A 242,193-nucleotide genomic window follows, 5' to 3' on the forward strand; every position below is an offset into this window, starting at 1 on the left:
ACTACTAATTTTGCCTTAATCTCTGTAGTAGTTTTTCAGTTTTGCTGTTTCTGCTTACTAACTAACTGCTTCTACTTTGTGTATCAGTAACACTGAAACGAATAATGCATTTTTCATGGAAGCATGCAAACAAAATATCATAAGCCTATATTTGTAATCATCTATTTAACCACTAGAGGGAGCAAAAGCACATTTATTTAGATGGTAAACAAATCTGTGCAGACAGCATGTTTAAGAACAATCTCTGAAAAGGATCAAGGGTCAAAACACAATGAAAATAAAAGAAACTATGTTTGGTCTGCCTTCTTAGTCATGCATGTTTACTTTAACTTGTTTGACTGCATTCAGTCACGGTTTACTGGCTTTATCTCCATGTATCTCTAGTCTTTTTTTCTAGAAGACTGATATGACTGAAGTCCTTACATTTTAGTGATATTTCTCGAACTATATAAAAAATACAACGTATACAATGTACAATGTAAAAATACTGAATGCAAATGTTTTCCTTTAGCAACGAAAAATAATAATAAAAATACATTTTAAAAACCCTTCTGAATTTCTTGTTTCTTGCGACATATTTTCCCTAAAAACTGCAAATGAAATCCATAAGTGAAGGGAGCACTAGCATTCTAACTGTCTTACATAAGAGACTAAGCATTTCACAGAATCCAATTGACATCTGTGAGGGAACAGTTTATCAATGAGCGAAGAGTGATTAGAGCTGGTCTTGTGTCCAATAACAGTTGACCTCTGGTGTGACTTCTGTTCTACAGTTGCATAAGTACAATCAATCTGACTTGTTAGTCTGTGATTATATTTTGGAGCAGCAAGCTTGTTGTGTGAGCACCGTTTTGTATTTGTAAATGTCGGAATGTCTTGTCTGCATACTCACTGTGACTTTGCCCTCTGTAGATGACATGCTATTACAATATTTGACACTGAAAGGCAGTCATTGTCTGTTGCCATAGCAATACAAGGAGGTGCCATACAAGTCCATAGCAACAAGCCTATCAAAAAGATGCCTATTACTTATTTTTTGACTTGTTTACATTTCTTACTGAATGTGGATTTGTGTGGATTTTTCTTTCTAATGTAGCCTAGGGTTAGATGGACATGGAGGAGGGACTGCATCAGGTAAATTGTCCTTTTATTGACAGCTTGGGAGTCAGTATGTCCATCCAATTAATCCAGGGACTAAACCACCTGAGACCCTGACAACATATCAAGCATTCAGTATACTACTTATATTGTTGTAATCTTTTTTTTTTTTTTTTTTTTTTGGTGTGTGTGTGTGTATATATATATATATATATATATATATATATATATATACACTACCGTTCAAAAGTTTGGGGTCAGTAAGACTTGTAATAGTCTTTAAAGAAGTCTCTTATGCTCATCAAGGCTGCATTTATTTGATTAAAAATATAGAAAAAACCCCGTAATATTGCAAAATGTTTTTACAATATAAAATAATGTTTTTTATTTTAACATACTTTAAAATAGAATTTATTCCTGTGATGAAAAGCTGAATTTTTATCAGCTGTTACTCCAGTCTTAAGTGTCACATGATCCTTCAGAAATCATTCTAATATGCGGATTTATTATTAGAATGATCAATGTTGGATAATATCAACAGTTTTTTTTTTTTCAGGATTCTTTCATGAATAACAAGTTTAAAAAGTACAGTGTTTATTCAAAATATAAATATTTTATAACAATGTAAATTATTTATTATTAACTTTGAATAAACTTTTAATTATTAACTTAATACATCCTTGGTGAATAAAAGTATTTCTTAAAAAAACAATAAAAATGTACTGCCCCCAAACTTTTGAATGGTAGTGTGTGTGTATATATATATATAATTAAATAAATATATAATAATAATAAATAGTGTAAAGATAATAAAATACACACACACACACATATATATATATATATATATATATATTTATAAATATTTAAATATAACAAATATGAATATAATTAAATGCACAAACATGTATATAAATACATTTTGTGTGTGTGTGTGTGTGTGTGTATATATATATATATATACATACATACATAGACACATTTCTTTTGATTTTTGCTCATTTGTAACAAATATAAAATAAAATACAATTATATTTGTTTACAAAACGTGTGTATATATATATTAGTTTATTAGCATATTAGTTAATATTGTATCTAAATATTAGTATATATAAATATTAGTTATAAAAATATATAGATAAATAATTGCATATTGTGTAGTTACATTACAGCTGTACATTTTCCAGTTTCTTTATCTATATTTGAAAATATATGATGAATTATTATTATTGTAAAAATATTACAATAATTATTAATTATAACAACCCAAATGCACTCAAACAAACACACACACTTAAGCTCTGTACATTTGGGTTTTGTAGGCGTACATGTTTGTCAAGGAGACGTAATTCACATTACCCAAGGGAGCAACATGCCCTCATACCAAATCAGCATGTTTCTCTAGAAATCCATAGGGAATTTGACTATACTGATTACTTTGAGAAATATATTGCATGCGTATATATTTAAAACAGTCTGTTTAGAACCAGCAGAGTGATAAAGAAAGTTAAATGTTTCTTCCAAAAGTATATTTTGCCCTAATGTTCTTAGACCTAAAAAGAAAGATTCAGGAAAAATCTTACTGCAGTAGACATTATCATTTCTCAACCAGTAGGTGGCACTCAGCTCTACGTATTTATTTGTAAGAGCACTGAACCACAGAGGTTGTCACCACATCTGAGGACAAGCTCTTAACATGTTATTATCATAGCAAATCATGTTTTGGTAAATATTACCTGCACAACACGGCAATCATTCTGATTATGACCTTGGCGCTTTTATTCTCAGCATTTACTGATACTCAGATCCTTCTGGAAGTATATTTGACTAATGACCTTCAAGACAATATAGCCCCCTGAGACAGCACTGCACTATAGGGAGTCATGCATAATCTAACCATCTGCTTGCTGAAGCACCTGAGCAAACTCAGGACATGACAGCAAAAAACACAGCCTGACTTTGCAGAGGTGTTCAAAGATACCAAGAGTTTCAGAGACACTGAGATCAACCTCCTTGACCATTGTCAGCTCGTTGTGGGTGGCTGTATAAGAGCTAGGTGAATCAAACACTTGAGAAATGAGGTCACGACACTCATGTTTGTCACTGAGATCAAGTCCTCTGGTCCACAGCAGCTTAGTCTGTTTGTTTAGTCGTCTGCATTAGACCTAAGGATCATAAAGTTTATTTTAGGATAGTTTCAGTTTTCATATTTTCAGATTACTGTCCTTTACACCACACATTTATAAAAACAGAAAGATTTTTTGCCTGTACCAATATCTCCCCATGCTAAGATTTTTTTAAAAAACCACTATCGAAGATTTTGCGTGTCCCATTACATGGGGTTACATGATGTATTCCTTTGTAATTTGAATCTGTGCTGATCTGCACTTTCATTGAACCTCCCGCATACCCTCTCCTGCTCCACTGATGCATAACTAAGCAGCAGGACATTTTCTAACCTAAATAACAGGACACGACTCACAGAATGTCTCCACATCCTAAATGTCTAACACACTGGATTATTCATAGTTACCATTTAAATGTAATTTACAATTTCTACATATTTTTGGGCTTAGGTCACAAATATTTAATGTAAGATTACTAAAAATTTTTTAAAAAGAACTTTCATTTTTATTCAGCAATGACTGATAGATTGATCACAAATGAGAGTAAAGCCATTTATTTAGTTAAAAAGTTATTTTTTAAAAATACATTTTCTTTTGAACTTTAAAATTTATCAAAGAAGAACAGAATATATATCACAGTTTCTGCAAAAAATATTAAGCAGCACAATTGTTTTCAACATTGATAATGATAATGTTTCTCGAGCACCAAATCAGCATATGAAATGTGACCCAGGACCACAAAACCAGTCATAAGGGTCCATTTTTAAAAAAAATTCCAATGAACTATTTGATCATTTGGAATCTGAGGGTGAAAAAAAAAAAAAAAAAAAATCTAAATATTGAGAAATTGCCTTTAAAGTTGTCCAAATTAAGTTCTTAGCAATGCATATTACTAATCAAAAATTAAGTTTTGATATATTTATGGTAGGAAATTTACAAAACATCTTTATGGAACATGATCTTTACTTAATAGTTTAATGATTTCTGGCATAAAAGAAAAAAACGATAATTTTGATCCATAAAATGTATTGTTGGCTATTGCTACAAATACACCCGTGCTACCTACAACTGATTTTGTGGTCCAGGGTCACATACGACAATGACAGTTCAGCTTTGCCACCACAGGAAGAAATTACATTTTGTAATATATTAAAATAGAAAATCTTTACTATAAATTGTAATAATGTTTCACAAAATTACTTGGTTTGTACTATATTTTTCTCAAATAAATGCAGCCTTGATGAGAAAGGATCTATTGAGGATATGTTCTGTTTTTTGGTACAATAGTTATACTTTTGTGTATATCGCGATAATCGCGATATTTAAATAATGACATATACTTGTTAATTGGGTCGCAGTATTGACTATGTTTAAAAAAAAAATAGTACACATACGATAATATGACATCATAAACCAGCGCCATAATGGAGTGTTAAACTCTCACGTATGATTTCTTTTATTCATACTCCACACCGGACGGCGCCCTAACGAAGAAAGTCCACGAGCCAGACTCGTATGCCTAATAAAACAAATAACTTTCCAGGAAATCCCTTATATGGACAAAGGCATACAGCACACGATTGGCAGTATATGGTTTATCCCGGGTCTTCAAGCCATCTCAGGTATTTTAATATGAATAATGTATATTTATATTTCAACGCTAATCGACATAGCCTTTGTCACTGTATAGAATACTATAAAATAATAATCAGTACACAGAAGAAAGTTCGAACAACGCTATAACACAAGTAAAAGTAAAAGTTTGGAGTAAAAATACATAGTTTTTTCTCAAAAACTGTCTTACTTTGACACTATGCTAAACTTAAAACAGCATTTTTTGTCTTTTTTGTTTAGTGTAATTGTGTAGTTTATTATTATTTTCATTTTTCAAGATTTCTGTAGTTATCACGATACATCGTTATTGTGAATTTTTGAGCCCATGATAATCGTGTAGTGAAAAATCTAATGTTGTGACAGCCCTAGCACACAATAAATTAAAAATTAATACTACTAATAGCTTATGGGTGTTAATTGTTGCTTTATTCAGTACTCTAGGCATGTGTATTTTGTGTTTAGACTGTTCTTATAGGAGATTTAAACATGTTTAATGACACAAAACACATTTTGACAACATATACCAGGCATTGCTGCTCAGATAAACAAGTGTCTTCAAAAGTGTCAACACAATGCAACACATCTTGACAAGGGAGATGTCTCAGTACTGTAGGGAGCATAAATAGCTTTAGCTTTCAGTTTGCAGTAGAAATGCCCTGTAGCTTTTTTTTAAAAAAAGACAGCAGCATCAAAAACCAAGTCGTCACATTCTAAAGAGTTTATCTAAAGCGTGTTGCACTTTTAATAACATCCATCCTCCTGTATCAAGTTCAGATATCCATACAAGCAGCTTTTGTTGTGCTGTAGTAATTGGAGGTCCAACAAACATGCCAGACCAAATTAGAATGAATACAATAGAGGTCTTGTTGAACACAAATAGCTTAGTATTTCTTCCAAAACTGTATTAGTGGAATCAAACAAACAAAAAGATTCTGTATAAGTGTTGTCATCTCTCTCTCTTCCTCTTATCATCCGTGCCATGAAACAGTGCCCATCAGTGCTCAGTAGAGTACTGTTTTCCACATCATGAGTTCAGTATGTAACTGGCCCTGAAACACAAGCCCCGGTGGCTGTTCCTCAGAGCCCTCTTATGTAATTTGAAGGCTGCACTTGTTTTCATTCTCTGAGAGGACTTTGTGTTTTTTGAGCAAATTGTATCTTTGAATCCAAATTGATGACTGTTCTGTCACATGAGGATTCAGTGCTTGTAAGCACAGGGTTGAAATACGGCTATAATTATCTTATGTGGGTTAAATACTTGTAAACTCTAATCATACACTGTTTGACACCAAATGGTATGTTTCAGAAAATATCTCGCTGCAGTTTTAGAGAAGAGAGAGTCTAGATTGTGTAGCTTTAAATAAGAGGTTCAAAAGAGCACAGCTTTCAGACTGCAACACCCTTTGAAAAGAACACAGGATGTCGCGCCTAAGAACAAGGCTAGACTGGTGTAATAGGTCTGTCGGAAAGAGGTTAGGCTTTATTAGGTTAGCCAAAGGGGCAAGACCATATTACCTTAACTAATGTCTTTGAATGGCTTAGTGTGTCTCAATGGAAAGATCATTGGCTGGACAAAACAACAAATAAACAAAACTTTACTCAGGCCCCTTGAACTTACTACTTTGGATTTAAAAGGTCTTATTCATGGGAGTTCAGCACAAGTTCAGTTCTATCTAAAGCCTTTGCAAATGTAGTGTGTTATAGTGCCAAAGCCAAGTGCTACCTAAAAATGGACCTGGAGTAATGTGGTGCTTCTCATAATTTCATTCCTCTTTAAACAGTGGTCATTATGATGGGCCTGTCCAAACCCACAGCTTGGCATACGTAGTGTACACGTGACAGTCCATCTTAGCAGATGTTCATGACACTTGGGGGGGGGAAATTGTGTTCTACTGAATAAAGAAAGTCTAAGGTTTGTAATTATATATAAATATATATTTATATATGTGTGTATGTGTATGTGTGTGTGTATATATATATATAAAAAATAAAAAATTCACTCATCACTAAATGAAAACTGATTATTTCAGGAGCCTTGTCACAAGTCCATTGTTTTTGAATGTCAGTGCTACTTCTGCTATACTTTCACACTTAAAATATATATATATATATATATATATTTTAAGTGTGAAAGTCCATTGTTTTTGAATGTCAGTGCTACTTCTGCTATACTTTCACACTTAAAATATATATATATATATATATTTTAAGTGTGAAAGTATAGCAGAAGTAGCACTGACATTCAAAAACAATGGACTTGTGACAAGGCTCCTGAAATAATCAGTTTTCATTTAGTGATGAGTGAATTTTTTCTAGAAAAAGCATAGAAAGAAATACCATGCAAGTGTCTCAGAGCTGCCAAAAGCTATGAAAAGAGTGACACTTTATCTCACAGAGTACGAAGCAGCCTGCAGAAGTGACATGCATGGTTGTTGTCACCACTAGAATGACCTACTGTAGCCAATGCACAATAAACTCATTTAACTTCTTCCAAAGCCCATATTTACAAAATATAGACTTATGGGAATCCATACTTTGGTCTCATGTCAGAGATCAGGTCAATCATTTTGGATACAAAGCATCCAAAATGTTCTGGTGTTGCTAGAGGAGGAGTATAGTGAGAAGTGCCTGGTACCCACAGTGATGTTCAGTGGTAGTACAGCTCTTAAATAGCAATGTATGAGTGCTGAAGGTGTGAAGGAGTTGTGCTTTATTAATGCTGTCATGAATTCACACACCACTGTATGATTAAATACAATAACATGAAACAGAAGATTCTACCCTCCCCTCATTCCCTGTATTATTGGGCATTTTTTCAACAATGAAGATATTCATTCACAAAAGGTGAAAATCTTTTAGCGGACTTGTATTTCACTCAGTGAGCAGCTGTGGGGGATTCTGTAGAGACGAGCTGAGCAAAACTCCCCATTAAAGACCAGGGCATTTAAGGAGGTCGTCCTCCAGGAGTTAAACAGGACAGACATGCAAATTTGTCATTAACTTGCCAAGAAGGGTCAGAGCAGTATACTTAAAGTTCTGGAAGTCATACTAAGTACTATACTGGCATATATTTTGTTGTTCTTATTAAGAATATGTTTAATACATTTCAATTTTGCCATCTTTCCATGAATTATATTAGTGATCATTAAGAAAAGACATCTTTTTATATTTATTCAGAGGGGGTGTACTCATCTGTGCTGTGCACTGTATATATGTGTGTATATATATATATATATATATATATATATACACGCACACACATACATTGGTGCTGATATTAAGCACTTTTGTCTATATTGGCTATTTTTAAAACTGATTTGCTGATAAAATAATTTAAAAGAATTTACAGAATGTTTTTGTCAGAGCCCTTGCATTCTTCTTGCATTCCATTTTTACATGACATACACTACCGTTCAAAAGTATGGGGTCAGTAAGACTTGTAATAGTCTTTAAAGTAGTCTCTTATGCTCATCAAGGCTGCATTTATTTGATTAAAAAAAAAAAAAAAAATTGTTTTTACAATACAAAATAATGTTTTTTATTTTAACATACTTTAAAATAGAATTTATTCCTGTGATGAAAAGCTGAATTTTTATCAGCTGTTACTCCAGTCTTAAGTGTCACATGATCCTTCAGAAATCATTCTAATATGCGGATTTATTATTAGAATGATCAATGTTGGATAATATCAACAGTTGTGCTGCCAAATATTTTTTGGAACCTGTAATTTTTTTTTCAGGATTCTTTCATGAATAACAAGTTTAAAAAGTACAGTGTTTATTCAAAATATAAATATTTTATAACAATGTAAATTATTTATTATTAACTTTTAATAAACTTTTAATTATTGACTTAATACATCCTTGGTGAATAAAAGTATTAATTTCTTAAAAAAAAAAAAAGAAACAATAAAAATGTACTGACCCCAAACTTTTGAACAGTAGTGTATATATCGCTTGTCTGTCATGTCGGTCAAATAGACATGAAGTGGAATATTTTTGTCTTTGGTTTCTGGCTTTGTACATCTTTTTTTTATGTTAATGTTAAAGACCATCTGTGATTTTTTTTTTTTTTTTTTTTTTATAAGCAACATCTGCTAAATAAATGTCATTCGGCCAAGAATAAAATTTACAATATATTGCTTTTTACATTAGACACACAGAGGAAAGATCACTACGCATTATTCATTACTCTGAGTCAGGGTTATTATAATTAACTAAAACTAAAACCATCAAAAAAATACTTAAAAATAAATAAATATATGCATACATGCATAAAATTTATGATTTTATATTTTAGTTTAATTTCAGTTTGATGTGTTTTATTTTAGTTTTACTTTCAACATTTCTCATGTTAATTTAGTCAAAATGTAAAAAAAAAAAAATCTATATAGACATAAAATCATAAAATAACTAAAACTAAAAATGACGAAACATTATTTAGACTAAAACTTGTAATTTAACAAGATGTCAACAAGTCTAAAACTTGTAACTTGTAATTTAGAATTTTAATCGCACAAAAAATAAGTTTGAGTTTGCCTAATATATGTGTGTGTAATTATTATGTATATATAAATACACACAAATTAATGTATATATTTAAGAGAATTGTGTTATTCACGTACAAAACATTTTTATTTATATATAATATAAATGATATAAAAATGATAAGAAATACATATATTTGTAAATATTTCTTAAATATATACATGAATGTGTTTGTATTTATATATACATAATAATTACACACAGTACACACATATATTAGGCAATCTCAAACTTTTATTTTGTACGCAATTAATCTAATATATATATATAGTAACACTGCTCTGAAAGTTGAAGGCCATGTGAATTTCAAAGTTAGCAGTGCCTATTCCCTCTATCCACCGCATGGGCCTCTCATGCGCTCCTCTCTGCTTGTGCGCATGTGTGTTTGCGTGGCCCATTGTATTCACTAACCTTGAGAGTGCCAGGCCTTAGCGTGCCTGGAAGCTCAAATCTATCTTTAGCTATTGCTGGATTGTTTTCCTAGTCGTTTTCTCCTCCTCCTCTTCTACTATCCCTTCTCCTCACTTCTCACTCCTTCCAATACACACTGTGCAACTGTTACTGGGCAGATTAGTTGAAACCTAGTTCTGAGAAGCACATGCCACATGTTTTTGTGTGTGAATAAATGACTGTGCACTCAGCTGGCCTTGATCTCAGGCAGAAGGGAGCTGTCAGCTGGAGGCAGTGCACCGACGCCTCTCCACGGCCTCAGCCCCCGCACATGCATGCTTTTGTAGAAACACGAGCTCCACTTAAGTGAGGTGCTTATGTGTGTCTATCTGTATGTGATAAAGAGGTGAGAGAGTTTTTGTGTGTGTGTGCCTCTGATCTTTAACTGTTAGGGAGAAGTTTAACAAATAGGGGACATGTCCTGCTTTAACTTCAGAGTATAGTGTTGTATCTATCTAGCAATCTATCTATACTTTTTAACCACAAATGTTCATGCACTACCTCTGTGATATGCATCTACACTTCACGCATTAGATAGTCATGTTGGAAAGATCACGTGTGATGTAGGCGATATACCGACCCAGTGTTTACAAACCGAACGTGCAAAGAAAGTCATGTCAGTCGACGTTGGACGATTTTGAATTTTGAAGCTGGAGTAGAAAATGAGAGAACTAACCACACATGACCTTTCCAGCATGATTACGTAATGCGTGAAGTCATAGACAAGCATCGCAGAGCTAGTGCAAGACAAGTGGTTGTGGTTACAAAGTATATGCATTTTTTTTCTTTTTTTTTCTTTTTTTAGAAAATAACTGATCGTTTCGGCTGTACGGAGAAAAATGCTGCCTGATCTCATGACGAAAATGTACCTGTGAGAACGTTTTCGAAAGATGCGAAATACGTACCAATAAGTACATATCACTGCAGTTTCCAAGAGAAATGAACAGTATAGGCTGTAAAACAGTGATCAATTTCGTACACAGTTATGATTACAGGTCCATATGTTTCGCTTTCTGGACGTAACCAGCTTGCTCCTTGGGTACGAATCCTGTGAAAAACATGACTCATGATGAAAAAGCTGAGATGAGAGATTGAAAAACAAGTTAAATTGGCATGCTTGCGATTTATCTTTTTCACGTTTTTTTCAGCCACTCTTCACTTAAACTGCATCTGACAAAACTGTCAACAGCTTTCCGGCACATCTTTCAAAATAAAAGTTTTGCATCAGAAACATTTAGAATTACGCTTTTTTGTTGTTGATGTTGTTTCTTTGACTGTACATTCTGCAATCCATTTATTTTTCTGTGATTATGGAAGGGAAGTAGGGATATTTAGATGCATGGAGTCACTTGTTTAGTTCTTGAGTTGTGTTGCCATCTTTGGACTAACTGGTTAAATGAGTTATTCAATGATTCATTAATAAAGACACTATAAAGGAGTCACTAAATAATCAACACAACAAATCCACAGACTGACAGTCAGTCAGGAACGCACAAAAAAGATAAACAGAGTGAAACAATAAGTCAAATTCAGCACTGTTTACTGTATATGCGCCGTTGGAACACTATTCAAGGATCTAAACCAATTATTGTGCAAATATATACAGTTGAGGTCAAAAGTTTACATACATGTTGCAGAATCTGCAAAATGTTTAGTATTTTTACCAAACTAAGAGTATAAAATAAGATTTAGTAATGACTTGAATAAGATATTTCACATAAAAGATGTTTACATATAGTTAACAAGAGAAAATAAGAGTTACATTTATAAAAAATTACCTCGTTCAAAAGTTTACATACACTTGATTCTTAATACTGTGTTGTGACCTGAATGATCCACAGCTGTTTTTTTGTTTAGTGATAGCTGTTCATGAGTCCCTTGTTTGTCCTGATCGTTTAAACTGCCCGCTGTTCTTCAGAAAAATCCTTCCGCTCCCACAATTTTTTTTGGTTTTTCAGCATTTTTGTGTATTTGAACCATTTCCAACAATGACTGTATGATTTTAAAATCCATTTTTTCACACTGGGGACAAATGAGGGACTCACATGCAGCTATTACAGAAGGTTCAAACACTCACTGATGCTCCAGATGAAAAAAACAATGCATTAAGAGCCAGGGGTGTAAACTTTTGAACAGAATGAAGATGTGTACATGTTTCTTATTTTGCCAAATATCTTTTTTTTTTCATTTAGTACTGCCCTTCAGAAGCTACAGAAGATAGTTGCATGTTCCCAAGAAGACAAAATAAGTCAAATTTACGCTGATCTTCAAATTCAAAAAGTTTTCACCCCCCCATCGCGTTTCCATCTGGAGCAGAATTTGTGGGACTTGAAGGATTTTTCTGAAGAACAGCAGGCAGTTTAACTGTTTAGGGCAAACAAGGGACTGGAAAAAAACACACAGCTGTGGATCATTCAGGTAACAACACAGTATTAAGAATCAAGTGTATGTAAACTTTTGAACAGGGTCATTTTTATAAATTCAACTATTATTTTCTTTTTGTGAACTATATGTAATTGTCTTTTATGTGAAATATCTTATTCAGGTCAGTACTAAATAAAAAATAACATGCATTTTGGTGAAATAATTAACATTTTGCAGATTCTGCAGGGTGTATGTAAACTTTTGACTTCAACTGTAGATAGAAAAGGGGAATATAATGCATGCTGTTTAAAACTTAAAATGTTGGTAACACCCTTCTTTGTGTAGATTGTTATAGTAAAAACTGACATTTATGTTTGTAATAAACACCCCCTCCCCCCACACACAGTACAACACCTCCTCCTCCTGTAGGCTGACTGGCCGCCTTCACATTACATTTGGATCCAACACCAATGCAGAATATGCATGTGTAGTTTCCACAGTACTTATAAGTACAAGATTGTCTCATTGCATCTCAATTTAACTTTTTACTAGAAGTGCCAATGGAGGGATTTTATCTATTAGGAGATTACCATTATCTATTTAGGGCACATCTCCTCCCTCTAGCATGTGATCGCTTAACCTTGCAATGGAGGATCAAGCGAGGACATGAAAACTTTGCTGCCAAAATAGGCCCTGGCGTGGTTTCTAGCAGTGGTTAGCCTTACTCTGTACTCCACAGCGGGTTCCAGAGGACAGATCAGGGTCAGACATCAGCTATCAAGACAGGTGGACAGCAGAGGTTACCCATCCACAGCAATGTCATTATGTCACCTGAGTGTGTGTGTGTGTGTGTGTGTGTGTGTGTGTGTTACGAGGGTTCAAATATATGCACTAATTTGCATTTGCATGTAAATGAGCTCATGTTAATGTATAGATCAGTTCTAACCTCCTAAGTGCACTTTCATCCAGTCAGTTTACTGTAAGAGCAGCAAATCTTTTATTTAGGGCTACTGTTTTAAAGAAAAAGAACCATCCCTGACTGTTTAAATAATTCAGCACAAGAATAATCTTTGCTGATCGGTGAGGAGAGAGAGAAGTGAAGCTTTTGAGAGTTTGTGCAAGTACTTGTGTGTTTGTGTACGCATATGTGTGTGTGTGTGTGTGTGTTAACCAACCCCCTACACCACCACCCTTTTTTTTTTCCTCTGCAATGCAGTAAAGTGTATGAACCTGCCTGGGGAGCAGAGCTGCAAGCTCCAGTGCTGCTGCTGCTTTGTATCCCATCCATTTGCTCTCTGTTCTCCTCTTTTGTGCCATACATCTATGCTTTTTACATCCATAACTCCTCACAGTCCCCATCGTCCTTTACAGTCACCTTTCTGACAGCTTTGTTCCCCTCGACTGCTGCCTCAAAATTGCGATCTGTCAGGCTCCCCTCACGAAGTCAGCATCACAGCGACTTGCGTTTGACTGTCCATCTGTGCAGCCCATCGCACGTAGATTAACTGCATTAAAATGGATGGCTTGTCCCGTTTGTACTTTGATAGTCTGATCTGTTTTTTTCTGTGATTACAGAGTCTTTTGAGGTTCTGTGCCGCACCAATTAGCTCAGGTGCTGCATACATTAATGCTGACCCACATATCACAAAGTGGGAATTGTGGGACGCAGGAGACAGGGAATGCAGCGCTCGACACATTCCTAAAACAGTGTGTCATTATGTTGCATATTACTGTCACGTTGTAGTTGCACAATACTTAGGAGAAATATTATTGCCTACAATAAATGGAAATGCGTATATGTACTATATTTAGTAACTTAGACACCAGAATCTATTTCTTAAAAATGTATTTTTAGTTATATTATTATGTGTCTGTTAAAGTTTACCCAAAGATGATTCCCTCATATTGTTCCAAACCTGTAAAACCTTTGTTCTTCTTCAGAACATAGTTGTTATTTTTCGTTAAAAGTACACTAACAGTCAAAAGTAAGATTTTTAATGTTTTTTTAAAGAAGTCTCTTTTGCTCACCAAGCCTGCATTTATTTGATCCAAAATACAGCAAAAGCAGTAAAAATTTTAAATATTTTTACTATTTAAAATAAATGTTTTCTATTTGAATATATTTAAAAATGTAATTTATTCCTGTGATTTCAAAGCTGAATTTTTAGCATCATTATTCCAGTCACATGATCCTTCAGAAATCATTCTAATATTCTGATTTGCTGACATTTATTATTATTATTATTATTATTATTGCATTGTTGCATTATTGCAACAGCATTTATCTGAAATACAACTATTTTGTAACATTATAAATGTCTTTATCATCACTTTTGATCAATTTAAAGCATCCCTGCTAAATAAAAGTATTCATTTCTATAAATTCTTTCCCCAAAAGTCCAAGCTTTTGAATTTATTTTAGATAAATGCTGATCTTTGGATATTTCTATTCATCCAGGAATCCTGAAAAAAATGTACTCGACTGTTTTATATATTGATAATAATAATACATGTTTCTTGAACAGTATACATATTAGAATGATTTCTAAAGAATCATGTGACACTGAAGACGGGAGTAATGATGCTGAAAATTTAGCTTTGAAATCACAGGAATAAACTAGATTTTAAAATATATTTAAATAGAAAACAGTTATTTTAAATAGTAAAAATATTTAACAATATTACTGCTTTTGCTGTATTTTGGATCAAATACCTTTTATAGAATGGAAAGGTTGCCTGGTGGATGTTGATGGTTCTTCTTGTAACCATCAGTTCCAAAAAGTTTGAGTGTATTTACTTTGTCTTGTTTTGCATCCATACATGTTTCAGTCAGAAAAAGAGCAAGACACCGCTGGTGTCCAATGAATAATTCATACTAAAATCTACAAGCGATTATTGTTTCCAACTTAATAATTGGTTCTACTTTAATTGCGAATAGACTATAATGTGCTAAAATGCAGTTTATTTTAAATTGCATGTTTGAAACTGGCCACTGGGCACAAATTAAACTTCTCATTTGCAGTACTACTGAGTTTTCGAGGGGTCTTGGTGGGTTTAATGAGACAGAAATGGAATGAGTGCAAACAGTAGACCAGAATCAAAGCTTTTGCTGTTTGTTCTAGCAATTATCTACTCTGAAATACTGCAAAACCATTAGCTTATCTCATCATTTGCATCATTTACTAGCTGTGTCCCTGTTCTCATCAGCCATAGTGCTATGGTAGATTAATTGTAGCGTTTCACTTCTGTTTTCACATGATTGCTCAGCCTCCCTCCCTTAAATAAGACCACAGAATGGTCAAAAACAAGCAGTCGTTCTTGTCTATTTTTAGAGATCGAGATCACAGTGATGGTAGAACTTGATGAAGGGACCCTCTTTTCTTTATTAGGAATTTTACAGTCATAAAAAGAACATTTCCATCTCTCATCTGTGTGCTTTAAAGTTAGTATGTGTCTGTGTGTCTTCATTGCCTTTGGTTAAACGTTAAACATTCTGATCCTCTCCAAACAAGCCCTACTGGTGTTTATGCAAATGCCGGTTACTTACTTGAGTTAAGAGCTGGTTCCAAGAAGATGAGTGAGTTTGTCCCCAAACATGGTATCAAGCAGTAACAGCACAGAGTCTGCTGGTCTTCAGTGTTAACGTGTGAGGCAATGGAAAAGTAATGCTGTCATCTCTGGCTGCCTGCTCTTTATAAATCTGCTACAATTTTTGAGGCCATTTAGGCTTTCTGTTATATTCATGAATCATATATGAGCATATTCATTAAACAATGAGGGTTACATTCATTTTTGAAACCCATAAGCACTGAGTAGAACAGAACGATATCTGTTCACCTTTCTGAACTCGAGCTGATGACCGCTCTGGAAGAATGGTTTCAGAAAATAATCAACCGAGCAAGCACAAGCCAGAAAATAATTGTCTGGGAAGCTTGTGATGGGCTGGGTAGCAACAGGGATAAACAAAAGCGTCTTTATCGAGGTGTCCATTTAGAGGCCATGGAGTGAATACCTAATCTGCTTTGCATGGGTTCCTCCTAACAATCATGAGAGGAACCGTGCTTGGCTTCCAGCCTTGGGCTCAAAGCTGACCCACACACAGAGCATGATTAACAACTACCTGAACTCTCACCTGCAGAGCCTGCCAGCTGCCAGCATGAAAACTACTTTCACTGCCACGCACTAGGGGAGAACGGCCTCTTAAATAGGCAATTGTTTTCCAAAATAAAGGGTGTGAGTGCCGTGAAAAGTCCAGTTCTGGAAAAAAAGGCCTAAATCATGTTTTTCTTTTAATGAAGGAAGAGTGTCGTGGGCCTTGTATGTGTGTTTGCACAGAAGTCGTAGAAGGACATTTTTACCACTGTCATTTATTTACACATCCTGTTTGCATTGTTTAAGCACCTGATTCAATAGTGTAGGTAGTATTGAAGTATTCAAAGTAGGTAACATAGTATTTGCTAAACCCGAACAAACATTTGAATTAGTAAACACTCTGAACAACTGCAAAAATGCTTTAGGTTTGAACACATTTACTTGGTTAAATAGATTTATTCATTCACTGATTAATGAATGAATAAATGATATAATATTAAATAAAAAAAAAAAATATATATATATATATGTATATATATATATATATAGTTTTTCGGTCCAATTTTGAGCTAATGAGTAAGCTTGTTACAGTACGTCCAAAAAAGCGAAACATATGGAGCTGTAATCATAACTGTGTATGAAAACGATTACAAGTGCTTGCTGTTTTACTTCCTCTAGTGTTAATTTCTGTTGGAAAAAATTTTCAGGACTCAAAACCGAATTCTTTGAACACACGTTATGTGAATGGAACAGGACTGGACAACTAGTTGTCTGTCACATCAAACAGTGCAAGAGAGTTGCACAGAGTGATGGGATTTTGAATTTTAAATCAGAGATGAAAGTCCTTCTGAGTCTGTGAAAAGACAAGAGCAATGTTCTCTGTTAAACAAGTGAAGAGGACCTCTTTTGTTACCGAGTGAATCAGTTTACATGAGCTCCCACACTCACGTGGGCTTCACTTCACACGTGTTTCTTTCTCTCATACCATGACCCCACTCACTATTCTCTATGGCTGGTTGAGCAATAATGGCACTAAAATACTGTATCTAGCATACTGTACTGTTTGCCTGCAATACCAGGCTGCTTGCTAAATGAGTTAGACGATGGGATGCTGGAGCAAGAGTGGTGTCCTGCTGTACAACAAAGGCGTTAGCACCAGTGTGCATTCTGCCAAAGGCAGTGCAGGAGAGAGTGAGATCACCCACCCACACCAAAAACTGCTTTACTATCAAAAAACAAATGGTGGGTGGTGAAAGAAGAACCCTGAGTGTGGGTAGGCAGGCTACTGATGGAGTGATATGATAACAAATTTTGATCTGTTAAGAAGTAATAGTATGGTACAAAAAACATGAATTTTGCTGCATCTGCAACTGTAATGCAAAATATGCCAGCATAGTGTTTTGTAAATCATTTGTGCAATCAAATGTAATAGCCTAAACAGTAGAACTCACAAATGAACTGAACCAAAACCCATTTAACCATTTAGATCAATAGTGATTTTATTTGCAAATCAATGTTTTTTTCAGTCAAAAAGACATTAAGGTTTTTGAGAAAACATGCCAGGATTTTTCCTTATAGTGGACTTCAATGGGGATTAACAGGTTGAAGGTCTAAATTGCAGTTTCAATGCAGCTTCAAAGGGCTCCCAGCCAAGGACTAGCAAAACGGTCAGTCATTTTCTAAAAAAGAATACAATAAAAATGTTTATACTTTTTAACCACAAATGCTTATTCCTTTAACCTTATTCCTTGCCTGGGGTCTTGTAGAGTCCTTTGAAACTGCAATTTGGACCTTCAACTCGCTGGTCCCCATTGAAGTCCATTATATAGAGCAAACTCCTGGAATGTTTTCCCTAAAGACCTTAATTTCTTTTCAACTGAAGAAAGAAAGACATGAACATCTTGGATGACATGGGGGTGAGTAAATTATCAGGAAATTGTAATTCTGAAGTGAACTAATCCTTTAAATCATGGGAACAAATTTTTAATTTGTGGCCATAATATATATATTTTTTTACCCTAATGTCATGTCTGGGGCTCCATAATACATATTTAAAATGACTGTTAGGTCAGCATATGGCAATCTTTATCCTCAGAAAGGACTTATGTATTTTACTGGGGCACAGCGGTAATTCAGTGGGGCTTGTGTCCCAGTAAAAAGGGTCTAGAAACATCCCAGGTCACACTGTATATTTTTGGATTCACTAAAAGAACCAGCTCATAAGACTCACTTGTTTGGGATTCTGACTATTCTTATCTCGCTGTATGATTTACTGAACAAACTTGTTCATAAGAGTAATTTTTTCAGGAATCTGGTTGTGCCGTATATTCTGAATTTAAGAACAAGCTCATAAAGACTTATTCTTTGGAAATCAGACTACGTTGATTGCATTGTATATTTTGGTTCACTAAGTATCATTCATTTAGGGCATCGGACTAGTCGTGCTATGTTTTTGATTTAGCAAAATTATAATATATACTATGTTGTTTTTCATATTAAAAAGGCCTTTGTTCGGGATTCAAACTAAACTCTGCATGGTTTATGTTTTGAATTTTTTCAAACTTGCTAACTAGCACATTGTCAGGGAAGGTGATTTGCAAATATTCATTAAAAAAAAACCTTATACTCACTTCTACTGTAGTTGAAGCTGGATCACAAATGATTCGCACGAACAGACACATTTCCTTCAAAAACAAAAGTAATCATCTGTGTCTTCGATGGCTTAGATGTTGGGAGTAAATGATGACTGTTGTATTCATTATTACATCCAAGAACAGAAAACCTCAGGAAATCGCTTAGGAGACATTCTTGTCTACCACGGTGCGTCATCAAAACTGTTTACAGCTCACTTAGGGCGGGTCTATGCTAAAACACCAGTGTCAATCAACAGACATGGGAGGGGCCTGGCCCTGAATCTGAGAATGGCTTGATTAAGAAAAATTTTATAGGGATGTTTTTTTTTCTTTTAAAAAAACTGGGTGGATTTTTATCATTATAGGGTTTTATCCATTGAACTGGTTCAAAAACATGTAAAAGTGAATTTTGCATTTGATGAATTTTGCACCCCTTTAAAATAGAACCCAGATCTTAAAAGACATTAATTCAGGAATCAAAATATACCAATGACTATGTTTGGTCTGTAGTAGCTTTTTTATCATGCTATTTTTGTCTGTTTTCAAAATACACAGAACTGGTTCTAAAATTAGCTTTTCTGTCATAACATTGATTGAATGCACTATTCTGTTTTCAAAATTTATTTAGTACTGTGGGATGTTTGAAGCAACACTAGACGATAATGAAGCTACCTGAAGCCTCAGACATGCTGAGTCAGAGAATTTTTTGCTTTATGTGCTGTTGTCGTCAAAACTGAGTCTTGTACATTAACTTAATGAAAGCAGAAGAACTTATTGACCCTATCTTGCAAAAGAGGCATAGGTTGTACTGTTTGCTACAAATCATGTATGCTTATACAACCTGCTCTACATCTGATTTCAGACTACCTGCATTTATTTCTTACATTCATTTCTAAACCCTAATTTTTCAGGATCTGTTAATTTCCAGGTTTAAATTTCAGTGTACAAAAAGAAAGGCAGATCAATTCTCAATCAGTCTCTCAGCAACCACAACACTGCAATACATAAATCAGCTGTCGAGTTTAGCAGTGGATCAGATATTGCTGCAATAATCCTCAAGAGCTGTCTGGCCAGATGGGATACTGGGGTAATCCTAGTATAGGATCACTAGACCTCAGAGAAAATACTGTTGATAAACACATACAAATTGTTTTTCCTGCCTGGACTTGTATGAAGGCTGCTTATGGATCCCAGCGCACCACACCAGCATTACCAAACAATATTTAGGATTACCACATCTAGGATTTTACAGTAAACCAGACACAAAGAGTATTAACACAATGCATTCCTAAAATAGACAAAAGCTCTGTTTAAAATGATGCAATTAGATTTTATTGGTCATGCACGAAATGAATTTGTTGATCATGGGAGTGAATCATATTGAGATTTGTATTACAACATTAATGAGGTCTGTTTTAAATGCTTAGTGGCTCACTGTTGAATTATGTGAAACCTTTGGCACGAGCATTTTTGTATTTATGTAAGGCAATAATTCCAGTGGGGCCTCCTGCCTAATGAATCACACTTACAAAACGAGGCAACTAAGAACCATGAGAACATAAATAACATTTACTAGATATGTGGTATTAAATTTTACCCCTCAAAAAAGTGTTTTTAAAATTTTATTCTAACAAAGACCCAGTTTTAGTTGTGAAGAGATGGTAAACGGTAAACTCATGAAACACTACCCCATCGTTCAAGTCTATTTCAGGCTATTTCTTCAGCCTCCAAAGAGTGAAACTGCGTGCTCCCCAGCGAAGCTTTTGAGCTGGGGTATAGATTTATGACCCACGCTATCTGTGTTCGGTTCTCGGCAGTCCCACTCCCCAGGACGCTTTCTCATCTCAGTCCCAGTGGCAGCTTTATGAGCCTGTGGAAAATAGTGCTGGCTAGAGAGATCCCCGCCTCCTGACAACAACGGTTAAACGATAAACACATTCACATCCCCCAGTGTGAGAGGCGGTCTTACAGTCATACTGCGTTGAATCTCTTCCAGAGCCGTGAGGTGTCTTCAAGACAATATTACATTTAGCAATAAAGAGTTTTGGGAGATCTTAAGAGACACAGTAGCCATTAATACTCTATATCCCTCTCTGCCCCCTCTGTCACCTCCACATGAAATACATACCCGGTCACAAAGGCAATTAAAAGGTCCTGTGCAGCTCTCTGAGGTCACCCATGGTTACACGCTCACAGTTGCTGAGGTGACAAATAAGAACGTCTGGGCCGTTTGATTTGCCAGCTATTTCACTGAAGGGTCTCCCCTAGCACTGTGCACTCTTTTTTTGTGATGTGTGAAATTACAGCCGGAATGAGGCCAAAATTGCATCCCAGAATGGCAGCTTTGATGCTATTGTCGTCTAATCGAGACCAAATTTAAAAATAGAGTGTTTTCGCAGCTGCACATAATGATGTAAACTGTAAATGTTACTGTTTGATTACATTTAGAGAGCTATTTCCATGCTAGATTGGAATAAATGAGGATACAGGATTGTACAGTGACTGGAAATACTGTGGGGAACCACTCTGTGATGGATGTGACATGTTTGTACCGTGCACCTGCCATCTTGTGATTCCCCTTCTTAATCCTTTCATAATCCCAGAGGCTCCCCCTGCCTTACTTGGGTCTGTGTCAACACCAACATTATCCAACAATTTTTCCAGCACTAAGATCCTTATAGGGTATTAGACACAGTAGAAGAGGGATATTCTTACCTTCTTTTGGACAAATTATTGAATTTTTATTTTTTTTTAGATGCTGTCTAAACCTTTGTAGTTATAGTTTTCAAATAATGTGTAGGGTTATAGCGAGCCAAAACCCCCTAGTTATTTAGTTATTAATAACCTAAATTAAAATATCTGCTTACAGTACTCTACACCACAGATATGCACTACCATTTTGCCAAGTTAAAATATCAGTTTTCAATTTTGATATATTTAAAAATGTAGTATCACATGCATCACATGATCCTTTAGAAACCATACTAAGTTGATTTGGTGTTCAAGAAACATTTCGTATTATTATTAATGATGAAAATAGTTGTGCTGCTTAATATTTTTATAGATACGTTTGTAATATTTTTTCAGTATTACACCATTTCTGCACCGGATGCGACTCTTGTCACATTATGTCGCACTGCAGCAGCTTGAGGCTGTCTACACTGGACGTGTCAAGCAACCATTGCATATAATTTGTGTCAGTACGTCATAATTAGAACAAGCCATCAGTTTAATGTCAGGGGGATAATGTTATTGCGACTTTTTATCTCACAATTCTGACTTTTTTTCTCAGAATTGCATGATAGAAACTCGACTTTTTTTTTTTTTTTTCAAAATAAGGTATAAACTCACAATTGTGAGTTATAGTCAAAATTGCATGATGGAAACTCACAATTGCGAGTTATAAAGTCAGAATTGTGATATAAACTTGCAATTGCAGCATATAAAGTCCCATTTCTGACTTTTTTTCTCAGAATTCCATGATACAAAATTACAATTGTGAGAAATAAAGTCAGAATTGCACATTTTTTGCAAGTTTGTATCTCACAGTTCTGACATTGTCCCGCGAAATTCACTTTTTTTCCTCAGTATTGTGAGATATAAATTCACAATTCTTTTTATTTTCTTTTTATTTCAGAATTTTATGGTATAAACGTATTTTTTTATTCTTGCAAATGCAAGTTTGTATCTCAATTCTGATTTAACTCGCAATTGCGTTTTATAAACTCACAATTCTGAAAAAAACAATTCTCAAAAAAATTACAGTTCTAACTTTATTTCTCAGATTTGCAAGTTTGTTTCTTAATTCTGACTTTGTAACTTGTAATTGTGAATTTATATCACACAATTCTTATCTCACAATTGTGAAAACTAAAGTCAGAATTGCAAGATAAAAACTCAATTCTGACTTTTTTTCTCACAAATGCCTGTTTCTCACAATTCTGACATTTTTTCTCAGAATTGCAAGAAAAAAACTAAAAATTCTGACTTTTTCTCATAAATGCAAGATTGTATCAATTCTGACTTAACTTAAAACATAAATTCACAATTCTGAAAAAAAGTCACAATTGCAAGATATAAACTTGCAAATCTGAGAAAGAAGTAAATCCTGGTTTTATTTCTAAAAATTGTGAGATTTTTTTTCTCAGAATTACATGATATAAACTCGAAATTGCAAGAAATAAAAGTCAGTTTTTGCGAGAAACTAAAAAATTAAACATTGCGAGATAAAAACCCACAATTCTTATTTTTTTCTCGCAAATGCGATTCCCAATAGAACATTTCCAATAGATTTAGAAACAAGGACATCTAAAAGTTGTGTGCTTTTTTATCAGCCTACAAGTAAAATTTGGGTGGGGGGGTGGGGGATGGGTGGGCGGGGGTTGGTTTAGCCCTCCCAGTTTAATAACCCTAACAGTGATTCAAGAAGCAAAAAAACATCAAATTATAACTGGCATCAATGTAAATAAACTTTTTTTTTTTTTTTTTGGTGTGCCTCCTTAGCATTTTTAGCACATGGAACAGCCTATCAGCAGCACTGATAAAATTCCACCATGAAGGTCTCCGGTGTATTTACTCAAAAGATAAATATAGAGTATAAAGTTGAAGTTGAAGGCTTAATAGTTTGGGTGAGGCTGCAAGCGCGAGCATGGAAATACTCCACAGGGCTTGTTCAGTGGTGTGTTGGCAGTGCATTATCAATGTCTGCTCATCTCATCTCAGTGTGACATCATGCATGACTGACCAGAGGGAACATGAACAATTTAGAATGGTTTGGAACAGCTCTTCGTTACGTAACACTTTTCATCTTTTTTCGGACGCTTGATGCTTTTTAAGGACATCTTTTAAGGCTAAAAATACTGGCCTTTACAAGACTCACTTCACTTCATTGTAGTAAAATATTTTAGACAAACATTTACATAACTAAATCCGCCTTCTCAAAGAGGATTACTGTTTGTCTTCAGCTGAAGAGGACAGTGCCACTTCTTAATTAACCGGCTCAGCAGGGCGACTAGCCTCATTCTTAAGATAACATTGAGAGAACCAGTTAGGCGAAATGCCACTGAAACCATGACATTTGGCTTCGTCTTCAGAGCTCCACCCGTGTGATACTCATGGTGTATTGACAAACAGAGGTCGTGGATCACCCTGACATCATCTGTTTTCTGAGGTGGAGGCAGGGTGTAGACCACAGAGATCAATAAAATCTTTAGCATTTAACTTGGTGGTGTCCCTTTCAGCACAGCAGATGCATATTGGATATTGATGGATGAATTTCAGCCTATTCTAATCCATTGTTTGGAAAAGTAGACACTGCTACTTTAAATAACACATATGTTGTTTTGAAAAACTCACAAGTTATATACTACAATAAATATTTTAATCCAAAACGAATTATCAAAATGGCAAGTTACAGATCATTCTGTCAGAGGCCTAGAAGTCTTATTAAGTTACCACATTCCCAGATCTCATAAATCAGCCCTGTTTCAGTTTCCTCATGCAATTTAGCTCACCATAAACCCAGAGCACCAATTAATCCAATCAGAGCAAAGCAGCTGCTTCACTGGGAAGTTGATAGCAAAGTAAATAGATTTGTCTGTCTGTGCAATGGTGGGGGTCGGGACATTCAAAAACCATTTGCTCTTATAAAACAATGCAAAGAATAGTAGATTTACATTAAAGATGCCACTGCAGCCACTTTGTTTAATAAATCTTGCATATTGTGGCAGCAAATGTGATATGATCTTGCTTCCGCCCATTTCTAGGCTTAGTTTCCGAATTACGCTGTAGCACCAAGGTTACATCAAACAATGTTCTTTCAGCATCGATGCATTTCCTGTGGGATGCTCTCCCTGAACACAATGACATCAGCATGAGCGCTGCTCTATTAATAGTTTAATAGGGGCTGTTTTCGCTTTAATCACAGCAATTAAAACAATTAAAAGCTCATTTCATATATATTAGTGTGATTTTATGTTTTCAAGAGCAGAACACACTACCAGTCAAAAGTTTTTGAACAGTACGATTTTTAATGCTTTTAAAAAAAACTCTCTTATGCTTACCAAGCCTGTGTGATCCAAAGTACAGCAAAAACAGTACAATTTTGAAATATTTTTACTATTTAAAATAACTGTTTTGTATTTGAATATATTTTAAAATGTAATTTATTCTTGTGATTTCAAAGATACATTTTTAGTATCATTATTCCAGTCACATGATCCTGCAGAAATCATTTTAACATTCTGATTTGCTGCTCAGAAACATTTATTATTATTATTATTATTATGTTGAAAACAGCTGAGAATTTTGAAGTTCAGAAGAACAGCATTTATCTGAAATAGAATTTTTTTAACATTATAAATGTCTTTATCATCACTTTTGGTCAATTTAAAACATCATTGCTAAATAAAAGTAGTAATAATTTATTTCCCCCCCCAAAAAAATAATAATAATAATAACTGACTGACTCTGAGCTTTTAAATGGTATAGTGTGTAATGTAACAAAAACTTTTTATTTCAGATAAATGCTGATCTTTGGATCTTTTTTTTTCATCAAAGAATCCTGAAAAAAATTTACTGTTTTAAATATTGATAATAATAAAAAATATTTCTTGAACAGCAAATCAGCATATTAGAATGATTTGTAAAGGATCATGTGACACTGAACACTGAAAATTTAGCTTTAATCAAAGGAATAAATTACATTTTAAAATATCTTCAAATAGAAAACAGTTATTTTAAATAGTAAAAATACTACACAACATCACTGTTTTTATCTTGATCAGATAAATGCAGGCTTGGTGACAGAAGAGAATTCTTTAAAAAACATTAAAAGTCTTACTGTTCAAAAACTTTTGACTGGTAGTGTATATAAAGATTAACATTTCAGGAAATACCGTTCAGCCTCAGTAATAAAAGACATGGCTTCTGGAACACTGACTGTGTCAAAGCAGTCTATAATTTATTAATTCTACAGCATTACAAAAACTATTTACAGCATGTAAAAACAAACAGGTTTTCCAACTAAAACGTAGATCTGTGAATAGTGAATCTCAGTGATTCGCATAAGACTTCGGTTTCACAACTAGCATAGCGTGAACATTTATATGGCCTTTTATTATATCGGCACTGGCAATCAACGTAACGTTTGTGGAAAAAATGTCTGAAGTCTGGTGAAAATGTTGCCAAGCTATAATTTAGTCTCTTTCTTGCATGAAAAAGAAAAAAAGGCAAGGACGTAGTCTTGAGTTTTGCTGATTCTACAGCCTATCAATGCTATCACATATTCCTTGATTACAAAGGGGAGCTGCACAGCAATTACTAGGCATGGAAGAAAGCAGTTCAATACTGTGTGACACATAAAGGTCAAATCTGTTTTCTCCTGACCACTGGGCCATCTGGAGTATTTCCTTCATTCAGGGATTTACTGGAAAATCCTACAACCGAGGAGCTTCGCAAGTATGCTGTCCCATTCAGCTCATCTTTTTTTCTTGCTGTGCTTCACCATTTTCTTTCGTTTGAGAATCATATCATAGAGTTTTTCCAAACCGAGCTGTAATCCTTGCCCGTCGACCGCACTGCATCCTTGCACATGGTGTAGGGTGGAGGCACTCAGTTCATGCACGGCCAAAACCTTCTCCACGTCAGAAACAGGCAGTGCGACTGGAAGGTCCTGTTTGTTAGCCAACACCAGCACCGGCACGCCTTGGTTCTCTGACGTGCGTGTGATCTTGTGCAACTCCACCTTAGCCTCCTCCATGCGCTCCACCTCCGTGGAGTCCACTACAAAGACCATGCCGTCCGTACGCCGCGTGTAGGACTTCCACAAAGGCCGAAGCTTCTCCTGACCGCCCACATCCCACACCTGGAAGGTGATGGCACGGCCATTTCCGACGGGAACTTTAATCTTCTCAGTGTTAAATCCCTTGGTTGGGATAGTTTCAACAAATTCCTTCAGCTTCAGTCTGTAGAGAAGTGAGGTTTTGCCTGCAGAGTCCAAACCAATGACCACAACGTGGAGGGACTGGAAGTTAGGCAGGAACGGTGTATTGGGGGCAATCTCTGTCAACTGGTTTCCCATGGCAACTTGGTTTTTTCGCACCCTCTTGTAAGGAGAAGCAGATTTGTCTAAGTGTTTGGCATTTGCACCTACTTCAAAGGTACTGCAGACAGACAGAGGTGCTTCTAAGATCGGAGGCACCGTGTGGAACCTAATTAAGGAAAAAACAAAAGCTGATTATCATCACAGATATGGAAGTTATTTACAACTTTACCAGATCTGCCTTCGAGCAAAAGCAGACAAAATATAAAAAGTAGTCAGTTCTATATGATAAAAAAAAATCTTGGTGTCGTATTAACAATTAAATTAACATTAAATAGAACAAAAAAGAAAACAAATAGTTTATTTGTAGTTAAAGACTCTCTGTAAATGAGTGCATAGAGATTGCTCTGTATGCTTATTTGAAGCACAAAATCCTCTTAACAGTCTAAACAAAAATAGATTTCTGAAAAAAGACAGTTTTATCTTTGTTATCTTTGTTTTACCTGTTTAGGAGGCAGATATCAACATTAGATGTTGTCTTATTATTATCAGATCATTTCTAACACAGGTGAGCGAACCACATTTGTGACCCTGGACCAGAAAACCAATCATAAGTAGCACCGGTAAATTTGTAGCAATAGGCAACAATACATTGTACGGGTCAAAATTATCATTAGGATCATTAAGATATTAAGTAAAGATCATGTTACATAAAGATATTTTGTAAATTTCCTACCGTAAATATATCAAAAGTAAATTTTTGAGTAGTAATATGCATTGCTAAGAACTTCATATGGACAACTTTAAAGGTGATTTTCTCAATATTTTAATTTTTCTCAGATTCCAGAGTTTCAAACAGTTGTATCTCTGCCAAATATTGTCCTATGCTAACAAACCATACATCAATGGAAAGCTTATTTAGCTTTCAGATGTATGAACCTCAATTTCAATGACTGGTTTTGTGGTCCAGGGTCACATTTTAACATGGCTGTTATAATTTTCTGTACTGTTGCAGGTTTATTACTAAATTTTTACGCTTATAGTTTAAATGGAAATTAGGGGTACGTCAAATAATGTTACCACCGCTGTCAAAACTATGAAATCTGGTACCTGCAAGTATAAATAGTAAAATCCTATTCATAACAACTTTTAAAAAGCATGAAAAACATTACAGAGTGTAAGTTAAAATCAAGCTTTGTCGAGTAAACTCAGCAGATACTTCTTGAGAACGAAAACCGCAGTGTAACGTTAGCAAGAACGAAAACCTCGCTTGTAAAACGTTGTTTAATCTTTTTTAGCACTCACCCAATAGGTGTTTATTTTGTCCCAGGCATCGTTTCCATTTCTCACTTTAAAAACACAGGCGCCCAGTTATCCAAACGACTCAAAACAACGATCATTTTTCCTTAGTCTCTCTTCCCTCCGATACCACTGACCTCAGAGATGAAAGTGGAGCTGAGCGCACAAGATCTGGAACAACAATCCCCGCATGTGACGTCAGATGAACCCCTCATTCCTCCCTCGCTACTCCCTCTAGCGTTTGATTGTTCGGCGTCTTGTACGGCCAGATATCGAATGTCAAGACGTGTTTGTTTTCTGCCCAAACAGCACCTCTTTGTGGCGAGCCTGAGGCATCGAAACTACCAAGTCGAAGATACCTTGTTTTGTCTGTGCATGCAGAGAAGTTTGGGTTTTGACGTTTTTACATTGAAGTGGCAGTGATGTTAAAATGCTGTGGATAACATAATTGTTTTGTCTGTGCATGCAGAGGAGTGTGGGGTTTTTAAGTATTTCCATGGAAGTTGCAATGATGTTAAAAAATGCAGTCGCTAACAAAATGCTGTTTGTATCAGAAAGTCCATCCAGAGAAGTCAGAATTCACGTTTTTATATATTTACACACATCACAATATACTTTGAAACCTACCAAGTGGGAGATATTATATGTGACCCTGGGTCACAAAACCAGTCGTAAGGGTCATTTTTTCAAAATTGAGATTTATACATTATATGAAAGCTGAATAAATAAGCTTTCCATTGATGCATCCATAGATACAACTATTTAAATATCAGGAATCTGAGGGTGCAAAAAAATCTAAATATTTAGAAAATTGCCTTTGAAGTTTTTCAAATAATGTTCTTAACAATATATATGACTAATCAAAAATTAAGTTTTCATACATTTACAGTAGGAATTTTACAAAATATCTTCATGGAACATGATATTTACTTATTTTCCTAATGATTTTTGCCATAAAAGAAAAATCAATAATTTTGACCCATACAATGTATTTTTGGCTATTGCTACAAATATACCCCAGCGACTTAAGACTGGTTTTGTGGTCCAGGGTCACACATATATTTTTTAATAAGTTGCAGTGATGTTTTAAACGTTTAAGTCAGGTTTTTTTCTCTCTGTCCTGTATTTTTTTCTCACCTTGTTGTTTATTGAATTTTTCACTTGTGTTAATGTGTTGTACATTATTTACCAAATCTGAATTAAAAAAAAGTTCGCTATAATGCGCTGAAATGCACACTGTTTTATATCAGAAAGTACATCACGTTTTTTTACACAAAAATATACTTTAAAAACTAGTGGGAGATACTGCATCTTTTTGTCTGTGAAAAAAAAATAATTAAAAAATGTTTGAATAATTTTAATAAATAAACAACGTTTCAGTCAGGTTGTTTTTCTGGTCCTATATATTTTTTTCCTCACCCTGTTGTTTGTGGAATTTATCACTTATTAATGTACTGTAGATTATTAACCAAAACTCAATTTTAAAAAATAAAATAAAATTTCAGTAACAACAGAAGTTCGTCATAATGGGATGAAATGCATATACACTCACGAATGCTGTTTGTATCAGAAAGTACATCTACGGAAGTCAAATCGTTTTTTATAGATTTACAAATCACGAAAGTATATTTTAAAAACTACCAAGTGGGAGATATTGTACCTTTTTGTCTGTGAAAAAAAAAAGTTTTAATAAACTAAAAATAAAAAGTTTTAGTAAGTTGCAATGTTTCAGTCAGGTTTTTCCCCCACTCTATTCCTATATATATACACTGTGTGCATAATTATTAGGCACGTTGATATTCCGGTCATATTTTTTTACCAAGCACATTTTACCAATTCCAAACCATATCAATCTTAATAACTACTATTAATTTTGTATTTAATCATTTATACATGATATATATTTGTCCATGAAGGCTGGAAGTGAAAAATTCCTTGTATTCAGGTGTGCATAATTATTAGGCACGTTTTCTTTTACATATAAATAAGCCAAAAAAGAGATTTAACCCAGACTGAAAAGTCAAAAATTATTAAATGCCCAAGAGAAGGATGCAAAACTAATGCAATACTAGAATTTGCAAAGTTAAGGCATGACCATTGGACAGAAAAATGCTCGTTGGGTCAGCACGGTGAGAAAAAAAAAAACGGTGGAGAAGAAAAGACACGTTAACTGCAAAAGAATTAAGAATTAAAGTAAAGAATTAGCTGTGAAACCATTAGGAACCATTTAGTCTCCAGCGCCACCATTTTCCAGAGCTGCAACCTACCTGGAGTCTTCAGAAGTTCAATGTGTCAGGTTCTCAGAGACTTTGCTTGAGAAAAAAAACTAAAAAATGACCCTCACTTAATAAGAATAACATTCTGAAGTGTTGTAAAATACATGAAGACAGTTTTTTTATAGGCTTTATAGACAGATAAGTTGAGAGTGACTCTTGAAGGACCGGCACCACATCCTCTTGTATTTCTGATTCAAGAATTTGTCTTCCAGAATCTAGCAGTACATTTTGGGAGTTCATGTTTAGTCTATCTCCTATCCTGAAAAGTCTGACTTGCAGAGATGGACCAAAATGAACTCCCAAAACTTACTGCCAGATTTTGGAAGATAAATTCTTGAAAGAGTGGTATAAGAGGATTTGATGCTGGTCCTTCAAAAGTCACTCTCAACTTATCTGTCTATAAAGCCTATAGAAAACAGTCTTCATGTATTTCACAACACTTCAGCATGTTATTCTCTTTAAATGAGGGTCATTTTTTAGGATTTTTCACCCAAGAAAAGTCTCTTAGAACCTGACACACTGAACTTCTGAAGACTCCAGGTAGGTTGCAGCTCTGGAAAATGGTGCCGCTGGAGACTAAATGGTTCCTGATGGTTTCACAGCTAATTCTTTACTTTAATTCTTAATTCTTTTGCAATTAAAGTGTCTTTTCTTCTCCACTGTTTTTTTTCTCACCGTGCTGACCAAATGAGCATTTCTCTGTCCAGTGGTCATGCCTTAACTTTGCAAATTCTAGTATTGCATTAGTATCGCATCCTTCTCTTGGGCATTTAATAATTTTTGACTTTTCAGTCTGGGTTAAATCTCTTTTTTGGCTTATTTATATGTAAAAGAAAACGTGCATAATAATTACGCACACCTGAATATAAGGAGTTTTTCACTTCCAGCCTTCATGGACAAATATATATCACGTATAAATGATTAAATACAAAATTAATAGTAGTTATTAAGATTGATGTGGTTTGGAATTGGTAAAATGTGCTTGGAAAAAAAATATGACCAGAATATTAGCGTGCCTAATAATTATGCACACAGTGTATATATGCATAAATCTAATGTCACGTTTTTATAGATGTGCACATTACAGAAATATACTTTTAAAAGTAGTTGGCGTTGTGTATATGTTTCTGACTAACCGAGGTAAAAGAAGTCCACGCTGTAAAAGGCTGTGGGCTTAATGAAAGTTTCAAGCTATTATAGACTTTTTTGATAAACAATGAACATGAAGTATTTTTATTTATTTATTTATTTAAATGAACATGACATTTTTTTTTTTTTTTTGTGTGTGTGTTTTTTTTTATTCAAGAAAAAAGATTGAACATTACAAAAATATTAACAAGTAAATCCAGATATACAAAATATTAAGCAATCTTATACAGTAAAATAGAGTTTTAAAGGGAGAGAAACAAAATGGATAAAAAATAATAATAATAAAAAATAAATAAAAGATAAAATAAAATAAAATAAAAAAATAAACAAAAAAAAAACATTTATATATAAACATAAAATAAAACAAAAACCATTGAAAAAACTAAACAATAGTTAACATTTTCTTCCTTTTTCTTTAGGACATATTCAACAGTTGCAGCGGGGGAGCTATATCAGAAAAGAATTTCTCTATGAAATCTAACAATATGACATTCTTTTTATTATTAATTTGCATTAGAGACTTTTTCAAAATCTCCATTTCTGATAAAAATAAATTACACTTTGGTATGCATTTCGCAAATTTCTGTTTATAAATATAATATTTACCTTGTAAAATGTAAAAGTTAACAACATACTCAATCATTTTACTTTTGTGTGAATAAGTACAAATCACATCTTTTAAAGAAAGCATATAGTTGACATTTCTTCGCAGAAATAGAAAGGCACTAACATCAGACCAAAATTTAAGAGACAAATCACAATCATAAAACAAATGACACAAATCTTCCTCATGTGCATTACAAAAACTACAAGTACTGTCAATGTCCATGAATTTAGAAAGAGCTAATTTACATGGGTAAATTTTGTGAAGTATTTTGAAATGCACCTCTTTAACTTTATTCAAAATACAAAATTTATAAGGATTTGACCAGGTCGTTTTCCAATTAATATCAGAAATTTTTGCATTTCAAAAGAATTTTCCTCTAGGTGAGATTTTATGTTTTGATTGCAAAATTTGTCTAATATTTTTATTATTACAAGAGGAAGAATGTATTGCAATACCATCAACTTTTAATTCTGGAAATATTCTTTCATTGCTTCCATAAGAGAGATGATTATTTATTAGTTGTATCAACCCATTTGGAATAGCTTTAACCACTTGTTTAAATTATTTAAAGGGGATGGAAAAATTGTAAACTTGCATAAAGTCTTCATAAGACGAAATGTTTCCACTCTCATAGAACATAATGAACATGACGTAACATGCGCTACAGTCAGACTGTGTTGCGTCAGCACGTTGTGAGCGATTGCCGAACGTTGCTTGGAAACCAACAAACCCGTCTGAGGAGGACGTAACGTCAGCGTTCAGTGCGGATGGGAATTATCTGCAGAAGACCAGAACTTGGTAAAAATGTGTCCACCGCTTTGCGAACTAGCTCTTCTTGCTATTTTATTAGGACTTTATATTGTTTAGTCTAGTTTGTCTAAAGTTAGGACAAACTGTTGCATGCGTTTACTCTGCTTGTCACAGACACAAGTGTTGTAACGGTATCAGGCTTGCACTAGATGAAAGCCACAGGAATAATTAATGCTAAACTACAGTTCTAAAAGTGCATTATTACATTTTGAATTGTTTGTTTACCTTGTTGCCTATAGGCTCCTACCGAGTGTCAACATTTACGAGCAGCTAATAAATCAGTTCAGTGTTTATTTCTTTATGCGTGTCATGACAAAGGAAACATCTCAGCATCTGGGTTTGAATTTCATTAATCAGGAAATGGTCTCACGTTACTTCGCATTGACTTGTCTCTCTTACAGGCCAACGGGTGGTGTAACATGTCAGCCATGCACTGGGAGGCCCGTCGCCGTCAGCAGGTGCTGGACCGCAGAGTATCTGCTAGAGTTAAACAGGTGCCCATGTTAAACGTATATATTGTGACGAGTCGACTGCCTCCCCCCCCCTTATTGTCAGCTGCACCCCGTCGGTAATCGCCGCCCTTCACCAGGCTCCCGACGGGAGTGGGCGTGTGGGAGGAGGAGGGGCGCCGAAACATCCAGGTCTGGCGGCGTGTGATGAGGCACACCTGATGTGAATGAAGCCTCATCACCGCCGCTGTTAAAATGCCGAGCGCGCCTCTCCTCAGGAGACCGGTCTCTTCCCCGTGCATGCACGCTGGTGTCCTCGTGGGTCCAGGAAGGGGTGAAGAGGGAACCAGCGCCGCAGGACGAGTTGCCGGACCCCGCGGGTCCGGATGAGGACCGCACCCGTAACGGCTGACGGGCCAGGATGCCGGGCCGTGTTATCCCCCAGAAGCGCCGCGTAGGTGGAGGAGGACGATGCCGCTAGAGAAGCCGCCGCCCCTCGCACCCCGGACCTGAGCGGGGAGCGCGTGCGGCCGCCGGACTCCGCCCCTTACCTGGACCCTTCCCTTTTGGAACACTACCCCTCCTTCACGGAACCCCGTCACTTCGAGGACACCAGATCCCCCTTTTTGTTTTGGACACTTTTTCCCCCTTTTTGGACACTTTGTTTTATTGTTTAATAAAAGCCTCTCCGAGGCCTGACGTCACGCCCACTGTGTCTGTCGCTTTGCTCCGCCCCCGTGACAAGATATATATTTCATTGTAATATATCATATTTCATAGATTAAATATGGATTTGTATTGCTTTTTTAGGAAGGCAACCGAGAAGAAAAGAAAAATGAGTCTGCGGCACCTGTAACGCCCTGTGAACCTGCAGGGTCCAGTGAGTCTCTAGGTAAAGCTGCTCAAAATAACAGCTCAAACATCTGAAGAACACACTGAAGAATTCTCCATTGTTGCATGCCATTAAAAACATAGAGTCACAATTTTAGAGGTGACTACATTTGAATGATCAAAACCAAAATGAACAAAATGATACATGGAAACCTAATCAGCGTAAAACATATTTGTGTTCTTTAGAGGCTAACAAGCAATGCGTTTGCAAGTGTCATGCCAAGATGAACAAAAGATACACAGTGAGTGACTGCAGTGGCTAAATTTATACTTGTTTAACCTGTTCTTATGTATCAGTGCTAAGCATCATCCATTTAAATATTTAACTTTATTTTGACTATACTATAAAGACTACATGTTTTATTTTGTCTAGCCCCACTATATGGCAATGCATAAATTCACAGTGATTAATTAAAGAGCTTATAAGGTGGGGAAGATTATCCAGAAAATGCAACATCTACATAAGATGTGTGTTTCATTTGCTTTAGTCTCTGCAGTATTCCCAGCAATGGTGAACATGAAGGCCAGACTACTAGACAGCACCAACTCCAATATCAAGGTGTATTTAATCAAAAAACTTTATTGTTTATTGTTGGGTTTTAATAATCCTAATTAAAACAGAACTGGGTGTCCTACCAGATCTAATTGGATTCACTCAATTCTTAAATAAAATGCAGGTCATTTAATGTGCAATTTTGTGTTGTGCAAATTTTAAAACGCATTTTTATAATGTAAACACAAACAAATCAACAAACAAGAAAAGTGGTCTGAGTTAACAACGCACATTCATTATTCCAGTTATATTTACATTGTATATTACATGTTACTATTATTATAGTCAAAATTGACCATTTAAATGAACTGTAGTAAACTGTAGCATAAAATGGCAATCTTTTTGAAAGCAGCCTATTCTGATTTTTATAACATCAGCATTCATGGGCGCACGTTGGCAATGGTTTTGTCTCAAGTCAGAGGGAAGTTATGATGCACAGTTGAATTCACTCCACAGTCAATATACTCATAGACATCTGTAGACATCTGCTCTGAATGGGACAGGTAGGAGACTTTAATAGTCAGTCTGTGGAGAACACAAAGAATTTTACATTAAATAGTAAATATGAATTGTTTTTTATAATGTTGTCTATAAACCAACCACTGAAATGTGACATAATGAAATGCATAGTTTAAAGTAGAATGTACTTATTAAATTTATCCTTAAGTATTTATGATACAAGTATTTGCAACCCAAAATAAAGAATGTATGGATTTTAATATATATGTAAATATTAAATTTTGGGGTCAATGAGAGTTTTTAAAAAATATATTACTTAATTTTATTGTTATTATTTAACAAGGAGGCAAAAACTTTTTTAATGACGTTTACAAAAGATTTCTATTTCAAATAAATGCAGTGCCATCAAAGAATGATGAAAAAAAAAAAAAAGCAGTGCCACTGTTTTCAACATTAATAATAAGAAGAACTATTTCTTGAGCAGTAAATCAGCACAGAATGATTTCTGAGGGATCATATGACACTGAAGACTGGAGTAATGATGCTGAAAATTCAGCTTTACATCACATGAATAAATTACATTTTATAATACAATAAACAGTAGTTTTAAACTGACTGCAGATGAAAAGTAGTTTATATATTTTACTGTGGGTGTGTATTGCTTATGTCATGCACTTTGTAACCTATAAAATTTTGATATAGACCAAAGTGCACAAAATTCACATGACTGACAGTCAGAAAAAAAAAAAAAAAAAAAAAACACCACACAGTGACCATTTCTGTGTCATGGCCTATAACATGAGCCGTAAAGGTTTTTACAAAAACCTCAGTGTTTTAGCTTAGGCAAGTCAGAGTTTCTTGAAACAAAAACTGATCTCTAGAGAACATTTCATGGTACATGAATACAATAACTTGCGTTTGTGCGATCTACAACGCTCTAGGCAAATTTCTAGGTCTTTGGAAGTTTGCTGAGGCCCTCTAGTGGTTTTCACTGCTCTAGACCTCACTGACAAGCACAAGCTATTGTACATCAGTCATAAATACAAGCAATTACTGCTAAATACTGTATATTTGTACAAGCTATACCAAATATACATTTACACAGTTCTTAAGTTAGCACCTTCCAAATTCCAGTGTTCACCATGTCAACCAGAGCTGACCATTGTTCAGTGGCTCGGTCAAATAGCATGCTAACACAAATCTGAAAATAAAGCTGATGAAATAAAGATAAATACTTACTGCAAATGCAAGAATAAGGTGTGAATCTGAAAGGAATGTGACTTGCAGTAATTACTGTAAAAGGAACAGACATTAGAAAAGGTTTCTTAGTATACAATTGATGTCAAAAGTTTACATACACCTTGCAGAATCTGCAAAATGTTAGTTATTTTACCAAAATAAGAGGGTTCATACAAAATGCATGTTATTTTTTTATTTAGTACTGACCTGAATAAGATATTTCACATAAAAGACATTTACATATAGTCCACAAGAGAAAATAATAGTTGAATTTATAAAAATGACCCCGTTCAAAAGTTTACATACACTTGATTCTTAATACTGTGTTGTTACCTGAATGATCCACAGCTGTTTTTTTGTTGTTGTTGTTGTTGTTGTTTAGTGATAGTTGTTCATGAGTCCCTTGTTTGTCCTGCACCGTTAAATTGCCTGCTGTTCTTCAGAAAAATCTTTCAGGTCCAACAAATTCTATTTAAAACCTTTCCAACAATGACTATGATTTTGAGATCCATCTTTTCACACTGAGGACAACTGAGGGACTCATATGCAACTATTACAGAAGGTTCAAACACTCACTGATGCTTCAGGAGGAAAAACAATGCATTAAGAGCCAGGGGGTAAAAACTTTTGAACAGAATGAAGATGTGTAATTCTTCTTTTTATTTTGCCTAAATAACATTTTTTTTTTCATTTAGTACTGCCCTTCAGAAACTACAGAAGATACTTGCATGTTTCCCAGAAGATAAAATAACTAAAATTTACCCTGATCTTCAAATTCAAAAAGTTTTCACCCCCAGCTCGTTTCGCATTTTGTGTATGTAAACTTTTGACTTCAACTGTATTTTGAGTACTTGAGAGTTCACATGATAAGATTATAGTGGAATACAGTACACAATGATTAAAAGGCCTTAATGATGAGACATACATTTTGATTGAAGTATTACTTACTTAAGACCAGAGTCCTCAATAACAATTTCAGCTGCAACTTTAATCTGAAAGATGGAAGAGAAATGAATGGCATCTTTATTTTAGATCTGTTTTGATTGGTGCCTGGTGTAACGCATCTGAGAAAACAGAAAAATGCTTTATATTATATACATTGCTTAAAGTTACCGTTTTCTGTGATCGAGGAGGTAGTATGGTGACATTGAGGAACTTGTTGTTGCCCACCACCGTCTCGAAAACGAATGATTGCACACTAAGGTTTGCAGCTTTGATACTGACAAAGTTTTGGTTGGTAAGGTTCATTTCGTGCTGAAGAATAGATAATATGGTGAGAGAATTACAAGTTTTATTAAAACAAATGCAATATAACAGGCAAACAGTGTTACATTAATACGCACTTACCATGATCACCATTTTTACTTTATCTGGAGTGAAATAGACCATAGATGACTTTAGTTCCACAGGTGACATATCCATACTCCGTGGGAAGAGGAAAAACAGGATCAGGGAGCAGATCAAAAGGCAAAGCCCCACTGATATAAACACATACAGTTTCCTGTGGGACAAGAAACCATGTTTCTGCAACCAGTATATGTATAAGCACATTTAATTCATCCCTGAAACTGAAAATTACAGAAGTATAGTTTGCTTGTCATAGTGATACTGACGTGTGGTGAGGTTTCAGCCTTTGGTCACTGCAAGGAATGACTGCTACGAGTTGGTTCTCTTGACCTGAGGATGTTAAGATAACATGACAGAAAAAGGGCGAATGCGTTTAAAAGCTGAAACTACAAATGAAATCTTATTTGTAACCAGTAATAAGCAAATTAGTAAATACAGAACTGTACACTACCAGTAAGATTTTACTGCTCACAAAGCCTGCATTTACTTAATCCAAAGTACAGCAAAAACAGTACAATTTTGAAATATTTTTACTATTTAAAATAACATTTCTATTCTAATATATTTTAAAATTTAATTTATTTCTGTGATTTCAAAGCTGAATTTTTAGCATCATTACTCCAGTCTTCAGAGTCACATGATCCTTCAGAAATCATTCTAATATTCTATAAACAGTTATTTTAAACAGTAAAAATATTTCAGAATGTTACTGTTTTTGCTGTACTTTTGATCAAATAAATGCAGGCTTGGTTAGTACAAGAGCTAACCAAAAAAACAAAACTGTTCAAAAACTTTTGACTGGCAGTGTATGTGAAAACAGTCACTCAAACTTGCCTCTCGGGATGCGTCCTGTGCCTTGGCAGGTAGGACATGGATCCGTCTGTCCTTCTCCATTGATACTGCCGTAGTCCAGCCATTTGGAAAGCCTCCGTTTCTCTCCATGTTTATTCTGGGTCATAATGCTGTATTTCCAGAAGTTGCAGGGTCAAAACTAAAGACCTCTATGATAAACAATAAGAGAGCTTCACTAAAGTTTGTGTGGCAGGTATGCAATTGCAAAGAAAATCTTTTACTTTAGGTTAGGGTGAAAGCAATTGTATTGTTCTAGTTATACATTAGTGTAGTGAACCAAACAGTCTCCAAACATCCATTGTAGGTCTCACTGTAAAACACAGTAAAACAGTAAAACGGCCCCAAATGAACAATAAAGCTCCACAACAATAAATCTCAGATCATTATGAATCAAAGACCTTAAATGGCACACTTTACATGTCATTCATATAGAATTTTCATATTTTTTTATATATTTTAATATTTACACTACCAGTCAAAAGTTTTTGAACAGTAAGATTTTTAATGTTTTTTAATTCTCTTCTGCTCACCAAGTCTGCATTTATTTGATCCAAATTACAGCAAAAGCAGTAATATTGTGAAATATTTTTACTGTTTAAAATAACTGTTTACTATTTACATACATTTTAAAATGTAATTTATTGCTGTGATTTCAAAGCTTAATTTTTTAGCTTCATTACTCCAGTCTTCAGTGTCACATGATCCTTCAGAAATTCTAATATGCTGATTTGCCTTTCAAGAAACATTTCTGCCATTATTATCATCAATATTTAAAACAGTTGAGTACATTTTTTTTTATTTCAGAATTCTTTGATGAATAGAATAATCCAAAGATAAGGATTTATCTGAAATAAAAACTTTTAGTTTTTTTGAGCAGCAAATCAGAATATTTTTGATTTCTGAAGAATCATGTAACTGGAGTCATGATGCTAAAATTCAGCTTTAAAATCACAGGAATAAATCACATTTTAAAATATATTCAAGTAGGTCGGTGCCGATAGCCTTGTGGGCTACATACAGTACCGTTGCGCTACGGGCGTCCTGAGTTCGAATCCCGGTGTTATGCCGAATTCTGACCCTGGCCAGATTACTACCACCCTAGTATTGGTAGGTTTAGGGTTATATACTTGGGTTCTGGTTTTTCCAATAAAAATATAATATTTCAACATAAAACTATGAATGAAAAAACGAATGAAATGAAAATATTCGATTGCTGTATTAAATTTAGACTTGCTCAGGGTAAATCATATTTTATATTTACGCGTTTTTACAGCGTTGCACATTAATGCAGTGGCCAATCAGAGGTGTTTAGATCAGTCATTGCTGAAACCTGGAGTTTTGTTCAGATTGAACTCGCAAATTCCCTCATCATAAGCAACAAAGTGCAGATGTACGAACTATGTAAGTAAGAGATTCATTTATCATACAGTGTATGGACAGCATTACTGATTATGACAGGAGTTATGAGTGCTTAAACACTGGCTAGAATCCATCCTAGAAATCCACATTTAAATTACCATTTCATTTTTTAAAAGAATTGTAAATATCAGCATTCAACGTTTTAGGATTCAATTATTAAAACATTTTTCATGCATTTGTAACTGCAGGTTAAATGCATTCATGTCCTGCATTAAACAGTGGGTAAATACATCTAAATGCAAATTCAGATGCAGCGTTTGTGTTTCCTCTATATTTAAAAAAGATGAATTTTGTTGATAATGATTATATTTGTGTGATAACAGCCTAAAATGTCTTATTATTAAGTCACTTTATTGATTAAATATAAGAATTTGAAGCAAAAAAAATAATGCACACTTTCAGAAGTTTAAAAAAATGCCCACAAAATTTTTTTCTGTTTAGGGGGACCCCCAAGAGCTTTGACACAATTTGAACTCTGCTTTGGATCAAATAAATGCAGGCTTGGTGAGCAGAAGAGACTTCTTTAAAAAGCATTTAAAATCTTACGATTTAAAAACTTTTGACTGGTAGTGTATGCACGTCAACTCTAAATTTACATACAGCTATATTTAAATTAAAGTGAAGTGAAACAGTGCAGAGCAATAGTTAATAACCATACGTTACAACAATAATAACGACTATGATAGTTAAAGATTAAACGTTAAATTATTAGCTAATAATAAATAATCATTAAAGAATTTGCTAAGTTATTTCCTCAAGCTGTAAACCTGCAAAACAATTCATGAAATAAGCTGCGCGTCTAGGTAGGGAATTTTTATACGTTTTAATATGTAAAACTAAAACCATTTTAAGAGAAATAACAAGTACACAAACAAACTCACAATGTCAGATCGGTTTGGCTGTTTTAAGTCACAAAGGACTTGGCGAATTCATGTCACAACAACATGACACATATTCTCGTGTCATCATAACATTACTAAGTGCGTTTGATAAATTTTCACAAAGCACTTTTCCACCTACCGTGAATTCATCGGAGCATTCTTGTTTGAGATCTCAATTTGCTTTCTCCCGGAGACTAATGTCACTTGTTTCGTCAATTACTGAAGATAAAACAGCAACTTTCTTCAAGACTAGTGTGTGAACTCAAATACGAATCTACTTCCTTCTTTGATCCCCTTCAGCTGTTTGGTATCGCCATCTGCTGCTCATAATCGATACTGCGTGCGGTTGAAAACAACTCGTTAGTTTTTATCTACAGACTACAATTTGAGCTATTATACTGAAATTAGTGTCAAGCCTTTGTAGAGGTTTTTTTAAATGTGTTTTGTCAGGAAATGTAGTTTTTATTCATTCAGTCTCTTGACAAAAAATCCTGAGGGTTCCTCTCAGATCTTCTGTGATTATTATTCAAGTGCAACATAATATTCTGTTACACGATGCAGTAAGGCTCTGGGAATCAAATACATTTTTAGTCTGTCATTTTACAATTAAGAGATGTATCATTTAAAAACCAGAAACAAAAACTAAATCTCAGGGGTTGAGGAATCTGTGCTCAGTTCCTGTCTCACATGAGGAAGCTGGCGAAAGTAGTAACTATTTTAACCTTTGGAACATTCTGTTGTTTCAGCAAGCCAGACGCATGAACATTAACCAAGCAGTTTTGCTGATTGGGGGATTTGAACAATAGCACGAAGATTCATGCTTTTGCAATGCAAATAACTCAAACACACAAAAATGATAATGGAATGTTTTTTTTATTCACTGTGTTGGACACAAAAAGCCATGTTGAGAAGCCTTCAGTTCATAGTAGTACATTGCACATGATAATGACAAAAATGGTACCTAGCAAAAACTTTGACCAATCAATCACTGGTTGTGTTAAGCATGACTAAAACACTCATTGCACATTCCTATAAGTTTGGCAGCCCAACACCTTTAGTGTGACATGAATTAGTGTGATATACAAATATAGAGGTCACTGTGACAAATAACAAAATCAATACAGGCTTTTCTTTTTATATCTTTCCTCTGAGAGGCAAAAGTGCTCAAACAAACCGAAACCCTCCGGGCATTGTCTTAAATTTATCCTTTTATCTAATCAAGCAGTACAAAAGATACCTGAAGCCTAGCTAACAGCAGTCTATATGTGTTAGTAGGGCACACACTGAATAAAGATAGCATTAAGACAGCTTATTAAACCTTATTTTGTTTCCCCATTCATAATGTCCTATATAAACATGAAACTAAAATTTTACAATCAAGTAATTGCATCATTGCAGCTAGGGTCTGTTATAAGAAAACAGTTCTCTTTTTTCCAAAGTCCAAACTATTTCTCTAACAAAAGCGCATTAGAGATCATTTCATCATTTCACCATCATCCCACTCCAGACAGAATGCTGCGACACGATGAAATCATTTACAATTCTTACACTTTATTGAGGTTGCTCGGTGCTTCCTAGTGTCTCGAGATGTGCCATTCGCTGTCGGTCAACTGCACCAGCTCGTTGACCACATCAAGCAAATTGTAGTGATGCTTCCTCAGCAACCTTTGATTGAGCGGCTGGTTACTGAAACCCATTTCCTGTAATACAGCCATCATGGAGGCATCCTCGCAGGCTGGGTCAACAGCAGGCCGCTGAAAGACAAGCAAACTAAAGTTAGTATGTTGAACATCACTCACATGCCAAAACTAGGGTTTAGAGATAATAAGGAATGCAGAAAATCCAGACTGAAGTACACAATGCATGATGCAACTAGAATTATTATATTTCCCTGTTTTCATGTCCGCGGGTTGAAGCGACCCCAATAACCTGATATATATATATATATATATATTTTTTTTTTTTTTTTTACCAGGGGAACCCAGTCAAAAAGTGTTTATTTTACCCCCAGGAATGCAACACTGGGGACGTGTAGCAACTGGGCATTTTTTTGTGTAAAAACCTGGCAACGCTGTATAAGACCAACTTTTTCCATACAGTTGTTTTCTATTGTTTAAAGGTTTAGGGGCCGTAAGATTTTTAAAAAAAATAGTTTTATTTAGCAAGGATGCATTAAATTGATCTTAAGTGAAAGTGAAGACATATAATGTTACAAAATATTACTATTTCTATCCTGACAGCTCCCTGAAGATTTTAGAATGGTAATGGATTGTTAATGTATTTGGTCTTGGTGGAATAGATCTGCTACGTATGCTGCTGTTGTTGGTTACTGCTGTTGTTATAGGTTATTGCTGCTGCTGCAAAGCAAGTATAGAAACTTGCTACTGCCAATACATATGCATATACGGTGCCGTGTTTAAGACATACAGATGCTGCACAAGTAGCATATACTGTATAATAACCCGTAGCAGATCTATACAGGTAAAGCTGGGGAGGTCTAGTGAATGCTAACCAGGCATTTACAGTTGAGGTCAAAACTTTACATACACCTTGCAAATTCTGCAAAAAGTTTTATCATTGTTTTACCAAAATAGGAGGGATCATACAAAATGCATGTTATTTTATATTTAGTACTGACCTGGAAAATATATATTTAACATAAAAAACGTTTACATATAATCCACAAGAGAAAATAATAGCTGAATTTATAAAAATGACCCCATTCAAAAGTTTACATACACTTGATTCTTAATACTGTGTTGTTACCTGAATGATCCACAGCTGTGTGTTTTTTATCTTGTATTTATTTTTTTGTGATAGTTGTTCATGAATCCTTTATTTTTCCTGTGAACAGTTAAACTGCCCACTGTTGTTCCGAAAAATCATTCAGGTTTCACAAATTCTTTGGTTTTTCAGCATTTTTGTGTATTTGAACCCTTTTCTTTTCCCTTCTCAATGACTATATGATTTTGAGATCCATCTTTTCACACTGAGGACAACTGAGGGACTCATATGCAACTATTACAGAAGGTTCAAACGCTCACTGATGCTTCAGATGGAAACACAGTGCAATAAGAGCCAGGGTTGTAACTTTTGAACAGTTTGAAGATGCGTACCTTTTTCTTTTTTAAGCCTAAATATCTTTTTTTTTCATTTATTATTTCCCTTTAGAAACTACTGAAGACAACATGTTTTGCAGAAGACATTATTGACCCTGATCTTCAAATTCAAAAAAGTTTTCACCCCCTGGCTCTTAATGCATTGTGTTTCCTTCTGAAGCATCAGTGAGCATTTGAACCTTTTGTTTGATCTTATTCAGGTCAGAACTAAATAAAAAAAATAACATGCATTTTGTATGATCGCTCTTATTTTGGTAAAATAATTTACATTTTGCAGATTCTGCAAGGTGTATCTAAAATTTTTACCATAACTGTATAATAACCTGTGGCAGATCTATACAGGTGGAGCTAAAGGGTAGGGCACAATCTGATTGGTTAATGTTGCACGTATGCAACACGAACCAATCAGCTTGTGCCAAGCAGTTTAACACTGTGAATATCATCAGTTTGCCTAAACGACCCATCAGCCTGCGGCATCTAAAGTTTAATGACAGAACTTGGCATTTCAAATAAATGCTGTTCTTTTGAACTTTTTTATACATCAAAGAATCCTGAAAATAAAAAAATAATGGTTTCCACAAAAATATTAAGCATCAAGACATTAACACTGATAATGATAAGAAATGTTTCTTAAGCACCAAATCAGCATATTAGAATAATTTCTGAAGGATCATGTGACACTTAAGACTGAAGTAATTGCTGCTGAATATTCACAGGAATTTCCAGTAATAATATTTCACATCTTCAATGTATTTTTGATTAAATAAAGCTTTGGTGAGCATAAAAGACTTTGTTTAGGGACACCTTACGAACCCAATCTTTTGAACGGAAGTGTAATAAAGTCACGATATGGTGGCTGTTTATGTTCTGGTCTAGTGTGTCGTGCACTGATGAGGAAAAATATCTCACCTGTGCGGGTGTGCTCTGGCCTGTAAAGAGTGCTTTATAAGCAGAGGCAGCCACAGAGAGAGCTCCCTTCACCAGCCCCTCTGTCAGACCACCGTGACGTGCCCTGCAGGAGAATAAAAACAGGAACAAAAGGTCATGTCATAACAATAGCGTGCCAGCGAAACAGAAGAACTAGAGAGAATAACATTCATGAAGCCATCATGAAGCAAAACAAGAAGAGAAACACATGAATAACACAACCTAACGTGCTAAATGGCATGCATATTTAATTATGTTAACCATACTATGCTAACAAAGAAAACAACTGTGGTCAACCACAGGAAAAACTGTCTGCAGAGCTACTTCCTCTTTTGCTGCATTCAGGTCTCTCACTTTTCTGAAATGTATGTATCATGAAATATAATGTGATGCCTGTAACCTTAATAGCTCAAAAAGATGACCTCATTGTGTTATTATACCTGAGATCCTGGGAGCCGCAGGTCTCAAAGGCACTAACAGGGGCCTCTAAATGAGCTGATCTGCAACCTAAAACAAAGAACAGACATGCAATTTAAAAATAAAAAAGCTCAAAGCTACACAACTAGTTTAATTAATCAACATTTAGTTAAAATGTAAAACAGTCTTACTGATAGTTTAAATAAAACAAGGTGTAGAACTGAAGAAATAAATGCCTGCCTATAAAGGCTTGACACCACTTCCAAAACAATCATGGTACACACTTTTAGTTATTGTAAATATAAATAAACATTTTCAGACAAAATTGTAACACTGTATGATGTTAACTGTTGCAGTTGAGAAACTTCTAACAGTTTGATTTACATTTTTTTTTTTTTTTTTACACATCTGACACTGAATTTAGCAGATGTGGAAACTCACCACTTGAGTCATCGTCAGGTTGACATGAGGTGTCGTTTTCAGAGGCCCCTGGTCCTGACTCAAGATCATGAGATCTCACTAATCTGCAAATGAATCATGAAGTGATCAAAATGAATGAAAGTCCATGCAAAATAATATATTGCATTCACTCTGCATTATTCTCCAAATGTGTTTTAACCTGTGGGTTCGAAGAGATGGGGGTGGCGAAAGAGTTATGGGTGGAGGTGCCATCTCTGGAATTAGAGGAGGAGTGTCCAGTATCTGAGAGGTACAGAGCATCCGGTTCAGGCTGTTCTGAAGAGCTGGAACAGGGACGAGTTCCTCGTTTTCTCCTTCGGCCGTGTTCGGGATTTGCGGTCCCTCTGGCTCGTTGGCAAGAGGGACTGCAGGCTGGGACATTGCTGAGCTATACATCGATTCTCCCAGGGGCCTGGAAGTATCGAAGCAGTCAGGCAGGATGACAATGTAGTCCTCTGATGAGGCAGAGGACACCTGGCTGCTCACCTCATCCCACTCTCCTGCTTCTTCCTCTTTTTCTTGATCATTTTCATGTACATTTTGTTCCACTTCCTCTTCATTCTCGTCCTGTGCAGCTGGGTCCGTATAGAGGTTTTCATTTGAGCCAATCAATGCTTCTGAAAAGACTGCGAAAATTTTTTCAGCACAAGCAGAAAAGGCATGTTTATTTTTAGCACTGCTTTCACAGCAACTGTAGCATTACTGACATAAGCTAAACGAACAACGAAGACAAAACATGCACACCTGGTATGACAGGTTCCTCTGTTATAACTGTCTTTGACACAGGGACTGGAGCCTCAGGCCTGTTTATGTTTGCCAAAGGTCTGTCGTTCTTCATTAGTAAAGATCTCTCCTGAAAGCGAGCTGTGTCGTGAACTGCAAAATGATTAGAAGCAAACTCAACAAAAAGATTGGCATCAGAAACATCTGCTGAGGAAATGAACAAAGCACCTAATTCATGTGAGCACTAATACAGCAGACGGAAGCTCACCGTCATGCCTCCTCAGGTTGGGCCGAGCCCTGCGTTGAGGCTTGCGCTCTGGTTCCTCCTCGAGAGTAAGAGAGCGAATTACTGTCTCGCACACGAACTGGGTCCCACTGATGTCTTCATCTCCTTCCTCATTGCCAGGAACGTCCAGAAGTTCATTCTGTCTCTGAGGCTGCAGCACTAACAGAGAACAAGCCACATCAGTATCAATAATCAATTTGTGATTCAATCACAAAGGCTTTAAATCACAAACAGATCATTTTAAATCTGGTTGTAAAACGGGGTCTGGTTGTGGCGTCTTGTGGGAGTGAATAAGAATTTAGCAGTTTGCTAAATATGGTATCTGCCATTTTTTGGCTAAAGACTCTTTTGTCCTGATAGATGTACTGTGTTTTGTTTATGCTCTGGAAGCTGCTTTAGAGAGGGCTGTCTTGCAGTGTTGCCATGTCCTCATATTTACAAGCTCTTTAGGTATGTTGTTTGGTCTTTAATAAAGCTAAGCACTTTATAGAGTTCATAAAGTAGTCTGTTGCAGATATGAGATATATGATATTTTTGGTGAACATAAAGCATTTGGGTGTTTTAGTGTTTTTTGTGCTTGTTCTCGTTTGTTGTTGTTTTTTTTTTTTATTAAGATCTGGCAACACTGACACTTTACAGCAGGGCTCATGAGCGCAGCTAGTCCTGTGCCAAAATGTGCTAAGGTTAAGACTTCTTTCACTGTTATTTTCTTGCATCTCACATACAGATGAAGACACATTTCTGATGCACATTTAAATGCATCAACAACTAGTTCAGTTCAGTTCCTCACACACTGCGTAGAATTTCTGTAAATGAGGTTGTCACTACCTGTAGACAACGTACACACTGCAGCTAAATTCAGTTGTCAGTTTACCTTCTGACAACCGCATTCGACAACCGCATTAACTCCCCAAAAAATACAGGTAGTGACAACTGCATTTACAGAAATTCTACAGTGTGTACAAAACCAAACTGAACACCTAGTCGTTAATGACGTATTTAAACGCACATCAGAAATGTGTCTGTATGTGATATGCAAGAAAATAAAAGTGAAAGAAGACTTAACCTTAGCACATTTTGACATGGGGCTAGTTGCACTCATGAGCCTTGTGGTAAAGTGTCAGTGTTGCCAGATCTTTATAGAAAAAAAAAACCAACAAGGACAAGCACAACAAGCACTGAAACACCAAAATGATTTAAGGAAAAAAAAAAAACTATTTCAGTAACTCCATAAAGCGCTTAGCTTTATGAGCTAAGACCAAACAACATGCCTAAAAGCACTTGTAAATATAAGGACATGGCAACAATGCAAGACAGCGCTCTCTAAAGCAGCCTTCTGAGTGTAAACAAAACACAGCACGTCTATGAGTGGTAGTTTAGTTAAAAATCGACGGACAAAAAGAGTCTTTAGCCAAAAAATGGCAGATACCAAACGACTAAATCTTTATTCACTTCCACAAGACACCGAAATGGTTGCTATTGTTACAAATGCAGGAGTGACTGCTGTTCCGTACACACATGGAACAAAAAAATTACGGGACTCGCTCCCGCATTTAAATGCGGTTGTCACTCCTGAAACTTGCCGTGTGTACGTGGCAATATTTTGCGAGAGTTAATGCGGTTGTCTTGTATTTTAGTGAATAATGTGTGTACAGAACACGATTAAGGAGTAAAAGATGAACTGACAACTGAATTTAGCTGTGTACATGGCCTATGACGTTTTAGTAGAAAATTGAGTGAGAAATAAAGTGTAGTATCATCAACGGGTTTGGAATAAAATGAGGGTGCGTAATAAATAACAGAATTTTCATTTTTGAGTGAACTATCCTTTCTACAATCTTACCGACCCCAAACGTCAAATACTGATTTCCGAGTTTATGAATAATCAGTAATTCAAATTCCACATAAAACGCTCTAACCTTGACTTTTTTTCCTGCCTGAATGTCCAGCCTCGACTTTGCTTAGGCCTGTTGTGTGCTTTCCAAACAAGGGTCCGTGATGAAGAGGTGGAGTTAAACAGGTGGTCATATCTGAGGAGATTATACAATGACTCTAAAGATGAGGCCAGACTAATTATGCACAGTTTGTTAAGGAACAGACCCTGAGGAAATATTAAGTAATTGTGACCAGAAAGAGGCCTTACCAGCTGGAGTGTTGGCTGGGACTTTCTCCAGTTCTTGCACAATGTTTATATCCAGCAACTCGAAGGACAACAGATCCTGGAAAATAACAAGACTTTGGACATTAGTAGTTAAGCACACATGACTGAACAAACATAAGATGGCATCTTTGTGTCCGACAACAGCATACCTGTGCTGTCAATAAGTCCACAGAGGGGATGTAGTATTCTCTCCGGGAGCTAGTAGACACTTCACAATCTCTGGTGCCTGACCAGAACATGCCATCTTTCCTCATTAGACAGAGATCGGTTCTCTATATGAGAAAATAGTAAAGTATTTGATTTCAGAAACTATACTCTTGTAACATGACAGCAATATTTGAAAACATGAAAGGGTTAGTTCAACCAAAAATGAAAATTCTGTCATTAATCTCACCCCCATGTCTTTCCAAACATGTAAGACCTTCATTCTTATCTTTGTAACACAAGTTAAGGTATTTTTGATGAAATCCGAGAACTTTCTAACCCTGCATAGACAGTGATGCAACTGACAAGTTCAAGGTCCAGAAAGGTAGTAAGGACATCGTTAAAATAGTCCATTTGACATTAGTGGCTCTGTAACTTTATGTAGCTACGAGAATTTTTTTTTTTGTAATACTTTATGTTGTTTGTTTTCTTTGCACACAAAAAGTATTCTTGTAGCTTCATAACATTAAGGTTCAACCACTGATATCATATGGACTATTTTAATAATGTGCTTACTACCTTTCTGGGCCTCGAATGTGGTAGTTGCGTTGCTCTCTATGCAGGGTCAGAAAGCTCTCGGATTTCAACAAAAATTTTGTAATTTGTGTTTCAAAGATGAACAAAGGTCTTATTGGTTTGGAAAAACATGATGGGGAATAATTTACATTTTTGGGTGAAATATCCCTTTAAGGTACTGTGGTTTAAAGTTGACTTACCAGTGATTTGCTGCAGTGGGTGGACTTCTGCTCTGCATTTGGCACCACTACAATGCTACACCACACTCTGGGCCCAAACTGCACCCCGCAGTGTGCCAGGCGCCAGTGAGACGTGTAGGTGCCCTCCAGCAGGGGCGCCACAAATGCCACGCTCACCACACCGACCTGACCTGGCTGCAGAAAGGGCACTGCGACTTCTTTTTGCTCCCGTGATCCCAGGGTCAGGTTGCCCCACATAAACTTCAACTACAAAAGACACAACACACATGCAAACGCAGCACACAACATGTGTGGAGACACATTCTTTTCAACCTATAGTGAGTTTCAAAAAGTACCTTGGTATCCGAAGTCCAGCTGATGTTGCCAGTGTTCCTCATCTTCCAGTACTTGATGAACTTGGTGCCTGGCTCCAGACAAGTGCCATCTGGTAGATTCTCATCCAGAAACAAGGCAGTCATTGTGGGCACCAAGGTGGAGCAGGAGACCTTGGGACCCCTGGTTTGAGTGCACAGAGGATCGTCAGAACAGCTTTGTTTCAGCGTCTGTCTTTTCCTTGAAGCTCATATCAAAAAAAGTACAAAAAGGACGTAATACATAAAGGCAGCGGGTGCATTTTTGAGGTAGTTCCATCCACTTGCCAGCGATAACTCAACTATAACAGACAATGTGATAATCTTGATAATGATTGTTCTGGGCTGGGTAGGGAGGTCAACCCAGCCCTGACCCCTCTCAGTGTGGCCCTTACTCTGGACTGGATGTTTGAGGGTCTGGGCACAGGGACGGAGCTGGGGCTGGTCCTGGGCCTAGAGATGTGGCAGGAGCTGGGGCAAGGCCCGAGGTGCTGGTCCCATTGGAGGCTCCACTCCACAGCAGACCTCTCTTCTCCAACCTCAGCTTCTTCTTGATCTCCTTCACCTCGGCCTTCAGCTGCCTCCGCTCGGCTTTCAGCCGCTGTCTCTCTGCTTTTCGCACGGTCCTGTCACCCCGCCTCAGAAACCTGAGAACAAGCCAAAATGAATCAAATTCATTTAGCAAGTGTAATTATATCTTTTAACACCATTCAGGCTAAGAAGAAGATACTAGGGCTAGAAATCATTTCTCGATTCTGAGGTTTTAGGAATTGATGGAATCGATTGCATCAAAGGGATAGTTCACCCAAAAAAAAATGTAAATTCTGTCATTAATTACTCACCCTCATGTCAGTCCAAACCCCTAAGACCTAGACAGCAATAATAGAATATAATAAAAAACAATAGACAGCAATGCAACTGACACGTTAAAGGTAGTAAAGATACTGTTAAAATAGTCCACGTGACATTAGTGGTTCAACCTCAATTTTATGAAGCTATTAGAATACTTTTTGTATGCAAAAAAAAAAAAAGCTTTGTTGAATGCATGCATGGTACTGGTGTGAATGCGTGTCGAAGACTGACACGGAAGAGAAGAAATTGCTGAACAAGGTTGTTATTTTTGTTTTCTATGCACAAAAAAAAAAACATTCTCGTAGCTCAACATTATGACTGAACCATGATGTCACATGGATTATCTGAACGATGTTCTTACAATCTTTCTGGGCCTTGAATGTGTTAGTTGCGTTGCTGTCTACGCAGGGTCAGAAAGCTCTTGGATTTAATTAAAAATATCCTAATTTGTGTTCTGAAGATGAACAAAGGTCTTACAAGTTTGGAATGACATGAGGGTGAGTCATTAATAGCAGAATTTTCATTTTTGCATGAACTGTTCCTTTTAATAATCTGTTTCAGTTCAGATAAGGTAAAAATGCTCCTCCCAACAGTGAGGAATAAATTCTAGAATCGATTCTGGAACCAAGAGATGGTGAATAACATGATGAAAACAATAAGTGTTTATTTTGGCTTGCCTGGGTTCCGGAGTAACTCCACGTTCAGGAACGGACAAAGGAGTCCTTGTTCTCTTTAGGTTGTGGCTGGGATCATGTTTATGACTACATGGCTCACATAAGATGCAAGATGGACAAACACTGGACATAGAGGAAGAAAAATGTGTCATATTGAGCTTGACATCCTGTAATTCCATTTTTTTTAAATAGTGTGTGCTTATTAAATATTTGTAAAGAGCCATTTGAAAGACAAGTTTTTGGACATTCTCACCTGCACTGATATCCTCCTCCAGTGGCTGGTCCTTTGCAACTACTGCAATTTGGAGTTGAGCTAGAGGCCCTTAGTGTGGTGGAGCTCGTAGCTTTCTGAGTGCCAGAGGTGCTTGGCTCCTCTGCGGGAGGATCCAAGGCTCTGTGTGTGCAACACTGGCCAGAAAACTCACTACACATCCTGTCCACCACTTCCCTTACCACTTGATCTTTGAACTGGAAAAAAATTGAGAACAATTTTGCAACAATCTGGACCAGATTGCAAGTTTCTCATATTTCCTCAGGTACAAAAGTCAAAGCAAACATCTATAAAGTTATAGATTTGACTTTCTTTAGGATACAGTACCCTGTCCATGTAGGATTTGAACCATGTTGGTACTGCTTCCTCTTCAGTTTTCATCCCTTTGTTTTCTTTGGCCACAGCCTGTTTAAGAAAACAACAGAAACAGGTTTTCTTAGTCTGAAATGATCTCAGCATGTAAGTCCAGTCCATTATTATTCACAACGTCTTATTCATCAAAATATGCATGAACTAATAAACAGCTCCCACTATAATAATGCCATATAATACCTTTAATTACTAAAGACTGCAAACGGCTTACCGAGTCCCGCTCGGGGGTCACTTGGGTCTCCTTGTCTGCCATCTTGACCCTTGCTCGATACGGCGGAGCTGGTCTAGGATCTATCTTTAGTTCTTTAAGATCTGCCTTCACTGCACCACCCTCTGCCTGTCCCTTCATCTTATAGACATTCATATGTAGCTGGTTGGCCTGCTTAAATGAACTCTAAATGAAAAATATATATCATGACAACATTGTGTTAAATCCCTGGGATTTTTTAAATTATGATAATTGTAATGATGACATTATTTTGTGCAGCATGGCTCAGATTTGGTTTGTGCATCACATAAAAGACTGAAAAAAGATTGGTGTTCTTACCTTTAGAGCTTCTGCATATTCATCTGTGATTATAATAATAACATAAATAATAAATAACATAAAAAATAACATTTTATATTCACTATGATAACAATATTTGAACATGTCAGATAACATATTTGGTGATGGAATGTATTACATACCTTGACTGTTTATGCACACCTGTAAAAATAATAAGACAATGTCAACAGAAGTACTTTTGAAAATATATTCATAACCATTAATAATAAACCAACTGTTGTCAAACATGTACTTAAAAAAAATAAACTATCAGTCAAAAGATTTTTAAGTTTTTTTTAAAGAAATCTCTTGCTCACCAAGCCTGCATTTTATTTGATCCAAAATACAGCAGAAGCAGTAATATTGTGAAAATTTTTACTATTTAAAATAACTGCTTTTTATTTTAATATATTTTAAAATGTCATTTTTTCCTGTGATCAAAGCAATTTTTAATAAATTATAGAAATTAATACTTTTATTTAGCAAGGATGCTTTAAATTTAAGTTATGATAAAGGCATTTATAATGCTACAAAATATTTATATTTCAGATAAAAGCTGTTCTTCTGAGCTTTCTATTAATCAAAGAAACCTAGGAAAAAAATAATACATAATAATAATAATAATAATAAATGTTTTTGTTTAGCAAATCAGAATATTACAATAATTTCTGAAGGATTATGTGACTGGAGTATAGATGCTAAAAATTCACAAGAGTAAATTATATTTTAAGATATATTCAAATAAAAAGCAGATATTTTAAATAGTAAACAGATTTCAAATTTTTGCTGTTTTTACTGTACTTTGAAACAAATAAATGCAGGCCTGGTGAGCTTATTCAAAAAAATATTTTTGACTGATAGTGCACTTTTAAAAATAGATTTATAACAATACACAGTCGACCAACTGTTATCAAACTCATACTTTAAAGAAATATTATCCATTGATTTAAAATTGAAATCACAGATCTATTTAAAATGATCTAAATTCGTTATTAAACTGTTATTTACCTCCTCGTTGTCCTCGTCAAAATATTTCACTTGAAAATGACTCAAGCCGAATGTAGTTTTAATCTAGAAGTTATAAAAAGGTAACAATGTAAACAAACACCATCAGGAACTGGAGACTTTGTTAAAGACATCGAAGAATTACAGGAAGATTACAGTGAAAATCGATATTCTCCAACGTTACTGTTTATTTACAAGCAGTCATCTGATTTATGGCCGAACACAAAGGTCAAGAGCAAATGACAGATATTGTTACAATTTATATCACAAGGGTTTGTATAAAAGACCCAACTATGATATATGTTAAGACAGTTCTGCTATAATAGGATTAAATGTTTAGACTGAAGGTTAAACGTCTTATACCCTCCGGTTAAGGTTTGTTTATGTAGGCCTCGGCTACGGCCTTCCAGGACCAAGAAATGTAAACGTCCCCACATATACGCCACCCAGCAAGGCTTAATGACTCCTTACCCAGGCCTCCACAGTCTCCCACTGTGCTTTGTTCGTGTCCAACACTGGAAATTTCTTCACGTTGCCCCTAAAGTTCACTTTGACAGTGACGGGGAGGTTCATGGCTGTTAGCCAGAGTCAACTAAAGCGTTTGATGCGGGGATGCGACGCTCTAAATACCCGTGGTGGTGTCAACACTGTCAGACTTGTCTTTTGCGTTCTTGTTTACATCGCTAGATTCGTACACGCCCCCAACACACGTCAGAGGAAGTGTCTCAGATTTACTTAAATATTTGTCATTATTACAAAATATTTCAATTAAATCAGCTCGTGAAAGTATTTAACTGGTTCGTGTAAGTACTTATCTTGTGATTCCATCCAACAATATTTAATTAAAAAAAATATGACGCACGCATGCACATACGTCTTTCGAAGTCGTCCAGAACATAGATGTATAAATACGTAGATTCCGTTACAGCGATAAGTCGGTGTGTGTACGCAATATTATATTGATTTGATTTGGTCATGAATGTTCGGTGATTCTGCATATCCCATATGCTATCAAATTTAAAACGAATAAAGAGTAAATATTTCCACGCTGAGAAACAGATGGCAAGCTGTATTTACATCTATGGTCGCGAAGCGTTTACGTCATCTAGAAGCGCGCCAGTGCCTTGTGGCTGACAGCAGTTAGTGAGCCACACGGTTAGTTAATGCTTTTAGGACAATCGCTTACTTTTCTCATTTATTGAATTAATACGATGTCTTCGCTTCTTAAGGTGGACAATGAAATCAAAACAAAGGTAAGTGTCTCGTCGCTCCCCTTTTTTAAATCCAGAGCACTCAGATTGAACTGTTTGTAATGTTAGCTTGCGGCTAGCCGGCTTGCGTGTGGGTCGCCTCGTGAGCGTGTTAGCTAACTTTTACGCGCACGTATGTTTGTGTAATCAGTTCTGTTTTAAAACAGAAAATGCGTATTGTAATAAAGTGTGTGGGGATTACACATATCAAATATTTAGAGAGAAGCCTGAGCTCCCATATGCGCGTTAACCGCGAGGGTGTGGATGAAGCGTGTTTTTAGCACAGCAGCATGCTGCTGCGGGAGAAGTGCATGGTGGTTTCAGCACGATTTTAACATTAGTAAGATAAAAGTATATTAGAGTCGTTGATTATGTTGCCAAGTAATTACGGTGAAGATCGCGAGGCTAGCAAGTCATGGGAGCGCGGGAAACGACTTGATTAAGTTACACGGTACATGTTGTAAACATTCAGCGTCTTAAAATAGAAAGGCCGACTGTTTTCTTTTTTTTTCTGAACGTGGTCGACTTTCAAAGACATGATATTATAAATTGTGAGAACAGAAATAAATTTGTGCATTGCATGTTTTGGGGTTCATAGTTATATCTGAATATTTCCTGTTTTGCCAGGTTGATGCTTTCAGGGAACGAATTACAGCAGAGGTAAACTATTGCACCTATCCAGATTATATATATTTATATATATGGATGTTTTTGTGACTATTAAACAGCTTATTGTTTAATTATTCAAATTTAGGCTGAAGACTTGGTTGCAAACTTTTTTTCCGAAGAAACTGTTAGAGCTGGACCAGTTTTTGAAGGTAAGTTTAATAATGGACAAATGATACATTCTTGACATTAACTTCTCTACTTCAAAAACAAGGCTTAAGCCTTGTCCCAGACTAAAATGTAAGTCTGAGCATTGATCTTAAAATATATAAGTGCCTTTTTTCTTTCAAGATGCACACCAGTAATGTTTTTTGTAAACTAATTGAATGATGGCCTAATCCTGGCTTAGTCTAAAGCCCAGATGTGCTAAACACATTAATTTGTGTGAATAATAGGATCCCACAATTAATATCCGTGAGCTGAAAGAAATTCATTCAGAGATCAATCTGACGGTGCCAGACCCGATTCTACTTACAGACATCCATGATGGACTTGAGGGGGTAAGAAGCCGTTTTTAAGTTTGTTCTTCATTCATTGGTCAAAAGCATTTTAAGTTTAAAGAGAGATGTCAAGTCTCTGAATAGGATAGGTTTCTGTTGCTTGTGCAGAAGATTGTCTGTTTGACATGAAACAAAAAGATCAGTAACCTTGAAATATTTTTCCAATAGCAAAATGCTAAAAAGAGGAAACTCGAAGATGGTGCAGGAGATGACAAAGGTGAGTTTTTCTGCCTAATAAAAAAAAAAAAAGTAACTTGAAATAGGTAGATGAATACAAAAATTGAATCCTGTATTGATACCAAAACTTTCCTATTATCTTTCCTATTATCTGGCCCTGTTTACAACTGGTATTAAATAGTTCACCTAAAAATGCTATTTCTGTCATTAATTACTCACCTTCATGTCATTCCAATTCTTGTAAGACCTTTATCTTCAGAACACAAATTAAGATATTTTTGATGAAATGAGAGCTTTCTGACCCTGCGTACACAGCAATGCAACTACCTAAGTTCAAGGCCCAGAAAGGTAGTAAGGAATCTCATGAAATTTCTCATGAAAGAGTTGAAGACTGACACGCAAGAGAAAAATTGTTGAATAAAGTTGTTTTTTGTTATCTTTGCGCACAAAGTATTTTAGTAGCTTTATAAAATTGCAGTTGAACCACTGATATCACATGGACTATTTTAACAATGTCTGTGCAACCTTTCTGGTTGCGTTGCTGTCTATGCAGGGTCAGAAAGGTCTCGGATTTCATTAAAAAATATCTTAATTTGTGTTCTGAAGGCGAACAAGGATCTTGTGGGTTTGGAACGACATGAGAGTATTATCACAAGTTGACAACACTAAATACAGGTGTAAATGGGGTTTAAAATGTTTTGACTGTGTCTACTTTCAACGACTTCCAGAGGTAGTTAAAGACTACTACTAACTTGAATTGTTTTTGTAGTGTAGTTGAACCAAACCACATGAATTATGATCAACATCAACCCACACCCTTTTCTTATTTGCTTGCTTTCCCCGCTCACTTGTAAACTGGGCAACATGGGTTTGTACATTCAGTAGTTGCAAAAGAGTTGGTCAAGTGGTCACGGTTTGAACACATTAAAGGATTAGTTCACTCCTGAATTAAAATCTCCTGATAATTTACTCATTCCCGTGTCAAGATGATTACATTTTTCTTTCTTCAGCTGAAAAGAAATTAAGATTTTTTTTTTTTTTTTTAGGAAAACATTCCCAGATTTTTTTCTATAATGTGTACATCAGTGGGTTGAAGATCCAAATTGCAGTTTCACTGCAGCTTTAAAGGGCTCTGCAAAATCTTAGCTGAAGAATAAGGGTCTTATCTAGCAATGCAGTCGGTCCTTTTCTTAAATAAATAAATGAAAATTTATATACTTTTTAACCAGAAATGCTCATTTTGCACTAGCTCTGCGATGCATGTCTGCGACTTCACACATTATGTAATCTTGTTAAAAAGGTCATGCATTATTTTTTCATCTGTGTAAATAAATAAGGTAGGGTGAAAAACTCATTTTCTCCTCCAACTCTAAAGTCATCTGACATCGTTTTACCTTTTTGCCATTTGACTTTATTTGCACATTCACTTTGTAAACACTGGGTTGGTACTTCAGCAGACGTCACGCATGACCTTTCCAATGTGACTACGTAATGCATGGATGCAGAGCTAGTGCAAGACGAGCATTTGTGGTTAAAAAGTATATAAATTATAATTTTATTTAGAAAATGACCCTTATATCGCAGATGGAATCGTGTAGAGTCCTTTGAAGCTGCATTGAAACCTGTTTGGACCTTCAATCCATTGATCCCCATTGAAGTCTACTATATGGAGAAAAATCTTGGAATATTTTTCTTAATTTCTTTTTGCCTGAAGAAAGAAAGACATGAACATCTTGGATGACATGGGGTGAGTAAATTATCAGGAAATTTTAATTCTGAACTAATCCCAGACGGAAACGGTGATGTGTCTCACCTGATCACTTGTGATCGGGTCACTGAAAACGCAAGTAGAAACAGAGCCTATGATTTCTGTTTGTAGTTGGCGGGACCAAGGTCTTTGTCATGCCTGGTGGAATGATGAAAAGCAATGGCAAGCTGGTGGAGCTGATCGAAAAAGTCAAGCCTGAAATCAGAACTCTCATAGAAAAATGCAACACGGTAAGGCTATGTAACCATGAACTCAGACGTGCTTCCATTTGTTAAAAGTATGTTAGACAAATGTCATTTCCTTTGTTTTCTAGGTCAAGATGTGGGTTCAGTTGTTAATCCCAAGAATAGAAGATGGCAACAATTTTGGTGTTTCAATTCAGGTACAGTGCCACATTTTTCAGTTCGCTACTCTATTTTCTACACTAAAGGTGTTGCAACAACAGGCAGATATAAAATAACAAGCAGTGATTCCTGCTGTAATTTGTTGTTAAAAAAGAAATGGTTATCTTTGGTCCTGTTAGGAAATGTCAAATGGAAAAAGAAATTGTCAGCCAATTAGCTTGTGTTGTGATTGTGTTTATCTTCACCATCCATAGGAGGAGACGGTGGCTGAACTCAGAACAGTGGAAGGGGAAGCAGCTTCTTACTTAGATCAGATATCCAGGTACGACACATCAATATTAGGACAATCAAATAAAGATTTATATGCTTAATTTTTCCTACATATTTTTAAAATACTGTCTTTTACAGGTACTACATCACAAGGGCAAAGCTGGTTTCCAAAATAGCAAAATACCCTCATGTTGTAAGTCGTATCTTCAGTAAACATGCATAACATTTAAATCAGAAATTCATTAGTTATTTTATGTGTATAATATATTCTTTGACACTTACAGGAGGATTATCGTCGCACAGTGACAGAGATTGATGAGAAGGAATACATCAGCCTCAAGATTATAGTGTCAGAACTAAGAAATCAATATGTAAGTATTGCCATATCAGTAATAAAACAAATGATTTTGAAGATTCAGGTTACTTTATGTATGTGCTGTCTGGGAATTGTCATAACCAAATAAAACCAAATTTTCCTGCAGGTAACATTACATGACATGATCCTGAAGAACATTGAGAAGATCAAGAGGCCGAGGAGCAGCAATACCGATGCTCTGTACTAAGATCGCCCTCCCCTTTCAATCTTGGCCCGTTCTTCCACCATTTGGAGCTAGTTTAGCCTTCAGGTGGTTCTAGAGCAGTCCCGTCACCCATTATACCCAGGCCAAGAGAAGGACCGCTCAATCAGGCCTGATAGAACATGCCACTTACGATAGAAATGTAAAACATGGTCACTATTTTAAACCCTTTAAAATGAGCCCTTTTTGATTTTTCTTTTTTGTTTCTTAGCGGACAGTATAAATGTACAAAGGCAGAGCCTGAACACGCGTCCCAAGGAAACGGTCTCAGATTTGTTTTTCTTTAATTAAAGAAACATTTCAACAGTGGATTTCATTTTTTTTATCCTTTGCAAAGCCAAATTCCATGTAGGTCTGTTTTTGAATCCATTTCAAGTGTTTCTGAGCCTCCTTAGGGGTTACGTGATATTGGATCTACCCATGATGGTCGGTTTCTCCGGTCGAGAAGCAGAGAAGCTCTTATTGATGCTGTATTTCACTTAAGCAGGTTACGTTGTTCATCTGAAATGTACGTGTAGGCTAAAGTGGAAGCGAGGCAGTTATTGTGCAAAGTTTTATTTGGAGTGTGTGCTGACAGTTATTACATGGTGGAATGTTATATTTTCATCTGAAATAATTGATTCATCAAATTCCGGAAGCTTTTTATGGTTTCTTTTTGTCCAGTTTTAAGAGTGAAACATTTTGCTGAATAAACTATTGTTTTTACAATACATTCAAGGCACGTCATTAACTGCTCTTCTTGTGTTGTGTTTTTTTCCTGAATATTTTTCTCACTTTATCCATATTGTGAAATACTCAAAGTGTACTTGAGTCCAAAGTGGCAAGGCTTTTTATTTTAAGTTGTGCTATGACAGGTTATTTCCATGGAGTAATATCTGCTGAAATGGTTAGAAGTACTCTGAGCTAAGCAATTTCAAATACAAATGCAGCATTAAGAAAGAAAGCTTTTAATATACTAACTAAAGAATAACTTATAACAATGGTTCTTTGCAGTCACGGCCTAAATTGTGCATTAAAAAAAGATAACTGTATCCAATATTATGTGTTGACATAGAACATCTTTTAAGTGATGTTGGAAAAGTAGTTCTTACACTACAAATGTTTTTCATATGTTCATTGTTTGCATAAACGTGACCCTGGACCACAAAAGCAGTCTTGAGTAGCACGGGTATATTTGTAGCAATAGCCAAAAAATACATTGTATGGGTCAAAATTATTAGGATATTAAGTAAAGATCATGTTCCATGAAAATATTTTGTGCATTTCCTACTGTAAATATATCAAAACTTAATTTTTAAATAGTAATATGCATTGCTAACAACTTCATCTGAACAGTTTTAAAGGCAATTTTCTCAATATTTAGATTTTTTGCACTTGATCTTTAAATAGCTTTTTATTTAAGATTTCAGATTATGGATAAATCTCACTTTAAAAAATTGAGCATTTTGAATGGTTTTGTGGTCCAGGGTCACAAATGTGGTTTATGTTTGAATAAATCAGAAAACCGTGACGTAGATTTAGACAAGCCTCTTAGTGTACACTAATTATGCAAGATATAAAAAGGATTCCATACAAAAAAACTGTAAGAAACATTATTTGGTCTCAGGGTTTAGGTTCCAGAAATAGACTAAAATGCATGTTTACTTGAATTCGCATTCTAATCTAATCATAGACAGTTTCCAAACCAGGACAGGTGTCGAAGTGTTATAACGCTGAACATTCTGTGATCTTCACAAAAAGCAAACCTAGAAGAGAAAACAAACATATTTAACACCATATAGTCTAAATGTGTTCATCTAATGCTGCCATACATCTTTGTAGTTGCAATAATTTCCAGCAGGTGTCACCAAGGAGGGATTGGATTTAATGCTGAAGCAATTTGGAAAACTTTTTAAACTTTAAAAAAAGTGGTAAAGTTAATCGACAATTACATAATTTCAAACTCTCAGTTTAAGTTGGGTTCTTCGTTCTCGTTTATAAGCTAAGTAATCATGTAGAATGATTCTGTGAATGTAAGTACCTCATAGAATATAAGCAGGATGTAAAAACTCCTTGGGGACTATGCCAATAGCACCATTCATCTCTCCGACCCACCATCCATGGATGTTATATTCCTAGTTTAGAAAGAGAAATATAGAGACTTGAGTGTGAGCATTTGGTCATTGATCAGACACCAGCGTACATATATTTTCCAGCTGATTTAGTTCAAAGGTGAATTTCATCATATTAGATACTAAATATACAATTAATTAATTAATCAGCAAACTTTTCTTAGCCATTTTTGCATATTGTCTAAAAATATGTTAACGCTATATTCATATTCAAACTTTAGATTAGCCACCCCGGTGAAAAAAACAGCATATGCTGGTAGGTGTGTTTTGATGCTGGAATGCTGGTTAGGTAGGTTTTGATGCTGGTTTAAGCTGGTCCTTTGCTGGTTTTTGCTGGTTATGTTGCTGGTCAAGAACCAGCATAAACCAGCAAAGGACCAGCTTAAACCAGCATCAAAACCTACCTAACCAGCATCCCAGCATCAAAACATACCTACCAGCATATGCTGGATTTTTCACCAGGGCACTCAGGAACTGACGCATGTTTCATGAGGATTTTTATCTGCGGAGTCATAGAAAATGAAATACTGTGGCGAGATGGTACTTATGGTGTTCTTAAGGGTGTTTACTTAGTTGTATGGATCATCAGGGCTTTAAAAGTGCACATAAAAACAGAATATCAGGATGTTTGTAATAGAACGAAATTTCATGCACCTGCATACAGCCATTCGAATGCAAATGTAAATGTTAGTTTAAATCTTGAAACGCCCATTTACCAATTTCTGTGGTAATTAAAATGCGTGGTGGTAAGTGTGTGGTGAATCTGTTGTTCAAAGTTAGAGACAATAAGTGCCGCCAGAGATGCTGACACAAGTTAGGGGACTAGTTTAATAGTGTTTGGATAACGTTGGTTATTGGATACACAAATGATTATATCAGGGTGCTGGAAAAGTATAAAACATCTCACGCCTTGAGCGAAGCAGAAGAAATCTCTATTTATTCTTATCTTAAAGCTGTTTTTCCCACCATAACATTCTCCTGATTCACTCCTCTCCAAATTCAGATATCTTTAAGAGCTATTCCAGGCCAAAGCTCTTCAGAGTAAAAGTGGAGAGAGCCCCAGATCTGGCCTTTAATGAATGAAGACAGATTAAGGTGGAGAGGGGTTTATAAATGAGGAGATTAAAGAACACGAGATACACTGATAGTGAAAGACTGGAGTGTTTTAAGAGCTTTAGTATTCCAGCAGCACACACTGTACATTTAGACATGATGAGCATGTCATCCATCCGCTGCCTGCTGAGGAGAGTAGGAACTAATTACCTTCCTCTCTTTAAGCACACCCACAGTGCTCTGAGCCTAATGTAGTCCTCAGCCCATGCAGATGAGCCGCTTTAATGATGCTATACGGAATAAAATCCATCTGGACGGTGAGCTGAATGCCGCTGCGGCATCAACGCCTCGGTAGCGGTACATCCAAGAACTTGAGCTCTTTGTTTGAGACGCATGCGGCTATGCAGATGGGGATTGTTGGAGGTGTAGATTGATGTTCTCACACGACAGTTCCGTAAACAAGAAGTTAATAGTGAGTAACTTACATTTTAGACCCAGTATTGCCAGAAGGGGCCATTCACAGCGCATTTTGCATTTTACTGCACTGCTTTTCTATTGTTTTTCTATGCAAACATGCACTAGGACATATTTGACTGTTGCACTAACATCTCGCCTCTTTTCCAGCGTCTTGTTTGTCAAAGTGTGGCACTTAAGCAGAATAAATCTTTGTTTTAAACAAATAAGTTGCATAAATGATTCAGTGGTTTGCTTATAAAGATGGGCGGTGTCTGAATTCAATCTCCACATCCTTATGCAATGTCCCATTTGAAGGAACAGCCATTTGAAAAGGTGTCCAAAAGTAAAGCGCACATTATCATGCACACTCATTCATTCCCATAATGCACCTTAGTAATGAGTGCACAACAAATGTATACTGAACAGCTAGCCACTGTATTAGTTTAGTAAAGTAAGGAATAGTTAATGAGGGTAAAAAGGTGATTTTGAAGCCAGTCACTGTTCCTAAATGAATCAGTTGAGGAAATGATTCAATGAATTAATCATAAGGCAATTCACTTGTTTTGTGCCTGAATGAATAAATCGCATACTCTCATGAGTAGTCATGAGTACCCATGAGCACTTATTTTGAATAGTAATTACTTCATGACCATTAAAAATGTGTTCTATATATAATACTGTTCAATTAAATGCACATATAGACCATTTACTGATTATTTCACTTCACTGAGTCAGTGAATCACTCAATCTACTGATTTTATTAAAACAACAGATTTATTCAGGAACAGACAGTTGTATGTCGTCACCTACTGGTGTAACGAAGTACTAAAACAAGTCACTTCAATGGCATTCACAACTACTCTCCCATGGCCTCATAAACATTGTATGACACTTGAGGATTTCTCTGGAATAGGTCATCCAGCCTATTCTTTTATGAGTACTTGAATTCGGATGTCATCTTTTGTCACATACAGTTTTTCGCTTACTCTATAGTAGGGAAGTATGCCATTTCGGGTGCAGTTCTTGTTTCAGAACAAATTAATTAAGTAAATGATTTAATGACATGCACATATGGATCATTGATTGATTTGTGTCACTTCAGTGAGTGAGTCATTGAATCATTCAATCACCTGTTTTGTTCAAAAACACAAATTTATTCAAGAACAGACAGTTGTTAGTCGCCACCTACTGGTATAACGAAGTAACAAAAACAGTCACTTCACTGCCATTCACAACTCCTCTTCCATGGACTCATTGTATAGTAAAGTATCCATTACATCCACACTTCAGAATCTCACTGGAAGCAGCAGGTCATCTAGCCTACTGTTTTATGGGTACTGTAAATTTGGACACGCTTCTGTTATCACATAAGTTTTTCACCAACTATTTAGTAGGGTTGTATGCGATTTCTGATTCATCCCTCGTTTCACAATAAGTTGATTGAGTAAATGATTCGATAACATGCACATGGACCATTTATTGATTCATGTCACCTCAATGAGTGAGTTACTTAACCACTTAATCAACTGATTTGTTCAGGAACAGACAGTTGTGCATCACCACCTACTGGTGTAATGAGGAAACAAAAAGGGTCATTTCACTGATTTATTGATTTATTTCACTCCAGTGAGTAAGTCATTGAATCACTCAATCAACGATTTGTTCAAAAACACTGATTTACAGTTGTGGGTCACCACCTACTGCGGTAAAAAAGTAACCTGCAGAAAGAGTCACTGAAAAATCTGTGCTACTAATGCAAGTGTTTCTGAAACAGTGTTAAAATGGTGAAGAGAACCAATTCAAACGAAATGTATATCAGCAATCTTGAAAAGGCAATCAATGCCGAGGACTGGAACAAACTGCTGTATAATACTTTTCGAAATCACAGGTGCGTCAATGGCTGATCAAGCCGTTTTGAGCACGCTATACCTCCTCCCATCCAACACGCCTCGTCCGCCCCGCCTTCCTCACCCCCACCCTCCCCAACATGGTGTAACTGTGGGTTCAAACAGAGTACACATGCAGTACAAGAAAGAGAGTCAATACATTCCAGTGCAGTCCGTCCCATTTCGATGACTCGTGTCCTTTTCATTCCTGCCTCATTTTTCCTGCCTCCCAGTATTAGCAATCTGCTTTTCGGCAATGCATCTGTCAGCTAGAGGCATTTGGGAGACATCCAATCTGCGCCTGACCGTAGAAAGGGTTGTTATAGAGATTTACCCGAAAGAACTGCACAGGACAGGGATAATGGGTGGCTTTTCGGGAAGCTTCTCTGTAACAGGACAGGGTCAGGTGCGTCTCAGTTTGGTCTAGGTCTGGTGGGCAGCTGCTGCGAAAAGTGAAGTGCGTCGCTGCGATGACGCTGACCTCCGCATGACCTTCTCCCGAGGAAGGCGGAGTTGGCACACGGAGCTATCGAGAGTGTGCGTTGCCATGACAACACCTGCAGTGTGCCACTGATATCATTTATTTCTCACTCAGGGGGGCGGCTGGCAATGGTATTCAGATGGGCCCATTGCTCTCCAGCGACCAGGGGACAGATTGACAGCTAATGATGCCTTAAAAAGGAGTGGCCTAACTTGAACAATATCATGACAGGCTCAAAAGTGACTCTTGTCTATAATAACGCCAGAATACCGATCAACCCTTTCTTCTTCTGCCCCCTATAAATTCCCTCTAAGACGACACGCTTTGCATGCACGCCTCCTTCCTCAATCGCGTTTTAATCATTTCCCTTATTTGCAAACTCTCCCTCGGTGCCTGCGCGCATTCATTTTTTCCGGTTACGAGTAGAAACGCACACACACACCGTGGAGGCAGCAGACATGGTAATAAGAATGAGGCATGAGGCCTCTGCCCCTGGCCACCAGCTGACTGAGGTAGGCCTTGGGAGTGATGGAGCGCAGGAAGTCTCTCATTGCCCCGCCGCTGAACCCGGCACTCGGGTGCTACAACCCCCTCCTCCTCTTTTCCTCTCCTGCTTCTCTTTCCTTAACTCGCATCGTAAAGCATCGGCTCCACACGCTCAGTGCTGCACAGGGACTCACTCATCCAGCCATCTTAAAAGACAAACACCCATACGTCACGTTGTTTGCTAGTCCTAAGCAGCAGACACGGCAGGTGGCGAACAGGTATTGATCTGCCGCTCGAGCAAGGACAGCCACCATTCAATTTATCTCAATCAGCGCATTTCATTTGCATGTCATTCTCATCGCAGCTCGCCATTAAGAACTCGTAATATTAATATTTGTTTGGCCTAGTCAAATAAACCGGAGCGGAAACGCCACAGGCCTTATTTAATCCCAAATCCTGGGCGTTCGAAGGTGCGACATCGAGTAAAAATGCGGATGACCAAATAATCTGCCGTTGTAAAAGTACACTTGGGGATTACTGATGGCACTTAAACTTAATAGGCATTTAAAGTGGATTGTGTATGCTGCTGAGAGCCTGTAATGATGGCTGTTTATGTGGCCTCCCATTTATAATAATTATGCAGAGTGTGAGGGGGGCGGCCGCCGTGCAGTTCTGGACTATTGGCTTAGGCTGAATAATGACCTACTGTAGTTGACCGGGAGATGACCGTTGCCTTCTGCATGACCCCAGAACCCCAGACTCACCCCCTGATGCCTCTGCTGGTAAATAGAAAGCTCAATATGTCTATACAGCGCCTCTGCGCCTCTACTGCCACAAAGAAGGCAGGTCCTTAGATGAGTGTGTGAGAATGACTTAAAAAAGGAGTGACTATTTCCACTGGATTTTCCTTTTCTTTTATGGCACCTTTTCCTTTTCTTTAGCCATTTTGTAGGAGACTGACCCCCTGGGCGGGAGGCCAACTGGAGCAGTCATCTGTCTGAAGTTTACGAGGATGTGTCCCACAAGGGAGGAGATAACAATCGCAATCACCCAGTTTTGTCTGTGAGAACGGCACATTCAGATGCAAATTCCCATTTATGTCTACCTGTAAAAACTTCCAGTGGAACATGAGAAAATTGCACATAAACATACATGTTTATCAGATTAAATGGCAGTCTAAATGTAGTTTGAATGGTTTAATAGCAGAAAAACATAAAATGCAAATATAAATGAAAAAAATAAAATTGTCTTTTTGTTTTTTTTTAACGTTAATGCAAAATGAGCCAGTTTTTTAAACACAAACCATCAAGTATTTGTTTTTAAAAACACTAGATGTGCTGCCTAGCTTGAAAAACTTTACACCTTCAGCCAAAAGGTGGCAGTAGTGTCCACAGCCATACTAATGTAGCATCTGGATGTTAAAAGTAGGTTGGACCTTGTCTAGACTGGCTTCTAAGATTCCTGGTTTACAGCCCCTAATGGTGAGAGCGTAAAGCACATGCTGTAGAAAGGCAAGGCGAGCTGAAAGAAAGGGATATCAGTGGGCTTGCATGTTAAAAGGGTCCTGGAGAAGTTTGCCTCCATCTTCAGTGCAATAAATCTCTTAGCTTCTCATTCCAGGATTTTAAGGGGATTCCAGTGGGAATTCTGGCATGTGTTGGGTCTGACCTTTGGGAGTCATGTACTTTGAATCTAGGGGCATAAATTAAGAGTTTGGAATGCAAAAGGATGGCATGGTCGAAGAAGAAAAAAAAAGAACGGTTTAGAAAAAAACTCTCAGTGGGGCCCTTCAACTACATGTGTAGGAAAAAACTGAAGACAGCAAATAAACTATGATGCAAAAAACGAAAGTTACAAAATTAAAGTATGCGTTAGGTAGCGTACATGCAATGTGATTAGAGCAGGAAAAAAAACATCTCCTAATATCCAGCTGTCCTCCTGCCGTGATTCGTCAGCCCTGAGGATTGAGTAGGCTGTACAAAGCTGGCAGATGGATGTTAGCCTTCGCCACTATTTCATGTTCAAGTGCTCTGAACTAAGGAGCCGTGCGGCTTGAGCAGGGAAACAATGGCGGCAAGGGAGGCTGAGCTGAAGCAAACAGCGAGCCGTAGTGCAACTATTATGGTTGCACACAAAATGAACTCTGATTTAATCACCAGCAAAATTTAACTAAAATATATATATATATATTTACATAGCATTTTTATTTTGTTGAAAACTAGCCATTTGAATTTAATTTCCATGTTCCTCCTGGGCATCAACAAGATAGTCTAATAATAACCACTAATGAACCAAGTATTTTGTGCATGTGCTATCACACTCCAAAATGCTCCCACATATTATAGATACGTGTGGTGATTTGTGTAGATGAGCCGAATAGCTGTTTATTCACTGTAAGTGGTGGATCAATAAAGACTGATGAGAGAGCTTTTTTTAATCTGTACGCTCTGCTTACACCAATGCTGTGACAGCGCTGTCGACCTCTTTGATTTGTGACTTCACAGCGGTCAATCATAGCGCTGCCTCAAAAACCTGTTGGTTAGCGGAATTGATTTAGCACTTTCCACGTCTTTATCACCTTGTAATTACGCTCGGTGTTGACACAAATATACTTGGCCTCCCCTCCACGCCTCTGTGCAGCAGAATTTATGCACTCAGGTTTTATGACCACTGCTTTATGAGTGGGACCGCTAGAGTTAGGCTTGAGTTCTAGCCAACGGTCTATATTTCATTCAGTAAGGTCAACGTTCCAGGGAAGCACCCGTAAAACAAGAGCAGCAGCCCCACATTGTCTGAAATGATTTTGAGGAGGCATCCGAAGAGGTCTACGAGATTTGAGCGATACAAGTGCAGCCATTTCGAAAATACTGCCATCAATAAAAGCTATTTCAATTACATGTCAGTCACAGAGGGATTAAAAGTAAGAGCTGATAAATCTACTTGTCTGAATATAATAACAGCGTGATGACAAAATCAGAGACATGCTCCAGCTATCTGAGATGGTTAGACTCATTGTTTACACAAATTAGAAATACGGCATGAGATAAAAATAAATGACCCACATGTATCCTTACCGTGTTTTGATAACCAACCACAGTGGATGTAATATATACAGTTTTTTGAATAACCAAATCAAACCTGTTTTAGCTGTCCTGTTATTTAATTCTGATTTTAGGGTTCATTACCTTTCATATCTGTAGATTTCAATAGTGTTAAATGAATAGAAAGAGTGCCAAAAATGAGGGTAGAATTCTTTCTTAAAGGGGATTTACAGATAATTTACTGTATTTACCCCCTTGTCTTCCAAGATGTTCATGTCTTTTTATGTCTAATTATGTTTTTTGAGTCCATATAATAGACTTCTATGGTGCCTGCAAGTTTGAACTTCCAAAATGCAGTTTAAATGCAGCTTCAAAGGGCTCTAAACGATCCCAGCCAAGGAATAAGGATCTTATCTAGTGGATATTTTCTAAAAAAAAAAATTCACAATATATATACTTTTTAGCGTCAAATGCTCGTCTTGTCTAGCTCAGCGTGAACTCTGTGTATTCCGGTTCATGACAGTTAGGGTATGTCGAAAAACTTGCGTCTCATTTCTCCTCCAACTTCAAAATCGTCCTACATCGGCACAGAAGTGCTGACCCAGTGTTTACAAAGTGAACATGCAAAGATTATCAAACAACAGTGAAGGTAAAACAGCGATGCAGGACGATTTTGAAGTTGGAGAAGAAAATGAGATGGGAGTTTTGTTCAACTGTACTGAACCGGAATACACAGAGCATACACAGAGCTAAATAAGATGAGCATTTGAGGTTGAAAAGTACATAAATTGGTTATTTTCTAAAAAAAATTACAATCGTTTCGCTAAGACCCTTCTTCCACGGCTGGGATCACTTAGAGACCTTTGAAGCTGCATTTAAACTGTATTTTGGAAGTTTAAACTCACAGGCACCATAGAAGTCCACTATATGGAGAGAAATCCTAAAATGTTTTCCTCAGAAAACATAATTTCTTTATGACTGAAGAAAGAAAGACATGAACATCTTGGATGAGAAGGGGGTGAGTAAATTATCTGTAAAGTTTTGTTCTGGAAGTGAAATTCTCCTTTAAATGAGTATTTCACCCAAAAATTAAATTCTGTCATCATTTACTTTGGAGTTCCAGAGTTTATTTCTTCTGTTGAGTACAAAGGAAGGTAATTTAAAGAATATTGGTAACCAAATAGTTGCTGGTAGTGAGTATGGGTAAAAATACTATAGAAGTCAATGGCCGCCAGCAACTGTTTTGTTATCAACAATCTTCAAAATATTTTCTTTTGAATTCAACAAAAGAAAGAAACTCATAAAGGGTTTAGTACAAAATAAGGGTAAGTAAATGATGAAAAATGAAAATTCTGTCATCATTTACTAAACCTCAGCTCTTTAAAAAAAAAAGTTGTAACTGTTTTGTCCATGTAATGAAAGTCAGTACGGTCCAAAACATCACTGGATCCCACTGACTTTCATTGCATTTTTGTGTGTGTGTTACAAAAAAGATATAACAATGAAATAACAATGATGACTGAGTTTTCATTTTGAATAAACTATCCCCTATATAGTAAAAATAAGGTAAAAGATTTACATTATTTAAAAAATCCACATCATTTTATACATATGTTGGACTATGGGGGGCGCCATTATTTTAATGACGAGAAATGGTTGCACTTGGTGAGCTACCTGTTGCTATTTTTACCACAACAGAACTTGGAAAATAAATTACTGATACGACGACCACAGCTACTGAAAGAGTGTACAGGTGGCAATGAATATAAGCGTATAGGCTTAAACCAAATGCTGTACCACTGACTTTTCCCCACAAGGAGTCTAAACACCCCCAGATATTGAGTGAAATCTGCTCTGAGAAACACTTTCAGTGGCTGCATCCTATCAGGATGGCATCTAGCATTTCTTGTCTCTGCCGTTTGTAAGTTCTTTCAGTAGCTGTGGTCTACTAAAAGCCTCAAAGACATCAGGGCTAAAGTGGAGAGATAAAGTCTTTAGGACGTTTTATTCATCCACATGCATCTTCTCATTCTTTTCTCCTCTTCTTATTGCTAGCAAATCTTTACTTGTTGCCTTCGACTGAAAATTACAACCAAAAGCCGCACAATGTGGCATCGCATCAGTATTTTATTTTCCAAGTTGTGTTGTGGTAAAAATAGCAACAGGTAGCGCCAGTAGCTCACTGAGTGCAACCTTTTCACATCATCGAAATAATGGATTTTTTTTTATTTTAAACGTAAATCTTTCCTGGGTTTTTTATTACATATTTCAGTAAAAGACATCATTTACATCATATTAAGCCATACAAGTCTTAATTAAAACACATTGATTCTTTCAGTGGTGTATCTTTAAGAAACAGCTACACTATGTGTTCCTGCTAACATCCCATTTGTAGGACATGAAAAAATATAGATTAAAGCGAATGCACCAAATAAAAGGGTTTGCTTGGCTGATCACTCAATTTTCCAAGACACTACTACAGTAATGATTCAACAGCCTATTATTGAGAATGTGCCTGTGTGAACATATTATTGCAGTCGTCTACAGACCACAGATGTACAAGGAGTTTTCTGTTATGTCAATATGACAAGTTTAATTTGTTGCCAACAAATCTCTTGGATATCTGCATTAGAAATGTAGTCATTAGAAATGTAACTGCTTTGTTAGAATATGCTGATATAGAATAATCAACAGAAGAAATATAAGCCACAAATCCTGATTTATTATATTTTGGCTGAGGCCTTCTTTGTAAAATGCTGCAATAAGAATGTACTGACTGAGTGAAGACCATTCCAGCTTTGTCATTTAGAATACAGTAAATGAATAGCTGCTAAGAGAAAGTCAGCGAGTATTGACCGATATGACTCATCTTATGGCCAGCTGTGTATTCTTCATCATTAGTGAGGAGATGGATAGAGCAAGATAAGAAAAAAGAAAATCAAAATACATGCAGAACGCTTTAACTAACAAATCAGCCAAGGACACAGACAACACCGCTGAACTAAACGTCTGACCTTGTGTGTGTGTATGTGTACGAGTGTATTTTTGTGAGAGTTTGAGGGAAAAAAAAACACAGACCTTGCTGAGGATGTAGATGAGATCACCTCTCTGGAAGGCCAACTCATCAGGTCCATCAGCTTCACAGTCCCACAAGCCTTGGTAATAATTAGCATAATCGGAACCCCCTTTATTTAAAACACAGAGATAAAAAAAATATATTTTTTTAGTCAGTTTATAGCATTCTTTTATCAATGCACACAATCTACTTACCAGATTTTTCATTCCACTCTTCAGTGATGTCAGCGTTTTCATCATCTGAAAAATACCAAGGGTCAAAGGTTACGGAAAAACAGAACAATTACTACTGCTAAGCTTTAAATATACATTAATCGTTTGGCACCAGTCTACTGCAGCAAATTCAACTTCTGGATCAACTTTGTGTACCTCTGAACTCTTTTGTAAGTATATTAAACAATATCTGCGGTGCTGGCAGAAGAGCCAGCTCCGGTTTGATTTATAGGGGAGGTGCCAGGCCGGGTTAGATGGCTAGTGTGTTTCAGGCAGACAGGCATTGATTCTGGGCGTGGCACCTCTAGGTCTATGAGGTGACAGTGATAGCCCAGCTTTCCGTCTCCCACATCCATCCTCACGCTGTCAGCCTGCCGATAAAACCACCGTCCAGCAACCCTATACTTCCCACAGCACAAGCTTGCCCTGTGCTTCCAGGAACAGCATGAGGAAAAAAACCTGTAAAGCTAAAGTAGCCCTTTACCATATGCGCAAGTGCGAAATATACATCTGAAAACATGCATTGGAATCTGTTGCGTGAGGCTTAATTTGAAAAAAATAAGAGATCAAAATTAGTATTAGTACATATAAACGAGTGTATTCTGAAATTTCCAGTTTCCAAACCATTTCCAGTTACAATTTCAATTTTTTTTTTAAATTTTAGTGGTGAAGCATTAATAAGCAATAGGCCTATAGATATATAGACTACCATTCAAAAGTTTGTGGTATAAATGCTTTTAAAAAAAGTCTCTTATGCTCACCTAAGACTGCATTCATTTGATCAAAAATACAGGAAAATAGTAATATTGTGAAATATTATTATGATTTATAATAACTGCTTTTTAATTTTAAAATCTAATTTATTCCTGTGAATAGGAATTTTAAGCAGCCATTACTTTAGTCTTTAGTGTCACATGATTCTTTGGAAATTACTCTAATATGCTGATTTGGTGCTCAAGAAACATTATTTGTTATTATCAACATTAAAAACAGTTTAACATTTTTGTGGAAACCATGATATAATTTTAAGAAAATTATAATTATAAAATTATAATTTTTAGAAAATTTAAAACCACAGTATTAATTAAAAATGCAAATCTTATGTGACAATATAAATGTTGTTACTGTAACTTTTGATCAATTTAATGCGTCCTTGGTGATTAAAAGTATTAATTTTTTTTAAAATATCTTACTGATCACAACTGTATGAAACAGTATGATACACAATTACATATACATTCTCTTAATTAAATTAGTTAATATATGAGCACACTACATTCAGCACTTTTTAGACAATGTCATAAAAGTCCTGCTCAGCACTTTTCCGAACTGAAAATCTGAGAGGCGTAAGAAGATGAGAGAGAGATGAATGAAGGGCGGAAAAGTGAGAGAGGTGGTCACTCGATCCGCCATCTGTGGCCAGCTCAGCTGCCCAGCACACATGGCAAAGTAAGGTGAAAATGACAGCACTCCAGAGTGATGTATTGCTCCTCAGAGATCTCATTAGGTCCTCCGAGGGTCCTGCTATCACTTTGGGTGACCAGATCTTGATGTATATGCTCTTATTGATGGTGTTTAACACAGTCGAGTTGATGGTTAAAACCTCAGTTACTTTGTTCTAAAATCCTCTCAAAAACACTGTCAGTGTTCACCCAAAAATGAAAATTCTGTCATTAATTATTCACTCTCATGTCGTTCCAAACCAGTAAGAGCTTCGTTCATCTTCAAAACACAAATTGAGTATTCTTGAAGCCTCATAACATTATGGTTGTCACATGGACTATTTTAACAATGTCCTTACTACCTTTCTGGGCCTTAAACGTGTCAGTTGCGTTGCTGTCAATGCAGGGTCAGAAACCTCTTAGATTTCATCAAAAATATCTTTGTGTTCGAAGATGAACAAAGGTCTTACGGGTTTGGAATGACATGAGAGTGAGTAATTAACGACAGAATTGTAATTTTGGGGTGAATTATCCCTTTAGGCTAGTGATCAGGGTGACTAAATTCATAGCTCTCTAATAAATCCGATATTAAACTCTGTTTTGCTAAAAGAGTCAATCAATGAGATACATTTTTTCTGTACCTGGAAGCACTTCATAAATGTCCTCTTCCTCTTCGTCCTCTTCTTCATCTTCTTGAGTTCCTGCTTGGTCCTTCCATTCCTCACGGCTGCTTTGGGGGGTTTGTCCCAGACTCGGGGTTGTAACCGGTGCAGATGCTGGCCCGGGACGTGGCGGTGGTGGTGTGGTAGCTCGTTCAATGTCATCATATGTCTCTTCCTCTTCTTCCACTTCTTCCTCATCATCGTCAAAGGGGATGAAGTTAGAGCTCAGATCTTTAAGAAAAGCCATAAAACAAACATTAACACCTAAATAAGTACACAAAATAAGACAAATTCCTTGTGTGTGTGTACACATACTGGGCAATAAAGCTCAATCTGATCAATCAAAAATAGAGTAAATACAGTAATATTCTGAAAGTATTATTACAATTTGAAATGACTGTTTTCTTTAATTTAATTCACTACTAGTCAATAGTTTTTGAACAGTAAGATTTTTAATGTTTTGTAAAGAAGTCTCTTCTGCTCACCAAGCCTGCATTTATTTAATCCAATGTTCAGTAAAAACAATTAAATTTGGAAATATTTTTACTATTTAAAATAACTGCTTTCTCTTTGAATATATTTTAAAATGTAATTTATTCCTGTGATTTCAAAGCTGAATTTTTAATGTCATTACTCCAGTCTTCAGTGTCACATGATCCTTCAGAAATCATTCTAATATTCTAATTTGCTGGCGCCGACATGTAGCACAACTGTGCTCGCAGCGACCTGAGTTCGATTGCCGTCTTGAGGTCCCTTGCCAATCCTGTCTGCTCTCTACTGTCCTATCTAATAAAAAAAAAAGCTATAAAAGTCAGAAAAACATTTCTTATTATTATTATTATTATGCTGAAAACAGCTGAGCAGAATTTTTAAAGGTTTCTTTGAGAAATAGAGGGTTCAGAAGAGCAGCATTTATCTGAATTAGAAATCTTTTGTAACATTATAAATGTCTCTAAATTGTGTACCACAAGAATGTTTTCAATTTAAAACATTCTTGCTAAATAATTACCACCGCCAACCCCCAACCACCCCGCCCCAGTCTTTTGAATGTTATAGTGTATAATGTCACAAAAGCTTATTATTTCAGATAAATGCTGATCTTTGGATCTTTCTATTCATTAAAAAATCAATAATAAGAAGAATAAAAATAAATGCTTCTTAAACAGCCAATCAGCATATTAGAATGATTTCTGACACTGAAGTGTGACACTGAAGACTGGAGTAATGATGCTGAAAATTTAGTCTTGATCACACTAATAAAATACATTTGAAATATATACAAATAGAAAGCAGTTATTTTAAACAGTAAAAAAAAAAAAAAACACAATATTACTGATTTTGCTGCATTTTGGATCCAATAAATGCAGAACAGAATTATTTAAAAAAAACATTAAAAATCTTACTGTTCAAAAACTTTTGACTGGTAGTGTATATTTTAAAGTGTAAGTTATTCCTATGATGGCAAAGCTGAATTTTCCTTCAGTGTCACATGTCATTCTCCAGATACTGGAGAGAAGCCATAAAAGCAAACATTAACATCTAAACAAATGAAAATGAAACCAGACAAATAACCAGTCTACACTTAGTGAGGTCCCAAATGTCTGAGACCACTAGTGACTAATTTAATGCTTTTTATTACAAATTACATTACCGGCATAATTAAATCTGAGTGAAAAGCTGAACTAATAACATGAATTTCATAGTCTTTTCTTCTTGGTTTGTCACAGTTTTGCTTTAATGACTGCGGGAATCCAGACATTAACTCTACAAGAACTAATGATCGTGTGATCCAGCATGATTTGAGAATATTCAATGTCACAAATTTGCTTTTGCAATAAGTCGTACACAAATAGTTCAAAAAATTAAATACTTAAACTTTTTTTAAAATCCAAAATCATTAAAACTTTCTTTGTTTTCAGGTTTAAATCCAAATTTAAAGGATTGTCAGCATTTTCCCAGATATTCGGACCTCGGTGTTTATAAAAAATAATATTGGAAATGATACACACTGCAGAAATCTGAAAAAAAAAAAAGTGTTAAACTTGACATTTATCACAGTGCTAATACTAAATGATGCTTGTGCCATTTGGCTGTATGTACATGTGTGAAGGGGGGTGGGGAGGGAGAAAACTATCTCAGGAGTGTCCATTACTTCCCGCAAATCAGAGGGCCGCATTGAGCCCATTTTAGAGTGGCGAGGGTGCCTCAGATCTGTCTCAGATGAAGTGAGGGCCTGATTGCAGGTGACTGAGCTCTGTAACACAGGCTATCGTATCCTCACTGCCTGGATGCCAAGCAGGACCAGATCGATGCCCCTAAAGGATGACCGGGCAAATCCCAATCAATTTCCTGTAAAGAGCGCTGTGCTACGGGGAAGAGGAGGCAGCCTGAGGCACGTTGGACTCAGAAGCTCAGTGACGTGCTGCATGAGGAGGTCTAGAGCTTATCTTATTGGCTGAACCAGGAGGAAAGTTATCAGTATGCCTTTTTTTTTTTTTTATAAAACTGCCCTTTTCACCTCAAGATGATCAGCGTCGTGCTTGAATCAAGTCAGATGCATTCTGCATAATATTATATACGTTATGTATTCTAATAAAAATGCATTTCATATCTCACATACCCTTAAGAACAAAATTGATCTGGTCCACCCATTCCCTGGCCTCACGGGGACTGCTGGCGGTGAACTGCAGAGAGAAACCATCATTGTTGATTTGAAGGCTATTCTCATTCTTCATCGTAATAACAGCAAGATGACTGAACGCAGCTAGAGAAATGAGCGATGTGAATGCGTCTGTGTGTGTTGAACCTGGTAAGAACGTCTTCCAGGAGCACTCATCTCGAAGCACGAATTCTTCTTGGAGTCCTTGCGTAAGCTGGGCACCAGCTCTGCACTGTAGCCGTTGATATAAAACGAGCCCTTCTGCTGCTTGTCTGAATTTAGAAGACAAAATCCAAGTTTCTCAATATCTCTGTCTTTGATGTTCATTAAAAAGATTTGTATACCTCATGAAATGGGAGAGGACATACCTTTCTCACTCCCGAAATAATAAAATATGGTGTTGTTCAGAACACACCATCGCTTTTGCCATTCCATGCTGAAGAAACTGTGATCTGAAAAAGGGAAAAGATTTGACATATTTAATAGATGCTTAAAAATGATTTTAAAGGGATAGTTGACCCAAAAATTCTGTCATATGCAGCTTTTTGACCCTGCATCGACAGCATCACAACTGACATGTTTAAGATCCAGAAAGGTAGTAAAGACATTGTTTAAACAGTCCATGTAACATCAGTCGTCCAACCTTAATTTTATGCGAAAAACAACAAAAGCAACTAGTTTATTCAACAATTTCTTCTCTTCAGTGTCAGTCTTTGACACATGTTCACAATAATACCATGACAAAACTGTTAAATAAAGTCGTTACTTTTGTTTTCTTTGTGCAGAAATAGTATTCTTGTTGCTTCATAACATTACAGTTGAACCACTGATGTCACACAGACTATTTTAACGATGTCCGTACTACCTTTCTGGGCCTTGAACATGGTAGTTGCATTGCTGTCTATGCAGGGTCAGAAAGCTCTCAGATTTCATCAAAAATATCTTAATTTGTGTTTTGAAGATGAGCGAAGGTCCTATGGGTTTGGACCAACACAATGGTGAGTAATTAATGACAGAATTTCCATTTTGGGGTCAATTATCCCTATAAGTGATTATTGATGCTATGATTTTAAAGGTTCCTACCACGTCTCTTCTTCTCCAGGTAGCCTTGCTTTAGAATGTTACTCAGGTCCTGTGCAGCCACCAGAGGGATCTCTTCAAAAACTGTCAACCAGAAATCAAGGGAAATAAATTATAAAAAACTTTACGTAAAAAAATGTGTCTCATATTTTTTCATGTCACTACTGAAACCGTGTATGTTTTACTCTATTGGCGAGACTGATTTTAACTAAACCCATAAATTTACGATTAGGAAATATCCTTTCTCTCACAGCTACAGGGTGTGATTAGACAGGTCTCATCAATTTGATGTAAATGTGTTCAAGAGTCTGAAAAATCTGTGTGTGACTTTAAGAAATGTTACTAAATAAACAATAATACAGTTATGCATTTCTGTATTTTAGTATGTTTTAGTAGTGTTTAGTCTGCAAGTTAAATTTCTGTAAAGTGATGTGGTTGCTTCCAAAGCATTACTGTCAACTACCGAAAATGTGCAGTCGCTACCAAAACATGGGATGTTTTATCAAAAATAAATTATACTGAATTATCAACTAAGATGTTATGATAGTTTCTGGCTCATCGTATATTCAAATGAATGAATCCTTAACTTTGAAATCAGTATGATCAGCTTTTTGCCTTTTACAAAGAAAAACTGGACTCAAAATACAACAAACCTCCTAAATTACACTTGAAATGTTAAAAATGTAATTGTTATGGATTTACCTTATATATTTACAATCTAGATGTAAGCAAAATTAAATTAATTAATTAAATTATTATTACTGTGTTTCGGTAGTGACAAATTTGGGGAGAAGACAAATATTCCAAAACTTTCTGAAAATACAATATGAGAAATAACTGCACAATTACTAGAAACGTGTACCTTGGATATTATACAATTTGCATACATGCACATTTTTTGGAAAAAGACGTTTTCAAGACATTTCCAACTCTGACGCTTGGACCAATTCTGTAGAATGGCCTATATACACACACAGATATTTGTAAATATAACATAGTTGCTATATATGATAAATATATATATTTAGATGTATGATTATGTAGCTTTTGTACCTCTAAGATTACCCTTTTCTCTGTCATCATAACCTCTACGGTGTGAGGAAAAGGGGGCCCACGGATAAAAAATTGTCCCGGGCCCCTGATGGCACTGCTAATATGATGACAACTATAATAAGAATATATCAAAATGTGGCACAGAGCATGCTGCACTTTAATCTGCACCCACGTGCCTATTTTTAGCCGGTTTTCTAGGGCATGTGAAAGTGGCAGCGCAGGCGAACAATTTGCTGCAAACGGGGAAACGAGACACAAATCCTCACCCTCGCTTTCTAGCTTTCATCAACTTCTAACCTCAAGAGCTAAAAGAGAGCGTAGGCGACAGGTGGGCCTCCGGGCACGCTACCAGACTTATTTAAAACTCATTTAGACATGAGCAGATGCTTCCTTCCCTGCACGCTGATGTCGATCTCTGTGGCATCTCTTCTCTTTGAGCTAAGGCTGCCATTCGATGCATAAAACAGACCGTGTTATGCAGTCAACTGTGCAGCCATCTTGTCATCGGAAAAAAATGTCAAAAGAACAACAGCTTGGAGAATCTAATGCCTCTATAAATAAGCCTCAGCTCATCAAACGCCCCCCAGTTTGCGTGACATCACCATCGAGATCTGTAGCCCCGCCATGTTACGTGTCCAGTTTATCAGACAGATGACCATCTCGCAGAGGAGCCCTTTGACCCTCGCTCACATTCACGAACACACGTGAGGCTTTTTCGTACACACGGTCACATCTACGCTGTCATAAATACAACTGAACTACACAGTGTTTGTCAAGGGTAAGTTGATGTATCATCGAAAAAACCGAGGCCTCGGCTCAGCCACTTCTCTGTTCATTTTTCTCTTTGTCTGCTTTCGTCCCGACACCTTTTACTCCCCTCATCCATCCACATCCCCCTCTGTTCATTTATCTGAAAGGTCAAGCCCCGGTAATAGTTCAGAATAAACAGAAGAAATGTGAGAATGGCGTACAATTAACAGTCTCTCTAATCTTCAGACACCTACTGACAACCTTCTTCCTCAGGCCTTGCTGTCTGACCCCATAGTGCGGGCAGAGACTTAAGCAATGGCAAAATGAATGGCGAATTTGTGTTCAGTCATTCTTCACAACCTACGACCTGCCTTTCTGAGGAAACCAAACAGTGGGCGTTTCTGGCCAGTCACTATATTCGTGATTCTTCCACAGGGTAGCAGTGTAACCAAACATTTCACCTACAGAAAAAAATGGCATGTTTTTCTATTCTGAACTGTCTCCAAGGAAACCCAAGATTCTGATTGGTCGAACAGACGCAACATTTAACTTCAGTCATTTCCTTCAAACCAATCAGAGCTTGATATATTTAAAGCCACAGAGGACAAAAAGTTACAAAAAAAATCAAGAGTTACATTTCTGTCTGTTTCTTACATTGTCAGTTTTCTTAAATTCGACATGCTTTTCTAAACATGCACATCATAAACAAAATCATTTACCTCTGTAGAACTATTAAAGTGACATAAAAAATGCACACGGCACCGGATTTTCATTTCGCCTATAAATTGCATTTTTAATTATTCAGAGCAGTGAGGTTTGTTAACTCTCACCCCTTGCATTCTCCCTCCTTAATTAGCATAAGGCCAATCATTTCCATTTAAACGTGCTGTGGATGTTTATGAATATTTCAGAGTGTTACATCACCATCGTTCTCAGAGGCTTTGTGCTGTTTAGCCTTTTCCAACTTCATTTATTTTCTTTCCTCATGTTGTTTATGAAGTATTCAAAGCCAAAAATGGAGCATCAAAAAAAAAAAAATCATACATCAGAGTACTTATATATTTAGTTTTCGCTAAGCAGACGTCCAATTCCAAGCTTGATTTTGTCAGCAGAGGAACACAAAAATGATGTGGGGAGAGGAGAAAGGGAGCGACACAAAGCTAATGACTTTCCTCCAGGCGCTCTCGGCGGCTGCTAGACGCTTTGTGGTGATGCATGGCACGGCCTCTGCGATGTGGCAGGGCGAGATTGGTGGAGTGAGGCATTGAGCGTGCCATGCAGAGGGACGTTCATCAGTGCCACGGCAGCAGCAGAGCGGCGACTGATGCCACGAGAGGAGCTCGGCGGGATACGGGAGAACCGAGAGATGGCCGGCCCAGCCTCCCTCCCCCCTCCTTCTGCAACATGGAGGTAGGCACAGCTCCAGGTCACACTACTCCTATCACTCCGCAGCACACCGCCTGCCACCACCAATGGGCTGCTGTGTTTACTCCTCACGGACTCGTTCGGCAGAGAACCCTTTTGTAACAATGACATGGAAAAATTTGACAGCGAGAGCAGCAGGTCTCAAATGAGCGGCGAACAAAACAACCTCATATACTATTTAATTAATTACCAATCGTCATAAGCTCATATCAGGTATTCATATCGGATAATAAAGCTGGGCTCTGTGCGCATTTAACATCCTCACCAACATGCATAATACTGCGCTCACAGGTGATGTTATGAGCACAGCAGGTGATCCAGCTATAAAAATCTGATTGATGCTGTAATGATCCGAGGAAGTTAATGTAAAACACCATTAAATAGCATCACAGTTGAGTGGCTATGAGTCAGTGACAGGGCACAGTCAGCGGTGACAGATGCAAAGACCTGTCAAAGACATAAATGGAGCAAAATGTAGATTAATACACACATTTATGATTGTTTTCATTTTTTTAAATAGCTGACAAAGCTCAGATAATTAAAATGCTGCTTTAAATATTGTACAGTCAAACCGGAATTTTTTCAGACACCTTCGACATTTCTCACATTATCACAGTTTATTCACTATAGTTTAGAAAACGGTAATAAAATATGACTGAAAGTCAGAGTTAAAATGTGCCAGAACAAATTAATCTTGATAATGTCAAATAACTTTGATAGAAAGGTATGTAATGGATTACAGACAACCAACAATTTAACAATTACCAAGCAACGCTTAATTTTGTTCAGTCTGTGGTCACATGGTCAGATCAAAGTGTCTGAATAATTTGTGGTCCCAAATTTTTTTTTTTTATCATTTTTACTGGTAGTCCACTGTATGAAGGATTTTTGGGTATAATATGTCACAGTTCACTTTATTTTGCTATCTTCACTTACAGAAATGAACTACAGTGTCCTGCACCCACTAGTAAAAAATATCAAAAATTATATCTGTTGTCTGAAAAAAAAATTTTTTTTGACTGTATATTTTTAGTGATCTGCGATCAGTGATTTTTTTTTTCCCCTCTTCTATGTTTGTCTGTTTATTAGAGTTATATTTATCAAAATGCACATAACTGATCAAATTATGAAATATTTTGGGAGGACTGCATGTCTACATTTCCGAATGCAACCATCAACACAATACAATGATTTACTGCAGATTCTGTGGACACAAAAGTCAAGACCACTAACATATTTACACTACTGATTAAATTAATCCATGAAAGATTACTAACAGATCATGTTATTACATTTGCATACTGAAGCTTTACATTAATTTATGGTTTGTTGGGATAGGACAATATTCGAAAATCTGAAAAATGAGGGTGCAAAATAATCAAAACACTGAGAAAATCGCCTTTAAATTTGTCCAAATAAAGTTCTTAGCAATGCATATTACTAATCAAAAACTAATTTTTTATATATTTATGGTATGAAATTTACAAAATATCTTAACAGAACATGATCTTTACTTAATATCCTAACAAGTTTGGGCATAAAAGAAAAATCGATAATTTTGACCCATACAATGTATTTTTGGCTATTGCTACAAATATACCTGTGCTACTGGTTTTGTAGTCCAGGGTCACATTTGTCTAAATAAATAAAAAACATCACGTTTTTCATTTTTAATGCTACAACAAATTTTGATATTATAATGTACAGTATGAAAATTAATATGTGACCCTGGACCACAAAACCAGTCATAAGGGTAAATTTTTTGCAATTGAGATTTATGCATCACCTGAAAGTTAAGTAGATAAGCTTTCCATTGATGTATGGTTTGTTAGGGTAGGACAATATTTGAATACATGGAATCTGAGGGTGCAAAAAAATCTTAATATTGAGAAAATCGCCTTAAAAGTTGTCCACATTAAATTCTTAATAATGAACATTACTAATCAAAAATTAAGTTTTGATATATTTACAGTAGGACTTTTAATATCTTCATGGAACATGATCTTTACTTAATTTCCCAATGATTTAAACGAAAGAAAAATCAATCATTTTGACCAACACAATGTATTTTTGGCTATTGCTACAAATATACCTCAGCGACTTAAGACTGGTTTTGTGGTCCAGGGTCACATATTCATTTTGATGACATTTGAGAGTTTTAACAAATTATTAGCATGTATATTAAACATTTTCACACTATATAGGTAAACGATAAAATTCCAATATCAAACAATAAGCCAAAAAGACAAGATGCCTGCGTATACAGTATATAAACAGTGCAAGAAATCTGCATCAGATCGATGCCCTATCCATGTCTTCCAGTTACGCGCCGTGTGCACGGGACGCACGGGCCTGCGGCTGACCTCTGTGTGAACCTCAGAGATGAGGTGAAACAGAAGGCACGAGGGTCCCTGGGGGGCTGAGGGGAGAGGCAGGGGAGGAATGCTGATCAGGGAGAGATGGAGAGACCGGAATTACTGCGCTCTCCTGTACAGCACTTGATTAGAAAAAAGGAGCACTCCGAGCATCCTTAGCCCCCCTGTACCGCACACCAATACGCAAACTGCACACAGAGAACAGCAAATTGACACATTTTTCCTCATTAAAGGCAAAGGCAGTGGCCTCTGTGCGATGCCTGCGCATAGCAAACATTAGGAGGGTGAGAAAAAAGAAGGAAAGGCATTAGGGAGGGGGGAGAAAAAGACTGAACGAGAGAGATCCCTAGGTGAATGGCTCAATTGAACATCACCTCTCTAAATTGTCCTTAACAAGAACTGATTCGATTTGAATGAAAAGGATCTGTTATTCACAACATGAGACCCGAAATCATGCAGCCCCTGAACAGTTTTGCAGTATTACTTATTATTTACAAGATTCCAGGATGGACCTTTAGCCGGCCTCTGTTTAAAGGCGCAATTGTGGGCTTCACACATGATGTGGGAAACCATTTAGCATGCTTTAGTGCCACAACATTGTTCCTTTACTGACGAGCCGCACCGTACGAGAGGAAAATTTATAGTCTGGCAATGAGCAGAGAAAGCAAAGGGGGTCCTCCGTTGAGAGACCAGAGCTCTATAAATTTTACCCCCATATATTATGACATCCATTCAAAAGTTTAACTGCAAATACTATAATCCTGAGATGGCAGAGAGGTGGACTGGGGTGCGACAGCCAGAGGAGATATGACTCGAAAGCAGTGTCATCATCACACACGGCCGCAAAGAAAAATGAGCTCGGCGAGATGTGGAAATATACTTAAAATTGTGGAGCTGAGGCGTGAGAAAGCTTGGAATTCGGTGCTGTCGGTTATAGCCAATTCACAAAGAAAAATGAACTAACTAAACACGAATATACCATAGAAAATGAGTGTGTGTTTATTTCAACAAGAATTATGAGCAGGTACCTATTTTTGTTCTTTTTAATAAGTGCTACAAAAAACAAAAACACAAATATGAAAGGATGTTCATTTATTTTACACAAGAAACTAATCAAATCTAACACCTTTGTATTTAACAAAATCAAAATGACATTGTGCCATTAAGCCTTGGAGTGTATAATTCAAACAAGCATTTGTTATTTATTTAATTCTTTTTAAATACAGTATTGCATTGCTGCTGCTGCTGTATTAGCCGTTCAATATAATTTCGGATCCATTTACAAGACACTCTGTCACAAGCGAATGTTTTGAATGTGGGGAGAAATTGAGACATTCCTATAAGAGAAGAAAAAAAGGGTTGAGATGGGGAGTGTTGTATTTCGGGAAAGAATTGTAAAAGCATCAGTTTAACCAATTAGAAAGTAACTTCAGTGCTAAATTATATGCCCACCACCCTCCTGAGGTGACAGTGCAAGCTGTAAGTCTGTCCAAATATAAGGAATTTACAGGACAAAAAAAAAAAGAGGTAAGCATGTATAATTTCTTCTGTCTTATATAACTGATCATGTCAACGGATGCTAAATAACTGTTAACGTTTAATATGCAGTTAATTAGTTTCATTTAAAATATAACATCACACGCAGAGCTTTTAATTTATGTTTCAAAAATAGGCCTTTAGAAAAATATATAAATATCATGGCCAGACGGGTTTGTAACACTAATGTAACACAATTTCAACTGGACCCACGAAGACTGCAATGAATGAAATTAGTTTTGTAAGAATTGCTCGGCTGTTTTATATGCATTTCTTCCACATTCGTTTCCAATTTTATATGCTAAATAAAATTTAAATATTAGTTTTGTAGCATGACAATAATAAAATAAAAATCCACGCTTTCTCGTAGTCGACACTGATGTTAAAACAACATATACTTCATAGTACTTTCTACTCTCCCTATTGCAGCTATCGATTTTATTAAATTAAATTATATGATTACACATCACTTTGACGGTAAATATAAAAATAAACAAACATTATAAAGGTAAAGGAAAACTACTGGAAACCTCCGCCGTCTTATATGTTTGTTTTTTAGGTTTTCTTTTAACAGTTTTGATATAAGAACGATGTAATATGCCAGCCGACACGTGTCGACTGTCTGCGGACCGCAAATCAAGATTCATGATATCGAGCATCGATCACATGAGGAATGCAGTACGGTCGTAAAGTTTGACGTGTTTGTTAACGCTCACATACATGTGTGCCACACAGGTATTTATGACCGTCTGATAAACTCCAGAAAACTGCTATTGTGGCTCTGCTTTATTTAACAGTGAATGAGTGAGTGAAAATCATCAGATTTCGCATTTGAGAAAAACATGAAATTCGATAGTGCTAATTGATAACCTAAAAGTGTCGTTTAGTTTATAGCCTATAAAGCGTGTAAATATCAGCAGAATTTATGTAGTTTTAATCCACCAGGGGGCGCGTGTTAAGTGAAAGTGAAGGTGCTCTGTGAAGAAAGCTGAACTTCGACAACACTGACTGTTCTAAAATAATTCAATAATACATACATAAAACGTAAAAACACAATCTAACATGTATCAGAACATAACAAACATTAAAAAAATAATTACATTTTACATCTTATATAAATATCAGTACTAACATTTCTCTCTGTTTCTTCCAAATGTTATATTTAGTTTGTGCGTGTTTAAGATTGTAGGATATATCTCGATTTTTATCAGGTTTTAACAAACCCCTGGTTGTACTGGTTTCTAGTAGACCTATAACTCCAAACACCGTTCACTTTTAAAAACACTTGATTTATGTATTCATTCATTCTTCTATAAACAATCAATAAACTGTACTAACACAAGATAGTGAACCGGAAATGTTTCGACGCAGGCAAAAATAAGACATCACAAAATATTATTTTATTTCAGTAGGCTATTTGTAAATCGAATTAAATAATGCATTATATGCATATGAATTATAGGCTATATCTTATTTCACTCACTAGAATTTAGAGTTTGAGAATATTTTTAAAGCTAAAAAAGAAATTATCAGTGGCGTTGTTTAGTTTTCTTATTATAGCCTATCATTATGTTAAACTTTCGTTTCCAAATAATAATAATAAATACCTTTACTTTTCCGAGTGTTATATTTTTAAATGATTTTCGTATTCTATCATTTTTGAGAAATTCGTTATTAAGCCTGTGTACGTATAGCTGTATTTAATAACCAAAACGAACAATTCACATTAGAAATATACTTTCTCAACATCTTAATAGGGTAACAATTTACAATAAGGTTCCATTGGTTGTTAGTTAATGTATTAACTGCCATTAACAAACAATGAATAATACATTTGTTACAGGATTTATTCATCTTTGCTGATGTTAGTTAATGAAAATACAGTTGTTCATTGTTAGTTCATGTTAGTTTACAGTGCATTAACTAATGCTACCAAGTTCAACTTGGATTTTTAATAATGCATTAGTAAATGCTGAAATGAACATGAACTAAGATTAATAAATGCTACAGAAGTATTGTTCATTCTTAGTTCATGTTAATTAATGTAGTTAACTAATGTTAACTAATGAACCTTATTGTAAAGTGTTACCCTTAATAGTAATTTGCGTATAAATGTTGTCTTTGTGGATTTTTGTATAGGTCTACAGTGCAGAACTGCATGTGTCCTTGAGTAAATAAATAGAAAGTTCAAAGGCTTCAACTGCTAAATGGCAGAACTACAAAAGCCAACAGTTACACATCTGTAATCTTAATCCAGCCATATAGAAGCTCCTCTTTATAAAAATAAAACTTGTGCTTTATTTTAAATAATTTATTATATACACAACACAAATCTGGAGACAATTTTCCATCTTGTGCTACTCTGTAAAATTTAGAAGAGAGCAGGATAAGTTAACCTGAAGTGTTTTTATTGGCTCAAGATTGCTTATGGACTGTAGCCAGGCATTGTTGTAACAAAAAAATCACTTCACGGAAAATCCTCAACTTGTGATAACATTAAGAGGATTTTTTCGGTCGTACACTGAAATCTGTCATATCAAGGCCCTGCCAGTCATCATGAAAAGGATTTGGTTCGGTGGTTACCGATGGTTGTGTTTTATCACACACACTGCAGCAATGTGCATTACCAGACCAGAAATCTCCTAAACTTAAATATAGCCTCTCACTCGTGAAGCTCCTTACTCAAATTCAGAACCATGTGGGGGAAAAACTCTTTTATGATTATTACATGTTTCAACACTCAATTTAAAACATATGGTAAATTAGGCAATTAGCATAATATTTTCCATTTTGGACAGATAAATGATACCTATGCAGGCTGACAAATCATAGGGTAGAAAGACATTTCATGGAAAAACGGTTCGTCTGGTCAGTTTAAAGATGTGAAAACATTCCAAATGCTGCTGTAGAACAGACCTCAAAGAGTCAGAAACGTCAAATGGATTATGTCAGCAAATACAAAGACACAAAAAAAAGTTCTTAACTAGTGAATGTTCATTTCCAGCGTGAAAACACTCCACAAATGACCTTGTGAAACACAAGCAATCGTAAATATTAAGAAAGCAACAGACCGATTGCCAAGAGCAAATCTGCATTCAGCTAAAACCAAAAAAGACACAGAAGACATTTAAACAGCACTCCCTCCCTGTGGGTGTACAGGCGAACACACCTACACACGCTTTCATTTGTTTCCCAATGAAAGCATCAGGCCACCTGGGCCTTGCATCGAAACTTCATCAATCTCCAGAAATGGAATCCAGTGGAGAGAAAAATCAAATTCTCATTTGCAAGATGGGTAAGGGGGAGAGGAGAGAGAGAGAGAGAGAGCTGGAGGTACCTGGGAAGGCTAACCTCTAGCTGAACCCACAGCATTGAATCGTTTTGCCATTTGTCTGCGATACTGACAAGCTGCAAAGAAGATTAGACACTCAAGGTTGTGACTTCCTATTCTGCTTATTTCATCCCTTGCAAATCATGAAAGACTTCCTCTCCTCACCCACGGTAACTTTTACTAGACCGAGACGTATTATATCGAACACAGAAGCAATATTTTCCTAACCAATGAAAGAAAAGGCATGATGAATATAGTGATGCACGCTCTGTTGACTCATCATTGCACAATGAATAGGGCGACTGACAATGATATGACATTAACAGTTGAAAATCTCCTCCGAATGATCAGCATACTGGGCAGGAGGAAAAGTGAGAGCGCGTTTGGGTGAAACAGTGAAATTACAAACGAGCGAGAGACCGAGCGAGAGCAAATATCAGCATTTTCTGCAGCATCGCAGCCTTCTGAGAGTGAGGTGAACTTTTGAACCCGCGTGGCAGAAGCAGCGATGCACTGAGGATGCTCGGCTCTAATATGTGTCTATTTCAATTAATTAATGCGAAGGGAAACAGAGGGTGGGAAAACGACAGCGCGGAGGAAAGATGGTGTCATCTTTGCTGAAGTCATTTAACGTGCCCTATGAAGCCTGCCGATGCCTCATACTTTACTCTTTCTAACCGCAGCAGAATATTAATCGCGATTGGAGGAAATTAATGGATGATTACTAGAATGGACAGAAAAAATGGTTCAGCCAGTGAAACTTTATTTGAACTGTGTGTTGCTATGGCAGCTGAGGTCAATAATGTAGACTCAGTTGCCCTAGACAGAGTTCAGACAGGTCACCAAATGACCAGAACAAGACCCAGGGGTCAAAAGTTTACTGTAGGGAGGAAGAAACACTCAAAGTGTATGGAGAGGCTACGTGGATGAGTACCAGCTGACGGCGAATCACACGCTGTGGTCACGTAAGGTGTTTACAATCACATGACTTCACCTCGGTGTGACCACATGCCACTGCATGAGGATAAATGTGACCCTGGACCACAAAACCAGTCGTAAGGGTTCATTTTTTGAAACTGAGATTTATACATTATCTGAAAGCTGAATAAACAAGTTTTCTACTGATGCATTGTTTAGAACAGGACAATATTTAGCCGAGATAAAACTATTCAATCTGAGGTTGGAAAAAAAAATCTAAATATTGAGAAAATCTCCTTTAAAGTTGTCCAAATGAAGCTCAAAAGTGAAGTTTTTGTATACTTAATATCCTAATGATTTTTTTGTATAAAAGAAAAATCGATTATTTTGACCCATGCAATGTATTGTTGGCTATTGCTACACATCTACCATGCTACTTAAAACTGGTTTTGTGGTCCAGGGTCACAAATATGACAAAATGAGGCCGAACTTCAGAGCTCAGCTAAAATCCTTGACAGTAACCGTGATGATGACGAAAATGAGATTTGCCTGTTAGGCTGGTCACTTTAGTTCGCAAAGGGTCGCGTAATTGCCAAGCTAAAATGTCTTTTTCATTGATGCGAGCTCTTTTTGGACTCTCCAGAGAATCATTACAACAATCAATTTCTTAACCAACACAACCATTAATTTAGAAGCTCTAGGATCTTGAGAAAAAAAATCAAATTTACATCTTGATGATCTAATTTGCGATAAAGAAACAACTTAACTCTGAATCCTTGGCCTTTCTGATTGGCTTCTCCAGCTTTGCTGTAGAGCTGTGGTGGGGTAAGATAACAGGAACGAGAGGGGCTTTTGTTTCTGGACATAAATCAAGTCAGTGCACACAAAGAGCCCAGAGCATGTGCAGCCTTTGATAGGACATGCATTGATATTAGCCTCTTAAACACACAAACTCCTGTCAGACTGACAAACCATACACCTTTTCTGCTCTATTTGTTATTATTAGCAAAATGACTGGTGGATTGGAGTCTTGTGTGTGATGTTTTTATCATTTTAGCAATCAAACATCTACCACTCAGGGCATTCAGAGTGATTCGAATGTTTCTTCTTTCTACAACTTTTGCATTTCCTAAACTTGACCTGGCAAAATATCCACCCCGCTGTGAGGCTCCTCCTGCCCTGGGCTTCTCCCATCCTCGGCTGCAGGGCTGCTGTCATCCAGACGAGGCTGCAGGCACGGTGGGGTCAACCGTGCGGTCTGCGGGTGAAACTCAGTTCACATTACCATACAGACAGGGGCCCTGACAATAGAGCGCCCATCTGTTCCTGTCAGCTATAACAAATCTAGTGTCAAACCTCCCTCTGGAGACAGGGAGGCAGCGCTGGCTAAATGAAATAACACTGACTCCTCCCATCGACGAGTCAACTGCTGCCCGTCCTCCAGTCAGGTTAGAGCACAAGCAGACACAGTCAATTTCCCTTCCTCACACAGGCGGGCATGTGACATCACCGAGCGAGTAACGGTGCAAGAATTGAATGCCTGAACTATATTTACCCTCCGCTACAATGAGGTAAATTTGAAAATATCAGCATGCAAGGACACCAGCTCATTCATATCACATATGCATTTTGTTTTTCATTCACTAAGCAAAAAAATCAGAAGGGCTCTCAGCGTGGAGCGTCCTTATTGAATAAAAGGCAAATGAGAAAACAAACCAAATCTGAAGTGCTGAAAAAGGTGCACATTTGAATCTTAATCTCTCTAATTTCTCTAATGCTCCGAAATGCTCTCCCGCTCAAATTCCAAATGTCCTCTCGTAGGGTTTGATGTGAGATTCCCAACTGGTGAACTAAACATGAACCCTGAACTGCACTTGCCCTTGCTGGTCATTATCTTTATTGAAAGAGCGACATGATGCGAATCTTCTTCGAGTTACTCCTCTTTGACTTATATGCCTTTTCCGGCAAAGAAGCGAATCAAAGGAGCACATCCAGGTTTGACCCCTTTTGTTGCTAAATTACAAACAACATATAAAATAAATGGCACGATGGAGTATTCATTTTTAGCAGGGTGGTGAGAAGTTTTGTGTCAGTGAACAAGAAGGCGCATTCAAGATGAAAACAATAATTTATGGCTTTCACAAATAGCAATGCTGAAGCCTGACATTTTTTTCTGTTCAATCTGAAAAACAAAATAGTTCTATGAAGTCAAAATCGAGCAAAGAGAAAGTGAAAGCGAATCTGATTTTTCTTTGCCGGTCGCTAGAGATCAATGCTATTGACTTGAATGTCCTTTAATTCTTCTCTTTTAGCTTCTTCTGCAAAGCTGCAGGCTTTTGATCCCTCTGAGAAAATTGTCAGTTGTATGATGAGTGATAAAGAAGAGAAAATGGATAAAACGCCCCTCAGGTACAGGGTTGAGTTTCAAGACCAGCTGGTTACAGCGAAGCCAGGGATGATCAGTCACAGATCATGGCCCGAAGCAACAGCAAACAGCCCATTTTAGTAAAAAAAACAGCAGACACAAAACACAGATTTTGGGCCATTTTCAATCTGCGGTACATCCTGTTTTTTCCCTCTCTTTAAACTTTTGTTCCAGTTTGCGTTTTTCCAATTGTACTAGGCTATACAAGTGTAAATATACTTGGTGTCAGAAGGACAAGAAAGCTAACATTTGGACACCATTGTTAAACACAGGCAAACATGCCACGGCTTAACCCCGAGAACCTCGGCGTCTCATTCGCCTGCCACTAGAGGGAGCGCTTCATCTCTTTTGTATGGAGGGTAAAGACCACCTTCCCATTCCCCCTCCACACACTCCTCAATGCCAGCAGCAGAGTTGTGGGAATCCACTAGAGGGTGATCTGTTACCAAACACCTCCACTGGGGTATTTTATCACTACCAGTGAAACCCCCACAACAAGAAATGTGCTAAAGATGCTTAAGACAAGTTTCCTGTCTCAACTTATCAGAGCTTACATTCATTAGACATACGAGTAAACACGCTCATCTGCACAAACTCACGTTCGGTAGCCCCTTCCTCCTGGTAGTCGGAGGCCACTGACATATCATCTGAGGGGGCAGAGCGGCCCAGACTGGAGCTGCGGTTGTCATCTGAACTATCCTCAAGATTGGATTCAACTGGGATAAAAAATAAAAAACAAAAAAAACTTCATACAAGTAGAAACTTTGTGGAGTTAATTCAACAGACATACATAAAATGAAAATAATGTGGGAGGAAAATAGAATCATTTTTGTGAAACTGGCTTGTTTTCTAAAGAACCATTGTTCGGGGAAAGTCCGAATCTGAACGGAAATGTCGGTGAGCAATTAATTAGAATCATGAAACAGCTGTTCACTTACATCTGTGGGGGAATTCTTGCGGGTGTCTGCAAAAGAGGATTTAAAAATGGTTTCAGAAAAGAACATTTTGTAAAAGATAAAGAAACGGACTTAGCAATGTTCAAAAATTTTAACAAAAAGGATTACTGTATAATAACTGAGGTTCATGAAGCGGTTTGTATTGTTCCACTATCTTTCTTAGTCTAGATAAACATTTCAGATCTGCAATGAAAGCCATACTACAGATCCTAAAAGAATCGAAGAGGCGTTAGATTGATAGCAGGATGAGTATCTGTGTAAACACATGCATCTGTAAAGCAGCGCATTGCAGAGTTTGCAAATGATGCATTGACAGCTACGTATTCATGTTACCCAGTGCTGAAGAAAAAAAAAATGCTTGTTCTCCTTGCAAACACATTGTTTCAGCACAGCAAACCACAAAACCACTCCAACGGGTAAGCGCTGTAATTGTACTCCTTGCCTCTAAAAAGACAACAATAGAAGAACTGTGCAATTTGCTTCCTGTCTGTTTAACAGTTGTGTTTCATTTGTAGCTCAATTGGGAACACGGATTCTCAAGCTGCAAATAATTTGCTTTCATAAATTTACTTTTTGTGGTATTCAGTGTACAGTACAAACAAGCAGAAGCAAGTATGTGTCAGCTCTGATAGTTGCACGTGAATAAAACACTGTGACATCCCTCACCTCTTTTGGATGAAATTAAAATTTCGTAGGAGGATTTCCCTGGCCTCTCGAGCAGGGACACTGAGATTCTCATCCTGGAGTATCTCAAAAACAAACAGCTCACAGTCTAAAAGAAAAAAAGATAGAAAACAACCTCAGGAAACTGTTACATTAGTATGCTTGTAAGATACAAACATGACGATAATGGAATAATGGATGTTGTTGTATTTCAGCATGTGGAAAGAGGAAAAATCTGACTGTTAACTCATGGGGCATTGCTACTCAATAGAGCATGTTATGAAACACGCAAAGGACTGTTCTGCTCATGCAAATATCTTAGACGCCAGAAAGTGTAGATGACAATAGTCATCCTGTCTGTGTGTCGGAACAGAGATAACATCTCATGATGGCATCATTCATGATACCATACCATTTTGTACAAAATGTTTTACTCTAGGGTAAACACAGCAAAGCTAAATAATTAAAAAGAGAAAATAAAACTAATGAAATCATAAAATAGTCTGTAGTCAAGGTTTAAGAGCATAAACCACAGTTTGTTTACAATAATTTGGCAAACTAACTCTAACTTGTAAAAGAGAGTCAACTGGACATTCCAAATTTTTCCGAAAAAAAGTTTTTGAATTCTTATTCAAAATTCAAATATTTAAAACAAGCTTCTTTTTTTTAGGTTGACACATTCTTCACATTCAAATGTTGAAAAGTTAACAAAAACAAACTGACAAACTATAATTATACAGATAGTTACATAGTATATAAGCATATTGAAATAGAACAAAATTCACAACACAATGAAACACTGGAGAATACCTTTTAATAGTTGTCTGATGTCATCAACAACAGTCCCCATCTCTTACTCTCTGAGTAAGGCTCCACCAGTAGTAAAGGCTAATAAAATATGCTGATGTAAACGACTGAAGGTCAAAGAAATTCTGAATGAACTTGTTGGTCACTTGTCATCCCACAGCACGAATTCACAATGTGAAATAAAAAGGAATCGAAAGAGACATCCACACACATGAACCGGTCCGCGAAGCGGCGAAGAAGAAGAGGAAGTGCAAGCACATTGCTGTGAAAATGAAACGAGGCCAAAGAGATGTAGGCGAACTTTGTGACACACTGACTTCAGTCTAAAATTAACGTCAAAATCATTTAAAGATATTACTACTGAATGTGTCTTAGCCACCATATTTTAATTTTTACACCATACACCCATTTAAAACACAGGTGAGTAGCCTACACACAATTTGCTGTCATCGCTTTAAGCGTTGTCGTTTACAGCGATTTAACAGCACGGCCGAGATCAAAACCGCTGCAACTCTCTTTTAATCTCATTGTTTGCCCTCACCACTTTCTCATATCATGACCATCGATCATGACTATACCATCATTGGTCTAATGTGCAAGTAGTGGCGATGTTTTACCCACCTTTCAAGATTTAAAATGTTTACATAAGGTATAGGCCTGTGGACGTTAGATTGTTTACATAATCGTTGTATTGGTCGGGTTAGGTGAGTCTACTGAATTATTAGCATTTTATGCTAACGTTTACGACTGAACTCTTTATAAAATAAGCACACCCGTGGTAAAGCAACCACCCCAGGTCGACCGGTAGTGTTTATATTTGTGAGGAGCAAAATAACCTACTTTAGAAATCTACTACTCACCCTGAATTGCATAAACTAATATCAAAGAGCGTTGTTGTCACTAATGTACCTCGCTACCGTGGTGTACTGATAAAAACATTTACATTTTAAATTTTGCATGATTTTATTGGGATAATAAGATTTAGCCCTGTAGCTCTTTTTATTGGTTAACCTGTTCGTTTTAAACTGTATGTTGTTTTGTAACACACGCTGGTCTGCCCTGCGCTTCCCTCAGTCGATTGACTCTTGTTCATGCAGTGCAGTCTCTCTGATTCATTTGCATCATATCACAAAAGCTTTTGCTTACCTTTCACAATTGTTTGCAAAATTCTGAATCAGCAGTCTGATGCTGAGAGAGCACTTAATGCATGTGAAAGACCAAGGACTGCATCACATTGGGGCAGCACAATCTCAGTCTTTACATTTAAGTTATTACATTAATAACTGAGTTTAATCAGAGCAAGGACAGTTTATTTTAATTACGATAATATATAGGCTATTACGTTTTGTGCTGTGTATATATATATATATATATATATATATATATATATAAGAGTTAAGATGCAAAACCAGCTAAAATGCATTTTTATCAGGCTCAGATGTATAGGTTTCTATGTAAGTACCGGTACTTCTGATTGGGCTGAGGCTGGGAGTATTTGATGGATGTATAATATCTGACTCTGGACCACAAAACCAGTCATAAGGGTCAATTTTTCGAAATTGAGCTTTATACATCATCTGAATGCTGAATAAATAAGTTTTCCATTGATGTATGGTTTGTTAGGATGGGACAGTATTTGGCCGATATACAACTATTTAAATATATGGAATCTGAAGGTGCAAAAAATCAAAATATTGAGAAAATCACCTTTAAAGTTGTCCAAACAAAGCCCTTACTAATGTATATTACTAATCAAAAATTAAGTTTTGATATATTTACATTTTTACATTTGATATATTTACAATTTTACAAACTATCTTAATGGAACATGATCTTTACTTAATTTCCTAATGATTTTTGGCATAAAAGAAAAATCTATAATTTTGACCCATACAATGTATTTTTGGCTATTGCTACAAATATACCCCAGCAACTTAAGACTGGTTTTGTGGTCCAGGGTCATATATGTGTCAAGAGCATTCACTCAGTATCATTATCTCATTTTTGACCGAGATGGCTTTTAGCTGGTTTTGCATTTGAACTCTTCATATATATATATATATATATATATATATATGTGTGTGTGTGTGTGTGTGTGTGTATGCATACAGACACACTAACATAATATGTGTAAGAAAAAAGGGAAAAGAGAAAAAGAATAAATAAATAAATAAATAAATAAACTATGTAACTTTTAAGGGGGGCCTTTAACAAGGGTCCATTTAGCCCAAATAAAAAAATCATAAATAGTTGTTTTTTAGTTTTTTATTTTGTTTGTCTCAAAATATATATGATCATTTGAGGAATTCTCATTAGCTAAACAATTGTGCAATCAAAAAATGATTATAAGTTAGATCTAATTTAATAAAAAACATCATTGCACGTGATGACTTTATGGTTCATTTTGCAGTGTATAGCGACAAACAAGTATTTAGAAAAGTACTATAGTGTATTTTCTTGCTTTTTAATGTATTTGGAGAAAAAAAAACAAATCGAATGAAACTTTTACCCTAAGGACGTTTATACATTATACATACACTAACATAAGCATTGCCTTTAAGACCAAATGTAATAGCCTACTCGTTTTTTTTTTTAATGATGATTGCCTACGCAAAAAAGTCGTTGCCACGATGGAAGGTTGTTGTGGGTTGTTTCCAGAGCATTGCTTGATGGTCGCTTTCTGGCCAGTCCAAAAGAGCTCACTTAAGTCTTTATAATATCACATAATATTCTAATCCCCTTTGGCTTTAGTTGATTTTTCAGTATAACCTTTTATCATCTGTCCAGGCAGGAAGAGTGTTTTTACTTACAAATACAAACAAGTCACACAGGTTATGCACATAATACTTTGGGTTTCATTTAATAGGAGTTTGTTCAAAGCAAAATCCACTGTACAACATCACTGATAATCTAGAAAGTGGAAGATTTAATTAAACGTGGCTCTAAAAATGTTAGAGCTCATATTTTGTGATGTTTACCAGTTAGCTAGGTGTAAGGCGTTGTGCACAGGTACAGGGTGGAGGGAGATCATAAAAGAAAAACATCTGAATGGAAAAGGGGGAGCCGAATTCCAAGGAGAGGACATGACCGAATGACCCCTGCGTCACTGTCCCTGCAGCTATGGGCCCCGTTGTGAAGGCAGATAGAGGAATGAGCGTGGCCCTCCACTCCAGCATGAGCACTGCCTCCTGCCTGCTGGGCACAGCCATATGAAAGGATCTTGCCTTTGTAATCCGCCCGGGATTACACCTCCCAACAATGCACAGCTGAAAGAGCGACAAAGACCCAGTATCAAACACAGGCCTGGGCTGATGAGAGGAACCTGCTATGATCTCCTACCACCAACACTGCCATCAGCGCTTCTCATCTCCCCAAGAGAGCTCTTTTAGCATTCGCCCACTCCTTTCTTCTGTCCCCTTATCTGGGAACACAGGCTTTTTTATCTCTGCATTCCTTTTCATTTGCGTTTCACTTGGGGGAGGGGCAGAACTCTGTCATCTGAGAGTCCCCCCCCACCTCTCAACCGCCCCAACCTGACAGAAATCACACTCCAACATGGTCACACACCCCTCGAGAGACTAGGGGTCAATATGAAGGCACTGGAACAGTTTCAGAGTTTGTCGTCTTTCCCATTATGAGATTCAATTACTATCAATCGGCTTATAATGCGTTTCCTGTTAAATGGTATGAAAACATTTTGGCCCGTGCGAAGCCTTAGGCTCATCTCTGTCGCCGAGTTGACCCTTTGAACTCCGTTCTGCTCCTTGCTGCTAATTAACCTCCCCACACATGCACAAGACACTTCAGGCACTTACAGGCAGCACTTTAGAAGATGTTTGTGTGGGTGTTTAAGGACCTGTGTCGTAAATATTTCCGAAGTAGATCAGGGAAAGTATTATAGTTTGTCTAAAGGATTTCTAAGGTATCAATGTATGTCAACACCCACATATCAATCAAGGGGAACTACGCTACATCTCACAACAGCTCTTAGTAGACTTAATTCAGTTTTTAATTTTCTCATACGCAAATGGCTACATTTTTTAGGACCACTTAAAGCTGTTGAAATTAATAGTTTTGGGAACTTCTAAGCTAAAAAAGTTATGTGACCCTGGACCACAAAATAAGTCTTAAGGAGCATGGGTATATTTGTTGCAATAGGCAACAACACACTGTATGGGTCAAAATGATCGATTTTTCTTTTATGCCAAAAAAGGATATTATGTAAAGATCATGTTTCATGAAGATATTTCCTACAGTAAATATATCAAAAGTTAATTTTTGATTAGTAATATGCATTACTAAGAACTTCATTTGGACAACTTTAAAGACAATTTTCTCAATATTTAGATTTTTAAATAGTTGTATCTCACCCAAATATTGTCCTTTCCTAACAAACCATACATCAATGGTGTATAAATCTCAGGGGTTTTTTTTTTAAAAATGACCCTTATGACTGGTTTTGTGGTCCAGGGTTACATATTATAAAATTTTACATTTTCCGATAAATTATCAGAGGAATATCTATTCATGTACATATGCCTAAAGGGATAGCTCACCCACAAATAAAAAGTCTGTCACAATTTACTCATCCTCAAGTTGTTCTAAGCCAATATGAGTTTCTTTCTTAGGTTGAACTTAAAAGAACATATTTTGCTAAAAAAAAAGTCAGAACTGATATGCATTTTCTTCTGTGGCATTTAAAGAAAGATATACACTACCAGTCAAACGTTTTTGAACAGTAATGTTTTTAATCCTTTTTAAACAAGACTCTTCACCAAGGCTGCATCAAAATACAGCAAATGCAGTAATATTGTGAAATATTTTTACTATTTAAAATAACTGCTTTCCATTTAAATCTATTTTCAAATGTAATTTATTTCTGTGATCAAAGATAAAATTTCAGCAACATTATTTCAGTCTACAGTGTCACATGATCCTTCAGAAATAATATTATTATGCTGATTTGCTTCTTCTGAACTTACTATTCATCAAAGAAACCTGAAAAAACTATACTGAGCTGTTTTCATCATCAAATGTTTTCTGAGCAGCAAATCTGAAGGATCATGGAGTAATGATAAAAATTCAGCTATTTTAAATAGTAACAATATTTCACTATTGTACTGTTTTTGCTGTGCTTTGGATCAAAAAGAAAACGCAGGCTTGGTGAGTAAAAGAGACTTCTTTAAAAAACATTAAAAATCTTACTGTTCAAAAACATTTGACTGGTAGGAAAACTGGTAGGTACATTCAAAAACAGCTAAAACATTCTACAGTTGTTTTTTTCTTTTGTATTGAACAGAATAAATAAAGTCATACAGGTTTAAAAAAAAACATGAAGATGAGTAAATGATGACAGAACTTTCATTTCTCTGTGAACTATCTCTTTTAAACATAATTACAGTTACAGTTTCATCATGATGCCACAAATTTTTTTTTTAGTTTTAGCATTTATTTAACTAAGGTTTTTATGATACAATGAAAATATGAAAAGTAATATCATGAAAATCTGATACTTTGTATAATTTGTAATAATTTTGATCATTTGTAGCTTTAGTGTGTGGTGCTGTAACTCATATTCTGCTGGTTGGACTATAAAGCCTTTGAGATTCAGAAGGGGGCGGTTGGTTATATCAGTATCCACTAATATTCAACTTTCACCGCCTTCTAAAAGAGACCAGGGAGGCAGTCCGTGAGATCAACGATCTGTCACTGATAAAATGAACTGTCAGCTTTCATTTGTCTCCCTCTGGCGCGCACTACCTGCCTCTCTAAATCATAAGAGTGACGGAGCACCGGTTACACTTTGCCAAGCTTTAAGATCCCTACAAACAAAACCACATGCAGGAAATTTGTCAATTCAATTATGACAAAAAACACTGAGAGCAACTGGCAATTTTCCAAATTGCCCTTTCTGAGCAGGTGCAATAACTTCACTTCTCTCTCTCATAATCTAATCAGTGTTATACTGTAAAAAAAAATCTTGCACATGTTTGTTTTTACGCTGCCTAAGCCAATATCTGTTGCTTGCTTACTGGCAACATCCCAGCTAGTGTGAGGCTTGTCCCTCTCGGTTACTCAGCTAATAAGGCGGTGGACTGATTAAATCACCTCGCGAGGACATGGATACGATTGAGCGAGAGGGGGATGGTCATATGGGGCTGCTCCAGCGCAAGAGGAAGGCTTCCTGTTCTTCCTGTTTTCACAGAGAGGAGGAGGCTATCTGCATGTGGCCACTGTCTTAGCTGTTGACTGTATGTCTGTGAAAGACAAGAAGACATATAAAATGACCCCCTGACCCCTGTTTCAAGCCCATGAATAGTGTATACAGTATTCTTTTTATCTCTTTGAGGTCACGCACCCCAGCGGAGTGACATGCTTCAGAGGGACTTGAACAAGACTCAGGAAGTCAAGCCAGGCATTTGATTTGTAAAAGACCCTCTGACAAGCACACCCAGCAGGGAGAGTATATACACTGCAAGCCTCAGATCTGCCCTAAACATCACCTTAAAAGTGACCTGACAGCAAAGGCGGTGTACCTGTCAATATGATTTTTTCTAGTTGAATTTTCAACATGAATTTTCTCTGAAGGTAACTGAAGGTACTGAAGGTAACTTTTTATTTAATATATTGTAAAATATAATTTATTCATGCGATGGCAAAACTCAAATTTCAGCAGCTATTACTCCAGTCTGAAGTGTCACATGATCCTTCAGGAAATCATTCCAATATGCTGATTTTGTGCTTAAGAAACAATTTTATTATTATCAATGTTGAAAGCAGTTGTGCATGATTTTTTTTCCAGGATTCTTTGATAAGTGGAAAGTCGAAAAAATATTTATTTGAAATAGACATCATTTGAAATATCATAAATGTCTTTACTGTCACTTTTCATCAATTTACTTAATCCTTGCTGAATGAAACTAGTAATGTCTTTCAAAAAAAAAAAATCTTACTGACCCCAAACGTTCGAACGGTAGTATGTGAATATATTGTCCTTGTGGGAGATTTATACATTACCAGTCAAATGTTTTTGAACAGATTTTGAAGAGATTTTTTATGTTTTTAAAGAAGTCACTTCTGCTCACCAAGCCTGCATTTATTTGATCCAAAGTACAGCAAAAACAGTACAATTTTGAAATATTTGTATTATTTAAAATAACTGTATTTTATTTGAATATATTTTAAAATGAAATTATTTCCTGTGATCAAAGATAAATTTTCAGCATCATTACTCCAGTCTTCCTGCTGATTTGCTGTTCATGAAACATCATTATCATCATTATTATTATTATCAATATTTAAAACAGTTGAGTGCATTTCCAAAGATCAGCATTTGTTTGAAAAAAAAATCTATACACTACATCATTCAAAAGCTTGGAGTCAGTATATATATATATATATATATATATATATATATTTTGGAAAGAAATTATAGAAATTAATACTTTTATTTAGCAAGGATGCTTTAAATTGATCAAAAGTGATTTCTATTCATCAAAGAAACCTGAAAAAATTCTACTCAGCTGCTTTCAACATAATAATAATAAACGTTTTTGAATCAGAATATTAGAATGATTTCTGAAGGATCATGTAACTAGAGTAATGATGCTAAAAATTCAGCTTTGAAATCACAGAAATAAATTACAATTTAAAATATATTCAAATAGAAAACAGTTATTTTAAACCGTAAACAAAATCACAATTTTACTGTTTTTGCTGTATTTGGATCAAATAAATGCAAGCTTGGTGAGCAGATAAGACTTCTTTGAAAAAACATGAAAAATCTTACTGTTCAAAAACTTTTGACTGGTAGTGTATATTTTTCCTCAAAATGATCAAATCTATGAAGTAAATGTTGCCAGCAATGTGATTTGCAATACTGTGCCATAATTTATCAGTATGTTCAGTACACCTTTTTTGAAATATTTGCCAATCTTACCTAATCTAAAAAACAGCCACTCCACTATTCACAAAATTACTGACTTTCTGATGACTACTGCTGACCGCCTCTTTCATAGATACACATCTATTTTCTCTCTCCCTGTCTTTCCACTAACCTATTTCTTTCCTCCACATTATTGTTTGAGGATGCTATTTTTATCCTCTCCTAATTCTCCGGTATCTGTGGACTGCTTCTCTTGCCCCACATTCTGCAGTGTGAGCCTTTTCTGCATGCTGACAACCTGGTGAAAAACAGCCTCCTCCTCCAGGCTGACTGAACATCTGTCTCTGCAGCACTGTAGCTCTTCCACCGATGCCCACAGATGGGAGACCCAGTAGGAGCCCAGAGCCACACAACCCAAAAGGGCAAGCAACAAACACGACATCCTTAATAACTTAAAGTAAACATCTTACACTGTAGCTTTTTTCCCCTTCTGGCTGACTAATTTATATATTTGCATGGTGTTTTCATCACTGATGTTTGTGCCATAAATGGAATGAAATAAATATGTTTTTAATTAGCGTCATGTCCTTGCTGACAGTTTTTGTCATTTGAGTTGCTGGACTGTCTTGGGATGGAATATAGCTTACATGAAGTGTAATAGCACAATTTTGTCATGATTTCACCTTTCAGTTTATGTGAATTCACTTGTTAGCTTAATATATAAATCTCAGTTGTCGTTACCTTAGAGCAGCATTTGATTAATTAACTTAAAATGTATTTTATTGTCTATTTATATTAGAGATTCAATTCAATTATAGTAGATAATTCATTTTGGAAAGAGATAACACTCTGCTTGACCTTTGGGAAGACACCCTTCTCATCCCCTGCTGGACAGGCCCGTGGCTTTTGTGAATTAATTTAGGCCTGAACTCTGAGTGAACCTGGTCAGTGGAGAGGGTGCTGACAGTGCGTGGCTGCTGGGGCAAATACTGCGCAAACCCAACACCCTGAGTAAATATTGGAGCAGTCCATCAGATGATCAGGGCAATGAAACAAGGTTGTCAAGTCCTTGCAAACTTTCTAGAAGAATTGAGGCAAATGGAGATAGCATCTAAGGTTAAACAGTTTTTTTTCTCTGTAATTGCTCACGTCTTCACTTCACGAATCAGACGTCCCCTGAAAAACATTAAATGAAATAAAGACAGATTCACAGTAAACGGTCTGTGCAAACAAAGGCCATTTGTTTTATTTCCTAGTGCATTTAGATAATCTACAGAATCTTATATTAGTGGTCTTGTCTAAGAATGTACAACTGAGATGCCAAAAATGGCCTTGCATGACTAAAAATCCTATACCTGCAATATCTACGCCAAGTAGGATTAAAACCTCAAATCTAGTTGGTGAGCGTTACGCTGAGCGCCAAGGAGTGTTTACATGTTTAGAGAGCCTGTAGGCACAAAAAGGTGAAAAGGTCATAGGAAGCCACCTGGTGTGTAATGCAACATTCCTCTTGTCAAACTATACAGACTAGAGCAACACTGATTTAAATTAGCTCCATTGTATTGCAACATCCTCTGACAAAGGACACAATCATACCAACATCATAAAGAGCCTTTTAATTAAAAGAAAATCAATAAATTGATTTCAATCGGATTAAATCCACAAACATGTTTCAGAAAAATAAAATTTATTTATCAGAACATCACAGGCCAGATTGTTTTCTAAACACATAAACATGTCAGTCTTTTCTACATTGTTTTTACTCTTTCAACAGAGGAATGATTCAGTAGTGCAAAAAAAAAATATTAACCTGATGACATATGATGAAAAAAGAACATTTAAACATCTTGCTTCAGACTATTAAGCATATACCCTGTTTTGAACCATAAATTCAGTAGCTCCAATGCAGCAAAATTGATTATTTTGCGTTATATAAAAAACACACATGCACGCATATTTTACGCTATGTCTAAAACAGCCGAATAAGTTAAATAGTTCCCACAGCATAATGATGAAACATAAGTTCGTTTGCCACAAAGGCACGTAATCATCAAATAGCAGTGGAAGAGTCTGAGGTAGGCGAAGCACCCGGGGACGAGCTGTTTGAGTTGTCTGCGCTTTGACCAGAAGAGCAAAGAGTCGCACGTTTAATTACGGAGGCTGTTCCTTCCTTTTCGCGCTTCTTCTGTTTCATTCTGCGATTCTGAAACCAAATTTTAACCTGCGTTTCATTTAGTTCGAGGGTGGCGGCCACCTCCACTCTGCGCGCCCTGGTCAGGTACTTGTTGAAGTGGAACTCCTTTTCAAGTTCGGTGAGCTGCTTGGTGGTGAAATTGGTGCGTATTATATTCTGCTGGCCGTGGATCCCATATTCGGTGACTTTAACTGAAAGAGACAAAGATATGAACAAAAAAAAAAACAGATTAGAAACCTCATTTGACTTTATTTTTTAATAATACGTACATTAGCTTTTACTCTGGTCACTGTTATTAGCCTTAACTCACCTGTTTTAGGAGGGTTCCTCTTGACTTTCATCCAGTCAAACGTTGGCGCCTGTTTAATGTTCGTCTTGGAGTCGCTGTCACTATCTGGGGAGACCTGGTACTTGTTGAACGAACCATAGCCGTGTGGTTCGTGTTCTCCATAGGGATATGACTGATAATGACTTGCAGAGACTGAGCCAGGCCTGCAGTTCGATTCACTGTATGCTCCAATGTTGGCTCCCATGTTCACGACAGAAAAAGCAGGGGACTGAAGACGCATGTGGTCATCTGCTTGAGTGAGAACGTGTTGATGTCCATGATAGTCCGAGTGAGGAGGTCGGGTTTGCTTGCAAAAATTGCTGTGTCCAGTTTTCCCCATGTCCATACTGATGTGGTATTGCTGCGAGTGAAGTTGTGAATAAGTTGTGCCATGAGTTTCGTGCGGCGTCGTTGTAAAAGTGTTTCCTCCGACTGGCCGTCCCTCGGGAATGTAACTATTTGTACTTGCACAAGCACTTGGCAAGTATTCTTGCTCCATAGGAAAACACCCAACCTTCGAACTATAAGTGTTAGCACCACGGTTATAAATCGTATAATCTAAGAAGGAATTCATTGTTGACTGACCAAGCAAAATTGATTAAGCAGGGTCAATATAGGCTGATGTGTGGTTCCAGTGCCCCTACAACCTCTAAGCAGTATGTCAAACCACACAAAGTTCTATCCGAGCTCATATCAGTTAAGTGACAGATCATGTGACTAATTTTGCACCAATAGTCGGCGACCTGCGGTAGCACTCTGGGCGTTGCAGGTGTCCATCAAACGATTCGTATTTACATGACAAACACATCAATCGAATCCACCCATCAATCTGATAAACTCGCAATGCAGGTCTAATGTGAATTAAACCGAGCACAGCAGTTATAACAACAAATTTATATTGTATTCGTGACGGCGCGGACAGCTGGAGTTGTAGCGAGCTATAAATAAACAGGCCCTAAAATTCATCATAAACAATATACACCACTGACTTGAAATGGTCAGCCTCAGAGTTTCTGTCTAGAGAGTTTCTTGTGCTAGTTTCAAATCTAAGTTCCTAATTGAACTGGAATGAATGAACCACCCCATATACACCAATTGCCTACTGAGATTGGCTTTATCTCACTCTCGAGATAAAGTGGGCCACCCTACTTTTTTAACATTGTGCTTAGATATAATCTTCCATTAAAATAAGGTTTGTGTGACGCTATAATATTTTGCTCCTACACAGAGGGAGTTTGGGAAACGCGTCTTTGGTTTCTAATTAGGATTCTTTCCTAAAATCTAAAGATCCGAGGTATATTTCGACTTTTTAGTTAAACTTAAAACCATATTTTTTTAATACAGGCGACATTCTCCATACAGAAAATTATTAATAAGAGTTGTAAATTGTCGATGTTTATATCATTTCAAATTAGCATAGGGAGAAGCAATACATAAATAAAAATAACACGCACTAAAATGTCAAAATGATAGGGCTATTAATTTTACACAATAATTTGACTGATTTATTAACCATAGTAACGTTTTTTAAATCAATCAAGTGGATTAATATCATGCCTATTTATCATTAAACATTCATTTTGAAAATAGTACATGAAATTTAATCATTTGAAGGGGGACTTTATATTATAGGTTACGCTCTAGGGAACATGGCAGAATAGCTTGTGGAAATTGTCCAGAAGAGACAGAGAATGCTACGCATTAATGTATAGACTGGATAACCATACCCAGATATGCTTCTCCAGTCATATTTGCTGAAGGACGTTTCACTGCAGATGCCATGTGTAAATAAATCTCTTGAAGCTTCACTCAAGACGGTGGTGGTGGATTGTTGAACAGTGATTGTCCAGCTAAGGCATTCTTTTCAGCCTACAGTCTTTTTTTGTCCCATCCTCGGGTTTTGAAATGAGATTTTTATTTTCTTCTCAGTAAGTTTGAGTAAACTGGTCATTTCCACATATCTCTGCGAAAATAAAGCTGAAGTGGAACTAGCTGGTCACTTGTATAAAGCAGTACGTGCTCTTTTTAAGACAATGATTCCCAGCGGGGGTTTCTTGTCGCTCCTGCGCTGTTAAAAAGCATATGAAATTTAAACCAATTACTCCATATATTTGGATCAAATTTGCATCAACAATATTTGAATTCATATTTTATTACTTTAATACACACTGATATGATTTTAGCTAACATTTCTCATGACAAATGTTTAATAGTTTCGTTATGTTACTGGTAAATCATTCAATTTTTATCTCTAAATAGTCGACGTATTTACTTACCACCAAATGATGCAGTGCTCCTTTTTGTGGCGCTTGCTTGAATTCTGTCATCCAAGAAAATTTGGTTTGGTAGTGCAGTAAGTCTAAACTTGTTGATTCCTGAAGTTATCTCTGGTAGTTTGCAGGAAGAAATATTTACTACTGTCTTGATTGAGGATGGTGAACATTCTTATCCTTGTTTTAACGTCCTCTTTCTTTATCTCGTTGAATATTCCATTTCACTGTACAAGCTAGTCTTTTGCGGTCGCTGACCCAATATTTTTGGGATGACAAATTTTGTCATTACGTTCAAATGCATAACGACTTTGTTACAAATAACTCCGCGACGATGCTAGACAGACGTTCTTGTTGTTGTTCGTTATCTGCATTTTCTGGACGGCTTTCATCAGTTATGTTGGTCCTTTCTGGGGGTTTAGCAAAACTCTGGCCTCTCGTGTCATGTGACAGTATGGTTCCGGAGGCCCGCTGGAAGATGACCTGCAGGGTCAGAGCAACACGGAGTGAGTCAGCGAACATGAATCCATCATCGCAACTAAAAGGGAAAAAAAGATATGAATAGTGTCTCTTCTGCCGAGTACGCACTGCCAGAAACCAGAACATCTTACTGTGCTGCTGACAAAAAGGTCTGTTTTTTGTTCATGATATAAGCTGCATATTGTTTAAAAATAACCGGCGTTAGCCTATGCAGTGTGAACAAATCACAAACTCAAAATAGGTTAAATGCAATATAAACGTATTTTAAAACAATTTTACCTGAAATTCGGCCATAGAAATATAAAAAATAGAATATAAATACATGCACATACAATTACTTCAAAATATCAAACGATTCATGAGAAAACTTAACCAATGACAAAATAATAGAGAACATATTTTCCTTTTAACTGCTTATTTTACTGGTAGGTACACCAAGGTAAAACAAATTAAATTCAGGGTGTCAAAATAATTCTACATATTTGGGAACAGATAGTGGTATCGGAACAATTCGTATGTTTTATGAACAACTTGTATGTATCAAAATTAAAAGAATTGTGCAATTTTCATTCTCGTGTTATTTAAACCTACAGTAGCTATACATTTCTCTGAGACATCTAATGCTAGAATAAACTCGTCTTTATTTTTTACTGTTATTAAAAGGAAGAATTTATTTATTAAAACAAAACTGTTTGGAATCGTATAAATCGTTAGGGAACGTATTAGGGAAAAATAATAATGCTCTTGAATCCCGAATGTAAGTACATAATATAAACGGTTATTATGACATCCATGGTAGAAAATAAAAGCTAAAGCAAATGAAATAAGAAAATAGAGGGTATTTGAATAAACTGTTTTTTATTTTTAATCGTAACTTGGGTAATAAAAACATAACCAAATATCGAAGAAAGAGACTAGATGGAAAAAACAATGGGACGGGGAGTGTGCAGTGGTACAGAAAAACGCACAAAGCCCAGTGAACTCGTCTTGAACCTTAGCCAAAGTACTAGGGCGATTAATCACCCAGACAGATCCTCCGCCATTCACAAACTGTGAGCTTATTCTTCAGCAGCTTGATTCCGTGGAGAGCTGGAGTCAAGTCACAAATCAGAGGGACATTTACTATTAAATATAATTTATGTAAGTGCACAGGCTAATTCACTCTAATCAACAATATTTAAAAATAAAATTAAAAAAATCCTTGCTGACAACAGCAACTGATTACTGTATATTTTCAGCTCCACTCTGAGGTCATACTGTAAGTGCCATTGAATATGAGTTATGTCGTCTGTATATGTACAATATAAATCAAAATATCTTCTTCACCATGACATGACAATAAAAACGCAATAAATGCTTACCTATAAGTGATACAAGCCAAAGGATCGAGTGAATCAAATTTACGGGTAAACTCAGCAGAAGATCCCGGTGTAATTATAATATAATCACTAATCAGACACACTTTGGAAAAGAACACGTTATAACGAAACAAAAAATACGCTACATTAGCCTAAGCATATTCTTTTTAAAGCCAACAATACGCTAAAAAGAAAACTTCCTCTTCTGGAAGAGGATTACAGATGTCTTGAATGTAAAAGCTGATGGAGGCAAAGAAGGACGTCTCTTGGAGTTAGCAATCGATATAAATTGAACTGCGAAACAAACAAAAATTAAGCAAGATCAGGATGTTGCTCTGAAGCAGTATTGACGTAGTGTACATACCAAACGATTAGAGTGTTTACCACAAATCAAGAATGAAGAGATGTGTGCTGTTTTCAGTTAAATAAGGTTGATAATGTGTCGTGTAAATTGGAAATGTTAAGTATAAGTAAATGCTGGTACAGATGCTGGTAAATATGATATTTAATTATTATTATACAGGCTATAGTTTACATACACACCCACACACACAGAGAGAGAAAGGGAGAGAGAGTATATGGCTGACAACTGAAACGCCTTCTCTGCAGAAGGATCATGAGTCCTGATTCTGAAAACTCTGGAACCTTTGCAACCAAATTTTCAAGAACCATAAAAATTTTAGGTGCTCTAATATGTCAGCTAACATCTTTACCATAAAACAGTTGTGAACGCTGGTAAAGGGGACATCTGTTTCGAATTATTCGTGCATGATATTGTAATTAGTGATGTTGAAGATGAGAGAGTGCCGCTGTCATGGGACGGTCCTGCGATCAATTCCCCAAAGGTCCAGGGGCCTTTGATCTCTCAAGTTGATCTCTAGTGTTCCATTGCTTTGCTCACGTCACTGTAGCAGTGGGTTCGTCATAGACGGCCTAAACTGGGTATAGTCACTACCAGACGAACCCATCCAGGCCTTAACAATTCAACCTTAAACATTTTATTGATATTACCAGTCCTTAAGCCAGAGACGTACAGCCTACAACAATCTACTTTAATGTAACGGCCACTTCACTGCATCATCGAGATGGACTAACTTAGTTATTAAGAATGTAATCTGTTACAATTGTATAGCCTTATAAAATATATGAGCATACACAAAAACCTCCAATAAAATCCAGAAAAATAACTTACATAACTAATCTACATAGACATAAGAATAAACGTTTAGGTACTTAAAGAAAATAAAGAGTCAAGTCACATAAAACAACTTATTCTGTAAAACATTTTGAACAAATGTTTGTTAGAGGGACACTAGTTTCTTACATTTGTAATCTTGTTTAGTTGTCACGACAGGCTGAATAATGAAATGTTTTCATATAATATTACTGAAATAAACTGATGAATTTCTATTCATGTTAGAGAAATGGAAAAAATATGATTCTCATTGTTGGCTTTTACGTGTTTTCTTCGAGTCAGGAGACAAGACCGTTCCCGGCAACTACAATACAGCTTTATCTACAAGCTTTAGATCTAAAATACAGGCTTACTCACAATGTGTGCTGCTTATGCTGTGAGGTTGCTCCTACATTCTCCCTCTTGACTGTTCACAGCAATGAGGATAGCTTCTTGCGAAGGAAAAGTCCCGAGAAATTTGTTCCAAACTCAAACAAGTTAGCTCGGCGAAAAGCCAGTCTTGACGAATTGGCTGCGTTGCCTTTCTGCTCTGCAGCCTCTTCATTAATTATTTAATGAATCACGTGATATGGCAAATAAGGGATGCGGAACCAGTATCTGTTCGCTTTTTATTTTATCCACCTCTTTACTGTTCATCGTGAATTACCTATACTTCTTGTATCAAAGAAAGTGTGATTTTCTTTTTTTATTCAAGCCAGTAGACATACTCAGCAAAAATAGTAACCACATAGAACTACAATACGGACAGACTGAGTCGTTCCTCATTATTCATGCATTATATAATCTTAAAACAAAGGTAAATTCAGCTGACATCTGACAGTATTTCCTGATGTAAAATTACCTGTTTCTTGTCATGTTCCTTCTACTCGTTGTCTGCAGGCTGTCCATTTGATGAATAACACGTGGAAAACGTGTCCTCAAAGAGTCACATGTAGCACTGGGATACACTTGTTGCTAGAAAAATAAAAGAAAGTAAAACCAGCTTAATAAAACATTAAGTAACACCGCAAAACAGTTTGTCATACAACATAAACATCACATCCTCAAGTATTTTATATAACCGTTTATGTTATTATTCTTGAATTGTTATATAATTGTTTCATAAATGTTACTGAGCCTGTGCGTTAAGTCATTCAGCTTTTTGCGTGACTTCTGAAAAACAGTATCGTCTGCCTCTGAACATGGAAAAATACAATTTAGAAGGTTTTAGTTTACGGAAAAGAAGCAAAAGAAAATGGTGACCAAAACATTAACTTAAATGATCTTGCATAATTTTTAAATTGGAGTAAATTTAGCACGTTGTCGCAGGACAGTTTGTCACCGTATGACAAATGATGCAGCGCCATCAGGTGTCTAATTTTCATGGCCATCACATAATGTTTTTTAAAGCATGTTTCTAACAGATAGACAGACAGATAGATAGATAGATAGATAGATAGATAGATAGATAGATAGATAGATAGATAGATAGATAGTCAGCATGGGGGCAAAAAAGTGCATCCACAATTCCACTATGGCGCTGGGTTTATGTCAACTACATATTCCCCAAGACACGAATTTGCGACTATCTATTCACACAAATTCGGATCTACAGGGTATATATAGATGACAGACATCATCGGTATTGTTAAGCTTTGTTAAGAAGACAAACGTTACTTTTTACTGTGAATTTGTGGAAAACAACAACTGAGCAATAGACACAGTTAATTTTCACATTTTCACCCAGTATCACCATATCATTATGCATCATCCCAATTTCAGTTATTTGCTATTTACTCTCCCATACACTTAAACATCTCTAATCCAGCTTCTTTAGCTCTGCATTAAACTATGCCCTACAAATAAGATCCATCTTCGTAATATTAATAACAGCTGTCAAAAACAAAAGCAAAGGCTATCCCGCAAATCTGATTCATTGCTTGTAGTTGGATGAAATCCTAAGATCATGTAAAGAGATAGGTAAACTTACTACGTGCCTCAATGTTTTGCACAAACCGTGGTCCCCGTCTTGTTTCACGTTGTCTCTACAGTTTCTTTGCCTCCAGTAAACACACTTTCAAATTGTAAATCCATTTGTAAAATTTTACGTTTTGAGCATATTGCTTTTTTTCTTTCGGACTTTCATTTCGTGTGTGTCTCTGCAGGACTAGCCTTCCAACAGCTTCACTGGACACATCACACAACCTTTTGGGCGCATAACGATCGATTAAAGATGAAAAATTCAAGATAACCTTAAGCGAAATATCGTTTATCAACTTCATTAAGCATCCTGCTGCTGCACACTTCGATTAGTGCTTCCTGAACGTGGGATCGCACTGCTATCGAGTACAAACAGACATCTAAAACAGACCACTAATTAAATATTCATTTAGAATCATTTCTTTTAAAAATTTGTTAATTTAAAAATAATTCAAAAACATTGAAAATTCTTGTTTTTAAATGACTAGAAAAGAGTAGCAGTATGGTTTATGTTTTTTTGAACAAAAAAGCATACTTTGACATAATGCAATAATTTTATATCTAAGATTTCAGATTTCAATTTTTATTTATGTTTGCAATTGCAGCAAAAGCTGAGAATGGTGCCAGCAAACAGAACATAGTGACCTCAGCATGAACTCTGATCCTTCACCATGCCACGCACTGTCACGGTATGTTTTCATTTTCAATAGCCTAATAATAGCGTTGATATTTGAACATTTCCACCATTAATATATTTCTACCATAAAACTGTTTGTTTTTTCTCACTAGGTCTGTGCTTATTTTATGATTACACCCTTCTTCATCGTTTATTTAATAGGCTGTTTTAACAATATTGTTTAGATCTGGATCACACACCAAACTTAAGAAACGAAACAAATATAAACCTTTTGAACTGCCCGTCTGAAAAAGCTTTTCATTTTCGTGGCTTTTAAAATTTTTAGTCAAAAACCTAAAGCATCTGAATGTCCGGCTATGCAGAATGAGTAAGAACCGATCTGGAGCTCGGTGTGAGGCGGGCCCTGCTGGTGATGAAGCAACATTACATCAATCTAACTAGCAACAAAATTAGCCGTTTACAGACATTGTTTTTATTTATGATTCAAGCGAACCGGTATTCATAAAAGCAAAACTTTTGAAATAATCTAATCTCTCTAGAGAGCTCTCTCTAGTAATCAATTTACTTTCTCGTACAACAAAGCATGTCCCTCTCAAAGACGTCGTTTCAGTACAAAAAAAGCCTTTAAGAGAATTAGACAGTACTGACTGTTGAGCGAAAATGTATTCCAGCACTGCGATTACCAGCTAGTCGGTTTGGCATGCACCCTGTGCTTCTCTGGGAAGGCATGTGTGCCACTCTCGTCTCCTGACCTCGGAGTGATCCCTTCCCAATGAATAATTGATGAGAACAGCGCCCAGATTACCCCTATCAATATGCAAAACACATTATAGGGGTAAAATGGGACTTTAATAGTTATGAATCGAGGAACCGTTTCTATCACGAGCAAACTGTAGTTACATCCCTACATCCACTGTCTCTCTTTTTTAAAAAAACAAATACACAAACCAAATTCTCTTATCTCCAAAATGTTACACAAGTCCAGAAATACAATAAAACATCAAAGTGGACAGAACAAAAAAATACGTAATTTTCCAGATTGCTTGACTGACACCATTACAAAATTTACCGTGAAATACCAACACAATCTACACTGTAAAACCTCTCTTGCCTGTATTATTGTTTAGCCAGAAAAAAAAATGTTACTATTCTTATTTTTGGACATATGGTGTTAAGTATATTTTTAATGTTGTAAAACTGAAAGAATTTTTAAAACTATCTGTGCAGGTATTCATGAAAATATAAGGGCGACAAATATTCCATAATCCACGCAACACACACAGTTTCGCAAATACAAAATTCAACCAGTCCAAACTTGCACTTATTGGTTAAAATATATGCAGCAACACATGACTTTTTTCCTTTCTTTCTTTTTTGACGGAGTCAAAATCCATCGAGTTTACAAATCTATTTTTATCGTTGTATAATTTGTAAATCTAACAACTCTGCATTCTCTGACACTTCACAACTTTGAACGAAATTGTACATTGGCTAAAATGCGTGATTCTTTTTGAAAATAATTAAATGACCATCTGTACCCAAGGAAGGGACTTACTTGAGAGGTACAGAGAAGACTTCTTATCGTTTCACGTCCAGCAGAAATATTATGAAAACGATTGTTGACAGCCAAGTCAGCATGGGATATTACGACTGTCCAGTTTGAGAAGACTCCGCATGCTGCCCACAACCTTTAGAATCCCGCTGAAGCAGTTAAACAGTCAGTTACATTCAAGAATGTGAATTATGTAGCACATTGTCAAGCCCCCTAAAACCATAAAACTAACTTTATGGACCTCACGTGACTTTTTTAGAGCTACCAAGAGCTACATGTTGGTGTTATGAACTGGACTTCAGAAGAAAATAGTCGGGGTAGATGATTTGTATGTTGTGTTTCATACAAATAATGCAGATTGCTAAAATAACCTGTAAAAATATCGTTCTGTTCATTCACTTTGAGCATTGCGAGGTAAGCTGAAGGTTTGAGTTATTGCTGTGATGTGACACAGAAGAGCTGAGTTTGAATATTGCCATATGATAAGCCATATTATTCTGTACCGGGATCCAAAATGTCCTCGCGGAGCGCAGCACAAATTGAATGGACTATCCTTTATTAGTCGTTTTCATTTAAGAGCAAAGTATTTATTTAAACCGTTGGGTAAAATGAGAACTAGTTGCCGATATAATGCATGGTCCAGCGCTGGGATCACTAACCAAACAGGCCTACAGACAAACAGAGACTTTCATGTATGACTGAGAGAAAACTTTATTTTTCTTTTTGGATCAACTCATTTTCAGTTTAGACACAAATACAAAAAATGGCAGAGATACCATCAATATGTCAATGACAAAACATTTTTCTCCAACTTTTAACACAGAACGTCCATAACTCACGTTGTGCACTACAAATAACATATTGGTCACTACTGTATAAAGACATTCTTCATAGGACATCTTACGAGCCCAAAGTAATCTTGTGCTGCAGCCTAAGTACACAAATGTAAGTGCGAAAAGATTATTTTTCTCGCAGGTATCATCTACGAGAAATCAAAAAAGCCCGGCACATAACAAGAATATAGCATGTTGCGTGAATAATACATGACGTTTCAATACAAGTTCAAGGATACAACAAAAGTTTCTCTTTTTTTACACTATCACTGAAGATAGTTAGGTAGTGCGAGTTGTACTGTACATAATTCTTGTAACAGGTCTAGAATACGTTGCACGAATAGCTCACATGGAACATGCTTTCCTCCACGAATGTATAAACTTGACACACTTGACATTCACACTCATTTTATGGCATTTGTAACTAGTTTAGCATATGTGATAACAATATTCAAAAGCTGACAATTTCGAGTTGCACGGGGGGGAATCACACGTCGTCAGGTGAGATCAACAAGCTGAAAGGTGCAGCGCTGTAACAGTAGTCGAATTTTCCAATTATCGTGTTGTGATTTGATCAATTTTGAAACGCGCTCCCCGCCGTAGCGAGACTCATGCTTTTCAGTTTATTGTCCTTCTTCCATTTCATCCTGCGATTTTGGAACCAGATTTTGATTTGCCTCTCTGAGAGGCAGAGAGCGTGAGCTATCTCTATTCTCCTCCTGCGGGTGAGATATCTATTGAAATGAAACTCTTTCTCCAGCTCGAGGGTCTGGTAGCGAGTGTAAGCTGTTCGAGCCCGTTTTCCATCAGGTCCAGTCATATCTGGCATAAGCAAGGGCAAAGAGATAATAAGCAAACATCACCAAGCCATCAAACGGAAACGGACTTAAACGTCCGTCACATTTTGGATGTTGGACTGCTGGCTGATTCTAGACTATATTCAAGGCGACGTGCAGTTTAGTACCATTGCATTTTATGGCTTTACTGCTGCCCAATAATTCTCCATGCAGTCAACTCCCAGAGAGTGGTTATTCTCTGTTTAACCTATACTTAGGTGAAACTAATGGTCCGTCTAAGCATGATTGTTTTTGCAAGACAAACATTAGCAGGCTACTAAACGAATATGAAAATCTGAAGAGTAAGACGTACATGCATTTAATCCACGCATAACCTGAATTTACTTAATGAACTGTTACCGTCAAAATAATTTCATTTGATCATGCCCAAATAAGACATAATAGAGATGTGTATACCATGGCTAATGTGCAGCTTCCTCATCCATGGGAATATCTGTGGAGTTTGACCGTCGTTAGGTGTTGTAGTCGAGCTCGCCACAGATTCTTGCTTCTGCGTACGTGTGGTGGTGGTGGTCTGTGCTCCTTCCTCGGTCTCGGACGAGACATTGGTCTCGTCTGTGTCCGCGAAATGTGTGCTGTTGTTGCTGGTGAGATTGTTGCTGTTGGTGAGTCTGCTGTTGCCGGTTGGTGTGCTCTGATCAGATGGAGGAGAGGAACCCTTCAATTCCAGAGACTCGCTGGTGGCACAAGACAGGGGATCTGGAGACGAGAGCGAGCAGCTCGACTGTCTGTACCGGGTCTCCTGACCCGGATTTTGGAAAGCGCGAGAATTATCTCCAACTGCTCCGAAATGGCCATTGTTGGGACGGTTTACACTAAGGTCTATTCCATTGTAGTTGTAACCGAAAGACCCGGAATGCATGCTGGTGGAGTCCCTGTAAGAAGCGTTCATAGCGCCGTTAGTACCATAATTTAGTAACTGATAGTCAGACCCATTTGGATAGCGCCCTGAGAACGAGTTTAGAAAATAAGAGCTCATTTGGATGTTTTAAAATGTCTTGATTTGTAGATCTTGGTCGTTAAAATCCAGCGCCGCACAATTTATGATGTAATAATGAATTATAGCAATGCACTGTACTTCGTTTTTGCCATGTATGCGGCCAAATATGGGAGAGCGTTAGGGCATCACGTGCCTTTGTTGACCAGTCGTAAATTCTCTCTGATGACTTCAAGAGGTAATTCATGCTCTATGGTTACAAATGATGACGAAATGATGATCGTTAGGTTCAACTCAATGGTGCCTCCCCATCGCGCGCCACATCCCATGTTAGCGGAGGGCGTCACCTACTGGGAGAACTGTAAAATGACCAAACACCTGCCTATTTCGTGAAGCCTTTTTACTGCATCATTTTTGCAACACTGTGCTTTCACTGCATACAACTAAGTCGTATTTACAAATAAATGTACGATAAATTAAGGCAAAGTGCGAATATTTCGCGTCGTTTGTAAAATGATTCAGACTATCAAAGCAATCTTGGGCGCTTCAGCGACTTCATGCAGTCATTCAGGGATATGAATATGTGTCTTATAAACGTAGGTTTTTCAACCTAGTTTTAATCACCAAACCAAGACCTAGATCTACAAGGGGGAAAAAAAGATAGCTACAACTGGCGACATTGTTACAGATACTATCAAACTGGTCCGTTTTACCAGCACAGTTTTACTTCACGGAGCAGTGAATAGATTTTAAATTTAAAATAAATATAGGCTATAATTATATTACATATAAAAGATATCTATGAGATAAAATATTTTATGTCTTGAAGACTGCCTTACATCAACGCATAAGGTTGATAAGGCTCATTACCAGAGAAGATGCCCATGTACACATAAAGAAAAATAAACCACATGAATTGTTAAACAATCATTTTATTGACAAAATGACATTGTTAACAAAGTATGATAACGTATTATTCTTAGTGCATTCACATACACATACACAAAAGTGACGACCCAATAAATTAAGCATCAAAATGTCCCATTTTCTTCTTTATCTAGCACACAACGGACTGAAATACATATTCAATGTAAGACCTTTAAAATCCCAAAGTTTTAAACTTTGAACTTATGTTTTCTTTCAAATGATAGGCATTAGAATGTTCAAACTGCGAGAAAACATATGTCTTATTATCTTAGATAGCCAAATACCGCAAAATATATAACAGTGGTAAAAGCACCTCCCATATCTTTTACCGTCTTTATTCAGACGCCTGATTTAATGAAAAAGAAAGTCTTTTCTTGAAGCTTTTTTATGTCAACATAAAACTTATTAGGTAGTTTTTTTTCTTGTTGGACAGACCAGTACTTATTAATTAAAACTACAAGGCTACATGTTATGTACAGTGTTTCTAGGGCTTCGTCATAAGCTGCTTTTTAGCATTTATCCCGCCTTTCCACCATCCTCCTCTTCGCTGACCTTTGCGGAGTTCAGCACTTTATTCTCCTTTTTCCATTTCATTCTGCGGTTCTGGAACCATATCTTTATCTGTCGTTCCGTCAAACACAGAGCGTGCGATATTTCAATTCTTCGCCTTCTGGTCAAATATCTGTTAAAGTGGAACTCCTTTTCCAGTTCAAGAGTCTGAAACCGAGTGTAGGTCTGACGACCCCTGCGGCCAGTGCTGCCAGGAATTCCTGTCAAAAAAGTGGAAAAAAGACACACTAGATGAACATCCAGTAAACATACAAACAGGCCAAAGTAAATAATAAAAGAACACTGCTACAATCGTCACTATTATCATTATTACAGTGATTTGTTATTACTGCAGTGACATCTGATTTGACATCTGCATTTTATTTACATGTGAGAGAGCAATATTTGAAGAAATTATATTAAAAGTCATTGATAAACGTCACTGAGATACACTCAGTTGAGTGTATATTACTCTAATATCTAATAAAAACGTGAAAGAGTTTGCGCATCGCGCTTCTAAAAAGCGCAATATTCAGGATGCAGCTTTTTGCATCTGTTGGCAATTTGTTTTGCCTGGGCAGAACTTTTTCTTAAGCCTCCATACTATGTCTCTTCGTTATAAATGTCTTTTCATTTTATGTTTTGACAGAGTCATAGTGGAAAGTAAAGTAAATTGCGCCCCTACTTCTGTGACATGCAAAACAGAGAAATCGCAAGCGCGTCTTACCATTACACGAGTTCATCCTCTGCATCCACGGGTAAACCGGGGTACACGGTTTGTCTTCACTGTTAAAATATCTCTCTGCACCCTGTTCAGTGCAGTCCGTCTTGCACTGGTCCTGTGTTAGGACCAGCGAGTCTTCCAAACCTCCGATAGCGCATGAACGGTCAGCGGTTCGGTAAATGTTGGGTGTTGTGTAGTCACAAGCACTGGTGGATCCGCTTCTCCCAAAAACGCCCCCAGCTTGCTGGTAATACGAGGAGGTGTAAACCTTGTCCTGGACATTGGTAGCTCCGAACGTAGCGCTTGGATAATGTCTTAAAGGATCTGTATATCCAGAGGAATATAGCGGTATCTGACCCAAGAAAGACTCCTGTCCTCCGGGTAGAGACACGGGAAAAGTTGAGTTGACGAAATAGGAACTCATGGGGTGGCCAGTGTTATTGTCCGAGTGTTATGATTTGTTGTGTTTTATAGTCCAAGTGGTTTTTGCCATTACTTTATCTGAGATTTGGTTTTAGCCGAAGGGGGGTGGCGAGGTGCCAATCTGAGACCGCGGGGAAACGGACCAGCTGATCAGTGCCTGACCAATCCTGAGCACTTCTGACTACAGGATAACGTGTAAGGTGGGGGCCCTCTTGTTGCACAGAATGGAATCCCCAGGGCATATCAAAACAGTCAGACGCAAGTGTTTTTCTCCGTTTCCCGAAAAAAACCCAACAACATATAACTATACATAAAATGCAATATTATAAATAAATAATTACTTTATAGGCGTATGTGATTAATAATTAATTTGCCCTCCCTGTTTTCTAATTTTCTCAATCGAAACATGATGCAAACCTCATTTCGACTTTGTCTTCATTCAAAAATGTCTATTGCTCAAAATGTTCAAAATCTGTATGCATAAATTGGCTCAATTCAGGTGCAAAATTGAATTTCGAAGAAGCACAGACGGACTTTCACTCTCCAAAACGAACCTGTACTGACCTTTACCCTCTTTATGTATTTAAATAATACCATACGATACCGCTCTCCAACATACATCGCATTCTCATGCTAAATAAACAAACAAACAAATAAATAAATAAATAAAATTAGTCACAGACACAACTGCAATACGCGAATTTACAAAGAGTGATTATACTCGTTTTAAGAAGACTGAATAACTTGGACACATCTTGAACAGGCCCTAAAAATCATTCCAAACAATTAAAATCTATCTATCTATCTTACCGTGTATAATGGCTTTCACATTGTATATCGAAATACAGTGCAATTTTTCTCCAGAGGCGCAGCATACAGTGACTATTTACTGAAATCAACACGAATACCTGTTTCAGCAATACATTATCTAACCACACTGGACCAAGAAGTAATTTTTCTATATCAATAAAAACAATGCGTGAATAGTATGTAGAAGATACATACAAACTCAACATTTAACCAAGATTAAAACATACACTAACGCCATCATCAATAATTTGAATTTGGCCCGGCCCGTGTTGTTTTTGTTGTCCTCTTGTTTGAAATAGACGACGTCAAAGTTAGCCCGATATAACAAACACAAAGCGGATTTAGCCTACATTTTATTTAAAAAAATATAATGTCTAGTTTCAATTAAATACCAAATTAATAAAAAACAAACAAATAAGTTAAGCATTATTTCAATTTTAATATTTAATTACGTAGGCTAGCCTATAACAGTTAAGCCTTTAGTTAAGACAAAAGGAAACCTCTTAGAAAAAAAGCTAACCATTAATCACCATTCTGTTTTGTAAATTAATAAAAATTGATCTTTAGAGGTATTATTGAATATCGATAGGCTGGAGCTACGTAAGTACACGATGACGTTATTGTTGTGAAATTATCCCTTAGAAGGCTGGGCCATCCTCATATTTTTAACACTGCAGCGATTCTTTTGTCATTATAATAACAATAATATTAAATGTCTGATTAAGTAAATGCTATGCATGATTTTAGTTTTTCCTAACTCTCTAAGAGAACACAAAACAGCTCGTTCTTTCTTTTCGTTTTATATTGTTATTAATAATAACGATTGACCCGAAAGAAAGAAAGAAAGAAAGAAAGAAAGAAAAGGCATATTAACAAGGACATCACATAATTTCAGTGCAAGGTCAGCAAGAGCAGAGACAAATAAAATATCGTTAAATAATCAAGATTAGCAAAGCCCATTTAAAATTAGGCATTAACCATTCACAGACTGCATTTGTCGATTACTGGCTCATTGTGGACACACTCTGGCTGAACACAGTATCTATGGATGCTGGAGGTCTTTGAGTCAGTCAGATCACATGCAGAGAACACCCAAACACAGAATTTCTCCACAGTTACCAAATCTCGTCACTAGATGACATCACAGAGCAAGAATTGAGAAAAGGTGTGCTTCTTCAGGGATACACCACAACAATTTCCCATGTTATTGTAAATATAAATCAAACATTATTTTTGGTATTCAGATTCGGAATGACCAAGTTATCTAAAAAATAAACCTGCTACAAATGCATTTTTGTTTTTCTAAAACAATGACCCTCAACATCAATTAGAAAGTCATTGATGCTTAATCATAGGCATAATCCTCCTCACAAATGTCAAAAATATGAACCCATTACAGAGAATAAGAAAATGCGACGGGTTTGAGCAAAGTTTAAGAAACATTATGCAAAAAAACCCACCAATGGACAGAAATAACAACATCCAACTTCTTAAGCCCTTAATAAATAACTACATAATAAAATAAAATAAAATCACAAAACGACTCTCTAATGCAGTTTTACAGAGATGATGCATGCCTTTGCTATTCAGAAACTCTTAATGCTGATTTGTACACTCAAAGTTAATGTGAATCTCACATAATCATTTGAATGCAGCGGCCATCTTGCAACTCTGTAAATAACACTTCTTTTTAAGCATGCATTTCCCGCATTTTGTTTGCCAGCATTTTGAAAACACAGATGCAAATAGGCCTATTATCTATATACATGTCGATCTTTCTAAATCATCATCCGACCCTCTAAGGCTTACTGTACGTTCATGCCAGTTCTTATCTACTTGACTAACTTTAATCTGTTTGTGTTGGTATACAAAAGACACGCTCAAGAAGAGTGTATTTTGAAAGTAAATCGGTGTGCGACGGCTTGCATCATGACATCGCTGGAATAAATAGAGTACAGAAGCCTATAGGTCCAGTCCTACCTTTTCCTTTCCCGTCCATCATCGCTTCCCTGGAATGATCCAAAACAATCACGCAGATTTGTCGATTAACCAGGATCAAGCGTCGTGTTATTGGATGTATGGGTAAGACGGACGGAGCTAAAACTTGACAAATTGAAGAAGAATGAACTAAGGTCCTCAGTGAATTTTGACCCTTGCACTCTTAGCTGATGTGAAAATCTAAAGACGCTCCGTACTAGCGTGACGTCGAGCTTTCCATCCATATTAACGCACACAATTCGCCCAGCTCAGGAGAATTTTTCTTTCCCTCTGCTTTAACAAACGTAAAAAACATAAAGGACAGAGGTGCTACTGACTGCGCCCTGACCAAAAGAATGCTGCATTATAGCCACTTGGGAAATCATAAAAAGTTCATGTTCACAGAGAGCTGCTCACGTGACCTCTCTCAGCCAATCAACTGGCAGAACCACACATAAAGTTCTATCACAAAGTTGTAAATTTTCATAAACAGCTGTGAGTTTATTGCTTTGCTTCAGCAGCAACTCGGTCGCCGCCATCTTTATTCGTTAAAAGATAAAAAAAGCACGACTTCACTTCATTACCAGCCATAGATATATATATATTGCATTATTTTTCACTCGATGAAGAATTTAATTTTAGACATGGTTCATAGTCAAGCTGCACAAAGGGTTTGCAATCTTTAATTAAACACATTTAAAAGTATGTAATGAAAGAGACCCAAATACGGGCTCTTTTGACCAATTTGCGGCTAAAACTGAAATAAACCAATTACCCTAATATAAAAGAGCACCATTCCCTTTTTCTCAATGGTTTGCGTTCTTTTGTCAGGTGACTTTAAGAGAAGTATAGACAAATGGAACGTGAAAGCTTTTTACAGCACTAAACATGCGTGGAGGAAAGAATTGCTTCCTGTATCTACGAACAAACACTTATTTCCGACATTTATTGGGGCAATAAAACAGTATAACCCAAAAGTGACCGAGCATGGTCTGTGGGTTATACCCTCGAGAAGGAAATGCTCTTGAAGCTCACCAGTGCATGTTGTCCAGAAAGGCCCTAAAAGCAGCATACGAGGTATACATTCAGAATTATTTCTATTTCTTAACAACTTAACTGTTGACATTTTCATTTGTTTGTTCATAACTAAATTAAAATAGAGTGCAATATTTTAAACGTCGCATCCACTCTATATTCGTTTAATTTTCAATTCGTTTTTATTGGGATACAACTCAACATACAGTTGAATTTCTATAGAAGCTACAGTTTTGTTTAATAGACTGCTACTGATTAATATATATAACTCAAATGTATTATTTTTATTCTTAATTATGCATTGTAAGTGTAACAAACAACGAACTGCAAAGTGTTTTTCGTTATTATATTCTTAAAACCTAATAATCTCTCCTTTATCTGTATTTTATGTTTTGAAATGAGTAATTTCATTACACAGTCTTTAGCTTCCCTAACACAAACAGGAAAAATGAAAATCAGATGGAATAGATTAAGAATTATTAGGAATATAAATATAGCATAATAAAATAACGTTGCTTTCATAGTACATTTTATATTTACTCGTGTTCGTTAACTGTATATTTTAAATAGATACAATTTTGTATTCAAATATTTAAAAGGCTTTTTTATATTATATAGTCTTTCAGAAGTATTCTCGTCGTTAATAGCATTTAAATAATATTAAACACGTCCAAATGAGACGCCGCTATTTGCCCCAATAAGATTAGATGAAAGGTCTAACGAACTGTGGTATAACATGTTTGAATTTTTATTTCACTTTTGTATTAATTTAGGATTACATAACAACTAAATATATATATATATTTAGTTGCTCACACGAGATTGTTTTACATTATGATTTTGATAATCTCAGAAACGCAAAATAGGCAGGTTTTCATAATGGATGTAAATGTCAGAAAATCTGATAGAATTCTAATATTTGGAATGGTACAGTTTTTGAAAATTCTATAAAAATGTGTCGTGCTGATTAGGCCTGTCTGCGTCTACGCCCAGTCTAAACAAAATGCTAACTTCTGCATAGCCCAGGCCTTAATATCCGTTTTATCCTTTTTATCCCTAAAACATGGCTTTCTAAAGTGTGGTTTCGAGATGTCACCACGCACTGCTCATTAAAACAAGAACGAAATGCATACATTTTAAAGCAATATAAAAATACAATTTCTATTTAGCTTTAAACAATATAAAGAGCTCTTTTTGATCCGAACTTGTAACTCATATCAAGACTAGTTACATATTTTTTTGCACACACAGAAAATAAAGTTTGCAACATTTGTTTCCCTTTTATTTAGAACCATTTTTTCTTCTGTGGGGCTCTTGGGTTGTTCTACGTTTCTTTGGAAGTTAAAAAAAAGTTTTTTTTGTTATATGACTCTAAACGCCAGCGTATCTAATTATCAGCGTGTACAGTTCAATACAATTAAGTCTTATACTCGTTGCCAGAGTTTACACTATTGTTTTCACGTAATTAAAATAATGCTAAGTCCTGACATACAGGCCTACATTTTACATTAAACTTTTGTTAATATTTTATGTGAATTCAGTGTTTTGAAGAATAACATGCAACATTCATATGCCAGTTATTCCATTATTTCTCTTGCACAGGTTTAATAAAGCGGCCTAGGCCGCAGTCTCTCTTTTTGAAGAATATTATTCTTGTCGTTGGTCGTACACGGCTAAATGGTCGGTTAGTTTCTACGCGAACACAAACGCATCTCAAATGTAGGATTTTACAAAAAATAATGAAATTAGTGTAGGCTACATCTAAACATATGCAAACAATCGTATTAATATAATAGATCTACAATATAATAGCCTAAAATATCTCGGCTTACATTTAGTTTAATTAGACCTATATACATCTACATTTAAATTAAGGGGGAAAACCTTAAAATACGACAACTTATGCAACGCCTTGAATCTATTTTTAGAATACGAACTTTTAATTTTTACGTTGTCATAGCTTGATATCTTTGGTTTGAAATGATAGATATATAGTAATATAGATATATGGTATATGGTAATAATAAATACAATGATAGATACATGGTATATGGTAATAATTTTAGGTCAAACTGAAAACAATCGCCTGGCTGATCTTTTATTTCAACAAATTTACATTCATGCATTTAGCAGAAGTACAACGAATATATAATACTAAGTCTATTTCAAATCACACTATATACCAGAGTAAATTAAAACACCACATTTATAAACCAGAGTGTACACAGAGGAGAAGCTCTGAGCAGTTCAGTATCTTCAAATATTTAATCTCAGACGATGAATATCCTATAGACTGAAGACAGCCAAAAGCTCTGAAAGAAAGGTACCACATTTAAGAGGCATCTGGCACTTGCTGTTCATAAACGACGAGACAGAGATTGAGACCAGACTGCTCGGGAATCCAACCAGAGTAATAAAAGCCTGTAAACTGCCTACATGAAACGAAGAGCTCATATTGAACTTTTGGCTTGGGGTCAAATGGGTTTAGTCGACACTTTGTTGTCAAAATAGGTTATACGTAATACATAAACTCGAAAAAAGTAGCCTATACAGTGTAGATATTCGATAATTGTTAATTGATATTACTGATTGCTTATGCTTGCAATGGCTTTGAGCAATAATTTTAGTTACTATCGTCAGATCCAGATTCTTAAAACAGATTTGAAACATTTACCAGACGACTTATAGAACATAGACCACCCATGTTTATCGCAATGCATCTCATATGAGAGAATGTGAAATATGTGAAATGTAAAAGAGCGTTCTGTGAAAGGTCCTTTTTTAATATTTGGGATTTGTATATAATTGATAGAACAATGTAGTTTTGTGTGATTTATTTACGGTTTACTTTTTCTATTATTTTATGATCTATTTAAAATGTTCTTAATTATATTTGACGATTACAAGTGAAAACTATTTCCGAATTTAATACATAAGGGTATACTTGCAATCAAGGCTTTATTTTGGTTTACTGTGGTTGTAAAGAGACAATAATTTGGGTGCTTGTGTTCTGGAAAAGACAATCCTGTGGAAGAGGAAAAAAAGAACAAAGGCAAAGGGATTCTTTTCTTAACTTTTATTGTGGCTTCTTTCAGGAACCACTTCCAGTTAAAGACAATAGAAAATACAATAGAACAGTGCTTCACGGAACTGCGATATCAAATATTTACACAGCATTTTTAAGAATAACATTGTGCGTTTGAACATCCCCTCTCAGGAAAGCATAACGCATGGATACACTGACAAAATGATTGACGCAATGACCCATATATTAGGTAGTTCGGTTGAAGATCTGTAAACCTGAATAATAATTTCTGAACAGTAATTAACAATCATAAAAGTGCATTTTCTTACAGTAAGAGATACAGTAATGCACTCGCTAATGCTGATTCCTCATCCCATCTTATAGGCTATATCAGAGGTACTGAAAAGAACATATCTTGGATTGTGACTCCCACTAAATTGGATAGGAAATTGATGCCATGCAGACCATATAGCCTTCGCCTCATATGCCCTCACTGTAGCCTCAAGAGTAATCAAACATACCAGTGGAACCTTACAAAACTGAGATTGATTCAGCAAATCATAATAAGCTGAAATAATCACAGTTTAAAAACAGAAACGCATTATAAGTTTGCAGTAAATGAAATACACGATTGGCTTTGTATTCGATATCCACAGACGTCATGTCAAACCACAGACTTTTATTTAAATTGCAGTTGATTCCAGTGACGTTTCTTTTTTAATAGTCAACAGACTATTTAGAATTACTGGAAGTCTCCGAGTCCTCTTCTCCAGATGTGTGTTTTTCTGATACCTGGCTCCCCTCTTCCTTCTCTCTCTCAATTTGCTCTTGCTCCGCTTTGCTGCTGGGAAACTTGTCTTTGTTGTGTTCTTTTTTCCACTTCATCCGTCTATTCTGAAACCAGATTTTCACCTGCCTCTCGGTGAGGGCCAGTGCATGGGACACTTCGATACGCCGCTTGCGGGTCAGGTAAGGATTGAACAGGAACTCCTTCTCCAGCTCCAGGGTCTGGTAGCGGCTGTAAGTCTGTCTGCCCCTTCTCCGGCCGGTAGCTGTTGGGGGGAAAAAGCGTGTTTGATTTCTCATATATCTGTGTAAATAAAACAAAGTCATAAAATCCTAACAGTTTCTAGTTGTTGTGCATTAAACAACGTGTACGGAGGAATCGGGGGATTTCTTTAAGGGGTGCTAATTCCTCAGTAATCTATAGGTGCCATAAAGCGTTTAATTGGGGGTAATAAGTAGGCCCACCATTGTCTATAGCGTTTTATGTGGGACTATAACAGACTAGGTGTTTCTCTTCACTCGTCTCACCTTGTGGTCTCATCCAGGGGAAGAGCTGCGCTGTGCACGGCTCTGCACTTTCCAAATCATCCCTGATACTGCTGACCTTTAAATTACAATCCCCAAACTGCGTAAAATCCGCATCTGGTGCGCTGAAGAACGACTGTCTCTGTAAACCGTCCTGGCCCAAGATGTTTCCTGTGGCATCTCCAGGGTAAGCTACCGCGCACGGGTTCTGTTGATAAGATGCGTGGGAGAAGGATGATGTACCGTGGTGGTAGAATTCCGGGAACTGAGCCGCGTGTTGAAACGCAGATCCTGAGTTGTGACCGTAGAGCACAGATGGTCTGCCTCCAAGATCCGGCGCGTACCCTGAGCAGTCATAGTAGTTGGAGCGCAGAGAATCGCCTCCTTTAAATTTGGTGAAGAGGGAATTGACGAAGTAAGAACTCATTTCCTGCAAGATCAAGTGTATTGAGATCAAGCAGTCTCTTGATGAATAATGTTAATTGAGCAAACGCAGGCCTGTTGTTAGCTACAATAAAAACGAATTCATCCAGGTGGAAATTATATGCGTAAAATGTCGTAAATATTCATGCAAACAAATGTATCCCGAGCTGCACCCACATGACTCCTTAGTGATGGTCCCCGAGCAATAAATAGTTTTCCGTTTTTACTCTCTTTGATAGTGAGTTGCATTTCATATGGGCGTTAGTTATTGATTCCTTATATCATTGGATAGGCTCGACATCTCCAAACAGACAAAGCGCGATCTTGTGATAGGAAGAGCAGGAGAGACTGAAAAAGAGAGATGAAAAAGGGGAGAGAGGGAGTTCTTGGGGAGGTAGAGGGGGAGGCGGAGTAGGAGTGTTATTGGTAAACCATTTCAGTGCCAGCCAAGAGCACATACACACGACGAACGAAATGTTTCCAGTGGGCCAGCAAAAACTGATTTATTTAGGTCCATCGTATAATGAAAAATATTCCATATTTGTCATCACATCCATGTTTATGGTTTAAGGATGATTAATGTAAGTTATCATCCTTATAACTTATATTAATATAAGTCTATTTAATATAAGTCTCTAAGTCTAATGCAACGTAGGCTACTGCAATTAATTCTATATCCTCAAGTGTGTACGAGTGGAAAGGATTTTTATCAGCCAACCCAGAGAAGCTCAGACCACCCATTATGTTTAGGCTTTATCACACTTGCACCTCACGTCTGAAAAATATAAGGGAATAAGTTCTTTTAATATTTGACATTTTATGTAGTTGTTTTACAAGTTTTTATTGACTGTTCACATGAATAGAATGTCAAATTGATGTTTTTGTATAACGACTAAAATGTGTACATTTCTCTTGAGGCTCGACTGAGGAAAAGCGCGTTGTCCTGACTAGAGTAACACCGCCATCGTGTGGTAAACAATGTAAGTTTCTAATTCATTCAACTACGGCAAAGAATCTGCGCTTGTCTACAACAGCATAATGCAATACTCTTAACGAATCCGTGAGCACAAAAACATGCAACCCATACATTTTGTTGCTTTTAGATGTAATTTTTTCTTGGACTATCGAAAAGCAAAAAATATTTAGAGTACAAGTTACTTTAAGTGTTTTTTCTCTCTTTGTTTGCAGCATGGGGGAAAGGTGAGTAGGACGAAGTCATTTTCTGGAGAAAATGAGAAAGCAAACAACGCGTTGCCGAACAGCTGCAAGATATTTTCATACCACAGTTGCTTTCATTTTCCGCATTTACTTTACGAGCAGAGAAACAACTAATTAGATTTTACTGCCTTCATTTTATGCACTATTACATCAAGCCACGCGAAATTAAGCGTAGGCCTCCCCTGTTTCAAAAAGAGCCCCTGGTTCTGCATTTACCCCGCGTTTCTCTGTAAAAACAACCACGTTTTATTATTATTATTGCTGGTGTTAAAGAACCTGTTTGCTTTTGTCTGTAAAATAATATATTTTAATATACTTCTTTATATTCCTTATTTTTATTAATACATTAATTTGCAAAAGTATAAATTAATAATGTGTTTTTAATATTATATTGCAAAAGCGTTAGTCTTTTGGTGCGTATATCAGATTACACATCTAAAACATAAACTAGTATGTGGATCGTTAAAGCCAACTGCATTTTTATTAACCTATTAATAAAAACTAGAATCTGCAGAAATCTGAATAATTCTAAGCTTACGTCATACAGGGTAAAACATTTAAATTTAAATATTTAGAAATGAATTTTAAACATTCTAAAAGGTTAAAATGCTGCAAAACGATTCATGAGAGTTCAGCAATGATAAAATTAAGCTACACGATCATCAAGCGGATGATTTCCGTAACCAGTTTGCTTTTGCGTGCGATTAAGGAAAACACACGGAATATTTTTATTAGATTTTTAGATTTGTTTTTACATTTTTGATAGATTATAGCTAACGTTGTAAAATGCTTTTTTGTTTGCTATTTGAATTGAACAAGTGGTGTAATGCATATCGAGCTCATCTGACGCACCGTCTCCACTACAGTCGACGGAGGGTGTGATGTTAAAATCAAACCACCTTTGACCCTTACTCATAATTCTGTATGATTGCTCTCTTTATGTTTGTATATTTATGACCATATAAATTCAACATGACTGATTAAATTTATGGACTAGCTCTGTACTTAGGGGATATTTACCGTCATCTTATAGGCCCTACTGCAATATGTAGCTATTTCAAAAACCATTAATTTAGAGAAAAATACTATATTTTTGTTGTTTATTTTAAAATTTTTAATGTTTTAATACTATACAAACGTTACCTAAGCCTCCAACTTCTGCGGAGAATAAGTACAATTTTCCTGCTGATAAAATTTTACTTTAAAACTACACAATTACTTTCTTCCTCATTTTTGTACTTATTTATAAAGTCTGATATATAATACCACAATCTATCTACCTGTTCGGCAGCACAGAATTAAACCTAAAGGAATTTAAAAGTTTGCACAAAAGTGTTAGGATTAGGATAGTTCTCCTTTTAAGTGTTATGATTTGCATGCTAGAACTAATAAACAAAATACTATAACATTTTTTATTCAAATATTTATTTGTATTGGCTCAGTATGACATGAAGTCAAGAAAATAGCTTACAAAGACTGTTAAATAAAAGCATGTTCAGATTAATTTATATTAAAATCATTCACTTATGGCTTCTTTTAGATTAAGAATGCATAGTAAGAAAAACATAAAAGGCTACAGTAGGCACCAGCCCACTTCATTGTCAAGTTACTTGACAAGTTACTGACTAACTGTAACCAAAATACAGTACTATAGCAAAGAGAAAATTTTCACATTTTCAGTATGGAAGACAGTTGAATGCAGACCTTCTTGTTCTCCTGATTTACCACTGATATCTGAACACCTTCTTTAGTCTGTATCCTCCATACTAATTTTATTGAATTACTTGGTTATGTTGAGCTTGTACCCGTCCTGGTTCAGTGGCTGTGCTCATGCGGGGGGACTCTGCGAGGGGCCTTTCGAAGGGCGTGGGAGAGGTGTGGTCTTGGGACAAGAGGAGCAGGGGTGGAAATGATGTAGAGAGATTTGGGGTCACGGAACATCGTGGCACCCTGTGGTCGCCCTAGAACGAGGGGAGGCACTCCTAGCATTGATGCCCTTGCTCTCGACTCAGCCAAGGAGGAACTCATGCTGCCATGACGCCAAGCAAAAGACCCATTTACTGTAAAGCAGAGAAAGAGGAGAGGTGTATTATAGGAGAATACAGTTGAAGTCAAAAGTTTACATACTCCTTGCAGAATCTGCAAATGTTTATCATTTTACCAAAATAAGAGGGATCATACAAAATGCATGTTATTTTTTACTTAGTACTGACCTGAATAAGATATTTCACATAAAAGATGTTTACATATAGTCCACAAAAGAAAAAAATAGTTGAATATATAAAAATGACCCCATCCAAAAGTTGACTTACACTTGACTTTTTTTTTTTGTATAGTGATAGTTGTTCATGAGTCCCTTGTTTGTCCTGAACAGTTAAACTGCTCGCTGTTCTTCAGGAAAATCCTTCAGGTCTCACAAACTCTTTAAATTTTCAGCATTTTTGTATCTTTGAACCCTTTCCAATAATGACTGTATGATTTTAAGATCCATCTTTTTACTCTGAGGACAACTGAGGGACTCATATGCAACTATTACAGAAGGTTCAAACACTCACTGATGCTCCAGAAGGAAACACAATGCATTAAGAGTCGGGGGGTGTTAACTTTTGAACGGAATAAATATGCGTTTTTCTTATTTTGCCTAAATATCATATATTTTTTAAATTCAGTACTGCCCTTCAAAAGCTACAGAAGATATTTACATGTTTCCCAGAAGACAAAATAAGTTAAATTTACCCTGATCTTCAAATTCAAAAAGTTTTCACCCCCCGGCTCAGTGAGTGTGAACAACCATCACTAAACTTAAAAAACAAAAACAAAAACAAAAAAAACCCCACACACAGCTGTGGATCATTCAGGTAACAACACAGTACTAAGAATCAAGCGTATGTAAACTTTTGAATCGGGTCATTTTTTTTAAATTCAACTATTATTTTCTCTTGTGGACTATAAGTAATCATCTTTTATGTGGAATATTATATTCAGATCAGTGCTAAATAAAAATAACATGCATGACTTTCAACTGTATAAGAGTAAAACAGCCAAAAATAGTTAAAAAAGTTAATCACTTGTCAAAGGTATCCGCTGAGCACTAGTAGCTTTCATTAGACATGCAGATGCCTGCTGCTCTGCATTCGACGCTGCCACCTCTTCCGCCCCACAGTGTTTCAGACCTCCCACTTCAGTCTGTACTGGTCGAAGCAGACCGTGTTCTAGAGAGGGCCACGGCTTTCGGTTTTGCAGTGGCTGGGAATGAATATACTGCAGGCAGGGTTTGGCTTTTGTAGACATTTGCTGCTGCATCATAGTGCAGAGGTTCTTCTGCCTGAAAGAAATCTCTGCAATCGATTCCAACTGGATAGAAAAAGTAGGAGAATCTGCTTACTTTTTTTTTGCAGAACACAAAATAAAATATTTTATGAATGTTTTTACAACTTATTGGGGTTAGTTACTGTTAACTAAATCTGACATCATTAAAACGTGTGTTTGGTAATTGAAATAAAGCTGAAATAAAATAATAATAATAATAAAAAAGAAAATTAAACATTTTACTTAAAATAATGTTGTTTACATTACATTACAAAAATTACAAAACTAAAACTGGAATTAAAAAAAGCTATATAGAAATATTTGAAAAAACAAAAACAGTAACAGTTTACAACAAGGTAGCATTAATTAACATTGGTTAACTACTTTAGTTAACATGAACTAAGAATGAACAACACTTCTACAGCATTTATTAATCTTAGTTAATATTAATTTCAGCATTTACTAATGCATTATTAAAATCAAAAGTTGTGTTTGTTAACATTACTTAATGCACTGTGAACATGAACAAAAAACGAACAACTGTATTTTTATTAACTAAACTAACATTAACAAAGATGGTTAAATACTGTAATTAATGTATTGTTCATTGTTAGTTTGTGTAAGTTAATACAACTAATGTTAACAAATGACATCTTGTAAAGTGTTACCACAAAAACTGATAAAAATGACTATAACCTAAACTGAAATTTGAATGAAAATGGAAAATATAAAAATCAAAAGCTAATTAAAAAAATTAATAAATTTAGTAACACTTTAAAATAAGGTGTCACTTGTTAATATTAGTTAATGTATTAACTGTATTAACTATAACGAATGAACAATGAACAACACATTTATTACAGTATTTATTAATCTTTGTTAATGTTAATTAATAAAAATATAGTGATTTATTGTTTGTCCATGTAAATTCACAGTGGATTAACTAATGTTGACAAATGTTGACTTTTGGGTTTAATAATCCATTAATAAATGCTGAAATTAACTAAGATTAATAAATGCTTGTTCATTTTTAGTTCATGTTAACTAATGTAGTTAACTAATGTTAACTAATGAACCTTATTGTAAAGTGTTACCATAAATTCTGTATATAAATAATAATAATAAAAAAACGCATTAGACTGACATTCATTTGACAAAAAGAGACATTTTACAAAATATCTTTGTGTTCCAAAAAAACGAAAATCATACAGATTTGAAACATCATGAGGGTGAGTAAATAATGACAGCATTTTTTTTTCTTTAATACTGGAATTTTTTGCTCACATACCTTGTGATCGTGTCTGCAGTGTGAGGGAAAGTTGGTTTGGTCATGTGAGTGGTTGATAAGTTCGGTAAGATGATTGGCACTTTGAAGTAGCTGGCGCACTTGGTTCACCACACCCATGTTCAGGAGCAGAGTCTCTCGTTGGTGAAGTTCACTGACTCTCTCTGCCTCCTCTTCCTCTATTAGGTCAAGAGCAACAGGTGTATCTCCTCTCAAAGTGGTCTGCTCTAGCATGGCTGGTAGCTAAAGAAACAGATTACACCATATGGAATTCATTAGATATTCATGAGCTCAAATATAGACACCAGGGTCCCTCTAGTGGTAGGTCAAATGAACTGAATGTTCAAGAAAACTTGCAATACACAATGAATAGTGCAAGCAATTATGATTAACACAGAGTTTACAGAGAATGACTCACTGAAACAGGGTTTTGATGCGGGGGTTGAATTCTTCTTGATTTTGCTTTTTCACCTGCAGATTCACCTTGAAGATCCTGCTTACGTGTTCCTTTCTTTTCCCGTTCTTTCTGCTCCTGCTTCAGACGCAACTCCTGGAGCTGCTGCCTACAGATACATGCATTTTGAATTAAAATATTTCCTCTGCTGTTGTTTAAAATTAGCTTGACATCAAGAAGTACTGCATATGGACACCTGGCACACTCCTCCCTGGCTTTGGAGGCTGCAGTCTCCTGGAAGAGGGAGCTGCTGTGCTGAAAATACTTTTCATATTTCTCCCCTCCTTCCCGAGGGAAGATCCGCCGGAATCCACCCATGTGTTTTGCTTCATATTTCTCCATCTGCTCCACACTAGCAGCCTGTGACTGACGAAGCTCCTCATTCCTTGTGAGGCACAACACAGGGAATTTTTTTGTACGATTTTGCTACAACTCAGTCTTCATATAACTAGTATGAAAGCCTATTTTTTTGCCATGAAGTAAAAAGGTAACTGCGAGCATTGTTAGGGAATACGTAATTTCATTACAAAATATATGTAACCGTTATCTGTTGCAGTTACTGAGAAATAAATGTTTAATTAAATTAGTTACTATTACTTTCACACACATACAGATTTGATTGATTTCTTTCCCAAATAGCATTGGTTTCTTATATTTTAGCTCAGTCAATGTTTCCCAACCCATACAACCTTCGTTCGTCTTCGGAAGACAAGATATTTTTGATTATAAATCTGTATTTACCTCAAAACGATCTCAAAGTAAAAAGAGGTGCTAAAGTCTGATTTTGTGGTGGCTGTGCTTTAAAATGACATTTTTATAACCTTAATTCAAGTGAAGGATTTTGGAAGTCTGACAAAAAATGTATACATTTAAATTTTGAAAAGTCATTAAAAAGTCATCAATTGTAATCAGTTAAACTACTTTAAAAAAAAGTAATTGAAATAATTAAACTACTCATTACATTTTAAATAGGTTAACTTGTAATCTGCAACCTATTACATTTCCAAAGTAACCTTCTGAACACTGATTGTGACATTTTATCTAAATTTTTATTTTTTACCTCATCATTTTTAAGATAACATCTCACAATTTAGAATCTTTTTTCTCAGGATTTTAAGTTTATCTTGTAATTTTGACTTTTTCTTATCTGATTGCAGTTTACATCTCACTACTCCCAGAACATTTCTTGAATGAATTATGCAGTTTGTGAATTATTCAGTAATTACAAGATATAAGTTCCCAATTTAAAAAAAGTTCTGAGATTCATCATTCATCCATTTTAAAAATCCTGAATAAGGTCCACAATGGATTATGAGATGTTAAAGGGATAGTTTACAGAGAAATGAAAATTCTGTCATTAATTACTCTCCCTCATGTTGTTTCAAACCTAAGCAAGTATTTTTATGAAATCTGAGAGCTTTCTGACCCTGCACTGACAGCAACACAACTACCACGTTCAAGGCCCAGATAGGTGGTCAGGACATCATTTAAATCAGGGGTGCTCAACCCTGATCCTGGAGATCGACCTTCCTGCAGAGTTCAGCTCCAACCCTGACCAAACACACCTGAACCAGCTAATTAGGATCTCAAGGAGCACTTGATAATTATAGACAAGGTGTGTTTGATTAGGGTTGGAACTAAACTCTGGAGGAAAGCCGATCTCCAGGAACAGGGTTAGGCACCCCTGATTTAAATAGTCCATGTGACATCAGTGGTTCAAACATAAATTTTATTAAGCTACGAGAATGCTTTTTGTGCGCAAAGAAAACAAAAACAATGGCTTTATGCAACAATTTCCTCTCTTCAGTGTCAGGCTTTGATGCGCGTAAGCTTTTGGATTTCATCAAAAATATCTTCATTTGTGTTCTGATGATGAACAAAGGTCTTACAGGTTTGTAACGAAATGAGGGTGAGTAATCAATAGAATTTTTATTTTTGGGTGAACTATCCCTTTAACTCAAAATGTTAAGTTGTAAACTCTGAATTACAAGAAATAAAGTCAGTTTGTTTGTTACATGGGCTTCAATAAACTAGTTCTGTTTAAGTGCAGCTGTGGTTTTTGTGGTACCTGGCCTCTCTAGAGCGGTTCTGCTGGAGTCTCTCTTTTACCCGGCGTTTCTCCTCCTCTGTGATTTTTCTGCGGTCACAGGCTCCCAAGTTAATCAGTACCAAAGTGTCATACAGCAGGCTGTCCTTCACCTCTCGGTCTAAACGGGAGTCTGTGGTGAAGCTGGGGGAATGGTTGACCTAAAGACAAGGTATGATAGGTTGCATATATCTAGAATGAAATCAACTTATATAGCTTGTGTTATATCAGAAAGTCACAAAAATGGTCTAAACTACTTCATAGGGTGATCTAAGCCTTAAAATAAACCCATATACTGTACCTCAAGAAGCCAAGGTTTAAGTCGACGGTCCAGTAACACATCAAATCCCAAGATCTCAAAGCAGGCACTTCCAGATGCATGATTAGGGAAGCAGGTGTGGTAGTTGTGTTTGAGAATGGGGTGGGCTGATATTAGTGTCTTAATGATGACATCCTCAATGTCTGTCCACATCTTCTCAGTATCACAGCACATGGCTTCCATGTGCTTTCTAAAGCTGGAGAGTTTCCTGTTAGGATGTAATAAAAAAATGTTTTTCTGTGCAGTTTTAAAGAAAAATAGCTGAAAATCATCATCTGCAAGAATTTATAGATTACCGTTTGCTGCCGGTATCTTCATCACGTACAAAATTTTCACTATGCTTGTTGATGGCATAGTTAGTTAAGTGCATGCAAACATCCTCCTGTAGAGTTGCACGAAGAAACGTTAATAAAAGAATTAAATTAACCACTGGTTTTAAGTAGATATTTTATTACAAGGAATTTTTGTAGATTTTCCAGTGTGCTTTAAGCAATATTTAAGGGATAGTATACCCAAAAATGAAAATTCTGTCATTAATTACTCACCCTCATGTTGTTCCCAACACATACAACCTTTGTTTGTCTTCGGAAGATATTTTTGATGAAATCCTAAAGCTTTCTGACCCTCCATAAACAGCACGTCCTACCAAGTTCAAGGTCCAGAAAGGTCCCAAGAGGGTTGACTAAATACACAGGCGCGTGCGTCATGGTACTTCTCTAAAATGGTGCTAGGGTGATGCGAAGGAGATGAATTGTTGTTTTTTTGCACAACATAAAGCATTCTTGTAGCTTCATTAAATTATAGCTGAACCGCTGATGTCACATGGACTATTTTGTCGATGTTCTTGGTACCTTTCTGGACCTTGAACGTGGTAGGACCCTTGCTGTCTACAGAGGATCAGAGAGCTGTCAGATTTCATTAAAAACATCTTAATTTGTGTTCCGAAGACGAACGAAGGTCTTACGAGTTTGGAGCAACATGTTGATGAGTAATTACTGACAGAATTTTCATTTTTGGTTGAACTATCCCTTTAATTACTACCATGATGCATCTGTTTCAAGTTTGTATATTTACTGTTTTTAGAGCGCCTTACCAAATTGCTTCCAGTGGGCTCAGTATATTGAGTGGTGCAGAAACGGACTAGTCCCTCATTGTACATGAAGATACGGAAGGGGTCACAGCTGGTCACTAATACGTAAATGCGCAAATCAAACTTGAACCCATCGATGATGAAAGGCTGCAGAAAAATAAATTAAGATTTTATCTTAAATTGGATATTAGAATCATGACAGCAGTGCTTCCTGTTGTAGCTGTGACATGGCTTTATGAACACTGTATTACCTTGGATATGTACACCTGGCAAATCATGTGTTCTCCTGGCCGAATATCTTTGTTGGACTTGGTAAGATAGATACCACGACCTTGGCAACCTGAGTCTGGCTTGCAGATATACGTTTTGTGCTTTTTGGCTCTGGTGTAGGCTTGGAAGTCACTATAACTGCAGGACATTGAGAGATGAGGTAGAAAACGGCAAACAGATCAAAACTTTCTTTTTATGCTCATTAAAGACGGTAACTTGATAGTGTGATTGAAGTTAAATCAACTCACTCTGCAGGGAGGCACCATGTGCGAGGAAAAATGTTGTACTCCTTCGGGAAGAGTTTCAGCATACGGTTCATATTGCGTGCGAGCAAGTCTTTCCTGCAGATTTCATTCATGCCAGGAAAATGGTTGATTTTCTGTGAGGGAGAAATTTAAGCATATTGTTAACCAAGGGGAACGAATGAAACTGAACAGGACACTAAATAAGAGGAGAATGACTTCTGGCAGCAAACACCTGGTAGCGTTTCATATCCATGACTCTGTCTAGTGAAACAGAGCAGTCGGTCCAAAACAGGGTCCAGTCTTCTCCTTCTGCAGCCTCTCGTAGCCCATATCTGCGAGCAGCACGATGCACTTGAAAAAACAAAACATGAGACTGCATTAACAATGTTTATTAAATGCTTTAATATTACAGTTAATTTTGAGATTATATCCACAAATGTTCAAAGTTAAAATCACAGAGCAAAAGCATACCACTCTCATATTTGCAGTTGGTGAGATTTATCCACAGTCATCTGAAAAAGAAGAAGAGGACAAAGAGACAGACCTGTGCATTGTTCAGGAATCACAATAATTTTGTTAAAATGTCCCGTAGCTTTTAATATGTCTTATAACTATTGATAATTTAAGTTAACAAATTAAAAAGATCTGAGTTGGGTAATGCACTAGATATCAACATTTATGCTGCATTTATTAATCTACATTAATTTATAAAACTGCTACTGTTGATTGTTAGCTTGTTTGTTCATTATACATTGATTCATTAATTCATAATTCTTTTGCTGCTTATCTGGGACTGGGCTGTGGTCATAATACATTTGCTGATGATATTCTATACAACTTTAAATGTTAAAAATGTATATACTGAAATTAACATTAACCTAGATTAATAAATGCTGTAAATATATTGTTCATTATTACTAACTTATTTTATTATTAACTAATTTTAACAAACTGAACCTTATTGTGACGTTACAGTAATATTGTATCATGTACACTACCAGTCAAAAGTTTTTGAACAGTAAGATTTTTAATGTTTTTTAAAGAAGTCTCTTCTACTCATCAAGACTGCATTTATTTGATCGGAAGTAGAGCAAAAACAGCAACATTTTGAATTATTTTTCTATTTAAAATAACTAATATAAAAAAAAAACTAACATAAAAATAAATATTTTTTTGGGGGAAGAAATTATAGAAATAAAGGATGCTTTAAATTGATCAAAGGTCATGAAAAAGACATTTATAATGTCACAAAAGATTTCTATTTCAGATAAATGCTGTTCTTTTGAACTTTCTATTCATACCTGAAAAATTCTACTCAGCTGTTTTCAACATCATAATAACAATAAATGTTTTTGAGCAGCAAATCAGAATATTAGAACGATTTCTGAAGGACTATGTTACTGGAGTAATGATGCTAAAAATTCAGCTTTAAAATCACAAAAATAAATTACATTTTATTCAAATAGAAAATAGTTATTTTAACTTTTTAAATAGTAAGTATATTTCAAAATTTTAACTGCTTTTGCTGTCCTTTGGATCAAATAAATGTAGGCTTGGTGAGCAGAAGAACTTCTTTAAAAAACAATCAAAAGCTTACTGTTCAAAAACTTTTGACTGGTAGTGTACACTACTATTTAAAAGCTTCAGATTAGAAGCTTTTATTCAGCAAGAATACATTAATAAATCAGATGAACACATTTATAATGTTGTAATTTCAATTTTAATAGATTAAATGCTGTTTTTTAATTCATAAAAAAGCATCACAATGTTTTAAAATATAAAATAAAAAAAGAGTTCTCAACATTAATATGAGAAATGTTCCTTGACCACCATATCAGCATATTATTATGATTTCTGAAGGATTATTTGACACTGAAGACTGGAGTAATGGCTGCTGAAAACTCAGCTTTGCCATCACAGGAATAAATTACATTTTAAAATATATTAAAACAGAAAACAGTTATTTTAAATTATAATAATATTTTACAATATGACTGTTTTTACTATAGTTTTGATCAAAAAAATGCAGCCATGGTAAGCATAAGAGATTTACTGACCACAAACGTTTGAACAATAGTGTATATGAATCTCATAACATCGAAATGTCTTACTTCTTTTTTCTCTTTTTCTTCTTGTTGGCTGCAGGCAGAGGGATTGGAGAGTTACAGGGCTCTGCTTGAGTGTCACTTCCCCAGCCTTCTCCCTCCACCCCTGGATCAGGCTCACACCTGCACGTTTCACTCACCGAGAGCTCTGCCGGTGTCCCCATTCTGAGAACAAACATAAAAGTTTGATGAAGACTGAGCGAGGGCTGAGAAACTAGATTTAGTGAAACATCCGTTTAAGAACTCACAAGCTGAAAGACCTAATATTGCTACGCAATGTCACATCCTCAATGTGAAACTCAATCAACCTTATCTATAGCGCGCTCATGTAAAGGGCAAAATGCTCAAGCATCATGTTTCTGTCCTCATTTCTCTCCACAGATGAGTAGCTCACTTGTCAACAACAGGATTGAGGTTTTGTCACTTAACACTTCAACTAACCCATATTTTTAGTATTTAATCATTTTAATGCATTAAATAATTTAGTATCATCAAAACACCAGTGACTATTTTAAAAAAGCCATGCAATTTCACACAAAGCTGACTGAGGTCCAATTCAAGTTGTAGCTGTCAATTAGAAGAGAGTAAGACTCCTGGCAGACCTTAATGATGTAACTGTATTCTGATCTAGTGAACTAGATCATCCTGACCATGACCTTTTGGCCCTGAGCTCAAATGAAATGACTTAGGTTCAGGTAAAAATAATAAACACATTTTAAAGCAGAACCATTTCACTGTGATTCATTAAAGAAAAACACATAATGTAACATTTAAAACAATCATTTTATCTAATAAAATGCACACATTTTATAACTAATGAAACACTTACGGTAACCCTTGATCTCTTTAGACGGAGGGCAGCAGTGCTAGGAGTCAGATCACAACCCTTTAAGACGGAAAATTCTCCTGTCCACACCACTTAGCTTTATCTGTCCAGTGGACGGCTATCATCCTCCCCACAGCGAGCTGTCGTCTGGGCGCTGGCACGTAATACCTGACAAAAAGGAACAAATTCGCCTCTTCTGTGATGGGTGGCCCAACTTGGATATACTTACATACTGACATGCTGAAACCTCAAGATCAAGTGACCTATTAGAAACACAGGAGACCTAAACCTGATACATGAACATGAAAATGAAGTCCAGGAGGCGAGCAAGAATCAGAGAAGAAAGACAATCCCTACTTGTCAAACCTGACGAGAAAAGTGGTTGGTTCATGGAACAAACAAGCAAACATGAAACGAAGTTGTTGGTTACAATAACGTTACACTTGGATGTGCAACAATGTATTCCTGATACTTTTCATACGAAATAATCATTAAAAACAAAATAGATGAGGATAAAAATGTAGATTATCAGATGAATATTCAATGTTGTAACACTAAAACAAACAGAAACCAATAAACACTTTTTTTTCTCCCAGTCCACCCTGAAATATCCTGACATTTAAGTCACTCACACTGTAATTATAGTTTAACTGAGGTAGTTTAAAACAACCTAAAAGTACTTTAGGACGTTTTATTCTTTAAAATAACTATCTAACTAATCATAACACATAAATGCCCTCGAACTACCTTTTATTTTGTGGTGGTTAAACCAAAATAATGGCGCACTTCATTCCGTCGTGTTGGAAGTCAGTGCACGACTTTCCCTGTACAATTGCCATGGCAACAGAACGCGTTTCAAAGCAGGTTAGCCAGCTAGTTGGCTAATATCCTTAATTAAAAAATCCGGCGAATAAGCTCCAATCTGAATTAATGTACACACCTGTTGCTGTCCTTGTGGTTTCAGCGGGGGGCAGGATCGCGGATTTTCATGGCTGTTTAGGAGGAAATGTCAGCGGATTTTCTCATGCTTACTATGTTGCCAAGTGCTCTGAAAACGAAATGAGAGCACGAGGTCAGGAGAACACAGAGCCGTCCAATCTTACTTTACGCTTGCAAATGCTTGATCTCTGATTGGTTCTCACTTTGGCTATGCCAGTCTCCGTTTTTGGATCATCAATCCTGTGCGAGTCTTGTTGACACCAGATTAACTGTTACCATATAAATGGGGAAAAATACTAATTCTTCACTCTCGTACAATCACAGTAACAGACACAATAATAAGTAGTGCTGTCAAACGATTAATTGCGATTAATCGCATCTAAAATAAAAGTTTGTTTACACAATGTGTGTACACTGTGTATTTTTATTATGTATATATAAATACACATGTACATATTTAAAAAAAACTATTTTGATAGAGTGCTGGGCAACGATTAATCGCATCCAAAATAAGTTTTTGTGTACATACTGTGTACGTTTATTATATATAATATATAAATACACACATGCATGTATATATTTACGAAAAAAAAGTTGTGTATTAAATATATTTACATATAAGTTATATGAATATAAATATGTATATACATGCGTGTATATATATATATATATATATATATATATATATATATACACATATACATATATGTGTATATACATATATATATAAAAAATATACATTGTATGTGTGTGTCTTTATATATACATTATAAATATACACAGTACACATATATAAACAAACTTATTTTGGACAATTAATCATTTGAACAGCACAAATACAAATATTTAAAATATAACTTTTTTTAAAATATATACATGAATATGTGTATTTATACATAAATCATAAATATACACAGCACACATATAAAAAAGTTATTTTGAATGCGATTAATCGTGATTAATCATTTGAACAGAACAAATAAATATGAATATTTTAAATATAAAATGTTCTTAAATATATACACGCATGTGTGTATATATATATATATATATATATATACACACACAAATATACAGTACACACATATAAACGAAAAGTTTTGAATGTGACTAATCGTGATTAATCATTTGAACAGCACTAATAAATATGAATACTGTAAATATAAAATGTTCTTAAATATATACATGCATGTGTGTGTATATATATATATATATATATATATATATATATATATATAAACACACACACACACACACACAAATATACAGTATACACACATAAACGAAAAGTTGTTTTGGATGCAATTAATCATTTCAATATCTTAAATATAAAATTCTTAAATATACACATGCATGTATTTATATATACACACACACATCATAAATATACACAGAACACATATTATGCAAACAAACTTATTTTAGATGCGATTAATTGCGATTAATCGTTTGACAGTCCTAATTTTTTGTAAAAGACCAATTCCCAAAGGCTTCTCCTAGCTGATCAAAAAAATTTGTGCTTCAAGTAATTTACAATTTGAATAACGTACGACGACATCAACAAAGAAGAGTGTATTTTTGGTCTTTTTATTCAACTTACATTTTTGTTTCAATCTTTCAAGTAAAACAATGTGGAATTACAAGGGAACATAAGGAATGTAACAAATTAGAATAGAGACAAATCAAAATGAAAATAAGACCATCACCATATTCTACTAAATACCCCCCCACCCACAAATCTTTCCGTCCAAAAAGGGCAAAGAAAGCTATCTTACAACTCACTTGACTGCCAATGTTTAGCAAAAAAATAAGGTATTTCTCTTAAGAAGTTCTTTCAGGTGTTTCCCATCCCACCCAGCATCGGCCCATTCATAAAAAGGACCAATACTCCAGAAATAAAAAATAGCTGACAGTAGCAAATTTCACCGGAGAACTTTCAGTTTTGGTTGCACATAAACAGAAATGGTGTTGTTACAATGAGGGGTGGAAGAGCTTTTTACACTTAAAGCACTACAGATGACCAAACTTCTATACGTTAACATGGATCCTTGTATGGATCAACAGGCACTCTCATTTGAAACTCATTTAGATCTTGTGTTTGAGAATACAATTTAATGTGTAAAGATGATCATAATGACTAACACTTTGGGAAAGGGATAAGAAAAATAGCAAGATGTTGACTCCCATTTCTGTACTGCTATATGACAAGCAAATTTCAAGATTCATCACAAGCTCAAGAGATACACTTACTTTAGAGCTTACAAAATGCAGTGAGGTACCAGTAAAGATGTACTGACGAGTTGATGTTCTGAAGAAAAAAATAAAATCCTAAACCACAATGCAATCCTCCAATGTCTGGGACATTTCAGATGTGCAAACGGGGAAAAGCAGGCAGCAGCAGAATTTAAAAGTAATGGACTGAAACATTACACAAGACAGGTGATCTAAGCAAATAGTAACTCCAGCATAGTGCAGAGAAAAACAAAAGCAAACAAAAACAGAGAAAAAAAAAAAAAAAAAAAACATTTTTTTTTTTTTTTTTAGACCTGCCCTCTTCTTCATACCCTGGAAGATACAGAAGATATTTTCGGAATTTATCAACTGACTTGAAACAAACAATAGTCAAAACAGCTGACAAACATTATCCAGAATGCAACAGTCTAAAAACTTTACAATTGTACAATCCCCACTAAATCATTTCAACGTAGCATTAATGAATTTCTTCCTCATCAATACCGTTTGCAGCACTAGTAAACTCTGTAAAAAGTGTACAATCTATGCGACCAATCTTTTAACACATACTTCACATAGTATTTCCAGTCTTTCAGTCTTTATGATTACAGTACATAGTGTGAACAAATAATAAATCTTGCCTCTTGCCCAGCTACTTTGAAGTTCCAAAGTCTTTGTGGCAGGGTAAAATATTATCCAGGTTTGAACTCAAATTATTACGACATTTTTAAATAGTTGACCAAATCTTCATTGTCCTGCATCTATAGACCCTTTCCACATTATAAATGGCTTGACTTAAGATAGCTGAGAGGGCAAAGGCGAGGTCAGATCATATCACAATGTGCAACAGATCTCTCTTTTCCCGTCTTCTCTCGTACAGCTAAACCATGGCCTTTAAATGAAATTGATCCACTTTCCTCCAAAAAAAAAAAAAAAAAAAAAATCTGCATTCGCTCCTCGCCGAAGTTCTAACTCCTTGTTTTAATCTAAAGGTAACTTCTCTGCTCTCTATCACGTCTTGGAGTGCCGGTTTTGGGTGGATGAAGAACGTGTGTTGCTAGCTGGAGTACGTGCCTGAGCGGCTGCCAACGCAGCTACGCTCCTAAGAACCCTGTCTGGAGTCCCGTCGCTGGATCCAGCACTCAGTTCAGGTTTGTCCTGCTTCTGGGACCGCCTCTCTTTCCTGCTCTCCCTGCCTCCTTCACTCTTACGCCGAATACTCTTGCTTCTCTCTGTATCACTACCAGAGGAGGCTGCCCTGGAATGGGAGCGGGTGGGCTCAGTACTCTGCGAGCTCAAACTGTGGGTGCGCTGGCTGCTGTTACTGCTACTCCGACTTCTACTGCTGCCTGCTCCTCTTTCGCTGCTTATACTACTGCAGGCACTATGACCTCCTGAAGACCTGGTCTCTCTATTTTCATCTTCACCTTCTGTTTTTTTCTTCTCTTCTTTTTTAACCCTTTCCGTTTCCAAAGGGGGAACAAGGCTGCCTGGTCGCTGCCGGGTAGATCGAGCAGAAGAGGAGGATTGTGGTGATTCCGTTGACGGATTGGGGGTTTGCCTGCCACTCCCTGCTTTACTGTTAGATGTCTTAGGAGAGTCCTGTCCTGTTTTGCCCTTGGGTTTACTGCTTTTTTCAGAGGACAGTGGTTTGTTTTGTTGCGTAGCAGTCTTACTTCTGGGGCTGGGTGTGTTTTGGGTTCCCCTCATTGCCAAGAGCTTGGCGGCAGCATTAAGGGCTGAGCAGCGTTTGCCCAGAACCTCGGGTTCAGGGGAGGCTATCGTATTGGGTTGCGGTCCTGCAGATTTTCGGGTTACTCTTGAACACCTTTCACCACTGGACTCTCCTTCTGTTGTATTGGTCGTCTTACCCTTCTTGTCTGACCTCCCCCTTTGTTTCTTACTGCTCTCTTCATTTTTAGGAATCACGCCATCTTTTTCCAACTTCTTTTGAGCTGATCTTGTCAAACATCTTGTTATGCTATTAGAGTCCTCAGAGTCTGAAGAAGAGGAGGAAGAATTAGACTGGTGCTTTTTGTCAGACTCTTTTTCGGTTTTCTCTTTTTCAGACTTTGTATCTTCCCGTTTTCTTTTTGCAGGCTTCCTACTCTCTCCAGCCTTTTTGGACTGGGATGATCTTGTGCCACAGGAGGATACAGAAGATGGGGAAGAGGAACGAACGGACTCCTGGCTGCTTTGCCTACTAATGCTTCGTTTTTTGGCAGAAGCTCTGGTCTCTCTGTCCTCTCTTGACTCCTCTTCTGATTGCTTATCAGGTCCATCACTCTTAGTGTCATCATGGGACTCGATATCTGAGGCAACTCCGGGTGTCGGTTCCTTCGGCAAACTATCCAATTTCCTTCTTTTTGGCTGCGATAAGACAATGGCTATCTCTCCTGCGTCATCTTCAGCAACACTGCTTATTTCCATTTTCTCTGTCTCCTCAGTCACAACCTCTTCCTCTGTTACAACCTCCTCCTGTTGGCCTTCGTGATCGTCAGCCATGGTCTCCATTGGTATGTTTTTGGACTGAGAAGTATCTGCATCTGTATAATTGGATGTGGATAACAAATCAGTTGTTATCTGATTAGGGGTGGATGGAGTAGGTGAAGATGCTGAAGATATTTTGAGAGGTACAGGCGCTAAACCTGCTGCCGCTTCGATGTCTGTAGTCTGAGGTTGTGAAGGAGGAACAGAAGTTTGATCAGTCTTAAGTGTGGGCTGTTGGACTGCTGACACAGTCAGTGTAACAGAAGGTTCTGGTGCCTCCAAGTTAGATGAAGATGATTCTAGCATAATCCCAGAAGTCAAAGCAGGTGAAGGAGAAGTCTGGGTGGGAGTGGGATGAGTGGGAGATGCAGCTATATTGCACATTTGTTCAACAGAAGTTTGTGGAGAGTCTTCAGTTGTACTGGTTCTATGTAGGGGTTGTGAAGTGACTTGAGTCAGTGTAGTTGAGAACTGCAAATTATCTTTTTGCTGATTAACTGTGAGTGAATCCTCCTTGGTTTCGACAGCAGTCACTGAGACATTTGAAGGTTCTAAAGATGCTGTGATTTCACTGGTCTCAAAATGTACAGGTGTATGGGTAAGTTCCTCTTCCTGGATGGAGACTGTACAAGTGGGAGGCTCTCTGAGAGGACTTGAAGGATGTAGTGTAGGGGAGGAAGCTGTACAAGTCTGAGAGATTGCTGCTGTAGAAGTGCTGTGTGGTGAAGTTTCAAGTGTATTCCTGTCAGAGTCAATGCATGCAGTTATGGGGTTCAGACTGGTTTGAGTTTCACCATGTGAGTCCACAACAAGTTCTGATGTAGACAATGACATACTTTCAGAGTCCGTATGCATAGAAAACATTAAAACAGATGTAGTATTTTGATTTGTTTCAGAATCGAGTTTAGGAGATGACGATACTTCAGCAGCATTTGAGGGTGAAGTGGGGTTGAGTGGAGAGCTTATTGGTGAAGTATTACTCACAGCAGGCAAAGTTACAGGTATAACGTTGGGCCTTGACAAAGTAGGCTCTTGGGAGGAAGGAGCACACGTAGAAGGAGAAGATGGGGGTGAGTTTGTAGTTGTGGTGGAATCTTTACGGGGACGACCCCTTTTCCGTTTTGGTGAGTGAGAGGGACTCTGCTCAGGACTTGTTTTCTGGGTTACCTGTGTCTTGTCTTCAGGCAGCTCTAGTGCCCGTGGAGGCGTTTTAGGTGGCCTGCCCCTCTTGCGCTTCATTGAGTCACTTGGAGCAGCACTATCCTTGTCTGAATTAGTCTCTGATTTCTTTGGTGATAAAGCAGATCTCCGATCTACCCCTCTACCTCTTCCTACAAATTGCTCTCCTAACTGTGCAGCCATTTGGGACTCTTTCTCAAGCCTTCGGCGTACTGGTAAGTTCCGTAGGACAGGCATATCTGGTGAATGGTGTGTTGGGGAACAGGGGTTGTGCCCTCTCCCTGGACTAATCTGCAATGGAGAGGAGGCCTGTTCCTGCTCTTGTGGTGGTGGTGGTGGAGGGGAAGAAGCTAAAGAAGTGGGCACTGATTTAGGAGGAGAGTCTTTAAGCGTTTGACTTCCTCCATCAGATGACTGTGAGGCCAGGTCTGGAACTGGCTCAGCCTGTTCAGTTTCCTCTGATGAACCCTCAGTGTGCGCTCCTCCACTTCCACTCAAGCCCCTCCGTCTACGCTTTGGCTCTTTCTGCTCTTTCTCTTCCACCACTGTGACCAGACGACCTGGAAGCTTTCGAAGGACCTTGGCTGATGGAGAATCTTCTGGAAGTCCCTTGAGGATTTCCCTTTCAGCCGACTGCCGCTTTCGTGGTGAGCGAGAGTTAGGTGATGCCAGAGTTGGAGAAAGGGGAAGCTGACCATCTTGTTCAGAATGATGCTCAGGAGAACAGATGGAGTCTGATGACACAGAGGTTCTCCTGTCTCTTTTGGTACACTGTACAGTTTCAGACAGTGTCTCTCCTCCCTGCTCTTCGCTGTCCTCTCTGTTTGCAGTAGAGGAGGACGACTGATGGCCACTAGAGTTTTTGTCCATTGCGGGAGATGCAGCAGCTGAAGGCACAGAGCTTGATGGGGAGATGGGCTGCTGATGGGGGGATGGCACATGCCTAATTTTTGGGTGTGAACCCCGCATAGCAGGGGACAAAGTTGTTAAATCTGAGAGCTGCGGGCTGGTCTGAACTGTCTGATTTTCTGATGATGCGAGGGACACAGATTCTTTGGTTGTCCCTCGCCCTCTCGGACCACTGCGAAGCTTCTCAGGCACTTCTTTATCTACGGGTGACTTCTGTGTTGAACCAGGGGTTTGGCTCATGCGTTCAGAGTTCATCCATGCCCCCCGCCTGCCTCTTTCTGGAGATCGCTGGACTAGTGATATATCGTCAGCAGGTGTCCCTCTGAGCCTGCCACTGACCCTTGTAGAAGGAGCACCTTTCTCTTTGTGTTTGCGAGGGCGACGGGCTGAAGTAGTTTCCTCAGTACTGGGAGGTATGGAGTCCTCTTCTTCACTGTCAGATGACTGATGCAGTTTCAAACCTTCCTCCTTTGCCTGATCCAACCCTTTCCTTGCAGCCTCAACCTGCTCCTGTACAGTCATAAGAAATGTTGTGGGTATAACTGCTAATAATAGCAATCAAAGCTTGGTTACTGGTTTAATGGTTACCTCTGCCTGCTTCAGCTCCTCTTTGCAAATATCTTCAAGGGAAGCCTCAAGGAAATTCATGGCATATCGCTCTATGGGAGTGAGCTGTAAAAAAAACAGAAACATTTTAAATGTAGTTATCATAAAAACTGATGCATTGACTAGAGAATCACATTCTAATTATACATTCTATAATGAAAAGCATGAAAATCGTGTCTACCTGTTCAACTAGGGCAGCGATTTCCTGCTCAGCCTTGGACAGCTCCTCCTCTTCCTGGTCTCTGCTGTCACCATCATCCAGAGGGATGTTTTCATTAAATTCTGCAAGCTCAGCCACCTGCTCAGCCTTGGCTTGAGATGCAGCTACTATATCCTCTTCATCTTCAGCACGACACAGGGCCTAGTATTAACACATCAAAAATTTTCAGTGGTTTATAACCAACAGAACAAATTTCTTTTAAACAAACAGATACATGCAATACTCCAAATGTATATATTCAAAATTACCTGTTCCAAAATAGTGGTTTGTTGTTTATTTATGGACTCATCATCTTCTGACTGAGGCACACTCATTTCAGCTTCTTTCTTCTCTCCCTCTGACACATCAAACAACTCCCTGATAGTTTGCTGTGGGAACAAGACAATGGGGGAAATTAATCCTTACTTAATTTAATCCAGGCTAGGATTTAACAATAAAAACAAAGACTGAAATTAAGCCATACCTGCTTGAAAAAGGCAGTGGTAAAGTTTCCACCTTCAATTGCCATGTCCCCCAACATCCTCTTTTGATTGGCTTTTTTCAAAATATTTTCTTCAACTGTGCGTTCACTGATTAGCCTAAACAAATATTTTAAAAGTCAATGTTGAGCATTTATTTTAAAAAGTAACAAAAATTGGTCCTAATTGTAAAAAAAAAAAAAGTGTTTAGTTTTTTCTTTACCTATAAATGTGAACATCTCTGGTCTGTCCAATTCTGTGGCACCGGTCCTGAGCTTGGGCATCCATGGTTGGGTTCCAGTCACTGTCATAGAACACCACAGTATCAGCCCCAGTCAGGTTAACACCTACACCTCCACTGCGGGTGGACAGGATGAAGCAGAATATGCGACGGTCTGCATTGAAGCGCTCCATCAGAGCCTGTACACAAATAACGTCAAAATTGAGATACAAAAACAATTTTTATTTATTTTTTTTAAATACACTTGGACTAGTATTTTACCTGTCTCTGTTCTACACGTGTACTTCCATCCAATCGCAGGTAGATGTGCCCATGGTAGTTTAGGAACTGCTCAAGTATATCCAGCATACGTGTCATCTGAGTGAAAATGAGGACTCTGTGCCCTTCTGCCTTCAACCTTCTAAGCAGGAGGTGGAGTGTCTGCAGCTTACCTGCACACAGATAAACCACCATAAAATTGTCTCTTCTGTACATTACTTTGTATTTTTTGGCGCTACACAAATGTTTAATATGTATAATGTTTATTAAGGTAAATCTAATAAGAATGTAATACTTAAACGCACACTGCACTGGGATCATAGTACTTACCACAGTCATACTGAATAAGCCTCAAGTCAGGGAAATGTGTCCTCATGTTACACTGGATGCGATGGAGCGTGTGTGTAAGCGGGGAGAGATTGGAAGACAGAACTGAGGACAAATGGCTTTGCTGGTGTTTGAGGGAGGGAGGCGGATGGCAGGTGTGCATGGTGATAGGCTTTGCTTCCACGGGAGGGATGACAAAAGTGTACCTGTGGAACGAGGGCACGTAGTTTAAGTGTGACACTATTATTTTCAGCGCCAATTTTTATATTCAATTCTAAATTAAAGTTTAAGCTTTACCTGTCTATGATCTCAGAGAGAAGTTTAAGCCTGTCCTCTGAGTTCTGGATGGCTTCCTTCAGGACTTGGCTCTTTTCCCAGAAAGCTACTGGTATGGTGTGATTGAGCAGTGAGGCAGGAGCTATAACCTGAGTAACTCCAGTTGTTTACAACAGGACGTGGAGGAGATGGACAAGAACCTGGGAGGAAGGTTAGAAAGTCTAGCACCTCACGACCATACACAGGCTTAGCACTGCAGTGCAGCTCATTGATGCGCATGATTTGAGAGATCCGGCTGTCTCGCTGTGCCTTTCGGCTGTCGCTAAGCCATGACTGTCAAAACCAAAGAAACAAATATATGAGTGGGACAGATACAGAAAACAACTAATAGGTCACAAAACTTCTATGCAAAAAAAAAAAGGGTTGAAATACTGTGCAAATACGCAATTTCCTCTGACCTAAATACAGTATGTTGCTTGAATTAAGAGGCATCAATATTTGCAAAGTGTTACACCCTCTAATCCGGGTTGTCAGAACATTAAACTGAGATTTACAGTGGGATCAGTTTTATGCATCCTTTTCAGTTTAATTATTAAATCAATTTAAGATTAACACTGCATTTATTACCATGTAGAAGGGGGAACGCGGCGGAGGTGGCGGCTGAACACGGGGACGCTGAGATGTTGATCCACTGCTCTGAGATGTGGATGCAGGCTTAGGAGTGCTCATGCGCAAAGTAATCACATCATTACCGCTTTCCTCACGTACTGATGATGAATTTGCCTTTGTTACTGAAAAGTACAAGGCTATGAATGCATGATTGTTCTACTTGATTTTTTTTGCTTATTATTTTGCTTGAACTTCTGTCACGTAAACATCTGGGCTCGACTTACCTGGTGGTTCTGGGGCTGCTGGTGGTGGTGGTGGTGGCCCCTGTACTACTCTCAATACAGGACGAGTAGGTGGAGTCTGGGAGGATGCAATAGTTCGGGGTGGAGCAGCATAAACCGGAGGCCGTTGTGGAGGCTGTGAAGCAGTGGGCGCTCTAAGAACAGGGCTTGGAGTGCCATGTGGGTGAAGGGTGACCGATTGAGGAGGAGCAGGACGGGGAGAAGGAGGCACAGCCAGAGTCGGGATTGACGCTCCTTCTTTACTTGGTGCCTGGCGCACAACAATCTTTACAATTCCGGGTCCACTTACCATGGATGTTGGGACTGGAATTATAAATTAAGAGAATTTAGAAATTACACAGGAATCACCTAGAAAAGAAGTTCAGTTTGACTGGGCACCAGACTATGGATTACAATAGCAGAGCTATCAGTAAAAGGTCCGGCATTATTAACTACACTTCCATTTAAATGTTTGGGGTCCGATTTTTATTATTTTATTATTTATTATTAATTTAATTTTTTTTTTATTTCTTTCAAAAGAAGAAAACACAAACAAACAAAAAAAAAAAACCAAACCTTTTAAATGGTAGTGCAATTATTTAGTCTCTTAACTCTGGAGAAACACAGACAATTACAACTTCACAAATTTATCCTGCATACATAGACTTAAAGGAACAGAAAATGTGAAAAGGAAATATTCTGAAATAAGAACACTGCCTAATCGATTCACTTCAAAAAACAATGAACGAGTAAATAAAATGAAAACCAAACCAAACCATATCAAACCTCATGTGCCTCCCACAACATTTGACTTAAAATGTGCAGTGGTGTTTGCATGTATCTTTTACTAAGGATTTAAAATACATGCATTCAACAGGACCCATTGAGTTAGTAGCCAACAAACCATCTGAAATGCAGTCGCATGCAGTTAGAAAAACAACGAACCAGAGCCAGAATACCCATGCACATGCTCTGCTGAGTAACAGGTAGTTTGGTACCCAGGATACAGGCTGTACCCGAACAAGGATGAACTCAAGGACAGCATCAGTACCTTGAGTAGCGGTGAAAGGTACTGCTAGTCCAGAGCAGGTTGGGATTGTGCTGGTTGGGTGGGGATTTGCTGAGCTGCTAGCTGACTGACTAACTGTGTGAAGAACTGCCACCTGAGCTGGCTGACTAATAAGGTGGTGTTGCCCACTACTGGAAACCAGATGCATTACATTTCCTAAAGGGCACAACCACAGAAGAAAGTGTTAGGCCAAAGACCACACCAAACACTCAAAGAAAGACTGAAGGCGTGCAGGAAAAAGCGAAACCTATCCATAAGCAGGTAGTGGATTATTTACACAAGCAGATTATTCATCAATTCACGTAGAAGGAGGTGGATACCTTGGATGGGTCGTGGCTGAGGAACAGGAACCTGGTGCAGAGGGGTCCCAGAGAGTGTAAGCTTGTTGCCCTGCAGCTGGAAGGTGACTGGTTTACTGCCCTGAGAAGACGACACTGGTCGGCCAGCCAGGGAGGCCAGCTGAGCGATACTCACAACTTCACCGGCTGTACATGTGACAAATCCAGGAAAATCATTTAAACATGTTTATCATTACAAAACAATGAAGTGAGATGAAATGCACTTACATGGCAAACGAGCCTGCATATCTGGGCTGAGCAGCACCCTCTGAGTCATAATGTTGCTTGGTGGTTGAGGGGGAGCGGCCACAGTTGTGACGGTAGCCGGTCCTGAGGGGCGCACAGTCACTGGCTGGGGAGCTGGTGGCCTGACTGATGCAGGTGCAGAAGGGACACTAGTAGGAGCCACTGGAGCTCTTGGAGCAGCGACAGGAGTAACAGGACAAACTGAAATGAGAGTAAAAAGTTTTTCTCTTTCTGCAATCGCATGAGTAACACTTGCTGATTAGAATGTTTGACTTCGAACCGTGAACTAACCTTGAGGTGCTGGCTGGGAGGGAGCTTGGGAAGGGGTGACCTCCGTAATTAGAGGCTTTGGAGTCTGAGCGGTTGTGGTGGTGGTGGTAGGACACGCAGGGCGAGGGCTGTTTGCTGATGAACGCCCATCAGATTTAGGAAGAGGCTGAAGCATCCTGCAAAGAAACAGGCACATGCCAAAGCTTTATTTTAAGACAAATTTTGGGCATATCTTCAATCAACTCAAGCGTATACAGTTGAGGTCAAAAGTTTACATACACCTTGCTTAATCTGCTAAATGTTAATTATTTAACCAAATTAAGAGGGGTCATACAAACGGCATGTTATATCTTATTTAGTACTGACCTGAATAAGATATTTCATATCCACATATAATTACACAAATAATAGTTGAATTTAAACAAATGATCCTGTTCAAAAGTTTACATGCGCACAATTCTTAATACACTTTTTTTTTCCTGATAGTTGTTCATGAGTCCTTTGTTTGTCATGAACAGTTAAAATGCCCGCTGTTCTTCAAAAAATCCTTCAGATCATACTTTTTTTTTTTTTTTTTCCCCTCATAATTTTTGTGTATTTCAACCCTTTTCAACAATGACTGTATGATTTTGAGATGCATCTTTTCACACTGAGGACAACTGAGAGAGTATTACAGCAACTATTACAGAAGGATCAGTGAGCATTTGATGCTTCCGAAGGAAACACAATGCATTAAGAGCCGGGGAGTGAAAGCTTTTTGAATTTGAAGACCAGGGTAAAATTTATTTATTGTGCCATCTGTGAAACATGTAGGTAGCTGAACGGTACCTTGTACCCTTTCTGTAGCTTCTGAAGGGTAATACTAATGAAAAAATATAATATTTAGGCAAAATAAAAAAATGTACACATCTTCATTCTTAATTTTTTTTCTTTCTGGAGCATCAGTGAGCATTTGAACCTTCTGTAATAGTTGCATATGAGTGCCTTAGTTGTCCACAGCGTGTAAAGATGGATCTCAAAATCATAGTCATTGTTGGAAAGGGTTCAAATACACAAAAATGTTGAAAAACCAAAGAACCAATTATTCAGGACAAACATCACCGAAGAACAACTATCACCAAACAAACAAACAAACAGCTGTGTATCATTTAGGTAACAGTATTAAGGATCAAACGTATGTAAACTTTTGAACAGGATAATTTTTATAAATTCAACTACTATTTTCTCCTGTCGACTATATGTATTAGACTTTTATGTGAAATATCTTATTCAGGTCAGTAATAAATAATAAAAAAAAAATAGCATGCATTTTGTATGATCCTTCTTATTATGGTAAATAATTAACATTTTGAAGATTACACAGGGTGTATGTAAAATTTTGACCTCAACTGTATGATCATACCTCACAATTGTGTGTTTGATTTTTTTGAACATACCTGTTGACTTTCATGCGAACAGGCTTCGGTCTGGGAGGAGGATCAGGGGACTCCATGATCTCCTGAATAAGCTGATGTGTCACTTTCCTCTGAGGCATAAAAACATCTGCCTGATATCTAGACACACGGTGCTCCAGGCCAACCAGGTCAAACATGGACATGTCACAGCGCTTTGAGAAAAAAAACAAACAAACAAACAAAAAAAAAGACATTTTCAAATTAACTTTCACTGAGGGTCCAGAAAAAAGAAAAAAGAAAAAAGAAAAAAAAAAAAAAAGAAATGAACAAACAAAACATTAAAAACTTTGTGAAAACAGGGCTACTTTATTTACACATGGGAAAAAAAAAAAAAAAAAAACTAAAAAAAAACAAAAACAAATACAGAGCAGGAAGTGTCCCAAATAAAGATTAAAAAAAGTTTATTTGTAGTGCTTTTCACAAAACTTACATTTCGGGAATACTGCCCACCCTATTCCCAGATAGAAGAAAATTATACATGAGAGCACTGATAAGGGTGTCTTACTCCTGGATCACCACAATAATGAAGAGTTTGAAAACAAGTGAGAAAACACAGACACACACAGTGCATGGATGTTCTCTAGCAGCTAGCTAGTACATTGGTTATGCACTTTAGGGGTGCATTGTGGGATTGAATGAGTGCACTCAATGTCCAATACCACTTCAGACACCACTACAAATAGCACTCTATAAGGGTATGGGGGCAATTTTGTCTTCAACCACTGTCTTCACGATTACTAAAACCTTAATGCAAGTTTGTTAGGGCAGGCTGTATCTAAACACAGCAGGACAACTGCCCTCCAGGAACAGGACCGAACACCCCAATACAGATAAACGAGCACAGAGGATAGTGACTGTAATTGCTGATAGTCTTCAACCATTTACCTCAAAAGGTGAGGTCTCAAGAGCCCGCTGTACCAGTGAAGCACTAGAATAGATGATGGACTTTATGATGAAGGGAGATTGTATAGGCCTTGGATCAAACAGGTTGGGGTGATTACACACTTTCCGCAGCTGCATCAAGATGTTGATCACAGACATGAAATGACCGCTGGCTAAAGTCTCTCGAGTCCTGGGAGTATATGGTATAGAGCACAAAAAAGACAAACAATAAGAAAAAACCTAACCTAACATCTGAAGTACAGAAAAATTAGTGAATCAATCATCCAAGGCATGAGTTCAGAAGTTATCACCAAAGGAAAAATGCCTTTTCTGCTTCCTCAACCCCACCCATGTCTGTTTGCATTTGTTACTCACGAGGCCTGGGCCATGAAGTCATCATAGAGAAACCGCTGTCTTTTGGAGAGTCGACAGCGCACAACATGCTCATATTTTTTTGGCATTTGTTTCTCCACATCTGCTTTGATCCTTCGCAGCAAAAAGGGTCTTAGCACCTAGAGAAAGAGAGAGGAAACTTATGTAAAGCCAAATGCCTAAATGCTTCCCTATAATATCACAAATAAACAAATCATTAGAGAAAAATGGGAACTATGTTCGTGCTACTTCCATAAATGCAATAAATTACATTAAAGTAATTCATAAACTTGTACTACCTTGTGAAGCCGTTTGACCAAGCCCTCATTGTACTCTTGGCTCCCTTCAATCATCCCAGTGAGTGGGTTTGAGAACCACTCCTTGAATTCACGATGGGACTGGAAAACGTGCGGCATGAGGAAATGCATAAGAGACCAGAGCTCCATTAGACTGTTCTGAAGAGGGGTACCTGTGAGCAACAATCGCCTCTGGCTGCATGGAAGACATAAAAATAAACTCATTACATCCTAATCATTAAAAGGGTTTACAATGTAAAGAAACAAAAGTACGAATGGGACCCATAAATAATCAAGTCCTTCACAGAAATGAGTGTACACAAGTACCTGTTGAAATTGAGCAGGCTTTGCCAGCGCTGGGACTTAAAGTTCTTGATGTTCTGGGCTTCATCCAAAATGAGGTACCTCCAAGACTTACGTCTAAAAGCCTGATGATCTTGCAGTACTAGCTTATATGAGGTGATGCAGACATGGAAAGCATTGGGTTTGGTCCAGCCCTAATAAAAATAAAAAGGAAAGAAAACAATTAGAAATCACAAGGACTGATGGCTAAATGAATACACAACAAATGCTTTAGAAAGTTTTGAACAAGTTTAAAAGATCTTGATTTGCAATAACAAATATGCCCATTATTCATTACTTGTCTCTTGAGTTTGCGCTCCTTCTGGCTGCCATAGTAGGTGAGGATTTTGAATCCAGGGCACCAACGTTTCAACTCCATCTCCCAGTTGAGCATTACACTGGTGGGCACAATGATCAAATGTGGACCCCAGTTACCTTTAAAAGCAAAAAAACAAGATTAAATGTTTGTTGAACTGCATTATATCCGCTATATTTTCTACACAAATCATATGGTAGCGTGGACTTATTACCCTTTACACATGCTAGATGAGCTAACAAAGCAATGGTCTGGATGGTTTTGCCAAGCCCCATTTCATCTGCAAGTATGCCATTGAGTTTCTTCTCATTCATGGTGACCAACCAGTCCAGTCCAATGTGCTGGTACTCACGCAAGGTACCATGAAGCAGGAATGGAATTGGTGTTTTGACCTAGTGTTAAAAAGAAACCACACAACTGCAGTTAATATTAAACAGAAACAGAAAACCGAAAAGTGTGTCTGAGGTGTGTCTTTGTGTGTTGCTACCTTTGTTGTTGCCAGTGTATATCCTTTAGGTTGAAGGCTCTCGGCAGTAGCAGCAATGTGGCTGATTTCTTTCTTAGGTCGGGGAGATGTTGGTACAGTAGGACTGTGGTCTCCCTCTCTCAGCAAAACCTCCATTCCCTCTCCTCCGTCGTCGTCGTCATCCTCGCCATCACTCTCCTGCACATCCTCATCCTCCTCTTCTTCCTCGCTGTCCACAGCAGCTTGGGAATCTGAATATTGAGTGGATCACAGTAGGAAAAGTTTTCAGTCAGTTCATACAATAGTTCATATGTTTCAGTGGCTTGATCATCACAAACTTTAACTGACCTGAGGAGGAGCCACTATCATCAGCACTGTCCTCTCCCTCCGTCTCTTCCTCCGCCTCCTCCTCAGTTCCCTCCGACTCTTCTGAGGAGTCTGGAGACGCTGAAGCTGAGGGCTCTTCAAAATCAGACGCATACGCTCCTCTGTACTTCTCTAAGAGCTCTTCCATGCTCATCTCCCCTTTAAAACAAAAAACCACAAGTGACATTATGACCTCAGGAAATTAATTAAACGCTCTTCATGAGACAGTTTAAACATTTGTGGTCATTTTAATTACATTGTGGTCAAATTAATAATAATTTAAACGATAACTCACAGTAAAGACAGTTATGTTTCAAAAGATTCTATTTCAAATAAATGTTTTAAATGCTATAAATAATAGATTTTACAGACCTCAAACCTTTGAACAGTAGTGTTATAAAAACTGCTATGCCTAAAAAGAAATTCAGTGTTTCATTTACCCTCTCTAGCAAGGTCATCAAGTTCTTCCACATGGTCTCCATCTCCTTCAATAACTTCCTGCGCTGCAATGGTGTCTTCTTCATCTTCCGCTGAAGAGAAGAATAGAGTAACATAAGTTCCATTCAAATCAGTAGGATGCCTAAGCTAAGTGTCCATCTAAATAACTCTACTAACCATCTTCTTCATTGGCACTAAATTCCTTGTCTTCCTCTTCAACTGTAGAAGATGAAGTATCTGAGGCTTCTTCTTCTGATTCAACGTCCTGTGCAATTATAATTAAGTCATATGTTAGAACTGAAACAAATAATAGCAAACTTTAACAAGCTGGTGTGAACAGTGATGGACCACATTAATTGAAAAGTCCAGATAGTAACATAATGGCTATGTAAAGCCAGTTGTTCTGTTAGAGTTGGATCCTAAGAGATTTCTGTACCTGGGGGAGAGTTAAAGTACTGAGCAGCTGGTCCAGAGGCAGATTGCCCTCCTCCCTTAGTAACTCTATCTCTCGTCTCTGTGTCTCTGCATCATTTCCCTCTTGCTGTTCCTCTACTTCTATGGTCTCTTCATCATCCTCCTCCTCACAAGGTGGCTCAAAGTCTCTATCTGTAGCAGAAAAGGTACAATTCAGAAGTCTAAACTAAGTAAACAACCAAGAACCTCCTGAATCATGTGGTCAAAAATATATCAAAACCTACTGCCACAGAAACACTCCAAAGAGTAGATGTTCAATTGACTAATTTCATTAGAGCATCTATATGTATACAAAATGACCTCATGGTATTTGGACACTTAAGTAACACTTAAATAAGTAAAAGTAAAAACAAAACTATGAAAACTATTACATTAGATAAAATATAAAACCACAAATAATTCTAAAAAATAATTTTGTTATAGACTATTTATCAAGACATTCATATATAGTGTTGTGTAAGATTCCAAATACTTTCTGGGGCATTCGCTCGTTCACTTCCAAGATTTTTGATCTGAACAACAACAGTGAAAGAAAAGTCAGTCCTCACCATCCTCATCAACAGCATTTAGCTGTGATTGTTTGGAGACAGCTGCCGTGTCTGAACTGTGTACAGGAGCAGCCTGCAGGGACTGACTTAACATGTCCGAGTAACGCTCTGTCTGACCCACTATGAAATCCAGCTGCAGATCTAGAGCCTTCTTCCGCTTCTCTTCCAGTCTGGACTGTTGTTTATACTGAACCACCTGTGAACAGCAATCAGTGGGAAACAGTTTAAAGTCTGAATCATTGATAGTCTTTAGTACAATAGAGTCATTCCATGTCAGCTCAACCAGAAGTCCCTGGCTCAAATTTTTGAGTTTGTTCATATTTTTTCTGTAGAAAGATAGACATTTATAGTGATGAAAGCCAAATTATTAAATGTCATGGATGAATATTTACTGAGCAATCCACTGTCTTGTAGAGGGGGGTCAAAATGGCAATTTTCACTTGAGATTCAGAGCCAAATTACAGTGCAGTAAAAATGACTTCGGAGAGATGGCAGCATAATAATGTTATTTTTACACAGAGATTGGTAGGTCTGTTAGTAAAATCTGTTGACTTTAGCAATCCTTGTTGCATTATGTGCCAATGGTTACCAACAATAATCTAAAATCATATAATCATAGCTTTAATACTTGAATGAAGAATGAAACAAGATACATTTCTAATCTCAACATTATTTGTTCTTCAGACATTTCACTTTAAATATATCATATTTTTGCAAACCGACCAGCATTTCATTTTTGACCACTAAAAATGTGCACATTTTAATGTTTTACTCCCAAAGCCATATTAAAAGTCCAATATCTCTGGAACCAAACCATATATGGCCTTAAAAATGAAGATGCCAAAAGGAAAGTTTGTTAAGACCCAATATTTACAAGGACATTAAGATATCTTTAATCAGGGCTCTACAGTACAACTATTTCAGTTGCATTTGTGACTGAAAACTACTGCGTGTGACAATGAAAAAATATTTAGGAGCACCATAGCGACTGACCTGATCAGCATATTTGTGTTTACGCTGAGGGGAGCTTCAAAAGTTTTCTAGGTGTTTTTGCAATATGTTTTTGAGTAATGTATCACAGACATGTCTGAGAGAGAGAGTGTAAATAAGAGATTCATTGTGCAGTGTAGAGAGCTTTGTTGCTTATAATTCAATTTCGAGAGATCACGATGAACTAAGATGAGTGACAGCTTTTAATGATTTTTAAGGGAGTTTATAAATGAGATGTTTATTAACTGTTGTATTAAATCAATAGGAAGTTAACATGAGGTGACTTACACTGTCTGACTACAACAATATTGACTGATTTTGCTCTATTTCGTCGTCAAAAATAGTTTGAAACAAGTCACAACTGAGCCGCTTTGGATCTCCATTCAAACACAGCTTTGTTTTGTTTACGAATGCATTTTTAAACGAATCTAGTGAGTCAATTCAATTTCCCATTCATAAAGACGGTCAACTTGCTTTATTCCTGAATGAATCAACCGTTTGAACGATCAATGAATGAATGATTCTGTAATTAAATCAGTGACTTGCTGCTACCTACTTTTTTTTTTGTTTCATTTTTAAAGTATCTTTTCAGTTATCTGAATCATTTAATGTTTCTATATTCAAAATTTTATATTTAAAACATTAAACTCAACATGAAGTTATGAATTTCATTGCACTTATGCCACTTCTGAGCCTCATTAAACATATGAAAATACACCTACACCCCACTTTTGTGTTCTTCTGTGCCACCTCTGTAGTACAAATTAATTTTGTTAATACTGATTTCATTTGATTGGTAACTTATTCTTATTCTGTTGTTTTAATTTAAAAAATTTAAAAAGCTTATAAAATATAATCTTTTAACAATTTGACATAAACGATGACACACTTTTAATAAATTTATAAAAATGCTATTACAATGGTAAAAACAAAACTCCCCTCTAAATCACTTTAAGGAGTCAAATATCACCTCGTAATGGCAAGGCTAACTTTTGATCAGATTTTTTGATTATTGATTAGAAAGTGCTCCTGAAATTTTGACTTTGCTCCTACATTTTTTAAATTAAAAATGTAAAAAGTAAAAGAAAAGCAAGCGTAGAGCCCTGTTTAATACTTCTTGAGTTACAGGCATGCAAACTTTGTAGAAAAACTTGAAAAGTACTATTTCCTCATTTTTAAATGGTCACCATTGGTACATAACGCAACAAAAATAGCTAAAGTCAACAGATTTTACTAACAGACATACCTATCTCTGTGTAAAAAAAAAATTATGATGCTGCCATCTTTCTAAAGTCATTTTTAACCCCCTGTAATTTGGCTCTGAATCTCAAGTGAAAACTGCCATTTTGACCCCCTCCCTCGCCAAAAAAGTGGATTGCTCAGCAAAAATTTAAGCTGGGGAAGTTCTGGAAATTTGGTTGATTTGACACAGAATGACCTAAAAGAGATTATCAAAAAAAAATGAAAGTCACCTTCTCGACGCTGCTCCAGAAGGCACGGACCTCCTTGGCAATAGAAGAAGCAACCCTTCTGAGTTTGGCCTGCTCTTCACGTTTTGCTCTCTCTTCTTTCTGTCTTAGCTCCTCGTGGTGGCGCATCACCATCCGTACTACCTAAAAATGAGTTCAGATTGGTGAGATGCTCTATTAACCCAACATTTAAAAAAAAAAAAAAAAAAAAAAAAAAAAAAAAAACACAAATAGCATGTTTCAAATAGGACAGTCTGAATGTAACGCTTACCTTTCGGGCCACTCCTCTTTTCCATCGCCTCTCCTGAGCAAAATCTGCAGAGAGCCACTGCATTTCCTCACAGAGGTAATCCCAATGCACTTTGGGCCGTACTGGTTCGGTTATACGAGATAAGCGTTTTAGAGACCAAAAGCCTTCACGTTTTAGTGCGAGGGTACGATGTTCTATTTCTGCTTCCTGTTTAAAGTGTTTAAAAAATAAAAAAATAAACATCCACTTACAACCATTAAATCATTGAAAATCCAAAGATTAAATGTTCTTCTCTTACGTGTTTTGCCAGTTCTGCCATATCCGTATGCTTTGGCGTGGATTTCGGTGTGGTTGTTTGCTCCGACTGAGAACAGCCACCAGAACCCTGGGAGGAAGTGGAGGGCATGTTTTTGCCATGAGAGTTGCGTACAGGTGAGGCCCTGCCTGTGTGAGAACGCATCCAGTCACCAGATGAAGGAGATGGAGATGGACATGGAACGGGGGAGGTGGAAGGGGTAGAGCCTGCTGTAACCTTGCCTGCAATCCACTGGCAAACCTTGGGAAAGACAAATAAAACAGTGTATCTGACTGCGTGACAGCACAATATTATTTAGCAAGGAGTGCAAAAGAGAGATAGAGTGCCCAAGAAGAGATAAAAGAGTTTCATAAACACAGCCTGGTCTACAAGGACATCTTGGTGAGCAAACATCTTATAACCTCTCTCCTAATTTCTAAATAATGCATGCTACTCTAAATGATAAACCAGTTTTGTACACTCAGTTCTATTTTCCTGTCAGTTTATACTTGGAAGAAATAGATGGTAGTGATAGACCGATATATATTCCAGGTCAATAAAGTAGGCATTTTGAGATTTTTGGCCTATATACCAAAAACCATGCCAGCTTGGATGCACTTTTACATTCCCCCTTTTTGTAAATTTAAACATTGAGCAAAATAAGTCTTGACTTTGTTGTCCGCATATACGCATTTTCTTAGCCTACACACCATGATTTTATTGGGAACCCCACATTCTAGATCGGCCACTGCAAACCCATATCGGTCAACCACTAGCTGGAAGAAGCAGGATCATCGCATCAGTTTGCAATGATCAGATCTGAAGGATGCCTGACACCTCTTACCTTAAATAACAAGCCTTGTCTGTCTGTCCTGCTCTGCCCACGCTGGAAAACACACATGGCTCAATATACAGCTAAGAAGTGCACTAGCATCAAATCGTGGCTTTGAAGCTGTTATGGATGGTGTACACAGGCTCAAGAACATCTGAATTATAAATACACTTTTGCTGACTATCTCTGTTGCTTTCAACATGACTAGTACATTACATCACTTAGCACAATTACACATGGTTGAAGTCATAAAGGCAAGTTGCTTTTACCTTGTTCGCTGCGGGACTGGGCGTGGTATTGCTATCCTCATTCTGGACATCCATAGAGCTGTCAATCTCTCCATCGCTGCTCTCTTCAATAGAGGCATCAAGTGGCTCCAGAATGGAGTTGTTAGCATCTTGCGTTGTCGACAAAAGCTCATCCGGTAACTGCTGCTGCTCCAGCTCTAATTCACCTCCCAAAGTCATTGAATCCTGGCATGGTGTACTAGCCGAAGGCTGTTTACACTGAGTCCCCTCCGGGATGATACTGGATACAGTATCCCACACATCTCCAGCAGAACTTTTTGAGTTATGGAGTTGTACAGAAGTTGATAAAGAAGTGTTAGCAGATTCATTTTGAAGAACCTTGCCAGAACTAGACGTAGAATTAGAGAGAGTGTTTGAGACGGTGCGTGCAGCTGGTAACACAGCATCCTCTTTTATGGTGGAGGATGCAGCCGTATCCGTTTTAGCAAGGCACTGGGCAGCTTTGTTTAATCCATCACTGGGCGATCCAGCCTGGACAGGTGAGTTCTGCTTGGTTGAGATCCTAGCAGACAGGGAAGAAGGTTGCTTAAGGGCAGGGTTGTCACCCTTCTTTAAGATCAGTAGCTTTGGATCAATCGCGCCACAAGACAATGAAATTAATGACACACCTGGTGTGTTTTCCACCACAACAGATTCTTGCTGCTCCGTGGATGTTAACCCTGTCAGCGTGTTTGCAAAATCAGTGTGACTTGAATCATCATGTTGCTTGACAATTATAGATTCTTCTTTTTGCGTAGAGGGCATGGTGAGTAACTCTTCTGTGGGTTTGAGTGCATCAGGATGAGATGAGGTCTGATTCCCTAGATTGCTCTGGGCTGGCGAGTCTTGCGTCAATGTTTCCATTGGTTCCTCCTCTTCTTTGTCAGTTAACAGCAGCTTGACATCACTGTGAAGGGCAGCTGATGTAAAGCAGGGCACAGTGCATTCATATACAGCAACAGTCGACTGGGATTCAGGGCACTGCACCAGAGACTCCTCACTGACCTCCATCTCTGCATGCTCAGTCTGCCCGTCTATCTCACTTACAACCAGCCAGGTATCCTCCATATCTGGCTGCATTAAAATACCTACATCGATCAAATCTTTCACCTCGACAGCATTGAGAGCACTTACGTCCTGCCTCTCTTCCACATTCACGATACCTGGAGTATCATTCAGGCATATCTGAATCTGTGAGAGTTTATGATCAGCTGGAATGGACTCTTGTACATGTTGGACCACACAGTCTGATTCTAGCCCCTCTAAAGTCACGCAGTTCTCCGCATGCGTGAGCAGCACACTTCCATCCTGTTGGTGATTTGAGGACATGGATATTTCTATTCGATTGGCACTGTCATTCTGCTTCAAAATCACATCAGAAGAGCTGCAAACCATGACTTGTGACCTTTCATTAACAATGGGGACCTGTACATTGTCAGTGCATGTCCCATGCCCAGACAGCTTTGGTTCATCAACAGAAATGTTGCGAAATACTTCTTTAGCAGCCACATTAAAACAAACACTTCCATCTAGAGGGACTTCCTCGTTTCCTTGCCCCTCCCTTGCACTAGTCTCTTTACCCAAGTTTAACATTTTGGGGGTTTCACTTAAACGGACATACTGTGTATTCTCAGGCGGGGCGGGCACACCAGGTGTTTTTGTCCTTTGTGTAGCCTTTTGTGTTTTACTGCAGTCCTCTGGGGGATAACAGCTGCCCTTATCTGAGTCATTTGGCATGCTATTTCCACTGTCGGGGGTAATGTGCTTCCCTCCTTGTTTTGATGATGAATATCCTGAGCAAAGGGAATTTTCACTATTGCCTTGTTTTGTTCCCAAGGCTTGTCTAATTGGACTAACCGCGCCTTCTTTGTCTGTTTTAGGCAGATCTTGATTGACAACTTCCATAGTTGCCTTAGAGTCAAGTTTACAATCCTGCTTTGCTGAATTTGTCGTACTTTGTTTCTGTAGGACGCCAAATGCAGATGATGTGGCAGTCTGATTTGTCTGAAAAAGGGGCTGCTCCATGTCTGTTGTCTTAACTGCACTTGAGACTGCTGGGGTGACTTCTGTTGTTGGGACACAGGGGCTTTCTCCAGGTGTGTGCTTTCCAGACATGTTCTTGTAGTCCAATTTGATTGTCTCTGGAGGCAAGGGTCCCTTTTCTGTCTCGATAGAGGCAGAGACACCCCCTGCATCTCCAGGGTGTTGGCTCCAATCTTGGCAGTGGCCTGTGCTGGATCCTTCCGCCATATCGGTCTCCCTGTAAGCAAGACTCGTTTGCTCTGTGTTACACCCGTAAAGCAATTCCTGTTTTTGTGTACTGCTCTTAAAAAGTCTGTCTGAGGGAGTCCGACCCTCCAATGTGTCTGTAAGTTTTTGTGTGTCTTCAGCAGTAGCTGACACCAGTCCTCTTTGAACAGCTGATATCTCCTTTGATTCCTCGGTGCCGCTGTTTCTTTGAACGTGAGTGATGGTCTGTTCTTTACATGCAGCCTTTGAGTCTCCTTTCTGCTGCGATCCAGTGGCAACGTCAACCGATGATGGTGGTAGAGTGGCAGCTGCGACTGGCTGCAGGGCATGCTGGGGTGGCCCGGCCACATTCTGCGCAGCCGCGGAGGTGCCACCCAGCACAGCCACTGCCGGACAGGTGCGCTGCTGCACCGCCTCTTCCCCAGACTGTCCTGCTTTAGAACCGGCACTGCTACACACTAAACCTGAAAGAACAGAAGTGAGATGCCGCATGACTAAAAGACACAAATTAATGACACACATATGTTGAGATGAGTGTATAAAGAATAAAAGATCTGTCAGAAAATTTTCAGGAAGCATTTAAACATCTGAGCTGATGCGACAGCATTCTCACTGACATCTGATAACATTATAGAATTAACTGGATTACTTAATAAATTGGCAAGCAAGGGGTGGAAGATTTAAAGTATTTGGTTGGCCAAACTGAACCAGGATTTCCAGGGCAAGAATCATGATAACATTAGTGTTTGTTCTTATTTTTGGTCAGGTAGGTGAAATATTAGCCTAATATCTTAATTAATACTGCTTGTACGCATCTCTACCACCTATTAACTTCAGTTTGTCAAAATATTGCTCCCTTTTCTGCTTATTAAGTCCTTCTCTATATGATTTAAAAGCTTCCACATGTTTATTCCATGGTTTAGACAGCATAAATTAGCAGAACAACGTATTAAGTAGTACATTAACTGTGCAATCCATCGTTTACATTCTAGTATCTCCAATATGGCCAAACATTCGGGTAACTAATCAAACCGTGGCGTAAATGCAAACCCTCTATTCCGTGGAAATTGCATAACTGTACTACAGGTGCAGATTACAAGTGGGTCTACATATAGCTTAAAAGCAATTAACTAAATAAATACCTGTATGTGATGAAGCACCAGTCTCTTCCGTGATTTCCACTTCCAGGATGCTGAGATCAAGGGTACCGCTGCATCTGAGGGTCTGAAGATAAACATTTGGAGTTAATATCAAGAATTTGATTATTTACTTGACCCGCCACATGAGGGGAAAAAAGTGCTTTTTCTTAAAATGCAAAGTACAGATGAATAAGCTGCAGCAGGGCTATGTAATTTCCTCAAAAATCGTTTGCTCTACGTAGTCGGTGGTTAAAATCCAAGTGCAACCTAACAATTCAGAAGGAACACAGGTAAAAAGAGCGTTTCTCACTGACTTAATCTACAAAGTTAGTTTTTTTTAGCAATATAAGAAACTCATAAGAATGTACAGAATTCCTTCAAGCAGCCGGCTTCTACACTAAAGGAACATATAGAGAGCACATACCAAAGTAAATAAGTTATTGTCATTTTAACCGGAATATTAACTGCACACAACTTTTAAAACACACCTTGTCACCTTAACATCAAATGTTAAAAATAAAACGTTGTATCGCCGGACAAACAGTCTCATTCAGTACAATAGTGCGGGTACTTCACGTTCGGTTAATATTAGCCTTTAGCGATGAGTTACCGATGTTCCAGACGTTATTCTCTCACGACCGCTTATAAACTTAAGAAGACAGGATGGCGGTTAACGTTTAATACCGAATACGGATACGAATGGAGCCGGCAGCTCTGTATGCATGAGGCGGGCGAACACACATGGGCCTTTAGCAGGCTAGCAAAGCTAATAGCTCACAGACGTTACAATGGAGCCGACACGATAACGTTTAATTTTTGTTGTTGGCGTTTAAATGACAGGGAGCTGCAGTCCAAAACTGTTTTGTGTAATAGTACGTGAGAGGGCGTCTGTTATTATATTATTTTCTGAGACAAACACATTGAGATATATATAAATACACACACCGTCTCAAGCTCTCACGCGCGCGCTGAACACACACTGCTTGGGCAAAGAGCGCGCGTGCACACATCGGCTTCGATAAGAAGTTATGCAATGCTCAAGAACAAACTATTGCTCATCATAATCCATATCGAGGGGGTTTAAAGACTTGTCACTAAGCATGAAAGTATTACTAATCATTTTCTTATACACCCATTACAGGAACGACCTCTTGACGTCACTGCGCGGGGTCACGACACACAAAAATGCTAGCGATGCCGATTCGCGTTCTTATGAGTCGGATCTTTTCAAAATGAAAGTATACGAAACAGTTGCATTTTTAGTAAATGATGTGATTTTATTATAAGCTTTGTAAAACTGACAGAATATACACTACCAGTCAGAAGTTTTTGAACAGTAAGATTTTTAATGTTTTTTTTAAGTCTCTTCAGCTTACCAAACCTGCATTTATTTGATCCAAAGTACAGCAAAAACTTAATATTTTTTATTTTTTTCTAAAATAACTGCTTTCTATTTGAATATATTTTAAAATGTAATTTATTTCTGTGATTTCAAAGCTGAATTTTCAGCATCATTACTCCAGTCTAAAGTGTCAGATGATCCTCCAGAAATCACTCTAATATGCTCAAAAACATGTATTATTATTTTTATTATTATTATTATTATGTTGAGTAAATTTTTTCAGGTTTCTTTGATGAATAGAAAGTTCAGAAGAACAGCATTTATCTGAAATATAAATCTTTTGTAACATTATGAATGTTTTTATAATCGCTTTTCATCAAGTTAAAGCATCCCTGCTAAATTACTATTAATTTCTATAACCTCCCCCCCCCAAAAAAAAAATAAATATATATAAACAAATAAAAATAAATAAAATAATTTTAATTAATAAAATAAATTTTTATTAATTTTTAATTAATAAAATAATTTAATTAATAAAATAAATTTGGATTTTTCTATTTATCAAATAATCCTGAAAATGTGCTCTGTTTTAAATATTGATAATAATAATAATAATAATAATAATAAATGTTTCTTGAACAAATCAGCATATTAGTATGATTTCTGAAGGATCATGTGACACTGAAGACTGGAATAATGATGATAATAAATTTAGCTTTGATCACAGAAATAAATTACATTTTAAAATACATTCAAATAAAAAGCAGTTATGTTAAATAGTAAAATATTCAACTTTAGCTGTAACTTTAGCTTTAGCTATTATGGATCAAATAAATGCAGGCTTGGTGAACAGAAGATACTTCTTTAAAAACAAAACAAACAAAAAAACTTACTGTTCAAAAACCTTTTTACAGGTAGTGTACTGCATTTTAGCACTATTTGCTATTTATATTTGGGTTCCAAATGTTATTACAATAAACTTATGAATATATGCGAATACAAAAGGTAATTATCAGCAATTTGTGCCTTTATAACACAAGTTTTAAAACAGGTAATATGCCACGCCGAGATGTCAGGGACCACTGGATGATAAAGAATCACTGAATCGGTTCGAAATCACTGAATCGGTTTTTAGGTTCAAAAGAACCGATTCACAAATGAGTTGGACTTTCCGTAACAGGCAACACTACAGTCTGTTGTGTTGTACTATATTCTTGGATTAGCAGAATATCTTATGTTTTTAGTAATACGTTGATTAATTTGGAATATTATATGAAAACCACTGATACATTAAACACACTGGAGAGTAAAAATAATAACTTGGTTGTTGTTGCAGTGACTTGCAGTGACAAACGACAGTTTCGTTTTCAACTTGCTGCCTCAAAAGTGTGCAGCACCAACAAATCGCTAAGGTTTTGGGTGCAATTCCCATATGTTGCATAAAAAGTAAATAACAACGCTGCTGATCTAATCGAGTCTGCTAAAAAGGCCGTACAGTGCATAATCATACAAACCGATAAATACTTTTAGCACCCGTTTGCTTCAAAGTCAACTTGTCCCGCCATGTCACAATCCCCCCCAATGACCCCCTTTCCCTCCTCCTTCCCCCTCCCATCACTTCCTCCCCAGCATTCCCCCCTCCTCTCAGCACCGCCATCTTAAGTTCCCACCTACCTGAAATTTCCGAGCACTTTTCTTTTACTAAATTCTCGCTGAAGGAGTCGCCATCCGCTTCAAATCGTACTCAATCCGTGTTGAGACTCTTCCAAACTGTCTCTCGGTACCCAGTGAGGTACTGGCAGGTTCGTAGGATCAAGTTAAAGAACGATCCGAGAGAGACTGGGTCCGGAATCGCTGAATCTAGCGGTTGCGGGGAGGAGACTTTCGACGCAGCGAAATGGAGGAACGAACGACTGCTGACCGACAGAGATCTCGCGAGACGTGCTTCAGCGCGCGCTTCCCTCACTGCAGGCTTCTGCTGCACAGACCTCAGCTGTTACTGGAAATTCACCTTGTTTTTTAATTTCTTTATTAATTGTAAATATCAAATATCAATATTTAAATATTTTTAAGTCTCTTGTGCTCACCAAACCTGCATTTATTTGATTTAAAATACAGCACAGTAGAATTTTGAAATATTTTTCTATTTAAAATAAAATTTCAGCATCATTACTCCAGTCTTCAGTGTCACATGATCCTTCAGAAATCATTATAAAATTCTGATTTGCTGTTCAAGAAACATTTATTATTAATATCAATATTTAAAACAGCTGAGTACATTTTTTCAGGTACTTTAATGGTAGAAAGATCCAAAAATCAGCATTTATCTGAAATAAAATGCTATTGGACCATTCCAAAGCTTGAAGTAACTATAATTTTTTTATAGAAATGTATGTTTTTATTTAGCAAGGATGCTTTAAATTTATCCAAAGTGATGATAAAGACATTTACAATGTTATAAATGCTTCTTCTGAACTTTCTATCCATCAAAGAACCCTGAAAAAAAATTCTACTTATGTTTTCAACATAATAAATGTTTTTTGAGAAACAAATCAGAATATTAGAATGATTTCTAAAGGATCTTTTGACTGGAGTCATGATGCTAAAAATTCAGCTTTGAAATCACAGGAATAAATTACATTTTAAAATATATTTAACAGTTATTTTAAATAGTATTTTTTTTTTACTGTACTTTGAATCAAATGCAGGCTTGGTGAGCAGAAGAGAAAAAAAAAAACATTGGTAGTGTATGACATAATTAACTAACTTTAGGTTAAATATATATTTTTTTAATAGCAAATGTCTCAATAGACATTTATGACCCAAAATGTTTGATCTCATGGCTTATAGTAACAAGTGTAAGATGTTTGGTAATAAGCCCAGATGTAAGCCTAGATAAGTCAGAGTTTGGCCCTGAAATTGAAGTGACAGTAACACACCATTTATATCTACACAAATCAATACACTACCACACATGTAAATAACCAACCATTTTTAATAATTAATCTTTGTGGTTTTCTTTTCAAGGGGAGAGGGACATATTTAAAATGTATAAAATTGTTTTGCTCAAATAATTAATCCAGAATGTCCTGTATCTCAAGAGTCTTTCTAATCCTATAGTTTAGCTGCACTCCTTTTGTCCAGTCGACAGATGCCTCGTTGCGCTCCGTGTGTGTGTTTGGGCGATGGCTGTTGGAGACTTCCAAAGGCTTCAACTGTGGAAAACATAGAAATAACACACACAGAGAGACACACACACACACACCTCTCCCAAAGTATGAAGATATACAGTTCTCTGAACCGTAGAGGCTGGCTTTGATACATCCTCAGTACACAGGTTTTGACATAACCAGTATATTGGAGCGATATCACTGTAGTGCTTTGCTGGACAACAGACTCGTTTCAACAAGTGAGTGCATTTGGTGAGACCTGAAACATGACATTATAACATAAACAGTGAATATATTTATTATGGAAGGTAATTAATGTTAACAATAATTATTACAAAAGCAATATCACTATTCTACTATATTCTGGCCCAGCTTCTTGTACCGAGTCAGACTAATGAATGGGAGACAGTTCTTTCCCTTTGAATTTTAAAATATTATCCAACAAGATGTACAGTTCATAATAACTTTTTTTTTTAAAGAATAAAATAAATCTTAAGTTCATTCTGATGTTCATGGAAGTTGTTTGATGGATGACTTGAATATTTAAAGCAGAAAGTGGACCATGTGTTTCTTTTTTAATTCATACATTTCCCAACAGTGCTGATTCAGACTACTTCAGCAAGGGTCCGATTTCTCTTTCTTCAAATGCAAAGCTGAGGACCGCAACTCTACAGTAGGTTTTCCTTAAGTTCACCAAGACAAACAAGTTCACAATTTTTGATCCATCACTCTTCAAAACAACCTGTCTTCATATTAGCAGTAATGAATAGTCTCTGAACATCCACAGGCCTCTTTGTAAAGAAAACCCTATATAAAAACCAGGGCACAGGAAGAGAGTACCTTAATTGCACCAACTTAACCACAGTGGATAAATATATCAAACAGCCCTGGAAAGTGTCTCCGTTCACTCCCCAGGTTGTTTCAACACTTGTGTATGGTCACCGAAGCTTGCAAAATCTTGCCGTGTAAGGAGCAGTTTCTTCAGTTCTGGAAGCTCCTCGAGCTTTACCTAGTACTATCTGGACTCTCCATCTTTATGTGTGGTAAAAAGGGCCAAGTCTCCTGCCCCAAGTCTGGGACCACGGGGTGGAGTAGCAGATCTGTTCACAGATGGAATGAGAGGTGGTGGAGCCCCAACCGTCAATGCCCCAACTAGACCTGGTGGTGCCTTGGTTAAAATGCCATTAGGTAAGTGAGGGTGTGAATGCAGAGGTCCCAGTCTGGAGTAGAGGCCAGGGTGATGCGATGCTTGTGCAGAGGCTCCAGCTGGTTGGAGGTGAGAGTGGGATAGCAGCCCTGCAAAAGGCTGTTCTAGATGGGCATGAGACGGGCTAGCAAGGTGAGGTCCGGGCAGGTGCGAATGTGGATGCATGCTAAAGTACCGCGCTCTCTCCAAGTCTTCCCGCAGTAACTGAGCACGTTGTTCCTCATCGAACGGGTGGGATATCAAACCGAACTCTGGCCTGCCGGCTGAGGATGAAGCAGAGGACGTAGAGGTAGGTGCTGGTGGATGGTGCGGGCTGGTCGCCACAGCTGCCGCTACTGCAGCTCTCTCGGCCTCCAAGTAACGCTGTACCTGCTGATGCTGGAGAAATCTCAAGTGTGGATCAGAGCGAAGTGCAAGGTGGGGATCTGACCTCAGCGCCAATACTTCCCTGCGTTGCTGCTGAGCGGCCAGATCCCTCCAATGGTCCCAGGGAAAGCTGTGAGTGGCTTGGGAATGACCTTGTGGAGGACCATGAGGATGTGGTGGGAAACGATCAGCTGCAGCACCTAATACCAGTCCAGCTGAGCCTCCAGCACCACCAAGATAAGGATCGATAGCCCGTGAACGATCTAAGAGGGACAGGTGATGGTGGGGAGGGTGCGGAGTTGGTGGAGGAAGAGGCATGCCAGTAGGTGTCAATGAGAGGGTTGAGGAAGGGGTGGATGGATGAGGTGGGTGCCGACTATTAGGCCGTTCAAAGTTGTGTGAGGGTACTGCGGGATGCGTTAAGGAGATGGGCACTGGATCAGGCTCCTCCTTACGCTCTTCTTTGACCTTAAGGAGCAACCCAGAATTTAGACCAAGTGCAGGTTTGGATACCGGAGTTGTGGTACGATCAGGTTTCTTGACTGGAAGCAAACTAGATGAGGCTGGACCATTGTTCTCTCGTTGCGAAGAATGGCTGGACTCTGTGCTGAGTGAGTGTGGTGGCTGTCTGTGAAACAAATCCAGAGGAGAGGGGGCTAAGGGAACATTAGAAGGAGAGCTTGTGAGAATAGATGATGTTGAAGATCGAGGTCTGTCTGGTGCTGCCGAGGAAGCTGACACTGGTGCCCTGGATGCTGAATGCTGTCTCTTGTCGGACTCCCTTTCTCGTTCTCTTTCACGCTCTCTGCTTTGGGCATCTGATTGAACTCCACTTCCACTCAGCGGGACCAAGCCATTTATATGTGAACTGGGGGTGTTGCTGCGGTGCTTGAGGGATGGGACACCAGGTGACATTCGCACTTGCAGGCGTCCATACAAGAGGCTGTCTCTGTGTGAAACAGTATTAAACCAGTTAAGTATGTGTCAAGTTGTAGATGCGATAATTCACTTTTGATCTTAAAAGCCCCTTTGAAATCTACCTAATGACAACAAGCCAGCATAAAAAAGCTGGAAGTCATACCTGTCCTTTTCATCTTTTATGTGAGTCGGTTCTCTTCTCTCCACATCTTTTCCTCTGTCATCTTTTCTCTCTGGTTGTTTTGCCCAGGATGATCCAGAGGGGAAAGAGGCAGGGGTAACATGCAGACGATTCCATGGATCATGGGGGTTACCCAGTCCTCCAGCTGCACTTGCAGAGGGCTCTGTCTTATGTCCAAACACATTGGCAACTAAAAGAAAACGTATAACATCTGATTAGTCTTTGGCTGAGAACAGAATGCGACAGATAAAACACTATGTAAATTAAACTCTGCAAAACCTTTTAATAACTTTGGAAGTGTTAGAACACCAACACATTCACATTAGAGCAGTGATTCTCAACCAAGGGCCTCTGCAAACTGAAAGTGACTTAAATGATTTAATACAAGACAACACAATTAAAAATCAAGATATATCAAAAAAAAATTTCTTTGAGAACCAGGAATTCCACTGGAAAAGACATGTAAACTGAGTTAGTTATGCCAAGTTTTGAATAAAATATATTAAAAAAAAAATTGTTATCCAGTAAACCACTTAAAACTGCCTTGTAGTCAAAAAGGTTGAGAACCACCGTGTTAGAATTATTCGATTGATTAAAGGGATAGTTCACCCAAAAATGAAAATTCTGTCATTAATTACACACCCTCATGTAGTTACAAACTCATGTCATCATTTTTGGAACACAAATAAGATATTTTTGATGAAATCCAAGAGCCTGCATAGACAGCAATGGTACAACACTTTCTAAAAAATAAAGTTGTTCTTTTTTCTAAATGGTTCCTTTAACATCTGTAGAACCTTTCTGTTTCACAAAAGGTTGTTTGTGGCGAAAGAAGGTTCTTCAGATTATAAACAGGTAAGAAAGAGATGGTTCTTTAAAGAACCTTTGACTGAATGGTTCTTTGTGGAACCAAAAATGGTCCTGGAGAGACACAGCCCTGCATAGTTTTGCTTCAAACGCACCTGAACAAGCTAATTAAGGTCTGAAGGGTTACTAGAAAGCAACAGGCAGGTGAGTTTTAATTAGGATTGGAGCTGAACTCTGCACGGTTGCGGCTCTCCAGAACCGGAGTTCGCCACCCCTGTTCTATGGCATCGCTGTGAAGAACATTTTAAAGCACCTTTATTTTTTTTTAAAGCCGTACCACATTCAATGCCCAGAAAGGTAGCAAGCACATTGATAAAACGTCCATGCAAGCAGTGTTCAGAAGATAAACGAAGGTCTTACGGGTTTGGAACGACATGACGGTGAATAATTAATGACAGAAGTTTCATTTTTGGGTGAACCGTCACTTTAATACATATTCTTAATGAACAAAATAGCATGACAAACCTATCGTGGGGCTGCCTAGGCCTCCAAAGGCACCAGAACTCAGGGCTCCCAAAGAAGCGAAGGAGGGTGAACGAACATATGGGTCTGTAACACGAAACCCGGCCATTAGTGATAAAATCAGCCGCGATTGTTTAACTAAACGCAGAGGAAATTATGCTCTACAAAGCTAGCAAATGAAGCAAGCCTGAAGAACAAAACTGCACAGAGCAACAAGAGCAGCATGGGTCACATTTGCTTTCGATGCCTCTACTTTTTCAGAGACAGTCTCTTACCCAGATGTGCTGCTGAGGTGAGGAAAGAGGAATGGGGCGTTGATGGAGGCATGAATGGTGTGGAGGACGGATTGACTCCACCTGAGAAGACATGGGTCAACTCAGACAAAAACTTAAACACCCATAAATGGACTACCATTGAGTGTTGACATTTAGCCAAGTTTGGGCTTTATAACCTCCTTAAGCCTAATTTAGAGCCCTCGTATGCCAGCACAGTAGTGCTGTAAAAATCCTTCAGTAGTGCTGTCAAAGTATTTTATACCTGAAAACTGTTATTTAAGGTAGCTTAAAAGCAATCAAAGCTTAAGAACAACCACAGGCTTATATCACCTGCAGAATTCCTAAATTATTTGCAGAAATAAGTGTAAGTATAACCCACCAGCAGCTGCAAACAAGCCTCCTGGTCTTGTAAGATCAGGGGCTGGGGCGAGGGGACCGCCAAGTGGTCCTAGTCCACCAATTCCAGGGCCAGGAAGTCGAGGCAACAGGTCATTACGGAAGTCCAGCTTTTGTGGATCAGCGTGCATAAGCTGAGAAAGAAAGCAAAAGAACGGTGGTCAACAGGACTGATGCCACTTTAATTTAAAAACACTTCAATTTTACTGTATGTTAGACTTTTTAAAAGTAAAATACCAGGAAATAATTTAACCATTTAGTGATTATTGTTTTTTTTTTGCATTCAAACTAAAAATAAACTCAGATGAATGCAAAAACCTTGACTTTTTCTTGATGCCTTAGAATCATCCAAGCAACACGGACATGCATAGCGCACCATTTTCCAGGTTTCTGTAAAGAGACCATCCAAACAGTTAGAAAAAATTGGCCGCTAGTCATTTAGAGGCCAACAAGTAAAATAGATCAAGAACAAAACAAAAGATTAAACTTACATTACTGACTTTTGGTGGTGGTGCAAATGGGTCTGTTAGCTGTGGACACACAAACACCATAAATTATTAATACTAAAGTCTCTATAAGTTGTAAGGTGTGAATATACATGACAGAGCATCTTTACCCTTGGAGCTTTGGGTGGAAGGTGGGGCGGTACAACTCCCAAACCAGCAGCCATCTCTGGAGCAGCTCCCTGAAGAGCAACAAGCTGTCAATAACAATAAACTATTCAAACCCACTTCATGGGCTCAAAATAAGAACAGGACAAAATGTGATTGGTTTGGTGCCAAACATTGGCTTGAACTCACTTAAGGTGTTCATCCTGACAAATCAGATTGTCCTTGAATTAAAAAATGAATGGCTCATACTCTAACATACTTGAATTTTTAGACCTCAGAATATCTTGTCTTAAATATAAGCCATAGATTTTTAATGGCTGTACCATCACAACAAAAAACAAACAAACATTATACCACTGAATATTTGCACCTTCAGCCTGTAGGCTACATACTACTGCTTAAAACCAACAGAAAATACTATTCTCTCTTATCACCAACCAGGATAAACTTCATTTATGTCATTTATGATGCAACAATATTTCCTTATAAGCAGCGCTCATCTGAGCAATAACATGCATGCTAACATTTTTCAGGATTCTTTGATGAATATAATGGTCAAATTGGTAGTTTATTTATTTTGTAACATTATAAATGTCTTTAAAGTGATAGTCCACCCCAAAAAAACATAATTCTGTCATTAATTGCACATCCTCATGTCATTCCAAACCTGCAAGACCTTAAGATATTTCGGATTAAATTTAAGAGCTTTCTGACCCTACATAGACGGCAACATGAATTTCATGTTCAAGGCCCAGAAAGGTAGTAAGGACATTGTTATAATAGTCATGTGACATCAGTGGTTAACCTTAATTTTATGAAGCTATGAGAATACTTTGTGCACAAAGAAAATGAAAATGATGACTTCATTCAAGAGTTTCTTATCTTCCGTGTCAGTCTCTGCCACGCGTTTAGGAGTAACACAACGTACACGTGTGGTGCTGCTGATGCAGTAGCTGGCGTTCTGGCGCACAACCCGGAAGTGCCACGTCTTGTTTACAAGCAGAGAAAGATGAATGCTGTACATACAATTGTCTTTGTAAACATATCTGAAGATTTCGACAGAGATGATGGCTTGCAATTTACCACCCAGCCTTACTTATTCAAACCAGAATATACAGACGGTGAACTAAGAGAGATGGACGTTGTGTTCCAAAGATGAATGAAGGGTTTGGAACGACATGAAGAGGAGTATTTAATGGCAATTTTCATTTTTGGGTTAACTATGTCTTTAATGTCACCTTTGATCAATTTAAAGTAGACGTTAACTTCCAGAATGAAAATTTCCTGATGATTTACTCGCTTCCATGTCATCCAAGATGTTCACGTTTTTGTTCAGTTGAAAAGAAATTAAGGTTTTTGAAGAAAACATTCCAGGATTTTTCTCCATATAGTGGACTTCAATGGGGACCAATGAGTTGAAGGTTCAAACTGCAGTTTCAATGCAGCTTCAATGGCCCTAAACGATCCCATCGAAACGACTGATCATTTAAATACAAATACTTTTTAACCACAAATGCTCATCTTGTACTAGCTCAACCTCACGTACTATGTAATCACGCACACGTGATGGACGTGGAAGTAAGTCAAACGGCCTTTACAAAAAAGGCAAAACAATGATGTAGGACGATTTTGAGGTTAGAGGGAAAAAATCCCTACCCTACGTTTTTTAACCAGAGCACACAGATGAAGAACTAACTGCATGTGACTTATCCAGTGTGATTACGCAGCGCGTGAATATACACGTACGCATCAAAGAACTAGTGTAAGATTAGCATTTGTGGTTAAAATGTATATACATTTATTATTATTATTATTATTATTTTTTAAAGAAAATGACCAATCATTTTGCTAGATGAGACCCTTATTTCTCAGCTGCGATCATGTGGAGCCCTTTGAAGCTACACTAAACTTCCACCCGTTGATCCCCAGTGAAGTCCACTTTATGAAGAAAAATCCTGGAATGTTTTCCTCAAAGAGCTTTCTTTGCAACTAAAGAAAGAAAGACATGAACATCCTGGATGACAAGGGGGTGTGTAAATTATTAAAAAAAAAAAAATCATTCTGGAAGTGAACTTCTTTAATGCATCCCTGCTGAATAAAAGTATTAATTTCTTTTCTTTTGAACAGTTGTGTACATTACTGGGTAAATATGCTGACTACTGCTAAATGTTTGATGAAGTGGTTGTTCTTTTTAATGCTCTTGTGTGGCTAGCAGACAGTACATTATTAGCTCCCAAGGATCACTAGATATTGTGGTAATATGCAAGCATTCTTCACCTGATTTTAATATTTATCCAAAAAGCTTTTAGATTTTAATATTCAAAACACAGACTAAATGACAAGCAACTCCTACCTTAGGCTGAAAAGCTCCATGCAATGAACTGAAAGGTCCTGTGGGCGGAAGAACGGGCACTGGGGGTGGATACTGAGGAAAAAACTTGTAGGAGAGAAAAGAAATTAATAACAATCACAAACTAGAAGCACTTGTTTGTTTCATAGAGACTTGCTATCCACCTCTTTCTTCCCGTAAGAGCGGGTGCAGCAATTTGTAAATTTTATGGGTCTGGCTTCCGGCCCCATCTGCGTCCAGCTATTTTTAGCTGTACAAAACAGCTTGTTTTGCCTCTTGATATTCCAAATTGGTGCATCTTACCATGTTATTTTAAAGGGGAAGTCCACTTCCAAAACTTAAAAACTCCAAAACTCAGCTGGGATCATTTACAACCACATTTGGGATCGTTTGAAGCCGCATTTAAACTGCCTTTTGGAAATTCAAAATCGTGGCACCATACCAGTCCATTATATGGAGAAAAACGCAGAAATGTTTTTCTCAAAAAACAATTTCTTTACGACTGAAGAAAGAAAAACATGAACATCTTGGATAACAAGAGGGTGAGTACATTATATGTAAATCTTTGTTTTGGAAGTGGATTTTTCCTTTAATGTATTTTCTTAATTATGACCACACTGGTTTGTATTCTTCTCACTATCTCCCTGTAGCAGCTAATGTACCAGAAATTTCACCCGCAGATTTACTTTCGCATTAAAGAAAATGGTAGATACTGAGCAAGTTTAAAAACTGCCAAGCAGATTTAAATTAATCTTCATACAAATTCAATACAACTTACTGGGTGTCGAAAGAGGCCGTCTATTTTTCCTGGATACTTATCAAACTGAAATATAACAAGCACAAGAGAAATGTCAAAGCATGGAATTTCATAATCAGCCACTTTCTGAAACTAGCCATCCATGGGCTATAGTTGACTCCTCACCAGTGGTGGTGGTGCAGCTGTGGGATGTAAGAAGTGTTGGTGTGTATGAGTGTGCTGGTGCTGGTGATTGTGCTGATGGAACTGGTAGGCCATTGTAGGGATGGACGTTTGGGCCTGTGAGGATCTGCTGGACGTCCCAGAGCTCGAGCTTGACACAGACGGTCCTCCAGGTGCAGAGCTAGCATTTGAGTCTGTCAGATCCTGATCTATTAATTAAAGAGAAAAGAAAGAACTTCATCTTTCTGAACAACAACACACATATTGCATTAACAACAAACAATAAGGGAAATGAAATAACAGCTCTTGGCATTTAATATTTTTCAGTAGCATAACAAAGGTAAAGTTTACCTGCTGAAGGGTGTGGTGACACTTGCAGGAGAGGAGGTGGTGGGGGAAGGTTGGGGGACGGCGTGAAAACAGCACCAGGGCTTGGTCGAGAGGAGGGTATTACTGTGCCCACACCACCTGGGCCTCGAGCTTGGGACACACTTGTAGCAGGAGTTGGTGGTCTGATTGATGAAGAAGAGGCTGACGAAGATGGAGGCTTGCCTGAGGTACTGCTCCTGATGGAAAACAAATGCCACATCACATGTTTAGGGAATACAATCTGTCTTTTTTATTAATAGACACACACTTTTGAATAATGGCAAAAATGTGATGCAGATCGCAGCTTCTTCTGAGCAAGAACTGCAACTTTAAATTATGCATTTAATAAAATAAGACTTAAAGGCATAGTTCACCCAGAAATGGAAATTCTGCCATTAATTACTCACCCTCATGTCGTTTTAAACCCATATACCTTTTGTTTATCTTCAGAATGCAATTTAAGATATTTTTTATGAAATCCAAGAGCTTTCTGACCCTCCATAGACAACAACACAACTGACACGGTAACGGACAAAAAAAAGGTACTAAGGAGATCTTTAAAATAGTCCATGTGATACGGCTCAACCGTAATTTTATGCTACGAGAATTTACATTTTTAAGCTACGAGAATGCTTTTTGTGTGCAAAGAAACCAAAAATAACGACTTTATTCAACAATTTCTTCTCTTCCTCGTTAGTCTTCAATGCACGTTCACAAAAGTACGACGACACATGCGTGTGCATTCCTTTTGATGAATAAATTTTTGTTTTCTATGTGCACAAAAAGTATTCTCATAGCTTCATAAAATTAAAGTTGAACCACTGACGTCACATGCACTATTTTATTGCTGTCCTTACTACCTTTCTGGGCCTTGAACTTAGTAGTTGCGTTGCTGTCTATGCAGGGTCAAAACTCTTGGATTTCTTCAAAAATATCTTAACTTGTGTTTCAAAGAAGAACGAAGGTCTTACGGGTTTGGAACGACACAAGAATGAGTAATTAATGTCATAATTTCATTTTTGGGTAAACTATCCCTTTAATATTTACATATATAACTTGTATCTAGTTACAATATTTACAATTGTGCCTGTGAGGGAAAACAGCAAAAAATAAAAATAATAATAAAATGTACTTTATCCATTACCCCCAAAAATCTGAATTGTAGTGTAGTGTTTGGTATACAAAAACACTGTACAACCCAGTCCCTAATAAACATGAATTTGCTTAAAAAAAAACGGTGTACACTTACTCTTGAAAGCTGTGTGAAGCCAACCAATTTAATAACCAATTTGAGCCAGCTCCATTTTTGTGTAAAATATGCATGAGACAATACATGAGCAGACTGCAGGTGTGAGAGATTATTCTATTAACTTCAACAGCATGATTGGTTTCAGAATGCTGAGGGCATTATTGAAGTCATAATATACATAAACGCTGTTTCACTACACTGACCTGTTGCTGCCCACTGAGAAGATTGATTGTGACTTTCCATGGAAAGGGAGGAAAGTCTTGTGTTTGTGCTGTGGTGGGCTGGGATCATGGCGGTGATGGGGACCACCATTTCCATTCCGCTGCTCAGGAAGTGAGTTGGACACAGAGGCAGTAGAATGGGCTGCAAGGCTAGGCAGAGAGGATGAGGTAGAGATGGGCTCAGGGTAAGGCTGCTCCATACTCCTCTCCTGACTCCTCTCCAGGCCAGAGACCCGAGGTGTGACTGACAGAAGGGGTAGCGAGCTATTTGAGGGCAAGAGAGGGCAACCGTTGCCCGCAGCAGCACTTGCAGAGTTGGAGTTAACTGCTGTGGAAAAATAAGAGTGCTACAATGTAATGCATGCAATACTCTCGTCCATGCTTTATCATAACAAAAATAATCAAACAATTCCATGTAGGATTTCACAAAAGCATGTGGCATATATAAATGAACACAACTGTCTAATTCAAACTGATTCACATATGTATCGCGATTCAGTGTTCTAGTGATTCGTATCGATTCGCAAATCTCAAAAATTGATTTTCTAGTTAATATAATATTAACAGCATGTCAGAACAGAACAGCAACAAATACACCCAGCTCCATTTTCAGCGAGGGCAAGTGTTTGGAAAAATATATTAATTATTGATCTTTTATTATTATGAGAAGTAGGGATGTGCCCAAATAGTGAATCCATATTTGAAAAGCACAGAAAACTACGGAGCCACTAAAGTGACATGGTTGTTTGATTGACAAACATCTAATCTTGCAAAATATGTGGTGAGTAGGCCTACTGCCACTTCGTGTGATCGCAAATCTCGAAAGTGAAAGTAAAACCAAAGTCTATAGCCTTTGGTAAAATGCAAGCACGCATTTCAATGCCCGCATATTAATAACGGCTCCCTGATGCCTGCAATTTATATACAGTATAATATAATTAAGAGAAAGCACTATAATATTTTTTTTTTCCTCTCATGTCGTATTTAGGAATTCTGTAGTACACGTCATTTCCTTTCTGAACATGGTATGATTCAGACACATCCCTAATGGGAAGTGTAAAATATTTTTGATTTATTAGGAAGTTAACAGTTAATAGGAAACACAGATTTCTTGCGTCAGGACTATCCGTACTATAGACCAGTGTGTTTTTGTATTAAAATACTGGTGCATTTGATGTCCAGTGTGCACAAAACAATTATGAGAAATTGTGAATCGTGACTGAAAAAAAACAAAAAACAACTTGATTCTTAATCAAAATGTGACCCCAAAAATCAATTTGAATTGAATCGTGAGGTACAGAAAAATTCCCACCCCTACCATCTGCTAGAACAGTATTTACCTTCTCTTGTGCAGACGATGAATGCTGGCTCCATATTGTCAGAAGCCTAAATAGTGGGAGTAAAGTCATTATGAAAATGGAAAAACACATCACAATACATAAAGCAAACTCAACAACAATAAAGATTTTACCTTATCCCCTGATTCACTCTCTGTATCACACTGTGGGTTAAAAAAAATAAGAGTTAAAGTAATAGCATACATTTGTGTGAAAAATGTATGAATTTCAATTGTTTATGATATATAAATTACTACACAAAAACATACACTACCACTCAAAAGTTTTTCAAAAGAAATTATTTTTTATTCAGCAAAGAAAATTGCTATTGAACTTTTTATTACTTTAAGAATGCAGAAAAAAATGTATCACTGTTTCCACAACACTATTAAGCAGCATTGATAATATTTAAGAAATGTTTGCTTGAGCACAAAATCAACATCAAATTTCTGGTTCACGTGACACTGAAGTCTGGAGTTTGTTTGTGTTTAACGCCATTCCTGGTTCTCTGGCTACTTTCATGGCGGAAATATTAGGGCTGAATTATATATATATTTTTTATATTTTTATAATTTCTTAAGACTGAAGTGCTGGCTGCTGAATTCAGCTTTGCCATCCTAGGAAGAGATTAAATGTTCAGTTATTTTAAACAGTAAAAATATTTTACAATATTACTGTGAAGTTTACTATTTTTTAAATCAAATAAAAGCAGCCTTGGTGAACATTAAGGGTTCATTCAAAAACATTTTACAGTCTTAGCGAACACAAACTTTTGAACAGTAGTATGTGAAACACAATATGCTTTGAAAGTCTGAAAACATTTCAAAGTCACATTTTTGGACAGCAGGGAAAACAGAAAACACACTGGAAAAAAACAACTCACAATATATCCTGTCTCCATGTGATTCCCAGATACCTGAAACAGACATTTGACAAAGTCAAACCACTGTGAAAAGAACAGAGTGTAGCAAATGTGTAATTACAACAATGGTATAAAATAATAAATATCTAGATTTATTTTGGTCTTGCATTATAAAGGTCAGCTGACAGTAGATAGAGATAGTAGAAAGTACATAGTGACAGGCAGATAGATAAGCAAAGATAACCAATCAGCTAATATTTGGCCATTCTGAGACACTGCATTAGGCGATAACCACGTACACTTCCTAGAGTTCCTAGCAGTTCCTTTTTGGCATTATTTCTTAAAACTATTAATTGCAATTTTTGCTGCCTTTGAATTGTACATCCACAAACATTTACATACATAAACTAAGAACCATCCTGCTCTCTAAGCATCCGTACTGTCAAAAAAAACTTTTGACTGCTGCTAAAAAAAAAAGCGAGAACATATTCTGATGCAAATTTTGTTTAGACCAGCCACTGCGACTAACTTCCCCAACAATACGGCTTCTGATACTTCATGACTGCTCAATATTGAAAACTTCTTTTACAATGATCATTTTATTTATACCAGGCTCTCATCTGTGCATGACTATTCTAGAAATAGTTTTGTGTTGCACCCAAAACATGTCTGTCATGGGAGTTTGCACATACAGGATTGTTTTGTTGTTTTTGGACCATAAAGGGTTATAAAACTAGTGCACTAACCTTAGCATCTCCCTTTCTCTTCAGCTTTGATTTGATCTTCCTGCGCTGCTCCCAACTGTTGGTGTACGTAGCAGGAGGTCCTTCCTCCGGCTCTGACAGAGGCCCTCCGTTTTCATCCAGTCCTCGCTTCCTTTTGATTCCTCTTCCCATGAACAAGCCAGAACGTTCTGGAGGCTTTAGAGAACAGTCCATCTATCAAAATAACACAGTAAAACATGTTAAAGCAGCACATATATGAGCTCTATTTGTTCATTTTACACTGACTTCGTAACTATCAGGTACATATACAGCACATTTTGCACTAAAACTAATATGCAAACAGCAAAACACTTAACACAGACTAGTGAAAGATGGATAAACACACAAACCTCCAAGGCCTCCAGGCTTATAAAGCTGGCTATGGCGAATCCATCGATGATATCCTCCTCGCAAGACACCGATTCTCGCTTCCTCCGACGCGGAGGTCGGTGTCTGGCACCGGGGAACCCGGGTCTGCATTCTCCTCCACCGGCACGAAGCAGTGAGTCTCCTCTGCAGAGTTCTTGGTCCGAGGCCGAGGATGGCGACGAGGCCCTGTGCTCAGCGAGATCCGCTCTCCTCCGCCGCCGCTCTCGGTCACGCTGCGAGCGGGAGCGACGGCTCTGCCTGAAGCCTCCGCTTCGACTGGGACCGTCCATGTCAATGTCCGTACAAAGGCACTTAATAAAAACACACCCTGGTCCGGCCTGGGAGACTTTACAAGTGATACTGAATAAAAAGCAACGCCTCCAGGACCAGTGTTGTGGATCTCAGATGAAAATGTGGTTTAAGGTTCCTGTCTTATAATTTAATCGAGTCCAGCGGAGGCTGTATGGTGTGAGCGCACTGCAGTCTGAGTACAGTCATGTCTGGGCATCACCAGGCTTGTTTTATCCAATAACACAGCGATTATGAAAGCTTCTAGATATTCCACTTATTGTCTTTCTGTCAAGACATTGTCACTTTCATCTGAGGAAGAAAAAAAAGGAGAAACTGCCGATCAGTGGCGCAGTCGGGTTTTTAAAGATTCAACATGGCTGGTTAACTAAGAAAAACACGGTGATTTTCTGATGAAAGATTTCATTTTTAACACATAAACTAGACTAAATAAAATGTATGACTAAAGTAGGAAGATATAACTATCACGTCCTAATGCCCTAAAGGAGAATAGTGTCTAAAATACGCTACCTCACAAGTTAGGGCTGAGTTTTCGTTTGTAAACTTTATTAAAAGAAAGATGATCAGCAGAAGCAAAGTCCATTTGTGGTACAAAAGCAATCCTTATAGACTTAAGTGTTTCAGTCAAGTCTTATTTCTGTATCTGAAGCAGATAAATCGCTTAATAAAGCGACGAATTAAATCGCTCTCTCAGCTGACGATGTTAGCTTGCTAGTTAGCTAACATGGTTACGATCGCGGATTAAAGAAAACTCGCTTTAAAACGATCAAATTCGTAACATTTTAGATTATTATATTATAAATTACATTATGGAAATTACTCGATTGTGATATTGCCAACTGTTTAACGATTATTATATATCCGGTGTAAACAACCTGGTGAGCAAACACTAACCAACATTACGTGAACCACCTTACCACATATCAAATGTCATTTTAAAAGATCAATCATTCGTCGTACAGTTGTCTTGATCGTTATTTCTCTTCTAAAACATCTGTCGAGCGGCCCAAAGCTGTTTAATATGACTCCAATAAAACAAGCTAACAATTTAGCCTGTGGTTCGTTGACACCCCATCTTCCACTTCACAGTTAAGGAGGAAATTAAACTAATTACTTATTTTAGTACACGAATACAACCGATGAACGCAACACGACCCGTGACCACTTGTCTATTTGCGGATTAAAAAACAACACCCGTCAGATGAAGAAAGATACTAGCTCATTAGCTTTCTATGACGAGCAGAGGAGAAAAGAGGACACTGTGCGATGGGTTTAAATCGCAACTCAAGTATAAAACACACTACATTCTTTTTTAATTAAAACGAACCCACTCTGTTTATCTTTATACTGATGATGCTGAAAGACACGGGGGTGAACAAAACGACAACAATATTTCCAATCACACCCACCACTCGCGCTGTACAGAGGGCCATTTTCCTCTGGCTTCTGCTTTCGTCCGAGCCTCCATTTAAAACGATAATAATATACAACAGGCCCCAAGGCCTCGGGCTGGAGTTGCACCGTCACGGATGTTGAGCGCAGCCCCGTCAGCGCAGGCTGGGCACCTCCTTCCGCGGCCCGCTGTGTGATCCACTCTGTGCGGTCAAGCTGGAGATTTCGCCGGTGTCCGCAGCAGAAGCTGTTTTTTTCTTAAGCGCAACCTGAAAATTGACTTATGAACGCTTGCTTTTCGTCCAGATCGTCAAAACGGGAGAAATGGATTTCTTCATTTTATATGGGAAGCTGAGACATACATGAAGCCTGGGTGGATAACCCGTAGCAGTCAAACTGCATTGTGTGCTTCTGTCGGGGTTTCTTCCTCTGTTGATTCACTGAAAGCAGGCGGTACTGAATGCGACGGCGGTACTGCCATCTACTGCCATTGAAGGGCACAAGCGAGTGCCTTGTGCTATATTTACAAATAATAACTTCTATTTATATTTTATGCTTCCCTGAAGATCATAACACATATTTGTTCTCAGCATCCAAAACAAGTGGTTTAGTGTTAATACAGATTTGTCTGTTTAATTTAAACTGTATTACAATTTGTAATATTTAATCTTGTAAAACTAAATATATATATATATATATATATATATATATATATATATATATATATATATATATTTAATGTAAACTGCATTACAATTTTACTACAATATGTAATCTTTAATCATGTATTTTTTTATGTCCCTTCAGTCAGCAACCAGTGAATAGCACACAAGCCATATTACAAACCAGGACTCAGAAAATAAAACTAATTAAAAAAAAAAAAAAAAAAAAAATATATATATATATATATATATATATATATATATAGAATTTTTTTTTAAATTCGTTTTATTTTCTGAGTAACATGCAAACGAGAACAGTACAGAATGTATCAACACTGCATTGTACTAAGAGGTTATGGGGGACTTAAAAACATAAAATATTTATTATTATTATTATTAATATATATTTCATTATTATTAATAATTTATTTATTCATTTTTTATCTGGACCTTGAAGGTTACATATGCAATTTTATTGCTTACAAATATGAAATTTTTATATAATATAATATATTATATATATAATATTTTAACAATAATTTCCAGACATTTACTTATTAGATAAAACATTTCTGTGTAAGAAGAACAATACCAACCAATACAGTGCCGAAAACCTAGTAGCCAGGAAGTGAAGACAAGGAAAAATGTACACAAAATTACAATAAAATAAATAAATTAAAAATGTAAAAATTAAGTACAAACATGGAAATGTTTACACACATTAATACACGTAATAGCTTTCTTGTTTATCAGGTTGTAAATAGATTTTAGGTGGGTAGACCATAAATGTTCCTGTTTTTCTTTTTTGTTTGTTTGTTTTTTCCATAAATGCTCCTGTTGTTTGTGGAAAGTATTGTATGACGTGTTTCCTGTGACGTAGACCTATACAAAGGAAGTATTGACATTCATACGCGGAAGAGGTTAGAGTGGGGGAAAACAATCGGGTGGATCGACGAACAGTAACTTTAAATAAGGAACAGAGGAAACGACGGCGTGATATTTGGCCTGTTCAGCTACTGGCATCTCTGGTGGACGGTTTCCACATCAAGAAAAGTCAAGGTAAAAAAACGAGATCGAGATAGGCCTCCGGGTTTGTTTTATTTTCTTGAGCTAATTTTAACGAATGATTTCAGTGTTATTATTAGTTGCGAACAGTCATTTAACATGTTATTTTTCAAAGTTTCAGTCTTCGTTATCGCTGTCCTTTTAAGTGTTTCGAGTAAGTTTTAGTGTTTACAGTACGAAATGACCCGGTTCATTGTCACTGATAGTCTATAACACACATATAAGCTCAATATTAGGGCGTGTTCAATTTTTTCCTCAATATTAAATGGCGAAGGAATGGAAGAATGTGACTGCTTTTACAGTAGCGGTGATGTCACTTGATTCATGGCGTGTAAAATATTTAAATTAGCTGTAGAAACCACTTGTTCACATAGTCCCATATGACATACCTGCAAACAATGATGTCATGTCATCACATGGCTGAGAGTCACCGTCATAAAATCGCATGTGAAAATCTGAATTCCTTTTCTGTGACTTAATCGTCTTTCTGTACTGCCTTTTGAATTGTTAACAGATTGTCTTTTTTGTATTTGTTCATGTCAGATGGAGTTCTTGTTTGGAAGAAGAAAGACTCCGGAGGAGATGCTCAGACAGAATCAAAGAGCACTTAATAGAGCCATGAGAGATTTAGACAGAGAACGCCAGAGACTGGAGCAACAGGAAAAGAAAATAATCGCTGACATTAAGAAAATGGCCAAACAAGGACAGATGGTAAGACAAGTTTTGATGACATTCAGATGTTCTTAATGTCCCTACCTGGTTTGTGAAGTTTCGCTTGAGTGCAAGTCATATTCTTTTTCCTAAAGGATGCTGTGAAGATCATGGCTAAGGACTTGGTGCGCACAAGACGATACGTCAAGAAATTCATCATGATGAGAGCCAATATTCAAGCCGTCAGCCTTAAAATCCAAACCCTCAAATCAAACAACAGCATGGCGCAGGCCATGAAAGGAGTCACCAAAGCTATGGCCACCATGAACAGACAGGTATATCTGCTATACCATTTCAATTTCTGTTTCTCTTGGCAATAAACAGCTTGTTGAAATGCATTTATTGATGTGAGTTCCTTTACCTCTCAATGCAGCTGAAGTTGCCACAGATTCAGAAGATCATGATGGAGTTTGAGCGCCAAAGTGAAATCATGGACATGAAGGAGGAGATGATGAATGATGCAATTGATGATGCAATGGGCGATGAAGACGATGAAGAGGAAAGGTGAGGAAAAAAAAAGAAAATTCTGTTAATTACTCACCCTCATGTTGTTCTAAACCTGTAAGACCTTCGTTCATCTTCAGAACACAAATTAAGGTATTTTTGATGAAATCGGAGAACTTTCTGATCCTGCATAGACAACAACACAACCACAATGTTCAAGGCCTAGAAAGGTAGTAAGGACATTGTTAAAATAGTCCATGTGACAACTGGTTCAACCGTAATTTTCTAAAGCTCTGAGAATACTTTTTGTGTGAAAAGAAAACATAAATAACAACTATATTCAACAATTTGTCTTCTTCTGTGTCTTCAATACACGTTCACAAAAGTGCCACAACGCTTGCGTTTGTTGAAGCACTGCTGTCACATGGTCAAAAATTGACTATTTTAACAGTGCCCTTACTACCTTTCTGGGCCTTGACCGTGTCAGTTGCTTTGCTGTCTATGCAGGGTCAGAAAGCTTTCAGATTTCATCAAAAATATCTAAATTTGTGTTCTGAAGATGGAACGACATGAAGGTGAGTAATTAATGACAGAATTTAAATCGGTGATTTATCCCTTCAATTAATTACTTATCATTTAGATTATTAATATTTACAAATATTAAGCATAACAACTGTTTTCAACATTGAAAATAGTAATTATCTCCTGACATGCATTTTTCTTTGTTTTGAATGTAGCGATGCTGTGGTTTCTCAAGTTTTGGATGAGCTGGGTCTGAATCTTTCTGATGAGCTTTCAAGTAAGCAAAAAAGACACGGCAGTTACTATGCAATAAAATTACACCCTAAGTCGTTCTCATATTTCCTCTATTATTTAATTTAAACAGACCTGCCTTCTACTGGAGGAAGTCTGTCGGTTGCGGCTGGGAAGAAGGCTGAACCGCAGCCTACGCTGGCAGATGCTGACGCTGACTTGGAGGAGAGGCTGAACAACCTAAGGAGAGACTGAGAACGAAAGGACTTTCAGTAAAGGTTTTGATTCGGAACTGTTGCGCAACGCTCGCTTCACTAAAATGTAGACTGATGCAGAGAAAAGAGGGAGGAGGTGAATGCTGTCTGTTTTTTTTTTCCTGACATATTAGACGCTGTAACGCGTCGTTTTTTGTTTTTCTGTCTTCTTTTATGACACGTGCTGTATAAATATTACCAAACACGTAACCCAAATGAAGATGCAATGCATCAGACTGATCTCAAGCCTTGTGTTTAGACAAATCCTTTTTGAAGGAGATAAAATCAACAAAGATTCTGTTACCCCAAGAACTTGATTTTTTGAGGAAAGCTTAACACTAAATATTTAATTAGTATAAAAACTGGTTTATCACACATCGTCTTTTCATTTTATTGAACGCAGATGTTGAACTGATCTTTTATATAAATCGTGCACTCCACAGTCGCTCCAGTTTTCAATCTGTTCATATAGAGGTACATCTGAGAATTACCTTTAAAATACCTGTGCTATTATACTATCATGATCTTCTAAAAATATATTCATCTTGATCTTTTAGTGGTAAATTCCTTTGTATAATAAATGTGGTGGTTTATATATTTTTTTTTTCTCAAAGTGATTGAATCTCTAGTTCCAACACCAAGGCCTGTTCAGTATACTATAAACCTTCATAAACTCTGAAGTTTGTGCAAGGCAACATCTCACAATAACTGGTCATTTAATTAAAAAAAAACAGAGGCAGTTTTCCAAAGGTTGTTTGTCACGAAATAATCTAAAGACTTGTTATTGAAAATTAAAAAGAAATAGTGTATTTATCTCATGGTGAATCAAAAGAGGTGGTATATTTTGAAAAATTATTTCTTGTTATTTTGCACTTTTTTGGTTCAATAAACATTTTTCACACTTACTATGAAGTGAACAGATGTGTTTTGTGATATGTTATATTTTTGTAATATTACGCTTGTCTTACAGTGGCTGTCACATACATTTTTGTAACTTGAAACTTTTGTAAATTGACTTTTGTATACAAACACACAATTAAATTGCATTGTTTATATAATATTTGAGAAAAAAATTAATAAATATACAGTTGAGATTAAAAGTTTACATACATCTTGCAGAATCTGCACAATGTTAATTATTTTACCAAAATAAGAGGGATCATACAAAATGCATGATATTTTATATTTAGTACTGACCTGAATAAGACATCTCACATAAAATAAGTCCACAAGAGAAAATAATAGTTGAATTTATAAAAATTACCCTGTTCAAAAGTTGTTTATTAAAGGAGATGTCTTTTCACATTGAGGACAACTGAGGGTCTCGCATGCAACTATAACAGAAGGTTCAAACACTCACTGATGCTTCAGAAGGAAAAATAATGCGATTAAGAGCCAGGGGGTGAAAACCTTTGAAGATGTGTACATTTTTCTTATTTTGCCTAAATATATTTTTTCATACTGCCATTCAGAAGCTACAGAAGATACTTACATGCTTCCCAGAAGACAAACAAATTAATTTAAAGTTATTCAAATTCAAAAAGTTTTCACCCCCCGGCTCTTAATGCATTGACTGTATAATTTTGAAATCAGTCTTTTCACATTGAGGACAACTGAGGGACTTACAAAAGGTTCAAACGCTCAGAGATGCTTCTAAAGCAAACACAATGCACTAAGAGCCGGGGGGTGAAGACTTTTTGAATTTGAAGACCAGGGTAAAATGAAACAATTTTGTCTTCTGGGACACATGTAAGTATCTTCTGTAGCTTCTAAAGGGCAGTACTAAATGAAAAAAATATATATTTAAGCAAAATAAGAAAAATGTACACTTTCATTCTGTTCAGAAGTTTTCACCCCCAGCTCTTCATGCATTATTTTTCCTTTTGGCACATCAGTGAGCATTTGAACCTTCTGTAATAGTTGCATATGAGTCCCTCAGTTGTCCTCAGTGTGAAAAGATGGATCTCAAAATCATACAGTCATTGTTGGAAAGGGTTCAAATACACAGAAATGCTGAAAAACAATTTGTGGGACCTGAATAATTTTTCTGAAGAACAGCGGGCAGTTTTACCATTCAGAACAAACAATCACTAAAAAAAAGGTGCAAGGTGTATGTTAACTTTTGACCTCAACTGTAGCATTAAACAAAATAGTTCAATCTTTTGTATTTGAATAAATGTCATCTGTTTTCACACTCTTGCCCAGATCACATCTTTATAATGCTAAGCTGCCAAATTACGGGTTTTGGGGAAAACAATTACTATTGTAAGAACAAATACAGACACATAATACATTAAAAACTGAGTGTCAATTAAGAAATCACAAAGTGAGTTTTTATTTTTTTTGAAAAACAAAAATTCTTATTTTGTAAATAATGCTATCAATATAATATCTATGCTGAACAAACAACACTTCTGACATTAAATAAAAAAATAACAGCAATGTTTTCCTTATTTACAGCCAACGTGTCAGTACAGATATTTACAGAGGTCCAGTTGTAGACATTCAGGGAAAAAAAAGAAAAGTTGTGTGTGGTGCTCACAAAAATCAACACATTTACACACAAAATCAGGTTATCACTCTTGAGTTAGAACAAGAATAACTTCAGGAAATATATTACAAATGCCCTGAAATAAATCCCATGAGGCACAGAATGCAAAATGAATAACGCGTAGCAACACTTCTGAACATGGATACGGTTTTAAGAAAATGGAGGTGTAAAATAAATGTATTTTCATCAAGAAGGTTGAGGTACATCAAAAACAAAATCAACAGACCAACTAACTGATCCAAAATAACGTTAAGGGCATTGTCCTTAAACCTGCATGGGATGCTGAACAGCTTCAGAGACACCTGAACAATACAAACGCTTTTACATCGGGGCACTCATCTAAACGTTTTAGCATCCTCACTCTAATCCTGACCATTTTTTTCTCTCTAAACAACTACACTATGCTTACAAAAATATGTACATTTTTAGGCATAAGATTTATCAAGACATTCATGCACAATTACACTTGCAAAAACAAAACAAGCTCTTTAAACTCATTCTCAACACAAATAATGAGGCATTACATGCAAATGTGCAGCAATACTCCATAGCCACAGTTTAGTGCACATTAAAACAGTATTTGCAGTGGAGCCTGCAATAATCAATATCACTTAGCCTCAGTGAAAGTACACAGTACAGGACTACAAGTAAAGGATTTAATCAAGGCCACACACTGATTGTGAGGAAACTAAAATAGCAGTTAGCCAGGCAGCTCGTGCTTTATTATCAGCACAGTAAAATGAAAACACAGCTGTAATGCTGCCATTTCCTTCTCGCCTAAACAGTCTCTGTCTGAGGAGACTGCAGGCGGACACAAAACCACGATGATGGGCTAATATTCTGTCACCTGACTGAACAAACCCTCACGTTCTGCTACTGGACATGAAGGAGCACTCCTCTGTGGGGTACTCGACTCAAACACGTGGCCAGAATCTAACTCATTTCCTACAGGTCCTGTGGGGAGTTTGTTTCTTTTGGTTTTCAATGCGACATCGACTTCTTTCGTCAAGCCAGGGCAGCTCAAAATTCCTGGAAGACAACACATGATTGTTATATGATACTTAAAATCGGTTGTATGTTAATCAGGAGATATTTCGAAAAGAATAAACATATTTGTTTCTTACTGTGGAGGCAAATTGGGCAAAGGTCGGCCAAATGCCACTACTGGCAGAAAGGGTGTTACCATGATGGCCTCCACTGTAGAGGAAGGAAAGGAGAAAAAAGAAAACTCTGTAAAATGATGGTATATAATATGAAAACAGATTTTTTGTTTACAAACTAAGAGTCATACCATTGTCCACATCAGGGTAAAACGAGGACAATTCTGGCTCGCTCTCCTGAACGTTTGTCTTTTTCTTCTCCATGCGCTGCTGCAATCTTTGAAGCATACGCTGTTCACGTATTCTCTGAATGTCCCATCTAACAGAAAAAAAAAGAAAATTAAAGCAAGAATTGTTTCAAGAAGTTAGTAACTGTACATAAACAGTGAAGTTTAATGGCAGTTATTCATTTAAAGATTTGAAGAAACATACCACAATATTTTAATCAGTTAATGGAACTCATTTAACCGAAAACCAGAAGTGATATCTTCATTATTATATATGCACATATAGGCAGATATTTAAAGGGGACATCGGACGCCCATTTTCCACAAGTTGGTATGATTCTTTAGGGTCTTTATGAAATGTCTGCAACATACTTTGGTTAAAATTCCTCAATCATTGTGTAAAACAACACCTTTTTACCTTATCAAAACGGCTCCGTTCACAGTGACCCGTTTCGGTGCATGTCTCTTTAAATGCTAATGAGCTACTGCTCACTCCGCCCTCTCTTTCATTTTTTTGTGTATTCGGTGGTGTATCACCATCAAAAACAAAATAACTGCATCCTCACTGGCTCTTATGTCGAGAGAAAATGAAAACGCTTATGTTTACTTTTGCATCCAACTACTTGCATTGCTTATGAGATATTGTTGCTACAGCTGCTTGAGCATGGAGAAAATGGCAGACAGCGTACAACTGGCTGAGGGCGGAAATATGTACATATGGGACAGTCCGTCAGCAGCCGTGGGTGGGGCTTGAGCAATATGACATCATACTGCTCAGAAAATCAAAACAGCATGATAATTGAGACAAGGGGAGGTGAACGTCGGTACTGGAGAGCCGCAGCCCAGTAGAGTTTTTGTTTTAACCCTAATCAAACACATCTGAACAAGCTAATCAAGGTCTGAAGGGTTACTAGGAAGCTACAGGCAAGTGAGTGTTTATTAGAGTTGGAGCTGAACTCTGCAGGGCTGCGGCTCTCCAGGACCGGAGTTCGCCACCCCTGTTTGAGACGTTTATGTTTTTTGGAGATTAAAAAAAATGGACTGAATGGATGTTTTTCTTTGCAGGGTGGTTGTGTCCACACACTGCTAAGACACATTTATATGCAAACACCATGTAAAAGTGAATTTTGCATCTGATGTCCCCTTTAAGTATACTGAATATTAATGAAATTTAGTCTCAAGTAAATATCACAGTATAACACATAATTCACTTGATGCTTTAATTAAACAATTTATGGTTGTATAATTATACATTACATCTACTGTGTTGACAAACTATCCTTTAAAGGTTTAAGATCAGTATTTTCCTCACCAAGCATGAATTAAATTCAAAGAATCCTGAATTAAGCACAATCGTTTTCAACCCTGATAATAAAACTAAATGCCAATTCAGCATATTAGAAAGATTTCTGAAGGATCATGTGACAAGACTGGAGTAATGATGATGAAAACCAACATTGAATTAATTACATTCAAAATATGTCAAAATAGACAACAGTTATTGTAATCTGTAACAATATTTCACAATATTACTGTTTTTACTGTATCTATGATATAAAGCTTTGGTAAAGCACAAAAGACTTCAAAAAAATCAAATCTTACAGACCCCAAACATTTGAATGTTTTTCGTGTGCATGAAAAAATTAAAATAAATGGGTAAAAGGTCCACTGAAGTGCTTTGAAACATGCAGCGTTATTCCATGTGTTGACGTCATTTCAACTGAAACAGGAAGACAGGGTGGGACATATCAGGCAGCCCCGTCCCCTTTTTTAGGGAGCCAGTAGCGTTTAGTTTATTTCACAGCTTGGACCAGAGCCCTTGTGTTCAGTCGCATTTGACAAAATACTAATTCCGTGAACAAGTGACCGATTTCAGCCGCAGCTTTAGTGTCTATTTATAGTGTAGGGGGCGGGGCGCTTCGGATTCTAGAGCATTTGATTGGACAGAAAGTTTGAGGAGAAGCTGAAGTGCAGGGTGACGTCATCAAAATTGTTGATCCGTATTGGTGGAAGTAAGAGACTGTAAGTTGTGAATGCTTATATCTTCTAAATTTGAATTTTGTCATTGTTCTGGAGCACACAAGCTTATAGACAACCTTAAGGCTAACATATTCATACTAAAAGCCAAAAAAACTACAATTTTGATTTTAACAGGTTGATGCCACAAACACAGATCAGGAGAAATAAATCTCACCTTTTTCGTCTCTTCTCATCCAGTTCTAACTTTGCGTGCCGCTTCAGAAAAACACCATCATCAAGATTCTAAGGAAAAATAAAGTGGTTGATAAATGACAACGGGCCAAATACCTAAAGTGACAGTTCACCAAAAATGAAAAATCAGTCATCATTTACTCACTCTCAAGATTTCAGCTGAACAAAAAATGTGTTGACTTCCATAGTATGGAGAAATCAATGGACATCAATGGCTACAAGTAACTGTTTGGTTACTAACATTCATCAAAATATTTTTGTGTTTAAATAAGTAAGTAAATGATGACAAATTTTTGAGTGAACTATCTTTTTAAGAGTCTTAGATGTACGCACAAAACATTTATGATGCAAATGCTGACTCTTACCTCTGGGATGTCAAAAGCATCCTCCTCCTGAAGGGGTTCCATGGTGTTTTCCCTCCATGATGGGACTGGGGAAATATTTTACACATTACAATCTATAAGTCAATGTCTACAACTGCCATTTTAGATTTGAGCCAAGCACATACTTGCAACATCCTCTTCCTTCTTTGGAGACTCGTCCCGTAATGGAGAAGCTGGAGGTTGCTGCCAGCAGCAGAGGTACATCTCAGTTGTTGTCATGTATGGAAGATCTTCCGTTTCCTTGCTGTCTTCTCCCTCTGGCTGCAAGTCCATCTGTCCAGATGATTTCGCAACATTCATCTTCTCCGGGGTCTCCTTGTTTCGCAAGTCACGCTGACATGGCGATGTCCCTTCTGTCTCTAGTTTTTGAGGTGTCACTCTTGATGACTTACCTCTTGACCTTTGCATCTTTGTATCTAACATGTTTAACTTCCTAGGAAGAGTATTTACAGGATACATCAGTCAAGCACACACGAGAAGTGAAACATAACAGGAAAAAGTGACTAACAGGTGAGCTTCCTATTCTTACCTTTTTTGCACTTTTCCACTTGACTTGGCATGAGTTTGCGGGCTGTCGCCCAAATCTGATTCCCAAAAGTCATCTGTGTCAGGAACCCATCTCTCCAGTGGTTGGAAGAGCCTCTTGTCACGTGGTTCCTTACTTAACAACTGCAAACGACGCTCCATCCGCTCAATACGGGCTAGCAACTGTTTCAATGCAGGACAAATAAATTAAGAAAAAACATGAACTGTAAACTCTTTCAACAGTTTGGGGTTGGACAGATTTTTAATGCAATTGATTCCTGTGATGACAAACCAGTTATTATTTCAGAGTAACATCCTTCAGAAATCATTCTAATATCCGATTTGGTGCTCAAGAAACATTTCTCATCAGAAATTCTTCTCTTCTGAATCTACAGAAGATACTTGCATGTTCTCCAGAAGACAAAATAAATTAAATTTACCCTGATCTTCAAAATCAAAAATTCTTAATGCATTGTTTTTCCTTCTGAAGCATCAGTGAGCGTCTGAACCTTCTGTAATAGTTGCACATGAGTCCCTCAGGATAAAAAAAGGGATCTCAAAATCATACAGTCATTGTTGGAAAGGGATCAAATACACTAAAATGCTGAAAAACCAAAGAATTTGCAGGACCTGAAGGATTTTTCTGAAGAGCAACAGGCAGTTTAACTGTTCAGGACAAACAAGGGATGCATGAACAACTATCACAAAAAACAAAAAACAAAAAAAAAAACAGCTGTGGATCATTCAGGTAACACTGTTGTTGGACTATATGTAAACGTCTTTTATGTGAAATATTTTATTTTGGTCAGTACTAAATGAAAAATAACATCCACTTTGTATGATCCCTCTTATTTTGGTAAAATAGTTCACATTTTGCAGATTCTGTGAGATGCATGTAAACTTTTGACTTCAACTGTACCTCCACTGTCATATTTAAACAATTTAATGCATCCATGCCAAATAAAAAATTCCTTCTGATCCCAATGGTACATACCGTGTCTCTGTCTGATTTGAGTTCATCTATTTCCTTGTCCTTTGACTGCAGCTGTTGCTGTTGCTGCTCTATCAAGTCCAGCTGAAGCAAAAGCAGTTGTTTAAGGCAAGTGGCTTGTGCATGAGGATGACTGGTGATCTTCCTCATATTTGTCCTTTTGCCCTCCGAGTGTTCATTAGACACCCCCATAGTCTCTAACCCCTTGGCGCTTTTCTCACCCACAGGGTCTCTAGAATTACTATGTGAATTCATGGATACAAACTCTGGCTTGTTATCAATGGTGTTGGTCTGTCCAAGAGAAGTTTTACTTTTTACAGGGGTGCCTTCACCCCCCATTTGTTTAGCTTGAGATGACAGTGTTTCTGTGCCCACAGAGCCAGCCTCTGAAGCCACAGCCAACTCCCTGCCAGGCTTTAAAGGCAATGAAGTCCGCTCAGCTTTCTTATCCAAGATCAGATGTTGTCTGGTCCCGTCAAGAGCGTCACCAAGAGGATTTCCAAACTCTCTTTGGACACTAATTGGGTGTCTTGTTTGAGACTGGCTTAAGTCACAGTTATTTGAGTACAATCCCGCTTTAGAAAAGCATTCGGGTCGCATATTCATGGCGAAGGAAAACCTCTACCCCATGAACCATGGCTCTTATAGAGTCGATATCAACAAGGGTGTTTCTGCAGACCTGTATGTGAAAACAAATCCGAAATTAGATCAAATCAATATGTAAATTGCAAATCATTGTTTGAGAATTTCCTTCAATGCTGGGAAATGCAAAGTAGTATATCCTCCCCGTTTATATATGCAACTTAACCTTCTGTTTACTTTCTAAAGTTGAATTAAAACTACTGGGGTGAGCAGTGACTAAATAAAACACTATTTACATAATATCTTTTTTTGACATCAGGTTGTCTACCGGCTAGAAATATGATGCTGGGTCATAAACAACAGATCACTGCAGCTCACTACCGGTTGAGCTTGGGTGAAGACATGCACACATCTATTACACCAATACTAAAATTACTAAAATGTGAATCTGCTTACTAAACGCTATGATGCATTCGTTTAAGGTGTATGAACCATTTTAACTTGAGCTAATAATAAATTGCCCGCCTCCATTTTGATCCTCATTGCTAGCTAGCCGCTGTTAGCAAGCGAGGTGATAAAATATTAAATCGTTTTCGCTGCACAGAGAATTTGAATCTCTGTCGCATTTCTTACGTAGTTACGGATTCGCCCAGGGTATAACCTTAATGATCTGAAGAAACGCGGTTTAAATAAGCCGTCTACTTTACTTTTATTGCTGTTTGTCCCCCATTTTCAGGCTTGAATCTGCACAATGTCCCAACATACGAGTGCGTTTGGCCGAGTGCGCATGCGTCATGTCTGGACGTGTTTACATTCAGAGTGCTGGGTCTGGCGAGCGATATTAAAGGCAGTATAAAGCGTGTACATTTTATATGCGCTAAAACTGAGTACGGGTGTTTTAAAATAGGTAAATTGATAAGGACAGTTCTAGTATGGGAACGCTAGGTGTCTGTCAGAGGGAAAATATGGATCATACCGTGCACACTTGAGGAGAGGACCTTCCCAACGTCATTTCCTCTGACGTTTTGCACCTTTTTTTCGGATTCAACTGTATTCATCCGGATCGATAACTTTTACAATGAATATAATTTATATTAAAACAACGTTTGCTTTTTATAGCCTAAATGTATCTTCTTTGCATATATTTTTATTAACAAATGTCATCAACAACCAATTTTTCTTTCTATTTGAAAGAATTTTAAAAAGTATCACTATTTCATTACCATTCGTATTCGGTAAATACGAATGCAAGCAGAACGAGTTAAGTTTGCAATTATTTTAGTTTGTATAATGTAAGTAAATGCCTTACTCTCTTTTGTCTGTCTTCTCTCTTTTGGATCTTTTTCAGTCTTTAGCAAATTATTTTATTCTGTTGAGCGTATTAAAATAATAAAATAATAAAGATATTCTAAAAGAATTCTCCGTCTGCTCACCAAACCTGCATTTATTTAATCCAAAATACCGCAAAAACAATAATATTGTGAGTTTTTACTATTTAAAATAACTGCATCCTGTTTGAAAATATTTAAAAATTTAATTTATTCCTGTGATCAAAGCTAAATTTTTAGCAACATTTCTCCAGTTTTCAGTGTCCCACGATCCTTCAGAAATCATTCTAATATACTGATTTGCTGTTCAAGAACCATTATTATTATTATTATTATTATTATTATTATTATTATTATTATTATTATTGTTGTTGTTGTTGTTGTTGTTGTTGTCATCAATATTTAAAACAGTTAAGTACATTTTTATCAGGATTATTTGATGAATAGAAAGATCCAAAGATCAGCACTTATCTGATTCAAAAGCTTGAAGTCAGTAAATATATTACAAAAGATTTCTGTTTCAGATAAATGCTGTTCTTCTAAACTTTCTATTCATTAAATTATCCTGATAAACAATGTACTTAACTGTTTTAAATATTGATGACAATAATAATAATAATAATAATAATAATAATACATGTTTTTTGAGCAGCAAATCAGAATATTAGAATGATTTCTGAAGGATCATGTGACTGGAGTAATTATGCTAAAAATACAGCTTTAAAATCACAGGAATAAATTACATTTTAAAATATATTAAATTAGAAAACAGTTGTTTTAAATTGTAAAAAAAAAAAAAAAAAAAATCAAAATTGTACTGTTTTTGCTGTACTTCGGATCAAATAAATGCAAGCTTGGTGAGCTTTTTTAAAATATATATAGTATATATAGTTATATAACCCACTGTGTTTTTTGTTGTGATACGTTTTTGTGTGTCTGAAATTCGTAAAAAATGTACATTTGACTAAATGAAAAAAGAGATAAGAAACTACATTTGAAAATTCAAATTCTGTTCTCACCTGCTGGTTTCAGCGGCAAAAGATTACATGCATTTACATGTGTTTTACTGTAACCACCGGCAGGGGGAGATATAGTACAATTGATTTTAATTTTCTGACTCTAATATCTTCAAACCATTCGTAGAAAAGAAAGAAGCGGTTTCAAAAAGGAAAACAAGATTTCAAGAAGTTTTATCGTTTTATTTCATTATCCACAGCGTGCATAATGTGGTCCAAATGCAATAATATTGTTATTTTATAATTACCACTAAGGCCACGAAGGAATGTGTGTCTTAAATGATTGAACACATAGTTGTTCAGTTACACTGAGTTCATTAATCTGCAATAGTCTATATTAGACTGCACAACACTGATCAGAGGGCTTGAGGCACTTTCTATTATTTTTCTGAGAAACTGAGGTAACCCGAAGCTCATTATCTCACTTGACTTATGCAATCTGTTGATCTAAGGTAAGTAAAAGACAGAAATTAGTCAAACCAGTGTGTTTTTCTGTGCATATTCACAATCTGTTATTGTTAATACTGCATGGAACAGAAAGAATGGGAAAAAGGAAAAAAAAAATCAGAGATAGAGAAAGAAACTGATTCTTCGCAATACAAAATCAAAGACTACGATTAAAACATCATGTCAATATGCAGAATAGACAGTTACAGGTCTTGTGGCATCTGTCATATTCTCCTTGCCTAATGTTCAAATGGCTCTCCTCCAGTATGTGTCTGCTTGAGTATTGAATATGTGAGCATGTGCATGATTAATTATTAGATTATGCTGTTCATAATTATAATATCAGTCAATATTTACCCCACCATATGCTGCAGACACACAGGGGTGCCCCTCTCTCCTCGTCACAATGGCTTTCACACCAGGAGGAGAGAGCAGGCTAACGTTTGGCAGGTATCTCTCTAATGCTCTTAGCCATCTGCCAATCGCCTGGGCTCTCCCTACAAGAACATAATGTTTCTGATTACTGGGTTAATTTCAACACAGTTTGGCACAGTGGAGACTCTACAATCTCTTGCTGCACAGTTAGCACGTTTGGCCGCCAGCCATCATGCTGCCAGCCTCCAGCCCTGTGTTGAATAGGTTCGGGTTTAGCCGAAGGGGTTGATTCAGAACAGTCGTGGATCATGGTGAATAGTACGATCGTCTATATTTTTACATTCAATGATTTCTTCTCTGCCAGAACTAGGACATCACAGCTCGCTTCATATAACAGACCAGAGTGCCATATGCAGCCCGTTATCAATGCTTTTTTCCATTTGTGCTTGGATATCTGCTTCTTTATAGGTAGCTATACCTCCCTCATGTACACATAACTCATCTTGTTTGTTAGTCTTTTGAACTGGCAACTGTATTGCTCTGCTTTTAGTCTCCATGAGCTCTACTGCTGTTTTCTATTTCCACAGCCGGTCTTATGAGAAAATGACCTTGGTGGGTGCATGGGGTGTCAAGTGTAGGAGAGGATAACACAGGGGCTCATGCTTTTTGTGATCAGTCCAGCATTTTTTTTGGAATATCATATCAAAAGCCAGCTAAACTCAATTCATCCACACTTTCTGTTATATTTGTTGAGTTACAGCACTTTTTGGAAGTACTTTTCTTGGAAATAGAAAACTGATAGAAAAAGAAAGAAAAAGAACCAAATAAAACGCAAGTTTGGGTTATGACATCCTCTTTTTGAGAAATGTGGTGTGAGTTTCATTTAGACAGTTCTGAACAATACAGTTTTCTAATTTTTCCTAATGAGTAACACTTTATTTATATGTCATAATTCAGAGTAATTACCTAATTAAGTACTTAGTGGTAGCTGTTGTACTTACATGAAACAAAATGTACTTACCATGTAACTAAGTTATGGAACAGCCTGTAGTTACAGTAATTATGTAGATGTAATAGGCAGCCACTGTTACACATATGTAACAGACAGAGTCTGTTACACAGCTACATATGTAACCAAAAGACTGTTACATATGTGTTGCACACTTTATACAACGTAATTAAAAAGTAAGTACACAGACATAAACTACTTAAAATAAAGTATCAAGATTGTACATAATATTACACAAACATAAGCTACTTAAAATAAAGTGTATTAAAGGAGAAGTTCACTTCCAAAATGAAGGTTCACATATAATGTACTCACCCCCTTGTCATCCAAGATGTTCATGTCTTTCTTTCTTCAGTCATAAAGAAAGTATGTTTTTTAAGGAAAACATTTCAGCATTTTTCTTCATATAATGGACTGATATGGTGCCCTGATTCTTAACTTTCGAAAGTTTGAATTCGGCTTCAAACGATCCCAAATGCGGGTGTAAACGAACCCAGCTGAGGAAGAAGGGTCTTATCTAGCGAAACGATCGGTTATTTTCATAAGAAAAAAATACAGTTTAAATACTTTTTATTCTCAAACTCTTGCCTTGCTCTTGTTGAACTCTGTGTATTCTGGCTCAAGACAGTTAGGGTATGTCGAAAAATACCAATCCTATTTTCTCCCTCAACTTCAAAAATCATTTCAAAATCATCCTACATCGCTGCAGAAGTACCGACCCAGTCTTTGCAAAGTGAACATGCAAAGAAGATCAAACACCCTTAACAAAAAAGGTAAAACAGCGATATAGGACGATTTGGAAGTTGAGGGAGAACATGAGATGGGAGTTTTTCGACATACCCTACACTGTAAAAAACTTTGTTGAGTCAACTTAAAATAATTTGTTACCTGGCTGCCTTAAAATTTTAAGTTGTGCTAAGTGACAACTTAGATATTTGAGTTGATTCAACTTAAAATTTTAAGGCAGCTGGGTTACTTACCCATCTGTTAAGTTTAGCAAACACAAAGATCTAAGTTGTTACTTAGTACAACTTAACATTTCAAGTTAACTAAACTTATTTGAGTTGACCGAACTTAAAATTTTAAGGCAGCAGTGTAACAAATTATTTTAAGCTGACTTAACAAATTGTGTTTTTTATTTTTTACAGTGTAAAATCGTTCACAACCACATTTGGGATCATTTGAAGCCGCATTTAAACTGCATTTTGGAAGTTCAAAATTGGGGCACCATAGCAGTCCATTATATGGAGAAAAATGCTGAAATGTTTTACAAAGTACTTATTTAGGCAATTACTCTGTATTATGGACACCTTAAAATAAAGTGTTAACCAAATAAATATATTTATGTATTTGTCATAATATGATATAAACAGAATAGCTGTTGTTTCCAGTACCCAATGAAGGCCAAAATATCATATCTCTTCAGTTCTTACATGAGGTAAAAATATCCTTTAGTAGGCTGAAGAACAGCCAATGTACCATTCAGTTATGATACTGAAACCTGAGGTGCGCTATATTACTTGCTGATTAATAATTTAATGATTTTGTATTTCAGAATCTATTTCTTAACGTCTAAGACTTGCTGTTGCTAGTAAAAAAGAAGTTTTTCATTCAATCATGTAAAAGCTGCTTGAAAGAGTGCTAAAGAAGTAACAGGTGTGACATTACCGCTGAGACGCTCCTTGTGGGTCATATCACTATTGCTTTGGCATTTCTGATTCTCTTTTTCTTCGGGTGTAGTTTCTACATTCCCTTTCTCTGGAAAGGGCTCAAGCACTTCCTGTTTAATGACAGAGAGAGCTACATCAAAGGGACACTAGCAAAAATTATTTATGGGAGAGAGTCTTGAAGACCTTATATTTTTTCTGAACTCTATCCTATACATTATAGTTAACTCTTTTCTTACTCTTATTTCTTATGTATGTATGTATTTACAGTTGAGGTCATAAGTTTATATACACCTTGTAGAATCTGCAAAATGTTAATTATTTTACCAAAATAAGAGGGGTCATACAAAATGCATGTTATTTTTTTATTTAGTACTGACCTGGATAAGAGATTTCACATAAAAGACATTTACATATAGTCCACAAGAGAAAATAATAGTTGAATTTATAAAAATTACCCTGTTCAAAAGTTTACACACACTTGATTCTTAATACTGTGTTGTTACCTGAATGATCCACAGCTGTTTTTAGTTTAGTGATAGTTGTTCATGAGTCCCTTGTTTGTCCTGAACAGTTAAACTGCCTGCTGTTCTTTAGAAAAATCCTTCAGGTCCCACAAATTCTTTGGGTTTTCAGCATTTTTGTGTATTTGAAATCTTTCCAACAATGCCTGTATGATTTTGAGATCCATCTTTTCACACTGAGGACAACTGAGGGACTCATATGCAACTATTACAGAAGGTTCAAACGCTCACTGATGCTTCAACGATGCATTAAGAGCTGGGGGTGTAAACTTTTGAACAAAATGAAGATATGTACATTTTTTTACATTTTGCCTAAATATCATATTCTTTCATTTAGTACTGCCCTTTAGAAGCTACAGAAGATATGTACATGTTTCCCAAAAGACAAAATAAGTTAAAGTTTAAATTAAATCTTCAAAAAGTTTTCATCCCCCGGCTCTTAATACATCATGTTTCCTTCTGAAGCATCAGTGAGCGTTCGAACCTTCTGTAATAGTTGCATATGAGTCCCTCAGTTGTCCTCAGAGTGAAAAGATGGATCTCAAAATCATACAGTCATTGCTGGAAAGGGTTCAAATAAACAAAAATGCTGAAAAAAACAAAGAATTTTTGGCACCTGAAAGATTTTCCTGAAGAACAGCAGGCAGTTTAACTGTTCAGGACAAACAATGGACCCATAGACATCACAAAAAAAAAAAAAAAAAAAAAAAAATAGTTTATTTAATCTATTTGGACTAAATTTAACTTTTGTATGATCCATCTTATTTTGGCTACATTTTGCAGATTCTGCAAGTTGTATGAAAAACTTTTGACCTCAACTGTATTTAGAGCTGGATGAATTATCACACAATGATTTGTTTTATGAGTGAGCATGTTGGATCCTGATTTAAATGGATAGTTCACCCAAAAATGAAAATTCTGGTCTTCAGAACACAAGTGAATATATTTTTAATGAAATCCGAATGCTTTCTGACCCTGAATAGACAGTGAACGTACTACCATGTTCAGGGCCCAGAAAGGTAGTAAGGGCATTGTTAAAATAGTCCCAAGTGACATCAGTGGTTCAACTGTAATTTTGCAAAGCTACGAAAATACTTTTAGCGTGCAAATAATACAAACATAACAACTTTATTCAACAATTCTTCTCCTCCGCGTCACCATCCATTGCCATCTATGTAGCTTCGTAAAATTACGGTTGAACCATAAATGTCTTTACTACCTTTACATTGCTGTCTATGCAGGGTCAGAAAGAAAGGTTTAAAGGGTTTGGAATGACATGAGGGTGAGTAATAAATGACAGAATTTTCATTTTTGGGTGAACTATCCCTTTAGTTTTAACTGGTCATCATGGACTAGTGAAAATTGTTAATTCAGTAAAGTAGCGTACTTACATTAGGGTGTATTATACATTTAGATATTTAATGCAAAGCAACATATATTGCATAGATTCCCTAGGAATTGCTACAGGCTTTTGTACTGGTCCATCTACCCGAACAGCCAAACTTCTGCAGCATCCTGGGCCATTCGAGTGGCTGCCACTGAGTTCAGTGGGAATTCTGACAGATAGGCTTCTCCAGGTGTTATAAACCTCCTTTTGGAAATCCAATTTGCTGTATTCCCTCTTGATTTCCAACTGCCCTAGCTCTTTCCACACCCTCAAAACAAATCTTGTGCATTGTTATCCATCAACTCTCCCCTAATGCTTTCTCTAGCATGCTGGTGCCATAACATCCCACCCCATATCCCCAAAACACACATTTGTACACGCATCCCCTGCTTGGACCTATTTTATCACCCCATCCAGTAAATACTGTATATGGCACTGCGTGAATCAATGTCTTTTATTAATTACCAAAGTGTGTATGTGAGTGTATTCCGAGGGGAGACGAAGGGGTCAGACGTACCTCTTTGGGCCGACAAGCAAATGGGCGAAAAACAAACAAAAAGGTCTCGTAACCAGGCGGAGGGAGTGACTCAGACACAATCAATTCTCCATGAGCTCTCAGTGGAGCTTCGAAAGCCATGGAAACAAAAACAACACTCCCAACTCAGGTTTACAGCTCAAGGACCCGTCCTGTTTATTTTCAACCTCCAAAACCAACCCTGTTATTATTCCTGCAGCGGTCGGAGTTGACTTGTAAAATACTCTGTGTGGGAGGGATGGAGAAAGCTTTTTGAGTTCCATCACAACAAAGTTCACTCGAAGGTGACAAAAGCGCTCTTTTTTGCATGCCAACACCTGGCCCTTATCTAATGGCCTAATTAGTCTGTAATAAAGGAGACTAATGGGCTCTGTTCATTTTAACTAATGAAGGTGAATCACCTGGCTTTTGGCACCCTATCCCACCCACATTAAGAGTAAATGTTGAGTCCTTCAGTGTAATTACAAATAATAAAAATTAATTTCATGAAGCTTCTGTCAGAAATAACGATTTTAAGTGATGTTTGAACAAACTAAGACAGCTTTGTCAAATTGTCCTTCATTTTCTGTCCTTCCATCGCCTCCTCTGTCCTTTCTTCCGATCTCTTCGACTCTCCTGCAGTGACCGCATGATTTATGGCTCTCTCCTAGTCTGAGAGTACATAAATACATATAAAGGTTGTAAACTCCCACTATCCATAAAAATGATTAAAGCACCTATTTTGGTTAAATCGGTGCCTGCCCACAACTGTGTTTGATTTTCCACCTAAACCAGAGCCATGTGACGTTCTGCTCAGACTTCCAGGTCTACACACACACATACTCATACACACCCTTCTCCTAAGGCAGGAAATGAAAGCCAGAACAGGAATGGGAATAAAAAAATATTTGGATGTCATCTTTTGAAGATGTGTGTTTTCTGATATTTAAACCAATAGCTGTCTGGATGGTGCAGGGCTTCTTCTAGCATTAGACTGATTGGAGTGATCTGTTATTGGTTATTAGAGACAGGTCTGTAGCTACAGGCAAGATCTATGAGATCTTTTACCACTGAAACTGCATACAGATGTTCGGGATCAGAGTGCTACCTTTGTGTGTGTTGTATATGCCATTTTGAAAAGGTGGTCATCTTTGTGTGTGCATCAGCATGATGCTCTCCAGTCATGCCTTAACTGGGATGAATGACATGTCCTAAGCATTAAAGAAGCTAATGAGGCCAATATCTATACCTCAGCTGGAGCAGATTTGTATAGTGCACATAATTCATTCATTCAAAATGCATTCATTTGAATGGATAATTGATAAAGTGAAGACAATGTATAAATACACTACCAGTCAAAAGTTTTTGAACAGCAAGATTTTTAATTTTTGAAGAAATCTCTTCTGCTCACCAAGCATGCATTTATTTGATCCAACATACAGCAAAAACAGTAAAATTGAAATATTTGTACTACTTCAATATATTTTAAAATGTAATTTATTTCTGTGATTTCAAAGCTAAATGTTTAGCATCATTACTCCCCTCACATGATCCTTCAGAAATCATTCTAATATTCTGTTTTGTTGCTCAAAAAACATGTGATTTGTAATGATGCTGAAAAATTCAGCTTTGAAATAGTAAAAATTTATTTTAAATAGTAAAAATATTTCGGAATTTTACTGTTTTTGCTGTACTTCGGATCAAATAAATGCATGCTTGGTGAGCAGAAAAACAATAAAAATCTTACTGTTCAAAAACTTTTGACTGGTAGTGTAGACTTCAAAGTCAAAGCGCCTCATTAAAGATCATTTTACTATATGGGTCTCTGAAATACTTAACTTTGATTTGTCATTTGAGCCGTCTTGCAGTTTGATATATGATAGTGACCACTAAACCGGGTAACTGAAACCGGTGTCATGAACAATGGAGCCTGTGTTAACAATACTGTAATGCTGTTGCTGATTGATTTGTACATTGCAAAACACTATTTATTTTAAAGACAAAAACATAATGTCTACATATTTATTTTTTGACGAGTATCCTTGAAATAAATGGGATAATACCGCTACAGTCATCTCTTAATAACTGGTGCTCTTAATAAATGGTGTGACATTGAGTTTTAATGATTACAAAGATGTACAATATAAATAAAATAAAATAATAATATAAATAAAATAAACGAGAGAGTTCTTGTAGCTCAAACAGTAGAGCAGGCACTAGTATAGCCAATGTCAATAATTCTTCCTTATTAATGTTATTTCAAAAATGCATGCCTATCGGAATAGTGTTTATCCACTAAAATTTATAGCAGGTCTTTTGCGTGTATAACAATGTTACGGTGCATGAAGTATTGCTTAAGAAGGCTCAGTTTTCTCTGGCAAAATCAGATGCATACCTTCTGGTGAAAGAGAAGAGAGAGAATGCAAGAATTTTTTGTTCTCTGAGAGAGAAAAAAAACATGAGAGATGGAGAGAGGGGGCTTCAGGTGTAAAAGCAGTAGGGGGCTTTTGCTTGGCTCATGAAGAATGTCAGCTGGAGTCTTGATGTTAATGTAAAAATCCTGGGTGAGTCCTTCAGGCGAGCCGCTCACCTTCCCTGTTGAGGCAGATCACCAAGGTGAAGACTCAGTATGTTTTATTCCATAAAATAAACGGCTATAAGGACAAAAGCCAACAGGCATGTTCACAATATACAGAGGCCTTAAATAACATTCTCTAAACTTGTCAGTTGTACTTTACTTTCCATATACAAATGTATGTATATGCTACATATGAGATTAGTTAATGCTCATTAGTATCACCGCTCTAAGCAATTACGCTCTCAAATCAACTTTAAGCCGTCACTAAACATGTACGTCTCTTTGTCCTAATATTAGAGCACAGTTAGGGTGGTCACCACACTTCACCCCCTTCTGTATTAAATGCCATAGTGGGTAAGGGTTAAACACTGGGATAAGGAGGCCTACTGTTGCTGGCTAACATGTCCAGTTGGAGTTTTGTGACCTGGGGTGCAAATCTGTCTTAACTAGGTCCTCTCCAGAGAGCCAGAGATGCAGACTGGCAGATCCATCATTACGGGGGGTTGTGTGTCCGTAGTGCAGAACGTGTTTGAAAAGAAAGCCAGAGTGAGGAGAATGTAAAGAGACTATAAGAAATGAAACGAAGAACATAAGTAAGGACAATTCCAATGTTTTTGTATACTGTTTTACAATTTTTTTTATTGTTCACAAATCTATAATAGGCAATTTAATGGCAAACCCTCAGTGTGACAACTTACCCCGAATAGTGTGATATTGGAACATGTTGGACAGGGTTGTGTGACATTCACAGTTGAGTTGAGAATTCTAATTGTAAATTCTAAATGTAAATTCCAATTCAGTTTCTTAATTTAAATTGGGGTTAGCAAACAGGATTGAATCATATATATGGTATAATTCTAATTTGAATTTTAGTAAGTAGAATAGTCTTAATAAGTGTAAAAAGACATTTGTAATTATTTCACATAATTTAACAAATTTATAAACCAGGGTTGAAGATTAATACGCCATTATCTTCTGAATTTCAGTTCAAATTCTTGTCGTTCTTATTAAAATTCTAAGTCTACTTTTTGGGAGGCATAGGCAACTCAAATTTATGAATGAATAAATAATTTTTAATGTTTTAATGCATTTATTTGATCCAAAGTACTGCAAAAACAGCGACACCAGTTTCAGTTACCCGGATTAGTGGTCATTATCATATATTGAACCGCAAGATGGCTCAAATGACCAGTCAAGTGAAGTATTTTAAAAAAGCCAAATAATAAAATTTAATTATCTTGATGAGGCACCAGAATGTTTAAATTCATAAGGTACTTTGGCTTCGGGATATACACTACCATATACACTACCAGTCAAAATTTTTTGAACAGTAAGATTTCTAATGTTTTTTAAAAGAAGTCTCTTCTGCTCACCAAACCTGCATTTATTTGATCCAAAGTACAGCAAAAACAGTAAAATTTGAAATATTTTTACTAACAAAAATAACTGCTTTCCATTTGAATATATTTTAAAATGTAATTTATTCCTGTGATTTCAATTATTTCTGTGATTTTCATCATTACTCCAGTCACATGATCCTTCAGAAATCATTCTAATATTCTGATTTATTGCTCAAAAACATTTATTATTAATATATATATATATATATATATATATATATATATATATATTTGAATGGTATAGTGTATAATGTTACAAAAGCTTTTTATTTCAGATAAATGCTGATCTTTGGATCTTTCAATTCATTAAAAAATCCTGAAAAAATTCTCAACTCTTTTAAATATTGATAATAACAATAACTGTTTCTTGAACAGCAAATCAGCAAATCAGCATATTTGAATGATTTCGGAAGGTTCATGTGACACTAAAGACTGGAGTAATGATGCTGAAAATGTAGCTTTGATCACAGGAATAAATTACATTTTAAAACACATTCAAAAAGAAAGTTATTTTAAACAGTAAAAATACTTAACAAGTACTGTTTTTGCTGTACTTTGGACCAAATGAATGCAGGCTTGGTGAACAGAAGAGACTTCTTTACAAAAAAAACATTCAAAAGCTTACAGTTCCAAAACTTTTGACTGGTAGTTTATGCTGTCACATAAGATCAGTGTGTCTTTAATAAACTATATTTTTTTTCTAGGCAATAACAGTGGAAACTATCCAATATGTTTTGTAGCCAAGATTTTATGGCATGCGCCTATCCTAAAAAATATTCACTGAAGTAAAAATGGTGACAACCAGCTCCGCTCTCGCGTTTACAGTGACAGCTGGGTTTGTATTACGGCAATATTGTTAGTACTGGAGCGCCTCAGGCCAGGTGAGAGAAGTATTATATACAGATAAAGGATGAAGGCTAAAACCTGAAACCATCCTTGGCTGTATTAAAGCTCTGCAGTGTTTGTATCCCCAACATGTCGTCACCATTTCAGAAGCCCAATTTCACAAGCACTTTGAATTAACCATAATTAGAATCTTGGCTTTTGACCCTTTCGAACACAAGGGATGAGGGTGTGTAAATCAGATTGGTTCTACTGTGATCAGTAACATATGTGAACTGGGAAGAAGATGAATGTGCTCATGCCAGAGTCTATATCAATGAGCTGTGGTTTATGCGGCCTGTGATCCAGGTTTAGCGCTGTGCCAGTGCCAGGCCTGTGATTGATGTGTAAGATATAAACTGATGTGTTGAGAGGCAAGGGATTTTCTTTCATGCTTGTATGTTTCCCGTTAAAGGTGCAAAAGCTCTTCCTCCCATTTCCAAGATGATTTCAAACATTTGGTAAGATATTATTTCTTGCAGGTAGGGATATGTCTTTTATGTTGATGTCCATGAATATATAAAACACTGAAATCTACCAGCCAGCGTGATGGGATTTACCTATGCCCCCATATGAGAGTCTGAAATGAAGATGTGAATGTTTGTGTGTGTGTGTTCACATGCTGGTAAATGTCATGCTCTTTCTCAGTATGCTCTATCAAAAGGTATGGGACCTCACATAGCAAAGCACTCAGAAAATGGGATAGGAAAATATCACTCACGCATTTGGCAAACATTAGGTTGCGGTGCTTTTGATCACAAACGTGAGTTTCGAGTAAAGCTCTAATAAGAAAAGATTAATTTTCTCAGAAAATGTTTTCTTTGCAGGGAAATAAGCAATCTGCTTTTTGAATGATCTCCAGTCTAGGTGTGTGTGTAAGTGTGTGTGTCTGCATCAGTTTGCATGAGTAACCTTAACAAAATTAAACAAAATTGTAATTAAACCTGTTTACAAATCACTGTGGAGCAATTAATATTGAGGGTTCAATTCAAGATCAATTGACAGCGTTTGAGGCATAGTTTGATTAGCACAAAAAATAATAATTTCATCTCGTTCTTTGGTTCTTAAACAAAAGGCATTAATCAAGGTTATGATGAAGTACTTACAATTGCACTGGGATCATTTTTGGAGGATTTAAAAGCAGAAATGTGACGCATGTAATTTTATAAAAGCACATTATTGTTCTGTTAAACTTGTGTATTATTTGACCCTTAAAGTCACCATTTTATGGTATTTTAAGATTACTTTTAGATTATTTTAAAACTTTAACTGTTAGTCTGTGCAACAAAGATATAACTTAACACAAGGTAAGTAAGTGATTTTCACACTAAAATCATGTTAAAGTGCCATAATTATGCCATTTTAGGTTCCTAATATTGCTTTGGGATTCTCCTGCAATTTTACGTCCATGCAAGGTCAAAAAACGCTTTTGTTTTTTCAAAATATGCATATCACCTAATTTTCCAGTGATTTTCTAAAACAGTAGCTCATTTGTTTTAGGAGTGTCCTTTTGTTCAGTCTTTCTGGAATAATGTTAATGCTCTGATTGTCCATAATGTTTTTTGTTATAGACACATTCTTTTTGGGTTTTATGCTAAAAATAGGAATTTATTTAATGCAAGTTTTTGTATAAACCTCCTTTTATTTATTGGAAAGTTTTATGTCCATAAATGTAAATATACAAAATGTAAACCCCATTTTGACATATTTATATACATTTTGATTTTTAGATTACTTCTTCTGTTAACTATTAAACCATAACTTGTTTATTTTTGAAAGGATTTTTGTATGTTTTGTACATACTGTATTTTTTTTATTTTTTTTTTGTAATCTGTAATCTTTGTTATTATTGGAGTTATAATCATATATATATATATATATATTTTTTTATTCATTTGATTTATTTCTAAAGAATTTTTACATTACTTCTTCTGTTAACTATTAAACCATAACTTGTTTATTTTTGAACATCTATTATTTGATCATACTTACAATGTTGTGATTCAGTGGAACCAGCTGGTCCAAATAAAACTGGGTATTGAGCCATCTTTCAAAAGAAAGCGTTTTGTGAATCCCGCCAGAGATTAGAGATGAAGTCATCAGTAAAATGGCGTATTTGTGGGCGGGGTCAATGTTATCCGTGGCCGACCAGCACAGAACATTGGCGGGAATTATGCAAATGTGTTACCCAGAGATGTGTAGCCATCATGGAAGTCACTTTTAAGTGCCTCACTGTAACCTCTATTTTTGTTTACTGTAAAAAAATGGAGGGACAGGACAGACTTTTTGGGGGGGTTGTGTATTCAACATTATGCCACAAACGCTCTGGAACATTTTGTAATGTGCATCTCATGTGAAATATCTTTTGAGTTGTAAATAAGAGAAATGAGCTCTTGAACTGACTTAAACCTGAAAGATTCCTCGGTTAATCTCAAACCTTGAACACTGATTATGGGTGCCTCCCCTTTTGAAGAAAAACAGAACAGCAGAGTATTTCCATTCTAAGCAGATCATGCCAAATTACAGAAATGTGCTTTCAATTTCACCCTTCTGAAACAATGGATGTTAAACAAACTAGATTTTTATCTTATGGAAGACTATAATGCTATTTGATTTCTAACATGTTCGCAGTGTGTGTTTTTTCTTTTTTTTTTTTAGCTTGTTGCATGTTACTAGTGTGAATAGCCTACTTATTATATACCGCTCATTTATAACTCCTCATATATCAATTTGATTTTTACCTGTTTTAATTGTCCATCAGGTGACAATCACAAGTCTGATCACTTAAAAAAAAAAAAATAATAGCACACCTCTCCTCACATGATTTTAGATGTCATTCATGTCTGTAGCGCCAACAGACCAGAACTAAAGCTGTCCTGTTTAAGGTGCAGGAACATCTTGAGTTATGAAGGTGTGTTGTGTGCATGTGTGTTTTTAAACAAAATGTCAGATGATGTCATAGGTTCTGTTCCTTAGTGAGTGTTTTACATTTCTATCCGTCCTTCCCCCTTTGTTTTATCAGTATTGGAGTGAAAGTAGAGGCCAAATGCCTTTCTGTCATGTTTGAGGCTGCTTGTTCATGCAACAGCATGTGTTCTGCATCCCTCTGGAGAGCGACATACATCATAGCAGTACTGCTAACTCAGCACAGAATGCTGCCATAGCCATAACCTTATAGCTTTACCCCAGTAAGCAGCCCAAATGAGATCAATGCCTTGAGTTGCAGTTTAACAAACTGGCTTAGGTAAACCATTTAGCACCTTTGGAAATATTTCAGTATTGTGCATAATTTATTGAGCTGGATATGGTTTATGTATATATGATGAAAGCACAGTAATCCTTTCTGTTAACGCATTCCCTAGTGAAACATATTTGGGTAGGAAAAACTGAAGAGTTTGAACCTCAACCATGATTTGCTACTTACTATTTGAAGGTTGCAGGGGGAGGGATACTTTCATCCAAAAGAGCATATGATTTGACAAAAATGTGTGTAGTTTATCATTTTTTTTGTCTGTTTAGAAAAAAAACTGTAAATATTAAATGTGGAAATCAACTATAAGGTAATTTTGTCAGCGTATTGATAGCATCAAACCTAAAGATGGACTAAAAGATACAAAACCTTTTTATGGTGGTCCAAGCTGGTCATTAGCTGGTTCAAACTGGTTATTAGATGGATCAGGCTGGTCATTACCTTGCATAAGCTAGTCATTACCTCATCCAATCCAGATAGACCACCTCAGACCAGCAACAAACCAGCTAATGCCTTGTGGTCATACCAATATAAGGTGGTTTTGAGAACATGGTAGCTGGTCAACCAGCCAATAAAGAGTGTTGGTGGTAACCATTACAAGTAACATGATTTACATAATCAGATTACTTTTTTTTTTTTAAGTAACTAGTAAAGTAAGATCACTTTTAAATTTACGAGAGTTACTTTTTAAAATAATTAACACAAAAAGTAACGCGAAAGTATGGTGGCCGAGAGAGCTCACCACGCTGTACCTGAAGAAAACACATGCAAATAGAAAAAGCACCAGCAAATTAAGAAAACATCTTCATCAGTTTGACAGCACATGTGCTGCAAACACAACACAACCAAATACAAAAACATGCTGCAATGTGCTGCAAAAACAGAATCACGCTGCAAATACTCATAACACAAATAAAAAAACATGCTGCAAAAACACGAAGTGCTGCAAATACAACACAACCAAATACTGAAACACACTGCAAAAACTCACAACCAAATACAAAAACATGCTGCAATACAGAAACGCGCTGCAGATACTCACAACGCAACTAAATACAAACACATACAGCAAAGAAAGAAATGCGCTGCAAATACTCACAACAAAACCAAATACATAAACACGCTGCAGATACTCACAACACAACCAAATACAAAAACGCACTGCAAATACTCACAACACAACCAAACAAAAAACCCACAGCAAAAACAGTAACATGCTGCAAATACTCACAACCAAATAAAAAAAACACCCTGCACAAACAGAAACACACTGCAAATACTCACAACACAACTAAATACAAAAACGCGCTGCAAATACTCACAACACAACTAAATACAGAAATGCATTTCAAATACTCACAGCACAACCAAATACAAAAATGCGCTGCAAATACTCACAACACAACTAAATACAGAAATGCATTTCAAATACTCACAGCACAACCAAATAAAAAAAACGCACTGCAAATACTCACAACACAACCAAATACAGAAATGCATTTCAAATACTCACAGCACAACCAAATACAAAAATGCGCTGCAAATACTCACAACACAACCAAATACAGAAATGCATTTCAAATACTCACAGCACAACCAAATACAAAAATGCGCTGCAAATACTCACAACACAACCAAATACAGAAATACATTTCAAATACTCACAGCACAACCAAATAAAAAAAACGCACTGCAAATACTCACAACACAACCAAATACAGAAATGCATTTCAAATACTCACAGCACAACCAAATACAAAAACGCACTGCAAATACTCACAACACAACCAAATACAGAAATGCATTTCAAATACTCACAGCACAACCAAATACAAAAATGCATTTCAAATACTCACAGCACAACCAAATACAAAAACGCACTGCAAATACTCACAACACAACCAAATACAGAAATGCATTTCAAATACTCACAGCACAACCAAATACAAAAACGCACTGCAAATACTCACAACACAACTAAATACAGAAATGCATTTCAAATACTCACAGCACAACCAAATACTAAAATGCGCTGCAAATACTCACAACACAACTAAATACAGAAATGCATTTCAAATACTCACAGCACAACCAAATAAAAAAAAACGCACTGCAAATACTCACAACACAACCAAATACAGAAATGCATTTCAAATACTCACAGCACAACCAAATACAAAAATGCGCTGCAAATACTCACAACACAACCAAATACAGAAATACATTTCAAATACTCACAGCACAACCAAATAAAAAAAAAAAAAAACGCACTGCAAATACTCACAACACAACCAAATACAGAAATGCATTTCAAATACTCACAGCACAACCAAATACAAAAACGCACTGCAAATACTCACAACACAACTAAATACAGAAATGCATTTCAAATACTCACAGCACAACCAAATAAAAAAATGCACTGCAAATACTCACAACACAACCAAATACAGAAATGCATTTCAAATACTCACAGCACAACCAAATACAAAAACGCACTGCAAATACTCACAACACAACTAAATACAGAAATGCATTTCAAATACTCACAGCACAACCGAATAAAAAAATGCACTGCAAATACTCACAACACAACCAAATACAGAAATGCATTTCAAATACTCACAGCACAACCAAATACAAAAATGCGCTGCAAATACTCACAACACAACTAAATACAGAAATGCATTTCAAATACTCACAGCACAACCAAATAAAAAAACGCACTGCAAATACTCACAACACAACCAAACAAAAAACCCACAACAAAATAAGAAACATGCTGCAAATACTCACAATACAACCAAATACAGAAACAAGCTGCAAATACTCACAACACAACCAAATACAGAAATGCATTTCAAATACTCACAACACAACCAAATACAAAAATGCACTGCAAATACTCACAACACAACCAAACAAAAAACCCACAGCAAAAACAGAAACATGCTGCAAATACTCACAACAACCAAATAAAAAAAAACAACAACACCCTGCACAAACAGAAACACGCTGCAAATACTCACAACACAACCAAAAAAAAAACAAACCCACTGCAAAAACAGAAACACACTGCTAGTACTCATAACACAACCAAATAAAAATAACACGCTGCAAATACTCACAACACAACAAAATAAAAAAATACGCTGCAAATACTCACAACACAACCAAATTAAAAAACATGCTGTAAAAACAGGAACACGCTGAAAAACACTCACAACACAACCTAATACAGAAATGTGCTGCAAATATAATACAATCAAATACAGAAACACTGCAAAAACAGAAACGCGCTGCAAATACTCACAATAAAACCACACAACTGAACCCTTATGAAAATTAACCACGGTTTTACTAGAAAAACAAACAAAAAAAACATGATAAGTGTAGCAAAACCAGTATAGCAAAACCATAGTTAATTTGTGGTTACCATGGTTTACCTATATATGTCAGAGTTCTGTGTGCCATTTGGACTGTTTATGTTTGTTTTTCCCATTGTGCCCATATTTGGTTCTTCCTGTCCTCATTTTGTCCTGATTAGTTTATTTACTACACCTGTCTGTGTCTTAATCACCACCCTTTATAAGTCTGCTTGTGATTTGAGTTTGCTGTCGGTCCTTGACGTTATTTGGATGTGTGTGGATTATCGTTCTGTTCCTGCCTGTTCCTGCCTGTTCCTACTAAGAGTTATATTAAATTGTTATTTGTATCGTATCTCGTCTCTCGACTCATCTATCCAGCACGTACCGTGACAGAAGGACCGACCCTACAGTTTATCCCCGGCGTTTCCCTGCTTTATTTTTTTTTTTTTTTTTTTTTTTTCTCAGTGTTTGTTTTTTTGTTTTTCGTTATGGATAACCCTGCTGTCCTCCTCCTTCTCCTGGAGCAGGGGAATCGCTCTCTCGTGGACCACACTAGAGACTTTGTCCACCTCGTACCACTCACACACTTCCCGGACAGCAGCCTTTGCACATTTTACCGTGCAGGACTGAACATCGCCACGAAAGCGCAGCTGTCCGGGGAGGGTCCACGAGAGAGCTTCGCCGACTACATGGAGTGGGTGCTGGTGTCCTGTAGATCTTCGTTGACCGCGGAGGATGACACCAGCCCCACTCAAGACCCAGAGCCCAGCCAACCATCACCCCGACACGCGGAGTTTGAGCCCGAGCCCACCGCGGATGACGAGCCAGAGCCACGAGCGACAGAGCTAAAGATCGCCACAGAGCCAGAGCCCTACACATCCGATCAGGTGCGAGAGCCGGCTACATCTACCATGACGGGGGAGTGCAAGATGGAGCAAGTGAGGGCTATGGAGAGCCCTGCCCACTGCACCACTGCTGGGGGTGAGCTGGATGATAACTCTGGGGACTTGATTGACTTTTCTACGGAAGATCTAGAGGATAACTCTGGGGACTTGATTGACTTTTCTACGGAAGATCTAGAGAATAACTCTGGGGATTTAATAGACTTCTTTACAGAAGTATCTACCTGTCTCGTTATGCCTGCCTGTATGGAATCCCCACCCACCCTCCCTCTTCTGCCTATGTCAACATCTGTCTGCTCACCGCTGTCCCCTGACAGCCCCTCTGCTCACCCTCAGCCCACCACCTGTGCAGTGGGTGCGCCGCGGGTCTGCCAGCTTCCATCGGCGTCAGGGCTGGAGGATCCCTCATCTCCGCCTCCAGCCTCAGAGTCCAGAACTCCGCCTCAGCCCTCCGACCCTGCGGCTTCACCACGGCTCTCAGCGCCCTCGTCTCCATCGTCGCCCATCGGTCCACCAGCTCCACCGGGCTCCCTCGTCTTTCCGGCTCCGCCCTGGTCGGTCGTCGGCCCTTCATCACCTCAGGACTCTGTTCCTACGGCTGCGCCTCGTCACTCCGTCCCACCGGCTCTGTGGACCTCCTTCCTCCCTCTGGCACAGCCTCCATCCTCTGTCGCTCCGGCTCCGCCGCGGACCGTCGGATCTCCGCCTACGCCTCGGTCGCCAGAGCCTAGGGCTCCGCCTTGGCCCTCCGGATCCTCGGTGTCGCCCTGGATCTTCGGCTCTCCGTCTCCGCCTCGGGCTCCTCCGCCAGCTCCTCCGCCAGCGGCTCCGCCTCCGTCGGTCGCCCCCTGGAGTCGTCAGCCTTTTCTCCACCATGGCTCCTCCCTCCGTCGGCTCCACCGTGGGTCGTCATGATGGCTGTGGTCTGGGTCTCGCATGGCTCCTCCTGCTCCGGGTCCCTCCTGAGTTCTCCCTGGCTCCTCCCTCCGTCGTCACCACCCTGGACTTTGTTTATTGTCCTCCTCCCGGAAGACCGTCCGCCACCAGAGCCTCCTCCCACAATGACTTTATTATTTTCACTCCCTTTCCACGCCGCGAGGTCGCGCCTTCCGGGAGGGGGGAGTAATGTCAGAGTTCTGTGTGCCATTTGGACTGTTTATGTTTGTTTTTCCCATTGTGCCCATATTTGGTTCTTCCTGTCCTCATTTTGTCCTGATTAGTTTATTTACTACACCTGTCTGTGTCTTAATCACCACCCTTTATAAGTCTGCTTGTGATTTGAGTTTGCTGTCGGTCCTTGACGTTATTTGGATGTGTGTGGATTATCGTTCTGTTCCTGCCTGTTCCTGCCTGTTCCTACTAAGAGTTATATTAAATTGTTATTTGTATCGTATCTCGTCTCTCGACTCATCTATCCAGCACGTACCGTGACAATATAAGGTATACCTATATTTTTAAACTAAAACCATGGTTAATTTTTGTACGGGAAGTTGTAAAAGTAAGTTAGCCAGCTTACATAACATACAGTAATTCATAACATACATGTGTATTGCATCAGCTTATTTAGGCTAATAATATTCAGAAAAGCTAAGGAATCATATGATCAGGATGTTAAAATAAACAAGAATCTCACATTTCATAGTAGACATTGATAAGTATGTCGCAACCACATTTGTCACTTCCTTAACATCCTTAAACATTTCCAGTGTGCTTATTTGTGAACATTTCTGTGCGTATTTCAAAAATTACGTTTTTGCAGCTTTTTTTTGTAGTTGTAAGCATTTGCAGTGCGTTTCTCTTTTTGCAGCACTTTCTATATTTGGTCGCATTGTGAGTATTTGCAGCACGTGTTGTCAAACTGGTGTAGGTGTTTTCTTAATTTGCTGGTGATTTTTTATCTATTTTAACTATCTATTTACATGTGGGGGGGTTTTATTTGCAATGCGAAGAGCTCTCCCAGCCACTGTACAAAAGTAACACATGCAAATAGAAAAAAATACCTACAACTTAAGAAAACACCATCAGTTGATAACACATGTGCTGCAAATTCTCACATGCATCAAAACAAAGAAACACGCTGCAAATACTCGCAAAACAACCAAATACAGAAACGCCCTGCAAATAATCACAACATAAAAAAGTAACTAAGCAATCCAATTAGTTGCATATTATATTGGATTACTTTGCCCCAACACTGCCAATGAACCAGCATGGACCAGCATGCACCTAATTACCTCCTTAGACCAGGAAAAAAACAGCTGTATTTTCCAACATTTCATAATTTAATCTTTCCAAACATTCTTTTTATAATTTTATTTTCAGCGGATGTACACCATTTAATGTTTAATAAATATATGTATGCATTTATTTATTTATTTACTACCTCTCTTGGCATCACCTATCCATATGTGGTCTTGAAAGCCTTAAAATACACTGCACTGACGTTGATATTCTTGTGAATAAGCTTGAAAACTCTGACTCAGCAAATGTGTTGGAAGGCGTTCAGCAAAGAGTAAAAGAAAACACAACCTTGTCAAATATCAAAGAAGTGTATGGCTATGCATGCATATGTGTGTGTGCTTATTTCCACTTTAGTGGCTATTTAGCAGCACTAGGGGGGCCCTGCAGGGCTGCGTTAGTGTGACTGTATGATTTGTGTGTGTGTTGCTATGAACCGTACCATGACAGATTTAATATCAGCCTTGCCAGTGACATTGACTGTTGAAAGTTCATCTCCTGTTAAAATCCTGATACTCTAACATGACATCAAACCCTCAGTGACCAATAAGCACAATGTGTTCAGTGTAAAGCTGTTTTCACAGAGACTAAAAAGAAAAGGGGGGAAAAAAGAAAAGAAAAGAGGAAAGACAGGTGGACGCAACAGTTGCTGCTGTCCCTCAAAGCAATCTGGCCGAAAGGAGAGCACCTGTCGGATGTGTAACCGCTTCACGAAAAGAAAGAGAGAGAGAGAGAGAGAGAGAGGGAGAGAGAGAGAGTCTGTCTCTGTGTTGAGTCACTGTGATGATGAATAAAGATTAAATTGTTCCTGCTTAAATTGTGCAATTTCAGGTGTGAATGATTAGATCTGTGTGTCAAGTACACAGTTCTGAGCTTCTACCTCTTCTAACTTTTTTAAGAGGAAAATTGTATTGTTCAGATGTTGCTGTTTTGTAGCTCAGGAGATTTAGAGACTTCAGCATTCCTTAGTAAGGATGCAATGATACCAAATTGGTTATTAGGTATCATTAGATTTTTTTTTTTTTTTAATTATTGGGCGTTGTTGTTATTGCAAAAATATATATATAAATAAAAAAAGAAATAAAATAAAAATTTAAAAATTCTTAAAAAATAAAATAAATTGAGATTTTTACAGTCTTTTTCTCAGGAGAAAATGTTGAGAATAGATAAAATAGCAAATATCTCTATTTAATTTCATTTGTTTCTCCTATACAGTGTTTTTTTTCTATCCTGTGGTTTGTGTGTGTGCTGTTATAGTCACTTCTGTCTTTTGGTGTGTTAGGTGAGCTGTGCCATTTGTTTCCCCCATAGCCATGACGTTGCTGTGTGTGTGTGTGTCTGCATGAGTCTGCTAGACTCATATGAGACATTACAGGATAGCTGAGCCTCTCTTATGGGCCACAGCTGCTCATGGCTGTTGTAGTGCGTGTGTGATGTCATCTTTAATGGACATGCATTTCCACTGGGAAATGTGAGGGTGGGAGATGATCTTCATAAAGCCACCTGCATACTGGTGCATATGTACCACTGTGTACGTGACCTCTGAAAGAGAGGGAAAGGTGGGTTGGGATATGAATTGATCAAACTGAACTCCTTGGTGGCTTTGTTTCCAGGAGATGATAGCATTACTGGGGAACACAAAAATCAATGGTTTTTTGGAAATGAACGGGGTGTGTGAGTGTGTGTTAGGGTGTGGAGGGGGGTTTGCGTTCAGGGTCGGACCCTTTATGCAAACCCTACACCGTCTTGAGTAAAGGAGAGCCCCGCTAGGGACGTAAGGTGAGACACTGGGGCAGATGGAAGGGTGACGGAGTGAAGGTGTGTGTGTGCACATGCATGCACTCTGGTGAGTATATGGAAATAGATAGTATTCTGTATGTCTGTCTGTCTGTCTGTCTGTCTATCTATCTATCTATATATCTATCCATCTTTCTGCCTGTCTATCCGTCCGTTCATCTGTCTGTCTGTCTATCTATCTATCTATCTATCTGTCTGTCTGTCTATCTGTCCATCCGTCCATCTATCTACCTCTCTGTCTATCTGTATGTCTGTCTATCCATCTATCTGTCCATCTATCTACCTGTCTGTCTATTGTTTGTCTGTCTGTCTGTCTATCTATCTATCTATACATCTGTCCATCCATCTGTCCATCTATCTACCTGTCTGTCTATTGTTTGTCTATCTATCTATCTATCTATCTATCTATCTATCTATCTATCTATCCATCCATCCATCCATCCATCCATCCATCTGTATATCTGTCCACCCATTCATCAGTGTATCTATTTGTCCGTATGTCCGTCTATCTATCTTTTTTGCCTATCTGTCCATCCGTCCGTCTGTCCGCATGTCTGTGTGTCTATCTGTCTGCCTATCTATCTGTTTGTCCGTCCGTCTGTCTCCGTCCATTTACCTGTCTGTCTGTATGTCTAAATTGCTCAGTCCGTCTGTCTATCTATAGATCTGTCTATCTGTCCTTCCGTTTGTCAGTCCATATGTCCATCTGTCTATCTTTCTGACTGTTTATCTGTCCGTCATCACTCTATTTTTCTGTCTGTCTGTCTATCTATCTTTCTGTCTCTGTCTGTCTGTCCAGCTATCAGCTATTTTTCTGTCTCTGTCTGTCTGTCCAGCTGTCAGCTATTTTTCTCTCTGTCTGTCTGTCCATTTCTCCGTACGTCTGTCTATCTATCTGTATGTACATCCGTCCATTCATCAGTCTCTGTCTCCGACCGACCGTATGTCCGTCTATCCATCTTTCTGTCTGTCTAGCTGTCTCTGTCTATCTATCTGTCCGTCTATCTTTCTTTCTGTCCATCCATCTGTCTATCTTTCTGTCCATCCATCTATCTGTCTATCTATCTATCTATCTATCTATCTGTCTGTCTGTCTGTTTATCCATCTGTCTATCTGTCTGTATATGTCAGAATCGCTCTGTCTGTCTGTCTGTCTGTCTGTCTATCTATCTATATATCCATCTTTCTGCCTGTCTATCCGTCTGTTCATCTGTCTGTCTGTCTATCTATCTATCTATATATCCATCTTTCTGCCTGTCTATCCGTCTGTTCATCTGTCTGTCTGTCTATCTATCTATCTATCTGTCTGTCTGTCTGTCCATCTGTTCATCAGTCTATCTGTCCGTCCGTCCATCTATCTACCTCTCTGTCTATCTGTATGTCTGTTTATCCATCTATCTGTCCATCTATCTACCTGTCTGTCTATTGTTTGTCTGTCTGTCTATCTGTCTATCTATACATCTGTCCATCCATCTATCTTTCAGTCTATCTATCTGTCCATCCATCTGGCCATCTATCGACCTGTCTGTCTATTGTTTGTCTATCTATCTATCTATCTATCTATCTATCTCTCTATCTATCCATCCATCCATCCATCCATCTGTATATCTGTCCACCCATTCATCAGTGTATCTATTTGTCCGTATGTCCGTCTATCTATCTTTTTTGCCTATCTATCTGTCCATCCGTCCGTCCGTATGTCTGTGTGTCTGTCTGTCTGCCTATCTATCTGTTTGTCCGTCCGTCTGTCTCCGTCCATCTACCTGTCTGTCTGTATGTCTAAATTGCTCAGTCCGTCTATCTATAGATCTGTCTATCTGTCCTTCCGTTTGTCAGTCCATATGTCCATCTGTCTGTCCATCTGTCTAACTTTCTGACTGTTTATCTGTCCATCATCACTCTATTTTTCTGTCTGTCTGTCTATCTATCTTTCTGTCTCTGTCTGTCCAGCTATCAGCTATTTTTCTGTCTCTGTCTGTCTGTCCAGCTGTCAGCTATTTTTCTCTCTGTCTGTCCGTCCATTTCTCCGTACGTCTGTCTATCTATCTGTATGTACATCCGTCCATTCATCAGTCTCTGCCTCCGACCGACCGTATGTCCGTCTATCCATCTTTCTGTCTGTCTAGCTGTCTCTGTCTATCTATCTGTCCGTCTATCTTTCTTTCTGTCCATCTATCTGTCTATCTTTCTGTCCGTCCATCTATCTGTCTATCTATCTATCTATCTATCTGTCTATCTGTCTGTCTGTCTGTTTATCCATCTAACTGTCTATCTGTCTGTATATGTCAGAATCGCTCTGTCTGTCTGTCTGTCTGTCTGTCTGTCTATACAGATCTACAAACAGAGCACAGCTCTAAGATTTGAGTGATGGAAAACGGCAGTGGGAGAGCCAACAGTTTCAGAGGGAGGACAGAAGGAATGGAACGAAAAGATAAAAGACTCTGGCGTGTTTTAATTATTAAACCCTACAAAAGTACTAAAGACTTGGGCTAAAGGTATACTGTCAAACACAGAATAATCACTCTGTTCATTCTCCACTGGTTGTTTTAATCTTTCCTTTCCCTTTTCTCTCCTCTCTCATTTCCATCTGCCTCTCTTTATGAAAAAGGTTACTTTTTTCTTTCCCCCGCTTCGTTTTCTTCCTCAGACAGAATGATCTCCTTTGCTGTGTACGTGACTACATGTGAGTGTGCAGGTATGTTTCCATGTTTGTAAGCAAGCGTAATTCCACCCCCACCCTCCGCCTCATTAGGTTCATTCTGAAGGATTTGATTAAATATTTAAAGTGTGCAGCACTTTCTCTGGCATCAGGTGTAAGCCACCGCTGTAATCATAGATAACACTCTGTAATTACACTGCAGTTAACCGTACGAGTGTGTGCGTTTGTGTGTGTGTGTTTGAAATATGAGCACACTAAACCCTGTAATTCATGTGTACCATCCCAGTCTCCCACACTGTGTTCTCCTTGCTCCTTCTGATACACACACACCTTTTTGTCTGTTTCGTAATCCTCCCACAATGCCTGCATGTTTCCTTTCTCTTTCTTTGATGCTGGATAGAGAGTGCAAAAGCAACAGAGAGAGACAGAGAAAGAGAAAGATGGAAGGAGGGAGAGATTACACTCATTCTGAATGCAATTATGCACACAGGCGTGAATTTCATAGACATCTGTTTTGATGCTGATATGTGGATGTTTACTTAAGCTTTATGAAAAGAATTATAGCTTAAATTTCTTTTTGTGTATAGGCTATATCTCACATTTCACTCTCGTTCAAGTAAACAAAAAACTATATATATAATCTATAATATCTTGTTTAAATTCTAATCTGAGCTCATGATATCTTTGAGTTTACTGAACAACCAGTGGTTACCACCATGATGACTACCTATTTCCGTTAGCTTGCATTCCACTGGTCTCAAAAAAAAAAAAAAAAAAAAAAAAAAATCCTTGTCGAAGCTAACCTCATACACACCACAAATCAGAACCAGATAAAGTTAAATATGAGCTCAGTTTTTACATGTGTATTGTTGGTTACCACAAATATAGGAGGTTCTATGAAATATTTGTGTAGAACACAACAGAAAAATTAGAAAAGAATTTAATGCCAGTTATGGGCAGTGTGATAAAGGCTTCTCCAAATGTATCCAGTGTTGGGGAAAGTTACTTTTAAAAGTAATCCATTACAATATTACGTTACTCCCTAAAAAGTAACTAATAACATTACACTGTAAAAAATAAAAAACACAATTTGTTGAGTCTTTACAAATTAAAATAATTTGTTACCCTGCTGCCTTAAAATTTCAGTCAACTAAAATAAGTTTATTCAACTTGAAATGTTAAGTTGTACTAAGTAACAACTTAGATATTTGTGTTTGCTAAACTTAACAGATGGGTAAGTAACCCAGCTGCCTTAAAATTTTAAGTTGATTCAACTCAAATATCTAAGTTGTCACTTAGTATAATTTAACATTTCAAGTTGAATAAACTTTTTGAGTTGACTGAACTTAAAATTTTAAGGCAGCCAGGTTACAAATTATTTTAAGTTGACTCAACAAATTGTTTTTTACAGTGTAGTTACTTTTTATGGAATGGAATGTGTTATGTTATTTTTGCATTCGTTTTTAAAATCTGGGTTTGCTTGTTTGTTTTTAATATAAAAAGTGCTATTTGTGACAAACGTTGAAACCCTTTCATATGAAAAAGTGAAATGAATAGAGGAAAGAAAAGTAAATTCACATTTGTACATCTTTAAAACTTTTCAGCGATTAAAAAAAAATATATAAATTAAGCGCAAATGTTAGTTTAAATTGTTCTTGCAAAATGTTATTTCAATGTTAGTCTAAAGTCATTTTTTCTTCTTTGTATGGTTGAATTGGATCATCGAAGGTCAGAAGCAAAAACATTGGTTAATAAAATGGGATTAAATACAAAGGATATTTAATTATTGCAGGTTTGTGTCTTATTTGGAGTTCGCCTCTGCACTTACTACTAATTTCTGTCAACATGGGGACAGGAGAACTGTCAGTCAGTCAATGGAAAAACAAAGTAACTGGTGCTATTTGAAAAAATAACTCAGATACTTTCTTGTAAACAAAAAAGTAATGTGTTACTTTACTAGTTACTTGGAAAAAGACATCGGATTACGTAAGTCGCATTACTTGTAATGCGTTACCCCCAACACTGTGTATATCTACATTTCAACGATGCTCCCAAACTGGTCAGTACCCACAAAAGTTAGATTACATACTGCTCATACTTTTGAGCGCTTTCTGTTAGAATCCGAATTGGACGACACATTGATTATTCATTCATTATTTGTAATTTTTGTAGATTGATATATCGCAGGTGTTTAATAAAATGTTGGAAAAGTCTTTAAGTGGCATTTGGGATAGTAGCGCCTAAAGACGATAGCGCGACAACAGATTGTGTCGTGAAAACTACACTGAAACAATGTTGTATGTGCATACACAAACAGCACCTTATGAATCATGTGATAATGTAAATGAATTCACAAAAAAGGTGGATAAGATCAGCAGTGAACTAAATGTCTACTAATTAACGTACTGCAAAGCAGTTGGTTAAGATGATGTGTTTATATTATATATTATAAGTTTCCAACTGTTTTTCACTACATTGTATAGAGTTAGGGGGTGGCTTGCCTCTTAAAATCTTTTCCTCATAACTCTCCAAAGTTACGTGACTGACGTTTCTTCCTCGACACTTTTTTCTGCTAGTCCTTTATACTTTCGTTTTTTTGTTTTTCCTTTGTCTCCACCGTCCTGAAGCCGAACATGTGTTGCGTGTAATGTTTTCCCAGAGTTAAAGGCATTGCTTGGAGGTTGTGCTTGTACCTTTGGATGATGTGTAGACGAAAAGGTGTTTAAAAGGCTTTGTTTCCTCAGAGGCATACACACACACACACACCCCTGCAGTAAAACCTGATATGGCTCTCGTGATGGAGTCTGTCTTTGGCAGGTGCGGTTTCTTGGCGCTCCTCGTAGCCTGCGGCGATGGGGCTTTTTCGTTGACCGTGCTCTGTCCAAGAGAGCTGGAGAACATTACATTGCACATTATCTCAGAACAATAGGTCATATCCTGAAAGTTTTATTCCCTAACACACATGACAACACATTCCCTCACTGACAAACGCAGCCTAAGCAAAGCTGTAGAAGTTGTGCTGGTACACCCTGATTAGAATGTTCATGTTTTCTTGGTTTTAATGTGACATGGATTACTAGTAAATGCATAAGTAAATCATTTAATTAATCAACTGATAATATTAAAATGTTATAAAAATTAAAGAATGCTGACGTTTGAGCTAATTGCTACAAAATAAAAACCTCCATAACCTACCACAAGATTTGACATTATAAGCAAAAGGCAAGCCAGTACTTACCTCAGTCTTTTAAACAGTGTATTGCCACACTGTCCTGGCACACAGTTTTTAAATTCTCCTAATTGGCCCTTTAAAAGCAGCGCTAAGGGTGTAAGCTGTAGTAAGCTTGAGCTTTTGGCTTTCTGTGCTTTGTTGAGTCAGAAATATTGATGTGTGATTTCTCTTGCCATTGTCCAAGTAAACAGCAGGTGGAAGGCCTAGAAGAAAATATCAATCAGTTATCAAAGCCCTGGAGACATCTCAGATCTTAGTGATAAATATATAAAGATACATTATTAAAGTACGCAGTTCTGAGGTATAAGCCCCTGTGTGACTGCGTTCGGTAGGATGTTTGATATATTGACTCTACCAGTCCCGTGATAGAAGTTGGATGCGACGCGTGACACGTGCGGCCCAGGTACATGTGTGAGGTCAATGAGCTGTATGCAGAACTCAACTGTCTGCTGGTAAAGGCTCAGCCAATGCATTAACTTGCTGAAAAAGCTTGTAAATCCACTCAGCCGTTTAATACAGGAAAGCTTAGATCTGCTCTCTCTATTCCTTTCTTACGCTTTTTATTTTCTCTCTTTCTCCCTCCGGTGGCTGCATAACATGGTATTGATTATGGAGACATATGAGAGGTAGGCATTGCATTGACAGTACTGTTCGGAGCTCTCTCACAAATAAGACGTAAAGAATTTAATGTTCCTTTCCACAACTTGTATTCCATGACCTGTAATCTGGTAACATAGTGATACTGATGGGTTTCATTGTGGATGGCATTCTGCCTGTTAGAGAAATGTGAAAAAACACCATCAATATAATGTGAAAACTCCACATTAGGTGTGTTTCAGGCCAAAGAGAAATTCAGCATTGTTGTTTGGAGCGTTTTAGTTGGTTACAGAGGAGAAAGAATGAGACATTTACAGTTTGGTTTAACCCTGCCAATGTTTGTGTGCTGTTTCTGCTTGTTTATTTTTCTTTTATGTTTATTTTATGGTTTCTCTGTTACCAAGACAGCCCTCTCCAAAGGAAAATGAATACGAGAGGTTTCTCAAGAGATCTTTTAAACGAGCATGCCAAATATTTCAACACTGCAAGTAACTAAAGGATACAGACCTGAACGCTTTTGGATTAGCTCCACGATTAGGCACCAAACTACACAAACCTTAATATAAAACTAGAAAGAACGTTTTTCAAGACAAAGCCTCATGTTGGCTTGATGAAACCTTGCTGGAAATGTAGTTTAAAATAGTTTGAGGTTTAAAGTTCACAGGTTATAGTTTGACTGTATACAGGCCTTAAAAAGAGGTCGCTAAAATCGCTACATGTCCTTACAAACTTGTATATTTTCGGCAAAACGCATAGAGAGGCAGACACACAGATTGACAGATAGATACACAGATAGATAGATAGACAGATAGATGTACGAGACGTCGTACTGTACTGTGAATAAGTTACAGCTGAAAGGCGTTGTTAGGCACGACGCTTAGTTTAAAGAGTTTAAAACAGAGTTTAAAACCAACTGACTTTGATGCTTTTTTATTTATTTTATTTTATTTTATTGATGCTTTTTTTTAAGCATCAATATAATGTAAATTGATGGACATATGGACGTACAGAATCTTACCTGAAACAGAAAACTAATAAATACAGTAAAATTCTTTCCGCACTTGAAAATCGTAGGCTTCCACAGACGGGCGCGCACACATCAAGGTATCTTCTGCCCAGGGTTGCCAGGTCTGCTTAACAAAGCTAGCCCAATGGCCATATCCCAAATATCAAAACTCAAAATATGCAATTCCTATACCTAAAGTACATATTTTACAGTCACTGTTGAAAACCAGGATATCGTGATCATACACAGAGATCAAGAATCCTTACCAGTAGCACTCCTTCACAAATCTACTGTAGTTTTATCATTGGTAGAACATAAAAATTGAGATGTATACATCATCTGAAAGCTGAATAAATAATCTTTGCATATTATAGATTAGCAGTGCATATTACTAATCAAGAATTAAGTTTTAATATATTTATGGTAGAAAATTTACAAATATCTTCATGGAACATGAAGACATGATTTACTTAATATCCTAATGTTTTCTTGCATAAAAGAAAAATTATGACCCATACAATGTTGGCTATTGCTACAAATATACCCGTGCTACTTATGGCTGGTTTGTGGTCCAGGGTCCCATTTATGTAATGTGTCAAACCATTAACCCACTGGAGGGAAAAAAAAGTACCTGGCAACAACTGTTGAAATGTATCCCAATTCCGCGGGGAAATCGTGGACTTGGCAACCCTGCTTCAGTGTGAGAAGAGTTTCTTTGACGTGGGGAAGGGCGTGGTCTCAAAATTAAAGGTGAATGATGCAACATAACGCCAGCACAGGTCACTCATACTTCATTAAATAAATGACAAAAGTTAATTTTTGCTGAAATACATAATACATGGAACAGTTTTGACGTTATATTTTCCACCTTACTTTTGCCCTGAGAGCGGGTGCGGCCATTTGTATTATGGGTCTGGCTTCCAGTCTCATCCACATCCAGCTGTGTTTAGCTGTACAAAACAGCTTTTTTTTTTTGCTGCATGATATTGCAAATTGGTGTGTCTTACCTTACTTTAAAGTATTATCTTAATTATGAACACACCGGTTTGTAGTACAAACAGTTTTACCATTTACTGCATGTTGTTATTCTTCTCATTATTTCCCTATAGCGGTTAATGAACTGGAAGTCTCACCCATAGGCTTACTTCAGCATTGAAGAATAAGGTGAATTGATTATTTGTGTTACTAGGGGTGGTTGCTAAGGGTGTCGCGCAGTGATAGACAGAATCGGTCATAACTATACTTTATCGTGAATAAAACACAGATGCTGACCAATCAGAATCAAGGACTGGAACTAACCAATCTATATATGACCAAGCTGAAGCAATAAATTGAGATTTTTCAAGCTATCTTCTTTTCCATAAAAGTCCATCGGGATGGATAGATAGATAGATAAACAAATAGATTCTAGGACTATTTAGTCGAAAAACTGGTTAGAAAAACTCAGCCTAACTAACATAAAATAAGCAAGAGATTTATAATAAAGTATTTATGAACTTGTACAAAACATGTTTCTTTTTCAAATTTGCATTAACTATCAAAACAAACTTTCATGATAGCTATTTTGTGAAATCTTCTTCCCTCGCTCTCTCTGTAACATCTCCTCTCTCTCTGTCCCTGCTTCTCCTCCCTCATCTGTCTGGTTATTATTCCTACCTGTCAACTGCTTCCCCAGCCCATACATACACCTTTCCCCTCTCTCCATTTTCCTCTCGCTCCGAGTGAATTTATCACCTCTCCGGTGCCCCCTCTAAACCTGTTAAACGCACTGAAAGGAGGAGCATTTTCTCAGGACCTGACAGGGGAGTCTATGCTGCGCCTGCAAAATGTGACTCATGGAAACAGCAGAAAGAGGGAGAGAGAGAGAGATAGGGCGAGAGAGATATGAACGTAATTGATTCTGACCGCCGAGGTGGGATCCAGGTTTCCCGAGGGGGATCATCACAACGGGAGGCCACACTGTAACACTCCATCTGGGAAAGGGAGTGTGAGGGAGGAAGGAGGGATGGAATATAGCTGGAGGTGATAATGATAAAATGCTTTTCTTAATTGCAAATTGCGAGGACTCATTAGTCCTGCAAACTGGCGTGAAAGTGAAAACAGAGGACGAGAGTGGAAAATGCTAAACTCTTAATTGTTACTGTATTTGATTCAAGTCGTTGATGAAACGTGATAGAAAAGAAGAGTGGCTTAAAAATACTTGTTGATAAGGTAAATGTAAAGCACTCCTTCATATCGCTTCTGACATTTTCCCAGCATCCACTGTGACGAATATGCATTAGCTAATTAACCTATCAGATAAGGTTAAGAGAATTTCAGAGCATGCCGCAGGTAATTGCCATCAAAGAAGCGGAGGAGCATCATCAAAGGTTACGTGTGCAACAGTGTATATGGATGCATTTTCAAGCGCCTCCATGCATCACGTATGTCGGAAGAAGAAATGATATGTTATGTATTCATGTCTTAGCACGTGTAGGTGGCCGGTTTTTGAATATTAGTTCACGTAGCGCTCGCATGCACATAACATCAACATAATATTCATGCATGTCTGCAGGCCCACGGTATGTCATTAGCCTTATTTGCGAGCGGAGAGCAGAAAGACGTCGGATTGGGTGAATGTAGGTTATCACTCAGGCAGACCTAATTCCCTTGAGCCCCCCCTTAGCTTTCCACTGTCAGGATCCTCCCTGTGGGAAGACATTGGAAGATAGCAGGGGGCGGGACGGGGGGAGCAAATGCTCTACATCCTTTCCTAATTACTTCAGACTGCTCCGGTTAGCCTACCTGGGTCTCATTAAAAACAGTCAAACTTGGAGTACTTTCTCACTCCCCTTTCTAGATTAGTAAATATTGCTCTCATTAGGATGCTAAAGCACTGACAACCCAGAGCCAATTATCACTAATCTATTCCGGGGAATGAGCGAGCACTGATTGGCTGAGAATGAAAACAGGAGTGTGTTTAATCAACAAGGGAATATCTAACTAAAAATAAACCAAACAAATATGTATCTGCAAACAACTTGAATAGTATTTACGTAATGACTAAAAGCTCCCAGTTTGGCCTTCGTTGGAGTTGGGGTGGCAACACTTTGACCGCCGATGATGAAATCAGGAAGTGTTCTAGATGAGCAGTTTAGTGGCTCTTTTGTCTCTCTGTGTAGTCGTGTGTGTGTTCCAGGTCAGAGTTGTGTGTGGGTATAGTGAGATGTCCTGGGCAGATGGCTACTGTCCCTCTGGGCGGTCTACTAGAGACCCAGTGGAACAGAGTGATTCTGTACCATCTGGACCACACAGCACACAGGAGAGACCAAAAAGCGGCAATGTCACTGACAAGGGCTTCGTATTTACAAGTGTCTCCAGGTGTAGTACAAATAAATTGCAATGAGAGGAAACATTCATATTCGGGCCTCATAGATCTTTTTATAAGTTTTTAATGAAGCACATTGCATAATGTCATCAATATCTTGTTTTCTGACCCATAAAAAAGAATGATGGGAAGCTTATGAAAAATTGCATAATATGCAAGACTTGAATATCTTGAATTAAGTTTATTTTTCTTTCACCACTGGCAAATTGTTTTTCCTTGTTTTATGCATAAATTTACTACACTAGTGTTTGAAAGTTTGTTGTTTGTTGAAAGAAATTAAATAAGAGTAGTTTCTGTGATGGCAAAGGTGACATTTCAGCAGCCACTAGTCTAGTCTTCAGTGTCGCATGATTCTTCAGAAATCATTCAAATATGCTCATTTGGTGTTCAAGAAATATTTCTTATCATTATAACTGTTAAAAACAGTTGTGCTGCTTAAAAATATGATTCAGCCATAAATGAAAACTCATTTATTAATGACTCACCTTCATATCGTTGCGAACCGTTAAGACCTTCGTTCATCTTTGGAACACAAGTTAAGATATTTTTGCAGAAATTCAAGAGCTTTCTTATGATGCCGTTTTAGTGCCATGTTAAAATAAAAAATTAAAAATATAAGATTACGAGATTAAAGTCGTAATATTTCAAGAATAAAGTCAAAATTACGAGAACAAAGTCACAGTTTTTCGACAATAAACTCAAAATTATGAGAATGAAGTCGAAATGTTTTGAGAATAAAATAAAAATTACGAGAATAAAGTCGAAGTATTTCGACAGTAAAGTAAAAATTTTGAGAATAAAGTTGAAATGTTTCGAGAATAAAGTCAAAATTATGAGAATAAAGTCAAAGTATTTCGACAATAAACAAAATTATGAGAATAAAGTCCAAATGTTTCGAGAATAAACTCTAAATTACGAGAATAAAGTCGAAATCTTTCGAGAATAAGGTCAAAATTACAAGAATAAAGTCAAAGTATTTCGACAATAAAGTCAAAATTATGAGAATAAAGTCAAAGTATTTTGACAATAAACAAAATTATGAGAATAAAGTCAAAGTATTTTGACAATAAACAAAATTATGAGAATAAAGTTGAAATGTTTCGAGAATAAAGTCAAAATTTCGAGAATAAAGTCGAAATGTTTTGTCAATAAGGTCAAAATGATAAGAATAAAGTCTGAATGTTTTGAGAATAAAGTAAAAATTAAGAAAAAGTCAAAGTGTTTCAAGAATAAAGTCGAAATGTTTTGACAAAGTCAAAACTATAAGAATAAAGTTGAAATGTTTCAGGAATAACGTCTATATATATACAAACAAATAAATTCGAAAATTTTTTAACCTTCTGTAAGGTCAAATAAATAGATCATATTACAGGATATGAGAAGTAAGATGCTCTAATACGTTTCCTCTCTCTTATAAAGTGTTGATCAACTAATAGCTATCAATGTTGCTAAAGGTTCTCATTCCAGTGAATGTGTTCAGTTCAGTTCTAGGGATGTAACAATATTATTAATATTGTGGTATCGCGATAGCAAAACTGTCTTGATATCATCGTGGTCACATGGCGATATTAAACGATAGGCCTTCTGGGCAAAAAGTGTAGTTTGAAAACTAACATAAAAGGTCTTTAAAGTTGTTTTGGGCTATTATGTTTTGGAACAGTAACTGTCAAACTAAAACCTAAAGCACAATATTGCTTAATCCCTTTATCAAGTCTGTCTTCGCTGCATGTTTTTCCAAAGCATTGCGTGCACTTCGTTCAGGCGATCAGCTCGTGATCTGGTGTTTTCTGCACCTCAGTTCACAGTGAATGAATGTGACAGCCCCATAAGCTCAACCAATTCAGTGTGAGCCGGAAAAATAATTGATTAGTTCATCTCTCGAGTCTTCAGGTTCGAGTCGTTCGTTCAACATGTGACAGCCCCATAAGATGAACGAACGACTCAAAAAACCCGAAGACTCGAAAGAGGTGAACTAATTGCATTTCAGAACCTAATAGGATGTTGCGCATCGTTCTTCCCGAATCACATTAAAGATTCGTTCAAAATGAACGAATCGTTCAAGAACGACCCATCACTAATTCATAGCATCGTGAACGCGCATCCCAGAGCCTGTGCTGCACAAGCTTTTGTGCTTAAAAAGTATACAAATTTTTATTTTTTGAAAAACATGACCGATCGTTTCGCTAGATAAGACCCTTCTTCCTTGGCTGGGATCATTTAGAGCCCTTTGAAGCTGCATTTAAACTACATTTTGGAAGTTCAAAATCGGGGCACCAATCAAGTCCATTATATGAAGAAAAATCCTGAAATGTTTTCCTCAAAAATCATCATTTCTTTACGACTGAAGACAGAAAGACATGAACATCTTGGATGACAAGGGGGTGAGTACATTATTCGTAAATTGTTGTTCTGGAAGTGGACTTCTCCTTTAAAGTCAATTCACTGACTTAAGTTTTCTTAGTTAAGAACATGGGTTGAAGCTCTTAATTTTAAACTCTCAAAGCGCATTAGAATAATTTAACTTTAAAATGTATGAAGAATTCATTCCCTACCCCAAGTCTTTTTTAAATATTGCAATAAATATCGTATTGTGGACTTCTAATCGAGATACTGTCATATCGTGAGATTTGATATTTGATATCATTACATCCCTATTTAGTTCAAATCACACTCTAGGCTCCAGACAGGCCTGTGTCTGAAATGCAGGTGATGGTTATCTACTTTAGACACACCCTTTACTTCATTCATTCATCTTCAACGCAGCATCATCTCTCTATTTCTCCTCCTCCGAGCAAACCAGGATGGATCGATATGAGCTTCTCGCTTCCATTAGTCTCCATGCAGGTTAATGCTGCATTAAAACATCTACATGCTCGCCGTATCTCGGCCGCTTCTTTTTTTGGATGGCAGAACTTTCTGTCATTCTTCTATCAGTATCCATTCATCATAGTTCATGAAGAATTCATCCTCATCACGGTCATCTCTGCAAATGAAACGGAGAGTGTGCACGTGTGCGCGGTTCGGTTTTGCCGTCTCTTCTTGCATGTTTTATTTTCCCCAGCATCGCGTCTCAGCAATCTCCTCCTACTTCCTTTCTCTCTCCTGCAACCTCCTTTCTGCCTCTCTTTTCTCCAGCCCTACATCCTTCATTTACTTTAAAACAGACACTCTCCTCCTTCTAAAGCTCCATCCTCTAATCCTGTTAGAAGGATGGGCTTTGATCTCCTGTGAGTGATCATGTTTCTGGTGTGAAGAGAGAGAGAGTGGAAGTGAGAAAGAGTGCCACACAGATTAAAGAGGAATATGCATCGCTGTTGACATTCCTTCACTACCTGCATCTGAAGTGACTGCACTATTGGGACGGAGAAGTTATGATCATTTAATGTAAGCTATAAATCAGAGCCAGAGCTGCTCGGAAAGCACAATATAAAATCTGATAGAAGAACTGTAACTCACAATTATAAAACCTTATAAAATACTAGATGCTGCACTTGTGACCAAAAAATGATCACACTGGGATGGGAAACCGTGCTTTCTAGTAGTTGTTTGAAATGTGTATTAATATTACAATATAATGATGACATACAGTGATAATTTAATAATGTAAGACATTCAAGCAGGCATTATAAAAGCATTAGCACTCCTTCAGTGAATATAGGTTGTTGTTTATAACACACAGACTAATATGAATCCATCATGTGTCCAGCTGAAATTGATTTAATTCTTGCCTCACATGGCTCAGTGTTCTGTGCAACCTACAAATGAAGTCTTGCGGTAAATGTCTTTGTATAGAATAAGATCATCTTTAAGATGCAGCAGCTTATGTGCTCATTATAAGGAGGTTGTTGAATACAATAAACACACTAAACTCACCAACTATTACTGTTAGATATTTCTTTTTTTTTTTTTACTTTATTTAGGCACCAATAATGCAGGGACGATGCTTTCGGGCTTAGTTTAGCTAAAGCCACAAACAGACACGTTGAACTATCACAGTGGCAGAAATAGAAATGCTACCAGACACTTGTGTCATTACTGGCTTTGAACCACAAAGAATCGAGTGTCGAGTGGAAACTGATTCAATCACTTTAAACATAAGACCACATTTTAAAGAAAACATTTCTTTTCTATTCTCTTTTTTAGGTCAGGAGCGATCCAACAAAGACAAGTTCTACAACGAAGACACTTACGGGTAATTTCAACAAGACAAGCAGCATTTATCTGTTTCATGACTCTTAAGATTAACATTATTTACTTTAGGATATCGAAAATATGAATTCAACTGTGAAAGACAAAATGAAATAGCGCTTTGGGATTTGCTGTTCATTTTGTTAAGAATGTAACGTTTTTTAGTTCACTTTACACAGCACCTGTTCAAGTAGATGTGTTTACAGAACAAACACCAGTCAAAGGTTTGAACATGTCCATATTTTCAGAATAGTAAAGTTAATTATGAAATAACACAAGTGGAATTACACTGGCAGTTTTAAAGTTGGGGATCAGTAAGATTTTTAATGTTTTTTAAGATTCTTATGCTCATCAAAGTTTCATTGATTTGTGCAAAAATACAGAAAATAAAACTAATATTGTGAAATATTATTGCAATTTAAAATAGTGGTTTTCTATTTTAATATAGTTTAAAATATAATTTATTTCTTTGATGCAAAGCTGAATTTTCATCAGCCATTACTCCAGCTTTTTGTCACATAATCCTTCAAAAATCGTTCTGATATACTTATTATCAATGTTCAATAATATTATCATAATTCTTTACTATCACCTTTAATCAATTTAACTCATCCTTGCCAAATAAAAGTATTAATTTCTTTTAACATGTACAAACTAATTTAATTTTAAATAAATGCTGTTCTTTTTAATGTTTTATTCATCAAAGAATCCTGGAAAAAAAGTATCACAGGTTCCAAAAAAATATATATAAATAAATAAAATATTAAGCAGCACAACTGTTTTCAACACTGATAATAAATCAGCACATTCGAATGATTTCTGAAGGATTATGTGACACTGAAGATTGGAGTAATGATGCTGAAAATCCTTGGCATCACAGAAATATATTCTATTTTCAAGTATATTAAAATATAAACTAACTATTTTAAATTGCAATAATATTTCACAATAGTACTGTTTTTTTTCTGTATTTTTAACCAAATAAACACAGACTTGATGAGCAGAAAAGACTTTTTAAAAACATTAAAAATCTTACAGATCCTAAACTTTTGAACGGCAGTGTATATAATGACAAAAATATATTTTATTTTAGGGCTGGAATATGCTACAAGACCGAACAGATTTTAAATCATACTGGGAATTATACACTAAAACATTTAAAATACTACACGCTACCAGACTTTCAACTTGTTCCGAACACAAAATCGGCATAAAATCGGCTAAAAATATCAAGTATGTATGATATTCTGCAACTGGATGGAATCATCTGAAGCTAAAAAAAAGGAACCAATCATACAGTGATTTTCTAAAATTTGTCAACTTCGACCACCCAAAATCGCCACACTGGCTCTAACTTTCGGAAACTAGAGTAAAGAATTCCAAACTGCACTATGTAGTGTATTTTAGCCTTTAAGTAGCCTAGTTTCCAACTCCGCACACTGGCAATCTCTCAACAAAGTAATGAAAAATCCACATGGGAAGTTTTTTAAACAGTACTAAAGGAGATGCCATGTCTGCTGTGCACTTGTTGGTCGATTTCTCTACTATTCGGTCCTCAGCATCAGTTTTTTGCATTTTAATACCATCTAAAATGTTTTAACATTTAACATTTAACAAGTGTGCTCAAACCTTTGACTGTTAATTTAGCTGAAGCTTAAAGTTAGCTTAAGACATTTAAGACACTGTAATAGGTTAATATATATAATTGTTAATTTTCTAGAACAAAACAGCAGGGGAAATCTGTGTAAATATATATTCTCAATATACAGCTGTATATAGTATTGTTTTTAGATATATTTGTAATCTATCTATACAAGTATACATATATAACAATTAGGAGGGTTTTTGAAACATTCCTTTACCCTGACAATTTTTTATGAACAGAAATAGTTTGAATAGACTGATAATATAAATAAATCACCACACATTTCACCATGAAAAAACTAATATTTTAAATATATAGCATTTCCATCCAAAAATACAACATTATGAAACACTTCCGCATACATTCACACACTAAATTTAACAGTTAACGTTTGGCC

The 242,193-nt window shown here is 37.1% G+C and overlaps 14 protein-coding genes across 21 annotated transcripts; 2 read left to right on the forward strand and 12 right to left on the reverse strand.

Moving 5' to 3' along the window:
• Positions 1-25,849: 25,849 nt before the first annotated feature.
• Positions 25,850-28,427, reverse strand: arl4d (ADP-ribosylation factor-like 4D). The gene is made up of 2 exons (XM_051124279.1): positions 28,271-28,427; positions 25,850-27,134 (listed from the first exon to the last, which is right to left on the reverse strand). Exon 2 carries the CDS (start codon positions 27,002-27,004, stop codon positions 26,402-26,404), a length of 603 nt encoding a protein of 200 aa, XP_050980236.1. The 5' UTR covers positions 27,005-27,134; positions 28,271-28,427; the 3' UTR covers positions 25,850-26,401.
• Positions 28,428-35,000: 6,573 nt separating this feature from the next.
• On the reverse strand, positions 35,001-41,503 carry tmem106a (transmembrane protein 106A). Its single transcript, XM_051124274.1, has 8 exons — positions 41,336-41,503; positions 38,879-39,045; positions 38,311-38,374; positions 38,045-38,198; positions 37,811-37,951; positions 37,646-37,689; positions 36,698-36,751; positions 35,001-35,524 (listed from the first exon to the last, which is right to left on the reverse strand). The coding sequence occupies exons 2-8, from the start codon at positions 39,000-39,002 to the stop codon at positions 35,410-35,412; spliced, it is 696 nt and encodes a 231-aa protein (XP_050980231.1). The 5' UTR covers positions 39,003-39,045; positions 41,336-41,503; the 3' UTR covers positions 35,001-35,409.
• A 550-nt stretch (positions 41,504-42,053) lies between these two features.
• Positions 42,054-54,982, reverse strand: nbr1a (NBR1 autophagy cargo receptor a). Its single transcript, XM_051124234.1, has 21 exons — positions 54,751-54,982; positions 54,283-54,345; positions 53,418-53,436; positions 53,275-53,297; positions 52,939-53,121; positions 52,683-52,760; positions 52,338-52,552; positions 52,088-52,207; positions 50,954-51,205; positions 50,544-50,703; positions 50,209-50,454; positions 49,438-49,560; positions 49,271-49,346; positions 49,047-49,157; positions 47,110-47,286; positions 46,863-46,994; positions 46,279-46,744; positions 46,101-46,183; positions 45,683-45,749; positions 45,225-45,327; positions 42,054-42,950 (listed from the first exon to the last, which is right to left on the reverse strand). The coding sequence occupies exons 1-21, from the start codon at positions 54,850-54,852 to the stop codon at positions 42,771-42,773; spliced, it is 2,979 nt and encodes a 992-aa protein (XP_050980191.1). The 5' UTR covers positions 54,853-54,982; the 3' UTR covers positions 42,054-42,770.
• A 240-nt stretch (positions 54,983-55,222) lies between these two features.
• psme3 (proteasome activator subunit 3) lies at positions 55,223-60,544 on the forward strand. Its single transcript, XM_051124271.1, is given in 12 exon segments — positions 55,223-55,532; positions 56,157-56,189; positions 56,284-56,304; positions 56,306-56,347; positions 56,591-56,695; positions 56,864-56,912; positions 58,752-58,870; positions 58,954-59,022; positions 59,239-59,306; positions 59,393-59,447; positions 59,539-59,625; positions 59,737-60,544. Coding segments are annotated over 12 exon segments (771 nt in total). The 5' UTR covers positions 55,223-55,490; the 3' UTR covers positions 59,818-60,544.
• Positions 60,545-60,643: 99 nt separating this feature from the next.
• On the reverse strand, positions 60,644-94,955 carry skap1 (src kinase associated phosphoprotein 1). The gene is made up of 13 exons (XM_051124263.1): positions 94,720-94,955; positions 93,913-94,018; positions 93,229-93,254; positions 92,890-93,006; positions 78,481-78,561; positions 77,766-77,849; positions 77,545-77,669; positions 77,359-77,422; positions 74,718-74,969; positions 72,617-72,661; positions 72,425-72,531; positions 61,853-61,946; positions 60,644-61,577 (listed from the first exon to the last, which is right to left on the reverse strand). Exons 1-12 carry the CDS (start codon positions 94,757-94,759, stop codon positions 61,854-61,856), a joined length of 1,140 nt encoding a protein of 379 aa, XP_050980220.1. The 5' UTR covers positions 94,760-94,955; the 3' UTR covers positions 60,644-61,577; position 61,853.
• Positions 94,956-104,315: 9,360 nt separating this feature from the next.
• Positions 104,316-122,963, reverse strand: hoxb1b (homeobox B1b). 3 transcript variants are annotated; one of them, XM_051124266.1, is made up of 5 exons: positions 122,615-122,963; positions 111,268-111,380; positions 107,400-107,876; positions 105,106-107,186; positions 104,316-104,986 (listed from the first exon to the last, which is right to left on the reverse strand). In XM_051124266.1, the coding sequence occupies exons 4-5, from the start codon at positions 105,695-105,697 to the stop codon at positions 104,652-104,654; spliced, it is 927 nt and encodes a 308-aa protein (XP_050980223.1). In that variant the 5' UTR covers positions 105,698-107,186; positions 107,400-107,876; positions 111,268-111,380; positions 122,615-122,963; the 3' UTR covers positions 104,316-104,651. The 3 variants fall into 3 exon arrangements, with proteins under 3 accessions (XP_050980223.1, XP_050980222.1, XP_050980224.1); XM_051124265.1 differs by having other exon boundaries at positions 105,106-107,191; XM_051124267.1 differs by lacking the exons at positions 111,268-111,380; positions 122,615-122,963 and adding an exon at positions 110,784-111,211 and having other exon boundaries at positions 105,106-107,191.
• hoxb5b (homeobox B5b) lies at positions 115,308-117,571 on the reverse strand. The gene is made up of 2 exons (XM_051124268.1): positions 116,661-117,571; positions 115,308-116,229 (listed from the first exon to the last, which is right to left on the reverse strand). The coding sequence occupies exons 1-2, from the start codon at positions 117,241-117,243 to the stop codon at positions 115,982-115,984; spliced, it is 831 nt and encodes a 276-aa protein (XP_050980225.1). The 5' UTR covers positions 117,244-117,571; the 3' UTR covers positions 115,308-115,981.
• On the reverse strand, positions 118,186-119,906 carry hoxb6b (homeobox B6b). Its single transcript, XM_051124275.1, has 2 exons — positions 119,405-119,906; positions 118,186-118,898 (listed from the first exon to the last, which is right to left on the reverse strand). The coding sequence occupies exons 1-2, from the start codon at positions 119,823-119,825 to the stop codon at positions 118,645-118,647; spliced, it is 675 nt and encodes a 224-aa protein (XP_050980232.1). The 5' UTR covers positions 119,826-119,906; the 3' UTR covers positions 118,186-118,644.
• Positions 122,964-126,792: 3,829 nt separating the features above from the next.
• On the reverse strand, positions 126,793-128,745 carry hoxb8b (homeobox B8b). Its single transcript, XM_051124273.1, has 2 exons — positions 127,986-128,745; positions 126,793-127,723 (listed from the first exon to the last, which is right to left on the reverse strand). Exons 1-2 carry the CDS (start codon positions 128,407-128,409, stop codon positions 127,404-127,406), a joined length of 744 nt encoding a protein of 247 aa, XP_050980230.1. The 5' UTR covers positions 128,410-128,745; the 3' UTR covers positions 126,793-127,403.
• Positions 128,746-131,040: 2,295 nt separating this feature from the next.
• On the reverse strand, positions 131,041-142,679 carry ttll6 (tubulin tyrosine ligase-like family, member 6). Of its 2 annotated transcripts, XM_051124248.1 has the most exons (16): positions 142,553-142,679; positions 141,616-141,780; positions 140,793-140,951; positions 139,153-139,190; positions 138,914-139,032; positions 138,685-138,815; positions 138,418-138,574; positions 138,170-138,313; positions 137,373-137,458; positions 137,059-137,284; positions 136,740-136,918; positions 134,868-135,056; positions 134,636-134,780; positions 134,221-134,460; positions 132,692-132,977; positions 131,041-131,683 (listed from the first exon to the last, which is right to left on the reverse strand). In XM_051124248.1, the coding sequence occupies exons 3-16, from the start codon at positions 140,948-140,950 to the stop codon at positions 131,439-131,441; spliced, it is 2,343 nt and encodes a 780-aa protein (XP_050980205.1). In that variant the 5' UTR covers position 140,951; positions 141,616-141,780; positions 142,553-142,679; the 3' UTR covers positions 131,041-131,438. The 2 variants fall into 2 exon arrangements, with proteins under 2 accessions (XP_050980205.1, XP_050980206.1); XM_051124249.1 differs by lacking the exons at positions 141,616-141,780; positions 142,553-142,679 and adding an exon at positions 141,035-141,145 and having other exon boundaries at positions 139,153-139,193.
• A 1,437-nt stretch (positions 142,680-144,116) lies between these two features.
• On the reverse strand, positions 144,117-171,250 carry srcap (Snf2-related CREBBP activator protein). The gene is given in 36 exon segments (XM_051124281.1): positions 144,117-149,871; positions 149,950-150,033; positions 150,149-150,328; positions 150,436-150,555; positions 150,651-150,765; positions 150,869-151,065; positions 151,148-151,317; positions 151,475-151,677; positions 151,769-151,903; positions 151,905-152,080; positions 152,375-152,538; positions 152,641-152,961; positions 153,689-153,862; positions 154,027-154,191; positions 154,273-154,491; positions 154,582-154,736; positions 155,997-156,166; positions 156,900-157,086; positions 157,272-157,408; positions 157,568-157,760; positions 157,892-158,061; positions 158,205-158,341; positions 158,437-158,614; positions 158,710-158,939; positions 159,037-159,213; positions 159,495-159,584; positions 159,670-159,757; positions 159,929-160,098; positions 160,515-160,710; positions 162,977-163,117; positions 163,245-163,430; positions 163,522-163,779; positions 164,363-164,404; positions 164,620-167,351; positions 168,030-168,111; positions 171,043-171,250. Coding segments are annotated over 34 exon segments (11,673 nt in total). The 5' UTR covers positions 166,888-167,351; positions 168,030-168,111; positions 171,043-171,250; the 3' UTR covers positions 144,117-145,794.
• A 1,095-nt stretch (positions 171,251-172,345) lies between these two features.
• fbrs (fibrosin) lies at positions 172,346-188,396 on the reverse strand. 5 transcript variants are annotated; one of them, XM_051124229.1, is made up of 19 exons: positions 187,980-188,395; positions 186,243-186,861; positions 185,875-186,066; positions 185,150-185,182; positions 184,401-184,430; positions 184,270-184,315; positions 182,912-183,257; positions 181,442-181,656; positions 181,094-181,299; positions 180,950-180,994; positions 180,175-180,258; positions 177,827-177,895; positions 177,702-177,740; positions 177,529-177,600; positions 177,194-177,344; positions 176,815-176,895; positions 176,543-176,626; positions 175,193-175,400; positions 172,346-175,060 (listed from the first exon to the last, which is right to left on the reverse strand). In XM_051124229.1, exons 2-19 carry the CDS (start codon positions 186,549-186,551, stop codon positions 173,554-173,556), a joined length of 3,717 nt encoding a protein of 1,238 aa, XP_050980186.1. In that variant the 5' UTR covers positions 186,552-186,861; positions 187,980-188,395; the 3' UTR covers positions 172,346-173,553. The 5 variants fall into 5 exon arrangements, with proteins under 5 accessions (XP_050980186.1, XP_050980185.1, XP_050980188.1 ...); XM_051124228.1 differs by having other exon boundaries at positions 177,827-177,910; XM_051124231.1 differs by lacking the exon at positions 176,815-176,895.
• A 1,118-nt stretch (positions 188,397-189,514) lies between these two features.
• On the forward strand, positions 189,515-192,768 carry chmp2a (charged multivesicular body protein 2A). The gene is made up of 6 exons (XM_051124276.1): positions 189,515-189,683; positions 190,233-190,400; positions 190,496-190,675; positions 190,774-190,904; positions 191,582-191,643; positions 191,731-192,768. The coding sequence occupies exons 2-6, from the start codon at positions 190,233-190,235 to the stop codon at positions 191,850-191,852; spliced, it is 663 nt and encodes a 220-aa protein (XP_050980233.1). The 5' UTR covers positions 189,515-189,683; the 3' UTR covers positions 191,853-192,768.
• Positions 192,769-194,156: 1,388 nt separating this feature from the next.
• On the reverse strand, positions 194,157-201,334 carry msl1b (MSL complex subunit 1b). Its single transcript, XM_051124261.1, has 9 exons — positions 201,129-201,334; positions 199,843-200,518; positions 198,853-199,031; positions 198,449-198,756; positions 198,306-198,370; positions 197,924-197,991; positions 195,694-195,821; positions 195,527-195,599; positions 194,157-195,431 (listed from the first exon to the last, which is right to left on the reverse strand). Exons 2-9 carry the CDS (start codon positions 200,443-200,445, stop codon positions 195,341-195,343), a joined length of 1,515 nt encoding a protein of 504 aa, XP_050980218.1. The 5' UTR covers positions 200,446-200,518; positions 201,129-201,334; the 3' UTR covers positions 194,157-195,340.
• Between the last annotated feature and the right edge of the window lie 40,859 nt (positions 201,335-242,193).

This window comes from Labeo rohita, chromosome 12 (genome assembly GCF_022985175.1).
Source record: "Labeo rohita strain BAU-BD-2019 chromosome 12, IGBB_LRoh.1.0, whole genome shotgun sequence".
NCBI classification, from domain to species: domain Eukaryota; kingdom Metazoa; phylum Chordata; class Actinopteri; order Cypriniformes; family Cyprinidae; genus Labeo; species Labeo rohita.

Coding starts and splice junctions, on each gene's coding strand:
- hoxb1b (XM_051124266.1), bottom strand. CDS start 105,697: ATGAATTCCTTCTTAGATTATACGATTTATAACCGTGGTGCTAACACT. Junction 104,987..105,105: donor GAGGAACCCTCCTAAAACAG/GTGAGTTAAGGC, acceptor TGTCTCTTTCAG/TTAAAGTCACCGAATATGGG.
- ttll6 (XM_051124248.1), bottom strand. CDS start 140,950: ATGGGGACACCGGCAGAGCTCTCGGTGAGTGAAACGTGCAGGTGTGAG. Junction 138,314..138,417: donor GCCAGGTGTACATATCCAAG/GTAATACAGTGT, acceptor ATTTTTCTGCAG/CCTTTCATCATCGATGGGTT. Junction 135,057..136,739: donor AACCGCTCTAGAGAGGCCAG/GTACCACAAAAA, acceptor GTGCCTCACAAG/GAATGAGGAGCTTCGTCAGT.
- msl1b (XM_051124261.1), bottom strand. CDS start 200,445: ATGAATATGCGACCCGAATGCTTTTCTAAAGCGGGATTGTACTCAAAT. Junction 198,371..198,448: donor GAAGGAAGAGGATGTTGCAA/GTATGTGCTTGG, acceptor ATATTTCCCCAG/TCCCATCATGGAGGGAAAAC. Junction 197,992..198,305: donor ATGCTTTTGACATCCCAGAG/GTAAGAGTCAGC, acceptor ATTTTTCCTTAG/AATCTTGATGATGGTGTTTT.
- hoxb8b (XM_051124273.1), bottom strand. CDS start 128,409: ATGAGTTCTTACTTCGTCAATTCCCTCTTCACCAAATTTAAAGGAGGC. Junction 127,724..127,985: donor CCCCTGGATGAGACCACAAG/GTGAGACGAGTG, acceptor TCCCCCCAACAG/CTACCGGCCGGAGAAGGGGC.
- tmem106a (XM_051124274.1), bottom strand. CDS start 39,002: ATGACCCAGAATAAACATGGAGAGAAACGGAGGCTTTCCAAATGGCTG. Junction 38,199..38,310: donor AGGCTGAAACCTCACCACAC/GTCAGTATCACT, acceptor CTTGTCCCACAG/GAAACTGTATGTGTTTATAT. Junction 37,952..38,044: donor AAGTAAAAATGGTGATCATG/GTAAGTGCGTAT, acceptor TCTATTCTTCAG/CACGAAATGAACCTTACCAA.
- nbr1a (XM_051124234.1), bottom strand. CDS start 54,852: ATGAACCTCCCCGTCACTGTCAAAGTGAACTTTAGGGGCAACGTGAAG. Junction 52,761..52,938: donor TGACCCCCGAGCGGGACTCG/GTAAGCCGTTTG, acceptor TTTCTTAAACAG/GCTGTGGCCAAAGAAAACAA. Junction 50,455..50,543: donor GCTGGACTTCGGATACCAAG/GTACTTTTTGAA, acceptor TGTCTTTTGTAG/TTGAAGTTTATGTGGGGCAA.
- hoxb5b (XM_051124268.1), bottom strand. CDS start 117,243: ATGAGCTCTTATTTTCTAAACTCGTTCTCAGGGCGCTATCCAAATGGG. Junction 116,230..116,660: donor GAAGCTGCACATTAGCCATG/GTATACACATCT, acceptor TGCTTATGCCAG/ATATGACTGGACCTGATGGA.
- fbrs (XM_051124228.1), bottom strand. CDS start 186,551: ATGGACGGTCCCAGTCGAAGCGGAGGCTTCAGGCAGAGCCGTCGCTCC. Junction 184,431..185,149: donor ACATGGAGACAGGATATATT/GTGAGTTGTTTT, acceptor TTTAACCCACAG/TGTGATACAGAGAGTGAATC. Junction 175,061..175,192: donor ATAAAAGATGAAAAGGACAG/GTATGACTTCCA, acceptor TGTTTCACACAG/AGACAGCCTCTTGTATGGAC.
- skap1 (XM_051124263.1), bottom strand. CDS start 94,759: ATGGGGACTGTTGTTGATGACATCAGACAACTATTAAAAG. Junction 77,423..77,544: donor CTGGAAGACGTTCTTACCAG/GTTCAACACACA, acceptor TTCTCTCTGCAG/TTCACCGCCAGCAGTCCCCG. Junction 74,970..77,358: donor GATCAATTTTGTTCTTAAGG/GTATGTGAGATA, acceptor CTTTTCTTAAAG/ATCTGAGCTCTAACTTCATC.
- chmp2a (XM_051124276.1), top strand. CDS start 190,233: ATGGAGTTCTTGTTTGGAAGAAGAAAGACTCCGGAGGAGATGCTCAGA. Junction 190,905..191,581: donor GAAGACGATGAAGAGGAAAG/GTGAGGAAAAAA, acceptor TTTTGAATGTAG/CGATGCTGTGGTTTCTCAAG. Junction 191,644..191,730: donor TCTTTCTGATGAGCTTTCAA/GTAAGCAAAAAA, acceptor TAATTTAAACAG/ACCTGCCTTCTACTGGAGGA.
- arl4d (XM_051124279.1), bottom strand. CDS start 27,004: ATGGGAAACCAGTTGACAGAGATTGCCCCCAATACACCGTTCCTGCCT.
- hoxb6b (XM_051124275.1), bottom strand. CDS start 119,825: ATGAGTTCCTATTTCGTCAACTCAACTTTTCCCGTGTCTCTACCCGGA. Junction 118,899..119,404: donor GAGGATGAACTCGTGTAATG/GTAAGACGCGCT, acceptor CTTTTTTGACAG/GAATTCCTGGCAGCACTGGC.